Source organism: Oncorhynchus kisutch, linkage group LG18 (genome assembly GCF_002021735.2).
Source record: "Oncorhynchus kisutch isolate 150728-3 linkage group LG18, Okis_V2, whole genome shotgun sequence".
Taxonomy (NCBI): domain Eukaryota; kingdom Metazoa; phylum Chordata; class Actinopteri; order Salmoniformes; family Salmonidae; genus Oncorhynchus; species Oncorhynchus kisutch.
In genome coordinates, this window is record NC_034191.2 from 35,642,953 (window position 1) to 35,931,310 (window position 288,358).

The following is a 288,358-nucleotide window of genomic DNA, read 5'->3' on the forward strand; positions in this document are numbered from 1 at the left end:
TGTGTGTGGCCCTGGGTGTATTTGTGTGTGTGTGTGTCCGTGTGTGTGTTTTTAGGTGCGGCGAGTGTCGAGACAACACCACAGCTAGCCTGTATTTACAGATGTTTACTCTAGGAACATCTGGATCAAGCAGGAAGTCACCAAGGCCACACAGGGCTAACAACATATGTATTTCCCAGTGCTGACATGTTGTGTGGAGAAACAAGGCATGGAGAGAGTGTCTATTAGTGGAAACATGTTGCCCATTGTCCTATTGTAGTGGGTGTTGAGTTCATCCTGAAAACTGTCTGGCCAGTGTTGTTGAGGTCATATAGTGTCCGTTGTGTCTTTTGGTGGCTTGATGATAGATAACGCCAGTGCTGACAAAACCTCTGGTTTTGACCTGTTTTTTCTTCAGTTGATAAGATTGATAAGGTTCTCAGGAGTTGTGAAATGCACAATATTGATATGATATAATTTTGAGTTGGTTTTCAAAGCACTAGTCTAAGTGAGGCGAGGTCTTAGTATTTCACTTAGTCTTGTGCTTTGTCCAAAAAGAGTACTTAGCCTTGTGCTTTGTACAAAAAGAGTACTTAGCCTTGTGCTTTGTCCAAAAAGAGTACTTAGTCTTGTGCTTTGTCTAAAAAGAATACATAGTCTTGTGCTTTGTCCAAAAATACTACTTAGTCTTGTGCTTTGTCAAAAAGAGTACTTAGCCTTGTGCTTTGTCCAAAAAGAGTACTTAGCCTTGTGCTTTGTCTAAAAAGAGTACTTAGCCTTGTGCTTTGTATAAAAAGAATACATAGTCTTGTGCTTTGTCCAAAAAGAGTACTTAGCCTTGTGCTTTGTCCAAAAAGAGTACTTAGTCTTGTGCTTTGTCTAAAAAGAATACATAGCCTTGTGCTTTGTCCAAAAAGAGTACTTAGCCTTGTGCTTTGTCTAAAAAGAGTACTTAGCCTTGTGCTTTGTATAAAAAGAATACATAGTCTTGTGCTTTGTCCAAAAAGAGTACTTAGCCTTGTGCTTTGTCCAAAAAGAGTACTTAGCCTTGTGCTTTGTCCAAAAACAGTACTTAGCCTTGTGCTTTGTCTAAAAAGAGTACTTAGTCTTGTACTTTGTCCAAAAAGAGTACTTCGTTTTGTGCTTTGGAGGTTATCCAAATCCAGTTGTCATGTCGTGATAAATCATCTTTGCGACTTCAGTATTATTTTCCCAGTTCAAGGGCAGATCTAATTGCTAAGATTTTGGTCACAAAACTCAAGAGACGCTGTTGGAGCTGGACTGGACATGTTCTAAGAAGATATGCAAATTCCATTCCAAGGTTAGCTGTCCATTGGACTCCAGAAGACACACAGAAGAAAGGGAGGCCCAAGACAACATGGAGAACAATGAACAGTAGACACCAGTAGAGCTGGAGCACCGCGGAGAAGATGGCCAAAGACCCCAGGAAGTGGCGATCCTTTGTTGCTGCCCAATGCTCGAGCCGGCGTGACGGGATGAGTGCGTCAGTGAGCTGAGGTTTTACATATTAAATGCATGTTTAAATATGTGTATTACAGTGACCAAGTCTTGTCATAGTACATTTCCATTGAGTCAACAGAACCCTGTGAGTCAAATGTTTTCCTAGACATAAATAGACCTCTGGTGTCATGATAAGAACAAACACCACGGAACTCACACGAGACACCAGCTGGGTTTGTGTTCACTTCAACCTTTATTGTTACATCATTGAACATAGATAATAATCATGTGGTTCTTCTCTTTTTAAAAAAGGACAATGATCCTATTTGGCTAAACATCAGTCAAGTGGAGAGCTCACTCGGTGCTCTGGGTGGGCAGAGATTACACTAAAGAACCAATGGAATGATCTAAAATGTTCCGCCCATCCGGCGCCCCAAAACCAATGCACCCAGGGGTTGACCCTGAGTGGAACAACACAACCGCACACAGACAGAGAGAGACACCTATACCTGGGACACAGAAGCACATGTTACTGGAGCAGAATCACCAGCTGACCCCCACCTGTCAATCATCCACACAAGACCCGCCCTCCCCACCTGTCAGTCATCCACACAAGACCCGCCCATTGGCTACTCCGACCACTCCTGCGAAAAACACTGTCCTCATATAGGGAAACCATACAACACTTTGAATACAATTATTTCTCCTTCTTTACTTGTACAGAACTTGTAAATAACAAAAACATGACAACCAATGTTTATTTTTTTAAAACACTGTTTTAAAGCTTCCCCCATCGTGGTTTTTACGCCTGTTCTACTTCTACCACACGTTGTTGCCTGAAGAAGGAGACGATTTTGGCACAAACCTGGTAAAGATACAGTAAATCAATCACAATGTACGGAGGGTTTCAAAATTATGCAGAAACCATCAAATCTACCCATGCATCAAGTAAGGCAACCTACTGCAGATTTTTTATATAGAAAGATATATATATATATATATATATATCGTACTGCACTATGACAAGTGCACCTATTTCTACCACACCTGTAAGAACTCCTATCAGCAGCCTCTGCTGAATCTACACTTTAAACTGAGCTCATGGGTTGGTGGGGGATGTCAGGAACCACCCCCTTTAGGACCCCAATGGCATCCTGGGTAATGTAGTCACATTCTACTGGAGAGAAGTAGCATAATGCAAGGTGCGCTCTTATGCTACAGTAGCTTTATGGATATTCCAACCGTAAAATAGATTTGTATTATTGTTTCGTCCACATTTATTTTTTCAATGTTTATGTAAAGAAATACTAAATGGTTTGCATTTTGCATTGACTGAATTTGTGTGTATTGGTGCACATCCGAACATGTCCAGTTAGTTGTGTGTGTGAACAGGTGATGCGTGATACTGTGTGTGGGTGGGTGTGCTGCCTCTGTGTTTTCTACAAATCTTTTGTTTTGATCAAAGTGACCAGGGGCTTGTCGTCAGGGCTGTAGTCCTCGTAGGTGATGGGTGTGGCGTCGTACATGGCTGGCCGGGACTTCTTCCCAAATCTGAGATAGGGGACGAAAACACATACATGGAACATCACTTCAGGTAGGACAGCTAGCTACACGCAAAGAAGTTCCTAATGTTTCAAGTGTAGAGTTGCTAGGTTGAGAATGACATACAGGGCAGGGGAGTGTAATGTTAGAAAGGAGATGTTGCATGTTACAAACAGAGTAATAGGAATATGGCGTTGTAAGAGAGGTATTACACATTTCCCCACAAATCTACCGGAACGGGCCTTTATCTCGTGTTTTTTCTAGTATTACATTGTTATTGATTATTGTATTCTTGGGTTTAGAGTTTGCAAGAATGGCATTTCACTGACATTAAAAACTTGAAACTTGAATGGGCCTTTATCTCCAGGCGAACAGTAAATCTATAACAGGAGGTGTTTGTAATGGCTGAATCAAATGAATACAGTCAATGTTAACAATGTTGGGGCACTTGTATTCTTAGAGTAAGCCAACATTGTGCCGTCTCACCTGGCATGGCGGATGGAGGCGATGGCGTTGCTGAACTCGCTGTCGATGCTGCGGCAGTTGTAGAACTCCTGGTAGGCATGGCGAGATGAGCCCTGGTACTCGATGCGGCTGATGCGGCAGATGCCCACGATGAGGATGATGAGCATGAGGACAAAGGCCACGCACAGGGCACCGATGATGATGTAGAGGGAGTGACGTGGCATGTTGGTCAGGGTGTCCTCAGGGTGGGCCGTCTTCCACTGCAAGTCTGAGAGAGAGACAGACAGATTGTTATGAATAACCTAAGAAAGGCATATACATGTAATCATATATCATAATTAACTCATTCAAACAGGGGATTCTGGGTAATGTACTTACGTATCTCACAGCTGGCCCCTATCCAGCCTGGGGGGCAGTGGCAGGTGTAGGCATTTGATTGGTCGATGCAGGTTCCACCGTGATGACAGGGGTTGCTCTCACACTCGTTGACATCAACCTCACAGTCCTCCCCTGAGAGAACCGATAGCGTGGGGGGAGGGTTATGTTTAACTGGAACAGCAGGTACAGGTATATTTTCAAAGTGATCAGAGGGGGTTTGCTCCCTAGTCAGAACAGCCTACTCCCACGTGTCACCAAGGCCCATTATGATAGACTGGGTAACAGATGTGTATACACACACACTCGCGCGCGCACGCACACATGCATGCACTCACACACACACACATACAGTGCAGAGTTGAAATCCTCACCCAGGTAACCAGTTGGGCAGACACAGGTGGCGTTCAGGCCCACACTATCACAGCGTCCTCCGTTCTGACAGTGAGCCTTCAGACAAGGATCCCTGTAGATTTCACAGTGTCTGCCTGCACAGGTACACACACATATGGCCCATTATGACGCACTCACAGTACTCTCTATAGACCTGGGTTCAAATACCATTCAAAATATTTCAAACACTTTAAGCGTTAGCTTTAGCCTGTCTGGAGTGCCAGGGGGGCTGTGTTTGTACATTTGGGACTTTTCTATTGGTTCCATTGCAACAGACAAGCTCAATCAAGCACAGCATAAGTATCTGACATGATTACAAATAGTATTTGACTCCAGGTTTGCTCTACATATAACAGTTTACACTAACTCAGCACTCTATCTCGCTACAAAAACACATACTGTAGACAACATACAATCCCTTATATGAATACATTTGTAATGCAGGTTGTAGAAACTCATTGAATTAGCATACATATTGCAGTATCAGCATCATCACACAAGCCCACCCCAGGATAACATACTTAAAACTGTCCCCGTTGAGTTGTCAGTCACACATACACACACACCCCTACCTTCATACTGGGGAGTGCAGACACATTCGTAAGCGTTGATGAGGTCTCTGCAGGTAGCGTAGTTCTGGCAGGGGGCTGACAAACACTCGTTGTATTCCTCCTCACAGTACAGACCATGGTACCCTGGGAGAGAGGGAGACACACACACACACACACACGCACACACACACAGACAAGGAAAACCACACTGTCTTTGATCATAATATTAGATGACAGTTCAAGTAATGATTAAGTTTAGATATCACTACCAAGAAGATCACGGTGAAACACTCTTCAGCACATCATATTTTTTAAGATATGTTTTTAAAGGGTGAGATAAAAGTGGTTCAATGTGCCTTTATTTCTATATAGAGATTATCACTTAGACGGAACGAGTCAATGCATTTGTTTCCCTACATGACTATGGCAAAACCTTGTGGATGTTACATCCACAGACATCCTATTAAATCAACTCTAGATGTAATTCTATGGTTACATCGATACAGGCATGAGTCAGCTGTGACTGTTGATGGTCTATTAAATGCAGTACACTCCAGTTGCCACTGGGTGGCAGGTTTGCACTGGGACTGAGAACAGTGGGTCTTGTTGTTTTTCCCCATAAAAGAGAAGCAGTATGAGCCCAAGGTCAGAACACAGTGATTGACAGAATCTCAGAGTTGACATAGGACATTGTGTTCTTTCTTTAGAGCTTACAAGCAGAAGCTACCGTACTGAGTATAGACATGTCTGTATGTATAATGCGTGTGTGAGTGTGTGTCGGGCTGTGTGTGTGTGTCTGGCTGTCTGCTTGTGTGTGCATGTGTTTGTCGTTTACCATGAGAGGAAACATTTACATACAAAGTAAGCCTTGATAATTCCCAGAGGTTCTCATAAAAAGCCAGTGAAATGTCAAGTGCCTTTCCCAGACTCCCAGACCGATTTCCTCTGGCTAGTCTGACTCTCCTCTGTCTGATATGGATACAGGGAGCCTGGGATCCACTACTAGAGTATATATGAGCTCCTTCACAGCCTCCTCTCCTTGTAGAGGACACAGACACCAGCTGGCATATTGATGAACAGGAGAAAAGGTCAATTATTTCCATAAGCGAGTCTGATGTGTGTCTGTCTGTCTGTGTTTGTGTGTGTTTGTGTTTGTGTGTGTCTGTGTTTTGGTTGCTTGTGTGTGTGCCTTCTTGCATGTGTGTGTGTGCATGAACATACGCATGTCTATGTGTGTGTGGAGTCTGGGTGTGGAGAGTTAAGCGTCTGGAATGCTGGAATGCTGATTGCAAATCACCAATCACATCATTCCCATTAGATGGTGGCTGTAAGAATGGAAATGTGTGATTGGACGACATCATCTGCCCAACTTGTGTAGTCAGACAACGGTTGCAGACAGACAATGGTCTGGAAGGAAGTGGAACGCAACTGTTTCACCTAATAAAAAGAGATCCTAATAAAAATATATCGCCATGGCAACCATATGATAGAGGAGGGGAGAGGGAAATGAGGTGAGGAAAGAGAGACAAAGAGAGCGGGACAGAAAGCCAAAGAGAGAAAGAGATGATGAGCAATGGAGAATAACAGAGAATATGTTAGAGTGAAAGGTGAAAAGAGATATTCTATTATGTGTGAATGTACTGTCAGGAGGACAATAGAGTGGACAGTGTGATCCCCAAAATAACGATTTTAAGTGAAGTGATCTAAAATGGTGAAAAATTAAAAACCGGCCATTACTAATTTAGAGCGTATCTCACTAAGATTGCAAATTAAATCAAAATGAAAACTGAAAGATGGAAAGATATATAAAGGGAGCTCTAGGACAGACTGTGTTGATGGTTCTATTGATAGGGTCCTGCAGTCACACCCAGACCAGGGTTCAAATACTGTTTTTAAATCTTTCCAATATTACTACCATTTGTTTTAGCCTGCCAAATGGGCAGGGTTTGCAATTTTGCAACTGTCCTATTGGTTCCCTTGTACCAAGCAAGCTCAATCAAGCCCAGCTAAAGTAATTTCAATGATTTCAAATACAATTTGAACCCAGGTCTGGTTACAATGCTGAATAAGGGATAATGATTTGTCATCATTCCACACCATTAATCTGAGCATGGAGCCATAAAAACAAGTGGCATGATCAATGAGCCTGTAATGACACGTCAGTCATGCGTTACCCAGTGTGTGTCGTAATCAATGATATCACTGGGGTGGGGAATGGGTTGTGGAATGATGAGTAGTAACAATGCTAATTTATGATGTTGCACAGTGCATTCGGAAAGTATTCAGACCCCTTCACTTTTTACACATTTTGTTACTTTACAGCCTTATTCTAAAATGGATTTGTGACGCCTACTCCCGCTCCTTCTCTCCAGCCCTTGATGTCGCTGGTCTACTAACCACCGGCCCTGGCAACAATCATTACTCACACCTGGTCATCATTATCTCCTTGATTACTCCCCATTTATTTAGCCCTCAGTAGACAGCAGTCACTAGATAGTATTGTTTTCTCTCACGTTCTGTACGCTTTTCATTTTCTGTTCATCAGCATTGTTTCATTATTAAACTCACCTCCTGCACCTGCTTCCTGACTCCCGGCGTATTTAGTTACAGAATACTACCTCGCAACATGGAAGCAGCAGAGGATAAAAACATCTTCCAGACGGTCAAGGAACAGGGTCATCTACTCCACCAACACCACAAACCAGCTGACGCAACTGGGTATGGCCATGGAGGAGGACCTACGCGTTATCTACTGCCTCGACATACCCAGTGAGGCTCTCAATACCCCTATCAGAAGGCCTCCTACCGCGGGTGGTCACAGTGAGCCAGTCCCCCAGCCTACTGAGCTCAGTCCTCCCAGGTCAGTGATGCCCTACTGTCCCTCCCGGAGAAGTATCGACGGTACTTCCGTCGAAATACCGTGGCTTCCTACTCCCTCTATTTCGCCTATCAGATGGGAGCAACCACGACCGAGAGATCCAAGGTTGCCACGGTCATTTCCCTGCTGACAGGGTGGGCGTTGGAGTGGGCTACAGCCATCTGGGAGAGAGGAGAGGAGGAGCTGGGTTCCGATGAGAGGTTCATGGCTCTGTTCAGGGAAGTCTTCAACCATCCTCCAGAGGGCAGAGAGGGAGGTGAGTGACTTCTCCAACTCCAGCAGGGTTCCCAGATCGCTGCGGAGTACACCTTCACCTTTCGGACTGTGGCAGCCTCCAGCGGATGGAATGAGCCGGTGCTCCACACTCTATTCTGGAGAGGACTGTGTGAAGAGGTCCAGACGGAGTTTTCTTGTCAGGGTGGCAATCTTTGGGAGCGCCGGTGCCCACCTCGCACTCGCCTTCCTCCTTTGGCTGTCCTGAGGCAGAGCCTGAACCCATGGAGGTAGAGGCCATACACCTCTCCGTGGCAGAGCGGCATCGCCGGAGACACCTGGGGCTCTGTCCCTATTGCAGGCCAGGATGGGCACCAGCTTCAGTGTTGTCCGGTGCATCCGAACCCGGGGTCCACTAGAGCAGAGGTGCGGCCCTGTGACCTTCCATCTCCCAGGGTAGGCATGAGTATTCCATCATCATAATTTTCCGCCAAACCCTTTCTGGTTCCCATTTCACTGGCTGGCTGTCCCTCAAGTGTTGTCTCTACAGCTCTAGTGGACTCTGGTGCCGCAGGGAACTTCATCAACCAGGCACTTGCCTTCTCCAGGGCCATAACTTTGTACCTGCTCTCCTCTCCTTTTCCGGTTCAAGCCCTGGATACGTGACCATTGGGACACAATTACGCACATCACAGCACCACTCACCCTCACCGTGGGACCCATGTGCCAGGAAAGCCTTCCTCATCATCACCCCACCCGTACACAAAGTCATCCTCGGCCTCCTATGACTCCAACATCATAACCCCACCATATCCTGGTCGAGGATAAGAATCACTGCCTGGGGCCTCCCGGGTGGCGCGGTGGTTAAGGGCGCTGTACTGCAGCGCCAGCTGTGCCACCAGAGACTCTGGGCCCAGGCTCTGTCGTAACCGGCCGCGACCGTTTGGCCTAGCGCACAATTGGCCTAGCGTCGTCCGGGGTTAGGAAGGGTTTGGCCGGTAGGGATATCCTTGTCTCATCGCACACAAGCGACTCCTGTGGCGTGCCAGGCGCAGTGCACGCTAACCAAGGTTGCCAGGTGCACTGTGTTTCCTCCGACACATTGGTGCGGCTGACTTAAGGGTTGGATGCGCGTTGTGTTAAGAAGCAGTGCGGCTTGGTTGGGTTGTGTATCGGAGGACACATGACTTTCAACCTTCGTCTCTCCCGAGCCCGTAGGGGAGTTGTAGTGATGAGACAAGATAGTAACTACTACCAATTGGATACCACGAAATTGGGGAGAAAAAGGGGTAAAAAATTCAACAACAAATAAAGAATCACTGCCTGGGGACCAGGATGCCAGGGGACATGCAATCCCGTACCCTGTGGTTCCACGTCGGTGGAGGGTCCTGTGAGTGCCCTCCAGCCCATCAATCTGTTCTCCCATATTGTTAGCCCCGTGTTTTAGGACGTAGATGTGGACATCCGCCAGGCTCTGGAGAGGGAACCCGCTCTGGCTACCTGCCCTCCAGAACACATCTACGTCCCCATGGGGGTAAGAGGATCGGCTGTTGACCTGGGCACACATCCCTTGCCACTGGACACCCAGGTATCATCCGCACCATCCAATTCCTTTCCGACAAGTATTGGCACAGGATGTCGCCCAATATGTCATCTCTTGCTCTGTATGTGGCCAATCCAAATCTCCCCAGGACACTCCAGCAGGGAAACTAATTCCCCTTCCCTTGTCTCAGCGGGTATGGTCACATCTGTCCATAGACTTCGTAACTGATCTCCCCCTTTCTGAAGGTTTTACCACTATTATGGTTGTTGTTGACAGATTCTCTAAATCCTGCCATTTTATCCCTCTCTCTAGTCTACCTACCGCTCTCCAGGTTGCGGAGACACTATTCCAGCAGGTCTTTCGGCACTACGGTCTTCCGGAGGACATCGTTTCCAACTGTGGTCCCCAATTCACGTTGCGGGTATGGAAAGCCTTTATGGAGAAGCTGGGGGCACGGTCAGCCTGACATCCGTGTACCGGCCTCAGTCCAATGGGCAGGTGGAGAGGATCAATCAGGAGCTGGGGAGGCTCCTAATGAGTTACTGCCAGGACTGACAGGGGGAGTAGTTCCGGTTCCTTCCCTGGGAGGAGTACGGCTCGGCACTCCTCCACCGGGCTGATTCACTTCCAGTGTGTCCTGGGATACCATCCGGCCCTGGCTTCATGGACTCCGAGCCAGACCGAGGCCCCTGCAGTGGACGAGTGGTTCTGCCATCAGAAGGTTCAGACGGACCGCCACTGCAGTAAGGCGGAAGTTCCATCCTGGTGATCGCCCTCTGGCTCTCCACTAGGAATCTCCCGCTCCGCGTGCCCTGCCGGAAGCTTAGTCTCCGGTTTGTGGGGCCCATCAAGGTCCTCCGGAGGGTCTATGAGGTAACTTATCGTCAACAACTCCCTCCAACTACCGGATCTCACCATCCTTTCATGTCTCCCTCACCAGGCCAGTGGTTCCTGGTCCCCTGGCAGATGTCGTCCCCCGAGACCCCCCCCCCTGCCTCCCCTGGACATCGAGTGGAACCCTACCTATGCCATTAGGTCCCTCCTGGATTCTTGACATTGTGGGGGTTGGCTACAATACCAGGTGGATTAGGAGGGGTACAGTCCTGAGGAGAGATCTTGGGTCCCAGGGGCAGACATCCTGGACCCCAACATCATCCGGGATTACCATCTCCGGCCCGCTCCTCGCCCTCGGGTCAGTCCTCCTGGCCGGGGGGGTACTGTCACGCCGGTCCACTAACCACCGGCCCTTGCTACAATCATTACACACACCTGGTTATCATTATCTCCTTTTTACTCCCACTTTATTTAGCCCTCAGTAGACAGCAGTCACTTGGTAGTATTGATTTCTCTCACGTTCTGTACGCCTCTCATGTTCTGTTCAACTGAATCGTTAAATTTTTTAACTCTCCTTCTGCACTTGCTTCCTGACTCCCAATGTATTTTGTTACAGAATTCAATTATTTGTTCCCCTCATCAATCTACACACAATACCCCATAATGAAGAAAACATTTTTTTTTTGCAAATGTCCTGTTCCATTGATGTCCTGTTCCAAATGTCCTGTTCCACTGTTCCTGTTTCCATTGATCATTCTTGAGATGTTTCTATAACTTGATTGGAGTCCATCTGTAGTAAATTCAAAAATTGGACATGATTTGGAAAGGCACACACCTGTCTGTATAAGGTCACACAGATGACAGTGCATGTCCGAGCAAAAACCAAGCCATGAGGTTGAAGGAATTGTCCGTAGAGCTCCGAGAAGGGATTGTGTCGAGGCACAGATCTGGGGAAGGATACCAAAACATTTCTGCAGAATTGAAGGTCCCCAAGAACAACTTGGCCTTCATCATTCTTAAATAGAAGAAGTTTGGAACCACCAACACTCTTCCTATAACTGGTCGCCAAGCCAAACTGAAGAATCGGGGGAGAAAGGCCTTGTTCACGGAGGTGACCAGGAACCCGATGGTCACTCTAACAGAGCTCCTTTGTGAAGATGGGAGAACCTTCCAGAAGGACAAACCATCTCTGCCACACACCACCAATCAGGCCTTTATGGTAGAGTGGCCAGACAAAGCCACTCCTCAGTAAAAGGCACATGACAGCCTGCTTGGAGTTTGCAAAAAAAAAACACCTAAAGGACTCTCAGACCATGAGAAACAAGATTCTCTGGTCTTTTGAAACCAAGATTGAACTCTTTGGCCTTAATGCCAAGAATCACACCTGGAGGAATCCTGGCACCATCCCTACGGTGAATTATGGTGGTGGCAGCACCATGCTGTGGGGATGTTTTTCAGTGGCAGGGACAGGGAGACTAGTCAGGATCGAGGGAAAGATTAACAGAGAAAAGTACAGAGAGATCCTTGATGAAAACCTGCTCCAGAGTGCTCAAGACTGGGGCGAAGGTTTGCCTTCCAACACGACAACAACCCGAAGCATATAGCCAAAACAACGCATGAGTGGCTTTGGGACAAGTCTCTGAATGTCCTTGAGTGGCCCAGCCAGAGCCCGGACGTGAACCCGATCGAACATCTCTGAAGAGACCTGAAAAATATCTCCATCCAACCTGACAGAGCTTGAGAGGATCTGCAGAGAATAATGGGAGAAACTCACCAAATACAGGTGTGCTAAGCTTGTAGTGTCATATCAAAGAAGACTTGAGGCTGCTAAAGATTTCTTTTTTGCTTTGTCATTATGGGGTATTGTGTGTAGATTGATAGAAAAGATGTTTTAAGGGAATAAGGCTGTAACATAAACAAAATGTGAAAAAAAGTGAAGGGGTCTGAATACTTTCCGAATGCACTGTATATTATATGTGTCAGGCTTACTGTGATATCTGATTTTATTGTGGGAGAATCAATCTGTTAGATAGTCTTAGAGCTTATCTATAGTGTGGATAATTGAAGGTTGATCAGATAGAGAGTACCCCCCATTTAAACAGGCACTGTTATTTAATGGCTCACCTGGAACACACAGACATCTGTAGCTGGTGCCCACACTGCGGCAGATCCCATGGGCACAGGGGTTGAGGGCACAGAAGTCCACCAGCTGGGCACAGGTTGGGCCGGTGAAGCCGGCAGCACAGCTGCAGCCAAAGTCCAGGCCGGGACCCTGGGGGAAGCAGCTCCCGTTGTTGTGGCAGGGGCTGGAGGCACATGGGTCCACCCTCTGTTCACACATACTGCCCTGATACCCTGAGAAAGATCAAGGGAGTATAAGAGAGAGAAAGAGAGAGAGTGAGACAAAGAGAGAATGACAGCACAAAAAGAGAGGATGAAGGAAGGAAAATGAAAGAGAGAGAGAGAGAGAGAGAGAGAGAACAAGAGGGAGAGAGAGAGAGAACAAGAGGGAGAGAGAGAGAGAGAGAGAGTGTGAGTGAGAGAGAGAGAGAGAGGGGGGGGGGGGTGGTGAGCATCTGGTCTGGTGGCAGGAATGCTATGGGGTTCTGGGGTTGTGAAGAACCGCATCGTGGGTGTTGAGGTGGGTCTGTGGACTCACTGGGATGTAGCCTACAGCGTCTGTTTTGTCTACACACACAAACCCATGCCCCGTCCCCCATCCCCCGCCCACACACAAACACATACAAACAAACAGGCACTGTTATTTAACCCAAGCCAGAAAGCCCATACTTAAAGACATGCTCCAGCACATTTATTTTAAACCTGCTTTGGGCTGGATGTGTCAATGTGTAGTTCATACATGCATAATTTATGAGAAAGAAAGAAAGAAAGAAAGAAAGAAAGAAGACCAACACAGAACCCACTGACTCCAGTATATTATTCCTCCCTCTCTGCACTGACAGTGAAATAATAAATGTCCATCAATCTGGGTGATATAGAGTCCTCCATGCATCTGAATACATGAATCAGCAGACCCTGAAAGCCTCTCTTCATTAGCCCGATGAAATACACACACTGACGCAATCAACATGTTCCCAGGTTACATTGACTGTGTAACACACACACACAGGCCAACACACACCCATAGGCTGACACAAACACACTCACAGAGGCATGCACATGCTCATACACACTCACACACACGCACAGTCCTATCACAATAAACTACAGTCTCCTCTCTGCGCTACCATGGCAACGATCCCGAAAAAAACAGCTTGTGATGGAACCATTCTCCTGAGGAAGGAGGGAGGACAGAGGGTCAAGGTGGAGAGAGGTGAGGAGGGAAGAGGCAAGGGTGGCACCTTGAGAGTGGCAGAGATGGAGGCAGTGATTGCAGAAGGTGTGACAAAATGGAGGTTTGATTGAGGGTGACCCAATTGATCAGTATTTCTCATAAGAGCAACAGGATGTAGGAGGCTAGTGGGAGTGGAGCAGCCAGGTCACACCAGATCGGCTGTAATATTACATGTTTTTCCAGGTCTCCAAGACGTCGGAAGATGCCTTCCATACCAGTCACTAGGGGCAACGTGAGTGCCTATTACCATCGAGCAGGATCACGGCTTGCTGGGAGTTATGGGTGGGGATAGAGGAAGGGCTTAAAGGTCCTGAACAAAAAGATCCCATGTCAAATAGCCTTTTATTACCCATAATCATTTGGGGGATAGAAGTGCTACAAATTTGAAAAAAATGACTTGTTACCATTGTTGTATGAAATGAGAGTTAGAGTCCGCCTTTTCCCTTAATAATCCCGCCTCCTGAATCCAAGTGTTTGACATGAGGGAGGGGACCAAGTGATCAAAATGTATCAATGTAGAAGCAACATTCAGTTGTCATACTTTGATTTGGTTCCATCCAAATTTCATGATGGGTTCAATCCCATTGCTAGGCACACATTGTTATTTTTTTTCTTTTTCAACCCTATTTCAACCCCCCCCCCCCCCCCCCCCCCCAGATGAATTTTGGATACTGAAGTGTGGCGTTGGGTGGAGACATGTAACACACACATACATGTGCACACACACACACACACATACATAGACACACAACCGCACATAATCTCAGATGTTGTAGAAAACGAGACATGATGAGAGGTAAAGACAAGAGAGAGGTCAAGGTGCCAAAGAGGAGAATGTGAAGAAGATAGGAGGGAGGAAAATCTGACACCCTGCTGTGTGTGTGTGCATTTGCCTTGGGCAGTGTTGTCAGGGAGACTGGCTGGGTGTCTGAGCATCAGGACCCCATCTCTCTCTCTCTCTAATTTTCTTTCCTTCTTCCTCTTTCTTTCTGCTCTCTGTCATTCTCTCTCCCTATCTTTGTCTCTCTCTCTCTCTCTCTCTCTCTCTCTCTCTCAGATCATGCTGACAAATGATCAAGCTCATAATTCCCTATGACACAAGGGGTAGGGGTCAGCAGGCATGGTAAAGACACACACGCACGCATGCGAGTGCATGCATTTGCACACATGCACACACACATGTGCACCCCCACATGCACCGAACCCCCCACCATCACCACCACACGCACTTTACCAAGCCTCCGCAATAAACCAGATTCCCAGGGGAGCTCTGATATGAGAAGAAAACAGCTTTTGCAGAGCTGCTGTACCGCTTCTACTTGCCAATACTGTAGAGCGAGTTAGGAGTCTAAATATAGCACCCCCACCCCTCCTGTTCCCCACCGGAGACAGTGCCAGTCCCAGAGCTGAGAGAGAGAGACCTCAGAGGACAGACACAGAGCTAGGAGGACTGCTGGGAACAACCTCTAGAGGCTCTGGCTGTGTCTGAAATTGTACCCATAGTCCTTCAGGAAAATCGCTCAAGATTGACTTTGAAATTTGACGTCTGTTCATGTCCTGAGGACATCAGACTTTAACCCGTAACTTAATGATTCGTACTGAATGCCTAAATGTACTGTTTTAACCCTATCCCAACCCTTGTTTTCTAAATTTGACATTTGGAGAAATGTCGATTAAAGTCTGAATCTGAAGTCAAATTGGTCAAACTTGGAGATCTTATTGGTTTCCTATTAAGTGTACTACTTTTGACAAGGGCTCGTAGGCAGTATGTCATCTGACATGAGGGGTCATGAATGGACATGACACCTAATAACCGAACTTGTGTCATGTTTATGATACTGCTGTGCTAATGCTATTCACCTGCTCATAGACAGGAAAAACCGCAGCTATTTGCATTCAGCAGTGGCATTTGGTGATCATAAGCTGTAATTTAATCTGCTATTGTTGTCATCTGCTGTCATCCATCACTTTGTTTTATGCACAGCGTGATAACTTCCGCCGAGAGGATCTGTGCTAAATAAACTTGGTCTGATTTATGTGTGTGTGGGTAGGCAGTTATACAACACTGGGAACAGCTGACAGAAATAGGTTTCTCTGTGTGTGTGTGCATGTGTGTGCATGTGTGTGTGCATGTGTGTGTGTGTGTGTGTGCATGTGTGTGTGCATGTGTGTGTGTGTGTGTGCGTGTGTGTGTGTGTGTGTGTGTGTGTGTGTGTGTGTGTGTGTGTGTGTGTGTGGATGAGCGTGCATGCGTGCGTGCATGGGTGCTTGTGCACATTGGGAGAATGCTTTTTTTACTCTTGGTGACAGGGTGCAGTATTTTCACGTCCGGATTAAATGCATGCCCATATTCAACTGCCTGCTACTCATCCCCAGAATATAAGATATGCATATTATTAGTAGATTTGGATAGAAAACACTCTGAAGTTTCTAAAACTGTTTGTATCATGTCTGTGAATATAACAGAACCTATTTACCAGGCGAAACCCTGAGGACAAAGATTTTTATTTTTTTGAGGTCACTCTCTTTTCAATGGGTTTCATTGGGAATTCAGATTTCTAAGGGACCTTCTTGCAGTTCCTATCGCTTCCACAGGATGTCAACAGTCTTTAGAAATTGGTTGAGGTTATTCCTTTGTGTAATGAAGAAGTACGGCCATCTTCAACGAGGGTCACTTGAAGTGTACTGTTAGTGGCTTGTGACCAGAAAGCACGCTTCAGTTTGTTTTCTTCCTGTATTGAACACAGATCATCCAGTCTTCAATTTTATTGATTATTTACGTTAAAAAATACCTAAAGTTGTATTACAAAAGTAGTTTGAAATGTTTTGGCAAAGTTTACAGGTAACTTTTGAGATATTTTGTAGTCACGTTGAGCAAGTTGGAACCAGTGTTTTTCTGAATCAAACGCGCCAAATAAATGGACATTTTGGATATATATCGACGGAATTAATTGAACAAAAGGACCATTTGTGATGTTTATGGGACATATTGGAGTGCCAACAAAAGAAGCTCGTCAAAGGTAAGGCATGAAATATATTTTTATTTCTGCGTTTTATGTTGCGCCTTGCAGGGTTGAAATATGGTTTCTCTCTTTGTTTACTATAGTGCTATCCTCAGATAATAGCATTGTTTTCTTTCGCCGAAAAGCCTTTTTGAAATCTGACATGTTGGCTGGATTCACAACAAGTGTAGCTTTAATTTGGTATCTTGCAAGTGTGATTTAATGAAAGTTAGATTTTTATAGTCATTTATTTGAATTTTAATTTTCCTGGCTTTTGGCCAGGTGGGACGTCCCACATATCCCAGAGAGTTTTTTTTTAAAGAAACCAAATTCTTATGAAAGCTCTTCACTTCATGTGTCTCCAGGGATAGTTTAAAGAGAGGAGCAAGAGTAAATATACGTGTCACTTCTTCTCCAAAGAAAGAAGAGAGACAGTCTAGTCCGAAAGGAAAGGTCAAAAAGTAAAGAAACAACAGTACCAGAGAGTGTGTTTTCCTCATGGAAGACACTGCTTCTGCTGTGTGTTATACAAGGAAATGCCATACAACACAACCTCTCTGTACCTAGCACTGAGGGGTATGCTACAAAGCAGGATAAATGAGTTAGCCAGCTAACTTTGATAAGCAACCAGAAAAAACTATTGATTTTATAATTAAATAAAAAAGCTAAACTTAGATATGTCTATTCATTTGTTAAATGAATTAGACCATAATTAGACCATAATAAAAAGTTATATCAGAATATTTAAAAAAGCTAACTGGCTAACTGCGAGGACATATGCTGGGAGACGAGAAACAAGTACAGGGAGTGAATATTTAATAAATAACAGATATGAAACAAAACACGGACAGCATCTGGACAGGGGAAACATAATGACATTAATGCTGACAAAGGGATCAAACTGAGGAATAGACAGATATAGAGGAGGCAATCAATAAAGTAATGGAGTCCAGGTGAGTCCAATGAAGCACTGAGGAGTGGGAGCCAGACGAGCCGGCTGAGGTGTGGGAGCCCGACGAGCCGGCTGAGGCGTGGGAGCCCGACGAGCCGGCTGAGGCATGGGAGCCCGACGAGCCGGCTGAGGCGTGGGAGCCCGACGAGCCGGCTGAGGCGTGGGAGCCCGACGAGCCGGCTGAGGCGTGGGAGCCTGATGAGCTGGCTGATAGTATCCAACGCACACCTGAGCCAGATAAGGCATGGAAGCCTGACGAGCCAGCTGAGGCATCCTAGGTTCCTCCAACCAAACCAAAAACAAAAAATCGCCCTGATGCTTCCAATATTGGTGTTCAGTGTTCTGTGAGGACAGACGCTGGGAGACGAAAAGCAAGTACAGGGAGTGAATATTTAATAAATAACAGATATGAAACAAAACACGGACAGCGTCTGGACAGGGGAAACATAACGACATTAATGCTGACATGGGGATCTAACTGAGGAATAGACAGATATAGAGGAGACAATCAATAAAGTGATGGATTCCAGGTGAGTCCAATGTAGCTCTGATGCGTGTAATGATGGTGACAGGTGTACGTAATGACATCCTGGCATCCTCGAGTGCCAGAGAGGGGGAGCGGGAGCAGGCGTGACACTAACTCCATAATCCTGCTTTGTAGAATACAACTATGATATACAGTACCAGTTTCAACAGTTTTAGAATAAATGTGAAGACATCAAAACTATGAAATAACATATATGGAATCATGTAGTAACAGAAAAAGTGCTAAATATATCAAAATATATTTTATATTTGAGATTCATCAAAGTGCCTTGATGACAGCTTTGCACACTCTTGGCATTCTCTCAACCAGCTTCATGAGGTAGTCACCTGGAATGCATTTCAATTAACAGGTGTGCCTTGTTAAAAGTGAATTTGTGGAATTTCTTTCCTTCTTAATGAGTTTGAGCCAATCAGTTGTTGTGACAAGGTAGGGTTGGTATACAGAAGATAGCCCTATTAGGTAAAAGACCAAGTCCATATCATGGCAAGAACAGCTCAAATAAGCAAAAACAAACAACAGTCCATCATTACTTTAAGACATGAAGGTCAGTAAATCCGGAGAATTTCAAGAACTTTGAAAGTTTCTCCAAGTGCAGTCGCAAAACCATTAAGCACTATGATGAAACTGGCTCTCATAGGGACCGCAACAGGAGAGGAAGACCCAGAGTTACTTCTGCTGCAGAGGATAAGTTCATTAGAGTTACCAGCCTCAGAAATTGCATCCCAAATAAATGTTTCACAGAGTTCAAGTAACAGACACATCTCAACATCAACTGTTTAGAGGATACAGTGTGAATCAGGCCTTCATGGTCAAATTGCTGCAAAGAAACCATTACTAAAGGACAGCAATAAGAAGAAGAGACTTGCTTGGGCCAAGAAACATGAGCAATGGACATTAGACCAGTGGAAATCTGTCCTTTGGTCTGATGAGTCCAAATTTGAGATTTTTGGTTCCAACCGCCATGTCTTTGTGAAACGCAGAGTAGGTAAACGGATGATCTCTGCATGTGTAGTTCCCACAGTGAAGCATGAAGGAGGAGGTGTGATGGTGTGTGGGTGCTTTGCTGGTGACACTGTTGGTGATTTATTTAGAATTCAAGGCACACTTGGTTTGCACTTAGTGGGAATATCATTTGTGTTTCAACAGGACAATGGCCCAACACACCTCCAGGCTTTGTAAGAGCTATTTGACTAAAAGAAGAGTGATGGAGTGCTACATCAGATGATCTTGCCTCCACAATCACCTGACCTCAATCCAATTGAGATGGTTTGTGAGGAGCTGGACCGCAGAGTGAAGGAAAAGCAGCTAACATGTGCTCAGCATATGTGGGAACTCCTTCAAGACTGTTGGAAAATAATTCCAGGTGAAGCTGGTTGAGAGAATGCCAAGAGTGTGCAAAGCTGTCATCAAGTCAAAGGATGGCTACTTTGAAGAATAAACTAATTCAAATATATTTTATAACACTTTTTTGGCTACTACATGAATCCATATGTTTTATTTCATAGTTTTGATGTCTTCACTATTGTTCTACAATGTAGAAAATATAAAAAATTAAGAAAAACCCTTGATGAGTAGGTGTGTCCAAACTTTAGACTGGTACTGTACTTTTGCCCTCACATTCACCTGCAAGAAAACAACAACAAGAAAACAACAACAACCGTGAACCCTAACACATCCTTTACGTCTCTCCTCCTCAGTCTCTCACGACTGGATGGGAATCAGGTGGACATGAGTCTGCAGTGTGGAGCTGTCTGCTCCCACTCCCAGTGTGTTGTGTATAAACAGAGGTAGAGGTGAGAGGTGCCTCCTCACCACCCTCCACTGGCTGATTGTGTTGACCTGCAGTCACATGCTCACTGGAGAATGTGATTGGCTAATTGCCTTGAAATCCAATAGAAAGGCTTCAAACGGCAGGATTACCTAACGAACCTGTTAAAGATTTTGAGGCGCTCTCTCTCACACACACACACACACACACACACACATACATACACACACACACACACACAAACACGCGCACACACACACACACAACTCCTTGTCGTACTAATTAAAAAGTGCTGAAGCAGTTTCCGCCCCCATTGTTGCACCATAACCACGATCTCTCTGTGAAAACAACCAAAGGAAAAAAACTGCTGTGGATGGATAAATATTCTGGTCGGCATTGGCGCTCGTCCAACAGGGTAAGATTAATAATTTAATCCGAGTTGCATTGCTACCAGGACTGTGAATCAGAACTCAGTGACCGCAGGGAATTGTACCTGCAATGTACTATATTTTCTGGATCAGGTTGTACATTTCTACCTCTGTTGTTGTGTTGATCTGTTCGAAGAGGATTGTTCCAGGATCGCTTTCCATGTGTGTGTGTGTGTGTGTGTGTGTGTGTGTGTGTGTGTGTGTGTGTGTGTGTGTGTGTGTGTGTGTGTGTGTGTGTGTGTGTGTGTGTACATAAAAAGCGTGGATTGGCATGCCCTTATTTAGGAGTGCTGTGTTTGGCAGAATTTAGTTTTAGCGGGCTAGCGTAGATTTCCCATGTGGGGCTGAGAGCAGGTCGTTAGGGCCAGGAGGACTAATTAGACTAGCGGAGGAAGGCTTAAATTAAGCAACGGGCTGGCACAGATAAACACAGAGCAGACACAGAAACTAACAGCAGCGCTACCATGATAGCCTCACACACACATTCAGACTCACACGCACACACACTGACGCATATACACACCACGCACGCACACAAGAACACCAGACACACGCCTAGAACCAGGACAGTCCAACACACACACAACCAGCTAATGAGGATCTGAAAATAAAACGGATTAACAACGTGGTATTGTGCAGTACATCCTTGCTATTGTGAATTGCTGTGGATCTGTACATGTTATGTTATGGCAAGAGTTGTTCTGCACTCAGAGAATTGCTGTGCTATTGGTACTGGGGTACCCTCAGGGCAGACCTATGATAAAGTACCTACCCTCAAGGCAGACCTATGATAAAGTACCTACCCTCAGGGCAGTAGCACCTGGGTCCTGCCAGGCTGCTGGAGCAGGTAGCCCCGTTTCTGCAAGGCTGAGACAGGCAGTGGTCCACCTGCAACTGGCAAAGATCACCCTGGAACCCTGTAGCACACAGACGAAACACAGTGTCACATAGCATTAAACCTGAACACACACAGGGAGCCAAATATACACACGCAACTCTAACGCATTGACATGCAAACCATCCAACTACCACTATAACAAGCATGCACGGATGCATCACACACACACACACACATTTCACACCAGTCACCCTACGTCTCACACTTCCCCATGACTGTCTCTCTTCATTAACTTATTAGGTCAATTCAAAACAGAACCCTCACTCTTCCAAGAACAAGTCAACAAGTCCTGCATCTAGCCAATTACCTCCAGCCTTATTACCCATCAAGCCAATTAACATCAATCATGTAGTGCGGCCTCCATATTGCTCTGGATGAGCCTGTGAGAACCCACTGCCCTCAGTCTGTCAGGCAGACAGACATACCACCACAGTCCTGTAATCACCCTTCTCTAATAAGATGTGGCTGGCCATCAACAACAGCCTCTGCTTCTATAACAAGGTAATTAACCTGTCAAGTAGATCAGAGCTGCACTCACTGGCCCGGGCCCCAAACATATCTAGTTGATAAGTTGAAAGGTTGCATTCTTCTCTGCATTCCCTATTTCATTTGGAGACACTCACACACGCACGCAGGCATGCATTCCACATGAGGTTGGGCAGAGCGGGCTCGTAATGGCTGGAGCGGAATCGGTGGAATGGTGTCAAATACATCAACCACTTGATTTGCAAGTGTTTGATGCCATTCCATTTGCACCGTTCCGGCCATTATTATGAGCCGTTCTCCCCTCAGCAGGCTCCTGTGATGCACGCTCATACGCATGTACAGGCAGACAGACACACACACACACACAGTAGTTACCTGGAGGGCAGATACAAGTGAAGTTACGGCCCTCGTCCCCCTGCCTCAAGTCACTACAGATGGCGTAGTTCTGGCAGGGCCTGAGGCGGCAGGCATCAAACTCCTCACAGAATATCCCAGAGTAACCATCCTCACACTCACAGAAGAAGGTGCTCTAGAGGTCAGAGGGGACACGGGGTCACTGTCACATACTGACTCAAAACACTTTATACGTCACTGGGATGGTTCTGGATACTGGGGCTACATGGGGCTCTGCGATTCTCTATTGTTAGTCCTGTACACCCCACCGATGCCCTTTTCCTCCCAGCTCCCCATAGTGTGGTGTGCTAAATCACCCTGTAACAATGCACCTGTAGGGGGGAGGGAACGAGTTAGCAGGACCTCAGTCTATCACGCGTCTCCTCTCTCCTCTCTCTCTTCTCTTTTCTTTTCTCTCACTCCTCACCTTGGTTCTCTCCATTTCCTCTCTCTACTCCTCTGTGCAGCAGTGATCAGTGTGCTAACAGTGACGCCCCTAGGGACCTAGCGAGAGGGGGGGCCCCAGGGAGTAGTAGAGATGCAGGACTTAAGAACTCTGTCTCCATCCCACAATACCTTTCTGGCAATAAGGCATGGTCTTTATTCTGTCTTGCTTATCTTTTTCTCCTCTCAGTCTCCTGTTGCTATGTTACCGCATAGTGTATCATCAAGACAATAGTATCGCAATCTTACAATATTCTGCTGAATTACAGCAGTTACCTTCCAGTATATTGAGGGGAAAACCTGTTTTCTGAATATTGAAAGTGACATTTTAAGCCTTGAAATATTGTTCACAGGATAAAGCCCAAAAGACAAGGGACTGATTCACCAACTCAAGGGCAGCTGACATCACATATCTGATCCCTGACCTCTTACCACAGAGGGCTGAGTGATGCACTTCCCCTTCCCAGAGCATTGTGGGTCGCTGAAGCGGCTGCCAGGCTCCACACAGCTGCTGGCCTTCACTGTCAGATTGAGACGCAGGGTGACCTCCGAGCCACTGGGGGCGCCCATGCGCAACACACCTACAACAGGAGAGAGAAAAAACAGTTATTCTAAGGTCCTAGCTGATTCACCTTGATAAATATGAAAAGGCTGACTACATGTGAGCAATATTGAACAAATTGCCTATTTAACTAGAGAGAAAATGGTGGTTGGGGGGTGAGGGGTCGACAAGGACTTAGGTACAGAGGCTAGGTGCAGAGAGAAGTGATGGTTCCTTGCAAAGAAGATTATGTTTAAACTAACAGAAGATGAACATCATTGTGCGCAACATTGACCAGAACACCTTACGTTTGACAAATGTTCTAGGAGGGGTTGCATATGGATCATTGCCTGGATAAGACACCTCTAGCTGCCACTGCAAAAGAAAAATGGATTCCTCGGCGACCAACTATTAGAGAAATGTTGAAGAAAAGGCCATGTGAGCAAATATTAATTAAAACAGAAGCATCCATTTTAAAATAGACTCAAAGTGAAGATTAACAGTCATCGTTATGAACCTGGTCTGAGCCAATAAGGCGTGAGCACAGCCAGGATAAGTCATTGCCACAGCAAAGCCCTGCAGCCAATCAGGAGTCTGTACAAGCTGGTCCCCTAACACCTCGCCATTTTCTGGTTAGATCAGCCCAGTGACGTCTGTTCCTCACAACACAAGCTCACAAATGCACAGTCACTGCTCTTCTTGTATGCAGCACTCCCATGCAGTCACACCCCTGCTGCGTTTAGACAGGCAGCCCAATTCTGATATTTTTTTCACTAATTGGTCTTTTGACCAATCACATCAGATCTTTTCACATCAGATCTTTTTCAGAGGTGAACTGATTGGTCAAAAGAGCAATTAGTGAGAGAAAAAAATCTGAATTGAGCTGCCTGTCTAAACGTAGCATTAAACACGCACACTGTAAAAAGGACAACTTCACCGCATCAAAGGGACGATGGACGGGGCCATGTACCGTCAAATCTTGGGTGAGTACCTCCTTCCCTCAGCCAGGGCATTGAAAATGGGTCGTGGATGGGTATTCCAGCATGACAAAGACCCAAAACACACGGCCAAGGCAACAAAGGAGTGGCTCAAGAAGAAGCACATTAAGGTCCTGGAGTGGCTTAGCCAGTCTCCAGACCTTAATCCCATAGAAAATCTGTGGAGGGAGCTGAAGGTTCGAGTTGCCAAACATCAGCCTCGAAACCTTAATGACTTGGAGAAGATCTGCAAAGAAGAGTGGGACAAAATCCCTCCTGAGATGTGTGTAAACCTGAGGGCCAACTACAAGAAACGTCTGTCCTCTGTGATTGCCAACAAGGGTTTTGCCACCAAGTTCTAAGTCATGTTTTGCAGAGGGGTCAAATATGTATAACATTTTTGACATGCGTTTTTCTGGATTTTGTTGTTGTTATTCTGTCTCTCACTGTTCAAATAAACCTACCATTAAAATTATAGATGGATCATTTCTTTGTCAGTGGGCAAACGTACAAAATCAGCAGGGGATCAAATACTTTTTCCCCTCACTGTATATGTATATTTTACAGTCTACTCTGTATGACACCATCAGTATTTCATTCACACCATCTGTCTCATGTACGTACATGCATCCATGCACGAGTGGGAACGTGTGGGAACGTGTGTGCACGTGTGGGAACGTATGTGCACGTGTGGGAACGTGTGTGCACGAGTGGGAACGTGTGGGAACGTGTGTGCACGAGTGGGAACGTGTGTGCATGAGTGGGAACGTGTGGGAACGCATGTGCACGAGTGGGAACGTGTGTGCACGTGTGCATGTGTAGTGCATGCTTTTGCATGTGAGGCAGATTATGTGGGATGCACACAAGCAGACATAAACACAGCTCCACAGCAGTCTTGCTCTCAAGGATGTGACTCATTTATTATCCAGAGTGGTAAACCGCCAAACACGATGACAGAAAAACAACTCTTTCTCTCTCTTTAATTCTCTCTCCCCTTCCTCTCCTCTCTCCCATCCCTCACTCCCCCTCATTCTCCCTCTATCTCTCTCTCTTCTCCCCCCCCTCTCTCTTGATGTTGCCCCCCCCCACAAACACCATCTCCTCAGACAGAGCCGCAGGATCTCAGGCGGAGTGTCTTCAGCCAGCACAAGGTCAGTGGACAGACAAGCTGAGACATGACAAAGCTGTGTTGTTATGGAGGTCACGCACAGGGGTCAAGTAGAAAATTCACTAAAGGGCAGGACACCAATTATGACGCCACACCTGCTGGGATCTACCGAACCCTCAGGGCGTACGTTACTGTAACATTCCTCATTGAAAATAGAAAGACTTCGCGATAAAATATGCAGAAAGATAACAAAATTGAATTCCAGAGCCAAGTGTTTATGTGCGCCACCCCCATACAAATGAGCCATTATCATACTGTTTATGGATTTTATGGATATTGTGTTCTTGATTGACATTTCATGCAAATTACTGATCCAGGCAACTCGGAACACAGCAGAGAATGTGAATGGTAAAATTGAAAACATGATGGAATATCATACTATCTTATTCATGGCTCTGACTTTAAGGTACCTTATACCAATAAACTACACGTATGTTCTACGTATAAATATGTATTATATGCACTTTTACCACTAGATGCGCTATGCAAGGATCCATTACCTTGGAGTTGAAGATAGCCATCTCTAATCCAAAATACAGTATGCACCAATGACAGGTTTGGAAATATGGAAGTCATAGTGCCATAACACATATGAATATATGTTTACCACCAAATGGACAGACAGAATAGAGTAACCTATATTCCTCCATATGGTTTTTAACAGTTGTATTGAAGTGGCGGAAAGCCTTCTGTTCCACATGGGAACCAATAGGATTACATAAGTAAGTAAATTGAGATGGAGGAGGGGCCTTACTGAGGAAGTAATTGTGTCTTATGCACTACACCATCAGATGTGCTACTGGATTCATTTCTTAGGAGATTGTAACCTCTTACCATAAAACATACGCACCAGTGGTAGGTAAAGAAGTGCTTGCTACATGTGTCTAGGTTTCCCACAAGATGGACAGGAGGAGAGAATAACAGGAGAAAGTTCCTTCCTCCATACTATTTTTATTGTTTGTGACCAACTTTTAATTTAGTTAAGTATATATATACAGTGCCTTGCGAAAGTATTCGGCCCCCTTGAACTTTGCGACCTTTTGCCACATTTCAGGCTTCAAACATAAAGATATAAAACTGTATTTTTTTGTGAAGAATCAACAACAAGTGGGACACAATCATGAAGTGGAACGACATTTATTGGATATTTCAAACTTTTTTAACAAATCAAAAACTGAAAAATTGGGCGTGCAAAATTATTCAGCCCCCTTAAGTTAATACTTTGTAGCGCCACCTTTTGCTGCGATTACAGCTGTAAGTCGCTTGGGGTATGTCTCTATCAGTTTTGCACATCGAGAGACTGAATTTTTTTCTCCCATTCCTCCTTGCAAAACAGCTCGAGCTCAGTGAGGTTGGATGGAGAGCATTTGTGAACAGCAGTTTTCAGTTCTTTCCACAGATTCTCGATTGGATTCAGGTCTGGACTTTGACTTGGCCATTCTAACACCTGGATATGTTTATTTTTGAACCATTCCATTGTAGATTTTGCTTTATGTTTTGAATCATTGTCTTGTTGGAAGACAAATCTCCGTCCCAGTCTCAGGTCTTTTGCAGACTCCATCAGGTTCTTCCAGAATGGTCCTGTATTTGGCTCCATCCATCTTCCCATCAATTTGAACCATCTTCCCTGTCCCTGCTGAAGAAAAGCAGGCCCAAACCATGATGCTGCCACCACCATGTTTGACAGTGGGGATGGTGTGGTCAGGGTGATGAGCTGTGTTGCTTTTACGCCAAACATAACGTTTTGCATTGTTGCCAAAAAGTTCAATTTTGGTTTCATCTGACCAGAGCACCTTCTTCCACATGTTTGGTGTGTCTCCCAGGTGGCTTGTGGCAAACTTTAAACGACACTTTTTATGGATATCTTTAAGAAATGGCTTTCTTCTTGCCACTCTTCCATAAAGGCCAGATTTGTGCAATATACGACTGATTGTTGTCCTATGGACAGAGTCTCCCACCTCAGCTGTAGATCTCTGCAGTTCATCCAGAGTGATCATGGGCCTCTTGGCTGCATCTCTGATCAGTCTTCTCCTTGTATGAGCTGAAAGTTTAGAGGGACGCCCAGGTCTTGGTAGATTTGCAGTGGTCTGATACTCCTTCCATTTCAATATTATCGCTTGCACAGTGCTCCTTGGGATGTTTAAAGCTTGGGAAATCTTTTTGTATCCAAATCCGGCTTTAAACTTCTTCACAACAGTATCTCGGACCTGCCTGGTGTGTTCCTTGTTCTTCATGATGCTCTCTGCGCTTTTAACGGACCTCTGAGACTATCACAGTGCAGGTGCATTTATACGGAGACTTGATTACACACAGGTGGATTGTATTTATCATCATTAGTCATTTAGGTCAACATTGGATCATTCAGAGATCCTCACTGAACTTCTGGAGAGAGTTTGCTGCACTGAAAGTAAAGGGGCTGAATAATTTTGCACGCCCAATCTTTCAGTTTTTGATTTGGTAAAAAAGTTTGAAATATCTAATAAATGTCGTTCCACTTCATGATTGTGTCCCACTTGTTGTTGATTCTTCACCAAAAAATACAGTTTTATATCTTTATGTTTGAAGCCTGAAATATGGCAAAAGGTCGCAAAGTTCAAGGGGGCCGAATACTTTCGCAAGGCACTGTATATATATTTTGTGTGTGTGTGTGTGGGGGGGTACAGGTACAAACACTATCAAGGAAATGCATGCAAAGATAACCCAAACCACCCCTCCTCCACATCTACCAGCCCGCATCCTCCCTCCCCACCCGGAAACCATGTTCCACCCCCCCCCCCCCCCCCACCTCCCGAATCCATATCGTTTTTTTGTAGCAGTATTATTGTAGTTGTGGAATTGCTTCCTACTTACTGAGGAAGTAGTTGTGTCCCAGGGGGAGGGAGTGGTCAGGGACCACCAGTCCATCTGAGACCTGCTGGAACCACATGATGGTCCCCTCCACCAAGGAGGAACGCTGGAAGCCATCCTTGTCAACACGCCACAGGACGGGAGCGCCACTCACATTCACCACAATCCTGAAGAGAGAGGGAGAGAGAGGGGAGAGGGGAGGGGGGGGATAGAGAGTGTAAGAGAGAAAGAGAGTCTGAGCCAAACACTTTTGTTACCAGCCTGCTACAGTGCTTTCAAAAAGTATTCATACCCCTTGATTTATTCCACATCTTGTTGTTACAGCCAGAATATTTAAAAACAATACAATTACAAAAATTCACACTCATCTACACACCCCATCATGACAAAGAGAAAACATGTTTGTTTTTTTACATTTGAGCAAATTGATTTAAAAAAAATGATATACAGAAATATCTAACTTAAATAAGTATTCACACACCTTTGTTATGACACTCCAAATTGAACTTAGGTGCATCCAATTTCTTTGTTCATCCTTGACATGGAGTCCACCTGTGGCCAATTCAATTGTTTGGACATGATTTAGAACGAAACATACACGCCTATAGTAGGGTCCACAGTTGACAGTGCATGTCAGAGCAGAAACTATAACATGAAGTCCAATGAACTGTCCGTAGATCTCCGAGATAGAATTGTGATGAGGCATATATCTGGGAAACAATTTCAAGAGTGTTGAAAGTTTCCAAGAGCACCGTGGTCTCCATTATTGGGAAATTGAAAAAATGTGAAACTACCCAGACTCTGCCTCGAGCTGGCTGTCCATCCAAACTGAGCAACCGTGCAAGATGGACCCAATGACCACTCTAACAGATCTACAGAGTTCCTTGGCTGTGATGGGAGAACCTGCTAGAAGGACAACAGTCTCTACAGCACTTCAACAATCTGGGCTTTATGGGAGAGTGGCCAGACAGAAGCCACATAATACACCTGGAGTTTGCAAAAACACATGTGAACAACTCTGTGATCATAAGGCAAATTATTCTGTGGTCTGATGTGACAAAAATTGAACTCTTTGGCCTGAATGCAAAGCGGTATGTCTGGAGAAAACCAGGCACAGCTCTGCACCTATCTAACACCATTCCTACCGTGAAACATGGTGGTGGCAGCATCATGCTATGGGGTTGCTTTTCAGTGGCAGAGGCTGGGAGACTGGTAAGGATAGAGAGAACAATTAATGGAGCCAAATACAAGCAGATCCTTGATGAAAACCTGCTTCAGAGTGCAAACAACCTTGGACTGGGGGTGAAGATTTGACCCCAAGCATACAGCCAAAGCAATGCTGGAATGGCTTTAGATCAAGAATGTGAAAGTCCTTGAGTCAAAGCCTAGAAATCTGTGAAAAATGCTGTTCACCGCTACTCCCCATCTAACTTAACAGAGCTTGAGAAAATCCACAAATCCAGATGTGCAAAGCTGATACAAACATACCCAAAAATTACTCAAAGCTGTTATCGCCGGCAAAGTATTAACTCAGGGGTGTGAAGTATCGACTCAGGGGTGTGAATACTTATGTAAAGTAGATATTTCTGTATTTCAATTTCAATAAATCTGCGTTCACTTTGTCATTATGTAATATTGTGTGTAGATGCGTGAGAACACAACAAAATGGGAAATAAGTCAAGGGGTATGAATACCTTCTGAAGGGACTGTATACGTTTTTTATAAAACACACAAAACCCTGTGCTAGTAGGATGGGATGGTGGACATGAGTAATGCCTGTTCCTGTCTGTCTCAGTGGGGGGTATTATACTGCTCACTGTGGTGACTGTACAGCCCTGAAGGCCAGGGAGTAGAGTTATGACTGATGTGGTCAAGGGCCATTACTCATCTGACTTTGGGCCAATTACTTGAAGAGACAGTCTCTCTGCACAGACAGAGAGTGTCAGCAAAGCAGATGCACTCTAACTCAACACAAGACCAGCTACACTCCCAGACTCCTCCCACTGGCTGAGTCACTCACAGATAAATAAAACACACACACATAAGTAAATAAGAAAGCATTGACCTTTCGAAAGCCTTCGATACTGCTGACAATTTTTTTGTTGTTGCATAAATTACAAACTTATGGGCTTCGAAAATAGAGACCTCGAACTGGTTTAGGAGCTACTTGGTTTATAGGAAACAGTTTGTTTCGTGGCGCAGTATCGGAGTTCAAGAACATGCCCTGTGGAGTTCCTCAAGGTTTGATCCTTGGTCCATAGCGTTTAAAATATATGTTAATGTCAGTTTTGATTGATTGTACACTTTATATTGTTTGCTGATGACACCAACATCTTTCTGTCTGATAAAGATGGTCAGAAATTGATCGTTAAAATGAATTCCTAATAAAACAAATTTAGACGACTGGTTTAAAGCAAATAAGGTGTCTTAAAATTAGGGCTGTCAAAGTTATGCGCAACATGTTTATCGTTTACACCGTAAATCATGTCTCCATTTCTTCACCGCGTGGAAACGTTCAAGAACACGTGTTTTAGTAACAGACCCTTTTAAGCACAGAACACAACATGGAACACAGCTACAGTCAATGCGTGTGCATTAAAATGGCTGAAGACTGTGTGCCTCTAGCCAGAATCATGTAAAAGTTATGCCCGATATTACCAGAGTTATATTTTTTCTTTCTGCCGCGGATTCGTGTGCATGTCGTGGGCCATTTTAAAATAGCATGTGTGTGTGCTGTGCACAAGTGTAAACTTCAAGAACACTGATAAGAGGGAATAGGCCTACTTAAACATTGATAACATGTAGTAGGCCTACTTAAACATTGATAAGAGGGAGTAGGCCTACTTAAACATTGATAACAGGGAGTAGACCTACTTAAACATTGATAAGAGGGAGTAGGCCTACTTAAACATTGATAAGAGGGAGTAGGCCTACTTAAACATTGATAAGAGGGAGTAGGCCTACTTAAACATTGATAAGAGGGAGTAGGCCTACTTAAACATTGATAAGAGGGAGTAGGCCTACTTAAACATTGATAAGAGGGAGTAGGCCTACTTAAACATTGATAAGAGGGAGTAGGCCTACTTAAACATTGATAAGAGGGAGTAGGCCTACTTAAACATTGGGAGCATTAATAGCTGTATGTTACAGTCACTTTTGTGTTGTTTATGGTGAAAATGCTATTTAAACATTCTGATGTAGATCATTTTGTGTTGTTTATGGTGAAAATGCAATTTAAACATTCTGATGTAGATCATTTTGTGTTGTTTATGGTGAAAATGCTATTTAAACATTCTGATGTAGATCATTTTGTGTTGTTTATGGTGAAAATGCTATTTAAACATTCTGATGTAGATCATTTTGTGTTGTTTATGGTGAAAATGCTATTTAAACATTCTGATGTAGATCATTTTGTGTTTCCGTCCCTTACAATCAAAGCATAATATGCCTGTAACTCTGCACTGCTTTTTAAATGGATAAATATTTATTTAGGGCCACACATGAGAAAATCGCGATTAACTAATGCCATTAACCTGATTCATTAGTTAAATCATTTGACAGCCCAATTTGAATTATTAAAAAGCTTTTACATGCTCGTGATTCTACATTTTCTATTAGGAAATCGATTATCCCGCATTCAATCCACAAAATTCTTGGGGGTCCTCATTGAGGATCGATACATCACTGGGGGGCGAGCTCTCTGACATCCATTAGATTTACACCAGGCAGTATCAGAGTAAGGCCTGGAAGATCACCAAGGACTCCTAGTTATCCAAGCCATGGACTGTTCACTCTGTTACAATCTGGCAAGCAGTATCGAAGCATCGGTTCTCGAACCAACAGGCTCCGAGACAGCTTCTACCACCAGGCCATCAGCCTGCTGAACAGCTAACCCTAGCTGACTCCCTGCAAAGACCTGACAACTTGTTCTTTTTTATTATACTTTTGTATTATTGATAGTGATTATTGTGTTGCATTGTTGAAGGAGCTATAGCACGCAAGCATTTCACTGTACCTTATATACATGCTGTAAGCTGTGTATGTACGACTACAATTTGAAGTAAGTAAAGAAGCAATCTCATCTCTCTCTCTCTCTCTCTGTAGCCATCTTCCATTCAGCCTCGTTCTCATTAGCATTCCTAAATTGATGTCACTTTCAATTTGTGTCTGTGTGTGTGTGTCTGCATGTGAGCTTGCACAAGCGCAGGCGCCATCAGTAATTAGACAGCACACCAACACAACACAAAAACTATATTTGCATGCAACCAAGAGCAGACACTGTTGTGCTGATAAAGACCTCTTATGTCTCCACTTCCCCGTCATTCATAAAGACACACTATAAATGGACACCTACCACTTTGCATGACCAATATAGGCCATTTAGGATGCTTGCTTAAATCAGAACACATTGCAGTCAGGCACTATACTTGGGCAACACAATGGAGGTAATTTTCTACCATTGGGTTGCTGACTAAATAATGAAAGAGTGCAAGTTCCATGTAAATGACACAGCACGATAATCATAAGACAATGATCTCAAGGGAAGACAGATGTAGTGCAGTCTCCAGTGTGGTTTTAAGCAGAACTATAGTTCACTTGGGAGAGAGGGAGCGGTTAGGATAAACAAGAGAGCGAGGGAGAGGTTAGGATAAACAGGGGATGGAGGGAGAGGTTAGGATAAACAGGGGAGAGATGAAGAGGTTAGGATAAGCAGGGGAGAGAGGGAGAGGTTAGGATAAACAGGGGAGAGAGGAAGAGGTTAGGATAAACAGGAGAGAGAGGGAGAGGTTAGGATAAACAGGGGAGAGAGGAAGAGGTTAGGATAAACAGGAGAGAGAGGGAGAGGTTAGGATAAACAGGGGAGAGAGGAAGAGGTTAGGATAAACAGGGGAGAGAGGAAGAGGTTAGGATAAACAGGAGATATGAAGAGGTTAGGATAAACAGGGGAGAGAGGAAGAGGTTAGGATAAACAGGGGAGAGATGAAGAGGTTAGGATAAGCAGGGGAGAGATGAAGAGGTTAGGATAAACAGGGGAGAGATGAAGAGGTTAGGATAAGCAGGGGAGAGATGAAGAGGTTAGGATAAACAGGGGAGAGAGGAAGAGGTTAGGATAAGAAGGGGAGAGAGGAAGAGGTTAGGATAAACAGGGGTGGGAGGAAGAGAGGGAAAGGGAGATTTGGAGCACACAGGGGAGAGAGGGAGAGCACTATGTAAACACACACACACACACACACACAAACATATATGCTCCAGTTTCAACTTCCACCTGACTGTGCTGCTGCTCTAGTTTCAACTGTTCTGCCTTATTATTATTCGACCATGCTGGTCATTTATGAACATTGAACATCTTGACCATGTTCTGTTATAATCTCCACCCGGCACAGCCAGAAGAGGACTGGCCACCCCACATAGCCTGGTTCCTCTCTAGGTTTCTTCCTAGGTATTGGCCTTTCTAGGGAGTTTTTCCTAGCCACCGTGCTTCTCCACCTGCATTGCTTGCTGTTTGGGGTTTTAGGCTGGGTTTCTGTACAGCACTTTGAGATATCAGCTGATGTACGAAGGGCTATATAAATAAATTTGATTTTGATTTGATTTGATATATACACACACAGAGACACGCACTCACACACAGGAAGGTACCAGTACTCTTACTTGATGGCAGTCTCCTCGGGCACCTCTAGAGAGAGAGTCAGAGTTCCAGAGGTCAGCTCACACAGCTCAGGACTCACACAATGCAGTCCCTCTGTCACCTGCAACAGGAACACACACACACACACTCACAAAAACACACACATACACGGACACACAGAGACACACATACACAATCACAGAAACACACACACACATATACAAACATACACATGAAAATACACACACGAGGCAGCAAGAGGCTAAATGTCATTCTTTTATAGGACAAATAAAGAAGTTATGTGAACTCTGAACCTAGCTAGCTGATCAGCTGGTCTGTTGTGACTAATAGAGTACATGTAGCATTCATCTCTGACCTGTTCTTTCTCCCACTGCACCACCAAGAGTCTCTGTCCAGCCTTAGGCTGCCACGGCTGCAGCGTGGGAGGGGCCTGCGTTGTAGTGGACACCATGGTTGGCTGGGAGGGCTGAGGGGCGGTTGTGGGCATGGCGGGTGTGACAGGGTCCCAATTGGAGACAGGCAGCAGGTCCAAGGTGGCTTGCTCACACTTCTCCCCCTTGTACCCCTCGCTGCACTCGCAGGTGTAAGCCTCGCCCTCACCACTGCGGCTACAGTTGCCATGGAAACAGGGGCTGCTGGCACAGGGGTCTGTGAAAAACTGACAACACAAAGAGGAGAGGGAAAATGACTGAACATTTCAGACTCAATATCCGTTGTACATAAACCTCTGTATATTATGGATGCATCACAAATGACAACTTTTCCTCCATAGTGCACTCCTTTTGACCAGAGCTCTTTACTGTCCACTACCTACACCCTTTACAACCACTACTTCTGGTTAAAAAAAAGTAGTACACTACATGGGGAATAGGGTGTCATTCGAGACACAGCCTGTATCCTCACTATTCTGTAACGGCCATCACCATTGGCTCAGAGGATTCTCCCTTTGTCCATTATTAACACCTGGATGTTTATTACAACTTTTCCTGCTTAGGCTGCAAAAACAACAGTAGCAGAAAGTGTTATACGACAGTGCTATATTTATATAATGTAAGGGGGCTCAGTCTAAACCTAGTTCACAAGGGGCGGAACTATCAGCCTAAACTCTCAAATCTCACTTTCTTCTATTTGTATTTATTATGGGTCCCCATTAGCTGTTGCCAAGGTAGCAGCTACTCTTCCATTCTAAAACATTACAATACATTCACAGATTTCACAACACACTGTGTGCCCTCAGGCCCCTGCTCCACCACTACCACATATCTACAGTACTGAATCCATGTGTATGTGTGTGTATAGTGCATATGAGGCGGCAGGGTAGCCTAGTGGTTAGAGCGTTGGGCTAGTGTGTGTGTGTGTGTGTGTGTGTGTGTGTGTGTGTGTGTGTGTTGCTTCACAGTCCCTGCTGTTTCTTAAATCAAATTTGACTGCTTGCATCAGTTACTTGATGCCTCCCATAGTCTGTTCTGGACTTGGGGACTGTGAAGAGACCTCTTGTGGGGTATGAATGGGTGTCCGAGCTGTGTGCCAGTAGTTTCGACTGATAGCTCGGTGCATTCAACATGTCAATACCTCTCATAAATACAAGTAATGATGAAGTCTCCTCCACTTTGAGCCAGGAGAGATTGACATGCATATTATTAATATTAGCTCTCTGTGTGCATCCAAGGGCCAGCCGTGCTGCCCTGTTCTGAGGGCCAGCCGTGCTGCCCTGTTCTGAGCCAATTGCAATTTTCCTAAAAGTCCTTCGTGGCACCTGACCACACGACTGAACAGTAGTCAAGGTGTGACAAAACTAGTGCCTGTGGAACCTGTCTTGTTGATAGTGCTGTTAAAAAGGCAGAACATCGCTTTATTATGGACAGACTTCTCCCCATCTTAGCTACTAATGTATCAACATGTTTTGACCATGACAGTTTCCTATTCTTGAAGCTCAAGGGGTATAACATTTATTGGAATGACTGGAATTCTGATAGACTTAGATTTTTTTTTTATGTAAGGATATAATTTAATCGTATAATTATATGTACTGTAGTAGAAAGCGATGGGTTAGAAGAAGTCTACATAACCAAGCCATAAAGTAAAATGTAACTTCCACATATGGCCAGCTATGTAAACTTTGACATTGATTTATCCTGCATTAGATATCATTCAATTGGTAACCTACATTTTGGTCTTCCTCTAATGCCCCTTAATAATCCTCTTAAGGATCCGCCACTTTTTCACATTTAGCCTAAAATGACATACCCAAGTCTAACTGCCTGTAGCTCAGGCCCTAAAATGACATACCAAAGTCTAACTGCCTGTAGCTCAGGCCCTGAAGCAAGGATATGCATATTCTTGGTGCCATTTGAAAGGAAACACTTTGACGTTTGTGTAAATGTGAAAGGAATGTAGAAGAAAATAACACAATAGATCTGGTAAAAGATAATACAATGAAATTAACAAGCGTTCTTTTGAATTTTTGTTTGTACCATCATCTTCAAAATGTATGAGAAAGGCCATAATGTACTATTCCAGCCCAAGTGCAAGTTAGATTTTGGCAACTAGATGGCAGCAGTGTATGTGCAACAAAAATTTACTGATCCAATGAACCATTGCATTTCTGTTCAAAATGTTGTATCAAGACTGCCCAAATGTGCCTAATTTGTTGTTGTTCATGTTCAAAATTGTGCACTCTCCTCAAACAATAGCATGGTATTGTTTCACTGTAATAGCTACTGTAAATTGGACAATGCAGTTAGCTTAAATTATTGTTAATCTTTCTGCCAATATCACATATGTCTATGTAAATTCTTACTTATAACCTCATGCTAATCGCATTAGCCTACGTTAGCTCAACCGTCCCGTGGACGGGACACCGATCCCAAAGAATTTTAAGGGAAAAGTAATCTAAAAATAGTGTTATCAGATTACGTTACTGAGTTTGGGTTGTCCAAAAGTTACGTTACTGATTACAATTTTGGACAGGTAACTAGCAACTGTAACAGATTACATTTACAAAGTAACCTACCCAACCCTGTTCATTAGGCACCTAATGGAAAACAGACTGAAACAAGGAGAGACTACCTGAATTTGTCCAAAAATAATCACTTTTTGTTTCCGTGGCAAAAAGTTTTCACAGTATGACCTTAATGAATACGACCCTTGCCTTTGTTTAGTGTGACAGACGGTTCTTACATGAGTCAATAATCTTGCTTCCCACCACATAATCTTAAAACCACCATATATCTGCCACCCCAGGCAGCCACACAGTTCAAATGTGTGTGTCACTCCGTTCCTATTAGCAAAGGAAAGAGTGTGTGTGAACAGCATGCTGATGAAACTCATGTAGAATCCCCAAGTTTGTGTGTGTGTGTGTGTGTGTGTGTGTGAGAGAGAGATTGTGTGTGAGAGCGTCATTAACAGCCCTGCTCTCCCTATGACTGACTCACAGCTCATTAGCGCTAAACTCTCTCAAGTGTTTTCTCATGAGGCTCTATCAAACACACTTACAGCACTACAGAGGAAGAGCACAGTGGCCCAACAGCCCAACAGCCCACTCCACAACCCCTCAGAGAGACTGCTGATCTGATCACACAGCTGTAGCACGGCCCACAGACCTAGCCACCGCAACCAAGACACACTAGGAAAACTGTCTCTCTGACGGCTAGCACCACACTCCCTCTAGATACAGTATGTAGGCTAACATTACTAAAGGCACCACACACACAACACAGTATCAACATAGCATAGAAACATGTCACAAAGACTGTTGCCTACGGAACTATCATATATCAAACACCCAACATACTAGCATCAGTTTCCCTGGATGTATGAATGGTAAAGCTGTTGGTGCAATTGGCTCACCTACTTCTCTTGATAAGCAACTACTGCCTATACAGGGACAGGACTAACAGTGTGAAATATCACATCTAATAGCTCACAGAGGCACAGAACAATAACAACCAACATACGCAACAAGCACTGTAACTACAGTTGAAGTCGGAAGTTTACATACACCTTAGTGAAATACATTTAAACTCAGTTTTTCACAATTCCTGACATTTAATCCTAGTAAAAATTCACTGTCTTAGGTCAGTTTAGGATCATCACTTTATCACTTTTCCAATGTGAAATGTCAGAATAATAGGAGAGAGAATTATTTATTTCAGCTTTTATTTCTTTCATCATATTCTCAGTGGGTCAGAAGTTTATATACACTCAACGAGTATTTGGTAGCATTACCTTTACATTGTTTAACTTGGGTCAAACATTTCAGGTAGCCTTCCACAAGCTTCCCACAATAAGTTGGGTGAATTTTGGCCCATTCCTCCTGACAGAGCTGGTGTAACTGAGTCAGGTTTGTAGGCCTCCTTGCTCGCACACTTTTTTTTTTAGATCTGCCAACAGATTTTCTATAGGATTGAGGTCAGGGCTTTGTGATGGCCACTCCAATAACTTGATTTTGTTGTCCTTAATCCATTTTTCCACAACTTTGGAAGTATGCTTGGGGTCATTGTCCATTTGGAAGACCCATTTGCAGCCAAGCTTTAACTTCCTGACTGATGTCTTGATGTTGCTTCCACATATCCACATAATTGTCCTTCCTCATGAAGCCATCTGTTTTGTGAAGTGCACCAGTCCCTCCTGCAGCAAAATACCCCCACAACATGTTGCTAGCAGCCCGTGCTTCAAGGTTGGGATGGTATTCTTTGGCTTGCAAGCATACCCCTTTTTCCTCCAAACATAACGATGGCCATTATGGCCAAACAGTTCTATTTTTGTTTCATCAGAACAGAGGACATTACTCCAAAAAGTAAAATTTTTGTCCCCATGTTCCGTTGCAAACCGTAGTCTGGCTTTTTTATGGCGGTTTTGGAGCAGTGGCTTCTTCCTTGCTGAGCGGCCTTTCAGGTTATGTTGATATAGGACTCATTTTACTGTGGATATAGAAACCTTTGTACCTGTTTCCTCCAGCATCTTCACAGGGTCCTTTGCTGTTGTTCTGGGATTGATTTGCACTTTCGCACCAAAGTACGTTCATCTCTAGGAGACAGAACGAGTCTCCTTCCTGAGCGGTATGACGGCTGCGTGGTCCCATGGTGTTTATACTTGCGTACTATTCTTTGTACAGATGAACGTGGTACCTTCAGGCATTTGGAAATTGCTTCCAAGGATAAACCAAACTTGTGGAGGTCTCCATTTTTTTCTGCGGTCTTGGCTGATTTCTTTTGATTTTCCCATGATGTCAAGCAAAGAGGCACTGAGTTTGAAGGTAGGCCTTGAAATACATCCACAGGTAGACCTCCAATTGACTCAAATTATGTCAATTAGCCTATCAGAAGCTTCTAAAGCCATGACATCGTTTTCTGGAATTTTCCAAGCTGTTTAAAGGCACAGTCAACTTAGTGTATGTAAACTTCTGAATTATAAATGAAATAATCTGTATGTAAACAATAGTTTGAAAAAATGTCCTAACTGACTTGCCAAAACTAAGAAATTTGTGGAGTGGTTGAAAAACGGGTTTTAATGACTCCAACCTAAGTGTATGTTAATTTCCGACATCAACTGTACATGGGCCACGAACAACAAAGATCTAAAGATATTGTGGAGCAAAAATGTATTGCTTCACAAGTAGAAATTATCAACTTGCTCATTGAAGCGAATAAGGATCAATACTATTGAAAGAAGATAGTGCTCCATTAAGCAACTGGCATCATCAATTTGAGGTGGTGGAAGAAGTGGGATGAGATACTGGCCATTCTCCAGCCCCTCACACACATACACACACACACAATTTATAATGGAATTGCTCAGGAGTAGAAGCGACAGAGCTGCCTCCAAGCAGACCTACCACGACAAACAAAATGAGCAAGCTCACTCTTACTGGGTGATTTATTCATTCAGTAAAACATACTGAATTATAGATGGCATAGAGATAAATGAAAGTGAATGTGTGTAGGGTATAACGGTAATAAAGTTCTAATGTACAATATATGGAGTCAGGGTTGGTCAAATTTGATAATCAAATAAAATGTTATTTGTCACATGCACCGATTACAACCGGTGTAGACTTTACAGTGAAATGCCTACTTACAAGCCCTTAACCAACAATGCAGTTTTAGGAAAAAAAAGTAAAAAATAAAAATAAAGTAAAATAAGTAAAAAATAGATAAGTAAAAAATAAAAATAAAAGTTACAAGTAATTAGAGAGCAGTAGTAAGATAACAATAACGAGGCTACATCAGCGGGTACCGGTTCAGAGTCAATGTGCGGGGGCACTGGTTAGTCGAAGTAATTGAGGTAATATGTACATGTAGGTAGAGTTAAAGTGACTATGCATAGATAATAAACAGAGAGTAGCAGCAGCGTAAAAGAGGGGTCTGGGTAGCTGTTCAGGATTCTTATGGCTTGAGGGTGGAAGCTGTCAAGAAGTCTTTTGGACCTAGACTTGGCGCTGCGGCACTGCTTGCCATGCGGTAGCAGTGAGAACAGTCCATGACTAGGGTGGCTGGAGTCTTTGACCATTTTTAGGACCTTCCTCTGACAACACCTGGTATAGAAGTCCTGGATGGCAGGAAGCTTGATCCCAGTGATATACTGGGTTGTACGCACTACCTTCTGTAGTGCCTTGCGGTTAGAGGCTGAGCAGTTGCCATACCAGGCAGTGATGCAACCAGTCAGGATGCTCTCGATGGTGCAACTGTAGTCCACAATCATCTCCTTTATCTTGGTCACGTTGAGGGAGAGGTTTTTGTCCTGGCACCACACGGCCAGGTCTCTAACCTCCTCCCTATAGGCTGTCTCATCGTTGTTGGTGATCAGGCCTACCACTGTTGTCATCGGCAAACTTGATGATGGTGTTGGAGTCTTGCCTGGCCATGCAGTCATGAGTGAACAGGGAGTACAAGAGGGGACTGAGCACTCACCCCTGAGGGGCCCCCGTGTTGAGGATCAGCGTGGCTGATGTGTTGTTACCTGCCCTTACCACCTGGGGGCGGCCTGTCAGGAAGTCCAGGATCCAGTTGCAGAGGGAGGTGTTTTGTCCCAGGGTGATGTGCTTTGAGGGCACTATGGTGTTGAACACTGAGCTGTAGTCAATGAATAGCATTCTCATGTAGGTGTTCCTTTTGTCCAGGTGGGTAAGGGCAGTGTGGAGTGCAATAGAGATTGCATCATCTCTGGATCTGTTGGGGCGGTATATAAAGACACATAATTGCACAATTGGTTATGGGATCGTAAAACGGCAGCCATCTCCTCTGGCACCATTATAGCAAGACCTGGATGAACTCTCAGTTAGTCCTAGTGCTACAACACCTGGCCAAGTTTATTCAGGTCTGAGACTAGCACCACACGGGGCCACCACATTGGACAGAGGTGTAACAGTGGGCCTGGAGCATGGCCAGTGAGATCAGCAGGCCTGTAAAGGTTAATAATTGGGCCTGGCCCATTTATCCAGTTTATCAGCCTGTCAATGTTTATGGCTGAGTCATATGTGACGTGGGTGAGGCTGCTGGGGCAGCCGGCGGGGGTGGTTTAGTGGCAAACTAGTTCACCACACTAAGGAAGATGGAAGATGTTTAGGAAGATGTAAGGCAAGCCTATGCCTTAGTGACAAATATCAAAACATGCTTGCAAGCACGCAAACACAACTCAATGCCCCAACCATAGGCTTGTAAAGTTCTGGCAATACTGGAAGAATATTTTTTTCAAACAAAGAGCATTCTGTCTTTAACATGATTATTATCTGATAATCTGTGAAGCCAATATGGTCGTTCAACATGATGTCTGAAATGATTTTGAAACCATTTTATAACGACATATCCGTGTTGCCATAGCTACAGTAGCTACGTAACTCGAAAGCAATTAGCCTTGGTGCAAAAACCATTGTGTGTGTGTGTGTGTGTGTACATGAGACAGAGAGAGCGAGAGACAGACAGAGAAAGAAAGAAAGACAGACAGACAGACAGACAGACATACAGACAGAGAGACAGAGAGACAGAGAGACAGAAACAGACTCGGTCTCAACCTTTAAGTCTTTACTGAAGACTCATCTCTTCAGTGGGTCATATGATTGAGTGTAGTCTGGCCCAGGAGTGGGAAGGTGAACGGAAAGGCTCTGGAGCAACGAACCGCCCTTGCTGTCTCTGCCTGGCCGGTTCCCCTCTTTCCACTGGGATTCTCTGCCTCTAACCCTATTACAGGGGCTGAGTCACTGGCTTGCTGGGGCTCTCTCGTGCCGTCCCTGGAGGGGGTGCGTCACCTGAGTGGGTTGATTCACTGTTGTGGTCATCCTGTCTGGGTTGGCGCCCCCCCCCCTTGGGTTGTGCCGTGGCGGAGATCTTTGTGGGCTATACTCAGCCTTGTCTCAGGATGGTAAGTTGGTGGTTGAAGATATCCCTCTAGTGGTGTGGGGGCTGTGCTTTGGCAAAGTGGGTGGGGTTATATCCTTCCTGTTTGGCCCTGTCCGGGGGTGTCCTCGGATGGGGCCACAGTGTCTCCTGACCCCTCCTGTCTCAGCCTCCAGTATTTATGCTGCAGTAGTTTATGTGTCGGGGGGCTGGGGTCAGTTTGTTATATCTGGAGTACTTCTCCTGTCCTATTCGGTGTCCTGTGTGAATCTAAGTGTGCGTTCTCTAATTCTCTCCTTCTCTCTTTCTTTCTCTCTCTCGGAGGACCTGAGCCCTAGGACCATGCCCCAGGACTACCTGACATGATGACTCCTTGCTGTCCCCAGTCCACCTGGCCATGCTGCTGTTCCAGTTTCAACTGACCTGAGCCCTAGGACCATGCCCCAGGACTACCTGACATGATGACTCCTTGCTGTCCCCAGTCCACCTGACCATGCTGCTGCTCCAGTTTCAACTTCCACCTGACTGTGCTGCTGCTCCAGTTTCAACTGTTCTGCCTTATTATTATTCGACCATGCTGGTCATTTATGAACATTTGAACATCTTGGCCATGTTCTGTTATAATCTCCACCCGGCACAGCCAGAAGAGGACTGGCCACCCCACATAGCCTGGTTCCTCTCTAGGTTTCTTCCTAGGTATTGGCCTTTCTAGGGAGTTTTTCCTAGCCACCGTGCTTCTACACCTGCATTGCTTGCTGTTTGGGGTTTTAGGCTGGGTTTCTGTACAGCACTTTGAGATATCAGCTGATGTACGAAGGGCTATATAAATAAATTTGATTTGATTTGATTTGAGATAGACAGAGATAGAGACAGACAGATAGATAGACAGAGAGACAGACAGACAGAGACAGAGACAGATAGACAGAGAGAGAGACAGACAGATAGACAGATAGACAGACAGATAGACAGAGAGAGACAGACAGATAGACAGAGAGACAGACAGATAGACAGAGACAGATAGAGACAGAGACAGATAGACAGAGAGAGAGAGAGAGAGAGCACAGTAAAGTAGTAAGAGTACACACCACGTATCCTAGACAGACAGACAGACAGACAGACAGACAGACAGACAGACAGACAGACAGACAGACAGACAGACAGACAGACAGACAGACAGACAGACAGACAGACAGACAGACAGACAGACAGACAGACAGACAGACAGACAGACAGACAGACAGACAGACAGACAGACAGACAGACAGACAGACAGACAGACAGACAGACAGACAGACAGACAGACAGACAGACAGACAGACAGACAGACAGACAGACAGACAGACAGACAGACAGACATACAGACAGACAGACAGACAGACAGACAAGACAGAACGACAGACATACAGTACAAGCAGACAGACAGACAGACAGACAGACAGACAGACAGACAGACAGACAGACAGAACAGACAAGACAGACAGACAGAGTACAGACAGACAGACAGACAAGACATACATACAGACAGACAGAGACAGACAGATCAGACACAGGACAGATAGACATCAGACAGACATACAGACACCGACAACAGACAGACAGACAGACAGACAGACAGACAGACAGACAGACAGACAGGACAGACAGACAGACAGACAGAAACAGAGACAGATAGACAGAGATAGAGAACAGACAGATAGACAGAGAGACAGACGAAGACAGATAGACAGAGAGACAGACAGAGACAGACAGAGACAGATAAGACAGATAGAGCACAGTAAGTTAGTAAAGAGTACACACACGTATCCTAGACAGAGAGAGAGAGCACAGTAAAGTAGTAGAGTACACACACGTATCCTAGACAGAGAGAGAGAGCACAGTAAAGTAGTAAGAGTACACACACGTATCCTAGACAGAGAGAGAGAGCACAGTAAAGTAGTAAGAGTACACACACGTATCCTAGACAGAGAGAGAGAGCACAGTAAAGTAGTAAGAGTACACACACGTATCCTAGACAGAGAGAGAGAGCACAGTAAAGTAGTAAGAGTACACACACGTATCCGAGGGTCGTTTTCCACAAAGAACGACAACCCTTGATAGACAGTCACACTGAAATTACTCTTCAAATCCCAGACAAATTGTCTGATCTCTGAGGCACCGCTAATAGATGTTTTTCCTGAATGTCTCCTGGTGCTGCTGACAATCCTCCTGTTGAGGAGGAGCCCAGGACATTAGCATCTATTAGCATAACTCAGCAGCACCCAGAAAGGCATGAAACTGTCATATAAAAGTTTCACCAGACAGGGCCTCAGGGACACAGACGCATTTTCCACGCCAGAGAAGATGTTATTGTTTGTGTGTGCCTGCCCAGGCACTGACAGCGAGAGTTAGTTGGCTGTCTCTCTGATAGTTCTATCAGCCGTAAAGCGACAGCTGTTGAGAATGTGAGCTATTCTCCCCCAAATAAATCTCCTGGTTCCACTTTGAAACATGCTCAATCACTGCTTCTGGAAGTTGGTATCGTACTCCTTCAAAACTCATACTTATACGATAGCTTAAAGTAATGCCAATAGTTTCCCTCTCTTTCTTCCTCCTCTACAATATCCTCTTAAGCTCTGTCAGGTTGGATGGGGAGCATCAATTCCGTGCTCTGGCTGGGCCACTCAAGGACATTCAAAGTCCCTGAAACCACTCCTGTGTTGTCTTAGCTGTGTGCTTAGGGTTGTTTTCCTGTTGGAAGATGAACCTTCGCCCCAGTCTGATGTCCTGGGCGCTCTGGAGCAGGTTTTTATCAAGGATCTCTCTGTACTTTGCTCCGTTCATCTTTCCTTCGATCCTGACTAGTCTCCTAGTCCATGATACTGAAAAACATCCCCACAGCATGATGCTGCCACCACCATGCTTCACCCTAGGGATGGTGCCAGGTTTCCTCCAGACGTGATGCCTCATCAGACCAGAGAATCTTTTCTCATGGTCTGAGAGTCATTTAGGTGCATTTTGGCAAACCAAGCAGGCTGTCATATGCCTTTTATTGAGGAGTGTCTTCCGTCTGGCCACTCTACCATAAAGGCCTGATTTGTGCAGTGCTGCAGAGATGGTTGTCCTTCTGGAAGGTTCTCCCATCTCCACAGAGGAACTCTGGAGCTCTGTCAGAGTGACCATCGGGTTCTTGGTCACCTCCCTCACCAAGGACCTTCTCCCCCGATTGCTCAGTTTGGCCGGGTGGCCAGCTCTACATAGAGTCTGGGTGGTTCAAACTTCTTTGATTTAAGAATGATGGAGGCCACTGTGTTCTTGGGGACCTTAATGCTGCAGAAATGTTGTGGTACTCTTCCCCAGATCTGTGCCTCGACACAATCCTCTATTGGAGCTCTACTGACAATTCCTTCGACCTCATGACTTGTTATTTGCTCTAACATGCACTGTCAACTGTGGGACCTTATATAGACAGGTGTGTGTCTTTCCAAATCATGTCCAATCAATTAAATTTACCACAGGTGGACTCCAATCAAGTTGTAGAAACATCAATGCAATTTCGAGGCTCGTAGCAAAGGGTCTGAATACTTATGTAAATAAGGTATTTCATTTTAAAAAGATTTTTACATTTGCAAAAATTTCTAAAACCTGTTTTTGCTTTTTCATTGTGCGGTATTGTGTGTAGATTTATGAGGAAAAACATTTATTTAATACATTTTTAAATAAGGCTGTAAAAAAAAGTAAAGGGGTCTTAATACTTACCGATTGCACTGTAACTCCTAGTGATGGTGTGCCATGGACAAATGAGTAACAGTCCACGCTAGAGAGAGTCTCCAGTTAGGCACCCCCTTCACAGCCTCTCATCACAACAACCCCACTCGATAGAACCAATCTACTCTTCTTCCAGTGTTCACTGTTCATATTGACAGAGCTGATACACCATTCATCACAGAGCTCTAGGAGTTACAATCATGCCCTGTAGCACTCATACCCTGTAGCACTATCCAGGAGGCTGATGTGTGTATTGTTGTAAATTGTTAGATACTTCTGCACTGTTGGAGCTAGGAACACACGCATTTCGCCACACCCGCAATAACATCTGCTAAATATGTGTATGTTACCAATAAAATGTGATTTGATTTTTTCGGTCATCAACACTGGTCCCATATGGCCAGTAATCACACAGCATGCTCTCCAATTAATGTATCCTTTATTCAGTACAACACGGGAGCTGGTGTGCTGTTGCTCTAGCACTCCCCTGTCACCTTCACACTACTGCTGTTTTATCCCATCTTCATTAGAGCTCTCACTCGCCATCCCTTCCTCCCCCCTCCTCCTCCTCCCTGTCCTCCCCCACAAAACATGGTAGAATCTGATAACTACCTTCACACCAATCTGTTGATTCTCTCCTTTTGGCTGCTTTGGGATGGAGCATAATTAGGAAATGGAGGCAGCTAAAATTCGCTAGTCAGTCAGTCACACGGCACAAGCTTGCTCACACAAATAAACAAACAAACAAACACACACTAATGAAGCTGTTCTGAAGGATAAGTGTAATTGGGATAGTGACCCCGAGAATGAACAGGATTCCCTTAAATAAAGAGGGGGGAAAGGACTCAATAATAGACTGTCAGGGATGGAGCATTAGCAAACCGGGGACAAAGATACTTTCTGGATGGTGTCATCTCATGACGCAGGTTTTAAAAAAACTGAACAGGCTACAATACAGGTTAGAGGCTACAGTACAGGCTACAGCACAGGCTACAGTATAGGCTACATTACAGTACACTGTGCACAACAGCTACAGTACGTGTATGGCACCAGAAGAACAACATGTCCTTCCTCATAGTGTATGTTAAGACTCCGTGTTTCCCATCATGCAGTTCATCATACTCTCCTCTGTAGCATGTTTTTTTAGAGAGCATGTCATAAGCTTTGGTTTAGCAGGGTAAAACATTCTTGTGGGTGTGCAGGAGTCCTGGATTCGAACCGCATCAGTCACAAGTTCTCAAATGTGAGAGAACTTTGGAAGGGAATATTGAGAGAACGTTCCAAAACGTTCCAGGTGGAGGTCCAGCAGCTGCTTCTATTAGAGCCAGTGTTCCAGAATTCAGACCAGACTGGACTGGAGATGTGATTTATTAGAGACTTCAGGTGGAACGCAGAGGAGGGAGTGTTAAACTACTCATTAGCGACAAACCTGGATCTTGTCTCCGATAGACTTAGGGAGTAGAGCGATGTGAAATACGGCAGGTCAATATACCACTAATGAGGCACACACACACACACACACAATAAGCCTGAACATTGGTGCTTTTTGGGTCATGAAGATCAAAAAAGATCAAAGATCAACTGACCGAAACTCAAGTTCCTTTATTATGTCTTTCGGACATTGCATTGACACAGCCAACATCGTGTCCCATCTGAATCTCAGACATACATTCTCTAGTGAAAGCAATCATCATTGTAATGGACAGCCATTCCACTTTACATAGACAGAGTTCAAATTAACAGAGAAACAAGTCTTTTTGGCAAAGATTCATGTCAACCTTCGTGAGTCTGCGATCAAAGCATGATCATTTCAGACTCCATCAGAGTCTATCTTTATCCGGGTGATTGACAGAGACTGACACCTGTCAGAGACTATGAACTATGAGAACAAGTAGAAAAGTACATTCCCGAAATAGAATCTCAAATCCTGAGGAGAACCCACCCAGAGAGATGACAACTACACTACCAACTATCATGCTGTAAGGCTGCTACATGAGACCCAATCTGGGTGGAGGGATAGTGTATACCCATAGGGCCAGGAGTTTGTCCCAGCCACATGACCTGATTAGAAAAAACTTGTAGACCAGGAGGGGGTGGATCAGCTTTAATATTGAAGACAGCTTGTAGGTTCTATCAATTTAATTGTTTGCGAGTAGAGACATATCTCTCACCTTGTTATAACCTGGTTACCACAACAGAACTAACAACTTACAATCATGGAAGACATAGGGTGTGTACCAAATGGCAAACTATACCCTATATTGTGCACTACCTTTGACCAGAGCCCTATGGGGCAGCCTATCAGGCTCCCTGAACAGCTGGAAAGCGTGCGGACACAAACTAGTTTTTAATGTTCTCTATTTCTGCACATGAAAGAGTTGGCCCTCCCTCACACACTCACTTCCCCCTGAGCCCTCTGGTCTGTGGCATCAAAGGACGCGCTTAAAAATCGGATCCATGGAAATCACATAAACACCTTCAAACACTGGGGTAAACATCAGTCTTGTTGCATTACAGTTTTCTTTCGGTCAATACTGAAGCCACTTCTTCAAAACTCTTCACACGGTCTGCATTACCAACATGCATCTTGACCAAACAGTTCATCTCACCTCCAAAACTCACTCAAACCACCAAAACACTTCATGTCTCAAAATAAGCTTGTTCGACCATAACACTGTTAACAATTCTCACTCAGAAAGCATACATTGTCACTCATAACACACTGATCTAAAAAAACACTAACAGGGATTAGGATTACATAAATTAGGAACTTTTCTCTTTGAAGTTTGAATGATTTCACATAAATCAGTATTTCATTATAGAAAAAGAACAACACCTTTTCACTTTATTGACTGTACTAAGGTATATGTAACAAGAATGAATGAGAAATTCAGTCATTTCCTTCAATAGACTTTTCTTTGTTCTATATCTTTGCATAATAGTAAGTTAGTTGTGAAAAATAAAAAGTTCAAAGAAAAAACAAATTCTGTAAATTCCAGAGCTGCAATAATAATGACATAAAAACATCATCAACATGTAGAGTATAATCACTCATACTGTACAGTACTGTGAGGGTTCTAGTTCTCATCAACATGTAGAGTATAATCACTCACTGTACAGTACTGTGAGGGTTCTAGTTCTCATCAACATGTAGAGTGTAATCACTCATACTGTACAGTACTGTGAGGGTTCTAGTTCTCATCAACATGTATAGTATAATCACTCACTGTACAGTACTGTGAGGGTTCTAGCTCTCATCAACATGTATAGTATAATCACTCACTGTACAGTACTGTGAGGGTTCTAGTTCTCATCAACATGTATAGTATAATCACTCACTGTACAGTACTGTGAGGGTTCTAGTTCTCATCAACATGTATAGTATAATCACTCACTGTACAGTACTGTGAGGGTTCTAGTTCTCATCAACATGTATAGTATAATCACTCACTGTACAGTACTGTGAGGGTTCTAGTTCTCATCAACATGTATAGTATAATCACTCATACTGTACAGTACTGTGAGGGTTCTAGTTCTCATCAACATGTAGAGTATAATCACTCACTGTACAGTACTGTGAGGGTTCTAGTTCTCATCAACATGTATAGTATAATCACTCACTGTACAGTACTGTGAGGGTTCTAGTTCTCATCAACATGTAGAGTATAATCACTCATACTGTACAGTACTGTGAGGGTCCTAGTTCTCATCAACATGTATAGTATAATCACTCACTGTACAGTACTGTGAGGGTTCTAGTTCTCATCAACATGTAGAGTATAATCACTCATACTGTACAGTACTGTGAGGGTTCTAGTTCTCATCAACATGTAGAGTATAATCACTCACTGTACAGTACTGTGAGGGTTCTAGTTCTCATCAACATGTAGAGTATAATCACTCATACTGTACAGTACTGTGAGGGTTCTAGTTCTCATCAACATGTAGAGTATAATCACTCATACTGTACAGTACTGTGAGGGTTCTAGTTCTCATCAACATGTAGAGTATAATCACTCATACTGTACAGTACTGTGAGGATTCTAGTTCTCATCAACATGTATAGTATAATCACTCATACTGTACAGTACTGTGAGGGTTCTAGTTCTCATCAACATGTAGAGTATAATCACTCATACTGTACAGTACTGTGAGGATTCTAGTTCTCATCAACATGTATAGTATAATCACTCATACTGTACAGTAATGTGAGGGTTCTAGTTCTCATCTACATGTATAGTATAATCACTCATACTGTACAGTACTGTGAGGGTTCTAGTTCTCATCAACATGTAGAGTATAATCACTCACTGTACAGTACTGTGAGGGTTCTAGTTCTCATCAACATGTATAGTATAATCACTCACTGTACAGTACTGTGAGGGTTCTAGTTCTCATCAACATGTAGAGTATAATCACTCATACTGTACAGTACTGTGAGGGTCCTAGTTCTCATCAACATGTATAGTATAATCACTCACTGTACAGTACTGTGAGGGTTCTAGTTCTCATCAACATGTAGAGTATAATCACTCATACTGTACAGTACTGTGAGGGTTCTAGTTCTCATCAACATGTAGAGTATAATCACTCACTGTACAGTACTGTGAGGGTTCTAGTTCTCATCAACATGTAGAGTATAATCACTCATACTGTACAGTACTGTGAGGGTTCTAGTTCTCATCAACATGTAGAGTATAATCACTCATACTGTACAGTACTGTGAGGGTTCTAGTTCTCATCAACATGTAGAGTATAATCACTCATACTGTACAGTACTGTGAGGATTCTAGTTCTCATCAACATGTATAGTATAATCACTCATACTGTACAGTACTGTGAGGGTTCTAGTTCTCATCAACATGTAGAGTATAATCACTCATACTGTACAGTACTGTGAGGATTCTAGTTCTCATCAACATGTATAGTATAATCACTCATACTGTACAGTAATGTGAGGGTTCTAGTTCTCATCAACATGTAGAGTATAATCACTCATACTGTACAGTACTGTGAGGATTCTAGTTCTCATCAACATGTATAGTATAATCACTCATACTGTACAGTACTGTGAGGATTCTAGTTCTCATCAACATGTATAGTATAATCACTCATACTGTACAGTACTGTGAGGATTCTAGTTCTCATCAACATGTATAGTATAATCACTCATACTGGACAGTACTGTGGGGGTTCTAGTTCTCATCAACATGTAGAGTATAATCACTCATACTGTACAGTACTGTGAGGATTCTAGTTCTCATCAACATGTATAGTATAACCCTCATACTGTACAGTACTGTGAGGATTCTAGTTCTCATCAACATGTAGAGTATAATCACCATTAGGGTACAGTACTGTGAGGATTCTAGTTCTCATCAACATGTAGAGTATAATCACCATTAGCGTACAGTACTGTGAGGATTCTAGTTCTCATCAACATGTAGAGTATAATCACCATTAGGGTACAGTACTGTGAGGATTCTAGTTCTCATCAACATGTATAGTATAATCACTCACTGTACAGTACTGTGAGGATTCTAGTTCTCATCAACATGTAGAGTATAATCACCATTAGGGTACAGTACTGTGAGGATTCTAGTTCTCATCAACATGTATAGTATAATCACTCATACTGTACAGTACTGTGAGGATTCTAGTTCTCATCAACATGTAGAGTATATTCACCATTAGGGTGCAGTACTGTGAGGATTCTAGTTCTCATCAACATGTAGAGTATAATCACCATTAGGGTACAGTACTGTGAGGGTTCTAGTTCTCATCAACATGTAGATTATAATCACCATTAGGGTACAGTACTGTGAGGGTTCTAGTTCTCATCAACATGTAGAGTATAATCACTCATACTGTACAGTACTGTGAGGATTCTAGTTCTCATCAACATGTATAGTATAATCACTCATACTGTACAGTACTGTGAGGGTTCTAGTTCTCATCAACATGTATAGTATAATCACTCATACTGGACAGTACTGTGGGGGTTCTAGTTCTCATCAACATGTATAGTATAATCACTCATACTGTACAGTACTGTGAGGGTTCTAGTTCTCATCAACATGTAGAGTATAATCACTCATACTGTACAGTACTGTGAGGATTCTAGTTCTCATCAACATGTATAGTATAATCACTCATACTGTACAGTAATGTGAGGGTTCTAGTTCTCATCAACATGTAGAGTATAATCACTCATACTGTACAGTACTGTGAGGATTCTAGTTCTCATCAACATGTATAGTATAATCACTCATACTGTACAGTACTGTGAGGATTCTAGTTCTCATCAACATGTATAGTATAATCACTCATACTGTACAGTACTGTGAGGGTTCTAGTTCTCATCAACATGTATAGTATAATCACTCATACTGGACAGTACTGTGGGGGTTCTAGTTCTCATCAACATGTAGAGTATAATCACTCATACTGTACAGTACTGTGAGGATTCTAGTTCTCATCAACATGTATAGTATAATCACTCATACTGTACAGTACTGTGAGGATTCTAGTTCTCATCAACATGTATAGTATAATCACTCATACTGTACAGTACTGTGAGGATTCTAGTTCTCATCAACATGTATAGTATAATCACTCATACTGTACAGTACTGTGAGGGTTCTAGTTCTCATCAACATGTATAGTATAATCACTCATACTGGACAGTACTGTGGGGGTTCTAGTTCTCATCAACATGTAGAGTATAATCACTCATACTGTACAGTACTGTGAGGATTCTAGTTCTCATCAACATGTATAGTATAATCACTCATACTGTACAGTACTGTGAGGATTCTAGTTCTCATCAACATGTATAGTATAATCACTCATACTGTACAGTACTGTGAGGGTTCTAGTTCTCATCAACATGTAGAGTATAATCACTCATACTGTACAGTACTGTGAGGGTTCTAGTTCTCATCAACATGTATAGTATAACCCTCATACTGTACAGTACTGTGAGGATTCTAGTTCTCATCAACATGTAGAGTATAATCACCATTAGGGTACAGTACTGTGAGGATTCTAGTTCTCATCAACATGTAGAGTATAATCACCATTAGCGTACAGTACTGTGAGGATTCTAGTTCTCATCAACATGTAGAGTATAATCACCATTAGGGTACAGTACTGTGAGGATTCTAGTTCTCATCAACATGTATAGTATAATCACTCACTGTACAGTACTGTGAGGATTCTAGTTCTCATCAACATGTAGAGTATAATCACCATTAGGGTACAGTACTGTGAGGATTCTAGTTCTCATCAACATGTATAGTATAATCACTCATACTGTACAGTACTGTGAGGATTCTAGTTCTCATCAACATGTAGAGTATATTCACCATTAGGGTGCAGTACTGTGAGGATTCTAGTTCTCATCAACATGTAGAGTATAATCACCATTAGGGTACAGTACTGTGAGGGTTCTAGTTCTCATCAACATGTAGATTATAATCACCATTAGGGTACAGTACTGTGAGGGTTCTAGTTCTCATCAACATGTAGAGTATAATCACTCATACTGTACAGTACTGTGAGGATTCTAGTTCTCATCAACATGTATAGTATAATCACTCATACTGTACAGTACTGTGAGGGTTCTAGTTCTCATCAACATGTATAGTATAATCACTCATACTGGACAGTACTGTGGGGGTTCTAGTTCTCATCAACATGTATAGTATAATCACTCATACTGTACAGTACTGTGAGGGTTCTAGTTCTCATCAACATGTAGAGTATAATCACTCATACTGTACAGTACTGTGAGGATTCTAGTTCTCATCAACATGTATAGTATAATCACTCATACTGTACAGTAATGTGAGGGTTCTAGTTCTCATCAACATGTAGAGTATAATCACTCATACTGTACAGTACTGTGAGGATTCTAGTTCTCATCAACATGTATAGTATAATCACTCATACTGTACAGTACTGTGAGGATTCTAGTTCTCATCAACATGTATAGTATAATCACTCATACTGTACAGTACTGTGAGGGTTCTAGTTCTCATCAACATGTATAGTATAATCACTCATACTGGACAGTACTGTGGGGGTTCTAGTTCTCATCAACATGTAGAGTATAATCACTCATACTGTACAGTACTGTGAGGATTCTAGTTCTCATCAACATGTATAGTATAATCACTCATACTGTACAGTACTGTGAGGATTCTAGTTCTCATCAACATGTATAGTATAATCACTCATACTGTACAGTACTGTGAGGGTTCTAGTTCTCATCAACATGTAGAGTATAATCACTCATACTGTACAGTACTGTGAGGGTTCTAGTTCTCATCAACATGTATAGTATAACCCTCATACTGTACAGTACTGTGAGGATTCTAGTTCTCATCAACATGTAGAGTATAATCACCATTAGGGTACAGTACTGTGAGGATTCTAGTTCTCATCAACATGTAGAGTATAATCACCATTAGCGTACAGTACTGTGAGGATTCTAGTTCTCATCAACATGTAGAGTATAATCACCATTAGGGTACAGTACTGTGAGGATTCTAGTTCTCATCAACATGTATAGTATAATCACTCACTGTACAGTACTGTGAGGATTCTAGTTCTCATCAACATGTATAGTATAATCACTCATACTGTACAGTACTGTGAGGGTTCTAGTTCTCATCAACATGTATAGTATAATCACTCATACTGGACAGTACTGTGGGGGTTCTAGTTCTCATCAACATGTAGAGTATAATCACTCATACTGTACAGTACTGTGAGGATTCTAGTTCTCATCAACATGTATAGTATAATCACCATTAGCGTACAGTACTGTGAGGGTTCTAGTTCTCATCAACATGTAGAGTATAATCACCATTAGGGTGCAGTACTGTGAGGATTCTAGTTCTCATCAACATGTAGAGTATAATCACCATTAGGGTACAGTACTGTGAGGGTTCTAGTTCTCATCAACATGTAGAGTATAATCACCATTAGGGTACAGTACTGTGAGGGTTCTAGTTCTCATCAACATGTAGAGTATAATCACCATTAGGGTACAGTACTGTGAGGATTCTAGTTCTCATCAACATGTATAGTATAATCACTCATACTGTGCAGTACTGTGAGGGTTCTAGTTCTCATCACCATGTAGAGTATAATCACCATTAGGGTACAGTACTGTGAGGATTCTAGTTCTCATCAACATGTATAGTATAATCACTCACTGTACAGTACTGTGAGGATTCTAGTTCTCATCAACATGTAGAGTATAATCACCATTAGGGTACAGTACTGTGAGGATTCTAGTTCTCATCAACATGTATAGTATAATCACTCATACTGTACAGTACTGTGAGGATTCTAGTTCTCATCAACATGTATAGTATAATCACTCATACTGTACAGTACTGTGAGGATTCTAGTTCTCATCAACATGTATAGTATAATCACTCATACTGTACAGTACTGTGAGGGTTCTAGTTCTCATCAACATGTAGAGTATAATCACCATTAGGGTGCAGTACTGTGAGGATTCTAGTTCTCATCAACATGTAGAGTATAATCACCATTAGGGTACAGTACTGTGAGGGTTCTAGTTCTCATCAACATGTAGAGTATAATCACCATTAGGGTACAGTACTGTGAGGATTATAGTTCTCATCAACATGTAGAGTATAATCACCATTAGGGTACAGTACTGTGAGGATTCTAGTTCTCATCAACATGTAGAGTATAATCACTCACTGTACAGTACTGTGAGGGTTCTAGTTCTCATCGACATGTATAGTATAATCACTCATACTGTGCAGTACTGTGAGGGTTCTAGTTCTCATCACCATGTAGAGTATAATCACCATTAGGGTACAGTACTGTGAGGATTCTAGTTCTCATCAACATGTAGAGTATAATCACTCACTGTACAGTACTGTGAGGGTTCTAGTTCTCATCGACATGTATAGTATAATCACTCATACTGTGCAGTACTGTGAGGGTTCTAGTTCTCATCAACATGTAGAGTATAATCACCATTAGGGTACAGTACTGTAGGGATTCTAGTTCTCATCAACATGTAGAGTATAATCACCATTAGGGTACAGTACTGTGAGGGTTCTAGTTCTCATCAACATGTATAGTATAATCACTCATACTGTACAGTACTGTGAGGGTTCTAGTTCTCATCAACATGTATAGTATAATCACTCATACTGTACAGTACTGTGAGGTTTCTAGTTCTCATCAACATGTATAGTATAATCACTCATACTGTACAGTACTGTGAGGGTTCTAATTCTCATCAACATGTATAGTATAATCACCATTTCTGTACGGTACATTGAGGGTTCTAGTTCTCATCAACATGTATAGTATAATCAACCCTCACTAGCTTTAAGCACCAACTGTCAGAGCAGCTCACAGATTACTGCACCTGTACATAGCCCACCTATAATTTAGCCCAAACAACTACCTCTTTCCCAACTGTATTTTTTTTTTTATTTTTTTTTTATTTTGCTCCTTTGCACCCCATTATTTTTATTTCTACTTTGCACATTCTTCCATTGCAAAACTACCATTCCAGTATTTTACTTGCTATATTGTATTTACTTTGCCATCATGGCCTTTTTTGCCTTTACCTCCCACCTCATTTGCTCACATTGTATATAGACTTGTTTATACTGCATTATTGACTGTATGTTTGTTTTTACTCCATGTGTAACTCTGTGTCGTTTTATCTGTCGAACTGCTTTGCTTTATCTTGGCCAGGTCGCAATTGTAAATGAGAACTTGTTCTCAACTTGCCTACCTGGTTACAAATAAAGGTAAAATAAATAAAATAATTAAAAATAATCACTCATACTGTACAGTACTGTGAGGGTTCTAGTTCTCATCAACATGTAGAGTATAATCACCATTACTGTCCAGTACTGTGAGGGTTCTAGTTCTCATCAACATGTATAGTATAATCTCCATTTCTGTACAGTACATTGAGGGTTCTAGTTTTCATCAACATGTATAGCATAATCACTCATACTGTACAGTACTGTGAGGGTTCTAGTTCCCGCTCTCTCCTGCATTTGGCCACAAGTTCTCATCAACATCACATCTTATGTCTTCTCTTGCGATGCATCTTGGAAAGTATCTTCTGGAATGTCTAATCCAACCCTGGCAGTCTTCAGGAGAAGTGTCTCCACACCCTGGCAGTCTTCACGAGAAGTGTCTCCACAACCTGCCAGTCTTCAGGAGTAGAGTCTCCACACTCCGCATTCATGGAATCCAGTAAGGACATGTGGATGGTGGTCATAAACCTTCCACCTCCACGCAGAGAAAAACTACTCTATGTGGTTTAGGAAGGGGGAGTATGGAGGCAGGAATAGGACTGACATCCTGGGATGTGCAGCAAACCAGTCTGACTGCAGCAGAGTGGTGGAATGCCACATTATCCCACACAACAACGAAGGCAGGGGAGTTTTATGCCCCTCTCTCCTCCTCTGGCAGAAGTTGATTATGCAGGTCATCCAGATAAGAAATGAGCTTCTCTGTATTGTAGGTGAGTGGTTTGTGTAACAGCAAAACATCATTGGACAGTGCTGCACACATTGTGATGTTAGCTCCTCTCTGGCCTAGGATATCCACGGTTGCTCTCTGTCCAATCACATTTCCTTCCCTGCGGCGTGTTTTTGCCAGGTTGAATCCAGCTTCATCCTCAAAGATGAATATACGTGCAGTTTGCCTGGCTTCCATCTCCATTACTCTCTAAAATACAGTAAATCCACAGTTTTACAGTTCTTTACATTATGCATAGCTGTGTATGTACCCTGTTTGGTTATTGAACAGACATATTGATACCGGAGTTCTTTTACACGTTCACCGTTTCTCTCAAAGGGTGCAGTGTACAAGTGCTTCATCCTTATTTAATGTTTCTCTAGGAATCTGGCAATTGTCGTTGTTCTAACCGTATTCACATTCCCAAAAGTGATAATGTCTGCCCGCACTCTGTCCCGAATTTCCCGCAGTTTTATTGCATTGTTGCCAATTACCATGTCAACAATGGCAATTTCCTGCGTATTGTAAAGAATCTCATCCTCCTCTTCTGAGGAGGAGAAGCGAGAAGGATCGGAGGACCAAAACGCAGCGTGGTAAGTGTCCATAATGTTTATTTTTAAACATAAACTGAACACTACGAAATACAAAACAATAAACGTGAAATGAACGAAACAGTCCAGTATGGTGACAAACACTGACACGGAAGACAAACACCCACAAACCAAAAGTGAAACCCAGGCTACCTAAGTATGATTCTCAATCAGAGACAACTAACGACACCTTCCTCTGATTGAGAACCATACTAGGCCGAACACAAAAACCAACATAGAAAAACAAACATAGACTGCCCACCCCAACTCACGCCCTGACCATACTTAAACAAAGAATAAATAACAGAACTATGGTCAGAACGTGACACACATATGATAATATTCTGCCTCTCCCTCCAGTGGGAGGCAACCTTTGGATCCTACTGAAATACACAAAACAGTCAATATATTTCAAAATGTCAGTACATGTAAAAATGTGAACATACTGTATTGTACTGTATTATGTAGTTAAATTATCATTGAAGGATGCACATCTCACCTGTTGTTTTGCCGGAAAATTCGTACTATCGATGCAACTGTTGAACGCTGCAGATTTGGTTGCACCCTTAAACCGGCCTCTCTCAAAGAGAGCCCATAGTTTACAACAGGGTCAATAATTGTGGCCCTTATCTCATCAGAGACCACCGCTCTTGGTCTTCCTCTCCTTTGTCCTCCATGCGTTCTCCCTCTCCCTGCCACTCTTCTTTCCTCACCAACCTTTCTTCCTTGGTCCATGTTCCCAAACTAAATCATTCCGAAGCCGTCCTCTTTTGTCTGTTTGGTAACAAGACTAAAAATAGGACACTTGGGTAGGCTTTCAGCTGAAATTGCAATCAGCTGTGTTTGGAATGATTAAATATTCTGCTGAGATGTTCTATACAGTGCCTTGCAAAAGTATTCATCCAACTTTGTATTTTTCCTATTTTGTTGCATTACAACCTCTAATTTAATTGGATTTTTATTTGGATTTCATGGAATGGACGTACAGAAAATAGTACAAATTGGTGAAGTGAAATGAAAAAAACCTTGTTAAAAAAAAATCTAAAAAAGAACAACTCAAGTGGTGTAAGCGTACGTATTCACCCCCTTTGCTATGAAGCCCCTAAATAAGATGTGGTGTGACCAATTACCTGTGTCACATGGTCTTAGTATATATACACCTGATCTGAAAGGCCCCAGAGTCTGCAACACCACTAAGCAAAGGGCACCACCAAGGAAGCGGCACCATGAAGACCAAGGAGCTCTCCAAACAGGTCAGGGACAAAGTTGTGGAGAAGTACAGGGTTGAGTTATAAAGAAATATCTGAAACTTTGAACATCCCACGGAGCACCAATAAATCCATTATTCAAAAATGGAAAGAATATGGCACCACAACAAACCTGCCAAGAGAGGGCCGCACACCAAAACTCATAGACCAGGCAAGGAGGGCATTCATCAGAGAGGCAACAAAGAGACCAAAGATAACCCTGAAGGAGCTGCAAAGCTCCACAGCGGAGATTGGAGTATCTGTACCACTTTAAGCCTTATACTCCACAAAGCTGGGCTTTACGGAAGAGTGGCCAGAAAAAAAGCCCTTGCTTAAAGAAAAAATAAGCAAACACGTTTGGTGTTCGCCATAAGGCATGTGGTAGACTCCCCAAACATATGGAAGAAGGTACTATGGTCAGATGAGACAAAAATTGAGCTTTTTGGCCATCAGGGAAAATGCTATGTCTGACACAAATCCAACACTTCTCATCACCCCGAGAATACCATCCCCACAGTGAAGCATGGGGGTGGCAGCATCATGCTGTGGGTATGTTTTTCATTGGCAGGGACTGGGAAACTGGTCAGAATTGAAGGAATGATGGATGGTGCTAAATACAGGGAAATTCTTGAGGGAAACCTGTTTCAGTCTTCAGGAGATTTGAGACTAGGACGGAGGTTCACCTTCCAGCAGGACAATGACACTAAGCATACTGCTAAAGCAACACTCGAGTGGTTTAAGAGGAAACATTTAAATGTCTTGGAATGGCCTAGTCAAAGTACAGACCTCAATCCAATTGAGAATCTGTGGTATGACTTAAAGATTGCTGTACACCAGCAGAACCCATCCAACTTGAAGGAGTTGGAGCAGTTTTGTCTTGAAGAATGGGCAAAAATCCCAGTGGCTAGATGTGCCAAGCTTATAGAGATATACCCCAAGAGACTTGCAGCTGTAATTTCTGCAAAAGGTGGCTCTACAAAGTATTGACTTTGGGGGGTGAATAGTTATGCACACTCAAATGTTTATATTTTTTGTCTTATTTCTTGTTTGTTTCACAAGAAAAAATATTTTGCGTCTTCAAAGTGGTAGGCATGTTGTGTAAATCAAATGATACAAACACCCCAAAAATCCATTTTAATTCCAGGTTGTAAGGCAACAAAATCTGAAAAATGCCAAGGGGGTGAATACTTTCGCAAGACACTGTATGTTTCAAACTAGTTACTGCAGAAATGCATGTTTTTAACAGTTTTGGAAACAGTGTGGTGCATTTGAAAACGTGCTGCAATGTATATAGTTTTGCAGGTGGTGGAGTATGGATGAGAAAAGAGTTCATGGATTTCAGAGGATGTGGTCATTGAATGCATTTTGAAAAATAATTCACAGTTTGGTCCACATACACTTCTGTTTCACTGACTGTGTGAAGAGTTTCGACAATGTGACTTCAGTTTTGACCAATGCATATTAGCAATTGGAAAAAACTGTAATACAAGCCCTTGTGTCCTGTCTCCCTTCTTCCCTCCTCGTTTCCAATCTCACTTGATCTCTTCCCCTCTTTCCTCAATTGTCGTGCTCTAGAGTTTCATCACCACGACTAAAAAGACATCATGAGCATAATAAATCAACCCTCGTTATAAATAACACACGTATACTGTAAGACATTCTTATGTAAAGATCCCTTACTCCTCCAATAGATCACCACAAATTAGGTCACAATCCCACCCAATCAACCCACATGTAGATTACCAGCCAAAAGAGGGGATCAAGAGGTATAACTATGGGGAAGGAGAGAGAAAGGGAGCAAGGTCGTGCAAGAAAGAAAGAGATGGGAGAGGATGAAAGAGGTAGACAGCAAGAGCGATAATTGAGAGTACAGAGAGAGAATGAGAGAGAGAACAAAAGAGAGAGATAACAGAGAGAGAGGCAGAGGGAGAAGAGGGGGTGAGGAAGAGAGAACAGAGGAAGAGAATTAGGAGATGAGGAGTTTAGGGGTGGGCTGTCAGCAGTGGTCTATTTATACCAGAGTCTGACATGTCTCTCTGGGCATAGTGTGGTGACCTCACAGGTCATTACCTGGCTGTCTCTTTAGGTACACCATACTGGGGATAGCTAAATAGCAAAAGCTGGAATAAAGCTATTTTGACTGGGATGAAGTGTGCGTGTGTGTGTGTGTGTGTGTGTGTGTGTGTGTGTGCATTTGAACAGAAGGACTTCAATTACTTTTTATGTCTTGCTCGTTTCTGTTTGCTACAGTTAATCAGTATGTAACATCCACACACAGTCAACACACAGTCATGCCCAGTCACTCGCTCCCAGAGCTCCTCTGCTAAATGGAGGAGAGCCAATCACAGCTGGCCTGGGTGAAGATCTATTTCATACACCATAATGATTGATATATGAGATGCCTGTTCACTCTGACCTATATACCTACCCCTCCCTGCTGCCTTACAGACAGGCAGTAAAAATACCACAAAAGAGCCCTGTTAAGCCTTAGCTTGTGTCATGTTGGTAACAATGATTCAGGAGACAGGCGGAGGAATGCGTAATAGTTTTTTAAATTATATCCCAAATGGCACACATACACAATCCATGTCTGAATTATCTCAAGGCTTAAAAATCCTTATTTTACCTGTCTCTCCCCTTTATCTACATGGAAAGAGCAGGTGTTCATGGTGTTTTGAACACTCAGTGTTTATACAGTGCCTTCGGAAAGTATTCAGACCCCTTGAATTTTTCCACATTTTGTTATGTTACAGCCTTATTCTAAAATGGATTAAAAAAACAATTTCCTGGGGGTGCTAGAGAGCGTGCTATGGAGTAGACGTGCTCTGCTAGAGCTCTGCTCAATTTTGAAACAAATTAGTATTTATCTTAACCTCTCACAACCTATAAATTCAAACATTGTCTGGCAATATGACGAAGGGAAACGGCACCAAGAAAGGGTGCGCTAAAACAAGATCATTTGAATGAGATAGACAACGAACCAATTTAAACATCGCAGACCCACGAGGAGTTAGCTGAAGATGCTATCTCCCAAGAGTTCCCCACAGAACCAGCTCAAAGTGACCTACTGGCTGCCATAAACTCACTAAGCAAGATGGTGGTCATAAGGTTGGCTGATATCTCAAAGAGTATTGACTGAAACTGTGAAGGCAACTAAGGGCAGGGTGCATGAGGTTGAGCAGACGACAGTCGATCATGAGGCCAGGCTACAGGACATAGAGAAAACCCGATTGGAAATGCTCGAGTCGCATTCAAGACTCCAGAACATCCGAATATTTGGGATCCAGGAGGACACTGAGAAAGCGAAACCCACTGAATTTGTCTCGGGGGCTGATACCGTCATTGCAGGGGAGTGAACACTTCACAATGGCCATCCTGATCGACCGTGCACACAGATCACAGGCAACGAAGCCGGACAGGGGCGCTCCACCAATGCCATTCATTGTACGGCTGCACTATCCCCAGACCAGGGATCTCATCCTCAAGCTGGCTAGTCAAAAGTTCCCCCTTAACTTCAACGGAGCCAGGGTGTCTTTCTACCCAGATCTTACCTTGGAGGTGAGGAACCAACGGAAAGAGTATGATGAGGTACGCAACAAATGCAGGGTGGCCAACATCTGATATGCCCGGTTTAAGGTGACAGTCGAGGGATTAACACATACGTTTAACAACCCAAATGAGGCTAATCTGTTCTTGTCAAGCAAGCTCCCTGGCTGAGGATACCGAACGGCCGTGTCAACCGGCTATATGGCCAAATACAGGCCAGGAATGTGTTTGAATTTTCTGCCTATGACTTTTCGATCAGAAGATCAGAAATTGGGACTTATATGATGGGTGAGATGTTATGGCTTATATAGCATTGTTTAGCCTATCATGTTTTAGCGCCACTCACCCCCTAACGTGAGAGTTAAGTGTTATTTAATATTTGTTTATATGCGGAGCATCTATAGATGACGAGTTAGTTGCTGTAGGTCTAGACACCCTAAGGTTTGTGTGTTAGTCAAGGAGTGCTTTGTTTGGGGAAGTCCCTCAGTAAAGGGACGGGAGGAGGTCTGTATTTTATGTTGATATTTATTAATACAGGTGGCATGACAAGCTCTGGCACTGCGGGACGTTTGTCTTTGGGGCTTTGTATGACAGCAACAATTTGTTCTAAAATAAGAAATGCCACATAGTGACAGAGCACAGAGTAGACATGGTGGAATAAAGATAGTCAGCTGGAACTGTAATGGTTTAGGGCATATCGTGAAACGAGCTAAGGTTTTTTTCTCATCTTAAATCACTGGGCGCTGACATAGTGCTTCTTCAAGAAACTCATATTAAACACTTCGCTCAGGCCAAGCTACGAGTCGGCTGGATCGGTCAGATATACAAGTCTAACTATGATGCAAAAGCGAGAGGGGTAGCAAGGAAAAATATTCCTTTTGTTTACTCATTCTCGATTTCAGATCCTAACGGTCGGTATATTATTCTGGCTGGTACACTGAATTCGAAACCAGTAACCTTGGTCAATTTATATGGACCCAACTTCGATGATCCATTATTTTTTCAAAGGGTATTTAAGGCCATACCAAATATCTCGGATGCAAGTGTTATTGTTCGAGGTGCCTTTAACTGTACGTTAGATCCTCTTTTAGATAAACAGTTATGAAGGTCACTTCAACAATCAAATGCCAGTGTCTGTCTAAATACATTGATGACAAACCTTAATTAACATTGTCGATATTTGGAGACTGACACACCCAACAGATAGGGATTATTCTTTATTTTCGTCAGTTCATAAATCATATTCCAGAATTGACTATTTTTTGTTGGACTCCAACCTAATTTCAGCAGCTGCATCGATTACCTATCACCCTATTCTAATTATGGACCACTCTCCTCTGTCCATGATGCTGAAACTCGACAAGATGTCTACAGGTCGGCGACCGTGGCGCTTAGACGCATACCTGTTGAAAGATGAGACTTTTTGTCAGTATTTGAAGAAGCAGATTTGCCTTTTTCCTCTGAGCTAACGACACAGGGGATGTTGACGACTCCACCCTTTGGGAATCTCTAAAGACTGTGGTTAGAGGTTACGTTACTTCTAACACATCGGAGATGAAGAAACGCGCCAATACTAGGCTGAGAGAAATTGAAAGAGAGTTAGGGGAACAAGAGAAAGTTTTTGGGACGAATTCCTCGATTGCAGTCCTTGAGAAGATCACAACGTTGAAATATGAATACAATACCATCCTCTCCAAACGGGTGGGCTCTTTACTTGCTAGAACGCAACAAAGTTATTTTGAACTGGGTGACAAACCATATAAATTATTAACAAGACAGCTATGGCATGTACAGGCATCTGGAGCTATTCACAAAATAAAAGTCAAGAAGGGTAAAATAGTAACAGATCCGCAGGATATAAAAAAATGCTTAACTTGATAAATACATTCTGCTCCTTCTCTGGCTACAAGATAAACTGTCAAAAAAGCGAATTGATGCCGATATCATGGCCTGTGGATATGCAATTTCTGCAATCTACTCCATTTAGAACAGTGATGAACAAGTTCACAAGCCTTGGCATTGTAGTGACAAGAGACCTTGATCAGCTATAGAAAGCGAATTGGGACATGAACATTTATCAGCTTAAACAAAATATAGATTTTTGGAAAACTGCCTCTCTCTCTGGTTGGTTGTATAAACGCTATTAAAACGGTTGTCCTACCCAGGTTTCTTTACCTCTTCCAATGTCTACACAATTTCATACCACAAAGCTATTTTAAGATACTGGATTCAATAGTAATTCCATTTTTATGGGATGACAAAGCAGCCAGAATTTCAAAGAAGCATTTATGCCAGTACAAGATAGAGGGGTGCTTTGGCCTTCCTCACTTTAAACTGTATTATTGGGCTGCTAATCTGAACAGTGTGTCTTTCTGGAGGGAAAGTTCACCTGCGATGAGACAGAATGATTTGCCTTCATGGCTTTTGATTGAGCAGGCCTCCTGTCAACGTTCCTCACTCCCTGCACTTGTTAATAGTCCATCATGTGTGGAAAAAAGCAACTTATGACGCTAATCCAGTCATTTGTCATACGCTTAGGATCTGGAAACTGATTAGGTATTTTCTTAACATACCCACTGTATACATGACAGCCCGACATGCCTGAATCATGCTTTCAACTCTGCATTGGTGTCACGGTCGTCCTCCTCTTCATCTGAAGAGGAGAGGCGAGAAGGATCGGACCAAAATGCGGCGTCGTAAGTGTCCATGGTAAATCTTTAATACCGAAAGTACTGACACTGTATACAAAACAATAAACAAATTACGACCGTGAAGCTACAACATAGACAATCACCCACAAACAAACAGTGCAACCCAGGCTACCTAAGTATGATTCTCAATCAGAGACAACTAATGACACCTGCCTCTGATTGAGAACCATACTAGGCCGAAACATAGAAATACCCAAATCATAGAAAAACAAACATAGACTGCCCACCCAACTCACGCCCTGACCATACTAAATAAATACAAAACAAAGGAAATAAAGGTCAGAACGTGACAATTGGATGATGTGGTGTTTTCACAGTGGAGGTAGAAGGGGCTCACAACAATTGGTAACTTATACATTGATGGTCAGTTAGCTTCATTTCAACAATTACAGGGTAAGTTTAACATGTCAACAACACATTTTTTTCAGATACCTCCAAATCAGGAATTTCTTAAGGACACATATCCCACAGTGTGGCGTTAAGCCAAATAATCCTACATTAGATAGCTTGATCCTTGTCAAACCCCATTCAAAAGGGTCGGTCTCTAGACTGTATGATGTGCTACAGGCCCACATAGAGGTATCCACAGACACTATTAAAAGGGCTTGAGAACAATAACGTGGTTCAGAAATCTCAGATGAGGACTGGGTAGAAGCTCTCAGGAATATAAACCACAGTTCAGTGAATGCCAGACACAACCTTGTACAGTTTAAGGTGATACACAGGTTACATTACTCAAAAGTGAAACTGCATAAAATATTCCCTGTGTGAGAGGTGCAAGCAGGATGAGGGGACGTTGACCCACTTATTCTGGACATGTCCTAAGTTACATGCTTACAGGGCTCTCAGTTTTTATTTACTTATCTAATGCCTTCAATGGAGTTCTAGCTCCAGACCCATTGATCGCTCTGTTTGGTACAGTTGATGGGAATAACCAGGAGGGGAAGGTTGTCTCTCTTTGTACTCTATTAGCCAAAAGGCTAATTTGGCAATTTAGGAGTACTAGAGACTGTACCTACCTTTGAAATGTGGCTACGGGATTTAGGGAATGTAATACATATGGAAAAGATTCGATACAATACCTCCAATAGTATTCCAAGTATTGAAGACTTTTTTGGTTACTATATGATTCCATATGTGTTATTTCATAGAGTTTCATAGAGTCTTCACTATTATAGTACAATGTAGAAAATATTAAAAATTAAGAAAAACCCTTGAATGAGTAGGTGTGTCCAGACTTTTGGCTGGTACTTTATATACACAACTCAAGTAGATGTTTCACTTTGGAATTATCTATCCAATTTCTTGAGATTACAAGCGATGAAATCAATTTCCTGTTAATCAAGATATTAAGTTTGTTCCATAACATGAAATAATGACTCCAAACACCTTCTTTACGTAAGACTTTCATATTAACTGGTTACAACATTGTAACCAAATGTTGACCAGCTCATCAGTTGAAATCTTCCCAGGCTCTTCAGGATCACAGTACTTATGCAGATATCATTTAAGATTCAGTGCTGGCAGGGAACATATAATCATGAAAAATAATACAAAAACAGATCACATTACCTGGAATGACATTCACTTTCTCTTGTTGAAAATTCGATCCAAAGATGAAGGCAGAGACTATATAATGATATAATAGTAAAATATTGACTCAAGCAGCTGCAGAGGAGATCTATCTCTGACTTCACAGGGAAGAAGGCAAAGAAGAAATGGTTACATATCACTTATGTAGTTGGAGGTAATAATACAATCATATTTTTACACAACAGTTATTTTATACAAGCAACAGTTCCGGGACACAATGGCCTTGTGTTAGGGTGCAGACATACCAGGAGTCTATGAAAGGCATGACATCACAGTCCAACACAGTCCCTTGAGAAGCTACAATGGCTCAACGCAACTCTGCCACCACATACTGGTGGCCAAAAAGAACAAACTGAAGGCCACACCGCCAACAGGCCACTTCTCCAACTCTTCTAAGAGAGATCACATTGATCTGTCAAATTCATTATTTGATTTCAGACTAATTCAATAGAATAGGTTGGATGAACGTGTCATTTTGGATGATACCAATCAGATAAAGAACTTCAGATGAACAACAGTGCCGTTCCAATTTTTGTAGTGTATATGTCTGCCTGCTTGTCCTTGTGATCCTGTATGGCTCAGTTGGTAGTGCATGGCATTAGCAACGTCAGGGTTGTGAGTTCAATTCCCAGGGTCATCCATATGTCAAATTTAGGCACGTACGACTGTAAGCCATTTTGGATAAAAACGTCTGCTACATGGCATATATATTAGTGTCTGTCTCCTCATGGGGCCTCTTTCATCGTCTGCCATCGACACCGCAGATGGAGTGTTTGGTATTTGAGGTAAAACAACAGGCCTCCTTTAGATTAAGCCCCAATTTAGTGTCTCAGGGACTCAGCAAAGCTGTTCAGGACGTACTCCAATACACAGAACATACTGGGTATCATCCCACACCGCCTCATTAAATGCTGTTATGTTGACTGATAAACTGTCATCAGCTCAGCTCAGATCTGTGTGTGTGTGTGTCTGCATGCCTGTCTATGTTTCTGTGTGTGTAAGCTATAACTCAGTGGAGACGGCAGGCAGATTTGGCTGCACTGTTGCTAAGAGACACCCTCCCCGGGATGAACGAAGGGCAAAAGTACAGGTGAGGATGACACACACTCGCTGGTGGTATCAGTCTCCGCATGCACGCCCACACGCACGCACGCACACACACACACACACACACACACACACACACACACACACACACACACACACACACACACACACACACACACACACACACACACACACACACACACACACACACACACACACACACACACACACACACACACACACACAGGTAAACACAATATGACTGATGATTATTAGGAGGCATGTATACTAATGACCATGATGGACGGAGGGTAAAGGGTGAGTACTTGCTAAGTAAGAGCAGCATGCGTTTTACCCCCAGCCTTGTGACGCAAAGCCTAGGGCCGTAGAGGATATAAATAGCACTTAGGACAGACAGAGCAGAAACCTAAACACACCAGGCAAAAGAGCCTTTCTCTATCTAGGACAGAGCAAAAAGACACATCTCTGTGTCCTGTGACAACAGACAAAAAGAGTCATCTTCTCTTCAGTCCTCCTCCATCCCGCACCCGGACTGACATTGACCTGACAACAGCACCAATAAAGGATGAGACCAGAAAGGGTGGTGTCTGAGTTCCAGATCAGCTGGAGCTTTTAGCCAAATTCCCTAATGTTTGTCATTGAATAATAGTCTGGCAACCAAGTCATATTGGGATGGGTTGTGAGGTTGCCAGGTTAGATTCGGCTTATTGTAGCACAACAACACAGAGCCTATTAAGGTTGGCAATGAAGGCCATATTGGCCATATCTATATGCATAGACCTCTCTCAGCCACAACGTTTCCTCAAGATCAAAAGGGCAGGTGATGTGTGATGTGGAAATGAGCAAGGCAATTGGCAGAGTGAGCGCTCTCTTCAGAGAAATATGGGCAACATCAGATTGAGAGGACATCACACTGAATATGAAATTATTGATGATTGATGATGGCTAAAAAAAGGTCATTCATCGTATTCGGTGACCGATACTGCATTGTTGGTATGTATATTTCGGAGTTTTTCGAAATTAGCATTAACAACATAATTTTTTCTGATCTGCACATTCGCTACCAGGATGTATAGAGAAATGACTCGCTAAAATACGAGCTTCTATATGCCAAACCGAACAAACAAAGGCTGAGAGAAAAAAAGAGGGGATAAGATACTTCAGAGTGAGATAAAACTCAGATAAAGAGGGCAAGAGGGAGAGAGGAAATGAAAGGAAGAAAATGTAGAGAGCGAGACAAGGAGAGTAGAATACCCAAGGGGTGCTGTAGTCTAGAATGTTCCATGCTGCTGTTCTATTTCTTGTAGGACAAATGGGTGAGTGACAGGAGGAGACCGTCTGCAGAGCTGCAGGGCTGCAGAATGAGGTGTTTCAGTCCAGAACTGTCAGTCTGCAGCTGTCTGCCTTACAGACAGTAGGACTCATACTCCCTGCTGCTAATGTTCAGGGGGATACTAGGACTGTATAGATCAACCTTACCTGACACCGTGGACCCACTACAATTTACATACCACCCAAAGAGATCCATGGGTGATGCAATCGCCATTGCGCAGCACTCTGCCCCATCCCACCTGGACAAGAGGAATACTGTCATTAAGCTCAGGGCCCTGGGTCTGAAATCTCCCTCTGCAACTGGATCCTATACTTCCTGACGGGCAGACCCCAGGTGGTGAGGGTAGGTAACAACATTTCCACCACGCTGACCCTCAACACGGGGTCCCCCCATAGATGCATGCTCAGCCCCCTAAGGTGTCCACATGCTTCCCAGCTGAAGCAGGTTGGAAGAGTTTGTGCATATAATATGGCGACATTTTGTGACGTTTCTGTTCGTTTTGGACTTTGGTAAGTTTTCTTTGGGCTGTTCGGGCACACAACATTTATTCTAGAGGCAAGCAGAAGTCGGTATACAAAGTTGGTTACGGAGTCGATAGCCAAAGTCGGTATACGAAGTCGGTAGCCGAAGTCTTCGCCCCTTCGTCAGTGATTGGTCTACAGTAGGGATTCTTCAATGTCATTCAAAGAGAGACGGCTTGTTTTCATGAACATTTCTTCATTGAGTAATACTGCACCAAACATATTCGTTAGATGTAAAATTGCGCGACTAAGATATACTCGGCAAAAACGTCAAAATGAATGATAGATTTCTTGAGTTATCTTAGATTAATTCTGACTAGTGTATACTGGCTACGGCGTGATCACTCTTGTTCGGTTTGCCTAGCCGACTTCGGGCTAGGTGCCAGCCAAGCTGAAGCATACTGACTCCTTTAGAGACTGTTTGCACTGACTCTCCACACATCCAACCTTTACACACAAGCACCCACGCACACAGACCACAGTTGACTAGCAGGGGGAGAGAGTGAGCATGACCATCTCCTGTTCAACCTGCTGATTAACTCTCAGACCGCAAGCAGTCTTATCTGGCTTGTCAGCACTGGAATAAAACAACATCAATTCTAATCCAAACATTATGATCTGATGATAAAGATGACACCGTCTCCCAAAACACAACACCGTACATTCCCTGTGCCACAGTCTCTCGACGATACTGCAATGATCATGTAAATGCTGTCATGAGTACTCCCTCTGCAGTTTTCGGATAAAAAGCTGCGTGGGTATTACCATATTCCTTGTTGCTTCTATCTTTCTGCTTCCCTAACAAGCAGGGGATATCAAAGCAGCTCAGACTGAGACCAAAGGGCTGTGTGGCGATGCATCTTGAGCTCTCCTTAACCGGATGGCGCTGAAACGCTAGAAAATACGCCGTAGCTCTGTATCTGCAGCAGCCCAGAGACTCTGCACAAGAAGATCACAACCACCACTCACTATGGGACAGTCCCTTCTCCTAGTATCCCACATGTTAGTATTCTGCAGGACCCTGTGCATAGGAGAGGGGACTGAGGGGGACTGAGTGACCCCCCCCCTGGTGGTGAGGGGGACTGAGGAGCAGCAAGGAGCCGTTATGGGTGCTGGGAGGGTGCTATCTATAACCTAAAGGGTTATTCGGCTGTCCCCATAGGAGAATAAAGTGAAGAATGGTTTTTGGTTCCAGGTAGAACCCTTTTGGGTTCGATATGAAACCCTTTCCACAGAGCGTTCTACATGGAACCCAAAAGGGTTCTACCTGGAACCAAAAAAAAGGTTATCCTTTGTGGACAGCCAAATAACTGTTTTTGGAACCCTTTTTACGAAGAATGTAGGGTGCACAAACTCCTCTCAACTTCGAGATTCAGAAAACATTCAAAGCTGTGATACACAACACCCTTAACTAGTGGTTCTGGGTAAATAGAGCCACCTGCCACTGGAACCAGCTCAAACAGTTTCCATTAATGATAAGCCTCCACACAATCTTCAGAAAAGTGCAGAGCTCAAACAAAATCCTCGCTAGGAATCATTGGAAGTGAGTGACCTCATAGAGAGGTGTACTTTGTAATGGTAAACACAAAATACTCAAAGAGAGGTATACTTTGTAATGGTAAACACAAAATACTCATAGAGAGGTATACTTTGTAATGGTAAACACAAAATACTCATAGAGAGGTATACTTTGTAATGGTAAACACAAAATACTCATAGAGAGGTATACTTTGTAATGGTAAACACAAAATACTCATAGAGAGGTATACTTTGTAATGGTAAACACAAAATACTCATAGAGAGGTATACTTTGTAATGGTAAACACGAAATACTCATAGAGAGGTATACTTTGTAATGGTAAACACGAAATGCTGGGGCAATGAGATTAAGTGTACCCAGCTCAACAATACACTATTCAGTGTCTCATAATGCTGAAAGGCTGAACAATCCAATAAGAGCTGCTTGTGTGCTCGTCTTTAGGGAGTGATACACTCTACAGAGTCCCTGACACTGACACACAACCTGATTGTAGAGGATCTTAGCACATCTATCAGAGCACAACCGGTCTTTCATTAATGAATAAGCCATGGCCCTGGAGACTCATGGGCAAGCAGGAGAAATCTCACCTGGCAACAAGGAACAAACCCTATTGGACCAGGTAATAGCTATAAGTACAGACTAGAGTGGGTAGAGGTTCAGGTAAACAAACAACTACTGAACACTTGATTCACACTATATGGCCGACCTGAACTATACTGTGCTGGCTCGGATATCTTATTTAAATAATTGTCCTTTCCAGTACGATTCTAGCAACTATGGTGTATGCATGTCCTGGCCAGCCCAGCACAGCTTCTCTGTGCTTGATTTGTGAAAATGGACTGGTTTAATTAGATTAAACTAGATTAGATACCCAGTCTTTCCATAGCTCCCATCTGAACCAGTTCAGGATGAGACATGATGGTTTAAATATATATATATATTTAACTAGGCAAGTCAGTTAAGAACAAATTCTTATTTACAATGACTGCCTAGCCCAGCCAAATCCGGATGATGCTGGGCCAATTGTGGCCGCCCTATGGGACACCCAATCACAGCTGGATGTGATACAGCCTGGATTCAAACCAGGGACTGTAGTGACGCCTCTTGCACTGAGATGCAGTGCCTTAGACCACTGCGCCATTGGGAAGCCCATAACTGACTCTGACACTATCGAACAATGGCACATCCCCCGAGATCAAATCTCACCTTCTTCTCCTACTCTCCAGCACGGATTTAGTCTCCTAAACTCTTGAGCTCATTTGATAAAATGGACAAACGATTCCTTTAGGGTGGGATGTTTGACTGATTCCCTCACAGTTTCTTTTTGTCAATCGCTTTCTCTTTCTCTCTTTCTCCATCTCCCCCTCTCTCTCCATCTCTCTCCATCTCTCTCTCTCTCTCTCTCTCTGTCTCTGTCTCTGTCTCTGTCTCTGTCTCTGTCTCTGTCTCTGTCTCTGTCTCTGTCTCTCTCTCTGTCTCTCTCTCTCCCTCCCTCCCTCCCTCCCTCCCTCCCCAGTTCCATCTGTGGTGCGAGTCTGACGCACGGAGGAAGGACGCAAACAGCCAGTGTGTCCGGTCGACAAAACAGGTTGCTTACCGAATCCCTATTGACTGCTACTCAAGTTGCCATGGAGAAAGAGGGGATGGATGGGACAGGGAAAGAAAAATCAATTACTCCCCAAAGAGTTGTTCTCATAGGCTGGCAGTGGCGGGCCTGTGGCGTGGAGGAGCAGAGTGGTGGTGACAGTAACAAACGGCAGCTGATGCCCTCTCCATTTCTATTCCAGGAGTAGGAAACAAGGACAGCCAAGGAAGCAGTAATAAGGTCCCTGAGTCACCTTGGTAGTTTGGTTATGAGATACAATGATGCTGGCTGCTGTTTGTCGTTTGTGGATGCACTCTCTTACACCAGAATGAGTCAGAGGCCTCACAGAGTGAATCCTATTGCTACTGTAACTCCCGCAGTATTCACTACATGCAGTGAATAGTTGAGTCAACTCTGAGGCTAAGTTTCCTTGAGGAATACTACACAGAACTGGGTTAGGTAGGATTGAAATGCTAAACACATTCTGCTATTTAGGTCATTCTGACAAGTGGTATGTGAAGCAAGGACATTGGACTTTTCCATAGGAAAAAAGCCCAACCATTCAGGGCATTCACTCAGACATGTCATCACACATGTCATTTATTCAAGCGCATCACCTCTACCACTGGCAAAGATGGTAAAGTTGTTTGAATAACTGGTCAAGTTATTTTCTCGCTGATGTGAGGAATCGTCACAAAATTCAATGGTTATTGAATGACAACTATATCAATCGTAGGAGATCACATTTATTGATAACAGTTCTCTATAATAGAATAAATGGCCCAATCAATGCCAATAGTTGTAGGCCACACACACACACACACACACACACACACACACACACAATCCTAAGACACACGTGTTTGTTTTACTATCCTTGTGGGGACCAAAGAATTGATTCTCATTCAAAATCCTATTTTCCTTAACCCCTAACCTTAAACCTAACGCTAAACCTAACGCTAAACCTAACCCTTAACATAACCCTAACCTTAACCCCAAACCCCTAAGCCTAACCCTAAACTTAACCCTTAAGCCTAAAATTGACTTTCTCCTTGTGTCGAACAGTGAAATGTCAGAACTTTCCTTGTTTTACTATCTTTGTGAACCAAACACACACACACAAATACACAGAATATTGTATTTCAATGTATTTCATTGACACCGTCAGTTTTCAGGCTGATGAACCACATGCCTCTAACTATGAACAACTCAATGATAATCCTGCTCAGCCTGTGACGCTTGGTTGTCTCCTACTCCGCTACTCCTCTCTACTCCTGTTGCCACAGCAACGCAACACTCCTCTTCACATCTCGCTCACTGCACATGCTGCCATTAAAAAACATCTTCAAGGGAGAAGAGAGAAAGAGAAGTGCAGATTATGTTGTATCGATATCAACAGCCCAAATATAATAGAACCAAGCAGGATAATATCAGACAGAGACAGACAGACACAGGCTGGTGGGTCAGGCTCACCTCACAGTTGCGTCCGAAGAAGCCGGAGGTGCAGGTGCAGCTGTAAGCCCAGGTGTTGGGCAGAGTGTCCTCTTTCTCCGGGTCGGAGGGTTGGGCCGAGCAGGAACCTCTGTTGAGACAGGGCCGTCCCTCGCAGGGGTCAGGCAGGGGAGTGGCCTGGGTGGGGTCAGCCTCAGCCGGGGCAGCCGCCTCCGGAGCAGGGGGCTCCAGATCAAGGGGGGAGGAGAAACCCCCACCCCCGGCACTCAGCAGAAGCAGGAGGAGGTAGAGGGGGCACTGCACGGCCACAGGCATCCTCATCTTCTCTTATGTACGTATAAACCTTATTTGTCACTCTCTCTCTGCGCTCTCTGTTCCTCTTAGCTCTGGCTCAGTGAGTAAGCTGCTGGTCGCTCTGCTATCTGTGTTTGTGGATGAGGGAGCTGAATGGAGAGTGTGTGAGTGTGAGAGGCAGGCTGGTAGGGATGCTGTAGACCGGCTGTGTGCACTGCGACTGAGCAAGCGAGCTGACTGGCTGGCGAGGAGACTGAGGAGGGGGCAAGCTCCCGCCATCGCTCTGATTCATTGTGACGACAGATGACGACAGTCTCTCTCTCGCCCTATCTCCTGCACGCACACATACAAACACACAACTGCGAGCACACATGCACATGGAAGCACGCACACACACAGTGTCATCATTCATACCCTCTCCTTGGACCTGGCATGCCCATTTCTACTAGTTTTACCCCAAAGTTTCAGCTAAATAAATCTGGTCACAATTCACATTTGGAATGTTGCAAAGTATGTGCTTTTCAAAGCACTAAAACTGCACCACATAAGAGACATTCAGCAGTGCAAGTGGGGACACATCCCCATCTGCTACATTGGAGCAACATGGAGCTACAATCCATCACGGAAACTAAAAATATTAACTACTGGAACCAAGACTTAAAAATAACAAATATTGGCACAAGATGGAGGGATTGTTGGAACATAAAAAATGAAATGACACTTAATGAAAATGTTCCCTTAATCCGGTATTGTACAAGAGACAATTCACAAACTCTACAGCACAGCAACAGTCATGTATTAAAAGTAAAACTAACAATGACTCAATAATCCATGCATTCTGGGAATGCTATAAAGTCCAAAAGCTATGGGCGGAGTTAGAAAGTTGGCTGTCAGAAGTATTACAATGTAAATGTGCTTTTAATCTGTCTGTCTGCATATTGCAAGACATCACATGAGGGTGCAGTGAGATACCCATCAGGTTGAACGATACTCTTGTCAATTATCCTGAAAAATATGATACTTAAAAACTGGGAATCAACCAATCCTCCATCGTTAAGACAATGGAAAAATCATATGCTTCATTATCTAAATATTGAAAGAGCGTGGGCGACGAAGAGGAACGCAATTTGAGGACGTAGCGGAGAGAAGTGCAGGCACTGGAGATAGGGGTGAGAACAGGTGGGTCTGGGCAGGTGTGATGTCGTTGATGTTTGTGTTCGTCTGTATGTTGTCTTTTGAATGTTTCCGTTTTGTATTGTATGAAAAAGGAAAATAAAAAATGTGTACTGAAAAAAGTAATCCAAACAAAAATCCAAACAATACCCCCTCTCTTCAAATACTCTCAATTACTCAGCAACCAGTTCCCATGGCGATCCCTAGGTACCTGAACACTTGACAGTCATTATAGCTGTAATGTCTGTGACTCTTGTGTCTCTCCATCACCTTCAGAGGTGAGCCCAGAGGTCAGTTCATGAACTACTGTACCTCTCACCATGCTCATCCACCAAACTCTGCTTATGAATGGCTCTACTCTTCATGGAGTAATAAAACCTTAGCAAGTTACAAGAATCGAAATAAATACATTTGCATAATAAATATAACAGACAGGTTATGAGAATTTTCTCAATCAGGAGTTTTAGAAGCCTAACTGAACCGTTCCCCAAAGACTAAGATTGTGTCCCAAATGGCACACTCCTACTACTTATAGTGGCCTATGGGCTCTGGTCAAAGGTTGTGCGCTCTGTAGGGAATAGGGTGCCATTTAGGAAGTACAATAAATATTCCCTCTACCTGAATTGAATCTACCTGAATTGAATCTCACAAGGTTGGTATGATTCATGACCTTCATTTCGGTAAGTAAAAAGCCTTTGCAGGCAGCTACCTCAGAAAGTGACTCCATCGCCATGTCATGTGACCATGCGGTGTGGTCGATATAAAGCACGGTGGTCGTTAATAGCCCATCAGCCCACCCGAGTCCCAACTCTCCCATTTCCATAATGAGTCTTCACACAGGCCAGTAAATCTGTCAGCTCAACCACTTTACTCATCTCACAGAGAGCCAGGTACTGTGCTGAAGCCAACTTATCTGCTAGCTGACTGGACTCGGCCCCTCACACACAATACATATCCACTGGGCCTAAGTAGGATGTAGATGGGGTGTGCAATATGCATGTGCATGAAAACAGTGAAATTATAGGCAGGAGTTACAGGGATACACATTTACAAAATCTGAAAGAGTTTGGTTCTTTTTTAAAGTATGCTTTGGCAATTCAGTGACATAATTTGGCATAAACTAAGGACCATGGGACTAAACACCTCCCTCTGCAACTGGATCCTGGATTTCCTGACGGGCCGCCCCCAGGTGGTAAGGGTAGGTAACAACACATTCACCACGGTGATCCTCAACACGGGGGACCCTCAGTGGTGCGTGCTCAGTCTCCTCCTGTACTCTCTGTTCACTCATGCCTGCATGGCCAGGCATGACTCCAACACCATCATTAAGTGCCGATGACACAACAGTGGTAGGCCTGATCACCGACAACGACGAGACAGCCTATAGGGAGGAGGTCAGAGACCTGGCCGGGTGGTGCCAGAATAACAACCTATCCCTCAACGTAACCAAGACTAAGGAGTTGATTGTGGACTACAGGAAAAGGAGGACCGAGCATGCCCCCATTCTCATCGACGGGGCTGCAGTGGAGCAGGTTGAGAGCTTCAAGTTCCTTGGTGTCCATATCACCAACAAACTAACATGGTCCAAGCACACCAAGACAGTTGTGAAGAGGGCACAACAAAACCTAATACCCCTCAGGAGACTGAAAAGATTTGTCATGGGTCCTCAGATCCTCAAAAGGTGCACCATCGAGAACATCCTGTCTGGTTACATCACTGACTGGTATGGCAACTGCTCAACCCTGACCGCAAGGCACTACAGAGGTTAGTGCGAACGGTCCAGTACATCACTGGGGCCAAGCTTCGTGCCATCCAGGACCTCTATACCAGGCGGTGTCAGAGGAAGGCCCTAAAAATGGTCAGACTCCAGCTGCCCTAGTCATAGACTGTTCTCTCTGCTACCGCACGGCAAGTGGTACTGGAGTGCCAACTCTAGGTCTAAACAGCTTCTACCCCCAAGCCATAAGACTCCTGAACATCTAATCAAATGGTTACCCATAACTATCTACAAGTACATTTTACCTCAACTTACCAGTGCCCCCGCACATAGACTCTGAACAGGTAACCCCCTGTATATACAGTGGGGCAAAAAAGTATTTAGTCAGCCACCAATTGTGCAAGTTCTCCCACTTAAAAAGATGAGAGAGGCCTGTAATTTCCATCATAGGTACACTTCAACTATGACAGACAAAATGAAAAAAAAAATCCAGAAAATCACATTGTAGGATTTTTAATAAATGTATTTGCATATTATGGTGGAAAATAAGTATTTGGTCACCTACAAACAAGCAAGGTTTCTGGCTCTCACAGACCTGTAACTTCTTCTTTAAGAGGCTCCTCTGTCCTCCACTCGTTACCTGTATTAATGGCACCTGTTTGAACTTGTTATCAGTATAAAAGACACCTGTCAACAACCTCAAACAGTCACACTCCACATTCCACTATGGCCAAGACCAAAGAGCTGTCAAAGGACACCAGAAACAAAATGGTAGACCTGCACCAGGCTGGGAAGACTGAATCTGCAATAGGTAAGCAGCTTGGTTTGAAGAAATCAACTGTGGGAGCAATTATTAGGAAATGGAAGATATACAAGACCACTGATAATCTCCCTCGATCTGGGGCTCCACGCAAGATCTCACCCCGTGGGGTCAAAATGATCACAAGAACGGTGAGCAAAAATCCCAGAACCACACGGGGGGACCTAGTGAATGACCTGCAGAGAGCTGGGACCAAAGTAACAAAGCCTACCATCAGTAACACACTACACCGCCAGGGACTCAAATCCTGCAGTGCCCGACGTGTCCCCCTGCTTAAGCCAGTACATGTCCAGGCCCGTCTGAAGTTTGCTAGAGAGCATTTGGATGATCCAGAAGAAGATTGAAAGAATGTCATATGGTCAGATGAAACCAAAATAGAACATTTTGGTAAAAACTCAACTCGGCGTGTTTGGAGGACAAAGAATGCTGAGTTACATCCAAAGAACACCATACCTACTGTGAAGCATGGGGGTGGAAACATCATGCTTTGGGGCTGTTTTTCTGCAAAGGGACCAGGACGACTTGATCCGTGTCAAGAAAAGAGTGAATGGGGCCATGTATCGTGAGATTTTGAGTGAAAGCCTCCTTCCATCAGCAAGGCCATTGAAGATGAAACATAGTTGGGTCTTTCAGCATGACAATGATCCCAAAAACACTGCCCGGGCAACGAAGTAGTGGCTTCATAAGAAGCATTTCAAGGTCCTGGAGTGGCCTAGCCAGTCTCCAGATCTCAACCCCATAGAAAATCTTTGGAGGGAGTTGAAAGTCCGTGTTGCCCAGCAACAGCCCCAAAACATCACTGCTCTAGAGGAGATCTGCATGGAGGAATAGGCCAAAATACCAGCAACAGTGTGTGAAAACCTTGTGAATACTTACAGAAAACGTTTGACCTCTGTCATTGCCAACAAACGGTATATAACAAAGTATTGAGATAAACTTTTGTTATTGACCAAATACTTATTTAACACCATAATTTGCAAATAAATTCATTCAAAATCCTACAATGTAGGCCTCCCGGGTGGCGCAGTGGTTAAGGGCGCTGTACTGCAGCGCCAGCTGTGCCATCAGAGACTCTGGGTTTGCGCCCAGGCTCTGTCGTAACCGACCGGGAGGTCCGTGGGGCGACGCACAATTGGCTTAGCGTCGTCCGGGTTAGGGAGGGCTTGGCCGGTGGGGATGTCCTTGCCTCATCGCGCGCCAGCGACTCCTGTGGCGGGCCGGGCGCAGTGCACGCTAACCAAGGTTGCCAGGTGCACGGTGTTTCCTCCGACACATTGGTGCGGCTGGCTTCCGGGTTGGATGCACGCTGTTAAGAAACAGTGCGGCTTGGTTGGGTTGTTGTTACGCACGCCTCTATGAAGAGGGAACGCAACAACCTGCTACAAGTCAACTCTCCGTGAAGTGAAAGAGGTATGGACTGTAGGCGTGAGTAAGGATGACAACAGACAGAATGTGGTACCGTTTACAAGGACTTTATTCCTTTACACGGTAATATGGGGAAAAGGGGCTGGACGGAAGCAAAGAAAGTAAATCTCAAAGCCCCCTCTCCTATCTTACCTGCCTTACCAATACTTACTTAATTCAGCACCACCTGGTGCCCTAACCAAAATACAGGGGGTGGTCCGCCCAGGTCTTACCTAGTGTGCCTAGACAGTGAATATACTACGGGTATATGTATGCCCTAAGCACTCCCTAGGTGCCTTCCCCTTCCCCCCTGGGAACAAATTAAACAGGAGAACAAATAATTTCTCAAACAAACTAAGAAACAAAGGACATCAAATAAGCTCTATCTGAGCAACAAACTCACAGAACATACCAACTGCTACCAACAACTAACACAGTAAATTATCCACAACCATCAGCCTCCTCTCTCAGCAATGACCTCCCTCACATTCAATCTCTCTGCAATGACCTCCCAGCAATGACTCTCTCCTGAACAGAACACTGGCTTTTATATAGATATGTGCGGGGCGGCAGGGTGGTTAGAGCGTTGGACTAGTTACCGGAAGGTTGCAAGTTCAAACCACGGAGCTGACAAGGTACAAATCTGTCGTTCTGCCCCTGAAAATCCAGTTAACCCACTGTTCCTAGGCCGTCATTGAAAATAAGAATTTGTTCTTAACTGACTTGCCTAGTAAAATAAAGATTAAATAAAAATAGCTTCAGAATGAATGTGTAACTGGAGACAGCTACGTCTTGACGAGGAGGCGGGGTCAGCTCTCCAATTAGCCATGTCGACCAATCAGCTGCTTGAGGGATTTCAGGAAGCCATTTCCTGAAATAAACACATGCAAATACACAAACTACAACACATAAACTGGGGAACGTAACAGTTGTGTATCGGAGGACGCATGACTTTCAACCTTCGTCTCTCCGGAGCCCGTACGGGAGTTGTAGCGATGAGACAAGATAGTAGCTACTAAAAAACAATTGGATACCACGAAATTGGGGAGAAAAAGGGGTAAAAAAAAATTATCATACAATGTGATTTTCTGGATTTTTTTTCTTTTATAGTGTAAGTGTTACCTTTCAGTTAAGAACAAATTCCTAGACAATGAGGGCCTACCGGGGAACAGTGGGTTAACTGCCTTGTTTAGGGGCAGAACGATCTAGCAACCTTTCGGTTACTGTCCCAACGCTCTGACCACTAGTCTACCTGCCGCCCCAATTATGCAGGGAAGATTATAAGGGAAGATGTTAAACAGCCTCCTTGGGTAGGAAAGAAAAATAAATTCCTCCAGAGGTGACATTCAAGACCACCTCTCTGCCTGTCCCCTAGCATCTCCCTGGCCGTGACCCTACTCTGAGGGTGTCTCAGGGAAAGTTGAGATAACAAAAAACGCATTTCCAATTCACACTATTAATATAACATTTTACATATATAAATAGGACAAATATAAGTGCCACCAAACTATACTGTATATCTCAATTGTCATGACCAAATCCATATCCCTCTCAGAACATTAACAATGGTTCTAAAAAAAAAAAAGAGGGATGAGTTCTTTAGAATGACTCTGTCCTTTCAAAGTAAATTGTGGTGTTTACTTCATCCACGCAGTTGATACATAAGGGCTTTGTCCACCAGTCACAGAAACATCAATCCTTCAAGTACTACTCTTAATAAACCATGACATCGAAATTGGTAGGGTCTGTGGTAATCAGCTGCTCATATAAAATATATAATCAGATATGTTATGAATCAAGCAACTTCTACTCCCATTGATCACCTCTAGGATTATACCAGTCAGTCAAAACCACAGAATGGAGGATAAAAACAAACAGGAGGATGGATTAAATAAAGACAACACAGATGAGTCAAACAGTTACTTTATTTATGTTCAGGTAAAAACATGAACCTGATGCAGTAAATTATTGCAGATCTTAGAAACCAGCACATGAACGATTAGGCCAGGAGAGCAGAGTGGGGCCCTCCCCTGGCCACAGACTGCAGGTGCACACCACGGTTTGTTCCAAGCCAGCAGCCAAAAAATAAACTACAGCAAGAAAAAAAAATAGAAAATTAAAAAAGGTAAAGCAGACATCCACCTCAAACCGGGCGTCAAACTGCATATAAACTCTTATTCCATAAATGAACTTGAAATGCTATCTGGCCATGAAATGAGTCCAGCCAAATGTGTGCTCTCAGCTACAACAGGGATTGGGGGTGGCAGCTCGGCGCAAGGCCCAGCCAATCAGTCTTCCCAGAGGGCACTCCCTCTGGGTCCAGCTGAGACACACTACTACTCCATCAAAGTGAGGGCAAAAATAAAAGTCCAACACATTGGATAACTCTTATAACGTTTGAGCTGAAGCTCTGTAATTGTAGGCCAGAAAAACAATATCAATTTAGGAAAAAAAAAATAAAGAGTAGGTACTACGCTCTTATCACTACCCGCAGTCAACCAACTGCAACTCTCGTTTCCAAAAAATGTATAAGCAAAAACACACAGAGGGGGAAAAGCAGAACCAAAATGCAACAAATTGGGGCCGTATAATACACGAGAACAGAATGCAAACAGACAAACTGAAGGGGAAAGGAGACACGAGAACAAAGAGCTATTCTATCAAATGTGTAGAATGAGCAAAGTCTGCAAATTTTTCTGTACAAATTATCTTTGGAGCTAAAGTGAACCTAGCTTGCTCAATGGACCTCCCCTCCCCACCACAGTGATGTCATTCACCACTCTGGAGAAGAAACATCCCTTTAAATATCACACAGCAATGCATTTAAAATGTCACCCACGTTTTTTTTCTTTTTTCTTTTTAAACATTACTCAACTACTGATATAATTTTTTCGCAGTTTTATTTATTTTTTGTTCTGCGAGTCATGTAACGCCTTTGTAGGAGAGACAGGGGCAGCAAATATATATCAAGTCCTTTTTTAATTTCTGCAAGCTGCGTTCTCTAACAAGAAGGCTGTACACATTTTGCCTTGATGTAGGTGATTACAAAAAGAAAAAACTAGAAGGAAGTCATGATTACGTCGGTTTGCTGTAGAAGGCATTTTGAATGGGAGAGACCGCGAGATCAGGACAGGTGGAAGGACTGCTGGCCCTCTCGGGCCGCAATCAACAGTTTCTTGCGCATGATCTCGATGCTGGAGTAGTCGGGCAGCTTCAGGTAGTTGACGCAGGTCATTACCGAGGGCAGGAAGTCGTCCGGGTTCTCCGTTGACTCAAAAGTCTTCCGCACAATGGTCAGCGGCGGGTTCAGACTACGGAAACCTGGAGGAGAGAGGTTGCATGCTCAGAAACAGATCAAAACAGAGCCATGGTTGGATTTCGTCTGTCGACATACTTAATATGCCTTTTGCCTCGTCCCATTCTCTGTCCTTGAGGTCTATGGTGCCTATTTGTGTGGGTTTCCAGTAGGGTGAGCGGTGTCCCGTTCATTTCTTTACTAAGTGCATGAGGGCACGACATGACTGCAGTTTAAGTTAAAATGCTCTGCAGTCAGAAAACATGTCACCCAAAGTATGGGCTTGTTCAATCCACAAAGTCAGAGAACGGGACCCACACATCTTCAAGGCACAACAATTATTCAAGTGTGGATGGTGAGTGAGTGTGTGTAGGTATCCCTGACCACTCACCTCCAACAGGCAGCCTGGGGCTTCCTGTGACAAACTGCAGGAAGAGTCTCTGCTGCTCTGCGTCAAAACTACTGAGCACATCAAACAGGAACCCAACAGCACGACTGTGGAGAGAAACAGACAACACATCAAACCACTGCACTCTGGCAAGTCCTAAACATGACACTCAATGTAGGTCTGGTCGCTGACCTGTCATGCGTGTAGCCATGGTCGGGACGACAGCACTCCATCAGGGTCTTGACGTCCCAGGTCTCGGACTTGCTGCCACAAAGCAGCTGATCCAACTACAGGTGGATGGGAGAGCATAGAGGGGGTTAGCAACGTGACACCCTGAAGACAAACAGAACAGCTAAATAAATAATTGTTTCTTGGGATTAGCGATAAGCGGGACTCACCTCTTCAGGGTAGAAATACTGCAAGTGATGCAGGGGGAAGACCGACTCGAACCCTTCCCTGAAAGACTCAAACTGCCGGGACACGCCTTCGTTCATCGTCCAGTAGACCACCAGCTGTAGAGAGAAGAGGACCAACGGTCAGGTGGTGTGTGGAGAGTCTATATGTAGGAGCCCTGTGTGTGTGCAAGCTACCCACCCTGAGGTACTCCTCCAGGTTGTAGATGGTGACAGGGACATCCTTGCCCCCCTTCTTCAGCTCAATGTTGGGGAAACCAGGCAGGGTGAAGTCCAGGCCCAGGTCCTCCACAGAGCAGCCGTTCATGTTGAGACTCTCCAGAGCTTGCTGCAGGGTCTCCCTTGTCTAGGAGACACACATGGAGGAAACAGGCCTTTTATTAATATGGGGAACGTAACGGAGGAGCAACGGCAATCTGATAGGGAGGGGCCATGCTGGTTGAACTCAGAAGTTAGGCAAAACATCACTGACACTTGAGTAAAGCTGCAAATTCTGACACGCATGAACTTATGTGCGGACTGCGAAGCCCTTTGCTCAGTGCGTAGTGAGGAGTCACAGAGGGGATGTCTAGTGAAGTGTAAATCTAGCCTTACTATAGCAACCACTATGAACGCCATCTCTGAGAAAGACCTCCGTTAAACTGTCCAAGTTCTCATTTCCAAAGATAAATTGTAATGACTGAGGTTAGCTGCGTCTGGGGAGGTTGTGTATATCGGGGACTGACCTGGGAGAGGTCCTGCTCCAGCCTCTTCTTCTGGCGGATGATATCCTCCAGGTGCTGGATGGACTTGGCCACGCCCGGGTCGATGTTGACCAGATCGTGTGAGCTGATGGATGTCTCGTGCCGCAGCATCCACTTGTAGAAGGGCAGCCCCAGGGGCAGGTCCAGCTGGGAGGGAGTGGAGAGGAGACAGAGGTGTTAGTTCAGCAGAGGGCTCCCCACTGAGAGGTTCTGGTGAACGTAAAACTCTGCTTGAAAGGTGAAAGCATGTATGAGGGCTGTAGAAGAGGAGAGGTACATCACCCAACTTTATTCCTGCAAACGGGGCTTAAGTCAAGTAATGCAAGTATAAAATCCACTCCAAAAGGACTAAATAGAAGGTCTAGAAGCATTGGCATTGGAGACTACAGAGACTGGTCCAAGGTACAACAAAGTGGTATGGTTTACCAGTCTGAAGTCCATTATGGCCTTGGCCATCAGCTTGCCCAGGAAGCGGAACTTCATCTTGATTTTGGCGATGTGCGCCGGTTTGGTTGTCCTGCCGAAGGGAACGGCAAACAGCCCTCGGGAGCTGAACATGTACTTGGTCCCTTCTTGGCTTCCTGGGAGACAGAAAAATCAAGATAGTGGAGAAGAGAGGAGATTTAGGGAGAGGAAGAGATGTTCCAATGTGGGTGTCCTCTTCAGGAGCCCATATCTCAGCAAGATGTGACTAAACAGTTGCCACCTAGGTGCATTTTGGAAAATTGTAGGAGAGCCTTTATATCTAAAATAAATCAAATTTCTGTACAGTAGTTTATTTGTTACAGAAATCACTACTAAAACATTTTTAGGAGCTCCTATTTAGAGGCAAATCTATTCCCCAGAGGGTTGGAGTAGAAAGTTACCTTTGGGGTTGGACAGGGTGACCTCCTCACCCCTCCACAGCCCAAGGTCGGCCCTCTGCAGCTCCTGGGAGACCAGGGCGTAGAACTCCAGGGTGGGACCCAGCCCTGTGCCCACCTGACAGAAGGATAGGGGGGAAGAAGGGAGAGAGCGAGGCCGAGTAAGAGGAGAGAGAAAAGGAAAAGAGGGAGGGGGAGGGAGGGAGGGAGGGAGAGAAAAAAAGAAAGGAGGGAAGAGATGAGCTTCTATCCAATAAGTCCAGGGTCATATTCAAAATTGAATCCCCCAAACGACGCGCTCTTACTTTTTATGAGAGGGACAAACTCAAAATGAAGGTGATTGAAGTGCTCTGTAATGAGGGTGTGAATGCATACCTCGTTCTCATACTGGATCTCCAGCATGGCTCTGGAGCTGCCGAGGTCCTGCATCACTGACTCCGCCTGCTTCAGCAGCTCCTCACGGTTTATCGTTCGCTGGAGACCGAGGGGGACGAGCAGAAAGGAAGAGTTAGTGACAAGACCAACAGGAGTCGGCAGGATACAAAAAAACAGATGAACTGGCTGGATAATTGTAATTGGGGACATCCACTCTTCTTGGCTATACTTGAACCTATTCCAGAAAGGCATTTGAAATGCATGCATTGAGCCGATTGTGACATTACACCAACATCATTCTAACATTTTCAACACCTTTTTCCTGTCGAGGCGGGGCGCCACGCGGCTGTCCTGAGAATCTGATTGGTTGATCTCGGGGTTGGTGTCGAGGAGGCGCTGCATGGCCCGGTCACGGTCAAACGCTGTTACATAGAAGAGCATCTGCCGTGTGTCGAACGGGAAGAAGAAGGGACTGGGGAGGAGGGAGAGTGAATGAAATAGTTGGTCAAAATACATGGCATATATATATATATATATATATATATATATATATACACACACACACACACATACTGCCAGCTTATTAGGTACACCCATCTATACTGAACAAAAATAAACAACGTAACAGTGTTGGTCTCATGTTCATAAGCTGAAAATAAATTTAAAAAACAGCAATGGTTGCATCTGTATTCCCAGTCATGTGAAATCAATAGATTAGGGCCTAATGCATTTCTCAGTTGACTGATTTCCTTATATGAATTATAACTCTTTGAAATTACTGCATGTTGCCGTTATATTTTTTATTCAGTGTAGTACTGAGTCGGACCACCCATAGCCTCCAAAACTGCCTGAATTCTGCGGGGCATTCTACAAGGTGAAACGTTCTACAGAGATGTTGGTCCATGCTAATGTGATAGCATCATGCAGTTACAGCAGATTGGATGGCGATACATTCATGCTGCGCTCAGCCCATTCCATCTCATCCTAAATTGGATTGAGGTCAGGGGACTGCACAGGCCACTCAAGAAAACTGAACTTGCTGTCATGTTACATGTTATTCCACCCCTCAATTGTCCAGTGTTGATGATCGCATGGCCACTGGAGCCGCTTCTCATTTTTTGCAGATAGGAGTGGAACCTGGTGTGGTCGTCTGCTGCGATAGCCCATCCGTGACAAGGAAGTTGTGAATTGTGAGATGCAGTTCTGCGCTGTTATTAGTCTGTTCGTGGCCCGCCTGTGAAAGATTCTTTCCCTCCTCCTTCTACGTCTCCAAACAGGTTTTCACCCACAGGAATGCCACTGACAATGTTTTTTGTTTGTCGCACCATTCTCAGTAAACCCTAGACACTGACGTGTGTGTGAAAAGCCGAGGAGTGCGGGAGTTTGAGATATTGGATCGGCGCACCTGGCACAGGTCAGTCGCTTAGGTCACTCGTTTTGACCATTATAACGTTAAACCGAAACATAACTGAAAGCCTCGATGCCTTCTTTACATACAGTGCATCCGGAAAGTACTCAGACCCCTTGACTTTTCCCACATTTTGTTAAGTTACAGCCTTATTCTAAAATTGATTAAATCAATTTTTCCCTTCAATCTTCACACAATACCCCATAATGACAAAGCAAAAATAGGCTTAACAATTTTAGCAAATGTATTAAAAATTACAAACTGAAATATTACATCTCCAGGGATGTTCAATCGGGTTCAAGTCCGGGCCACTCAAGAACATTCAGAGACTTGTCGCTGTCCTGTAGGAAGGTGAACTTTCACCCCAGTCTGAGCACTCTGGAGCAGGTTTTCATCAAGGATCTCTGTACTTTGCTCCGTTCATCTTCCCTCGATCCTGACTAGTCTCCCAGTCCCTGTTGCTGAAAAACATCCACACAGCACGATGCTGCCACCATCATGCTTCACTGTAGGGATGTTGCCAGATTTCTTCCAGACATTCCGCTTGGCATTCAGGTCAAAGAGTTGAATCTTCTGGAAGGTTCTCCCATCCCCACAGAGAAACTCTGAAGTGCTGTCAGTGACCACTGGGTTCTTGGTCACCTCCCTGACTTACGCCATTCTCCTCTACTTCCGGCGCTGACAGAGATGGCCGCCTCGCTTCGCGTTCCTAGGAAACTATGCAGTTTTTTGTTTTTTTACGTGTTATTTCTTACATTAGTACCCCAGGTCATCTTAGGTTTCATTACATATATTCAGTAGTTCTTCTCGACTGTAAGATCAGCGTCAACTCACCATCAGTACGACCAAGAATATGTTTTCGCGACGCGGATCCTGTGTTCTGCCTTAGAAACAGCGACCCAAAAAAACGACTCCGAAAGAGAGGGAAACGAGGCGGTCTTCTGGTCAGACTCCGGAGACGGGCACACCGTGCACCACTCCCTAGCATTCTTCTTGCCAATGTCCAGTCTCTTGACAACAAGGTTGATGAAATCCGAGCAAGGGTAGCATTCCAGAGGGACATCAGAGACTGTAACGTTCTTTGCTTCACGGAAACATGGCTCACCGGAGAGACGCTATCCGAAGCGGTGCAGCCAACGGGTTTCTCCACGCATCGCGCCGACAGAAACAAACATCTTTCTGGTAAGAAGAGGGGCGGGGGCGTATGCCTTATGGCCAACGTGACATGGTGTGATGAAAGAAACATACAGGAACTCAAATCCTTCTGTTCACCTGATTTAGAATTCCTCACAATCAAATGTAGACCGCATTATCTACCAAGACAATTCTCTTCGATTATAATCACAGCCGTATATATCCCCCCCCAAGCAGACACATCGATGGCTCTGAACGAACTTTATTTAACTCTCTGCAAACTGGAAACGATTTATCCGGAGGCTGCATTCATTGTAGCTGGGGATTTTAACAAGGCTAATCTGAAAACAAGACTCCCTAAATTTTATCAGCATACTGATTGCGCAACCAGGGGTGGCAAGACCTTGGATCATTGTTACTCTAACTTCCGCGACGCATATAAGGCCCTGCCCCGCCCCCCTTTCGGAAAAGCTGACCACGACTCCATTTTGTTGATCCCTGCCTATAGACAGAAACTAAAACAAGAGGCTCCCACGCTGAGGTCTGTCCAACGCTGGTCCGACCAAGCTGACTCCACACTCCAAGACTGCTTCCATCACGTGGACTGGGAGATGTTTCGTATTGCGTCAGATAACAACATTGACGAATACGCTGATTCGGTGTGCGAGTTCATTAGAACGTGCGTTGAAGATGTCGTTCCCATAGCAACGATTAAAACATTCCCTAACCAGAAACCGTGGATTGATGGCAGCATTCGTGTGAAACTGAAAGCGCGAACCACTGCTTTTAATCAGGGCAAGGTGTCTGGTAACATGACCGAATACAAACAGTGCAGCTATTTCCTCCGCAAGGCTATCAAACAAGCTAAGCGCCAGTACAGAGACAAAGTAGAATCTCAATTCAACGGCTCAGACACAAGAGGCATGTGGCAGGGTCTACAGTCAGAAATCCAGCCCAGTCACGGACCAGGATGTCTTGATCCCAGGCAGACTAAATAACTTTTTTGCCCGCTTTGAGGACAATACAGTGCCACTGACACGGCCTGCAACGAAAACATGCGGTCTCTCCTTCACTGCAGCCGAGGTGAGTAAGACATTTAAACGTGTTAACCCTCGCAAGGCTGCAGGCCCAGACGGCATCCCCAGCCGCGCCCTCAGAGCATGCGCAGACCAGCTGGCCGGTGTGTTTACGGACATATTCAATCAATCCCTATACCAGTCTGCTGTTCCCACATGCTTCAAGAGGGCCACCATTGTTCCTGTTCCCAAGAAAGCTAAGGTAACTGAGCTAAACGACTACCGCCCCGTAGCACTCACATCCGTCATCATGAAGTGCTTTAAGAGACTAGTCAAGGACCATATCACCGCCACCCTACCTGACACCCTAGACCCACTCCAATTTGCTTACTGCCCAAATAGGTCCACAGACGATGCAATCTCAACCACACTGCACACTGCCCTAACCCATCTGGACAAGAGGAATACCTATGTGAGAATGCTGTTCATCGACTACAGCTCGGCATTCAACACCATAGTACCCTCCAAGCTCGTCATCAAGCTCGAGACCCTGGGTCTCGACCCCGCCCTGTGCAACTGGGTACTGGACTTCCTGACGGGCCGCCCCCAGGTGGTGAGGGTAGGCAACAACATCTCCTCCCCGCTGATCCTCAACACTGGGGCCCCACAAGGGTGCATTCTGAGCCCTCTCCTGTACTCCCTGTTCACCCACGACTGCGTGGCCACGCACGCCTCCAACTCAATCATCAAGTTTGCGGACGACACAACAGTGGTAGGCTTGATTACCAACAACGACGAGACGGCCTACAGGGAGGAGGTGAGGGCCCTCGGAGTGTGGTGTCAGGAAAATAACCTCACACTCAACGTCAACAAAACTAAGGAGATGATTGTGGACTTCAGGAAACAGCAGAGGGAACACCCCCCTATCCACATTGATGGAACAGTAGTGGAGAGGGTAGCACGTTTTAAGTTCCTCGGCATACACATCACAGACAAACTGAATTGGTCCACTCACACAGACAGCATCGTGAAGAAGGCGCAGCAGCGCCTCTTCAACCTCAGGAGGCTGAAGAAATTCGGCTTGTCACCAAAAGCACTCACAAACTTCTACAGATGCACAATCGAGAGCATCCTGGCGGGCTGTATCACCGCCTGGTATGGCAACTGCACCGCCCTCAACCGTAAGGCTCTCCAGAGGGTAGTGAGGTCTGCACAACGCATCACCGGGGGCAAACTACCTGCCCTCCAGGACACCTACACCACCCGATGCTACAGGAAGGCCATAAAGATCATCAAGGACATCAACCACCCGAGCCACTGCCTGTTCACCCCGCTGTCATCCAGAAGGCGAGCTCAGTACAGGTGCATCAAAGCTGGGACCGAGAGACTGAAAAACAGCTTCTATCTCAAGGCCATCAGACTGTTAAACAGCCACCACTAACATTGACTGGCTGCTGCCAACACACTGTCAATGACACTGACTCAACTCCAGCCACTTTAATAATGGGAATTGATGGGAAATGTAGTAAATATATCACTAGCCACTTTAAACAATGCTACCTTATATAATGTTACTTACCCTACATTATTCATCTCATATGCATACGTATATACTGTACTCTATATCATCGACTGCATCCTTATGTAATACATGTATCACTAGCCACTTTAACTATGCCACTTTGTTTACATACTCATCTCATATGTTATACTGTACTCGATATCATCTACTGTATCTTGCCTATGCTGCTCTGTACCATCACTCATTCATATATCCTTATGTACATATTCTTTATCCCCTTACACTGTGTATAAGACAGTAGTTTTTTGGAATTGTTAGTTAGATTACTTGTTCGTTATTACTGCATTGTCGGAACTAGAAGCACAAGCATTTCGCTACACTCGCATTAATATCTGCTAACCATGTGTATGTGACAAATAAAATTTGATTTGATTTGATTGCTCAGTTTGGCCGGCCGGGCCAGCTCTAGGAATAGACTTGGTGGTTCCAAACGTCATCATTCTTAAATGGAAGGAGGCCACTGTGTTCTCGGGGCCCTTCAATGTAGAAATATTTTGGAACCCTTCCCCAGATCTAAGCCTAGACATAATCCTGTCTCGGAGCTCTACAGACAATTCCTTCGATCTCATGGCTTGGTTTTTGCTCAGACATGCACTGTCAACTGTGGAACCTTATATAGACAGGTGTGTGCCTTTCTAAATCATGTCCAATCAATTGAATTTACCACTCCAAATCAAGTTGTACAAATATCAACAAAGATCGTAAACAGGACACACTGGAGCTCAATTGAGTCTAATAGCAAAGGGTCTGAAAACTTAATGTGTAAAAAGTCAAGGGGTCTGAATACTTTCTGAATGCATTGTAGCTAGCCATGTGACTCAATCCGTTTTCGTGGAAGGTGTGTAGTACCTAATAAACTAGTGAGTGCGTGTGTACACACACAGTTCCTTATGTGGGGGTTAATCTTGTGCCTAGAAGAGAAAATTGGAATTTACTTCCTGATTTGAAATTGTCCCCAAGCCTGGTCCTAGACATGCAGTTTGAGGACATTGCATTACTGAATACTAGGCCAGTAATGCCTAGTATTCAAAAGCTAGGCAGCTTTCTTTGTGTTCTGAATCAGTAGGTGTTATGAGCTGGAAAGTAGTCTGATGAGTTACCAGGTCTTCCCAAGCTCTGTGAGCCAGGTGGGGATGTTGCCGGTCATGATAACCAGAGGGTCCTGCAGCTGTCGGTTGGCCTTGGCTGTCAGCTTACTGTTGATGAACTCACTGGTGGGGATGATCTCCTTAGACACAGCATTCTGAAAAAACAACAACCTCAGCCGACTGGAACTACAACAACGCAGTGCCTCTGCCCCTCTGATGCAAAGGGAGACACACAGGCTGCTAGGTATTGTTTGAAGAGACAGTTATTTGGGGGCAACTGTGTGCACTAAGAAGGCTGTCTAGCTAGAAGACAGTTATAGTGATGGTACACTGTTTGACCCCCTATAAGCCCACAAAGACAACGAAGACATATTTAGCATTAAGTAGATCATGTATGATAGACAGTGGAATCTGTTGGAGGCAGACCTACAGGCTTGTGTCCCAAATGGCAATTTGTTCCCTACATGGTGGACTACTCTCTTGGACCTGGTAAAAAGTAGCGCACTACATAAGGTTACAGGGTGCTATGTGGGATTCGACCAGTATGTTTGTCAGTTAGTGAAGTTTGAGCCAGTATCTGCGGGGTGGAGGGAGGATCGAACAGGCTACTCACGTCGTACAGGTAGAACCAGTAACTACTAATGGAGTGCAGCACCCTCAGCAGCAGGTTGACATCCAGAGACGGGTCGTCGAAGGTGATGCTCTCCGGGGGCTCCGACATGAGGTACATCTCCAAGGGGCTGGCCACGCTGGGACACACGCCGTCTGGGAGGGGAGAGACAGCAGGTCAGGTTCATATTCATTAGTGCACCCTTCCTGTTTCAGTCATTTTCTTACGTTTTGTGCCCAATGAATGTAATGACGCCCAGATATGTAGTAACTAAACTGACATGGTAAAATGTTCAGTATGAGATAAGGACATGAATGGTCAGATTTAGTGTAGGTGATAGAATGGTCAGATCTATGACGTGCACTACTTTCAAAGTAATACGGTGTAGAGAAAAGGCAGACATTTGAGACTGAAAGCCCTTTGGCCCTGGGGTTGGCGCAAAAGCACTTTGGGACAACTGCTGATGTAAAAAATACATTTGATTAATTGATTAAACAGACAATATCTGTGAGTTTGTGTTAACAGGTCATCTCAGGTCACATTCATTGATGAAAAAAAAAGAAAAAGTCAATTAACCATTCAATTTTGGGCATGCTGATGGATAGCAAGAGTAGACAGACACCTCGGACAAGCTCACGTTTCAAACACTTAGAAGCCATGGATGGCTATGGCAAAAAGAGTATAAAAATTGTTTTTATTTTTTAAATTGGGCTCCCGAGTGGGGCAGCAGTCTAAGCCACTGTATCTCAGTACAAGAGGCGTTAGTGCCTGGTTCGAACCCGGGCTGTATCACATACAGCCATGTTTGGGAGTCCCATAGGGCGGCTCACAATTGACCCAGCGTCGTCCGGGTTTGGCCGGAAAAGCCTGTTATTGTAAATAAGAAATAGTTCTAAACTGATTTGCCTAGTTAAATCAAATTAAAAAAATATTGCCTAAATTCAACTATGAAATAGAGCTTGTTGGAAGTGTTTTTCAAATCCAAAATTATACTGTGGTTGTATTGTTAGAAACGTACGAGACCATTCGAAAGAGCAGAATGAATCATCTTTTTTGCACCAATCTCCGACAGTGTAATTACGCAGATCAAAACTATATAGGACCAAAAGTGTTTATGGGGGGGATCTCTTCTTGAATATATAGTGGTTTCCTTTAATGTTTTCATTGCACACTTTACCAGGTGTTTAAAGACAATGTTACATATAGGGTTAATATAAATGGTTATGCATGTTAGCTACATAAATTGGCTATTTTAGAAATATAGTGCTCATCTGCTGTAGTCGGCTATTTTAGAAATATAGTGCTCATCTGCTGTAGTCATTAGCAAACGATTTGATAGCACCAAAAGTGTTTACCAAATTGTACAACACGGACAGTGCATTCAGAGCCATCCGGTGGCTAGCCATACTACAAACCTAATTTGACAGGTTCCGTGTAATGACCACAACATTGCAAAGAGTAGACTGTCTCATTTCATTGTGCATTAACCTCTAAAAGTCTAAGCCGTTGGGGGTGGGTGGGTTCTACTATGCTAACATATGAAATGGTTATAGCAAGGATCACATTTAGATATTCAATTTTGGTAACACTTGAAGTATTAAAAAAATATTTAATATTGAATATGGCCTTCACTACTAGAGACCATAGAAACGCATTGAATAACATTCATAAATTGTCAAGACATTTTGAAGTGTCTCTCCTATATCTAGGAGAGAAGAAAGCTCAGGAAAATGTGGTTATTGGGACTATTTAACCCCTTACTTTAGTTGCCATAAAACTACCTCCATACATTTGTATGGGTTACCATTAGACAAGTTCCATGACACTTGTGGAAACGGAGAACATCTTTCCTCTAGATGTTTTTTGTGAGAAGACCAATTTTTGGGATGTCTCATGGTCTGACAAGCACCGCTGTAGATCGGCCACCGCAGATACAGAAGGTCGACATAGACAGACGTGGTGGATTGAGACGCAGCCCATGACAAAAAATATCTAGCTTAAACTGACAAATTATGTTACTTAGATTCACGCAAGGGTGCGTCAATAGAGACTTAAGGATTAAAAACAGTTTGAGATCATTGTGAGGAGTTTTCTCCAGTGGTTTGAAAGGGGAATTGGGCTTCTCGCGAAAACGTTGACCGAGGTTGCAACAGTACCAAGGTGGGGCAGGGCTTTGCGAAAGGTCCATTAACTTGTTTCAAGCAGGAGAAGCAGGTCAGATCAAATCGTATTAGTCACATGTGCCGAATACAACAAGTATAGTAGACCTTAGTGAAATGCTGAATACAACAGACCTTACAGTGAAATGCTTACTTACGAGCCCCTAACCAACAATGCAGTTTAAAAAAATTACTTCCTCCCCACTGTAAATAGTACATTAGAGTTCCACTACAAAATAAACAAGCAGAACTGGTCCTTCTCAATCTCCAGGCCAGTAGACAACAGACACCCACCCCACCAGTCTAGGCCCAGAAGGGGTGGTGGGTGGTTCCTACCGTGCCACAGCTCGTCCTGTTTCTTAGCGTTGCGGGGTGAGGTCTTGGTGGGGGCGGTCTGTGCCCGGCCCCTCTTACCTCCCACCGCATCCTTAGTACCATCCTCATCATCCCTCACTGGCTTATACCTGATGGGATAGAGAGTGTGTGTAAATCATTAAAGTGACTACATCACCATGGCAGTTAGTTGCATTCGTTCACCAACTCAGCCGCCTATAGACCTGTGTGTGTGACGCATCACCGGGAAGGTGGCTACACTGCACAAGCCTAACAGCCACCCACTACACAAATCAGTCCTTTGTGTTTGTTAACCAGTCCAGCCTATAGAGACTGGTGTGTGTGGCCATCCAGCATAAAAGGGGATACCATATGGTGTGGGTTTTGGTCCAGATGCCAGCCCGCCCGAGCGGGTTGGCCTCGTCGTCTGTGGACTCTCTCTCCTCCTCGGACTGCAGGCTGAACTGCCGCACTGCCTGGTACACCGTCATGTTGTAAGGCAGCAGGTGGTCGCCGATGTAGAATTGTAGCCGGTGGCGCACGCTGCCAGAGTTCAGGAACTGGGCCGCCTGTACCAGGATAGACGGTCATGTTAGGGTTGGAGGTAACAGAATAAGTTGTGGGTGGGTGGGGGAGAGGTATCATCCAATATTGAGAGTATTTTTCAAGGACATTGTAGCAACGTACCAGCGATTCGTCAATTTCATCGTCTGAACCATCATCGTCACTGTCCTCATCCTCCTCTCTGATTCGTCCGTAACCTTTAGAGATAAAAAGTCCCATTGAGCACGTCAGCATGTTACCCATTAATGTCAGCAATGCAAGGAAACATTCTATTCTGCCAACAGAAAAGGAAGAACAGAAATACTCTGGGAAGGAACTTGAGAAAGCGGCCCAGCTGGGTGAAGATCATTTGTGGATGACCTATGTCCTCACGGAGTGAAAGGGCTTAACTTCTTAAGGTATAGGGGGCAGCATTTTCACTTTTGGATAAATAGCGTGCCCAATTTCAACTTCCTGCTACTCATGCCAAGAATATAAGATATGCATATTATTAGTAGATTTGGATAGAAAACACTGAAGTTTCTAAAACTGTTTGAATCATGTATGTGAGTATAACATAACTTATGTAGCAGGCAAAACCCAGACAACTAACCGTTCAGATTTTTTTTGGTTTTTGAGGTCTGTCTGTTCAGTGAGTTCTCAATGGGAAACGATATTTCTTAGGCACTTGTTTTCAGTTCCTACCGCTTCCACTGGATGTCACCAGTCTTTGGAATTTGGTTGAGGTTATTCCTTTGTGCAATGAAGTACGGCCATCTAGGAAATGGGTAACACTGTTGAGAGTTGCGCAAGACTTGAAAAGTAGCGTTAGTTTCCTCTCGTCCTCTATTGAAAACAGATAGACCCGTCTTCAATTTGATTATTAACGTTTAAAAATACCTAGTTGTATTACAAACGTAGTTTGAAATGTTTTGGCAAAGTTTACAGGCAACTTGAGATATTTTGTAGTGACGTTGCGCAATTGGGAAGCTGTTTTTTTCTGGTTTATTTATGCGTTTTGTGTAGCGTCTGCAGGGTTGAAATATGCTACTCTGTTTACTGTTGTGCTATCGTCAGATAATAGCTTCTTATGCTTTTGCCGAAAAACCTTTTAAAAATCTGACATGTTGGCTGGACTCACAACAAGCTACACTCACAACGTGTAGCTTTAATTTAGAATCTTACGTGTGATTTAATGAAAGTTTGATTATATCATTTTATTTGAATTTGCCACGCTGCATTTCCCCTGGCTTTTGGCCAAGTGGGACGCAAGCGTCCCCTATACCATAAGAAGTTAAGTCAGTAACTCAATGCAAAGTGAGAGTTCCCAGTGCTTACCTCGGACAACCAGGTAACGTTCAATTGCCTGTACCAAGGCCAGGGGATCAATCTTCACCGGGCCCCCCTTCCACTGTTTCACATTGGTACAGTCCGGGTGCCTCTGCAGCTGACACTTGAGTTGGTGTGTGTTGAAGAACTTCAGGGCCTGAGACCCTCTGAAGGAGAGACACACACACAATCACAATGATACAGAGGTGAATACTGGGAAGTCCCCTTCACCTATACCCATATTGACTTCAATTTGGCCAATTGGCATCACACATTAATAAATGGACAAGTGAATGACTGACATTAAGAGAATGTTTGTGGAACAAAAGGAAGAAATTGAAGGAAGAGCTGGGACAAGGTAAATGAACTAACCTGCTCCCATTGCCGTTGCCACTGGGGAAGTCGTGCACCTTGACAGGAAACTGCTCCATCTGGCTTAGGCAGTTGTTCATCTTGTGCACCAGTGACAGCAGGGGTCCGTTCTCAGATGGCTCCAGGCGGCCTGCCGGCTCCATCCCCGGGATCTGGAAGGGCAAAACACAGCAGGGACACACTTCAAACATGCAAAGATTAGGGTCGCATTCATTACGGCACACCGTATAAACATATTTTGCAACAGAAAATGAAAATTTGCATTTATTATTGGACAAGTTTAGGTAGTTCCTCCCTTTGTCAGTTCTATTCCATTTGTTTCCTAGCAGCTATAACCATTGTTGAACTCCGCCGTTGTAAAAGAAAAAAAACGCTGACAAAAGCATGGTTTAGCAGTTAATTGTGTCGCTGTGTTTAGTGTTCAAATGTTTCTGGTACTAAACCATGAAGAGGAAAAACCCAAGGAGGCCGAGACAAAAATAACACACTTAATGTAATCCATGCTTGAAAGAAATTCAAATTCTTTAAAATCCACACAAAGATCAAATTTTTTTGCACAAATTTGTTTACATCCCTATTAGAGACAATTTCTCCTTTGCCAAGATAATCCATCCACCTGACAGGTATGGCATATCAAGGAGCCGATTAAACAGCACAGCCATTACACAGGTGCACCTTGTGCTGGGGAAACTAAAATGCCACAAAATAAATGTGCAGTTTTATCACAACACAATGCCACTGATGTCTCAAGTTGAGGGAGTGTGCAATTTACATTCTGACTGCAGGAATGTCCACCAGAGCTATGGTCTGAGAAATTAACATTAATTTCTCAACCATAAGCCACCTCCAACATTGTTTTAGAGAATTTGGCAGTATGTATGTCCAACCGGTCTCATAACCGCAGACCACGTGTATGGCATCGTGTGGGCGAGCGGTTACCGTGACGAGATCCTGAGGCCCATTATTGTGCCACTCACCCGCCGCCATCACCTTATGTTTCAGCCTGATAATGCACAGCCCCATGTCGGAAGGATCTGTACACAATTCCTGTAAGCTGAAAATGTCCCAGTTCTCCCACGGCCTGCAAACTCAGACATGTTACCCACTGAGCATGTTTGGGATGCCCTGGATCGAAGTGTACGACAATATGTACCAGTTCCCGACAATATCCAGCAACTTCAGACAGCCAGTGAAGAGGAGTGGGACAGCATTCCACAGCCTGATCAACTATATGCGAAGGAGATTTGTCACACTGCATGAGGAAAACGGTGGTCACTGGGTTGTGATCCACTCCCCTACTTTTTTAGGGTATCTGTGACCAACAGAGGCATATCTGTATTCCCGGTCATGTGAAATCCATAGATAATGCCTTATGAATGGATTTCAATTGAATGATTTCCTTATATGAACTGTAACTCAGTAAAATCTTTGAAATTATAGCATGTTGCCTTTATATTTTTGTTCGGTGTGAATAAAAAAGGAGCATACGCTTCAGCCTTCATCTGTGCTGTACAAACAAATGGAGACATGTACTTAAGACACCTGCTGTGAGTAACTGGAGCAAGCAGCTATAGTTAATTTTGATAATGGCGAGTAGGAAGTCAATGTATAATCACAGGGAATATGTAGAAGACAAATATTTTTTGGGACAATTTAAACGTCTCACAATAAAATAAATAAGACACAACGTCTAGGCCAGTGTTTCCCCAACTCCAGTCCCTCCAACATGTTTGTTGTAGCCTCGGAGAAAAACACCCGACTCAACTTGTCAACTAATCATCAAGCCATCAATGAGTTGAATCAGGTGTTTTTGTCCGGGGCTACAACAAAAATGTGTGCTGTTGTGGGTACTTGAGGACCCGAGCTGGGAAACACTGGTCTAGGCTACATAACAATATAATAAGCAATAGATGCAATACTCAAGTAGGTCACAAAACTCAAGAGGGTGGGGCGTTGTTGAGTGAATACCTTTTGAAGTCTAGATATTTTTACTCCTACACACCAGCCGCCATTCATTCTAGCCTGAGCGCAAACCCTCATACTACCTTAATACTGTATTTAGAGCCATGAGTTGTATAGCCAATAACTAGGGCCTTGAGCTCCAGTCTCTGTCTACATGGACTAAAAGATTGGAGTTGGCTCCCTTGTCAGTCACTGGATACTGAGAAAGGATGAAAGTCTTCATCTGGCGAAAGACGAGCTTCTGACCAGAGAAATAGGATCTTATTCAAGTTCTGTGCATCTGCCCAGCCGAACACAGACTTACCGGGCAGCCGTAGAAGACGTGCAGGAACCTCTTGAGGCGAACGTCACGGCTGACCAGGTCACGGTCACTGCTGGAGGTCAGGTAGAGCAGCAGCTGCTTGACCAGGCCGCTATGCTGGATCTCGAACGATGACACGTCCGACTCTGACACGATGCTGCAGATCTCCACGAGGCACTCCACACCACCGTCCATCTGGGGTGACAGCAGTCAAGAATGTTATCTTCATATCCCAAGTCACTCACTACCGTACCTTAATTACCTTGTCATTAGCTAGCAGTGTAGATGGTACAGGGTACTATCAAAACTGCACAGCAAAACAAAACTAATTGCAAATTAGTATTAGCGAACAGGGTCGGCAAGCAGACTCTAAAATGTCAACTAATGAGTATGTATTTACTGTCAAAGTGCGCAAAACTACAACACAGGAGACTATTGTGGAGTACAGTACCTGCAGGCTGAGCTGTTCCGTGGCGGTGCAGAGTCTCTGGAGTACATTCAGTGCGGGGTTGCTGCCATCAATTTTTTCAGTGTTGAAGTAGCGGGCCACAAACTTACAGGCCTGCTCTTTTATCCAAGCCTTGATCTTGTCCCTGTGTGGGGGGGACCTATCATTATCATCACCACCACCAAGGTTGTCTGAAGATATTACTAGCTGTCAAATCATTTCTTAAGTCCCTCTCAAAAACCATTGGAGGAGGTTGCCGAGGGGAGAGAGCTTGGATCGAGGAGGAATTGAAGACACGATCAATTAAACCAGGGGTGCCAAACATACGGCCAAGTGCCAGATCCGGCCCGCGAACCCATGCAATTTTAAGTGCGGCTCTCAGGACCTCGGGGAATGCCGAACGTAGGGCAAAATTAGTTTGACACCCCTGGATTGAACACTTGCTACATTGTGTGACAGTTTTTACTGAAAGACACCTTCCCCAAAATGTTCAATGTTCTTGAACAGACTGAAGTACGTTTGCTCTGTGTGGTGGGGCGTAGCTCGAAGCAATGAGTGACTAATTTAAAACAAGGGCAGCGATACATTTTGAATCCTCATATTTGCACAACCCAACCCCTCCACAATTTTCAACTGATCTTTCAGAACACCGTATCCGTTTAAATGAAAGTGTCACCAACACAACTATTATAATCGCCACAATTACCAACTTTATCAGTACTACCAACACTGGTATAAAAGCAACACTTGTCATCACCACCACAACATTAGTCTTCGTCTTACCTGTTGTTGGAGACTGAGTCCTTGGGAGGGGCGCGTGCCATGCCGCTCACCCCGGCCGTGCGAGAGGGCTCAGAGTTGGTGCTGTTGGTCTGGGCGCCCAGCTTGCCCCAGGTCTTGGGGTTCAGACTGGCCAAGAAGGAGGATTTGGGGGATTGAGTAGTGGTAGGACTCTTGGCTGTAGAAACAGGAAAATGGTTAGTCACAGGATGAAACATGACAAAGTCTGTCTCAAATGATACCCTATAGTTCAGCGTTTCCCAAACTGGGTCCTGGGGACCCCAAGGGGGTGAACGTTTTGGTATTTGCCCTAGCACTAGACAGCCGATTCAAATAATCAAAGCTTGAGGATTAGTCGATTATATGAATCCGCTGTGTAGCGCAAAAAACAAAACCTGCACCCCTTGGGGTGGCCAGGACCAAGTTTGGGAAACGCTGCTACAGTAGTTAGAAATAGACAGAGTCTAGTCACGATGCATTTATTTATTTTGGGTAAAGAAAATCACAAGGAGTCAGTTTGCATTCTGCATAAATGTCTGTCTCGACAGATATACCAGGAGTCCAGGCACAAAGAGGCATGGAGACCAACGATGCCACATGTCGAGTTGCTCTTGCACTTAGTAAATGAACAGTCACGCCAGAGTAGCGACTGGCTGCAGATAACAAAATTCACCACTGTATGTTGATTTGAATGAACGCAAAACAATGTCATAGTAAAAAACTACACGTTTATATTACTGAACAAAAACATAACGCAAAGTGCAACTATTTCACCAAGTTACAGTTCATATAAAGGAAATGAGTCAATTGAAATAAATTCATTGGGCCATAATCTTTGAATTTCACATGCTGGGCAAGGGTGCAGCAATGGGTGGGCTTAGGAAGGCATAAGGCCACCCACTGGGGAGCCAGGGACAGCCAATCAGAATGAGTTTCTCCCCACAAAAGGGCTTTATTACAAACTGAAATACTCCTCAGCACCCCTTCAGACGATTCCGCAGGTGAAGAAGCCGGATGTGGAAGTCATGGGCAGGTGTGGTTAGACGTGGTCTGCAGTTGCAAGGCTGGTTGGATGTACTGCCAGTCTCTAAAACGATGTTGGAGGTGGCTTATGGTAGAGAAATTAATACGAAATTCTCTAGACACAGCTCTGGTGGACATTCCTGTAGTCAGCATGCTAATTGCACACTCCCTCAAAACAGCTGTGGTATTATGTTGTGACAACTGCACATTTTAGAGTGGCCGTTTATTGTCCCCAGCACAAGGTCCACCTGTGTAATGATCATGCTGTTTAATCAGCTTCTTGATATGCCACACTTGTCAGGTGGATGAATTATCTTGGCAAAGGACAAATGTTCACGAACAGGGATGTAAACAAATTTGTGCTCAATTTGAGAGAAATAAGCTTTTTATTTTTTCTGTGATCTCTTATTTCAGCTCATGAAACATGGGACCAACACTTTACATGTTGTGTTTATATTTGGGTTCAGTACAAACACTATATATTACAAAAGAAAGTATGTGGACACCCCTTCAAATTAGTGGATTTGACCATTTCAGCCATAGCCGTTGCTAACAGGTGTATAAAATTGAGCACAGAGCCTTGCAAACTCCACAGACAAACATTGGCAGTAGAATGGCCTTACTGAAGAGCTCAGAAACTTTCAACGTGGCACCGTTAACTCGTCAAACATCTGCCCTGCTAGAGCTGCCCAGGTCAACTGTAAGTGCTATTATTGTAAAGTGTAAATGTCTAGGAGTAACAACAGCTCAGCTGCGAAGTGGTAGGCCACGCAAGCTCACAAAACGGGCCCGTCGAGTGCTGAAGCGTGTAAAAATAGTCTGTCCTCAGTTGCAAACGGTTTTTGGAAGCAGTGTCAGCACAAGAAGTGTTCGTCGGGAGCTTCATGAAATGGGTTTCCATGGCCGAGCAGCCGCACAGAAGCCTAAGATCACAATGCCCTATGCCAAGCGTCGGCTGGAGTGGCGTAAAGCTCGCCGCCATTGGACTCAGGAGTAGTGGAAATGCGTTCTCTGGAGTGATGAATCTCACTTCACCATCTGGCAGGGTGACGGACCAATCTGGGTTTGGCGGATGCAAGGAGAACACTACCTGCCCCAATGCCTAGTGCCAACTGTAAAGCTTGGTGGAGGAGGAAATGGTCTAGGGCTTGTTTTTCCTGGTACGGGCTAGGCCCCTTAGTTCCAGTAAATAGAAATCTTAACTCTACAGCATACAATGACATTCTAGACGATTCTGTTCTTCCAACTTTGTGGAAGGCCCTTTCCTGTTTCAGCATGACAATGTCCCCATGCACAAAGCGAGGTCCATGCAGGTTAATACTTGACTGGCCTGCAGAGCCCTGACCTCTACCCCATCAAACACCTTTGGGATGAATTGGAACACCGAATGTGAGCCAGGCCTAATCGGCCAACATCAGCGCTCGACCTCACCAATGCTCGTTGCTGAATGGAAGCTAGTCCCCCCAGCTATGTTCCAACATCTAGCGGGACGCCTTCCCAAGAGCGGAGGGTGTTATAGGAGCAAAGGGGGGACCAACTCCACATTAATACCCATGATTTTAGAATGAGATATTCAGGTGTCCACATACTTTTGGTCAAGGAATTTTACCTTTAGTGCTACAAATGTATCATTGACACTTAGCTTTAGCGTCACCTGTGAGAACCATTTGCATCCGGTCTTAAAGATTGTAGGAGAGTTCCAATAACAACAATTACCCTGATTGTCTACTTTGTCGTCATCCCTGGGAGGAGAGTACTTGGGCCTTCTGGGCCCTCTCTTAGGCAGACGTTTTCTCTTCAGCACATCACTTAACCGCCTAGGAGAGAGGGACAGATTAATGTTGTTCTATGAAGAAGAATGAGAGTTTACTTCTGTGTGGTATATCTGACCCATCATACGTGCACATTCACATGTATTTAGTACTAGTGTTCTCACCCCTGTGGACTGAGGTCTAGTGAGTCGTCCATGCTGTGCTGGAAGCTAGGCGAGCCCAGGTCTGGGGTGGCGTTGGAGGCCGCCGTAGTGGTCGCAGTGCTGATGGTGGTGGTACACAGGCTAGCTGTGCCGCTGGTGCACGCCTTTGGGGGACTGGTAAGGAAGGCCTCTGACTCAGCCAGGTTCTTCACCTGGTGCATAACACCTGGAGAGGGGAGGGCAGATGGAATACATTAAAAATCCTCTTCACCCCGATTCTCTGAATTGTGATTCAATAAATCAGGGAAAATCTGACATTTAGCTGGATAAACAGCTTTCTGTGGTCCATGACAAGGTACATTACGGTGTGACATCAATTTTCTGACTTCTCTAAAATACATTGAAGCTCAAATAGCAGTTGAGGATCCATCATAACAGGTCCTCTCCTGGTGCTAGAAAAGAGCTGTGTTTCAGCTGGGTGTTTTGGATCATTACAGGTCAGCTCCTCTGGGGAGGAGACACAGACAGGATCCATTACCTTCTCTTCTGAAGAAGACACTGAATACATCAGGCAGCTTCTGCATGAGGATCTCGGCCATCTGCAGAGAGCCAACTACAATCTTCAGGTCTTGGCTGGACAGCATGGAGGCAATGTGACTGGGAGAAGGAAAAAGACAAATACTGAGGTTCAGGTGTAGTGTAAAGACAGCTGTACCTGCTATTGCTTTTTGTCCATGGAGGCAGACATCTTGACTCAAGAGCACCCCAAGGTTGAGAGCAAAAGTTCACCTGGACACAGCGTGGTTTCTCAGCACGTCCTTGAGGAGCTCGGCATCGGCGAAGAAGATGATCCTGAGGATGGCTCGGAGGCACTTATGTCTGACGGCTGGGCCGGCCGACGAGCTGTACACCTCGTACAGCACCCCAAACAGGGTCTTGATGAAGCACTTGGCCAGCTCAGGGTCCTCCTTCATCAGCTGGGCCCGTGCATCCTCCCGTCTCACCTCCTGGTGACCCCCTGGGGGATAGGCAGAGGAACACTCATGTAAGATTTTATAGTTATTTTGACTCAAAAAGGAGAAATTGGATTCCATCAGCTAGTGCAGAATAAAAACAAAGTAGCCTGTTCAATTTCACAAAGGTTTACAAAGAGATGCTTTAACTTCTTGAGTGTAGGGTATTTTCATTTTTGGCTAAAAAAACGTACCCATTTGAAACTGCTTATTTCTCAGGCCCAGAAACTAGAATATGCATATAATTGTCAGATTAGGATAGAAAACACTAACGTTTCCAAAACGGTCAAAATATTGTCTGTGAGTATAACAGAACTGATATTGCAGGCGAAAACCTGATGAAAATCAAACCAGGAAGTGGCTTCTATTTTGAAAGCTCCATGTTCCATAGCCTGCCTTCGCTCCATTTAAAGGGATATCAACCAGATTCCTTTTCCTATCGCTTCCTCAAGGTGTCAACAGTCTTAAGACATAGTTTCAGGCTTTTATTTTGAAAAATGAGCGAGAAAGATAACATCGCGTCAGTGGATAGCTGGGTTTTCACATGAGTTTTGCTTGCGCAACAGATTGGGTTAGCCATTGTCTCTCCCTCTCCTATTGAAAAAGTGACAGTCCCGGTTGATATATTATCGATTATATATTTTAAAAACAACCTGTGGATTGATTATAAAAAAACGTTTGACAGGTTTCTGTGGACATTACGGATACTATTTGGAATTTTCATCTGCGATGTCGTGACCGCTCGAGCCTGTGGATTTCTGAACATAACGCGCCAAACAAATGGAGGTATTTTGGATATAAAAAAATAATCTTTATGGAACAAAAGGAACATTTGTTGTGTAACTGGGAGTCTCGTGAGTGAAAACATCCGAAGATAATCAAAGGTAAGCGATTTAATCTATTACTTTTCTGACTTTCGTGACCAATCTACTTGGCTGCTAGGTGTTTGTAATATTTGTAATATAATTTAAATAAATGCTTGTTATGCTTTCGCCGAAAAGCTGTACTGAAATCTGACACGCCGGGTGTATTAACAAGCTACGCTGTGTTTTGCTATCTTGCACTTGTGATTTCATGAAAATTAAATATGTTTAGTAATTTAATTTGGCGCACTGCAATTCAGCGGGTGTTGATGAAAATGATCCCGCTAACAGGATGGGTGCGTCAAGAAGTTAAGAGCTGCCTCTCATGAGCATTTCTCCATTGGGAAAGAGGTCATCTTTCCTCAATGGGACTACTTTGTTCAAAGAACCAATAACTTGGGGCAGAGACCAAGCTATAAATTTAAGTGAATAGAGCTAGTCTCAGAAACAATCAGGGAATTATACTACATCAACTGACATGAGACGCATACAACTGACACCAGTTTGGGGATAGTCTATCACTAGAACAAATGGTGGCATGTCTCTCACCAGTAGTGGGGTTGGCTAAGGGGTTGGGTTTCCTCTGGATACCCCGTGCTGTGCCAGTGTCCTCGTTTATCTGCTGCATAGAGTTGAAGTCAATAGTGTAGACGCGGCCCAGGGTGGACAGGCTGATCTCGTCCTCTCCGTTCTGGTGGGCCGTCTGGAGAGGAAGAGAGAACCAGACACCCCCAGACGTTAGTGTAACACTGGGCTACACAGGGGATTCACACAGCTCACAACATACGAAGAAGGTCTACTTTGTTGTAGTATAGGTAGGGTCAAGAGTTTTCCCGGACAACCTGAAGAGAAACTCTGGGCCCCAAGTCTGGATGAAAAGAATGTCCCTAATAATGGAGCGGAGCAGCATGTCTGTTCTTTACCTCAATGATGCGACTGTCGATGCGGTTGTAGGGGTGCCACAGGCCCCGGTCGTCCCTCCACTGCCAGATGGCCCCCTCTGTGGCCTGGGCACTGCCCTTCTTCAGCATGAGGTCCACAGCAAAGATGCCCTCTCTAGGAAGGCAGGGCATCAGCTCGCTGGTTGTGGGGGAGACAACAAAAAGACAGTTAGCAAAGTGCATCAGTAAACTTCGCAAACAAGGCATGTGGTGAGTGCATGGAGGCCGCCATCTTTATGTACGTCCACCATTGGGGCAGAAAAGGTTGTTGTAGTAACGCTGAAAGCAGCAGCAGAGGGGTTTCCTTACCAGATGAGTGAGGTGAGTTCATAGAGCTCCTGTGGGCTCCGGGGCACCAGGTCAATCTGCTCCTGACAGCTACCGTTGGCCGCGCCGCACAGAAGGAAGCGCAGAGTCTCTGCAATATCTGAACAAAGACAACGTCCTTAGTTCACTTTTTACACAGGCAACTGGCTTAGACACAGTCAAGGACTTTAGCCTTGGAGGCATTTAGACTGCCATTATATATTTCACCTCCCCAAGATTTTGTAAGCTGCATTGTTAGGCTTTATTCAAGTGAGAAGGGTAAATACGCACAGATAGAAAGCGTGTGTGTCGGTCTGTGAGCCACTCACTCTGCTTCATGAGCTGCACGGCCAGACAGGGGCAGTTGGAGCACATGAGGGAGAACATGCGCACCACCATGATGAACATGCCCGAGCTGAGCACAGGCGGGGTGACCACCAGCAGCTGTTGGATGTTGGTCAGCAGGTCCCGCGAGGCCACCTGCTGCAGCAGGTTCTGTGGACAATGGCCATACAGAGGTCAAGGGTCAGTCATTGTGATGACATCATGGGTCTGCTCGGGAGGGTGAGAGATGTTAGAGCCATAGAAATGTCTAAAGTAGAACCGCCTCACTCACCTCCTCGTGTTGAAAGTTATCCACCAGTCTGGCAAAACAGAGGCAAGTGCTTTCGACAGATTTCTTATCCTGTACGTGGGTGGGGTGGGGGGGTAATAACCACATTAGACAACTGACGCGTCTTCACAGGTAACATGCCACAGACAACACCAACCTCACCTGCAACATAGAGCATGTAAAAGGTGAACGTGTGTGTACCTGGTGTGTGAGTCTCTGGGTCAGCAGTGGCAGAGAGTCAGAGACAAAGTGGAACTCGTCAGGGGTGATGCTCTGGCAGCAGTTGGCGGCAATGGCCAGGGCGTTCCTCTGGGCGTTGATGCTAAAGAACTCCAGGTACAGCAGACAGTCAGCCAGGCCACCCTGCATGACACAAGAAACACCCCACAGTTATACACAAGGATAGGGATAGATGGCACATATGGGGACAGATTTAGATCTTACAAAATAAAGTGAGACAGGAGGGAGGAAGGGGGTCCCACAAAATGTGTGAACACAAAAATGGCTAAGGTGCCCAGAGTAAGGTGCCCAGAGTAAACTGCCTGCTACTCAGGCCCAGAAGCTAAGACACGCATATTATTAGTATTATTATATTTGGATAGAAAAAACACTGAAGTTTCTAAAACTGTTTGAATGATGTCTGAGTATAACAGAAATCATATGGCAGGCAAAAACCTGAGAAAATCCAACCAGGAAGTGGGAAATCTCAGGTTTGTAGGTTAAGTCTTTGCCTATCCAATATACAGTGGAAATTTGGTTCGATTGCACTTCAAAAGTCTTCCACTAGATGCCAACAGTCTTTACAACCTTGTTTCAGGCTTCTACTGTGAAGGGGGGGGGGGGGGGGGTGAGAGCTAGCTGCGTTCCTTTTCATTTCTAAAGACAAAGGAATTGTCCAGTTGGAATATTATTGAAGATTTGTTAAAAACATCCTAAAGATTGATTCTATACATCGTTTGACATGTTTCTACGAACTGTAATAACTTTTTGGACTTTGTCTGGACTAAGTATGCCTGCGCCTCATGAATTTGGATTTGTGAACTAAATGCGCTAACAAAAGGAGGTATTTGGACATAAATTATGGACTTTATCAAACAAAACAAACATTTGTGGAACTGGGATTCTTGGGGGTGCATTCTGATGAAGATCAAAGGTAAGTGAATATTTCTAATGCCATTTCTGACTTCTGTTGACTCCACAACATGGCGGGTATCTGTATGGCGTGTTTGTGTCTGAGCGCTGTACTCAGATTATTGCATGGCGTGCTTTTTCAGTAAAGCTTTTTTTAAATCTGACAGCAGTTGCATTAAGGAGATTCCATGTATAACACTGGTATTTCCATTAACATTTATGCTGAATATTTCTGTAAATTGATGAGGCTCTAACGCAAAATCACCGGATGTTTTGGAAGCAAAACATTACTGAACAAAAACGCACCAATGTAAACAGATTTTTGGCTATAAATATGAACAAAACATACATGTATTGTGTAACATGAAGTTCTATGAGTCATCTGATGAAGATCAAAGGTTAGTGATTCATTTGATCTATTTCTGCTTTTTGTCACTCCTCTCTTTGGCTGGAAAAATGGCTGCATTTTTCTGTGACTAGGTGCTGACCTAACATAATCGCATGGTATGCTTTCGTCGTAAAGCTTTTTTGAAAGCGGACACGGTGGTTGGATTTACAAGAAGTTTATCTTTAAAATGGTGTATAATACTTGTATGTTTGAGGAATTTTAATTGGAATTTGGCACCCTGCACTTTCACTGGCTTTTCTATCCAAATTATATGCATATCCTAGCTTCTGGGTCTGAGTAGCAGGCAATTTAATTTGGGCACGCTTTTCATCCAAAATTCCGAATGCTGCCCCCTACCCTAGGGTAAAGCGATATTCTTATTCATACAGACAGAGTTGGCCTTCAACACTGAGGGATCTCTGACCAAATTGTTGAAATCAAAATGGCTTCCGTTAATCTTTCCATCCCTATACACATTTAAATTACTACATTTATGCATCACTGCACAACAGGGTTTCTGTTAAGTTAAGATCTGGCACCGGACAATGTGACCCGGATGATTTTAATTAAACGTCCATTTGAGAATTTACTAAACCCATATGCATTGGGTGGATAACCCATCAGGGCTACCCCCACGCTGCTCAGGATGACATATCTAATTTACATTATGGTAATACATATTAACAAAACATGCAACTCATGTAATAAAGCAGCCAATAGGTTTTCAAACATTTGCCAAAATGCAATTCATGGGAAAACACCATTCTAACCAGCACCGTTGATAGCAGTTCCATATGGGACAGATGAAAATCTGTTAGAAACTTAGAGGGGGAATCTAAAGCTGGAGCAAAGGGGGAAATCAACACCATATTAATGCCATGATTTTGGAATGAGATGGTAAATGTACCGTCAATCCCTGTCATTTGGTTACATACATTCCTGTTAATGCATGCCATTGAAGGCCGAAACGTCAATCTTTTAACCTTCTCTTAAAAAATGTTTTTCTTTTGATGGTGAGCGAGCATTGTGCCCTTTCCTGTCCAATGATGTCTAGACATTTTTAGGTTGCACCTCTACTTACATTGGTTGAGCACATTCGACTTCTTTCCAAACGCACGTATTAGTCATTTACCATTCTCATTCTCCTCTCGGCAAGCTATTTGAAAAATCTTTCCAACAATCTCCCCTTCGATAATCACCAATCCCCAGTGTGAAAGATCAATGGAAGTTATAGGCCTACTGCTGCATTGGCCTTAAGGCTATGAGTTCTTTAGCGGTCGACAGATCACGTGGTAGTCAATGTGTTCATAAGGTAGAGCCTTAGTCGCATTATTTGACTTCTTAAATGATTCATTCAGATTTTTTATGAGTAACCACGTGACAATAATTGAGAAACAAAAACGTAATACTTTAAATGACTGTTCTACGAAAATGCGCATATGAACATAACTGGCATGCAGAACGGTAGAAATGGTACGACACAAACTTCCCAAACTTGAAACTCACGCACCACCTATGATGTCTATAGAAAATAATTGCCTCCATGGTCAGATTTTGACAAAAGTCACAAATCACATTGTAGGATTTTTAATGAATTTATGGTGGAAAATATTTGGTCACCTACAAAAAAAGCAAGATTTCTGCCTCTCACAGATCTGTAACTTCTTCTTTAACCTCTAGTGACACCCCATCCCGTGAACGGGACCATTGATCATCTTACACTAATTAGCATAACGCAACGGACATAAATCTTCCTCGAAAATCGTCCTATTCATGAAAATCACAAGTGAAATATATTGCTTAGCAGCTTAGCTTTTTGTTAATCACCCTGTCATCTCAGATTTTCTAAATATGCTTTACAGCCAACGCTAGACAAGCATTTGTGTAAGTTTATAATAGCCTAGCATAGCATTATGCCTTGCTAGCAGCAAGCAACCTTGTCACAGAAATCAGAAAAGCAATCTAATTAAATCGTTTACCTTTGATGAACTTCGGATGTTTTCACTCACGAGACTCCCAGGTAGATAGCCAAAGTTCCTTTTTTCCCAAAATATTATTTTTGTAGGCGAAACAGCTCCGTTTGTTCTTCACGTTTGGCTGAGAAATCGCCCGGAAATATCGGTCACCACACCGGCAATTTTTTCTCTCCAAATTAGCTCCATAATAGACAGAAACATGGCAAACGTTGTTTAGAATCCATCCTCAAGGTGTTTTTCTTATATCTATTCGATAATATATCCGTCGGGACAAATCCTTTTTCTCCAGGACCGATTGGAGTAATGGCTACCTCTGTACTTTACGTGAGAATCTCTCGGAGCCACCACGTATGCAATGTGCCCCCATACGGTTATTCTTCAACAGAAATGCGTAACACTACGTCACAATGCTGTAGACACCTTGGGGAATACGTAGAAAGCGTAAGCTCGTTGATGGTACATTCACAGCCATATAGGGAGTCATTGGAACGCAGCGCTTTCAAAACCTGGGGCACTTCCAGATTGGATTTTCCTCAGGCTTTCGCTTGCAACATCAGTTCTGTTATACTCGCAGACAATATCTTTACAGTTTTGGAAACGTTAGTGTTTTCTATCGAAAGCTGTCAATTACATGCATATTCTAGCATCTTTTCCTGACCAAATATCCCGTTTAAAACAGGAACGTTTTTTCCCAAAAATGAAAATACTGCCCCCTAACACCAACAGGTTAAGAGTCTCCTCTGTCCTCCACTCGTCACCTGTATTAATGGCACCTTTTATCCGTATAAAATACACCTGTCCACAACCTCAAACAGTCACACTCCAAACTCCACTATGGCCAAGACCAAAGAGCTGTCAAAGGACACCAGAAACAAAATTGTAAACCTGCACCAGGCTGGGAAGACTGAATCTGCAATAGGTAAGCAGCTTGGTGTGAAGAAATCAACTGTGAGAGCAATTATTAGGAAATGGAAGACATACAAGACCACTGATAATCTGCCTCGATCTGGGGCTCCACGCAAGATCTCACCCCGTGGGGTCAAAATGATCACAAGAACGGTGAGCAAAAATCCCAGAACCACACGGGGGGACCTAGTGAATGACCTGCAGAGTTTGGACCAAAGTAACAAAGCCTACCATCAGTAACACACTATGCCGCCAGGGACTCAAATCCTGCAGTACCAGACGTGTATCCCTGCTTAAGCCAGTACATGTTCAGGCCCATCTGAAGTTTGCTAGAGAGCATTTGGATGATCCAGAAGAAGATTGGAAGAATGTCATATGGTCAGATGAAACCAAAATAGAACTCAACTCGTCGTGTTTGGAGGACAAAGACTGCTGAGCTGCATCCAAAGAACACCATACCTACTGTGAAGCATGGGGGTGGAAACATCATGCTTTGGGGCTGTTTTTCTGCAAAGGGACCAGGACGACTGATCCGTGTAAAGGAAAGAATGGGGCCATGTATCGGGAGATTTTGAGTGAAAACCTCCTTCCATCAGCAAGGGAATTGAAGATGAAACGTGGCTGGGTCTTTCAACATGACAATGATCCCAAACACACCACCCGGGCAATGAAGGAGTGGCTTCGTAAGAAGCATTTCAAGGTCCTGGAGTGGCCTAGCCATTCTCCAGATCTCAACCCCATAGAAAATCTTTGGAGGGAGTTGAAAGTCCGTGTTGCCCAGCAACAGCCCCAAAACATCACTGCTCTAGAGGAGATCTGCATGGAGGAATGGGCCAAAATACCAGCAACAGTGTGAAAACCTTGTGAAGACTTACAGAAAACATTTGACCTCTGTCATTGCCAACAAAGGGTATCTAACAAAGTATTGAGAAACTTTTGTTATTGACCAAATACTTATTTTCCACCATAATTTGCAAATAAATTCATAAAAAATCCTACAATGTGATTTTCTGGATTTTTTTTCTCATTTTGTCTGTCATAGTTGAAGTGTACCTATGATGAACATTACAGGCCTCTCATCCTTTTAAGTGGGAGAACTTGCACAATTGGTGGCTGACTAAATACATTTTTGCCCCACTGTATGTGAAGAGCTGATAGTCTGTTGCCTGCACTTGAATGGTGAATGGGAGGTGCGCTTCAATTACAAGTTAATAAAAACAGCTCGTTTTAAAATCGTGCACCAAAACTGTTAACACGCGATTGCATTTAGAATTGTTGCAAATAGGGTTTATAAAAGCTTGTTTAATTCCAGCAACAACCAGCTGCAGGTGAAATCCTGCTCAAAATAGACTGTACGCGGTGATAGTTGTGTTGGATAAACAAGATACATGACTAATAAATACACAGGCCAATTTAATAATAACAAATATTTAATTAACCTTTAGACTGAAAAGCATAACAGTCGACTGTATTTCAATCAATTAATAAAAAGCATTATTTTGCAAGGGGATTTCTTTAATCGAGGTCTTTTTGACAGGCAACAATTTGATTTATCGACTATCCCACCCCCCCGCCGTCTATTTCCGGCTAACGGAAAACCTGTTGCACAGCTATCTTACAGCCACCACCGTTAACACTTATTTTAAGGTGAGCCAATGAGACCCGGGTAGGGAGCAGAGATGACATGAGAGAGAGGCAGAGCCACAGGTGGGAGACAGAGGGAGAAACACTTACAGCCTGCAGGATGGCTTTGCTGTGACGCCTTGACAACATCTCCAAGGCAGTCAGGGCCTGCTCCGCCACATCAATGAATTGGATCACCTGAAGCTGCAGGCAAAGAGGAGAGAGATAGATCCATTAGCATAGCCACCACCGGTTTATGACCGCATTTGAATGAAGACGGAACAAGCACGAGAGAATGACAGAAATGGAAGACAAGAAGAACAACGTGTGGGTTAGAAATACTTGGGGTGCATTCAGAAGGCATGAATTGGTGGGACATGTTTTCAAAGGACTAGGTAGTACTTAAAATTTAATGAGAATGTTTGTTTCAAAGCGTGTGTTTAGTGCCTACTGAACCTGAGCAGAGGGGGTCATTCTACCTTTTCCAGGAAGACAGGGATGGCGTCCACGACGACAGCAGAGGACCGAGGCAGCGCCTCCATCATGTAAGTGAGAGCACGGGAGGCGTGGTTCATCTGAGCAGAGTCACGGGTTAAGATACAGTTGTTTTCACAAGAATAACCACAAAGCAACCATGTTGGCTGGAACCATACAGTTAACACTGCTCAGGTATAGTTTTTTGCAATCAAATGTAACTAGGAGACAGGGTGCAGTGTTTGCACATTCTTTGCGAAACATTTCAGCACCTGCAATGTAGGCCTAATATCATGGTGAAAATCAAATATCACTTCCCCCCCAAAGATAGAAGCTCAGGATACTCACAATGTCAAAATTATGCTCCATCTGCAACAATGTGATCTGTGAGGAAGTGGGGAAAAAGAGACTCCAATCAAATCAAGACCGTGTAAAATGACTTAAGACAAAAAGGTGGACAAATAATTGAGTGACTCACCAGAGCGGGCACCACGCTCTTCACAGGGAAGCCTCCTAGCGTCTCCTCGTTGCCCATCACCAGCAGCTGGCACATCTCGATGGCGGCCTGGAGCTGCTGGGACTCGTCACCGGTGGCCTGCAGGCCCTGCAGCAGCTGCTGAGCTTTGGAGCCTGGGAGGAGAAGAGGGATAAAGCAGGTCAGAGTAGAGACTGAACAGCAGGACCAGTATTCATGTGCTGATATAGGATCAGTTTAGCCTTTAAGATCAAACTGAATAAGATCATATGGCGAGGGGATCAGACCCTAGATCAGCACTCCTCTGAGAAACTTTTTTAACATGGGACCTGCCAGGAGTGCAGTGAGCATACACTTGGATTACAGTTGAGTCAATAGCGGGTTAGAAGAATAAAGAGACATAAGTGAACTCAACACCTCCCCTGAGAATATAAACATCTTGCTCACAGTTAAGTGGTAATTAAATGCATTCTGGACACAGACAAAGTGTAGTACTTACTGGCTCCACTGCCTATGGTTCTGTGAAACAGCTGGGACATACGGGGTCCCAGGGGCCCAAAGAGGTGAGGGGGTAGACCCCTGGCCTCCAACAGGGCTGTGAGGAGAAAACAGCCAGGTTAGACAACAACAGGGGCTGACAGGGAACTTAGACAGGAACATTGGCACCTGTATCAATGTGTATGTATGCATGTATGTTTTTTAAAACTTCCACCCCCTTTTCTCCCAAAATTCATGGTATCCAATTGGTAGTTGCAGCAATGAGACAAGACTAACTCCCGTACGGACTCGGGAGAGGCGAAGGTCGAGAGCCATGCGTCCTCCGAAACACGACCCAACCAAGCTACACTGCTTGTTGACACAATGCCTGCTTAACCCGGAAATCAGCCACACCAATGTGTCGGAGGAAACACCGTACACCTGGTGACCGTGTCAGCGTACATGTGTCCAGCCCGCCAGGAGGAGCTAGAGCGCGATGGGACAAGGCTATCCCTGCTGTCCAAACCCTCCCCTAACCCGGACGATGCTGGGCCAATTGTGCGCCGCCCCATGGGTCTCCCGGTCGCGGCCAGCTGCGACAGAGCCTGAACTTGAAACAGCTCATGAGGCCCCTGGAACCTGTATCTAAGGAAAGCGGTGATCGTCATACCTTGGAGTCTGCCCATTTCAGAGTCATCGGACTCACTCTCACCGGATGTGGTCATCCCTACAGCTCCGGCCACTGAACTAGAAGCTGGAGAGAGAGAGAGAGAGAAAAAAGAACTGTTACACCACTATTTTCATTATCAGAATGACAACCGATTTCTCTCATAAGGTAGGCCCGGTCAGTACAGGTGCATCAATGCTGGGACCGAGAGACAGAATAACAGCTTCTATATCAAGGCCATCAGAGTGTTAAACAGCCATCACTAACACAGAGGCGCTGCTGCCCACAGACTTGAAATCACTGGCCACTTTAACAAATGGATCACTAGTCACTTAAAATGCCACTTTAATAATGTTTACATATCTTGCATTACTCATCTCATATGCATATACTGTAAATTATACCATTATTGCATCTCGTCTACGCTGCTCAGTCCTCATCCATATATTATTATTCCATTCCTTTACTTAGATGTGTGTAATAGGTAGCTGTGGAATTGTTAGACTACTTGTTAGATATTGCTGCACTGTCAAAAACATAAGCACAAGCATTTCGCTACACTCGCAATCTGCTAACCATGTGAATGTGACAAATAAAATTGGATTTGATTTAAAGGGTTATACAAACCCAGGCAGGACTGGTAATAAAGTCAATGATATTTTAGTATAGATGCACACAAACCAAGCAGAGGCTACACCAAGCTTTGGCTGGCTCCTATGCGAATAAACCAAACGCATACCAGAAATTCTTTGGATAGTCCAAATGTTTTGAGCCACGAAAGGGCCATGGGGAGAGAATCTCTGCTACCACAAGCAGGTCGTGTACCACTGAGTTTTGCCTGACCATGCGAGCTGAGAAGGAAAAACTGTGTCCTAGAAGCAGTAGGTACCTGTACCTGAAGCCCCCTGCGGGGCCTCGTCAGTGCGGGCGGCCGAGGAGTTGGCCCCGTCCTGGTTGTTGTCCGAGTCGGCCATCTTCTCTTGTCGGCGAGCGTCGGCTGCCCCGCGCTTGCCCAGGCCTGAGCCTCGCCGACTGCACAGACAGGGGGGGAGAAAAAGGCAGAGGGGGACAGTGAGTGACGGCGCAGCAAACAACTAGATCACAGAGCCCACGGTCAAACAAGACAGCACACAACTGACATTCCTGGTCATAAGGAACCACTGACTCACACTTGCTCTTTCACAATGTGAACATAAGTTTACTAGAGTTCCAAAGGGTTGGACATTTTCCAATAAATTCTGGAAAATTTTCCGAAATATTCCAATGGGAAGTTAAGCCCGGGAATTTTGCTTAAATTCATTTAAAACATGAAACATCTAACAAATGTTTCATTTTAAAACACCTTACAAAGAAGTTGTTTAATATAACTGCTTAACTTTTTATCTGTACATAGAATTGTATTTTTTCTCTCATCTTTACAGGAAAATGCTATCTGGTGTGTGGAGACATTTCACTGCAGCTAATGTAGAAGGAAAATGTGTACATTTGCAAATACTGTGCCAAATCATATGTGAAGAATGCAACAAAGATGCAGAATTATTTGGCCAAGTGCATAAAGTTCCCTCAACGCTCACTCTGTCCTCTACTTCTATTCGAGGTGAAAATGATGAATCAGACGCCTTATAGATAGCAACAGCTCATGGCCATCCTGGAATCAGAATTTGTTTTTTGACTGAATGGAGGAACGTAGTCCGAGCAATGCTGATGAATGTCTTGCTCAAGCTGTGTTTGCAACTGGTTCACCTCTGATGTTCGCAGGCAATGTGTATTGGAAGAGATTTCTGAATGCTCTTCGCCCAGCATCTACTCATTTGCTGGATGCAGAGTTCAGAGTTCAAGTGAAGGTCAAGAAAACCATAGAGAAAGCAGACTATTGCAATCATCTCTGACGGGTGATCGAATGTTGGTGGGCAAGGGAGAAAAGAAAACGACATAATCGCCACCCCTCAACCAGCATTATACAAGAGCCTAGACACAAGGGACAACAGACACACCGGTCTCTACATTGCAGATGAGCTGAAGGCAGTCATCTATGACCTTGGACCACAGAAAGTATTTGCACTGGTGACAGACAATGCTGCAAACATGAAGGCTGCTTGGTCTAAAGTGGAGGAGTCCTACCCTCACATCACACCCATTGGCTCTGCTGCTTATGCATTGAATCTGCTCCTCAAGGACATCATTGCGCTGAAAACAATGGATAGACTCTACAAGAGAGCCAAGGAAATGGTTAGGTATGTGAAGGGTCATCAAGTTAAAGCAGCAATCTACCTCACCAAGCAAAGTGAGAAGAATAAGAGCACTACATTGAAGCTGGCCTAGCCACACCCATTGGGGTGGTGTTGTCATGTTTGTCAGTCTCCTGGAGGGGAAGGAGTCTCTCCCAGAAATGGCTGTATATACACAGTCTGCCGATATGGACAGCCCCATCAAGAGGATCCTCCTGGATGATGTATTTTGGGAGAGTGGTAAGCAGCCTGAATCTCCTGAAACCTATAGCAGTAGCCATTGCACAGATTGAGGGAGATAATGCCATCCTGTCTGATGTTCAGATTCTGCTTGTAGATGTAAGAGAAGAAATCCATACTGTCCTGCCCACTTCACGGTTGCTCCAGGCAGAGGAAACTGCAGTTCTGAAATGCATCAAAAAGCGTGAAGACTTCTGCCCGAAGCCCATACACACCTCAACATACATGTTGGACCCCAGGTATGCTGGCAAGAGCATCCTGTCTGGTGCAGAGATCAACAAGGCCTATAGTGTCATCACTACCATGTCTCGTCACCTTGGCCTGGATGAGGGCAAGGTTTTTGGCAGTCTGGCGAAGTACACATCCAAGCAAGGGCTTTGGGATGGAGATGCAATATGGCAGTCGTGCCAACATCTCATCAGCCACCTGATGGAAGGAACTTTGTGGATCTGAGGCTCTTCCCCTGTTGCCTCCATCATACTCCAAATCCAACCAACATCAGCCACTTCAGAGCGCAACTGGTCCTTGTCTAGGAACACACACACACACCAAAGCACACAACAGGCTGACCAATACAAGGGTTGAAAAATTGGTGGCCATTCGGGGAAATTTGAGACTATGAGCCTGACAACAAGCCATCCTCAACCAGGTTGACAGTGAAGATGAGTCCTCAGAGTCTGATGTTTAAGAAGTGGACATTGAGGTCTAGGGAGAAGACATGGATGCCTGAGAGGAAGACAACCAAAGCTTTAGTTTCTAGACTACCATTCCACAGATGTATGTTGAAAACATTTTTGGGAGATGCGATGGATCATTCAATATTCCTCTTTTGTTGTTCTTTGAAATCTTCCCACTTGAAGAGTCAACTCTTAATAAACCTCTTGGGTAGGGGCAGTATTTTCACCTCTGGATGAAAAGCCTGCCCAAATTAAACTGCCTGTTACTCAGGCCCATAAGAGGGGATATGCATATAATTAGTAGATTTGGATAGAAAACACTCAAGTTTCCAAAACTGGTAAAATAATGTCTGAGTATAACAGAACTGATATGGCAGGCGAAAACCTAAGGAAAATCCAACCAGGAAGTACTATTATTTTGAAAGGCTGTTTTTCCATTGAAAGCCTATCTACCCTTACAAAGACTTAGGACCCAGTTCACCATGGCTTCCTCTACATGTGGCCAGTCTTTAGGCATTGTTTCAGGCTTTTACTCTGAAAAACTTGTTCGATGAGTGGACAGTGGAAATTTCCAGACATGAGCCAAGTGCGTGATCGGGAGCACGCCTTTCTCGTTTCTCCTTTTCTATTGACGAAGCTTTTGTCCAGTTGAAATATTGATTATTTATGACAAAAACAACCGGAGGATTGATTTAAACATTATTTGACATGTTTCTACAAACTTTTATTGTACTTTTTAAAACTTTTCGTCTGGATGTTGTGAGCACGCATTGTGCCTTTGGATTACTGATCTAAAGGCACCAACAAAACTGAGTTTTTTTGGACATAATCGAACATTTATTGTCTAACACGGAGACCTGTGAGTGCCACCAGATGAAGATCAAAGGTAAGCGATTAATTTTAACGCTATTTCTGACTTTTGTGACACCCCTCCTTGGTTGGAAAATGGCTGTATGGTTCTGTGGCTAGGCGCTGACCTAACATAATCGCAAAGTGCGCTTTCGCCGTAAAGTATTTCTGAAATCTGACAGCGGTTGCATTAAGGAGAAGTTTCTTTAACTTCTTGGATATAGGGGGCGCAATTCAAATTTTTGGACGAAAAATTTTCCCGTTTTAAACAAGATATTTTGTCACATAAAGATGCTTGACTATACATATAATTGACAGCTTTGGAAAGAAAACTGACGTTTCCAAAACGGCAAAGATATTGTCTGTGAGTGCCACAGAACTGATGTTACAGAAAAACCCCAGATAAAAATCCAATCAGGAAGTGCCGCATTGTTTGAAATCGCCTCATGCCAATGACTCCTTATATGGCTGTGAAGGAGCTAGGAGTCAGCTTACGTTTTCCACGTTTTCCCCAAGGTGTCTGCAGCATTGTGACGTATTTGTAGGCATATCATTGGAAGATTGACCATAAGAGACTACATCTACCATGTGGTCGCTTGGTGTCCTCCGTCGCAATCATTGCGTAATCTCCAGCTGCAGTATTTTTCCGTTTGCTTCTGATGAGAAGCCAACTGCCACCACTGATAGATTATCGAATAGATATGTGAAAAACACCTTGAGGATTGATTCTAAACAACGTTTGCCATGTTTGTCGATATTATGGAGCAAATTTGGAAAAAAGTTTGGCGTTGTAAGTGACTGATTTTCCGGTCTTTTTCTTAGCCAAACGTGATGAACAAAACGGAGCTATTTCATCTACACAAATAATATTTTGGGGAAAAAAATAAACATTTGCTATCTAACTAAGAGTCTCGTCATTGAAAACATCCGAAGTTCCTCAAAGGTAAATTATTTTATTTGAATGGTTCTTGTTTTTGTGAAAATGTTGCCTGCTGAATGCTAGGCTTAATGCTATGCTAGGCTATCAATACTCTTACACAAATGCTTGTGTAGCTATGGTTGAAAAGCATATTTTGAAAATCTGAGATGACAGTGTTGTTAACAAAAGGCTAAGCTTGTGTTTGAATATATTTATTTCATTTGCGATTTTCATGAATAGGAAACGTCGCGTTATGGTAATGAGCTTGAGGCTATGATTACGCTCCCGGATATGGGATTGCTCGACGCGAGAGGTTAATCAAACGATTAACACTTGTATCTTTAATCAATGTTTATGATGAGTATTTCTGTAATAAAATTATAGCTACACATGTTGTGAATCCAGCCAACATGTAAGATTTCAAAATGGCTTTTTGGTGAAAGCAAACGATGCTATCATCTGAGGATAGCACCATAGTAAACAAAAGAGAAAACATTTCAACCCTACAGGGGCGAAACAAAACGCAGAAATAAAAATATAAATCATGCCTTACCTTTGACGAGCTTCTTCTGTTGGCATGCCAATATGTCACATAAACATCCCAAATGGGTTTTTTGTTCGATTAATTCCGCCCATATATATCCAAAATGTCAATTTATTTGGCGCGTTTGATCCAGGAAAAAAAACGGTTTCAACTTGCGCAACGGGACGACAAAATATCTCAAAGGTTACCTGTAAACCTTGCCAAAACATTTCAAACTACTTTTGTAATACAACTTCAGGTATTTTTTTAAGTAAATAAATCAATAACATTGAAGACTGGATGATCTGTGTTCAATACAGGAAGAAAACAAACTGACGCTACCTTTCTGGTCACGCGCCTCTAACAGTACACTTGAAGTGACCCTCGTTTTGAACAGGGTTACTTCTTAATTTACACAAAGGAAAAACCTCAACCAATTTCTAAAGACTGGTGACATCCAGTGGAAGCAGTAGGAACGGGGTTTCACCTGCTACATAAACCTGTTATACTCACAGACATGATTCAAACAGTTTTAGAAACTTTAGAGTGTTTTCCATCCAAATCTATATAATCTATAATATGCATATCTTATATTCTGGGGATGAGTAGCAGGCAGTTGAATTTGGGCATGCATTTCATCCGGACGTGAAAATACTGTCCCGTCACCAAGAAGTTAAACAGCTTGGAAAATACCAGGTAATGTCATGGCTTAAGAAGCTTCTGATAAGCTAATCGACATCATTTGAGTCAATTGGAGGTGTACCTGTGGATGTATTTCAAGGACTACCTTCAAACTCAGTGCCTCTTGCTTGACATCATGGGACAATCAAAAGAAATCAGCCAAGACCTCCAAAATAATTGTGGACCTCCACAAGTTTGGTTCATCCGCGGGAGCAATTTCCAAATGCCTGAAGGTACCACGTTCATCTGTACAATCAATGGTACGCAAGTATAACCACCATGGGACCATGTAGCCATCATAACACTCAGGAATGAGACGCGTTCGGTCTCCTAGAGATGAATGTACTTTGGTGCGAAAAGTACAAATTAATCCCAGAACAACAGCAAAGGACCTTGTGAAGATGCTGGAGGAAACGGATACAAAAGTAACTATATCCACAGGTAAAACGAGTCCTATATCGACATAACCTGAAAGGCCACTCAGCAAGGAAGAAGCCACTGCTCCAAAAACACCATAAAAAAGCCTGACTATGGTATGCAACTGCACATAGGGACAAAGATTGTACTTTTTGGAGAAATGTCCTCTGGTCTGATGAAACAAAATAGAACTGTTTGGCCATAATGACAATCGTTATGTTTGGAGGAAAAAAGGCGGACGCTTGCAAGCCGAAGAACACCATCCCAACCGTGAAGCACGGGGGTGGCAGCATCATATGGGGGTGTTTTGCTGCAGGAGGGACTGGTGCACTTCACAAAACAGATGGCATCATGGGGAAGGACAATTATGTGGATATATTGAAGCAACATCTCAACCAACTGGTGGCTTAGATATTCGCATGCTGCCCTTTCAGCGGAATATTGTCGAGGGGTTCCGCAAGCCATAAGAAGTTAAAGGCAATGCTACCAAATACTAATTGAGTGTACGTAAACTTCTGACCCACTGGGAATGATGAAAGAAAGAAATCACTATTATTTCTGACATTTCACATTCTTAAAATAAAGTGGTGACCCTAACTGACCTAAAACAGGGAATTTTTACTAGGATTAAATGTCATGAATTGTGAAAAACTGCCTTTAAATGCATTTGGCTAAGGTGTATGTAAACTTCGGACTTCAACTCTGTGTGTGCGCGCGCACACACACACACACACACACAGTAATTAAGTCCACATGTGGAGGACATTCAAAGAATCTGGTCTAACAAAGGATTTTTGTCCCAATTTAGGAATTTTAATAGGCCCACAACAGTCAGAATTTTCAAGTTTGGAAAAATGTCTGCTAAATGCTAACTCCCATTTGTATAAGTTGGTAGCATAGCTAGCCATTTAAAATTGGTGGTGGTAGTTGAAGACGTTTTAATTGTGATGCAGTTGATTGGTGATGACATTAACATGTATTTGTGTTGACATCCACTCAAGCATTATACTCCGATTTTTACCCCAACAGTATAAAATACAAAAAAAGCCAAAGTAGGTTAATTCTGAAGGGCAGCAATAAGGAGATTCTGAATCTTTCCCCCAGGGAAGTGCGCGTGTGTGGTGAGAACCTTATGATAATGCATTACAACACGATTTCACAGACTGATTTAACTTCTAACTTGACATGGTGAAAATAGTTATTTTACCCACTCATAGAACATAGACTATAGCCAAATTGACAGGTGTTTCATGTCTGGAGTGGATTTTCCCTTTTAAACATGTTATGACTGACAACACACTTCCGTAATGCACTGAAAGATTGACATCTCAGGGACAATTTCATTAGGTATTGCCAAGGAAGCCACCTACTTCCATAAAATATTGGATGTATTGTTAAATACTTTTTGTGAACACCGAAATACAACCGACTACAATTGACTTGGGTCTTTAGACTGGAGAAATTGAGAGATGACATTGAGAGCAGTGTGAGGCTGTAGTACCTGGTGCTGGCGCAGGAGCCCGTGGTCTTCTGACGTGTGCTCCGCCGAAAGCTGGGGAGCTCTGCTGGAGGAGACTCGCTGCGCTTCTTAGTGGACTTCCTCAAACCTGATGAGAGAAACAAGGAGCCAATGACTAAACAGCCAAGGCAAAAGAGGATAACTCACAGTGACAGCGCAATCTAACACCTCTAGTGGCCCACTATCAGGATAACCAGTTTATCCATCAGTTAAAAGGAATTATTTGTTTGCAAATGATTAAGCTACGCAGACACACCTTTCTATAATGTTAGTTTAGTCTACAACCATTCCTAACCAACTGGTGGCTTAGATATTCCAACCAACCTGAATGGTTTGGACAGTAATAACCAGTGATTTCCCCAGTAGATAAACTGGAATTTCAGTTTAATACCTACAGTTTTTTAAAAGTTTTTTTAAGTTTTTTTTTACCCCAAACCTGGTTAACTGAAGCCAGCCACCTTGGCTAAATACAGTAGTAGTTAGTGGTTGACACGTGACATAACGGTCAAAAGCAAGGTCTGGTTCAGAGGGGGTCGGCACCAGTCACTAATAACAGTAAGAGCCACCCAGGGAGCACAGTCATACACTGACAGCTCTGGTGTTTCTCAGTCGAGAGCCCAGTGCCACAGACGCTGGGAGAGTATAAATAGCCTCTCTCACTAGTACAGACCTAGAACAGAACAACCTTCATGCTAAACCTGAGGGTCCCAACACAGAGTGCAAAGATATGACTGACCTTTTCCCAACACACATACAATACAGGGGCTGTCAGCAGACAAGTAGTCACAAACGCAACCACACACACCCCTCACCAATTAACACCACCAGTTCCCCAACAGAAGAATCCAAATGGCACTATATTGTTGCTACAGCAGAAAGCCTGTTGCGCGCCATCACAGCTACACCTCGTACTCCACCATGCATTCTGGCTTACTCACCATCATAGCAGCAGACTCCACAGAGACTGAGAATAGATGTTGAGTGTGTGTGTGACAGCGTGCACTAGAAGTGACAATCTGTGCCCCTCCCTACTTAATAAATGTGTGTGAATCACTCTCTGCTCCCCTCCCCAGTGAGAACCTGATGCTTGCTAGTCAACCAGCAGGCAGGCAGGGCAGTCTGGTCAGGGCCTCTCAGATCAGGCACATGTTTGGAGCTGGGCCCTGTGGCAGCGTGCCTAGCCTCGGTTACCATCTTAGATCCCCAACCCAGAACACATTGACCCACCGCTGAATCCCTGATCATCTTCCACTCGCCCGCATGCACTACATTCGTCACACCTCCCCCTAACCCACCTATGAGCTTTAAACTCAAACTGTATGAGACTTTGGACATTTGGAGCCATGCAGTAATTCACTTCAAAACACACCACAGCAGCGGTCTGACCATCCTACACTACAACTCCCACAGCGCGTCGCTGTGGTGTGACCTCCGTAACCTCAGGGCTGATTGTGTCTGATCTGAAAGCAAAAGTATTTTAAAAGCCTCGGAGCACAATAGCTAGCCCTTACCACCCAACACTTGAGGTGCTGTAGTTATTCAGTGTCCTTCCTTTACAAAATATCCATTTGTGCCACAGGCTACAGTTGAGCCACCAGCCACCAGTTGAGTCACTACCCTGTGATGCTAATCCAGACACTAAACATTGAAGGGTTCGGGCCAAAAGACGACAATTGGGACTGCCTATATCAGTTACACTTGTGTCTGTGGGAGTTTATCTGCAAGGTTATGTCCGTGCATGTTTATGAGCACTGACTGTCTGAGCAGGGTTAATCCCCGCTTGGAGTGTGTGTGTGTGGTGGAGTGGATTGTGCCTGGCGTGAGAAGCAGTCACCCCGGCAGCAGCAGCAAGTCCCAGTGCAGAGTGAGTTTCTGTAACTGACGCCGCAACAGGGGTCCTGTCCCTGTGACATTTAATCCCGAAAAGTAACCTCTACCAGAGCCCCTACAGAGCACCATGCCAAACCCTCCAAAGGCAGCAATGCTTTGACCCTGGCTGGCTGACCATTACAAATATGAGCACCCCAAACCCAACTCCCCCTTGGTTGAAGGGAAACGGTGCACAGGTATGAGGAGAGGGCGGGACAGACTCACTTGCTAGTTTGGCTTGTAGTCCTGAGGGCCCAGGTTTGGAGGAGGTCTCGGGCTTGGAGGAGCCAGGTAGGGACAATTTAGGCTTTGGCAGATTGACTTTGGGACTGAAGCGGGAGGCCCACTCAAACTTGGACGAGACTGCAGCTTTGGCCTGCTCCCTGTCGCGGGTGCTTCGGCGTGGGGAAGGGCTGGAGGCGGAGCGGGAGCGACGTGCCTTGTTCTGGTCTTTGCCCTGCTTGAGCCTGGCGCCCTGCGTGGAGGTGGCACTGTTTGGGCCGGTGGAGGAGGAGGAAGAGGTGGAGGCAGAAGAGGAGGAGTCAGTCACGGTGCTACACCCAGCTTTGGCTGAGGCGGCCGATTTCGACGCCAGCTTGGTGGGTTTTGCAGATCTGCCGTCGGTACGGTTGGGGAGGGACCCAGCAGTGCTGCTCAGACCGGGGAGGGAGTCAGCCTTCTTCCGTTTCTGGGTTGGTGAGGCCCCAGAGGCCCCGCTCTTGCTGCTCTGGCCGCGGCCTGTGGGCGTGGGCAGCTCTGGAGCCAGGGGTCTCTTCTTGGAGGACTTGGCAGGGCCTTTCTTGGACTCAGTGGTATGGTCTCTGGGTGGAGGGTGGGATTTGGACTTCTTTGCTGGGGTGGGGGTGCAGGTGTTGTTGAGATCAGGTGCAGAACTTCTCTTCAACCCTCGGGTGGTGCCTTCACTCTTGGATTGGTGGCCTGTTGGCTCTCGCTCGGATGTCCCTGCGGCGTCTGGGTCGTCTTGCAGCACAAATGAAGCCACAGACAGTGACAGACTGCTACTACCAGGACGATGGAGGAGAGGAAAAAGAGAACCTTTTAGCACAGTTTCTAAACTGGAAAGACAAAGCGATCAAGTACAATGCTTCCATTCAATTAATTTAGGCCTAGAGTGAATAGCCAAGGGCGAAATAGATATAAAACAAACCATATTGAAAACACATTTTTATTTAAGCGCAATAGTCTAATTGTCAAAAGCAGACCCCACAAACACACAGTGAGTGCTAAGGAGAGAGGAGGGGTACCTTCTTGAGCTGTGCCCCCTGGACTGGCCAGAGGCTGAGCTGGGTGCGGCTTTGGAAGCCTTAGATTTAGGTCTTCTACTTTCAGGAGGGGAATTTGTTTTATGTTTTACCTGCTCTGACTGCAACCTGTAAGGTTGGGAATTAAAGAGCAAGTGAGTGTGGGTTTTGCGTGATCACTCCATACCATGAATAAAATACTTATTTATTCCCCTATCATTGTTCACCCATCCTGTACTGCTCCAAGGAATGCCTCTGTACAACACTGTGCAAAAACAACCTAAATGCAGGTGTACTGGTAGATTATTATAAAATACCCCACAATGCTTTTCCTTTCACTTAAACACATTGGAAAAGCTTAAGAAATATTTTGAAACAGAATGAACGTTATCAGCGCCAGCTCTGATAAGGTTTAGATCCGTATTAAAGTTCTAATATCAAATGGTGAACAGGAATAATGGCAGCCATTTTGAGAAAAGTAGAGAAGACTATACAGTAGAGAACAGCTTCAAGCATGCCCTCACATGTACAAGCAGACTCCAATACATAACACAAACGAGAAAGATATTAAAATGTGCTGGGTGGCTTACCTTCCCGTGACTGTATGGTCTTGTGGCTGGGCCGCAGCAGTGTTCCTCTGTGAACGGCGCAGTGACCCCCCTGGATTGGAATTAGGCCGGTTGGACATTGGCACCTCTCTCCTGAAGGGACATACCCTTTCTAGACACTACCATTCACTAGACAGAGGAGGAGAGAAAAGAAAAACACATCAGATCGTGGGTGAGACATCAGGATGTGAGTGACATGTTCCAAAACCAAGTAAAAATGTGTTGGTGGTGGCTGTTGATGCAATCAATGCTGCAGTTTGGGAGAAGAAAAAAAATTGCCCCTCAACCCCACATTATCACTCTCAAAACCACATTGGAGGCGTTTACAGGCAGCCCAACTTTTATTCAATCAATCAGATCAGAAAAATATCTAATGTGATTGGTCAAAAGACCAATTAGTGGAAAATCGTATTACTCACGTTACACATGACCATTTGTTTGGAGGCGGCACAGGGCAGCCCGCGAGATCAATGAGCCTCAAGCCAAAACGCATCACACTGCTTCATACAGCTCTGAAATCTAATCAGCCCAAATAGAGGGCGGATTGATCCAAACAGAGACAATGACGACAGGCCCAAAATGACTGTCCACAAAAAACGAAACTACGCAGATAGCGTTAAAAATCACAAGATCACATAAGCCAACACATCTAGGCTAAGTATTATCCTGGGAACATGAAGAGACCTACACTGAACAAAAATATAAATCACAACATGTAAAGTGCTGGTCTCAGGTTTCATGAGCTGAAATAATGCACAACAAGCTTGTGCATTTATATTTTTGTTCAGTATAGATTAGAACAGAGAGAACAGCCACTAATTGTCCTTAGTCTGCATCGTCTCCAGGTCACCGGGGGTAACCCATTACTAAGAGTCTGCGTGTATGCTTGTCATAGCCAATCACTGAAGAAAGCATACAGAGTCTTCGGAGAACCAACGCAGAGGGTGTTCCATGCACCTACTGCCACCATTTGCATTCTCAACTAAAGTGGGGTTGGTGTGTTGGGGAGTAGGGTCATGAAATACAGGGATAACAATACACAATGGAGTGGGTGCATATACCATTACACAAAATAAGCATACTTTCGCCCTCCCCCGCTGCAGTGGTGAATATGACCAGCTAGACCAGCTGAGGACTTGTTGCCTGACAGGGTCATGAAATTGTGCATCTATAGGGCAAAGGCTGTGTTTTACAATTGTCTCTAGCTATCTGATCTTTCAATAGCAAGAATGTGCCATGTTGGGAAATGTAGGTGGTTTGTTTCAGCTAGTTGTGTCAGATAGTTGTGACTTGAAAGTAGTGTCTTGATAGTAGAGGTCAACCAATTATGCTGATACCGAATATTGGAGGACCAAACAAAAACACGATAGATTTAAAAATATATATATAATTTTTTTAAATTAAAAATATTAAAAAACGGCCAATTTTTATATATTTGTAATAATGACAACAATGGTGAATGAACACTTATTTTAAAATATAATACATACAATTAATTTTGTCTCAAATAAATAATGAAACATGTTCAATTTGGTTTAAATAATGCAAAAAAACAGAAGTGCAATATGTGCCATGTAAAAAAAGCAAACGTTTAAGTTCCTTACTAAGAACATACAAAAGCGGGTGGTTCCTTTTAACATGAGCCTTCAACATTCCGGGTTAAGAAGTTTTAGGTTGTAGTTATTATAGGACTATTTCTCTCTACACCGTTTGTATTTCATATGCCTTTGACGATTGAATGTTCTTATAGGCACTTTAATATTTCCAGCCTGATCCCGGGAGTTGATAGGCTTGAAGTCATAAACAGCGCTGTGCTTCAAGCATTGCGAAGAGCTGCTGGCAAATGCAGGAAAGTGCAGTTTGAATGAATGATTACGAGCCTGGTGCTGCCTACCACCGCTCAGTCAGACTACTCTATCAAATCATAGACTTAATTATAATATAATAAAACACAGAAATACGAGCCTTGGGTCATTAATATGGTAAAATCCGGAAACAATCATTTCGAAAACAAAACGTTTATTCTTTCAGTGAAATACAGAACCATTCCGTATTTTATCAAACAGGTTACAAACCTAAGTCTAAATGTTGCTGTTACATTGCACAACCTTCAATGTTATGTCAGAATTATGTAAAATTCTGGCAATTTAATTACGATCTTTATAAGGAAGAAACAGTCTTCACACAGTTCGCAACGAGCCAGGCGGCCCGAACTGCTGCATATACCCTGACTCTGCTTACACTGAACGCACGAGAAGTGACAATTTCCCTAGCTAATAATGCCTGCTAACATTAATTTCTTTTAACTAAATATGCAGGTTTAAAAATATATACCTGTGTATTGATTTTAATAAAGGCATTGGTGTTTATGGTTACGGTAAGTACATTGGTGCTACGATTGTGCTTTTTTCACGAATGTGCTTTTGTTAAATCGTCACCCGTTTGGCGAAGTAGGCTGTGATTCGATGATAAATTAACAGACACCGCATTGATTATATGCAACGCAGGACAAGCTAGTTAAACTAGTAAATATCAACCAGGTGTAGCTAATCACTAGTTTTGTGAAGATAGATTTTTTTTAATAAGGTAAGTTTAATACTAGCTAGCAACTTACCTTGGCTCCTTGCTTCACTCACGTAACAAGGTGGTCAGCTTGCCACGCAGTCTCCTTGTGGATTGCAATGTAAATTGGCATCCAAAAATGCCGATTATCGATTGTTATGAAAACTTGAAATCTGCCCTAATTAAAATTGGTCGACCGCAGCTCTTCGCAATGCTTGAAGCACAGCGCTGTTTATGACTGAAATGTCTTATTTGGACTTATTTGACCTCTATGATAATATGGCTAAAATTCACTAGATAGCTAAAAAATAAAATAGATGTATTTATGTTTTCAAATAAACATTGAGACTAGGCAGTCATTGTAAATAAGAATGTTCTTAGCTGGACTTGCCTAGTTAAATAAAGGTTAAATAAAAAATATATAAATATACATTTCACATCAATAATCCTTTGGAGTTGACTTTTGTTTGCCCCGAAGATGCGCATGCATCGATTTTGTTACTGAACAACCCACGCATCTCCAGCCAAGTTATATTGGAGAATGATTGCGATATCGTACAGGCCACGAATTCAAATCATGGGTAGCATAACTGACAGTTCTCTCCAACCTTGATATTATTGAGATACCAATGGCGTGTTCTTCGTTGCGCAAGACTCAATTCCGGAATAGAATTTTAAAAAACGCTAGATTTCATAAAATAAATGTTGCAGTTTGAAATTAATAAATTCACCCAATGATATATTTGGATAACTAGATATTCCCATTTGTCTTCTAACAGACATAATTGAAGTGAGAATGCCAGAGAGGCTGAAAGTAACAGGTTAGCGGAGTTCCCAGATTAATTTATTTAACCTTTTTTTTTGACAATGCAATGTAGGACTACTGCTACCGAAACATATTACAGAGGAAATGAACAGCCTTGGGTAAAAGTCCTAATTGGAAGGAAAGGGAGACAATCACATTGGAAATAGGGTCTATGTCAAGTAAAAATAAGACATTGTCTTGTATCCTGATATTATGGCTGACATTCAATCTATATATCTTCCAAATGAAGATGATATGGTGTATGATGATTATGTGCACACACACAAAACAAATACCCTTTGTTTCTGCAACTGGCAACTTCGAGATTCCATATTCTACAGTGAACAGAAATATAAAGGCAACATCTAAGTGTTAATCCCATGTTTCATGAGATGAAATCAAAAGTGTTCCATATGCACAAAGTGTTTACATCCTTGTTAGTGAGCATTTCTCCTTTGCATATATATATATATATATATATATATATATATATAATCAATCCACCTGTCAGGTGTGGCATATCAAGAAGCTGATTAAACAGCATCATTATTATAGTTGCACCTTGTGCTGTGGACAATAAAATGTCACAAAAATATTCAGTTGACAGACAACACAATGCCACAGATGTCTCAAGTTGAGGGAGAGCACAATTGGCCACCAATAAACCACCTCCAATGCAGTTTCAGAGAATTTGGCAGAAAGTCCAATTGGCCTCACAACTGCAGACGACATGTAACCACGCCAGCCCAGGACCTCCACATCCGACTTCTTCACCTGTGGGTATGTCGGAGTCCAGCGGACAGCTGATGAAACTGTGGGTTTGCACAACAGAAGAATTTCTGCACAAACTGTCTCAGGGAAGATCGGTGTGCTCGTCATCCTCACCGGGGTATTGACATGACAGTGGTTCGGCATTGTAACTGACTTCAGTGGTCAAATGCTCACCTTTGATGGCCCCTGGCATACTGGAGATGGGTGCTCTTCATGGATTAATCCCGGTTTCAACTGTACAAGGCAGATGGCAGACGTGTCATCGTGTGGGCGAGCGGTTTGCTGATGTTAACATTGTGAACAGATTGCCCCATTGTAGTGGTGGGATTATGGTATGGGCAGGCATAAGATAAGGACAACAAACTGCATTTTATCAATGGCAATTTCAATGCACAGAGATACCGTGACGAGATCCCGAGGCCCATTATCGTGCCATTCATGTCGCAAGGATCTGTACACAATTCCTGTATACTGAAAATGTCCCAGTTCTTCCATGGCCTGCATACTCAGACATTTCACCTACTGAGCATGTTTGGGATGCTCTGGATCAACATATACGACACCATGTTCCAGTTCCTGCCAATATCCAGCAACTTTGCACAGCCATTGAAGAGGAGTGGGACAACATTCCACAATCAACAGTCTGATCAATTCTATGCGAAGGAGATGTGTCGCGCTGCATGAGGCAAGTGGTGGTCACACCACATTCTGACTGGTTTTCTAAAAGGTAAAGACCCTTCATGTGAAATCCATAGATTAGGGCCTGATGAATTTATTTATATTGACAGATTTCCTTAAATGAACTGTAACTCAGTAGAATCTTTTAAAATGGTTGGATGTTGTATTTATATTTTATCAAACAAATAGGCTATGTAGTGAAATAACTTAAAAGCTGACTTGTTTAATTGATGTACAAAAAAAATATGCAGGACAAATTATATATTGCATTATTTTAGTGCTTGTTTGCTGTACCCACACCAAAACTCCAGTATTTTTCCATCATAGCTTGTTCTCCATCTTTTTAAATAGGGAGCCAATTAGTTTCACACTTATTTCCATTAATGACCAAAACCCGTTCTCGTGCATCTCTTGTCACTCTGCAGAAGACATATAGTGACCAATTTTTTGGGAAGATCAAATCGCAATAAAATCTCAGTATGGAATCACAACACATATAATTGTTCGTCGCAATTCATATCATATCAGCGCCTAAGTATCTTGATAATATCATATTGTGAGGTCCGTGGCAATTACCAGCCCTAGAGTCAACACAGTAAATTGGTAGGTAAACAAACAAGCTGATTTGTAAAGAAATCTACATTTCTGCCATTAATTAGCTATGCATTTCTTTGAGCAATATATCACCATCAATGAATCACTCAAGTCCCTGTGCAAATCCACTTCAGTAATATCCAGTGAAATATGGCACAAAGACAAATGAATATTTCAGGCCTAGCACTCAAAATACAGCAAGTCAAAAGCCAATGCTACATAACAGTAAAGGGCCTTCACCATGTAACGTTACAGTAACTAAGCTATAATAAACACGCGAGTTTAAGTCAATATTAGTCCGATATGTATGATCAGATTATCATGATGAAAATGTATGATCTTTAATTACCCATTGCAAAAATGCTCATGTTAAGAGTCGAATGGACTCAAAGGTGGAATTTGAACATTTATTTAGGGAGTTCATTATGATGAACGTGTTAAAACATTTAAAATCTGACAAACTAGCTACATAGTCTTCATGCCATCACTCATGTTAAGACCCAATGAACTGCGATATTGAAAATACAAAATAAGAACAATTGGCAAGCTTGCAAGGCCATTTTAGCCAGGCCTTCTCTGACTGTACATCCTAGTCTTTGTTTATTTATTCGTCCCGACTCTGACAATTGATGTTTTTCCATGTTCCACTGTAGTCCTGTACCATCTACAGTTCACTACTTGGGTTACTATAATAGCTTCCATTATAACCAGCTTTTATTAGCCTAGAATAATTTATTTCTATCTCGTTTTACAAAGAGGCCTTCATCTGACGTAGTTAGCACCAGCTAGGTGGTTAGCAAACCCGGTCCCAGAATTTCAATTTGACAGTAACGTTAGCTAGCTAGCAATAGACAAAGAGCCTAGTATGGTACCTTTCAGATTCAAACGTTATCGCGTTACACTTAGCTAAGATGTCTGGTTATTCATATAAAAATGCGGACTAGTCCGCAAATAACATATTAGCTAGCTATGTGTGAATGTAACGTTAGCTATGTGGCATGGAAATGCGTAGTTGGTGGTCTGTTGTGGTAAAAACGTTCAACGAACGTTATCAAGACAACAGCACAAAAATGTGTAGCTAAATAAAACATTTTTCACAGAAACCACCTCAAATGGAATGGCTGGCAAATGTCCTCTAAATAACAATTACCTGAGCTTTCCATCGAAAATGACAGCATCGGTCGGACTATTATTAACTTCGCACCAGAGGATTCAGCTGTACTAGCTAACAAGCTTGCTAACCTTTAGCTAGCTAGCTTTCTTGTTAGGACAGGATAGCTACGCTAATGCAATAGTGTATTCAAAGGGAATGTCGGAACTTCATCCAACGACATTCACACGGCATTATCCAATATGTTATCGTTAACTAGCGAACAGTAACTAAATACAAAACTAACGTTTCCATAATCTAGCTAAATAGTTAACGATAGTTCGCTGGCTAGTTGATAATTATTGTATCGCCTCAGTAATATAACAGCTGTCGACGTGTAATAAACGCAAGATTAAACAAAGTAACGTTAGCTACCTGAGGTAGCTGGCTAAACAAACGTTTACTTAATTAGCTATCCTAGCCAAATAGGAAGCTAACGTTTCTTACTGCTACTTAGCATTGTTAAGTTAGTTGGTTGCTTAGTTCTCTTTAGCCAGACGTGATGTTACCTAGCTATATAACGTTAGCTGGCTGGCTAACAGTGTTGGCAAACAAACATAGTTACCGTTATATTTATTAACGGGGAACGCAATATTAAATTACACGTTAGCTTTAAGAGGTGGTAGGCAGCTAACGTTAATTAGCCGCTTTTTAATATTAGCTAGGTAGCTAACGTTACATGTTGACCTTACCCCGATATGATTCGGGTTATGTAGCTAAAGTGAGTGTTAACCGGCTAACAAATGTCGCTAACTGAAAGCATTCCGCTAAGATAATTGCTAACGTTAGCTAGATAGCGAGCTAGCTAACGCTAGCTAGCAGGTAGTCAACTAACTAGCTAAAATGTTTGTTTCGCCGACAGGCTAACCTTATGCTATTTCCAATTCAAGAGTTGTTGTTTGGTTAGCGAGCTTATTTTGTATCGCTAGCTACCTAATGTATGTTTATGGCAAAACAAGTTGCAAAACGAAATGGCCTCTGAACCTTCTTTGCTGCTTGCATCACACACAGACACAAAAAAAACAGGAAAGCAGGAACAGGATTCGAGATGACAATTGGAAACCATATTTTTTTCGCGAGACGGATTCTCCATTCCTCACAAGTATTTCAGTCTTAAACGCTCAATGAGCCCCTCAAACTATTGAATAAGATGCCACTGAACGTTATATATATTATGTTATTACCTATTTGTTCCAGTGTTGTAGTTGTAACAGACAGTGCACCAGCTTCACTCTCTCAGCCTTCACATCAGCTGAGGGACCTGCAACTGCAATATACCTCCGCTCTAAAGTGCCCCATTCTTCCGCTAGGAACTACTTTCGAGTTGTTAAAGTCGACACTGAACAGAACCTGATCCAAATAAATGCATGTATTCAATAACAATTTAGCGCACGTATGTAATATTGTCTACAGTTGTGTTGAGAGAATTTAAAATGATATATCTCACAGTAGGATAGCTGCGAAATATTAATCCGCTGGGTCGTGACCCCCTAATCCAACAACTGTTTCTCGAAAATATACATGACATTGTGGGTTGATCATTATTTTATTTATATACTTAAATTATTAGCAATCCCTCAATGTATACAATTGCGAACATAATCGCTCTCATTATCACAAAATATTTTGCAGTTCTCTCCGTTGTCATGGTAACTATTTGGCGTCTAAAATGGCGTCTCTACTTGGGAAGAAAGTGTTTGAAATAAATGGTCAGGGTCCCCCTCCGACAAAAGATTTTTTTCAGCTCACTGTCACTAAAACTGAGGTAAATTCTTATATTTGATCATCCATCTCATATGTATCTTCGGATTGCAGGGAGTTAAAAACAGTTAAAGTGCACAATGCTGGACTGTGGCTGTGGATAAAGGCTACACATTAGCACAGCAGGCATGGTAGACAGCACTGGATTTGGTAGTGTTGCTCTCCATTGACATGATTGTACTTTAAAGTGCTACATATCAATCTCATGTATCAGACATTTGTTTCTGCAAGTAACTTTTCTGTTTCAACATGCTTTGAATATAGCTTAATTACAAGGCTCTGATGATTTGAGAGAACTGAGTTGTATAACAGGCCTATGTATTTTTTTATTTCTCATCAGGTGATATGGAGATCGTGGAAGATTTCTTTGCGGATTGAATTCAAGGGAGCTGCACCTGGAGAAAATAAGATGACCCACGATGACTTTTTGCAAGATGCCCGCATGCAGCGTAAGGTTTCCATTACAAGTCTCTGCCATAAAATATTAAGCCTACATCACCTACTCTATTTGTTTTGGTGTAGATGCACATGGTTCTGTTGGGGGTCTTGAAAAGTGCACTGCCCTGAGTAGGTGTGTACTACCCATCTCTAGAACAGGTAGGTGTGGTGTTTGGCCAGCAGATCCTACAGTACACCCAAGCACTGTGCCAAGGTAACTTTGACTACCTGGAGCGCCTGCCCAATGACCTACTGCTCCAAATCCTGGCCTTCCTGGAACTGAAAGACGTAGCACAGCTGGCACAGACCACAAAGAGGTTCCACAAGGTGAGCCTGGGCTTTAAAAACCCAAAGGGCCAGTTTCCCAGATATAAATGTAATCTACTCCTGGACTAAAAAGCGTAATCTAAGGAGAATTTCCATTGAAATTGCTTTTAAATCCAGGACTAGGTGTAATATGTGTCCAGGAAACCAGTGCATAGTGTGTAGCCAAATAATTTACAAAACCACATGTCTTTCATATGCACATTATTTAATTAAGGGCCCTAGTTAGGCTACAACACGGTCAGGAAAATATAATCTAGGTTTAGTTAGTGAGCTAGTGTTTCTCTGTCTGTCTGTCTGTGTGTGTGTTGTATTTCAATACGGAATGGGTTATTCCAGCTCTGCAACTCGCCAGAGTTCTGGGAACAGACTGTGAGGGGTCGCTGTGATGAGCTCACACCTGACATGGAGGCCTTAGCCAACGCCATGGGCTGGAGGAAGATATTCTTTGCCTTCTTCAACACCAAAGAGCACCAGCAGTATGCACAGGGAGGTAGCTAGACACTTAAGACAGTGTTACTCCTCTCATAATAAAGATTTGAGGAAATGTTACTTTCTCTGCCAGTAGCACAAGAGTTATTTATTTGAATAGTGTGTTGTCTCTGTGTTTAAAATGCACTAATCGATTGAGCTATGTTATGTGAATATGTATTTCAGGACTTTTTTAATTCTCTCTGCAAAAACAATAAGTGCCAAAAGTTGGTTTCTGTCATTGCATTTGATTTCTAATCCAGTATGTTGTATGCACTATTTACAAGTAAAGCCATAATATTACTGAATTAATGCATGTTGCAAAGGAATTGTTGATGTGTTTATTAAATGAGAGTTTATTTGCCAAACACAAGTTATATCAGTATGCTACTCTCTGGGTGTGACTGTGGATGATGTTCTTCAGTTGAAATTATACTTGGTAGTATCCAATCATGATCACGCTCAATAACAGTAAGAACACAAATTGGCATGGTGTTTTCAATTGTATTAAACATATTGTTACATGCATGCCTGTTATAATAAAGAGTAGACCTAAAACAGATTCAGCTACTTATGAGATCATGGGTCAGAGATAATGCTGGAGATGCATTTCCTGTTTGAGAGAAACAATTTGGCATTCTTAACACCCTCTGCTGAAAACCAGCTGTACTGAAGGAGCTGTGTGAGGAGGGGAGTCTGATAAAAACACTATAGCCAGCAGAGGGAGCAAAGTGGCAGAGATGTGCAGATCCTTACGTCAGGAGGTGGATTGAATAAAACAAAGGTCACGTGTGCAAAACAACTGCTACCAGTCAGACCAACGTAATCGTTACTGTTGAACTGTAACCACACTGGCATGAGTTTGAATGTCATCGAAGGTAGGCCTACTTAGCATGTGTCACAGAAAAAGGTGTGAACTAACTGCAAGGTAAGATTGTCTGGGGATTTGTAATTTTTTTTAGTAGTATAAGTCAGTAAGATGTGCCATTAACCCCACTTAATTTATTTAAATAAAATAACTAATTCTCACCCTTCACATTATAAGGGGAGAGTAATGTAAAACAGAGAACATGTTTATTGATAAAAATACATCTCTACATTGCAACATCACAAAGGAGACAATGGAGATAAGTTTTGAAACAATACCGTCATTAAAAAACGGTGTCTTTAAGTTGTAAAAATCGACCAATCAATCATTCAATCGACCAATCAATCATTCAATCAACCAACTGTGTCCAAATACCTCACCTCGGGGAGTGAAATGGATCAGTCTCCCTCACACACACACACAGCCCTGAATGGTACTGAGCTCTATTATTAGCCTGAGTCAGTCGCTAAACACCGCCTCCTCAGCTGGGTCTGGGAGGAAAAATATTCATTACGTAACAATAAGAGATCGGTCTCTGGCTCTACTTCCTGAATACCAGTGGCTAGGCCTGCGACAGCCGACCAGCCCGGAAGCCTCACTCTCTCTCTATTTGAGTGTTCAGGCAGAGCTCACCCTCTTTCGTTTAATTCCTTGCAACACATTCCCACCACCCAACCCCTCTTCTTTGTGGGTCAGTGATGCAGCAGGAGTGACGCAGCAGTGTCAGGGCCTCATCGGCCTCCAGACGGGCAGCGTCTCAGGAGAGGACTGGAGACAGAAGCTGTGTGCCCAGGCTGGGCCCAGACACACACCGGCAGCCAGCCACCAGTTAACAGAGGAGAAGTTTGAAGGTAAATTCCATGACTAGGCCCAGAGAGAGCGGGTCTGGAGCTGGCTAGCTAGAGCTCTCCTTCCCACACACACACACACACACACACACTCCACAGAGGGACTGCTCACTTCCATAGCGACAGCGAACGGGCATGTAGGACCTTCCGGGAGGAAAAATGTTGGTCGGCTACTGAGCAAGTGTGAGTTGGATGTGCCAGCGCAACAGTAATGAGGGTCAGTGTTTATGTACGCAGAGTGTGTGTGTTTTGAGAGAGAGAACAAGGCCTAGTCAGGCTTGCGCTATGGGCTCTGTTACCCTGCCGATCAATGTTCCTCTAGTCTAGGCCCCAGCTGGGCTCGGTTTCCCTGACGATCAATGTTCCTCTAGTCTACGCCCTAGCAAGTGGCTACAGACTGACTGAGGCAGTAAAGGCTTCTTTTGTTGTGGTTTTGAAAATATCCCAGCTGTAATGCATTTAATGGATGGGTGTGCCAAACAAATCGAGGATGTCAGAATAAAGGAAAACATCTACACAATTTCTATTAAAACTAGATGAAATGTGAAAAGTAAACGGTAAAGTCACATCAAACATTGTTGATATGTGATCTGTCTGACAGGGAAGAATCTCCAAGCAATTATTCAAGAGTGAAATAAGAATTCGTCACAGAAAATGGCAACAATGAATCAGCAGGTTAGATCCTTTTTATTTCTCCAACTTCCACAAATAATACATCTGTGTTCATAGCAATATAATTTGTCCAAATGATTTGTTCAAATTTCAACTGCTCTTCCTGTACTCTTAGTTTGCAAAACATTTGAAGTACTAAAATAATGTGGGATAGAGGTTGTGGTGAGCAAGACAAACGGTAGGTACTGCAGACACTTCATTTGCAGTTCTCAAAACTGTAAAGAACAAAGAGCATGGAGGGTAAAGGAGAGCTAGGCTTATTTGTTTTTGGATGTCGTGTTCATCTGCAGTGTACCAGTGGAAATCGATTTGTGCAGGCAAGACTACGAATACAGGAAAAGGGTGAGGAAGCAGGCAAGACCATTAACCATACATAGCAGGCATGGAGGAAGAGAACGGAAAGACACCAGAGGGAAAAAACAGAGATAAATAGAAATTGCAATATGGAGACATGATAGTGGCCACCCAAACATGGCAAATCATATTTCCTCTGGTTTTACGAGGCTCCCTCCCAGGCCCCGTAAGGTTTGCAACCTTTAATGTTCCATAACACCATGCTTTTAAGGTAGCACTGTTTTCTTATACGGTTGCCATAGCAACAAGGTCATGCCAAAGTGTAGCGGCTTACAGGAGTGTGAGGACTGGCGTGGTGCCAGGCTGGCGACCTGCTTCCCCAGGCCAACGCAAGCAGACAGGTGCCTTGATTGCACTCAGGTAACGACAACAATCAAGCTGGGTAGGCCTGCACCAGAAATATCTGGCAGACGGCTGAGCAGACAGAGAAAGCACAGAGAGCAGAAGGGGACAGAGGCATGGGGATTGTCATGATAAACTGAACTAACACTGGTAGAACGTGCACAGCGAATGTCTCCCATTTGTTTCATGAGGCCAATCTGTTCTGACACCTAAGTCAAATATACAATGTGCATGGTTTTCACATTCGGGTGCACAAGCTGTATCCCTAAGCCCAGAAAGAAAGCGGAGACACGTTATGCAAATTCAAAAACACTTGTGATAAAACCTCGGTCTTCATACGTATAAAACGGCTGTCTGCGTCTACAGCAGCTGGCAGGGATAACAGTGCCCTGCCTGCCTGGTTTAGCCCCTCCCACCTGCACTCTGCAGTGCTGAGGCATCCCTCTGTGTTCCCATCCATCAGCAGCCTCTACAAAGACGAACCCACTGTCCTCCTCTCCTCCAGCTCTCTCCTCAGTCTTTTTTTCTAACTTTGAAAGTGCACAGATGCAGGCGAGATAAATAAGCTATATGTAGTCGCCGATATCTCATTGATCATGCTGCTATATACAAACAAGGGCATAGCAGGCTAATTGTGTTCATGAGGCAATGCACTGCAATGTACACAGACGTGCTGACAAAGAGCGAGAGAGGGTTTGAGTGTACACGGTAGCACAAAGAGAAAGTGCCTGTGTGCATAGGCATGAGACAGATGGCGAGTGTGATGTGACGTGTTTGAAAGTGAGCTACAGATCCAGCTTCCCTGTAAGATACAGTATGAATGGTGTCGGTGTGGAGGTCGAGCAGAAATGTGATTGTGGGTGCGCTTTGTAGTATGGTTGAAGTTGTATCGCTGTAACCGCGCTAGCAGGCGTGCAGCCTAGGTGTTTTCTCTGATCTGTGCAGCACGGCGTAGGGGTGTGTGATGTAGCACTGAGCCGCTCTGTCTTACCGTCCTCAGCCATGCTTAATAAAGTTGCCGTTTCCTGCTTGGCGACTGCAGAGTAGATGCCGCTGGACTCAAGTTGCCCAGGCAGCAGAGAGGCAGCAGACAGACCCATAGTCCAATCTAGCTATTTTTAAACGTTCATGTGGGAATCCTGTGGTCAATGGTCTGAGAGCTGGGGCAAGCCAGGACAGGACTGGGTGGAAGAGGAGAGAGCGGCGTACTCGACCAGGACCTAGGGAGAGGCAAAGGACGTGGACGTTGGAGTGAGCAGCGTAGAAAGAGAGAGGGAGGGAGTGAGAGAGGGAGAGGTAAGAAAGACAACAGCGAAAGCTCTGCCTCTAACGGCACCACTGGGCAGCGACAAGTCTAGAAAAAAAAAAGTGTATACTTTCGCCTTCCTTTCAAAGTTTTTTAAAAATTCTTCTGTACAGTAGAGGGGACACTGTAATGTTTTTGGCTGTTCGTTTTCTGTGTCAGCTGTTCGCCTTCCGTGTCATTTTCTCTGATTCGCAAAGGTATGTTCTGCACGTTTCCACCCAATCTACAACTGCTTTTTAACAGAAATACACATATTGCACGGGGTGGCTTGAGTGTGGGTTCTGCTATGACATTTTCGCTCTTTGTTTGACTAGACAGCTTGCATTCGAGACTGTTTTTTTCTCGCCTTGTGGTTCACAGCAATTAGGGGATTTACATTTTTCAGGTTTTGAAATGCACATCGAATGATATTCTAAGGCACAGTGAACTAGGGTGTGGCAAAGAGACATCCTTTGACTAATTCAACATTTCCGCTCAATATGTGAACAGAGTAAACCACATCAAGATGAGAGAATTGGTCATATCAGCCCTTATTGAAAATAATCAACTGAAACCGGCAGACATGCAGGCTATTTCCAGATGAAAATGCATGGAAAGCGGCACAAACCAGGGGAAATCAGCATCAAGGCTGAAGCACATCGCTTGCCGTAAGCGGAAGAGAGAGAAAGTCCTTCGGACTGCTGCATTTCTGCTGCAGACTCTCACACACACCGACCGACACATATCCAGAGTGGAAACAAAGGGCGGAAAGCCTCCATTGCAGTGGCGTTGGAGCATGAGAGATCTGCAGTGCTGGGGCTCGCAGACAGGCAGGGCTCTCTGTGAGGAAGGACCAAACCAAATCCCCAGACAGCTAATGCAGTTGCCCGCCTGCCCCGCCATCCATCTGAATCTGAATCCTAATATGCGCTGCGCCACAGCATGTTGCCGTGACAACAGAGGCCTGTCAGACGGGGAGGCAGGAGGCTGTTTCCCAGCGATACGGCGAGGCTTCTCTTCTCTCGGTCTGCTGCCAGCCATATTGTAATCATGGCACCTAGAGGAAACATTAGCAAAAATCTGTATTTTATTAAGATTATTATATATTTTTTTCAAACAAGGATGCGTGATCACTTTAATAAGTTAAGTTACAAAAAAAACTACATATTTTTATGTTTCAATACAGACATGTTAAGTCAAATTAAAGTGTTTATGGCCTGGGGCTGAATGTATGGTTTATTGCTGTGCAATTATGTAAACCTAACCTCTGTCGTTAGGTTATTCATTCTTCCCTGCCTCTTCTGAGTAATATGTAGCACGTAATGCTTAGGACAGTCAGTTGAAACAGACCTGAAAATGAGAACAGTTTCAATGATATTAAAAACACACGTAGGTGTAATGTAGGTGAACAAGCAACTGGGTGCAATAGGAATGCCTCTCGGGAAGTATTCAACCGAGGGTATATGGAAAGTGATATTTTTGTTAAGAAGAAGGGGTCTCATCTCAACATCATGGTCTAATGGCAATCTGGAGCAGGGACAAACGGTACCCCATAAACGGGCAGCCATTTTAACCTACCCCAACAGCTCACCAACAACGAGGATAAAAAAGAAAATAGAAAATGGCCACCATGCCGTGGAAAATTACAGTAACAGCATTTTGTAGCGCATATGTATAACCGGTCGTACTATATGCATAACAACAATGCCACAATTGCAGAGCCGACCTATACCATCAGATAGCCTTGTTCTCTCTGTAAGCAAAGCTGTGATGCTGTCCGAAGCACCTCTGCCGGACATCAGGGTTACATCTTTCATGTCTGACAGGGAAAGAAGACATTTTGCATTAGGAAGTATGTTGTGACGCTGATCTTAAAAAGTGTCCAGAGACCTCTTTGGATAGAAGTCAGGGACAAAAATCACAGGATGCTCATAAAAATAGAACTATATAGCCTAGGCATCAGCAGCATATAGGCAGAATCATGTTAATAAGTCATGCAAACAGAAAGTAAAAAAAGAAAGAATGCTGATACCAGTAGGCTACATTTAGGCTAACTGCAGAAGCTATTTGGAGCTATTTGTCTTTGCGTGTAACCTAAGCATCATCCTGTGTGAGAGTCTGACAGAGGAGTTGCGTTGTCTCAGACCAATTCACACAGTGACATAGGCACACCCCTGGGTGAAACACACAGGAAGTGCTGTGCTGTTTACATTTTCTCTTAGGTTAGACAGAAAGATAAGAGACATGAAAATCCCATTGACCCACATGCAACAGCATCGGAAGACTCAGCATATTATTGCCATTACACACAAACATAAAACAACCCCCTGGGCACAGGTGTCAATTCAACATCTATTCCACATTTGGTTCAATGTAAGTTCATTGAAATGACGTGGAAGCAACGTGGAAGCAACGAGCGTGTGCCCAGTGGGAATGCTCTACAGATGTCTATAGATGCATATAGTGAAGCAGATGGCGTTTTGTGTAAGCTGCATTAGTGACTGGATTAGCAACTGAATTCTGCTCTAAAAAGAGCTAAATCGTCTCAGCAGGAGTCAACATGGTGGTCGTTCCTCTACAGTGGCTCTATAGCCCAGTGCAGCTGCCCAGTCTCGATTATAAAGTGTTGGTTAAGTATCCCTGTGTTAGCTCTGACTAAGCTGTGTGTGGGTCAAAACATTCCTCCAGTGCTTACGGATAATTAACTAATGCTAGGGGCAGAAAGGACGAATGAGTCAGGGGAGACAATCTTCCCCATCTCATATACTGCCATCAACCTGAACCCAGTGTGCTTCTCAGTATGAAATATGCTGATGTACCTGCCAGCCAGTAAGGGCGATGACTCTGGCATGGCTGGTCACCTGGAACGGCATTAAACGACTGACTGAAGTAGATAGAACGAGTCCACATCCTGGCTGAATCACAACATTGCCCTCACTGTAGTTTCCACTCCACCAGCTTTATCACTGGGTGGAAGTCATTTTGCTTCAGGCACTTCACTAGTGCATGCTTAGTCAGGGTTTATTAAGCCTCCAGACTGTAGTCATTCTGCATTAAGTAGCCTAATGTGCCTCATCAGCTTGGTCAACAACAAAAGTCTCCAGGAAGCAATAAGTCTTCAGGAATAGGTTACAAATAGATATTTCTATCACAATCAAGGGAATTATTCAAAATGTAAAATAGAATAGTGTCTGTAAGCAAGGAGTTGAATTTAATTGGTTTTCAAACAATGATGAGTGCTCTTATTTCCAGGTGTATTTCCAGGCGTTTTTTGGGGGGGTTTTCAAAATAGAATCATTATAAATTCTTCATGTATAATGGTTATTCAAAGCACTGAACATTTTCTAAGGGTAATGTCAAGAGGACATCTTTGTGCCGTTGTAACTTTTTACAGAAGTATTACATTAGTATATTCTCATGAGAACTAGATATTGTTATGGTTAATCTATTTGAATAGGCTTGTGGCAAGTAACATATGGCCTACAGTTCTTCAAGGTATGGCATGCCAGCATCACCTCCTTAAACGTTGCTGCCATCTAGTGTGACAAAGTAAGAACAGCTGGATTGCTTTCCTATAAAACTGACACACATTCCACTTGATTTCCATAAGGCCATTACTGCCAAATCCAGCCCATGCCCATGCTTCATCAAAGTAACTTAAATCCTATTCCTGTATGGAAGGAATTGTTACTGTTTGCACAACTCTAGCCTAAATGATTTGAAATACCAAAGAATCAAAACGCAGAATAAATAACGATTTCCAATTCCACATAAGAAAATGTGTGCACCCTTTTCATGTTTTTTCTTTTATCATTCCAGAAAGTCATTTCATATTTTTTACATTTGAGTTATTTAGCAGACACTCTTATCCAGAGCAACTTACAGTAAGTGCATACTTGTCGCCCGTGGGAATCGAGCCCACAACCCTGACGTTGCAAGCGCCATCCTCTACCAACTGGACTCAGTTGGTACAAATGTAATGAATGTGTTCATATTGTGAATATAAGCAACGTGCATAAGCAATTGGCTATCTATGTTTTGAAGCCAATTAGAATGCCTGTTTCCTTTATGTCCTCTCTGCAGATGACGGTGGCATCTCCCTGCACCCAGGGCCTGGTGGACAGCTCCCATCCCCAGGCGCTCCTCAGCAGGCTCAACGAGCAGCGCTCCCAGGGCCTCTTCTGTGATGTCACCATCGTGGTGGAGGATGTAAAGTTCCGGGCCCACCGGAACATCCTGGCTGCCTGCAGCGGATACTTCCGCAGCGCCTTCACCTCCCCTGAGGTGTGGACTTCTAGCCAGGTGCTGGAGCTCATGGACCTGAGGTCTGAGGTGTTTGCCAGCATCCTCAACCTCATCTACTGTTCCAAGGTGACATCATCACCTAGCACAGAGGACACTAGATGCCTGATGGCAGCTGGAAAAAGACTGGGGATTCCCTTCTTAGAGAAACTAGTGGAACAAGACAGGCAGGACTCAGGTGGGCCAAAGATCCAGACCTCAACCAACCCTGTTAAGACCACAGGCCATAGTAAGGCCCGTGGGCCCCGTAAAGCAAAGGAGAAGACCTCCAGGCCAGATCAGCCAGACAGTGCAAGAGGCCCGCGGATCACCAATGCTTTCTCTATCACTGAGGTGGGTCCTGGGAATAACCTCTTCACCCCACTAGACCTGCACAGTGGGAAAAGGCAGTCACCTGACCTTGGACAGACCCCAGCGGGCTGCCCTGCCCCCTTCCCCCTCGCGGTGGACAATGAGCCCATGCAGGCGCTGTCGGAGCACTCCTACGCAGTCATCAGCCAGGGACCCAGGGCCCCTGAGTACAGGGCTGGCAACCAGGAGGACAACAAGAAGGGCACCAAACCCACACAGTCCCAATCAAGGCAACTGACCAACAGGAATAGTGGCCCACTCAAAAAGCGACACAGACTACGAGCCGCTTTGAATAAAAGTACACCTCCAACACTGGCTGTAGCACTTGAACCTGTGCATCCTACTGGAAGCAGCCGGGCATTAATTAAGCCCACTGTACAACCTGTGGGAACGTCACCCCCGTCATTATACCCGCAGACAGATGTGCATACAAGCAGGGCCAATGAGCTGCCTCTAGCCATGGATAATGGCTACAGGGAACTGGACCCACCTCCACTTTCACCCCACACAGAAGATAGCATATCAATCTATGGCTGTGAGCACTGTCCAGAGATATTCACCAATAAAGCACTTCTCACAGTACACACAGAAATGCACAAAAAAAGGTTTGTCAGTCATTTGTTTTGCAAGTTTTGTCGCAGGAAGTTCATGCATTTGAAGCGGTTGCGGAACCACGAGACGGTGTGCCCGAAAGCACAGAGGGGCTCGCCTGAACACGAGCCCCAAGGCAAAGAGGACGGAGCAGACCATTATTCAGACAGCATGGACAATACAGTAACTAATGTCCAGTTATCTCTTCCTGAACTCCCTGACCCTTTCCCTCCAACCAGCCTCCAAATGAACCCCACCTCAAAAACACTGCAGGCTGTAGATAGGTTAGTGAAACCTAGTGGAGGCCAGAGGGTCTATAACTGCAGTGTGTGTAAACGGGCATATGTGACCATCTCCAGCCTGAAGCGCCACGAGAATGTGCACTCCTGGCAGAGGGCGTACCCCTGTCACTACTGCAATAAAGTGTTTGCCCTAGCCGAGTATCGCACCAAACACGAGATCTGGCACACAGGTGAGCGTCGCTACCAGTGCATCTTCTGCTTAGAGACCTTCATGACCTACTACATCCTAAAGAACCACCAGAAGGCCTTCCACGGAATCCATCCCAGATTGTCTGTGAATAAGAAGTCAGCAAATGGTGGATTTAAGGGCAGTGTTTACCCCGTCAAACTCTACAGGCTTCTGCCTATGAAGTTTAGAAAGAGACGGTACAAGACTTACAGTCAGACCTATTCAGAGGAGCTGCAGGGCAGCGAGCAGGCCCCACTGGGATGCAGCTCTCCCATCCTTCCATTTGAAGATGTTGGCGCTATGGGTAAGCAAGATGCTGCTTTATTCTCAATGCCTGTGACATTCATGGCCACTCCAAAAGCGGTAGCATCAGTAATGCCACGCATCAGTTTTGATCAGCCCTGTGACCAAGATGCAGACCAAGATGCAGGCACAGGAAAACAGGCCTCTCACTCCGAACATAATGGGCCTCCATATAGCTATACAACCCCCTTGGCCATAATGCAGGCAGGTGGGGAGTCCCCTGCACTGGACTATGGAGATGGCGCCGCATTCCAAGGGTTTAAGAACCCGGAGGGCAACAGTCATAATCTACCGTTCCTAAAAATCAACCCACCCAGCTCTCTGAACAGGCTATGTGAGCTCTCAGCTGCAGCACAGAAAATTGAAGCCATGACCAGTCAGCTTTTTATGCCAGGGGCTGAGAGCCTGGAACCTAGCAAGACTGCAGGGGGGGAAACTGAAACATATATTGCCACGCCTGCGTGTCCAGGTCCCTCCGTGGATGGTCATGTTCTGCCACTCTGCCAGATCACAGTGAAAATTGGCAACGAGGCCATCATTCGCCGGAGGATCAAGGGCTCCAAGCTGTTCCCCAGGAAGAGGAAAATAAGCAGCGGGAACCAGGTAGAGGAGAGGTGTTGGGACCAGGGCCGACCTGCAGAGGGCAGCATGGAGAGCTCCAGCCTCCGCTTCAGGACAGAGGTCACTTCTGTCATAGAGCCAGAGCCATGCGATGACCACACTGACCGTGACACAGCTGACAAGCTCTGGCGTCCCTATTACTCTTACAAACCCAAGAAGAAGAGTAAGAAACTGAGATCCAAACACAGAAAAGAGATACGTTGTCTACGCTATTCCATGACATCCTCAATAGTGCCCAGGGCCAGAAAAGACTACGTGGATAAAGGATGCAGAAGAGCTGAAGTGAGCATCTCCAGCGAGGGTACAGAGCTGAAACAACGTCTCAGAAACACCAGTCCAAAGACTACGTACACCTGTGACATCTGTGCAAGCACCTTCATAACGGCATCGGGTCTGAGAGCACATGTCATTGGCTGCCACCCAACTTTCTGTCGGACCTGCGCAAAGCAGTGTCCCCCCAGGGAAACCTCCAGTGCCAACTGCGAGGCCACTGAGGACAGCAGGGATTACATATGCAAGAGCTGTATGGAAAATGGCTCCTGCTTTGACAACTGTGCTCGCAGCTCCAGCACAGAGAAGCGGTATCGCTGCTCCTTCTGCCCCCAGCGCTTCCTCTACCTCGCAACCAAGAAGAGCCATGAAAAAAAACACAAGGAGACAGCAGGAAAGGGGTACAGCAACGACGACTACCCCACAGTCCCAAAACGGCCAGCAACTTTGGACTTAGGCCTAAATCTGAAAAAGCTTGTCATCAAAACAGAGGAAGGGGAGGATCAATATAGCATCGACAAGGAGAGAAAAGTGCCAGCGGGATCACTATGCAGGTTCTCAACAGAGAAGATAGAGCCTAAGTATGAGGAATGGGAGGACACAGGTGACTACATGTCAGTGGCGCCCAAAAAAGAACATCCATTTAGAATAAACAGTGATGGACACTATCAGAAAGAGAGAAACTCCAACATAAAAACTACAATGTCACCCCCCTGCACTGACACCTTTTCTCTTTCCCCTTCAGAAAAGCAGTATAGAAAGTCTAAAAAGTGCTTTGAACACAAACGGCAACATCAGAAAAACCTCACTTCCAAAATGCAGAAGCAAGTAGACTTTATGGGTAGAGAGACACCCAGTCAAAAGGCCCCTCTGACCACACCAGGAGAAGACAGTCATTTTAGCTATGGGCAGTCTTCTTCTACACATCTGAAAAGAGATTCCGTCACTAGGGGGACCACTCGCTCCTCGCCCAAGTCAGAGAAGTGTACATACAGTGTAAAGAGGAGTCCTTTTAACAAAGATAATACTTATCATTCAGGAGGGAAATACTTTTAAGTGACTATATGCCTATGCAGTAAGTTGCAGACCAACAGTAAAATACATATGTCAATATGCTGTGCTTGATATAGGTTAGTTTGCCCAAAATAATGGACCCAAACTAAATCAAGCGCACCTCAAGTACTTTGAAAACATAATTGGATTGTTATGTTTTTGACCCGGGTCTGGAAAACAGATATAATAAGTTGCCAATGAACAGCAGATATTGAATATGAGGACCTAACTGACATCTATGTAAATTGCATTTTCTTCATTCTTATAACACAAATCTTTTTAAAAAAGGGGATTTATTTTTGTACTTTTTTTCTTCCTTTTTGAGACTATTTCATAATGATTGTGCGGTCCATATTCTATACATATGCTAACTGTGCATAGTTATTTGCACTTTATAATAATTCGAATTTTTGACTTTATAGGCTACCATTCATATAAATAGTCTGTCCACCACTTTGGTAGTGTCATTACCACTGACAGCACCACATGCACCATCAAAATGAAGGAGAATCCCCATGTGTGTCTTTCAAAATAATATACATGACATGTTACAAAGTTGACAAAATGCAGTTTGTGTGTCAGAGGGAATAACTCATGAATGAACAAGTAGATCATGACAAGAGGAGAGCACAGATGTCTGTTTTGATATTCATGTATCTTGGGTTATTTAGATAAATAAACAATCAACCGGTCTGGAATTGCCAAGAAGAGCTGTTATGCTACATTCTGGAATTAAGAGGACTAATTATTGCATGGTACACACACACCCTCCTGTTGTTGGATTAAATAAGTACACAGGATATGGAGCCAGATAGCTACCAAAAGGTTGAATGTACGTATCGTGACAAAAATCCAGACGTAAATTGTTTGGATCGTAAGAAAAGCCATGCGTGAAACGTAAGCGTGAAATTTAATCTTTGAACATATAAATACCATGTTAATTATGGACTAACATTTTAGGCTTCAACAAATCTTGTGTTGTAATTCTGACATACAATAATATCTTTCAGAGTTTTGGAAGTTTCATCTCACCAACAAAATGTTATTTTACACCCAACGGATTGTAAGAAGTGCTACACGGACAAGTATAACACAGTACAAAAAAACGTAAGTCGGGGAAACAGGAAAGAGGTATCCTGCACGTTTTCAAGTTAAAAGTCTCCATTCTCTATTACTCCTCAGTTGAGTTCACATTTAGGTAGCTAATGTAATGGATCTGTTTGCCAGGGCAAGTCTAGATAGCACTAGCTGTATTACACCTACAACAGTGAAGTTTCAGTCCGCTAGGTGTATCTCTACAGCATGGGCATATCTCTGGGTGACGTGGACATCCCCATGCATACACCTTATCAACATATGACTAATACAATATTGCACCATGCAATTCTCTGGGCTCCATCTGCAATCATAACCAGTAGTATATACCAGGAGTAATGAAACACAGAATAATAATAGCTGTTTGGTGAATCTATTAATTATGATCACTGGAGTGGTGTTATGAAATTTATTTCATCACTTAAAATCTTGCCAAAGCATATTCTGTAGGAAGGGTTTATAATTTGTCATGACTTATATGAATTTGGTCATGGACATATGGACTTTGAAATGAACAAGGGAGAGGTTAAACGTAGGCGGAGTCTGGCATAAGCTTATTGCCACACTTTTCAATAACTCTGCTGCAGTGGTCTTAGTCTCCTTATAGGCTTTTCCCTCCATAACACTGCTGCCCAGTTGATCGCCATTGATCTCCATGCAGCACCACAGCATCATACACCTTCAGAAAAGCACCCCTCAATCTCAGGAGATGCCCTTCTGGAGGCATGCAGCCATAGTCATTATACCCTAATATAGGCCTATTTGCCTAGTAGCCAGAGCATATGTTAAATTCCAACATATTTGAACATTTAAGTCGTCCTTAATTCAGTCAGTATGTCATCCATTCAGTCATTTGTCTGAGTTCCAATAGGAACTAAATCAAAGAAAAGAAAACAGTCTTATCCATTTGTTTATTGAAATCCATGTGTGTATTCAAAATTATCATAATTCTCCAAAAGTTATTTAGCCTATCACTTCAATAATTCAATGCTTAATATTTATATATATATATTTTTTTAAATAGGCCTTCAACTTAAAGGCATTGCAATTTAGGCTGTAATTTTAGGTACTGGTGTCTTGTGGAATAATTGTAGAACTATTTGAATTTTATAACTGTTATAACTGTTTTTAATTATAGTCCTCCCTTTAAGAAGAGACCCTAACTCACAGGCCTCTAAATAAATGTTAAACAAAATAGTTGAAGAATCACATGCAGTGGCTGATAGGGAAAACAGATCTGGGAATAAGAATAGGCTATTTGGCACACCTTGGCTATTTCGCTCAGGACAGGTTATAGCGAAGACTTAATCAATATTTTGTTTTGTCTCATTTATTGATATGGATATAGCCTTTGCGTGATGGGACTTTGCAACACAAATGGCTATAACAAGCCTACATAGAGTGGAATTCGCATAAGGCCTACAGTCCGTGCTCCCAAATAGTGGAAAGAATGTGATTCATTAGGTTAAATGATCACCACAGTAGCCCCACGTGGCTATAAACATGTATTATGCAATTATAAGGCCATTAAATAACACAGCATATTTAGATAGCGGAATAGGCTTAGCCCAAATCATATTTACTTTCTATTTTGCAGCTCGGGTGGTTATTCTAGACAAGGCTCTTCTGTGTCTTTATGGTATCATTCTCACACAAGTCATTTGCTGAAGGCCCAAGCCTATACTACGCCATCTACTGGTATAACGTCGTTATCGAATGCCATTCTAAATAAGCTTTAGACTTTTATTTTGGAAATTAAACCGGATGCTGCAAAGCAACTCTACGTCTGGGCTAGAGTTGCTTGATTAACTAGCTACGTCCGGTTCATGTCCTTTGCAGATGCCACATTCCTGACAAAAGTTTGTACGTATAAAAAATATCTGTAACCGAGTAAAGGGAGACTTAAAGTAAGAATTGAACGTATAAATGTTAATTCATAGTCGTAACAGAATTTGTACATTTACAGATCTAATTTAAGGGTTAGGTTTCATGTTTCACACATGGCTTTTCTTTTGATCCTAACAATTTACTTATGGATTTTCTTACGATCTTAATTATACATACATTCAACCTTTTGGCAGCTATCTGGCTCCATAACAGGAGGCCATCATTGGTAAGTCCTTGCACTGCAGCTCTTACTTTCATAAGGCAATTAGAAATAAAAACAAATCTAAGTCATAAAATATTTTTACAGTTTTCTTTACTGAATGCTTCTTTTTACCTTTGTGTTAAATGTTTTACCTCTTACCTCTCTCTTTACTTCTCAGTTGTATTTCCTTTGGTAAATGAAGAGTGTGTAGACTTTGCAAAAGTGCAAATGCTTAGTAAATCTGACTGTCTGTTTACTCTGGTGCTCTGTTGGACAGTCACTTGGTGGCCTCGGGGTCAGCCAATCTGAGAAGTTAATTCCTTTCCCATCATCCCTCAACATTTTAGAGTCTGGCCCACATGACACAATATCCAGATGTTCCCCTCTCTCCATGCCCCTGGAGTTGGGACTGGCTCTGATCTGGTAACAGGTTTATTAGGTACTACGGTACTTTCCTTAATCCTCCACAACCCCCTTGTTACTCAATGCTACCAGCTTCTGGATAAACCTTAACGACTACTCTCTGCTCCTTCAATTAGTAAGTTGACTGTGTTAATGAAGATAAACCATTGAGGTGGCTGTGAGTCACAGGCCATGAGAGTTTGACTATTTACAACTAGCTACACAGTCTAAATAGTTATTGATGAATAACACATATTTGACAATTCAAAGCATAGTCATGGCTGATACCCATAAGGAACACATGTATACCTATAACCAAATGCAAAGTAGGTTAGGTTTACACATTAAAACTTCTCTGGTTTATAGAAACGGCAAATTGAATCACACTGGTCTCCTCTCCTGACAAGCATCTGGTCATCTAATCTACTTCCTTCAATGAGGTGGTCACAGATAAAACATCCATATGGGTGATTCCTTCACAAAACTAGAACAAAAAGATGTTCAGATTTGAGGGATTTCCACAAAATGTTGTCTATATAAGGTTCCTTTGGTGGAAGGATTGTTGACATACTTGACATTTGTATCTTAAAGCATAATTGAGAAATAATTCATTGAACCTGTAATGTGACATTTACCCAGGCCTCCTTTAAGACTCCATAGTGTTTAATATGTGGGTGCTACAAAGCAGAAATTGCTGTCATATGAAACCGCTTGCTCTGTAATATAAGACAATTATTATTGAAATCAAAATACTAATATTACAGAACAAGCGGTAAAGCTTCAAATGACACATTTTTGCTTTGTAGCACCTACAGATGAAACATTATGGAGCCTTAAAGGAGGCCTGGGTAAGGCCAAAATGTCACAAATGTTCCAACTTTAATTATTTCTCAATTATGCTTTGAAGTACAACTGAAGGCAATAGACACCTTCTCTGATAGAAAACAGGCCTGTGGCATCAACATTAGTCCAAAAAATGTATTGTAGTGTCGAAATTGATTACAAGGTGTAAATAGGATAATTTTGGTAATAGTCAGTCTTGTAAGTAAGTTCGTCATGACTTAATTGAGCGTAGGGTTTTGATTTCGACAATGCTCACTTACCCACTAACACAGGATACACATTTGCCGGGATTGCACTCTATCCAATCCTACCGCAAAACTCACAGACAGTGAGAGACTTCCCAGCAGGACCACGGATCAGACTTTGTTTACATTAAGACAACACATTGCCCATTTTTTTACATGATAAATACAGCACCAAACACCTTAGCTAGGTGTAAAATTGCACGATTAAAACCTCCCAGACAAAAACTTTCAAATAAATTACAGACTTCTTGAGTTATCTTAGATTCAGTCGGACTATTTCGAGGAAGTGATACTGGTTTTGTTGCTATGGTCTCATGGGGGACAAACATCAGCAACTACAACATCGAACCACACCCCCAAAAAAGACTGAAATCTCATTTTCCTTAATGAGCAAGAGATTAACACATGCGGAATCGGTGCATTCAGTCGCTCTAATAGCCTCTTAAATGTACAGTAACTACATGTAATCTAAGTAATGCCCGAAAGTAATTATTAATCATATGAGGACCATAAACAATAACTAGTAATATGTCATAATCCAAGAAAGGTTCAAATCTCACCTTTCTGGTAAAAAGTCTTAAATTGCTCAGGTGTAGTCATATGAGGACACAAGTGCAAGTACACAGTACAAATATGAGGAAGATACAAAATATTTTATTTGACGTATATTTCCTATTCAACAAAACTGTATGAATAAAGCTTGAAATGACATGTGCTTTATAATCAAATGATAAAATCACTTACTATAATATATGTCACCTTCCTTATAACTGTAAAATACATATCTCTATGGTTAGAGAATGTGCATATTTTCTAAAGGTCAGTCTTGATCAAAACATTTGCCCCCAGCGCTGTGAATGTCAAATAGAGCTCTATTATATCATATTAAATTTGTCCATCAATGACAAACAGAAATAGATTTGTTTAAAATCTATGAATTATTTTAGATGAATCGCTCTCATCTTTGAATGTGCTATTGTGATGAAACCCCTCTCTCCTGCTGCGTTATGATGTAAGGATTGCAGGTGTGCACTTTGTCAGTGGATCTGATGTAGGGTTCAGCCAGGAGTTGATGGACAGTCGGGAGAGCGAATTAAATGGTAGAAGGGACATCCCAGCTTCAAGTTGTTTCAGATTTAACATCCTATGTTACACAGGCAGACAAAATATACTACTGTGTCTGTGGAAACCAGGGCTATCGCTCAATACAAGCCATTTCAATATACCGTGTCCACAGAGCGATTTATAAGCGAAAATGTGTTGGAACCAGTACCAGAACCACGGAGGTCCTCTAAACAGGGGACTTTAATTCTAAGAGTGATACAAATGTCAAATATCCTTCCTCCAAAAGGACGCTTCTATGGATTACATTTAGTGAAAATCCCTCAAATCATGGTATTTTTGTTCAAATTACATGAGGAATCACTAATATCGAAATAAGGTCACGGTTAGGATTAAGGTTTTCAAATGGGCTTGCAATAAAGTGGGCACAAAAGGGTTCGGTTTTGAGGTCAAGATGGACTGGGGCTAGGGTTAGGGGTTATAAGGACATGGGTTACAGTTTTAAAAAATGGGTGAAGATAAGGCTGGGGCTATGGTTTTCTAAAGTTAGTATAAGGTTGGGTCTAGGGTGCTGTTCCTGTGGTGTAAAGAAGATTGGCACCCGAATAGACAGGCACAAGGCACCTTAATTTATGCTTGCCTTGGACAGGCAGATGTGCATACCTGTATTCCCTCTGTCCCTGTGAATGTCCTGAATAGTCTTGGATAAGCAATCCACCATCCAAACTGTGACTACCTTGAAATAAGAAAGAGATGAGAGAAGTGAACATAGCCAGTTCCCTGTATTACTGAGAGAGAAAAAAACAATCCAACTATTCAAAACTATATCAGCAGCAGGCCTGAACATTTTAAACTTTCAAATAACAAAATATCAAGAAATGCTCCTAGTGCAAGCATAGAAATTACAATAGTCTGTGCAAGCTGTCTGTCTGAAGGTCAGGTACCAAAATATTAGCATCAGACAGGAGAGAAAGAGGAGCATCCTCTCATCTTTTATATATTTTTTTGTAAATCCTGCACATAGCTTCCGTTTGTTTTAACAACTGTGAGAGCCTGTGCAGTGAAGAATATTCACACAAGTCTCTCCAGTCTCGTCTAATGTCAGCATACGGCCAATAGCGCTCGTAGTGACGCTGCAGTAGGTTGGCCCTTCGCTTGCATTCATAAACGGATATGATAGCTAAAGCGTTGAATGTACTACTGTAGCGACATATACACAGTCAAGTCGGACCATGGCGGAAGAAGACGACACGAGAATTCGGATTTTACAAAGCCTGCGGGGAAAGATATGTAAGTGCGAACAATGTCTTTATTGTATCAGCATTCTTCAATTGAGGGGGGCTAACAAAGTGAACGACGTGGGGAAAAAAGGGGCGCGGTACAATCAACACAGGCACTTCATGAAGATATGAGACATTGTTGTGAATGAATGTTGCCCGGGCCTCTATCAAACGTGTTTTATATTTGCAGAAAACACTGTCGCAATGTAGCTATTTATTTTAATCAGTTCCTCATCCGACGTCACCCTTAATAGAGCTAGGCCAGCTCCTGACAAAAGCATAGGCAAAGACGGGCTAGCTAGTACAGTCAGTGGCTAGCTCTCCATACACACGCATCAAAACACATAAACTGGCTAGATAAGTGTTAGCTACGCTAGCGGTCTATATTACTAGCGAACGTAAAGTGCTTTCAGTGAAACGGTGCCACTCCCTATACAGATAACTTGTTTCCATGTTTTGTATCCTACCTAGATAGCTATCGAATCAGAATGTGTAATTCATAGCTAGTTGACGTTAGTTACCTCGCGTCTCTGTTCTCATTTTGCGAAACGCTCGTGGCAGGAAGTTGTCTCCGTGTGTTGGTTAGCTGCTGAAGTTAATTATGTTGAAATAGCTACCTAGTTTCGAAATTACACTATTCCAGATTAGTCATCACTTGATAAATCATTTTAGACTTTTAAACCATACTATTCTCCAGCAGGGTTAGCTAACTAGCTAATTGCTGGTTTGTGTTGCTTTCATATTTCTAAGAAAAAAAACATGAATCTACCCAGAATTTTAAGAAATTACTTCGAGTGGAACTTAAACACTTTCAGGATATATTTGGTCACAAATATCCTTGTCCATTATTCTTTTAGCAGGAAAATAACATTAATTTCAATGGAATTAATAAAAGTTCCTTAGTAATTTCGTTGAGTTCTGTGCAAAAAGTCATAATCATAAAGACAGATGGATTACTGAAATTACTTGTTTCACATGAATGTCGGATGCATGCATTTTTGTTGCAATTAAGAGACTTCTTGAGGTCCTAAACACAATTCCAAATGGTCATCCATCATTATCCTCTATAAAGGATGTCATTTCATGACTTGCATCTGTGTTTAACAGCTAGCCTATAGGCAGATATTTAAGTAACTTTGTCAAAGACCATTTGAAAAGAATTTGCTTGAGTTCCTAAACACGCACCTGGCTTTTATATGCAGGCAGTTTGTTAGTTTTGAATGAGCACAGTACCGCAACAGGATCTTTTGATGGAATGTTACTGGCACACATACAATACTGTCAGCTTTGTAAGGGTGGCTGTGAGAGAGAACAAGACCATTCACACTGTCCATCTACTGCAAAATGAGAAAACAACATAATTAGCATTGCGTACATAAACCTGTCTTGATTTCAGGAAGTCTAGTAAAGTACGAATTTTGCTAAAAAAATCTGAGGTTATCTCAATGGTCTGATAGATGTGACTCCTCATTTGATCAGAGTTTTCACTAATCATAGTACCTGTATCATGAGAAGCCCTTGGTTATAGACTACTGTACCAGTACCACTACTCCCCCTCCCCCTCTCTCTGGCTCTGATGCTCACTTCTGCAGATGCTATCATGCATGTACAAACAAGCACACACGTTGACATGCACACCAGCACAAAGTCATCATAGGTGTGCATATAAGCAAAATAAATGAACGCATTATGCACTCGCTTGTGCACAGACAACGGCTGCAAAACAAATGAAAGTTTCACTACCATGCATTGATGAGCACCCAGGAAGCAAGATTTAAAAAATTGAGGAACTACCCTTGGTAAGAAACTGTTTGCCATCTTACGAAACCTTTCTTCTTCCTCTTGGGGTTTCTGTTTATGTCTTAAACTAAAAAGTGTCAATGGAAGTTGTAGTCTATTCAGTACAAACAGAGAAGTTTGTAGTAGTGTGGCGTTTGCTCTTTGACCTCTTGCCTCCATTTCCACGGTGACCAGTGTTTTTTTTTTTTTGTGAGGATGGCGTTGAGGTTAGCGAGGGCTTGAACTCCCCTGCATGTCGGGCTCACCGGGGCTTAGTGGTAGCTCAGGGCTCTGCTGTAGGTTTTCACAGCCCTTTTCTGGGATTAGACATATTAATAGCCTGTTAAAGAGCCTGATCCCTGACTCTGGCTTTTCCCCATTAAAGTCTGCTCACCCTTATATATCCCTCCCGACCTCTCGGACCAATTTAGACTGCTGTCAACCACTTCACACGGAATAATCTTGTGGTTCACAGCTTCACACATTGGACTCAGTGAAAGTTGTGAGAGACATGCTAATATTGTTTTGATTTAGTCATGTGTGAAACTATTTATTACTGTATGTCATAGTCTTTTTGGAATTGAATGAAAGTACAGTGTTTATTGTAAATTCATGCAAACAGGAACCTGGTAGCGCTCTATAGAGCAGATGTAGACACAGAGCTCTATTACTTGTAGTGTGCAGTCCTTATGGTGCTGTAGTATATCCATTTTAGAGGGCATTTGCTGCTGTGCTGTTGATCCAGGTGCAAGCAGTGTACCTGGCTGGAGATTTCCGTGGTGTTTCACATTTGTGAATCAGCACTCCACTGTCAGAGCCAGGAGCATGCTGGGAGGAAGTTGATGTGCTGTGTCTTTGACCACATCTTACGTGATGCTCAACTCTCAATTTAGGCCACATCCACCCTGTGCGCCCCACACCTTGCCACCCCAGCCAGGCTTACTGTCACTCACACAATCCATTTTAGTCCACTCAGGGAGTCCTGAGTTCCATATCCTCATTTATCCAGGCTGAATACATAAATTCAATTACTAGGCCTCTACATGCCATATCATGAAGTTGTCGAAATAAAAAATCTTCAAAGATGTCGTAACTGAACACACTTCAGTTGAAACATTAGGGTGTTTTTTATTATTTAAATCAGGGCTGTTCAATGTCAGTCCTGGAGAGACATAAAAACCACTTCTGGTTTTCATCCTCTCCTAATAAAGTACTATTTCAGACCTGAAACACCAGGTGAGTGCAATGAACGACCAGGTAGAAAAACAGATTTCAGAAGTGTTTAGGCCTTCCAGGGCCGGAATTGAACATGGCTGATTTTAAATGTTCACATTTAGTATTCTCAACCATATTAACAGCAGGTCGATAGAAATAGACATAATTTTTCACATTAGCCCCACCTGCCTCTGACCCTCTCCTCTATTTCCTGCAGGTGAAGGCAAGAACCTGGGTCCCTGTTCGGGGCCCAACCGACAGCGGGACCTCTGCACCTTCTGCACCATCAGCCTGGACCAGGAGGAGGTGTTCCGGACCAAGGTGTTTGACAAGAGTCTCAGGTAACAACCATTTAGTAGTATTAAATAGCCTATGCCATTTAGCAGATTATTTTATCCAAAGCGACACAGCTGTGTGCATACATTTTACGTATGGGTCGCCCAGGGATCAAACCCACAACCCTGGTGTTGCTATGGCAATGCTCTACCAACTGGGCCACAATCTCCCTCCATCATCAGAGACTTGTCCCGAAGCCACTCCTGCGTTGTCTTGGCTGTGTGCTTAGGAACGTTGTCCTGTTGGAAGGTGAACCTTCGCCCCAGTCTGAGGTCCTGCGTGCTCTGGAGCAGGTTTTCATCAAGAATCTCTCTGTACTTTGCTCCATTCATCTTTCCTTTGATCCTGACTAGTCTCCCAGTCCCTGCCTCTGAAAAACATCCCCACAGCATGATGGCCAGGTTTCCTCCAGATGTGACGCTTGGCATTCAGGCTAAAGAGTTCAATCTTGGTTTCATCAGACCAGAGAATGTTGTTTGTCATGGTCTGAGAGTCCTTTAGGTGCTTTTTGGCAGACTCCAAGCGGGCTGTCATGTGCCTTTTACTGAGGAGTGGCTTCCGCTTGGCCACTACCATAAAGGCTTGATTGGTGAAGTGCTGCAGAGATGGTTGTCCTTCTGGAAGGTTCTCCCATCTCCACAGAGGACCTCTGGAGCTCTGTCAGAGTGACCATCGGGCTTTTGGTCACCTCCCTGACCAAGGCCCTTCTCCCTCGATTGCTCTGTTTGGACAGGCAGCCAGCTCAAGGAAGAGCCTTGGTGGTCCCAAACTTCTGCCATTTAAGAATGATGGAGGCCACTTTGTTCTTGGACCTTCAATGCCCCAGAAATGTTTTGGTACCCTTTCCCAGATCTGTGCCACGACATAATCCTTTCTCGGAGCTCTACGGACAATTCCTTCGACCTCATTGCTTGGTTTTTGCTCTGACATGCACTGTCAACTGGGATCTTATATAGACTGGTGTGTGTGTGTGCCTTACCACAGGTTGACTCCAATCAAGTTGTAGAAACATCTCAATGATGATGATCAATGAAAACAGGGTACACCGAGTTCAATTTCGAGTCGCATAGCAAATGGTCTGAATACTTATGTAAATAAGGTATTTCTGTTTTTTACATGTTAATACATTTGCAAAGATTTTTAAAAACCTGTTTTTGTTTTGTCATTATGGGGTACTGTGTGTAGATTGATGAAGAAAACAATTAATTGAATCAATTTTAGAATAAGGCTGTAATGTAACAAAATGTGGAAAAGTCAATGGGTCTGAATACTTTCCAGCACACCCTGCAAGAACAGGGCAGTGAAGATGTTGCTCTTGTCATGTTAGCCTATGTTGCACTACTGTTATGGTTGCTGGCATGAGGTGATATCATTTGATGTGTAACATCCTCTTCCTGCAGGGCCCAGATCTTTTTGCATTGATCATTTTGTGTCAGATGTCATCATGCAGGCCAATAACAGTATCCTTTCCTTACCATCTCTCCTAATGTTGAAATGTTTTTCACGATCGATGTGGTGGATGTAACACCATTGAAAACTTAACACTTTAGCTTATATGTTTATTGTAACCTGGAGATGACCAGGACTGCCTCCCCAACTAGAGACACAGCTTGAGTCCAGGAAGAACAGAAGGACTGAGTTGTTTGTGTGGGCGTAGTGTCAGTTGGGCAACACCAGACGAGGACAATATTAGCAAGGCTAAGTCGTCTACGAAGAGAGCAGCCATATTTGATTTGAAATGAACTATGCTGCTTACAAGCTCCCCATTCAGAGATGTGTGGGGGAGATGGACACGGGTAGAACCTCGTTCATCTCACTGTAAATACACGGTGCTCGTCTTCTCTAGGTATTTCACAACGGATAGCTTTTTTTTTTTTTCTCTCTACTGTTGCGAACCCGCCGTTCAAAGGGCTCCTTTTACTGTGTCTAAGGAAGTGTATCCTCCCACGCTCTCTTTCTCTCTCTCTCTCTCTCTCTCTCTCTCTCGATGCATGGCCTTTCATATGGCTTTAAGACTTGTAGAATCTCTCTCTGCAGAATCCCAAGGATGTTTCCTCCTGCCACTGTCATGTTGCACAAAGTTGTCATGTGAAAACAATTGTAGTGTAGTGGCTATACCACATTACTCTATATTTATGGGGATGTTAAAGGAAAATACCACTCAAACTGTAGAATACTTTTCAAAATACAGAAAGAGGCACTGTACAATGATACTATGACACTTTCTGCATTTTGGAAGTTCTATATCTTGATTGCTGAAAAGCAAAACATTTGGAACTGTATCAAAAGTGGACTAATGAAGCAAATACCAAAATATTTTGAGTGGAATTTTTCTTTAAGGTTAGGATGTGTTCTGTTGAATCTAGGGTTTATCCATTATGCCGATCCTGTTGCAAAACTTTTCTTAAATGGAATTGAACGAAGCGAAATTGGGAGGGACCTACCTACCTGAATTTGTCCAATAGAAACTCGTTTTCTTTGAAAAACCCAACTGTTTGGACTAATGCTTACACCCGTGTTCTTTCTGAGAGGGGGGGAATGGGAGATCGAAAGAGGAGAGTGTGTGTGTGTGTGATCGAAAGAGGAGGTACTGTGTATGTGTGTGAGGCAGTGTGTGGAGGCTACAAGTGCGTAATTCCATGTGATTATGTGCACAAACTGGAGGATGCGTGGGTGTCTGCAGCCTGGAAGTGTTGCCAAACCCTCACTGTGGAAATGACAGGCAAAACATTTCACCAACCATACAATGCTGCATAGAGGGTAGCCTTACTTGAACACTGCTTTTATGAACAGATCATAGTGTTATTAGCACTGTTTGACTTTATTAAGATAATGGAACAAATGTCTGTCAGTTGTCCTGTTTTCATACTAGTCTGTCATACACCTGCTAGCCACGGTTAAACCTGCTTAGCTTCTACTCTTTTGAGAAGGCTGCATAATGGTGCAGCTAACAGCCATTCTGGCTTCTCTTTACATAAAATAGGCCTCATACCAAGGTAACAATGTAGCATAATAACCATGTAACAGGCTAGTAACTATGCAGTTATGGTACATTACCATAAATGTATTGTCTTGGAAAATATAAGTGGCAAGTATGTAACTGTCTGTTAGGCTCAGGGCTCTTGCTCAATTGTCTTAAAACATCTGTCCTCGCCTCCATTATACGTATCTGAAAGAACTGACCAGGTGAAGCCAGCCTAGTGATATACTTCCACCATATTGTTTTCACCTAGCAACTCTTTTCCCATCTGTGAAATTGATGGGGAGGAGAGAATGGATTTAAGCAGTTGAGATTGGGCTCAGGACTGATAGCGAGACCCAATCAAAAAAAAATCTAATTGTTCAAGGTTAGGTTGCAACAGCTCATTTTCAAAACATTCTCTCCTGTCGGCCCATGCCTTTTACTGAACACAACTGACCCTGGTCAGAGCTGGATGGTACAGCTGCTTGGCACCCTCTCCCTCTCTGCCTGCTCTTCCAAGCCACTTGTATGCTGGTCAGTCTGTCCTAGGAGACCTGGCCATCACAGCGCTAGGCTATATTTAGCACCTGCTGTTTAATGATTGCTGATGGAGGGCGGTCTATGCATAAGGCCTTGGTTTGTGTTGTCATTGGTGTGTTGTCTTCTGTCCCTTCAAAAAGTAGCCTGGTCCCAGATCTGTTTGTCTTGTCACAAGTTGTTTGGCAAAACTCCAAAAACTGTTCTAGGATCAGGCTAATCAGTTATAAACCTTTTCCAATCAAAAGCCAACAAAGTTTTCAGTAAATGTTCCCTTTCCACAGAGGTCAGCCTGTTCTCTGAACGTAGCCTAAAGATGGCGTTTTGCTCTTCACTAAAACGACTTCCTGTGTGGTTGTTTTTCAGCCCTTTCTATGGCGAGGACTTCTACTTTGAGATCCCACGACCATTTCAGTGTTTGTCCTTCTACGTATTCGCCAAGGGTGTTTTTCAGAGGGACCTGCCTGTCGGTGAGTAGGAACTGACACACACACACACACATATATATATATTATGCATACATACATACATACATACATACATACATACATACATACATACATACATACATACATACATACATACATACATACATACATACATACATACATACATACATACATACATACATACATACATACATACATACATACATACATACATACATACATACATACATACATACATACATACATACATACATACATACATATACATACATACACAGTTACCCTATGCTTTCAGCTGGATGATTTCCAAGTATGTTGACTTCTGTCTGTCCATGTGTGTTTTCAGGGAAAGTGTCCATCCGGAAGGAGGAACTGTGTAAATTCAGTGGGAAGGAGCACTGGTTCGGCCTGCAGCCCGTGGACCCTAACTCTGAAGTCCAGGTGGGTGTCAGTCAGACAGTGTTCAGACATCTTTATATGTACCCAGTTGGTTTGGGGAGAAAAGCTCATCTTCTAGTCATTGTGCTACTTCTTGTATGCGGCCATTCAGACGCCATAAGGGTGTCCAATGCTATTGATTGTAGTTAGTCACCAGTCAGACATTTGGCTTGGTCCAACTGTCTCTGTAGCAGACACCACCTCCTCACATCCTGTTGTTGTATTCTCTCTATGCTGAGAGGCTTGGTAACTGGGCTGAGAGGCTTGGTAACTGGGCTGAGAGGCTTGGTAACTGGGCTGAGAGGCTTGGTAAGCGTCTGCCCTGGCTGAAAAGCTACGGTTACATAATGGTGTCATTAACCCGGTGGTGAGTTTAAAAAAATAAAAAAATAAATCTTTGTTTGTTCTTGAGTGATGAGAAGATTTTAGGACACTGAAATCTGTCGGAGAACTGGCTGAAATAACCCTGTGTCCTACTGCCACCGCATCCTGAACAGACCTAAGCCAGTAGACATGTTACCCAATCACTGTAGGCTGTGTAGGACAGTTCCATGTAACCCTATTTCACTCCAGTTGTAGCATTTCATGTCTAGCGGGTGCCCTAGTCTGGGCTATTCTGAGGAGTGTTTTTCTACAGTAACTCACTCTGAAGATGACCAGGGCTGCCTCCCCAACAACAGACACCGCTTGAGTCCAGGAAGAACGGAAGGACACTGAGCCGAGTTGGCTGTGTGTGTGTGTGTCTGTGGGCGTAGTGTCAGTTGGGCAACACCAGACGAGGACAATATTAGCTAGGCTAAATCCTCTACAAAGAGAGGAGCCATATTTGATTTGAAATGAACTATGCTGCTTACAAGCTCCCCATTCAGAGAGATGTGTGGGGGGGATGGACACGGGTAGAACCTAATGTTTCTGGTTCCAGTCTCGCTCTTCTCGCTGTAAACACGGTGCTCGTCTTCTCTAGGTATTTCACAACGCACAGCATTTTAATTTTTTTATTTACTGTTGCAAACCCGCCTTTCAAAGGGCTCCTTTTACAGTGTCTAAGGAAGTGTATCCTCCCACGCTCTCCCCTGTCTCTCATTCTTTCGCTCTCTCTCATTTGCTCTCTACCCCTTTCTTTACTTTTCTCTCTCTACTCTCTCTCTCTAACTGGTCTTTCCCTCTCTGCCTCTGCAGAATCCCAAGGTTGTTACCTCCTGCCACTGTCACGTTGTCATATGTGAAAACAATTGTAGCGGAGTGGCCCTAGTCTAGGCTATCATGAGGAGTGTTTGCTACAGTGACTCACTCTGAAGTAGGTGTTCTAAGTCTTGTTACATCAGTGATGGACTGCAGTGTGCTTGTGTTCTCTCTCTCTCTCTGAGAAAGGGGTTGAAATTGATGTAGCAACTGAGTGCAGTTGGCAGTCGGTGAGAAGAGCAGGAGTGGGTTAGAGGTGCTATCTCCTGTGCGGTTGTTGGTACAGATTGGAGTATGTTGAAGTTGCCCTTTTAGAAGTCGCCCGTTTCTGGTTTTCCCGGCCTAATGCTTAAGTTTAGGGCTTGGGGAGGGTAATCTGTTCCTAGATCTGATCCAAGTGGCTACTTGTACGTGGACCTGATAGTACAGTACAATACAGGCCAAGACATGTTTTGAAGGTGCGTGGCAGTGATTTCGGTTGCTTTCATTAGGGCATGTGTCAAAAAAACCTTTGTCCAGGTAGTTCTTAGTCCAGGTAGTTCTTCCCTGTTACAGTTCCTTCGTTTGGTGTCTGATAAACATGACCCTGGTGACATTAGCTCAGCCCAGCAGGCATGCCAGGGTAATTCTCACCATGTTGGCCAAGGCTTATCTTCCATTAGCGACCACGTAAGCGACAACAATCACTATCTGAGCTCAACTCGTAATGTACTGCGGAGGGGAGAGTGAGTGCTCGCTGGTATTTTTTTTTGTTTGTTTTTGTTCTTTCTGCCTCTTTCTGACACTTCCAAAGGCGAGGCAGCAGCCTTCACCACATCCGACCTGATAAAGACTGAGCGTTGGTTCACATGACAGCAAGCTGTGGCTTATCACACACCCTGATGTACACACAACCACTACTAACCTGAAGCCACCATAGAGAAAGACTGGGGAGGTTAGGAGTCAGCCAAAGACCTTACTCATATCCACCACTTTAGAATGAATGTTTAACTCATTCATAGAGTAGGCTGCACTATGAATGTAACCTAACCTCTAAAAGTCAATTATAAACGTATGTTCAGAGAGGACACCTTTGAACCAGGCCTCTCTTTTGTAGTACCCCTTGTTACAGCAGCCATGGCTTATTTAGAATGTCTTGTGAATAGATTCATATAATAGATTAATTTTACTCATTTGGTAACTTTGACTTGCAAAATACTGTGCTCTACCTGTACCTCTCCCTCTGAGAGTGAATGAAGGAATGGGACACACCTACTCAACTTTTTTTTTCCTTTTGTTTTCATACAGTACTCATTTGCATAGGATCTGGCATTTATCACCAATGTTGATAAGAGAAACACTGACAATCCTGTTGACTCTCAGTATGCTCTGATATTGTGACGTCTCTCCTCCTAGGGAAAGGTCCACCTGGAGATGCGTCTGAATGAACTGATCATAGAGAACGGCTCCATGTGCCAGCAGCTACTGGTCCGGTGAGTATACTGATCCAGGGTCAGATTGTTTTCTTCTCCCTAGTGGGTAAGGTTAGGATGGGGGGGGATAATATAACATGATCTGTGGTTAGGGGCACCTACTACCTCAAGAAGCATTGGAGGACTTTAACACAAGTACATTAACATATGTGGACTTTCTCTATGCAGTCTTATTTGCTGTCAATACAGCCTTTTGTTTCTGGCTTTGTCTGGGCTAGATCACCCAATGCCATAAAGCATCCTAGTCAGGCACCAACAGGCTCTAAGGAGCCAGAGCCCAGAGACCCAACCATGGTTTACCCTCTCTTCCGTTCCCTTACCGCAGCTGTTTTCCCCTACTCTGGAATTCACCTCTGCTGTGTTCATTTTCAACATCCTCCAGTCGACACATACACACACTGTACAGACACACAGCTCTCACAAACAACCTGTGTCTCCTCTGTTGGAGTTGTGCATCCTACTGCAGTGCTGTCCCTGAGCACTTCCTTTGGCATTGCGTGTATGTTTGTGCATTTCCAAGAGATCGTCATCTCGTGTGTGTTAGTCAGTGGATGATGTTGTTGCTCATCGGCACTCATTCAAACCGCGGCGAGCAGGTTAATGAGGAGGAAGTGATGGCATCTCGACAGGAAACTGCTCTAGCACTGCTCCCACCTCTGTGGCTGCTGGTGTCTCAAAACCACGGTGTGTCATCGATAACTCTTCACTGTTAGTGGCCCTCTACCCTGCCCCATCACTGTGGGAGGATTAGGGTGGCAAAGCTAACGCTCATTTACCAAAGTTACCAGTATCTTTGGTAATTGCCATATTTTCTGTTAATCTATGGTGACTTGGGCAATTTATACTTGAATAACTTTTTATTTTTAAGTATTCACTGTTAATATACACTGAGTGTACAAAACATTCAGAATACCTGCTCTTTCCATGACAGACTGACCAGGTGAATCCAGGTGAATGCTATGGTTCCTTATTGATGTCACTTGTTAAATCCACTTCAATCAGTGTAGATGAAGGGGAGGAGACAAGTTAAAGAAGGCTTTTTAAGCCTTGAGATAATTGGGACATGGATTGTGTATATGTGCCATTCATAGGGTGAATGGGCAAGACTAAACATTTAAGTGCCTTTGAATCAGGGGAGGTTGAAGGGGAGGACGGCTCATAATGATCAAATTCTATTTGTCACATGCGCCGAATACAACTGGTGTAGACATTACAGTGAAATGCTTACTTACAAGCCCTAAACACTTTAAAAAAACAAACATTTTTGGTTAACTTAAAAAATAGAAAATAATAGTAACATTTAATTAAACAGCAGCAGTAAAATAACAATAGCATGGCTATATACAGTGGGTACTGGTACAGAGTCCATGTGCAGGGGCTATCATGGTCCAGTCGGGGTAATATGTACATATAGGTAGAGTTAAAGTGACTGCATAGATAATAAACCGAGAGTAGCAGCAGTGTAAAAGAGTGGTTTGGGTAGCCATTTTGATTAGCTGTTCAGGAGTCTTTTGGCTTGGGGGTAGTTGCTGGTAGCAGAGAGATCATCATGGAGTCTTTGATAATTTTTAGGGCCTTCATCTGACACCGACTGGTATAGAGGTCCTGGATGGTAGGAAGCTTGGCCCCAGTGATGTACTCGGACGTACGCACTACCCTCTGTAGCGCCTTCTGGTCGGATGCTGAGCAGTTGCCATACCAGGCGGGGATGCAACTGGTCAGGATGCTCTCGATGATGCAGCAGTAGAACTATTTGAGGATCTGGAGACCCATACCAAATATTTTCAGTCACCTGAGGGGGAATAGTCTTTGTCATGCACTCTTCACGACTGTCTTCGTGTGTTTGGACCATGATAGTTTGTTGGTGATGTGGACACCAAGGAACTTGAAGCTCTCAACCTGCTCCACTGCAGCCCCGTCGATGAAAATGGGGGAATGCTCGGTCCTCCTTTTCCTGTAGTCCACAATCATCTCCTTTGTCTTGATCACGTTGAGGGAGATGTTGTCCTGGCACCACACGGTCAGGTCTCTGACCTCCTCCCTATAGGCTGTTTCATCGTTGTCGGTGATCAGGCCTACCACTGTTGTCATCGGTAAACTTGATGGTGTTGGAGTCATGCCTGGCCATGCAGTCATGTGTGAACAGGGAGTACAGGAGGGGAATGAGCACGCACCTCTGAGGGGCCCCTGTGTTAGGATCAGCATGGCAGCTGTGTTGTTTCCTACCCTTACCACCTGGAGACGGTCCATCAGGAAGTCCAGGATCCAGTTGCAGAGTGAGGTATTTAGTCCCAGGGTCCTTAGCTTAGTGATGAGCTTTGAGGGCACTATGGTGTTTGAGGGCACTATGGTGAACGCTGAGCTGTATTCAATGAATAGCATTCTCACATAGGTGTTCCTTTTGTCTGTGTGGGAAAGGGCAGTGTGGAGTGCAATAGAGATTGCATCATATGTGGCTCTGTTGGGGTGGTATGCAAATTTGATTGGATCTAGGGTTTCTGTGATAGTGTTAATGTGAGCCATGACCAGCCTTTCACAGCATTTCATGGCTACAGACGTGAGTGCTACGGGTCAGTAGTCATTTAGGCAGGTTACCTTAATGTTCTTGGGCACAGGGACAATGGTGGTCTGCTTGAAGCATGTTGGAATTACAGACTCAGTGAGGGAAAGGTTGAAAATGTCAGTGAAGACATTTGCCAGTTGGTCAGCGCATGTTCGGAGTACACGTCCTGGTAATTCCTGTGGCCCTGCGGCCTTGTGAATGTTGACCTGTTTAAAGGTCTTACTCACATCGGCTTCGGAGAGCGTGATTACACAGTTGTCCGGAAGCTCTACCCTTTTAGCTCAGTGCGGATGTTGGCTGTAATCCATGGCTTCTGGTTGGGGTATGTACGTACGGTCACTGTGGGGACGACTTCGTCATCATTGCACTTAATTGATGAAGTCAGTGACCGATGTGGTGTACTCCTCAATGCCATTGGAAGAATCCCGGGAACATATTCCAGTCTGTGCTAGCAAAACAGTCCTGTAGCTTAGCCTTTGCTTCATCTGACCACTTTCTTATTGACTGAATCACTGGTGCTTCCTGCTTTAGTTTTTGCTTGTACGCAGGAATCAGGAGGATAGAATTATGGTCAAATGGAGGGCGAGGAGAGATTTGTACGTGTCTCTGTGTGTGGAGTAAAGGTGGTCTAGAGGTGGTGTTTTTTTTTTTACATTATTTTCTCCCCCCCCCCCCCCCCCCCTCTGGTTGCACATTTTAACATGCCGGTAGAAATGTGGAAAACGGATTTAAGTTTCCCTGCATTCAAGTCCCCAGGCCACTAGGAGCGCCGCCTCTGGATGCACATTTAACATGCTGATAGAAATTTTGAAAAATGGATTTGATTAAACACCAATGCTTTTAAAGGTTATGGTTTATTTAGGATGAATGTTTTACAGGTTTGTCATTCAATTGTTATTATTTAATTGTTTTACATGTGATAAGGCCTCACAGGGCCAGAGATAATTAAACGTGTGATAATCTGAAGTACCCAAAAACGCCACTAAATTACATTTGATAAATCCCCCCCCCCAAAACTTGAAAGTTAACAAAACTCTTGTAGTTTACTGGTAAACTTAGAAAGTTTACAGTAATATACCCTCCCTTTGCAACCCTAGGGAGGACACACACAGGCACACACACTTGCGTCACTTTGTGCACTTGTTGTCTGTGTCACTGCTACACGCACTGACTGGGCTATGGCGATGTCATTCTTACAGCATCTTAGATAGCTGTTTATTAGTCCCATGGCTGAGTGAGTGGTTTGGGAATATTGTCATGACACCCTATGCCCAAGACAAACCATGCCTACACTTCCTGTCTTTCTGCCTGTCTCTTCTGACAGTTGGCTAATTTGTTATTCATTTGTCCATTCATTCACACTTGTGGTTGCGTCCTGTGCTACTAATTTGCATTGCATCCTGTCTAGTGTTTACCTAGCCCTTATTCTGGAAATATGACCTACCCAGTCAGGATGTGCTGCTACCCTCAATTGAGATTTGTTTTGTCAGTTGGATACTTGTTGTAAAAGTGTACTAGCCTTACTTTAAAAATAAAAGAAAAAAATAACTTGACAACTTAACATCTCCAGCACCACCAGAACATCAACATACACTATATACAGTGCATTCAGACCCCTTGACCCTTTCCACATTTTGCTACGTTACAGCCTTATTCTAAAATGAATTAAATAGTTTTTTTTACCCCCTCATCAATCTACACAGGTCCAGGACCAGGTCTCTCTTGGAAAAGAGATGTTATGTTAAAAAACCTGTATAAATAAAGGTAACAAAAATAAATACAACTCGCAATACCCCAGCAGTCCCTGCTCCCTGCTGCTGAAAAACATCCCCACAGTATGATGCTGCCACCACCATGCTTCACCCTAGGGATGGTGCCAGGTTTCCACCGGACGTGACACTTGCATTCAGAGTTCTTAGTTTCATCAGACCAGAACCTTGTTTCTCATGGTCTGAGAGTCTTGAGGTGCCTTTTGGCAAACTCCAAGTGGGCTGTATTGTCTATTTTTACTGTGGTGTGGCTTCTGCCTGGCCATTTTACCATAAAGGCCTGATTGATGGAGTGCTGCAGAGATGGTTGTCCTTCTGGAAGGTTCTCCCATCTCCACAGAGGAACTCTGGAGCTTTGTCAGAGTGACCATCGGGTTCTTGGTCACCTCTCTGAACAAGGCCCTTCTCCCCCGATTGCTCAGTTTGGCCGGTCAGCCAGCTCTAGGAAGAGTCTTGGTGGTTCCAAACTTCCTCCATTTAAGAATGGAAGCCACTGTGTTTTGGGGGACCTTCAATACTGCAGACATTTTATGGTACCCTTCCCCAGATCTGTGCCTTGACCCAATCCTGTCTCGGTGCTCTACGGACAATTCCTTCGAACTCATGGCTTGGTTTTTGCTCTGACATGCACTGTCATCTGGGATCTTATATAGACCCGTGTGTGCCTTTCCAAATCATATCCAGTCAATTGAATTTACCACAGGTGGACTCCAAGTTGTAGAAACATCTCAATGATGATCAATGGCAACAGGAAGCGCCTAAGCTCAACTTCGAGCAGTGGTGGAAAAAGTACCCAATTTTCATACTTGAGTAAAAGTAAACATACTTTTTTTTTTTTTAATACCTCAAGTGAAACTAATACTAAATACTACTTGAGTAAAAGTATTTGGTTTGAAATATACTTAAGTATCAAAGTAAAACTATAAATAATTTAAAATGTCTTATTAAGCAAACCAGACAACACTTTTTTGAGAGCCAGGGGCACAGTTCAACACTCAAATTTCACAAACAAATCATTTGTGTTTAGTGAGTCTGCCAGATCCGTAGGGAAGACCAGGGATCTTCTCTTGATAAGTGAATTAGACTATTTCTGTCCTTGCAAGTATTAAAAATGTCAGGAGTACTTTTGGGTGTGAGGGTCAAATGTAAGGGGTAAAAAGTACATTTATTTTCTTTAGGAATGTAGTTAAGTCAAAGTAGTCAAAAATAAATGTTAAAGTACAGACCCAAAACAACTTTAAGTAGTACTTAGTATTTTCACTTAGGTACTTTACATCACTGATTTCTAGTCTCAAAGCAGAGGGTCTGAATATTTACACCACCGTTCAAAGGTCAGGGTCATTTAGAATGTCCTTGTTTTTGAAAGAAAAGCACCTCTTCTTTTTTTTTGTCCATTAAAATAACATCAAATTGATCTGAAATACAGTGTAGATGTTGTAAATGACTAATGTAGCTGGAAATTGCTGATTTTTAATGGAATATCTACATAGGTGTACAGAGACCCATTATCAGCAACCATCACTCCTGTTCTAATGGCACGTTGTGTTAGCTAATCCAAGTTTATCATTTTAAAAGGCTAATTGATCATTAGAAAACCCTTTTGCAATTATGTTAGCACAGTTGAAAAGTGTTGTTCTGATTTTTAAAGAAGCAATACAACTTTAGAGCATCAGCATTTGTGGGATCGATTACAGGGTCAAAATGACCAGAAACAATGCACTTTCATCTGAAACTCTTCAGTCTATTCTTGTTCTGAGAAACTAACTGTTCCATGTGAGAAGCTGCCAGTTGAGGACTTGTGAGGTGTCTGTTTCTCAAACTAGACACTCTAATGTACTTGTCCTCTCGCCTTCAAATGAGTGGATTTGGCTATTTTTGCTGACAGGTGTATATAATTGAGCACACAGCCATGCGATCTCCATACATTGGCAGTGGAGTGACCTGTACTGAAGAGCTCAGTGACTTTCAACGTGGCACCGTCATAGGATGCCACATTGTCAACAAGTCAGTTCGTCAAATTTCTGCCCTGCTAGAGCTGCCATGGTCAACTGTAAGTGCTATTATTGTGAAGTGGAAACGTCTAGGAGCAACAACGGCTCAACTGCAAAGTGGTAGGTGACACAAGCTCACAGAACAGGACCCCTGAGTGCTGAAGCGTGTAAAAATCTGTCCTCGGTAGCAACACTCACAACCGAGTTCCAAACTGCCTCTGGAAGCAAGGTCCGCACAAGAACTGGTCGTCGGGAGCTTCATGAAATGGGTTTCCATGGCCGAGCAGCCGCGCACACAAGCCTAATGTGCAATGCCAAGCATTTGCTGAAGTGGTGTAAAGCTCGCTGCCATTGACCTCTGGAGCAGTTTTAACACATTCTCTGGAGTGATGAGTCACGTTACACCATCTGGCAGTCCGACGGACCAATCTGGGTTTGGCGAATGCAAGGAGAACGCTACCTGCCCGACTGCATAATGCCAACTGTAAAGTTTGGTGTAGGAAGAATAATGGTCTGGGGCTGTCTTTCATGATCCGGGCTAGGCCCCTTAGTTCCAGTAAAGGGAAATCTTAACGCTACAGCATACAATGACATTCTAGATGATTCTGTGCTTCCAACTTTGTGGCAACAGTTTGGGGAAGGCCCTTTCCTGTTTCAGCATGACAATGCCCCCATGCACAAAGCGAGGTCCTTACAGAAATGATTTGTCTTGATCGATGTGGATGAACTTTACTGTCCTGCACAGAGCCCTGACCTCAACCCCATCAAACATGTTTTTGATGAATTGGAACGGTGACTGCGAGCCAGGCCTAATTGCCCAAAATCAGTGCCCGACCTCACTAATGCTCTTGTGGGGCTGAATGGAAGTTCCTGCAGCAATGTTCTAACATCTAGTGGAAAGCCTTCCCAGAAGAGTGGAGACTGTTATAGCACCAAAGGGTGGACCAACTCCATATTAATGCCCATGATTTTGGAATGAGCAGATTTTGGGATGAGCAGGTGCCCACATACTTTTGGTCATGTATTGTAAGTGAAAATGGCAAGTTTCTATGTTTTGTAGTTAAAAAGATTGAGGAAGATAGTGTTTCCAATGACCTCCTCAACCGATTTTTATTAGATCATTAGTAGGTAATGACTACTCATAATTGGTTAAAATCACACAATGCACTGGAAATGTATCTTCCTCTTTTTTTTTTTTTACTTCATAACATAGAAATGTGCATTTTTCACATGTTGGTTAGGGGTGGTGCTGGAGGTGATGAATAGGAAGTTTAAAAATTGTGACATTTCCCTTTTTAATGAATCTACAAAAATGTCTTACAGTTTTACAGTTTTTGTAGCATGCATATGTCATCTATGTGGCACATTGTGAGTGGTAGGTCAGATAGTCAGAACACAGTAAATTGATCTGAGAAACACTAATGTCAATCTCCCGTTGCTTTTGTCTCCCCCAGGATAATAGAATGCCAGGGCTTGCCTCTGATCAGTGGACAGAACTGTGACCCGTATGCCACTGTCTCGCTCGTTGGGCCTGCCAGGTAAGACTCGACTACCGTCCTCTGCAGTGGAACATAATTACGGGCTCACTTCAATTTTAGGCACTATTTAATTTTTTATTCTTTCATATAGACCCCCATGAGAAAGGTTTGAGTATATTTCTGACTCTTCTGTCTCCTTAGGTTTGACCAGAAGAAAACAAAAGTGAAAAAGAAGACCAGTGACCCTCAGTTTGAGGAAACTTTTTACTTTGAGGTAAATGTAATTTACATCTGGCAGCTCATGTCATCTCAGTTTTCTTCCAAATTGAAGAAAACTAAAACAGGAAGGGACAACCAGGACTTGTCCATTAAGAAATGCTCACATTAGTTTTTCATTCCAAAAACTTTTAAAACATTTTCTGTTGCATGCCTTAATGAATGCAACTTAGGTGTCTGTCTGATTTTTGACAATTCATGAGTTGTTATTTGCTGGAGAAGACTGTAAATTCCGTCTTGTTGATGTCCCCAGGTCACAAGGCCCAACAGTTACACAAAAAAGTCTCATTTCCAAGTAGAGGAGGAAGACATTGAAAAGCTGGAGATCAAGTGAGTGTGCCATGTCTTCTTGTTTCCTCTTTTCATTCCTCTCTTGTTTTCTTTCTTCCTTCAATTTTCTCTTATTTTTCCCTCATCTTTCTGCTATGTTCACTCTTCTCTTCTTTCTTTTACTTCTCTTTTTCCCTCCATTTTCCTTCTGACCTTTTGACAGAACATCTGTGGGTTGGTTTTTCCCCACACTGGCAAACAGACCACCATACCTCCATCTCTCTAGAGTGACTTGTCATCAGTAGTCGGTAGAGGGTTTTCAGTGTGTTTTGAATTAAACCAGATTTGATTGTAATTGTGTTTGTCACAACAGGTGTAGTGTGTAATGCAAAAATGGTGGTTAAGGATCTGTGGGGGTTGTCTTTGTTTGCATCACTTACAGCGGACTGACACAGCTCACTGGGTTTACAGTGGGGTAAGACTAGGCTGGGCAGAGAGGTAAACACGCATGCATAACTTTCAGGTTTGGATTTGAGGTGATTTTAATCGCATGTGTATTTTTCAAGTGTACTGCAATTTGTATACTTCACACAGGTAAAGACCAACACTTCAGTGTATTTTGTGTTTGTGTTATATCTATGTGGTTGTGTTTTCTGTGAGTGTGTCAGTCAGCCAATGGTGAAGTGGTATGTTTGGAAAGGGAAGGGGCATTGGTCACTTATTTGTAGATAAAATGAAAGTTAACGTGTATTTGCAAATATCACATTCAATTAGTGTGATTGGAATCTCTCTCTCTGTGCTCCTCTGCAGAGTTGACTTGTGGAACAATGGAAATTTGGCGCAGGATGTTTTCCTTGGGGAGACGCGGGTATCTGTCAAGATTCTACGAAATGACCACATTCACAGGGCCTGGTAAGAACGGTGACATCGTAGGTTCACCTCGCACATTTGTCTTCCTGATGCTTCCGAGCCAGGTTTCTCACACTAACTTGGGAGATTTCACATACTGACACACCAATATGCAAAGGTGCATGTAGCATTCGCGTGCCCATAGGAGCCCACAGCTCTCACTTCTAACTACACACTCAAACGCACTGATTGCATCCTAAATGGCACCCTATTCCTTATACGCACTTAATTGGGTGACTTTTACACGCTTCTCTCACATGGACACGTTGTGCACTCACTGCACGCAGCCACACGCTTGTTGCTGCTTCTAATCCCAACCTGAAGAATGTAATCTGACTGCAGCGCTAGCTAGCTATCTGACATGAATGGGCTGATTAGCAGATGACAAGGACAGATACGTGGACGTGACACAGAGGCTCTTACGTACTCCGCTGCTACTCGCCTCGTTTTATCAGCCACCAGAATCCGACGCTCCTACGTCACACCCCTCACAGTGCTGAGTTTCTTTCCGCGTAGATCCATGGATGCTCGATCAGATCTGCACATTGTAGGGCGGCTGTTAAAGAGCTGGGCCAATACTCAGAAATAATCTGGGTAGGAGTACTGCTGATCTAGGATCAGGTTCCCCCCCCTGTCCATATAGTCTTATTCATTATTAATCTGAACAAAAATATAAATGCAACCATTTCAAAGATTTGACTTAGTTACAGTTCATATAAGGAAATTAATATTGAAATAAATTAATTAGGCCCTAATCTACGGCTTTCACATGACTAGGGGGGCCTTGGAGGACATAGGCCCACCCACTGGGGAGCCAGGCCCAGCCAATCAGAATGAGTTTTCCCCCACTAAAGTGCTTTATTACAGACAGAAATACTCCTCAGCACTGATTGGCTGTAAAATGCTCCTATTGATTTCTCCTGCCGGAGCGGCATCTGTTGTCAAACTGGGAAAACTGTTCTAACTTTTATCTAGTGAAAATGGCTCTGTCATTTCCTGGTTGCTAAAATTCGATACTGTTAGCTCAATTTCAGTTTATCTGAGAAAACAAGCACTGAATAGTGTAGGGAATCATTGTACCGTCTAAATTGTAACACAACAAATATAGTTTTTACAGCTGTTTTGTAGCTGGTAGACCAAAACCGAAAGTTGCTTTCGGTTTTGGTCCACCAGCTTTAAACAGTGGTTTCAAACAGCTGTTTTCAAAATGATAAACAATTCTGTGTAGCACCTGGAGATTAACCTGTGCCAGATCCTGTCCCCCAGTCTAGCAACTCTATATCTGTGTTAACTTTTGACCGGTTCCTTCCTTTGTGTCCTCAGACTGCTTTGAACACTGCGATGGTGGCGTTCTGTAAACAGTGTGTGTGCGCGCATCTAGGTGATAAGGGATTATGCAGATACTGATCTATGCGTTTGGCATGAGGGCCTTGAGACTAGTGTGTAGAGAGAGGGAGAGAAAGGGAGGGATGATCGTTACATGCACACTGTAACATACAGACCCACAACTATACAAATATTTAGCAGATGTTATTCCGGGTGTAGTGAAATGCTTGTGTTCCTAGCTCCAAAAGTGCTGTAATATCTAACAATTCACAAAAATATACACACATCTAAAAGTAAAATAATGGAATTAAGAAATATATAAATATTAGGATAAGTAATGTCGGAGTGGCATTGACTAGAATACAGTTTATACATATGAAATGAGTATCATTTGCGTCTCACCACTAGGGTTGTGAAATTCTGGTAAATGTGCAACCCAACTCACCACTCAAAAACAAATGTGTCGGTTGGCCATCACTCTGTATAGCTGACTGGGTGTGTTTTTGTTGGGTGTCTTTCCCCTGGTCCACAGGTATCTCCTCCAGCCCAAAGGGAACGGGAAGTCCAAGACAGACGACCTGGGCTCTCTGAGGCTCAACGTAACCTACACCGAGGACAATGTGCTGCCATCCGCCTGCTACACACCGCTCCGCACGCTGCTGCTCAAGTCCCCAGACATTAAGGTGCTAACCTCAGACCTGTCTAATTCACATACCTGCTCCTGTCTGTCGGTCTGTCTGAATGGTACATTATGCTCATTAAGGAACTTAAAGGAATTGCTAGTTGATACTTCCAGTCATTGCACTAACGCTAGTTAGCTTTGGCTCGTGAAACTACCTCTAACTTCCTTCATACTGGACATAAAAATGGGAAGTAGATAAAGGGCATCATTGCCAAAATCCCGAAGTCTCCCTTAAAGGAAGAAAGTTGTGAGTGTACAATAGAGGACGCGTAGGACCGACAATCGGTTAAAACTGTCACTGGTCAAACATCGCCTACAGCCCCCACATTGTATTCCACACCGTTGCCAGTAATTTGTCATGAGTGGTGGCTGTATACATGTGGAATTGCAGTCAACCAATAACCATTAGTGGCTGACCAATCATCACTCACGGTATGGTGCCTTTATCTCTGTCTCTATTTATCGCTCTTCTCCGTCTCAGCCAATCTCGGCGTCAGCGGCCCACATTCTGGGGGACATCTGCAGGGAGAGGTATGAGGCGGTGCTGCCCGTGGTCCGCCTGCTACTCCACCACAGCCGCCTGGTGTCCTTCGTCTCCGCCATCGCTGCCCTGGAGCTGGAGAACACTCAGTGAGTAGTACACACTTCTCCTCGGCCCTATGAGCTCTGGACAAAAGTAGTGCTCAATAAAGTGAATAGGTATCCTGACCTCTGAACCCGGTCTTGTCTGTCTAGGGAGGCCAACACCATTTTCCGTGGCAACTCCCTGGCAACACGCTGCATCGATGACATGATGAAGATTGTAGGGCGGAGCTACTTGACGGTCACCCTGAAGCCTGTATTGGATGAGGTAATGTACATCATATGTTACCTAGGTAATGATGTGAGCCAATTGATTATATCATAGATTAACACAGATCCTAAGAAGTAAGCTGTGCTATGAACCAAATCATGAAAGCTCATTAGCCTAGGAACAACATGTTTGAAAATGCATAACATCTTCAATTTCTTTTGTAGATTTGTGAATCAAACAAAACCTGTGAGATTGACCCGATCAAACTGAAAGAGGGAGACAACGTTGAGGTCAACAAGGTACAGTATACATTTGTCCGGTGCATCGCAAGCTTGCTATCAGTATATCGTGTAGTGGTGGGGTGGTATACAGAATGAAGTGTTAATAAGCGACGTGTGTGTCCGTCCTCTCTCCAGGAGAACCTGCAAGGGTACGTTCAGAAGGTGTTCTCGTCCATCACCCAATCCAGCTCCAGCTGTCCCCCGCTCATGTGTGACGTGTTCCGCTCGCTGCGTCAACTGGCCTCCAAGCGGTTCCCAGGTGAGCAGGGCATCACGTGCATCTTTATCCTCTCTACTCCCCTTCATCCTACCTCCTCATCCTCAGCATGATTTCAAAATTTCGGAAAACTTTCCAAAGTTCCCGGGTTTAAAAAAAACTCCGTTTGGTGGTTTGCCGAACTTTCCGGGAAAGTTTCTGGAGTTTTGTAACCCTATTCCTCAGTCACAGCTCTCTCATCGATACTTACTGTGCCTCATCACATTAGAGAGAACGTCCACTAACCACAAAAATGTTTCTGAGATGTTTTCATACCGCAAATATCGAGTTGATCTCGTGTAGATCCTGTTGTAAGCATTTGTGTAGACTGGTCCAGGTCTCTATCCAAAAGAAAAGATGATAGATTAGATTCAGAAATATTATGCCAGTCTTTCCCAAGTATTATCTAGTTACTTTATATTAAAAAAAGACTCTGATAAAGTATCTTCCATCAGTAAGCAGCATGTTGTAGATACCATGTCCACCATGAGGTGGAGCCAGAAGCCTGACTAAAGTGCAGGAGGTTGTCCCGTAGTATGACAGAGGCCCTTCAAGTAAACACTTGTGTTGGAGCTTGGTGTAAGTCATGTTCTCATTAACCACCATGCTTATACGAATTAGCACCTTTTTTAAAGGGATAGCTCACCCAAAACAAAAAACGACATCCTTGTTTTCTTACCATTGAGCAGTCAATGGATAAGGACAGGGAGCAAGCCAAGCTTTGGTTTTATCTTTCCTTCACCTGTCTCCTCCTTCTCTCCCTTCCTCCTCTCCCCTGCAGATGATCCTCATGTCCAGTATTCGGCGGTCAGCAGCTTCGTGTTCCTGCGCTTCTTTGCCGTCGCCGTTCTCTCGCCACACACCTTCCAGCTCCGCCCACACCATCCTGTGAGTATGCCCATATGCCTATATTTTTTTAAACTTTTGTGTCACATCGGAGGTATCCCTTGTGTTTACGCTGTAGTGATATGGTATAGCTACTTAGACGTGAAGTGCTCCCCTTATTCATTTAGCAGCGACGCCTCACATTTTTTCTACTTACCCAGAGTTAGTGCAAGATTCTCATGGATACCATTTTTATGTCTGCATGTAGTTTGAAGTTAGCATTTGCTAACTAGCATTAGCACAGTGACTAAATTGCTAACTAGCATTAGCACAGTGACTGAATTGCTAACTAGCATTAGCACAGTGACTTGAAGTCTTTGGAAGCAGCTAGTTATAGGAACAGCTAGCAGCATTGGCTAGTTAGCAATGGCTTGCGAAACTTCCTTAAACGTCCTTCAAACTGCACACAGAGACAAAAATGGTATCCATGAGTTCATCTGACTCTAGGTAAGTAGAAAAAGGGCTTCATTGCCAAAAATCTTGCACTATCCCTTTTCATGCATTTGAGTAAAATGTTCTTTAAAAATAAAAATCACAGGTGACGACCTCAGTCATTCTACAACAAAAAAAGAATTGAACATTCCAAAAGAACATCCCAAATATCACGCTCTTCCATGAACAAATCGCTCCAGCAGTGACCACGGCAGCAACAAAGAAAAACAAACATTGAAATCCAGGAACACCTTTGTAAAGTGGCAGGGTAGCCTAGAGGTTAGAGCGTTGGACTAGTAACCGGAAGGTTGCAAGTTCAAATCCCCGAGCTGACAAGGTACAAATCTGTTGTTCTGCCCCTGAACAGGCAGTTAACCCACTGTTCCTAGGCTGTCATTGAAAATAAGAATTTGTTCTTAACGGACTTGCCTAGTTAAATAACGGTAAAATAAAAAGTAGGCTAGGACAATGGCTAAACCAAGCTTGAAACATCAGTCAACTGTTTTATAATAAAGTTGCACTAGGCCTTCTACTGAATTTTTAGCCAAGTTATTCTAATGAATCCCATGTAGCCTATGATATTACTGTGTTGGCCTAATTAGCATTTTACTATGTCAATTATTAGTAAATGTACCTGTACTGGAGCCTAAATGTTAGAATTTGGTCCAACAGGTGATAGGCCTATTTTTCTTTTGTGTGCAAAATCCCAGGACAATCCTTTCACTTAGATTACTGCAGTAAGCCCATACCCAAGTTCTCCTAAGGCTGTGAGCATCGCTAAAAGCATTTCAGACCATTTAAATACAGTAAGAGTCTGTATGATATTTACTCCAGAAGTACATGCTCATTGGTCCTTAAAAAGGACGTTTAGAGAATCTGTAATCGATTTAGGATGGTGCGGTGAGGGACCAGAGGTGGGTGGGTGTGTGTGTGTGTGTGTGGTACTACTCTCCTCTAATCCGCCGGCCAGTGGTTGCGTATGAAGTGTTGTTGATGCTGAAGACTATTAGACCTCTGAGGAGATGGAGGTTTGCCTTCGATCATTCCCAGAAGGTCATCTTCAGATGGAGCTGAAGGGAGAATTCGTAACGGGGAGAATTCTGTGGCAAGCTGAAACTCCTTTGAAATCAGGGCTGACTAAAAAGCATGCAAAGAAGCCATTTAGCACAGCAGAACTAAGTAGCAGTGGCTTTAAATGTGAAATGTACATTCACTGTAGGCCTACATCATACAACACATACTGTACATGTTGCATGCAATGATGTAATTACATGCATGTACATTGGAATTTCACTTATTTCCAAAATGGCGGAATGGTGTGTAGGCTACCCAAATTTGCTATGTTTGTCAAATGATTTATGTTAGTAAAATAACTGTTCCATAATAAGAGATGACAAAGGCTGAACAAGACAAAAATGCTTAGTAATTCTTGAATCTCAAAAATTGCATATTTGGAAGGGTAGATGACATAAGTGTTTCTGATTTAATTCCTGGAGGACGCTCGGGGAGAGCACATTTTTATTCTAACACAGCAATTACACACCTGATTCGAATACTCAACCTATCATCAAACCCTTGATTGACTGAGTTACGAGTGTTTAGTACTGGGTTAGAACAAAAAGTGAGGGTCCCCATGACTGATTTGAGAAACTTGATTAGATTCCAAAAATGTTTTGATGCATATTCACATAAGCTGACTGTTTTTACACTGATTTCTGAAAAATGTGTTTCCCAATCATCATTGTGAAACACATTTTTGTGATATAAACGGTCATATTCATTAGGCCACGCAACGGATAGATTTATAAACACAACAATAACAATAAGTTATTGGACAAGCACAGCTAGTCCCTCCCCGTTTAAAAAAAAAAAAAATATTAAAAATGTATTCTGTTCGGTGCCTTAAAACATGACCCTGGTATTTGACGTCTTTTGTACACTCATCTGTCAGGACCTAGAGGTCTCCCGAACACTCACTCTAATCTCCAAGACCATCCAGACTCTGGGGAGCTGGGGTAGCCTGTCCAAAAACAAACTGGTATGTATTCATGTATGTCTGTCTTATCAGCCTGTCACCATGCCCACCAATCAATTTATCAATCTTCCCTTGTGTGTCTTATCAGTCAGTCAACATGTCTATCATATCATTCATCCCACTGGGCACATCAGTTGAAGGTCTATTTTTGATAAACATTTGGTTGAGTTGTCAACTAATGTGAATTCAACGTCAAATCAACAAAACATTTCACCATGTCATTGGATTTATGTTAAAAGTCGACAACAACAAAAAAGACAATGCCCTTATTGATGACTTTTTGCAAATCCAATTAGTTTTCCATGTTGATTCAACATCATCATATAGATTTTTGGGTGGTGAAATGATGTGGAAACGATGTTGATTTAACCAGTTTTTGCCCCACGGGTTGTCTGTAGGTCTGCTCTGAGTAAAAGTAACACTTTTTGTCTGTGTTTTTGTCTTTAGTCTAGTTTTAAAGAATCCTACATGTACGATTTCTTCAAATCATTCCAAGAAGACAAATGTATTGGAAAAGTAAAAAAGGTGAGTTTTTGGTTGTGAACCTTCCTATTACATTATATTTTGTAGACCATGTGTCAAAACTTTTACCAACCACATGTTAGTAAATCAGTTTTCCATGTTAGTTTTTTTTTTGCATTGCTGATTTTGCATGGTGTTTCCCTCTAACATTGTGTGTTTGTTTGTAGTTCCTAGACGAGATCTCCTCCAACATCAGTAAGGAGTCCAGCGGGGTGGAGGATTCTGTGGTTCTCAAAGAGGGGTGAGTGGCTCACATCCAGCTGACACTAAGACCACACTCGACGAGCTGTGTAAGGCAATAAGCAAGCAAGAAAATGTTCATCCAGAAGTGGCGCTCCTAGTGGCCGGGGACTTTAATGCAGGCAAACTTAGATCAGTTTTTACCTAATTTCTACCAGCATGTCACATGTGCAACCAGAGGAAGAAAAATAAAAACTCTAGACCACCTTTACTCCACACACAGAGACGTGTACAAAGCTCTCCCTCGCCCTCCATTTGGCAAATCTGACCATAATTCTGTCCTCCTGCTAAAGTTTTTGCTTGTAAGCAGGAATCAGGAAGTACCAGTGACTCGGTCAATACGGGCGTTGTCAGATGACGTGGATGCTACGCTACAGGACTGTTTTGCTAGCACAGACTGGATGTTCTGGGTTTCATCCAATGACATTGAGGAGTATACCACTTCAGTCACCGGCTTCATCAATAAGTGCATCGACGACGTCGTCCCCACAGCGACCGTATGTACATATCCGAACCAGAAGCTGTGGATTACAGGCAACACCCGAACCGAGCTAAAGGTTAGAGCTGCCGCTTTCAAGGAGTGGAACACTAATCTGGACGCTTATAAGAAATTCCGCACTGCTCTCAAACAGCCAAAGCATTAATAGAGGACTAAGATTGAATCCTACTACACCGGCTCTGACACTTATCTGATGTGGCAGGGCTTGCAAACCATTAGACTAAAAAAGGGAAACCCAGCCGCGAGCTCCCCAGTGGCACGAGCCTACCAGATGAGCTAAATGCCTTTTTTATGCTTCGAGGCAAGCAACACTGAAGCATGCATGAGATCACCAGCTGTTCCGGGCGACTGTGTAATCACGCTCTCCGTAGCCGATGTGAGCAAGGGCCAGACGGATTACCAGAACGTGCACTCGGAGCATGCGTGGACCAACTGGCAAGGGTCTACACTAGAGGTCGACCGATTTCAAGTTTTCATAACAATTGGAAATCGGTCATTTTGGATGCCGATTTTTGCAAATGTTTTATTTTATTATATATATATATATATATATATATATATATATATATAATACTTTTTTTACAACTTTATTTAACGAGGCAAGTCAGGTAAGAACACATTCTTATTTTCAATGACGGCCTAGGAATGGTGGGTTAACGGCCTTGTTCAGGGGCAGAATGACAGATTTTTACCATGTCAGCTCAGGGATTCAATCTTGCAACCTTATTGTTAACTAGTCCAACGCTCTAACCACCTGCCTCACGAGGAGCCTGCCTCTTACGCAAATGTAGTAAGAAGCCAAGGTAAGTTGCTAGCTAGCATTAAACTTATCTTATAAAAAACAATCAATCATAATCACTAGTTAAACTTGTAATATCATCAACCATGTATAGTTATCTAGCGTGTCCTGCGTTGCATATAATCGATGCGATGCGCATTCGCGAAAAAGGACTGTCGTTGCTCCAATGTGTACCTAACCATAAATATCAATGCCTTTCTTAAAATCAATACACAGAAGTATATATTTTTAAACCTGCATATTTAGCTAAAAGAAAGGTTAACAGGCAATATTAAACAGGTGAAATTGTCACTTATCTTGCGTTCATTGCACACAGAGTCAGGGTATATGCAACAGTTTGGGCCGCCTGGCTCATTGCGAACCAATTTGCCAGAATTTTACGTAATTATGACTTAACATTGAAGGTTGTGCAATGTAACAGCAATGTTTAGACTTATGGATGCCACCCGTTAGATAAAATACGGAACGGATCCGTATTTCACTGAAAGAATTAAAGTTTGGTTTTCGAGATGATCGTTTCCAGATTCAACCATATTAATGACCTAAGGCTCGTATTTCTGTGTGTTATTATGTTATAATTAAGTCTATGATTTGATTGAGCAGTCTGACTGAGCGATGGTAGGCACCAGCAGGCTCGTAAGCATTCATTCAAACATCGCACCCATGCGTTTTTTTGCCAGCAGCTCTTCGCAATGCTTCAAGCATTGTGCGGTTTATGACTTCAAGCCTATCAACTAATCCGAGATTAGGCTAGTGTAACCGATGTGAAATGGCTAGCTAGTTAGCGGGGTGCACGCTAATAGCGTTTCAAACGTCACTCGCTCTGAGACTTGGAGTAGTTGTTTCCCTTGCTCTGCATGGGTAACGCTGCTTCGAGGGTGGCTGTTGTTGATGTGTTCCTGGTTCGAGCCTAGGTAGCAAGGAGAGGGATGGAAGTTATACTGTTACACTGGCAATACTAAAGTGCCTATAAGAACATCCAATAGTCAAAGGTATATGAAATGCAAATTGTATAGAGAGAAATAGTCCTGTAATAACTACAACCTAAAACTTCTTACCTGGGAATATTGAAGACTCATGTTAAAAGGAACCACCAGCTTTCTTATGTTCTGAGCAAGGAACTTAAACGTTAGCTTTCTTACATGGCACATATTGCACTTTTACTTTCTTCGCCAACACTTTGTTTTTGCATTATTTAAAACAAATTGAACATGTTTCATTATTTATTTGAGGCTAAATTGATTTATTGATGTATTATATTAAGGTAAAATAAGTGTTCATTCAGTATTGTTGTAATTCTCATTATTACAAATTTTAAAAAGTAAAAAATCGGCCGATTTTAATCGGTATCGGCTTTTTTGGCCCTCAAATAATCGGTATCGGTGTTGAAAAATCCTAATCGGTCGACCTCTAGTCTACACTGACATTTTCAACCTCTCTTTGACCGAGTCTGTAATATCTACATGTTTCAAGCAGACCACCATAGTCCCTATGCCTAAGGCCCTGTAACCTGCCTAAATGACTACCGCCCGTAGCACTCATGGCAGTTGTCATGGCTCAAGTCAACGCCATCCCGGAAACTCTAGACCCACTCTACTAATTCGCATACTGCCCCAACAGATCCACAGATGACACAATCTCAATTGTACTCCACACTGCCCTTTCCCACCTGGACAAAAGGAACACCTATGTGAGAATGCTGTTCATTGACTACAGCTCAGCATTCAACACCATAGTGCCCACGAAGCTCATCATTAAGCTAAGGACCCTGGGACTAAACACCTCCCTCTGTAACTGGATCCTGGACTTCCTGGTGGGCCGCACCCAGGTGGTAAGGGTAGGCAACAACATCTGCCATGCTGATCCTCAACACAGGGGACCCCTCAGGGGTGCGTGCTTAATCCCCTCCTGTACTCCCTGTTCACCCACAACAGCGTGGCCAGGCACGACTCCAACACCATCATTACGTTTGATGACACAACAGTGGTAGGCCTGATCACCGACCACGATGAGACAACCTAAAGGGAGGTCAGAGACCTGGCAGTGTGGTGCTAGGACAACAACCTCTCCCTCAATGTGAGCAAGACATAGGAGATGATCGTGGACTACGGGAAAAGGAGGGCCGAACACGCCCCCATTCACATCGACGGGGCTGATGTGGAGTGGGTCGAGAATTTGAAGTTCTTAGTTTGTTGGGGATGTGGACAAACAATCATGGTCCAAACACATTAAGACAGTCGTGAAGAGGGCACGACAACACCTTTTCCCCCTCAGGAGACTGAAAAGATTTGGCATGGGTCCCCAGATCCTCAAAGTTCTACAGCTGCACCATCGAGAGCATCCTGACCAGATGCATCACCGCCTGGTATGGCAACTACTCTGCATTCGACTGTAAAGCGCTACAGAGGGTAGTGCGTACAGCCCAGGACCTATATACTAGGCGGTGTCATAGGAAGCTCCCCCCCCCCCCCCCCCCCCCCCCCTTGTTTTTACACTGCTGCTACCTTGACTAACCTGTACCCCTTCTCATAGACTCGGTACCGTTAACCCCTGTATATAGCCTCATTGTTATTTGTCTTACTTTTGTAACTATTTTCTTAACTGCATTGTTGGTTAATGGCTTGTAAGCATTTCATGGTAAGGTTGTATTATACCTGTTGTATTCGGCTCATGTGACAAATACAATTTAATTTGGGTTTTGGCTAGTGGGGTAAAGATTTTGTGCCTGTTTCCTGGACTGAAAGTGCTTTTTAGTCCAGGACTAAATCTTTAATGTAAAAAGTTAGGTGACTTTAGTTTGAGCTGACCAGAGGGGTTTGTCACTAAGAGGGATCATTGACTTTGATATATATTTCTGGTTCCATAAAGAAAGCTACACATAAAAATGGGTTGTTGGCTGTAAAGTTATACTTACTGTGTCAATGTCAAGTCTATATTTATTTTACTACAGGGAGGTACAGAAGCGGGCCCAGGGAAGGAAACGCATCGGCAAGAACTTTAAGAAGAGGTGGCTTAGAGTGACCAACAGGGAGCTCTCCTACCACAAGCATAGAGGTGAGACATGCACACACACTCACACAGATTCACAACCACACACGCCACCACCACAGAGTCCCCCATAGGGGGCAGTGTTGGACCAGATCCCTCCATGGGCAAGGTTTTTTATTTTTTATTTTTTTATTTCACCTTTATTTAACCAGGTAAGCTAGTTGAGAACAAGTTCTCATTTGCAACTGCGACCTGGCCAAGATAAAGCATAGCAGTGTGAACAGACAACACAGAGTTACACATGGAGTAAACAATTAACAAGTCAATAACACAGTAGGTTAGCCAGTTGTTTTGAAATTGTGGATTTTCTAGACATGCAACACTGTTTGGACAAGGCTCTTAGCTTTTATCTCCCAGGGGAGATGGTGAATATATGGAGCTCTATCCACAGGTATCTATCCACGGGCCACTGGTCTCCCACAGAGAGGGGGAGGAATGCAGGAAGTAAGCTCTGTTCATTATAATGAGAGCCAGCCAGAGAGTGGCAGAAGAGGAGGGAGAGTGAGAACCCTGGTCATTATAGTGGAGCCTACCTGGCGGGTGTCCTGTACTCTACTCCTCAGCTCACCTCAGTGGAGCACACACACACACACACGCTAGGCTCCTGGTTTCTCTGCCAGGCTCCTGTAATTCTTGAAGAGAGCCTCTCTTGAAGAGAGGCTATGAGACGCTGGGGGCTGCTGCCATAGCAGTATCGCAGTATCGCGCATACACCAGATGCATGAAATTTGAGGTCAAAGTATGCTGGTATGAAAAACGACCCTACAATTACACAAAAAATAGGCTTCTAGTTGGCACATTTTGTGGTTTTTGGCTCAACTGTCAGAAGTTGAAGCTGAGCAAATCAGAGGACTTCACCTCTAGCTCTCTGCTTTGTCCCCAATGACAACAAGGCATGTTGAAATCAAGCCTAGTAATCAGACCTAACCTGATGGCCGGAGATCTGCAATAAGCTCATATAGGCCTAGTTCATTTGTTTCATATTCCAAGTCAAGTCTTCTGATCTGCTTAGACTTTGTCAGACCTCTCCGATCTCTAAGTCCTATGAAAGCCAATAGCAGCCAGACGCTTTCAGCCATATTGTACATGGTGTGATAGCCTGGACGTTGCATAAACGAGCCGAAGGTCTTGTGTAACACTGTGTTTTTGTTTTTCCCTCCACTCTAATTATTGTTGAAATGTCAAGTAATCTTTTTCAATCAGTTACGTAAATTGTTTGGAACAGGCCCCAGCCAAATCCAACCTTCCGTTAATTTACTGCTGCTCCCAGGTCCATGGCACACTCCACCAAGAATGTTCCCTCAGCACTCTTCTCAACAATTACCAAGGCTCATTTCCTCATTCACTCTGTTGTGTCAGTTTTGGTGCGTGTCAGGGGGCTAGGGAGGTATGTGTAAGGTAATATTCATCATATGTACCAGTCAAGTTTGGACACACCTACTTATTCAAGGGTTTTTCTTTATTTGGACTATTTTCTACATTTTAGAATAATAGTGAAGACATCTAAACTATGAAATAACACATGGAATCATGTAGTAACCAAAAAAGTTAAACAAATCAAAATATATTTGAGATTCTTCAAATAGAGACTGTTGACCAATAGCATTACTGTTCAGTTAACTTCCAATCACATCATCAGACCTAAATGATGTTACCACAATAGCACCTACTGCTTCACAGGGGTGTGATAGAATGGTTGCCTGGCTACCCAGACTCTTTGCTTTGGCCAAATGCTACGCCACACCCACGGATGTTAGTTTTTTTCTCCACAATGAATCTGGATCTGAGTATGTCTCTAACCCTTCACCGACTGCGGACACATTTGGTCTGTCTGATTGGTCCAGAAAACATTGGGTTGGGCCAGAGCCAGAACACGTGGGTAAAGCAGAGGTTTGATAATTCTTCATTGAATTTGGTACTCTGATTTGGTCATACACGATCCAATTGCTTATTACTTTTTGTACCATGCCCCTCATTCCCCTAGTCACCACAAATTACTTCAATGACAGAATTTAGTGTGAGTATGCAGGCTAACAGAATGGAGGATGTGGAGAGCAACACAGAGGAGGCTGTTGAGTGTTGATAAAAGTGAGGTTGAGGGTTGGGCCTGCCTACACGTGCGTATCTGCTTGCAGCTGTATGTGTGTGAGTTTGTGAATGTTATCGTTAGTTTGTGTGTATATCTTTGAAAGTTTGTTTCATGTAAATCCTGGCCTCGACTCAGGGCAACGGGCCCTACAGCTCCAGCCTTCTCCTAGTCCTTCTCAAGTCTTTGGAGAAAAGTAAACTCACATGAACTCTTTGAAGAAAGAATCCAGTCTAGATCCATTGGTCTCCGGAGGGTTCCCCCCCCCCCCCCCCCCCCCCTTTTACCGTCAACGGTCAATCTTGACACATTTCATTATCCATTTATTTTGTTTTTGTTGGAATGTGGAAAACCTGCTGTCAGCGTATGCATCAATATTGAATTCCATAGGGAGTTAGCTTGGTTTAACTCCATTATTTTATTGACCGAGGATGCACTTCAGAACATGGTTTGAAAAGAAATGTGGGGCCTGCAAACAGCTGCAATTTAAACTATATTTATTTGATAATCATCAGAAAATACATGTTTGGTGAAGGATCCAACTTCCTGATGTTAATTCATCAAGTTTTGGTATTGGGTGTGTAGGTTTGGGAGATTGTAGGTTGTATTCTATACTCTCACAACATTTGCTCATTCCTCCACAACCACATGCCATAGATAAGCATAGATGTTGTTACCCATGCACGTTCATTTGTGTGTTCATCTGTGTGTGTTTTTTGTGTGTGTTGGAGTGGTCTCTGGAGCTGTGCCCTGCCACTGCAATGCTGGCTCTGTTACAGCAGAACAGGCAGACAGATGGGGCCTCTAGATTGGTGTAACTCTAAATTGACAGTGACAACTGGGTTTGGGCAGTGCAGCTGAAGCACTATGGGCTCTGGTGGTGCTGTTTGGGGGGTTAGTAATAGTCTGTGCTAAGTTTGAAAGGCATTTGGGAGGTTTTGAACTAAGTCTCATGTTGCTGTGAGTGTGTGCTGTCTCATAACTTAATTTTTATTTTTTTATATGGGTTTCAATTTGTAATGGAAGGGAGAAGGACATTTGAGACGCAACCTAGTTGTGTTGCCCTCGGCTGAAGTGTGTCTGGGTTCACTTTCAGACTAGTTTGTGTGCATGATTTAATTTTTTCATATTGGCAGGAGATTTCAGTAAAATTGTGAAGAGAACCATGGATCAGAATGTTCAGATGTGCATCTGATTGCCTAGACATAATGCTACTGGCAACAATGCAGCACATTGAACATCACATTGTAATAAAGTGCATTTCTAATTGGGATTTAGATCATTCATTGAGTCTAGCTCTGCTCTAGATTTGGGACTCCTGTTGGATATTGGAACGACTCAGAGAGAGGAACAACATAAATAATGTACCAGAATGCAGTAACGTAGCCAGAGTAGTGAAGATCTGTGTTTACAACTTCAGTGATTTGTAGCCTGCTGTCCGGAGATGAACTGAAGTGTGTGTGTGAGCACTGAACTGGAAGGCAGGAGATATGCAGAGAACCTGATGGTGCTGGAGGTATGCGTGGCGGGGTCGGGGGGGTCCGTCGGACTGGCAATGCGGAGGAAGAGGAAGGTGGCAGGCAGAGAAAAGCGCTCCCTCTTAAATGAGAGATTGATATGGCAAAATTCATCACACACACCCAATGCACCTTGATTCACATATGTAAGGGAGAGCGAAAGAAAAGGGGGGGGTGGTTGTATGTGCAGATAAGTATCATCAGTGGATCAGACACTTCACTCTATCAGCTAGATGAAGGGAAGGAGTGTGAGCTGATAGGTGGAGACTGAAGAGAGACCAATAGCAGGAGCTGATACCGAGACTGCTTTTATAACTGTGCATGATTTGTGTGTTTTGGCCCGGGCTTTTGTCAGACACAGTGCTGGAAATGGTCTATCGACTGTAAAAAGAATGTTCTCGATTTGTATTTTTGTTGGACGGGTATGTGAAAACTGTAATGCAGTAGTAAGGGTCACATGGTGTAAGAACTCAATGTTCCTCCTAGTGATGTAGCTTGACCAAGACGACTTTGGTGGGTTCCAGATTATTCTTTAACAGTTGAAGAATATTACTATATAATTTATCCAGAGACGGGATTCTTTCTGTTGTTGAGACTAGCTACTATCCTTACTTGTTACAGTAGCCTGTTTTTATATAAGGGTAAGAGAGCCCAATGTAGACATTTTGTGTGTGTGCATATATTTACGTTTATTTTTGTTTTCCAAGGGAAAGAAGCACTCTGCATTATGCCTGTGAAGAATATCCAGGCTGTGGAGAAACTGGACGAAAGTGCCTTTAACCGCAAAAATGTAAGCAGGACTTGGGACCCCCTCAGCCTGTCTCATGACTGTCTATTGTGGTCTGTTTAGAGCCAGTAGTTTTCCCTGGCCACCTACCTGACCAGTAAACGGTCAAGCACAGTTATACTATAAGCTAATGCAAAGGCTCAGAGGTTTTCCTGGTCAGGTCAACAGATCAGGATACTCCTGTGGTCCTATGTAAGTTGTGAGGGAAGTTCTTTGAGTTTACGCATTGAATTTGAACAGATACACATGTGGCCTATGAGTGTCTGTTATTAAATAAAATAACCATCTTAATTGTGTGCAAAGGGCAATTAATTTTACACCATATTCACAGCCTGTCAGATATTGTATGTAATGTGTTATAGACGACTCCTCTTTCCTCTCCCTTTTTAGATGTTCCAGGTGCTCCACAGTGAGAAGCCGCTGTACGTGCAGGCGGGGAACTGCGTGGAGGCCAGTGAGTGGGTGGAGGTGCTGAGCCAAGTGAGCCGCTGTAACCCGGACCGCCTGGGCACCTTCCACCCCTCGGCCTACTTGGCCGGAGCCTGGCTCTGCTGCAGGAGCCTGAGTGACAGCCAGCCGGGCTGCAAACCCTGCACACCGTGAGTACTCAACTCTGAATCTCAAACCAACCTCTAGTCCCTAGATCAGGGCGCCCCAATAGCTCTTCTCCAATAACATTTTATTACACGTTGTATAATCACCAGGAAATGACCTCATTGATTTTAATAGAGGAAATCTGTTCCCAAGTATCACCATGCATAAATAGAGAGGCATACAGTGAGCTCCAAAAGTATTGGGACAGTGACATATTTTTTTCTTGTTTTGGCTCTGTACTCCAGCACTTTGGATTTTAAATTATACAATAACTATGAGGTTAAAGTGCAGACTGTCAGATTTAATTTGAGGATATTTGTCACGATCGTCGTATTGAGGAGACCAAAGCGCAGCGTGATGTGAATACATCTTTTTAATGAAAGACGAAAAACACGAAGTACACTAAACAAACAAAATAACAAGACAAACGTGACCGCTAGCAAAACTGAGTGCAAACATGCAACATCACAGACAATAATCCACAAAATACCCAAAGATGATGGCTGCCTAAATATGGTTCCCAATCAGAGACAACGATAAACAGCTGCCTCTAATTGAGAACCAATCTAGGCAACCATGGACATGCATAAACGCCAAGATGGTAAACAACCCCATAAACCTATAAAACCCCTAGACAGTACAAAAACACATACATCACCCATGTCACACCCTGACCTAAACAAAATATATAAAGAGAACAAAGAATACTCAGGTCAGGGCGTGACAGTATTACAGCACTTTGTACAAAATCTCCCAATTTTACAGGACCAAAAGTATTGGGACAAATTCACTTATGTGTAGTAAAAGGTTTACGTATTTGGTCCCATATTCATAGCATGCAATGACTACATTAAGTTTGACTGTACAGCATTTGCTGTTTTGTTTTGGTTGTGTTGCAGATTATTTTGTGCCCAATAGAAATTAATGGTAAATAATGTATTGTGTCATTTTGGAGTCACTTTTCTTATAAATAAAATGGAATATGTTTCTAAAAACTAAGATAATCCAGAGTGAATTATGAATAATGTTATTTGTGTATTATTTAAAAAAAGTCAAATTTACTCCTCGGCTACAGCACCCAAAGACCAATTTATAGAACTTAGTAAGAGTTGAGCATAGAACTATGAACCATCTAAAGGGTTCTATCTTGCACTCTAATCGACCAGGTGGCATTTTCGCCATATTTCTTGTACTGGTGCTAATCCTTCCCTCTCAGATCAACACAAGTTCCTAGGAGACAAAGAAATTGACCATACCGTAATCACTGCCTACTTGTATCAGACACCGGAGTCTTATATCAGTCTTATTTAGTAGGGAGCACTGTAGCGTTATTGGACAATTCCCGGTTTTCTGTTTCTTTCTAATTGGTGCTTAATAAACATGACCCTGTCTCCCCTCCCAGTACCTTGCTGGCTAACCTACAGCTGGATATCGACTGTGACCGCGAGACGGAGAGAATCTTCTCCCTCTTCACCTCCAGCTACTCCAAACTACAGAAGATGGAAGGCAAGAGGGATTCTACCTGTCAATCACCCAACTTTCACACTAATTAATATAAAAAGTATTCTTATCACAGTAGATTGTTTGTTTCTATAGTGGCTTATTGCATGAGGCATTTTCTCTGCATCTATGTGTGCTTGTGCAGCATGCATGACACTTTGATACTTGATTCACACCTGAACCGTACCCTGCTGGCTTGGATATTTTCTTTTCACATTGTCCTTTCCAGCTCGGTTCCAGCAACTATTGTGTATGACTAACGAGGCCAGCCCAGTACAGCTCTGATTGGCTTGGCTCTGTTTGGCCCTTTTTTAGTGTGAATCTGGCAACAGTAGCTTGCTGTGATAGCCTGTGATGATGACCTTATGTAATTGTCTCCTGTGGTCAGATGCGTGTGCCAGCATCGCTGTGTACCAGGGTCCTCTGAGGGAGCAGGACGACTACTCCCTGTTCACCATCCAGGACTCCAAGGAGACATTCCACACAGTGCGGCAGATCTCACACATCCTGAAGGAGCTGCAGAGAGAGCACGACACCCGCAGCGGCACCGCGCAGTACGGCAGCCAGTAAGTATACACACATGCCTATACACACACACGCCTGTCTATACTCACACACACTTGTACACATACATGGAGATGTCTATACTTACTTACTTACACACACACACACGAATAGACAGCCACGTAAATATTTCTCTATGTCTTTCTAGAGAGAATCCGATAGTTGGGAAGACATCCTAACGAGTCTAGGTGGGTCTGTCTGGCCTGAGACAGTCATTCCAGCAAATGGCAGTATGCCACCTGCCACAGTTCTACACTGGAGCCCCAGAGTGACACAGTCGGGATTGGCACTGAGAACGATGCCCGATGCCCGAGGACCAAGAACCCACACCCCCAAGGTCGCGCTCTGCCCCCGCTTCCCCCTCCACCACGTGTGACTGGACGGACGGTCCAATAGCGAAGTGTCACCTGAACCTGGTCAGAAGCTCTCATTGGTTCAGAAGAGGAGAACCTTTGTTGAGTTTTATTCTCTAGCTCTCCCCGTCTGTCTCCATCCTTTTCTCTTTCTCACACACCACTGTTCTAATCAGATGAATATGTGCTTGCTCTCGTCTTCTACTTGATTTGCACAAAGACCATACAACATCATTAGTTGGGGTGTGTTTGTGTGTGTGAATAGGCTGCTAAAATACTCCATTTTATTCACTCAAATGTTTTCAATCTCGATCGTCAACAATCAAGATGATGCTCTCACAATCTCTTGGGGCTTCACTGTTTGACGTCCGTTTACGACTAAACAGCAAGCTGACTTTGTTTCTCATTTTCTATCAAAGGGTCCACTTAACTGTACTCTCTTCTTCTTCCTCCTCTATCCACCTCTGTGCTTTGAACAAATGTAGGTGTTTCAGAGTACAGTTATGTGGATGAAACCGATCTGCCTTATTTTTCTTAATGGATGTATGTGTAACAATCTCTCGCATCCTCGAGTTAGGGACTAATGCCGAAGCACTTTACATATTTGGAATATTCCAGATGGCATCATTTTAGATACGTGGTATCAGTATACCCCCCATATCGATCAGTTCAATGATCTCGAGTACCTTCTCCTTTCCATTCCTGTACAATAACATTTATAGCCTGTAGATTTTAATAGCTAATTTTCTTACACCAAAGACGACAATATCGTAAAGGTCGACTTGGGAAAAAAGGGTATAAATGTATTTTGAATAGACTGTTTTTTAAATGGAGAGAAATACAGTATATATTTAGTTCATGTACATTTTGGTAACTGCATTGTTCCTCTTTTTAACGATTTAGACGATTTGATTGAGTGACGTTCTAATGTTCTCTGGAAATGCAGAGGGACCGTGGTCGGTAGTCTAGAAATGTCTGTCAACCATGTAGTGATGTCACTGCATATCAATCACAACAAGCTAGACAATCCCACTTCACTTGCCAATCTAGCCCCTTAGATCCTCATCACTGGCCCACATTAACTGGTAGTCAAATGTGATTGGATAGATCTACAATCAGGCAAACACACATATATTAGTTAGACCCCATTCATTGTTTTGTGTGTTTTAGACTGAGGACAACTGCTGTGTTCATAGCCAAGTGGGAAGGTGGTAATTTCCCGTTTTGAAGTCGTAAATACCAGTTGGATGCATTCACGTGCTTTGAACTAGTTGAGAAACGCTGATTGGCGAATGTGCAACAAGTTGCGTCAACTTTTAAATAAAAGTACAGCTGTCATGCTTGTAAACAAATGATAGTGTTCAAAAAAACATAGAAATTGATTTATTTTTATAAATAATGTTTTATTACATTTAACTGCCAAAAATGCTGTTATCAAGGTAATTTCCTTAGTAGGTGACAGAGGTCAGCATGTGGGAGAAGTCTGAGCTCAGGGATGATAGATGAGCTTCCCAATAGTATACTGATCAAAAACATAAATGCAACACTTTCAAAGATTCACAGTTACAGTTCATGTGAGGATATAAATTCATTAGGCCCTAATCTATGGATTTCACATGACTGGGAATACAGATATGCATCTGTTGGTCACAGATACCTTTAAAAAAAAAGTTGTGTGTTGATCAGAACCAATCAGTGTCTGGTGTGACCAACATTTGCCTTGTGTAGTGCGACACATCTCCTTCGCATAGTTGTTCAGGCTGTTGATTGTAGCCTGTGGAACCATAACCCCACTGTCACCATGTGTCACACGTTGACATCAGTAAACCGCTCACTCACACAATGCCATACACACTGTCTGCCGTCTGCCCGGTACAGTTAAACCGGGATTCATCCATGAAGAGCACACTTCTCCAGTGTGCCAGTGGCCATCGAAGGTGAGCATTTGCCCACTGAAGTCTGTTACGACGCCATACTCCAGTCAGGTCAAGACCCTGGTGAGGATGACGAGCACGCAGATGAGCTTCCTTGAGATGGTTTCTGACAGTTTGTGCAGAAAGGATTTGATTGTGCAAACCGAGTTTCATCAGCTGTCCGTGTGGCTCGTCTCAGACCATCCCAAAGGTGAAAAAGACGGATGTGGAGGTCCTGGGCTTCTGTGGTTACACGTGTTCTGGGGTTATGAGGCCAGTTGGACTTACTGCCAAATTCTTTTAAACCACGTTTTGGTAGAGAAATTAACATTAAATTCTCTAGCAACAGCTCTGGTGGACATTCCTGCAGTCAGCATGCCAACTGCACACTCCATGGCATTGTGTTGTGTGACAAAACTGCACATTTTAGAGTGGCCTTTTATTGTCCCCGGCACAAGGTGCACCTGTGTAATGATCATGCCGTTTTAAACAGCTTCTTGATATGCCACACATGTCAGGTGGATGGATTATCTTGGCAAAGGAGAAATGCCCACTAACAGGAATGTAAACACATTTGTGTAGAAAATTTGAGAAAAATAAGCTTTTTGTGTATATGAGAAATATCTGGGATATTTTATTTCAGCACATGAAATATGGGACCAACACATTACATGTTGTGTTTATTTTTTTCAGTGTAAATACGAGTTGGATTTTTTTCAAGTGGATTTTCTTCCCAGTCGTATATGTGGTAAATGTCAGTTTTTATCAGTGAGGTTGAATTTGGTAATGCACGCAGCATTAGTCCACATAGTCGCTCCGTTCTTTATATTTTTATCAGTCAACCCGTATGAACGACAGTTATGAACGCAGCAATGGTCCACAGTCGCACCGTTCTTTATATTTGTATCTGTTAACTCGTAGGAACAACCGTTTGTTAAAACAGATGCCTAGAAACTTGAGCTTGGATCAACAACAAGAAGGGAACACAGTTAGTACAGGGTTAACCATGTTTCGTATATATTTTTGTTAGGCTTATGGAAATATTTCCTGTCAGAAGTTGTCTTTGGTCCGTTGTACATTTCTATCATGCATGTCCTGTATATTTAACAGTATATATTTTTTAGAGTAACTTTTGTATGTATGTTTTTTTAACACGGCAAAAAAAATCTGTGTTGGTGCGTTACGGTACCTTGTTCTTTGTCTTCAGTGGTACTAGGAAGCTTGCTGCTTTTCTTCATGTCACAGAGTCTAATGTATGGTAGCGTGCTGCGGAGTCTGTCTATAGCTTATGCAATGTTACGGAGTTTAACTTTGTCTGGAACACCAGGGTCATGTTCATTAGAGCATGCATTGGAAACTTTTTGCAACGGGGAAAAAAGGAACCTCTACCTGTAAACAGTCAGTTTTCTTGCGTTTGGTGCCTAATAAACGTGACCCAGGTTAGGTCCCACCTGACTTTGTTTGTCAGTGGTTTTCCTAAAGGCTCTCAGGCCTCATGGTTCTTGTTCTTTGTCATTCTAATGCGTAGGGAAAGATGTCATCATGAGTTGGTTCATTGGTTTTCTTTCACTAATCTCAAAACGTTTTTCAATCATGAGGGAATTTTCAATCACTGCATCTTCTCTTCACCTCACCTCTGACAGTCAGATGTTTTATCATAATGTGTCTTTAACTTTGTCAGAACCTTTTTTTCAGACCCGTGAATCCAAACGTGCAGTGGCCTTACTAACCCACCCACACCCAAAGAGAACTTGGGGTGACAATTGTACAATGTACATGTTGGCTTGGTCAAATGGGAATGGTACTGTACGTTCTAGGGGTTTTGTTGCTTTGATCACAGTAAAGGTACAAGTGACACTGTTACCAGTCAACAGGGCCCTGTCCTTTTTAAAGTTGGATAATTTAACATAACATGGGAAGTCAAGAGTTATGGTTAGCAGTCGATCCCTCGACAGGCCTTCATGTGAACAGTATCTGTGAAGTCATCGCCATGACATCATCAGCAACCTTTCAAATGTTAAAATCAATCACTGCAAAGAGAATCGGTTGTTTTCATATTTCAAACCCGTAAACGTATCATTGCATACAGGACTGGAGTTGTTGTTGCTTTTGTTATTTAAACATTTTTGGATTATTTTTCACAACCAGAAATTCAAATCTTATCTCTTGTCTTTTATTTGAAATAATTTACAATAAAAATGTTGCCAACCCTTTCACTTCAGGTGTGTGGTCTTTACTAAATGTCAGCTCTAGGGAAGGCGGAGGAGAGTAGAAACATTAGCCATGTCCCAGATCTCTTTGTGCCGCCTTACCATTTCCTATGGTAATTGGAGTTGGTAAGATGGCACAAAAATATCTGGAACCAAGCTATAAAGACATTGAGGGAGTACACAAGAAGGGGCTATATTATTTAGCAGGTTGCTGTTTAATGGGATGACTATTGTCCTGGAGGCAGAACTGAGCAATTTCTGCTAAATGGGCCAGCTGCAAAGTCAAAATATTCTATATTGTCAAAATTCATGAAAACAAAAATGAGCTTTTTGGTTGTAGTTTAAGGTTTGGGTTCAGATTGTATGTCTTTGTGACTGTGACAGCTACTGACCACTGTAGAGCTGCCTGCAGAACAAGATTCATGATGAAAACTCCTAACCTGATATCCTTTTCATTAGATTGTTCGAAAGCTGGGGAGTCACCCAGCCAACTCTGAGATGTACAAACAGTTTTATTCAGTTTGGGAAAGGGTTTTACTATTGGCAGCACTTCACATGGAACAACTAATCAGCCACAAACCAATAAAACTATTTTTTACTTCCCAGTAATTGCCTCTGATGCCACTTCAGTGGAATCTTCTCAATACAAAGGACTTGAACATCTGTGGCATCTTGGATTTAAGTCTCTTCCCCTAGAATTTCTTTGCATAAATCAGTGCCCACGTTTGGGCTTGGGGGGGGGGGGACAAAAACAATCCTCTCGCAAGCCAAATCTAATTTAGTCCGGGGCCATGTTTGGCCCGCAGGCCCCACTTTGGACAGCCCTGCTGGAGATAATCAAGAAGTGGGAGAGAGGAGGAGTAGTGTTACAACCCGCCTCCCCTGTCCTCCTATCCGAGGACTGCACCTGTGCACAACATTATATGTTATTGTTTAGCCCTGCTACCATGTTCGAGCACCAGCTGCATTCTCCTGAAAGCACATATTGGACTCGGTACTTTTTGTTCATGGACGTTATCAAAAGTTAATCTTAATACATTTGTCAGTGTAAAGACAAAATACCATTCTCTTTCATTAGACCATTTCTCTTTACACAACAATGTTGTGATTGAATTAAGTCGTCATTTAACTCAGAACATTTGCTGGCTAAGATTCTTCATTTGTTTTGTCTCTATCGTCTGACATTGCTTTGATGTGCTACTTCGATGTCACACCTAGCGTGAGACTTCTCAATTTCCATCTGCAGTTCACACAGTCTACCCTGCTCCTGCAGATTGATGCCAGTCTTTCTTTTCAAATGAAAGGAAGCATGTAATATCAAAAACATGTCAAACAAATCTCTTTAAGATGCCACAGCATGGCTTAAGATGGATTTGGAAGTTACTTGAATTTCTACTACGCCATCTTTTTTCTGTCAACCAAACAAATGAGTTAAATAGACCATTGCTTTAAACCAAAAAATGGAACCTGCCAAGAGCAATGACTTTAGTATGTGACAATGTTCCCACTCTGTGTTTGGACCAAATAATGACATAATATGATCTCTGTGTTTTGGACACTATCTGAAACCCACAAACAATTACCTCCTTGACCCAGACAGTGACCTCTCCATCATGGTTTATTTTGTTGTCTCGTCTCCATTCTTATCTGCTGTTGTGTCTGCTACGGCCAGGTTTGTGAAACTCTGGGGAACGAGACCGATTTCTTAAGACTTCTCAGACTCCATGTAGCTCTTGCTTCATCAGCTGATGCTCCAGCCCAGTACAAAGCCTAGAGGGCCAGACGAGGGACAAGGACCAAAGAATCGGACCTGACAAGTATAGAACATAAACCCCATAAGGAACGTCTGGTTAAGAGAAGCAAGCACCCCAAAGGACCGTGAAAAGAAGTAGACCTTAGTAGATCATGTTTGCATTGAAGAGGTTTGTGGTGACTCTGCTGACCCTAGGGATTTGGGTTCATCCAACGCTTGAACGGACACTGGAGGTAAGAGGCGACACAAAGTATTTTACTATACGGTTCTACTCTCTAACACAGGTTTGGGGAGTAACTGATTGCATATAATCTGATTACAAAACAGAATCAGTTACGTTACCAGAAAAAATATTTTAATCAGATTACAGATTCTTTTGAAAAACTAGACGATTACTTAGATTACTTCTAAAAAAATAAATACATGACACTTTTCTGTTTTCTCAATGACATTCAATTGAGCATAGAAAAAATTTGCATGTTTTTAACTTTGTTCTACCTGAGCGAGTGCGACCACATCAGAGACCACTAGGATGACACCAAATGCATTTGATGGATCTTTTTTTGTCTTCTAGTACCTCCTAAGGGAAAAGTAATACAAAAGTAACACGTAACTGAGTTTGGGTAATACAAATATTTGGTTACTGATTTTGGACAGGTACCTAGTAACCATAACAAATTACATTTAGAAAGTAACCTACCCAACCCCGCTAACACAGTTACTGTGAGTACACATGCACAGGTTTTTCCTCCATATTCTAATTAGTGTAGCAATTGTTAGAAATTGTTTATTTAAATGTCTCTTGTTGGTTTAGCTAGCTTTCCTATCATCACAATGTTTGCCTACATGAATAGTATTTTTGTGTTGTTTCAACCCCATAGCCATCACCAGAATGCAACTCTTTTGTCGAGTCCAGGTCCTCACATCTCCTGTACACTGGGAACAGCTCTGTGGGGAATGTCCCCATTCTGGAGTACAATGTCACAGAGTTGACCAGGTAGGCTATAGAGATCATGACACCACTGAGCACTCCCCTTTCAGAACATTTAACCAGCCGGGGCACATCCGGCTGAACCACACTGACTGAACCAGGTCTCACCTAGTCTCTCATTTACATACACTGAGCGTACAAAACATTAAGAATGCCTTCCTAATATTGAGTTGCTCCCCTCTTTGCAATCAGAACAGCCTCAATTCGTCGGGGCATGGACTCTAAAAGGTGTCAAGCGTCCCACAGGGATAGTTGCCCATTGTTGAAGCCAATGCTTCCCACAGTTGTGGCAAGTTGGTTGGATGTCCTTTGGTGGTGTACCATTCTTGATACACACAGGAAACTCTTGAGTGTGAAAAACCCAGCAGCGTTGCAGTTCTTGACACAAACGGGTGCGCCTGGCACCTACTACCATACCCTGTTCAAACAAACTTCCATTTTTGTCTTGCCAATCCATGTCTCAATTGTCTGAAGGGTTAAAAATCCTTTAACCTGTCTCCTCCCCTTCATCTACAATGATTGAAGTGACATGAATAAGGGATCATAGCTTTCACCTGGATTCACCTGGTCAGTCTATGTCATGGAAAGAGCAGGGTTTTTTTAGGGGGTAGCTTTAATACTGCAGATTGTAGCATTTCCAATCCCCCATATATTTTTTGGTGTGGGTGTGTATCTTATTTAAATAATACTTTCCTTTATTATTTTCCCCTAACCCTACCACCCCTCCCTTAATTGGAGTAAACTAATGGACAACAACACTTAGGCTTCTACTTCCAGCTTATACATACACTGTATCCATAAAATGTATATATTATTTTTTACGATAGTTCTCTTTTTGTTTGTTTTTAATCCTATCCTTCAGCTACCATCAACCCCTCTCACCTATCTCTGAAGACCATCCAGTTTGATTCTATTTACCATATATTTTTAACTGCTGTTTCACAAAAGTTCTGAGCCTATATACATTTTACATGAGTTATCTTGTTATGAATCCCATTCTTCAGCTCCACTCAAGCCCTCCCAGATAAATGTTTTGTACACTCAGTGTATGCTCAATAAGATGTAACGCTGTTCTGATGATCAGTGTGTTTTGACATTTCTGTCTCCTTTCTGTCCATCGGTAGCTTTGACTCTGAGTTTGAGCTGCGTACTCTGGACCCTGAGGGGGTGATATTCTTTGGGGACATCGGCGGGCAGCAAAACTACTTCCTGCTTGCTGTGATCCAAGGGAACCTGAGCATCCAGACGAGCCGCGGGGATGGACAGGTCCTCGTCACCTCCGGGCCCAAGATCAGTGACGGGGAGTGGAAGAAGGTGAAGTCCTGAACCGTATCCTCTAAATTACTTTGTGACAGTAGACTATACTATACAGTGCCTTGCAAAAGTATTCATCCCTCTTGGGTGTTTTTCCTATTTTGTTGCATTACAACCTGTAATTTAATTATTAATTTTTGGGGATTTCATGTAATGGACGTACACAAAATAGTCCAAACTGGTGGAGTGAAATTTAAAAAATAACTTGTTTAAAAAAAATAAACTGAAAAGTGGTGTGAGCGTATGTATTCACCCCCTTTGCTATGAAGCACCTAAATATGATCTGGTGCAACCAATTAGCTTCAGAAGTCACATAATTAGTTACATTGCACACAGGTGGACTTTATATAAGTGTCACATGATCTGTCACATGATCTGTCACATGATCTCAGTGTGTGTGTGTGTGTGTGTGTGTGTGTGTGTGTGTGTGTGTGTGTGTGTGTGTGTGTGTGTGTGTTTTAGTCAGCCAGCAATTGTGCAAGTTCTCCCACTTAAAAAGATGAGAGGCCTGTAATTTTCATCATAGGTACACTAACTATGACAGACAAAATGAGGAAAAAAAATCCAGAAAATCACATTGTAGGATTTTTAATGAATTTATTTGCAAATTATGGTGGAAAATAAGTATTTGGTCACCTACAAACAAGCAAGATTTCTGGCTCTCACAGACCTGTAACTTCTTCTTTAAGAGGCTCCTCTGTCCTCCACTCGTTACCTGTATTAATGGCACCTGTTTGAACTTGTTATCAGTATAAAAGACACCTGTCCACAACCTCAAACAGTCACACTCCAAACTCCACTATGGCCAAGACCAAAGAGCTGTCAAAGGACACCAGAAACAAAATTGTAGACCTGCACCAGGCTGGGAAGACTGAATCTGCAATAGGTAAGCAGCTTGGTTTGAAGAAATCAACTGTGGGAGCAATTATTAGGAAATGGAAGACATACAAGACCACTGATAATCTCCCTCGATCTGGGGCTCCACGCAAGATCTCACCCCGTGGTGTCAAAATGATCACAAGAACGGTGAGCAAAAATCCCAGAACCACACGGGGGGACCTAGTGAATGACCTGCAGAAGCCAATTATATACACGTGTGTGTATATGTATGTATATGTGTGTGTATATATATATATACATGGCACCACAACAAACCTGCCAAGAGAGGACGGCCCACCAAAACTCATGGACCAGGCAAGGAGGGCATTAATCAGAGAGGCAACAAAGAGACCAAAGATAACCCTGAAGGACCTGCGAAGCTCCACAGCGGAGATTGGAGTATCTGTACCACTTTAAGCCGTACACTCCACAGAGCTGGGCTTTTACAGAAGAGTGGACAGAAAAAGCCATTGCTTAAAAAAAAAAACAACAAACACATATGGTGTCTGCCAAGAGGCATTTTGGAGACTCCCCAAACATATGGAAGAAGGTACTCTGGTCAGATGAGACTAAAATTGAGCTTTTTGGCCATCAAATGTCTGGAGCAAACCCAACACCCCTCATCACCCGAGAACACCATCCCTACAGTGAAGCATGGTGGTGGCAGCATCATGCTTTGGAGATGTTTTTCGTCGGCAGGGATTGGGAAACTGGTCAGAATTGAAGGAATGGTGGATAGGGCTAAATACAGGGAAATTCTTGAGGGAAACCTGTTTCAGTCTTCCACAGATTTGAGACTGAGATGGAGGTTCACCTTCCAGCAGGACAATGACCCTAAGCTTACTGCTAAAGCAACAATTGAGTGGTTTAGAGGAACATTTAAATGTCTTGGAATGGCCTAGTCAAAGCCCAGACCTCAATCTAATTGAGAATCTGTGGTATGATTTAAAGATTGCTTTACACCAGCAGAACCCATCCAACTTGAAGGAGCTGGAGCAGTTCTGCCTTGAAGAATGGGCAAAAATCCCAGTGGCTAAATGTGCCAAGCTTATAGAGACATACCCCAAGAGACTTGCAGCTGTAATTGCTGCAAAAAGTGGCCCTACAAATATTGACTTTGGGGGGGTGAATAGTTGTGCATGCTCAAGTTTTCCGTTTTTTTCGTCTTATTTCTTGTTTGTGTCACAATAAATCAAATACAACGAAATAGGAAAAATGCCAAGGGGGTGAATACTTTCGCAAGCCACTGTAACCATAATAACATAATTATAATGTGGGGCATGTATAAGGAACTGCCAAAATAAAGGAAACACCAACATATAGTGTCTTCATAGGGCCTAGGGCCACCACGACAGCTTCAATGCACCTTGGTATAAATTCTACAAGTGTCTGGAACTCTAAATCTTACCTGTACATTGCCCGTGGATGCAGATTGCAGTGATGAAACATGAGGGAGCTGTGGCTGTACGCGTTGGCTCGGAGACAGCCGTCACAGTGCAGCAGTCTGCTGAGAGCCAGAGGGCCGAGATAGGCAACGGCATGCTGAGAATCTTTATCGGAGGCCTGCTCCCAGATAGCGGAGTTACCTTGGGGGTGAGTCTTAGTCCTGTTACCCCCCACCAGACTGACAGGGAGCAGAATGGGAGCATGTGAGAGGACCAATCGGGAAGGAAGTGGGTCTGTAGAGGGGTTAGGCCCTAACAGGGACACAGCAGGGTTACAGACAGGCTGGAGGTGGGGGTGAGTGATAATTAGAATGGGTAGTGCTAGCATGTTGTGAGAGGTTTTTGGGTCTGCACAGTAAAGGTTAGGACCTTTACATTCCATGGTTAGGGGCAACAGTAATAAAACACAGGGTTGCAGATGGGGTGGGAGTGTGGTGGGGCATGGAGAGGGCGAGTGAAGGGGTAGAATTTGAAGAGGGAGCTTTATGGAGGAAGATGTCTGTCTGCAGAAGGCTTGGGAACCATTGTAATAATTACACAGGGGTTACGTCCCAAATTACCCCCTGTTCCCTATTTAGTGTACTACTTTTGACCTATAAATGGAATAGGGTGCCATTTGGAACATAGCCTGGGTTGCAGAAGAGGGAGGGCATAGGGTGGAACATTGAAGGCTTGCTAGTGGGACACTAACTATATGGGAGAATGTGAGACTGTCTGTCGAGATGGGAGTTAACCATGAATCTGGCTGGTTCTCTTAACGTGAGATTTGCTGATCTAATCCGTGTGCAATGATAACCACTGTGCTCTCGCCAACTCTAATACTCATTTTCACAGCTGGACTGCACATCCTGAGACAGTTTTCTGGCACACCAACTTTCTCACCATGACAAGAACAACAGATCAAAGCAGAGCTCAGAGTTCAACCACTCCTGAGGGAGTATGAACTGCAGTTCTTATCATTTTACTATATTTTATACCCAACACAAACAGCACGTGTCTGTTCTTCGAATGCACCCACTGTCCCTCATCTGAATTGGACTATTTTGTAATGGACAAATAAAAACAAGAAAGAGCAGTGCTATGTAGTGAAGGGCAATCACATGGGGCTTGTTTTTCTATAACATTTCTGTCTGTCCTGTCTGTCCTGTCCTGTCTAGCTGAACCCTCCTCTGGATGGCTGCATGCGGAGCTGGGACTGGGTCAGACAGGACTCCAGCATCCTAGAGCGGACCCTGCAGGATTCCAAGGTGCAAAGGTGCTGGGAACATATTGCCCCCGGGTCCTATTTTACTGGAGTCGGCTCTGTTGGTTTCAGCTCTCTAGGTAGGCCACCTCACTTCCCCGTCACATGACAAGGGACAATATATTTTTCTGTCCACGCACCCTGACAGGGAATAATTCTGGGCCCTATATTTTAGGTCCCTGGAAACATTTAGCGGTAGTTTACCTTAAGTTATATTATTTGTTGGTCTTAGAATTAAACAATGAAACAATGAAACAATGAAAACTTGGGACTGAAAAATTTTGGAAACAGTTGTTTCAAAATCGTACATATTGCAATATTGCAAACAATATCACTCCAAAAGACGCGTTGGACTTTGGTTTGGTAAAGATTTTGGTAAAGAAGTTTTCAACTTGTAGTTTTAGTTTTTCATAGTTTTTATACTCTCATTCCATTCATCTTTTTCTTCACAGGGCTTTCTGTAGAGCCTGTATTTAAATTCTAAGAGGAACACAGAACTCTTGCGGGAAGAAAACAATTAAGATTGGGGCTAAAAATGTGGAAACCTACCCCTTTCAAAAATGAATCCCTGGTTAACTCCCATCTCATTTACATATACATCATTTCGCAGATGCTCTTATCCGGAGTGACTTACAGGAGCAATTAAGGTTAAGGGCCTTGATCAAGGGCACATCGACAGATTTTCCACATTGCAGGCTCGGGGATTTGAACCAGTGACCTTTTGGTTACTGGACCAACGCCAGTAACCGCTAGGCTGCCTGCCGTCTCCACAGACAGCCTCACATGCTCCCATACTGTAGCTACTGTCCCATGGTATTGCTTTCTTGCCTTTTACTTCAATAACATCTGAAGCTGAAGTTTAAGTACTTGAATCTGGTGCTTTGTTTTGTCAGTAATAAAAAAGCGTGAAGACATTCAATGGTCTGTAAAAGGAACACTGCATGGTTGTATGAACAAGAGTGCATAGATTAGGGTGCAGAGTGATATGTATGTTATGTTTGTCTTTGTGTCTGCAGCGTTGCTGGGAAACTCTTCAGCTGAGCTAGATGGTGCAGACTGGACACTCTCTGTGGAGCTAGCTCTCAGAACGGTTTCAGCCAGAGGCTTTCTCTTTATTCTGGTAGACACTCAGAACGACTACATCCTCTCCTTGAAACTCAACCACCCTTCACAGGTAACACACCGGAACTATACAGCCTCAAGACCCAACTGATCTGGACCAGCACTTTGTTAATTTATAGTCTCTATCTTCTCTCATTCCTTCACTATTACTGCTTTGGAAATGCTTATGATCTTTAAGAATGGCATAATGGCAAAGACGCACGCATGGACACACACTCATGCACTCTCATTCACACACAAACTCACACGGGTCACTCAAACACTCACCCGTACACACAGCAGCAGGTCACAAACAAGCCACACTCATACACTCCTGCCTCCATTGAGTCTGGGACCTGACTTGATTAGCCCAATGCTCCCATGTTGTGATGTCATGCAAAATGCCAAGCGGGAAGAGGTCAAACTTTCCGAAAGAGGCTTTGTTGAAATTGTCACTGTCAGCATGCCATACTTTTAGATGTTTTAACTACTGGAAATCCCCCCAAATATCAATGTGAATAGATCTCCGTTGGCCTTCAACACACATTCTTTGTGCTGTGTGGAACAAACCCTGACTTTTACCTTTTACGTCTGTCTAGGGCACAAACAGACATGTTGCTGTTTCCTGTTGTAGATTGTTCTGTTGATACCGATTGCTGATCTGGCATTCGGTGCCACTCCTTATGAAATTTGTTTCCATATGACAATGTGTTGACAATTTGTCCGGCCAGTGGAGGTCTTTTTAAACCCTAAATTAAGCATTAACTTATGGGGTGATATAATGCAAAAACAATCTCTCCTGGATAAGTTTGGATTCATCCATGATTTGGGTTTCCTGTGCCCTAGGAACTGATGCTGCATTTGAGGGGGACTCTATTCTGGTCGCACAGCTACCCCCAGACCCTCTGCTCAGGTGAGAGTCAGTTCCTGCAGCTGCAGGTGAGGCCAGGCCAGCTGGTGATTGGCATGGGCGTAACCAAGGCAACCATGAGGTTGACGGATGGGGACTACGAGCTCCTGAAGAGGGTGTTGAGCCAACCAGGGAGCAGGGTGTACCTGGGGGGCGGGCCAGGTGAGCACTGAGTCTCAAATGACACCCTATTCCTTACATAGTGCACTACTTTAGGCCTGATACTTTTCTCCTCTAATCTGATCCGTGCTGTCGTCCCACATCAACTGATCCTAATCCTCTTACTCATTCACTATTCTACTCTTACACACGAAGGCCGCAAAGCCGAAACGTCTGTGTACTCTATACCTGATGCAGTGAAAATAATAACATCTAAAATGAAGTAAGCTTCATGCAACATGTTTCTAAGTGCGGACCCATCCCACCTTTTTACTATTCTACTCTTCCCACACTCTCTCACCCTCAAACGTTTCTCTTACTTTCAGCTCTCTCTCTTCGTTTCACCTCATTCTTCTTTTTTCATTCTTTTCCACAAACCATGTCCCAGAATCATCTCCTCTCTGTGTATTGTCCACTGTTAATTGTCCTCTATATTCATGTTTCCTGGATCACCTCACAAATCAGACATGCTCATTTTACACCGTATATAGATTTTTTTCTATTGTGTGGTTGACTGTACGTTTGTTTAGTCCATGTGTAACTCTGTGCTGTTGTTGTTTGTGTCGCACTGCTTTGCTTTATCTTTTCCAGGTCGCAGTTGTAAATGAGAACTTGTTCTCAACTGGCCTACCTGGTTAAATAAAGGTGAATGACCATATGCTTCCAGGTCATATGGCAACATATAGACAACAAAAATGGGTGGCTACATTCAGATGTAAAACATTTAAGAAAAAGTGTTCCTTCCTCCTTTAAATTATGATTGATTTTTAGGGAAATTAAACTTGAAATTCAAAGTTTCTCCGATATTGTGTAGGTTGTGTAGATCCAGCTTGTCCCAATAGAAGACGTCTGAGATCTGAAAACATAACTCACTAAAAGTACACTATATGTGTTTGACACCCTATTCCCTATATATTGCACAACTTTTGGCCCAAGCGATGAAGGACCTAGATTATGGGTTTCTTTAAGTGCTTGGAGGCGAGTTGCATAACTGTTACTTGATTGCACCGTTAATGCTATTAATGAAACCGACTGGTGTTTATACAGTAGAGTACAGTGAGTCCATACAAGGTGTTCCGTATCTAGCTGTGTTCCAGAGGAGTGGAGGTGAAGCCTCTGTTGAGGACAAACACAGCAAGAGATAGGAGTTGTGGAGAGGTCCAGAGGTATCAAATTACAGGCAATTTCCCAGATGATATATCATGATGACTCCTATGGACATATGGTGTCAAGATTAAACAGTGTGAGCCGGTAGTGGTGTGAGCCGGTAGTGGTGTGAGCCGGTAGTGGTGTGAGCCGGTAGTGGTGTGAGCCGGTAGTGGTGTGAGCCGGTAGTGGTGTGAGCCGGTAGTGGTGTGAGCCGGTAGTGGTGTGAGCCGGTAGTGGTGTGAGCCGGTAGTGGTGTGAGCCGGTAGTGGTGTGAGCCGGTAGTGGTGTGAGCCGGTAGGGGTGTGAGCCGGTAGGGGTGTGAGCCGGTAGGGGTGTGAGCCCGGAGAGCCGTTAAACTTTACGAGTCTTTCTTCTGCTATCATTGTTTTTCTGCTATGAAATCGTGCAAATACTGCCACAAAGGGCTGCCCTATGTGGCCTTCACCTGTCCAGTCATGTTTCATCAGTGATTACTTCTAGGAAGGGAGGAAGGAAAGAAGCACAATTCAATCCCTTGAACTGGGCCTATCTCTGACCTTTGTGTCCAGCGGGTCTGTCCAGCTTCCACGGCTGTCTCCAGGCCAAGATCCAGGGTGTCAACGTTGACCTTGACCTGGCAGAGGTCAAACACGGGGATGTCCGCCCTCACAGCTGCCCTGCCGCCCTCGACATCCGAGATGGGAAGTAAAGGAGCCGCAGTTACACCCGACACTGCTTATAAGACTACACAAGGCTACACTGTTTTCTGTTTGGCTAATTGTCTGTCTCTCAACATTTCACTGTCTCATGTGGCTATCTATGTAACAAGATGTGACACAGTACTGCAGAAACATTGTATTTGTATTGAAGCATCTCTGACATGTGAGGGATGTTCATTTGAAGAACAAGAGAAGGATTGCGTTTTCTTTGGGTAGATTGTTTTGCATACATTTTTGGAAAACTTGGTATGTCACTGCAAAACCGTAACATGGGCTCTTTCACTTTATTTGCTGCATATTGTTTCTGCAATTTCCAGCAGAATTCCCCTATAAGGAGGTAAAGCTAAACAGTACAGCTGAATTAACATGTCCACTCTTGTTAAGTCTATGTGAATGGCAATAAAGCATTTGCTGCTTTTTATAGCTATTTGAGTTGCATTGCATTTTTTACATATATGTTGTAACATCCCCCAAAGCGTTAAAAACATTGTATTCTTTCTCAATGTATTGTATGGATGCTATGCAAGTTTGATCTCTGTGTATTACATTATACTTCCTATGAAAATAACTAAAGCAAGACAGAAGAGCCTTAGAACAGTTACTCTATATTCATCATTGACATGAGGGGCATGAAGCTCTCATATACAGTTGCAGACTTGGATTCAAATGCAATTTTAAATAATTTTAAATGCTTTAGCTGAGATTGATTGAGCTTCCCTAGCGCAATTGAACCAATAGAACAGTCGCAAAGGTGCAAAGCCTGACGATCTGGCCCTCGAGACAGGCTAAAGCAAACGTGCAAAGTATTTGAACCCAGATTTTCAGTTGCCTGAGAAAGAGAAGACTAAGCCAGTGTACTTGTGGTCTATTTGTGTCCTGTGAAACTCTTTGACCCCGTTGAGTTTTTGTTAAGTCTGGTGTTTTACTTGGAAAGAAACTCCTTGATAATTACGCCATCTTCTGTCTTGTACATTTCCACAGTTTAATTGTGCAAGCAAATTACTTTTGGGTTTATTGGTTTTTAGCCCTCACGAGTGGAAGGTTTTGTGGATTTGTCTTCGGTCCTTAAAACAAAAAGTGTGTGTGAGGAGCTCTGTCAGTCAGAGGAGACATCTTAGATGATGTCGGGGAATCGTCTTCCCCTGGGTAGGGTTTTATAAAAGGAAGGGAAAAAAACACAGAAGTTTGAGGTATGCATTGTCTGGCCAGGGGCTCGATATTTTCGTACACATCCCCCTCTCTCTCTATGCCTATTGAGTTCAAAGAAAGAACACATTTCTTATTGCTTAAAGAGTTTTGGGCCCAAATGAAATTTATCCTGGGGTAGATTACTAGTGAGACCAATGGTAGACAATGTTAAGGCAATGAGGAGGCCAGGCAGGCAACATCAAGCAGCATCTCTATTGAATATGAGTGTGTGTGGGCAGCGTGGCACAACCAAAAACAGCAAGTCAATTTGATCAGAAAAAAAAATGACTTAGCCAACATTACTTTATTAGCAGATACAGTTGAGTTTAAGATGTAGAATAAAAAGTATATTTATTTTGGCAAATTGTACATTTCAAAAAAGGTCTTTAAATAATTAACCTTTTTCCTAGATAGTAGAAGCACGTCATAAGCCATACATTTTTTGGGCAAATCAATCAAAATTGCTCAAAATATTTACATTTCATATACAGATATTTTACAGCATACAAAACAAACTCCAAAATACAAATCCCCCTGGATGTCATGTGACTTCTAGGGCCAGGAGAGTCTGGAGGAAACTCCGTAGTTGTATGACAAGTTGGTCATGGAATGCTGGAGTAGGGAGGTTAATTCAGTCAGAAAAGCTCTGTGGCTTGTAGGGCAGCAGGTTATAGAGAGGGGTTGGGGTCTGGACGGGGGGTACTGACGAATCACTCTGGGGGAACTCCGTCCCCGCTGCTGGGGCAAAGTATTGGGAGGTTCTCTGAAAGACAGAACAAAAACAGAAAACACTAAGGTTAGTTGGATTCAGCTAAATCTTCACAATTTGCTCATTTGTTCCAATTATAACTAATCTACTTCTAGGTAAATAATAGCTACAAACAACAGACTTTGAATTGAAAACCACAACCAGTTTGAGTGGATAACCACGTAAACGTAATAGATCCCAAATAAACACAAACAAAGCTTAGTTTGAATCGAGCAAAGAGTGGAAAACAATATTCCATTTGTAACTCCACCCCACTTGGGAATAATTACAAATAGCAAACTTTGAACATCACTTGAGTGGATAGGCAAAAAAAAAGATTCCAAATGGAGGTACGCCTAATGTTTCTCAGACAAGTTATTTTTCTCTGGGGGTTAATTGAAGGTTGTTCTTTTTTGGTCTGCTGAGGCATGCACCTGGCATGATCTAATAGGGCTACTTGGTGCCCTCTGTCTTGCTAGCAGCCAGTAGTTGTGTTTTAATACAGAGGGTAAGGTAGACGGTGGGCAGATTTAGGGGAGGGCAGCAGGGCAATATGGGATGGCAGAGGGAGTCCTCCCAGAACATATGAGTTTCCATCCAGTGTACAGTATCTCACTACTTCCTCTCTCCTTTGGTTTTACTAGACCAATTACCAATAACAGAACTTTAGGCCCAAGACCGAAACAGAGGTTGTTGTTGAAATACATCTTTGACGTCCTTGAAAACCCTTGTGTGGGCTCTATTTTTGGCTGCCGTTAAGGCGGTAGTGAGTGTGTGAGAGACTGACCGGGTAGAGACAAGTGAGTGTGTGAGAGACTAACCGGGTAGAGACAAGTGAGTGTGTGAGAGACTAACCGGGCAGAGACAAGTGAGTGTGTGAGAGACTAACCGGGTAGAGACAAGTGAGTGTGTGAGAGACTGACCGGGTAGAGACAAGTGAGTGTGTGAGAGACTGACCGGGTAGAGACGAGTGTGTGAGAGACTGACCGGGTAGAGACAAGTGAGTGTGAGAGAGACTGACCGGGTAGAGACAAGTGAGTGTGAGAGAGACTGACCGGGTAGAGACAAGTGAGTGTGTGAGAGACTGACCGGGTAGAGACAAGTGAGTGTGAGAGAGACTGACCGGGTAGAGACAAGTGAGTGTGTGAGAGACTGACCGGGTAGAGACAAGTGAGTGTGAGAGAGACTGACCGGGTAGAGACAAGTGAGTGTGAGAGAGACTGACCGGGTAGAGACAAGTGAGTGTGAGAGAGACTGACCGGGTAGAGACAAGTGAGTGTGAGAGAGACTGACCGGGTAGAGACAAGTGAGTGTGAGAGAGACTGACCGGGTAGAGACAAGTAAGTGTGAGAGAGACTGACCGGGTAGAGGTGTTGGTGTCCTGTGTTGGTGTTGTCCATCAGCAGGGGGGCAGTGGGGGAGGAGCGAAATCCCCCCTCGGAGAAATGCGAGGACGACAGGGTCACTGAGCTGCTCCTCTGCAAAACACACACACATGTTGGTTTAGTGTTAATTCTTACAAGTAAGGAGTGTGTTGTGATCCTCTTGTGTATTATGAAACAAAATGTGATCACAAAATACACACACACACAATAAGGCTGGTGCTAAAATTATGTCAATACAAAACAATTCAGCTTTCATCTGCTAAAAAATGTACTTGGATTGTTTGGGAGATGAAGATGGCGTGAGCAACAACCTCAAATTCAACGCATTTCTGGTAGGCAATTATTCAGCCCTAATATCTTGTGTGATCTCAAGTCAATAGGCTCCCTCACTCTCTTTCCCAGAAGAGAGCAAATTGAAGGCCTGGCCTGAGAGAGGAACCATGTGGCCCAATGTGACCACGTCAGCGGTCTGCCACATGGATGAACACACATCCAACTCTGACCACATCCTTCCCATCACCAGTACTATCTAGCCGGGCAACCACCCTCCCCCCACCACATACACACATACACAACCGCTTGTTCACACACACTGACACACTGTTCATCAACCAGAAGTTGTGGGGAGAGAGAATTATAGCGATGCCATGGTATTTGGATCAGACAGGAAGGGGTGGGGGATCCTGGGGATCTCAGATTTTTTTTTTTATAAAAAATTATCTCTGACGTTGATCTGTGTCTTCCTGGGCTATGCCCTGCTGTGTCTCCCAGCTCTATCGTGCTGCAACACAGAACATATGCCCCTTCTCCCTCGCCGCCAGCTCCTCTCCACACATCCCTAATTCAATCAGTACCGGTTAACTATTCTGTTTCTCCTGGGGACATTCAACGTAGGATGATCGCCAGAGAGATATCTCTCCTCTTTAGTGAGTCGTGACATTTAGAATCTGGATCGCTGGGTAACTAATACACATTTTTCTATTCGTTTTGATCTAGAAAGTATGAATAAGCCTTACCTAACAACCATCCACCCCTTCAAGCTTTGCTCGGATATTACAGAAAGACCTGGGTTCAACTACTATTTGAAATAATTGTAAATACTTGATCTGTGCGTGATTGAGCCTGCCTGACTTAATGGAACAAAATATTCCCAAAACAATCAACCCTGCACTCCAGGCAGGCTAAAACAAACACTGGCAGTATTTGCATGATTTTATAGCAGAAAATCAATGATAACAGAAGACTCAAAGTTTAACGGCTCCCCAGGCCCACACCACTACCTGCCCACACCCCTACCTGCCCACACCCCTACCTGCCCACACCTTTACCTGCCCACACCCCTACCTGCCCACACCGCTACCTGCCCACACAGCTACCTGTCCACACCGCTACCTGCCCACACCGCTACCTGCCCACACCCCTACCTGCCCACACCGCTACCTGCCCACACCGCTACCTGCACACCACTACCTGCCCACACCACTACCTGCCCATACCCCTACCTGCCCACACCGCTACCTGCCCACACCGCTACCTGCCCACACCCCTACCTGCCCACACCGCTACCTGCCCACACCGCTACCTGCCCACACCACTACCTGCCCACACCCCTACCTGCCCACACCACTACCTGCCCACACCCCTACCTGCCCACACCGCTACCTGCCCACACCGCTACCTGCCCACACCCCTACCTGCCCACACCACTACCTTCCCACACCACTACCTGCCCACACCACTACCTGCCCACACCCCTACCGGCTCACACTGTTGGTTCATCTTGACACCATATGTCCATAGGAGTCATCATGATATATCACCTGGGAAAAGTTGTGCAATATATAGGGAATAGGGCGTCAAACACGTACAGTGAACTTAAAGTGAGTTATGTTTTCAGATCTCAGTCTTCTATTGGGACAAGTCCATGTCCCAGGTCTTCTTTTGTAGATTCAGCTATATCAAATGGAAAACATCAGCTCCATGTAACTTCCAGATTTGTTTTGCTTATCTTTTACATTCATTTGAGGTTGAGAAGGCACATAGCTGGATCTACACAACCTGAAAACATTGGAGAAACTTTGAATTTCGAGTTTAATTTCCCTAAAATGTCCCTATGATGAACAGTATGACTTTGAGTCAATCCGTAGCACTGAAGATCCTGCGCTACAGTGCAATAGAAATTTAAAGGCAATGTTCTAGCATTCGCAGAGACTGCATTCAAGGTAAACACCGCATATGTTGGCTCAATCGAAAATGATCTTTAAATTTCAATCAAAAAATGTTTGTCACATGCACATCTTTAGCAGATGTTATTGCAGGTGAGGTGAAATGCTTGTGTACTTAGATACTACTGCACTGTTGAAGCTAACAATTCATATAGCGCTACAGCTCAGATCTTCAGAGCTACAAATTGAATCGAGGCAATGTTAACCTGTGAGCTCTGAGAATGAGCTTATATAAATAACGTACCAAAGTATTAGAGAACCACGGACAGCTACCGCTAGCCAGCACATGGGGGATGACGCTTCAGCACCACAGCAGTGGAGAGTGCCACTACAGGCGGGTTATGCCCCGCACCCAACATCGCTCATAAGGAGCTGTTGCCACAGACCTGTGGTCTACTGAGAAGAATGTTTGGCATGGGGAGGAGAGCAGCCCTGCAGGGCAAGAGAATGCCACCTTGATTTTGATTCTTTTTCACAATCCCTTTCCCTAAGTTTAATACAATATGGAATGAGACCTGGATATGATTGAACTGCAAGTACTGCTCAAGACTCCTGATTATACACCACAAACCTTTAAGTATTGATACAAGTACATTAGCGTGTAGTTTTTGCCGCAGCCTGTGTCTCTCACCTTGTCCTTGATGCTTCCCAGCACGGCAGTGGTAAGGATACCCAGGAAGAAGGCCACCAGGTTGAGGCTGGTCAGCACCCAGATCAACACGTACAGGGACAGCACATCACCGCAGCTCCGCACACCCACAAACTCATAGTAGTTGTTTATGTAGCCCCCACTACAAGACAGGACAATAGAACGTCACTAACATCCAATCCTATAACAATATTATTCTAGTTATGCTATTAATATGCCATTCATAGAATAACATTAGGCTACTTTATAAAGCTATACTATTAAGGAGGTATGATATGAGTTGGCCAGGCCCAGGAGTTCTTCCAGACCAATCAATCAAATGTATTTATAAAGCCCTTTTTACATCAGCAGATTTCACAAAGTGCTATATACAGAAACCCAGCCTAAAACTCCAAACAGCAAGCAATGCAGATGTAGAAGCACGGTGGCTAGGAAAAACTCCCTAGAAAAGGCAAGAACCTAGGAAGAATCCAAGACATGAACCAGGCTTTAACCTTTATTTTGACAGGGATGTAATACTGAGACTGGGGTCTCTTTTACAGATGAGTCCTGAATAAATACATCAAAAACATACAATATACGAAATGACCAAACATATTAAGAAAACAGACACATTTATCAACATAGAGGTCTCCAGTCATGACTCAACATCTCATTTCAGAGAGCTCTGTAAAGGTGTTCCACATAAAGGGCGCAAAGAGACTAAAAGCAGCTTTACCCAACTCTGTGGAGACCAAAGGGGCCTCCAGTGTTATTCAAGCCTGAGGCCAGGTATGGTCATTTGTAAGTCTAAATTTAATGAATGATTATAGATGCATAGGAAGTTTCTGCATGAGTGCTTTGTAGATAGAGCGAGTTCTTGTGTACTGTTCAAACTAGTCATTACAAATGAATTAAAATCTGAGTTATGGGACCTAGAAAAAAAACATTCATTTTGTTTTGTTTGCACTAACTATGGATGCAGTAGTGACCTCTGCAGTGCTTTGAAAATCAGACTTCAAATATGAAAAGACTTGGCCAACCGATGGCGCAATGAAATACAACACTACATCATCTGCACACAAATATATATATATATATATTTTTTTTCAGCATTACCAATGTTATTTATATAGATTGTAATCAGTAGTAGGCCGAGTTTCGAACCTCCTTTATGTAACTCAATGATCTCCGATTTGACACCATCTACCTTGATGGCCTGAGTTCATTGAGATAATTATGAAACCATCGGCAAGCATCAGTACCCAACCCTATTGAGGATAGCTTATTCAGAATATAACATGGTCTTCAGATGGCGCCGACAGACATGGCAGCTCTGCTTCTAGCTCCTAAGCAACTTTGCAGTATTTTTTTGTGTGTGTTATTTCTTACATTATTTAGCCCAGAACATTTTTTGTATTATTACATACAGCCAGAAATAACTTTTGGATATCAAAGCAGCGGTAACTCCAGCAATACGAAAAGGAATACGACTTTCCCGAATTGGACCCTTTGTTCGTACACCCCAGGGTGAAATTATTTTTTTATTAATTATTTTTTGAAATTATCCCAGAAGCCGTTCTAAGATGCCACCAGCAGAGAAAAGGCATTTGGAGTGGACTTCTAGTCTGACTCAGGAGGCATACACACCATCCACAGCTTCTGAGTATATTTCTTGCTAATGTTCAGTCTCTGGACAATAAAGTAGACAAGCTCAGGGCGAGGATCTGCTTCCAGAGAGACATCAGGGACTGTAACATACTCTGTTCCACAGAATCATGGCTCTCTCGGGATATACTGTCCCTGTCCATACAACCAGCTGGGATCTCAGTTCATTGCACAGACAGGGATAAAGAACTCTCCGGGAAGAAGAAAGACGTGGTGTGTGTTTCATGATTTAATATTATTCTTTTTAGCCCTTTAGCTCCCCAATTTCGTGGTATCTAATTGGTAGTTACAGTCTTATCCCATCGCTGCAACACCGGTACGGACTCGGGAGAGTCGAAAGTCGAGAGCTGTGCATCCTCCAAAACACAACCCAGCCAAGGAGGAAACACCGTACACCTGGCGACCGTGTCAGCGTGCATTGCGCCTGGCCCACAATGGGACAAGAACATCCCTGCCAGAAAAACCCTCCCCTAACCCAGGCAAATTGTGAGCCACCCCATGGGTCTCCCGGTTGTGGCCGGCTGCAACAGAGCCTGGACTCGAACCAGGATCTCTAGTGGCACAGCTAGCACTGCGATGCAGTGCCTTAGACCACTGCACCACTCGGGAGGCCATGTGTTTCATGATTAACTACTCATGGTGTGATTGTGATAACATACAGAAACTCAAGTCATTTTGTACCCCTCAATCTAGAATACTTCACAATCAAATGCAGACTGTATTACCTCCCAAGAGAATTCTCTTCGGTTATAGTCGCAATCGTGTATATTCCCCCTCAAGCCAATACCACAATGGTCCTCAAGGAACTACACTAGATTTTATGCAAACTGGAAACCACATATCCTGGGGCCACATTTATTGTAGCTGGGGATTTTAACAAAGCAAATTTGAGGAAAACACTTCCGAAGTACTGTCAACACATTGACTGTAGTACTCGCTTAGAAAACACACTAGACCACTGCTACTCACCTTTGAGATGCCTACAAGGCCCTCCCTTTGGCAAATTAGGTTGCTCCTCCCATCTTATAGGCAGAAACTCAAACAGGAAGTACACGTGCTAAGGTCTATTCAACGCTGGTCTGACCGGAATTGTTTTAATTGTTTTGATCACGTGGACTGGGATATGTTCCGGGTAGCCTCTGAGAATAACATTGACGTATATACGCGGACACAGTGACTGAGTTCATCAGGAAGTGTATGTTGACTATTAAAACCTACCCAAACCAGAAACCGTGGATAGATGGCAGCATTTGCGCAAAACTGAAAAAGTGAACCACTGCATTTAACTATGGCAAGGGGACTGGGAATATGGTTGAATAGAAACAGTGTGGTTATTCCCTCCGTAAGGCAATCAAACAGGCACAACGTCAGTACAGAGATAATGTGGAGTCGCAATTCAACGTCTCAGACACGAGACATGTGGCAAGGTCTACAGACAATCACGGATTACAAAGGGAAAACCAGCCACGTCACGGACCGCAATGTCTTGCTCCCAGACAAGCTAAACACCTTCTTTGGCCGGTTTGAGGATACCGACGCGGCCCGCTCCCAAGGACTGTGGGCTCTTGTTCTCCATGGCTGACGTGAGTAAAACATTTAAGCGTATTAACCCTTGCAAGGCTGCCGGCCAAGATGGCATCCCTAGCCATGTCCTCAGAGCATGCGCAGAACAGCTGGCTGGAGTGTTTACAGACATATTCAATCTCTCCCGATCCTCTCCACTTGCTTCAAGATGTCCACCATTGATCCTGTACCCAAGAAAGCAAAGGTAACTGAACTAAATGACAATCACCCAGTAGCACTCACTTCTGTCATCATGAAGTGCTTTGAGAGGCAAGTTAAGGATCATATCACCTCTACCTTACCTGACATCTTAGACCCAGTTAAATTTGAGGAATACATACATACAGTTGAAGTCGGAAGTTAACATACACTTAGGTTGGAGTCATTAAAACTAATTTTTCAACCACTCCACAAATGTCTTGTTAACAAACTATAGTTTAAGGACATCTAATTTGTGCATGACACAAGTAATTTTTCCAACAATTGTTAACAGACAGATTATTTCACTTATAATTCACTGTATCTAGTGGGTCAGAAGTTCACAAACACTAAGTTGACTGTGCCTTTAAACAGCTTGGAAAATTCCAGAAAATGATGTCATGGCTTTAGAAGCTTTTGATAGGCTAATTGACATAATTTGAGTCAATTGGAGGTCTACCTGTGGATGTATTTCAAGGCCTACCTTCAAACTCAGTGCCTCTTTGCTTGACATCATGGGAAAATCAAAAGAAACCAGCCAAGGGGTTTAATAAATGCATTCTACAGAAGATAGTGGGATAGGAAACCTACAAAATAATAGCAAGAACCCCCTCTGCAGTTTAGAAAATTCTGTCATAATGCTGTGCTGATAAACATTTGCAATTACATGTTGGAAGACCCATTTGCAACCAAGCTTTAACTTTCTGACTGATGTCTTGAGATGTTGCTTCAATTCATCCACATAATTTTCCTTATGCCATCTATTTTAAGAAGTGCATCAGTGTGGCCTGGTGGCAACACTCCCACCAGGCCAGAGCAGTGTCCAGTTACTGGAGTAGAAGAGAAAGAGAAAGTAGGCGGACGTGGATTCCCCAGTAGCTAGTTCTCTATTTGTCTGGTTCATCCTTGGGAGCAACGATAAACACCATGGGACCATTTTGGAGAAATATCCTCTGGTCTGATGAAACAAAAATAGAACTGTTTGGCGATAATGACCATCGTTATGTTTGGAGGAAAAAGGGGGATGCTTGCAAGCAGAAGAACACCATACCAAACGTGAAGCACAGGGGTGGCAGCATCATGTTGTGGAGGTGCTTTGCTGTAGGAGGGACTGATGCACTTCTTAAAATAGATGGCATAAGGAAAATGATGTGGATGGATTGAAGCAACATCTCAAGACATCAGTCAGAAAGTTAAAGCTTGGTTGCAAATGGGTCTTCCAAATGGACAATGACCCCAAGCATACTTCCAAAGTTGTGTCAAAATGGCTTAAGGACAACAAAGTCAAGGTATTGGAGTGGCCATCACAAAGCCCTGACATCAATTCTATAGAACATTTGTGGGCAGAACTGAAAAAGTGTGTGCAAGCAAGGAGGCCTATAAACCTGAATCAGTTACACCAGCTCTGTCAGAAGGAATAGGCCAAAATTCACCCAAATTATTGTGGGAAGCTTGTGGAAGGCTACCCGAAACATTTGACCCAAGTTAAACAATTTAAAGGCAATGCTACCAAATTGAGTGTATGTAAACTTCTGATCCACTGGGAATGTGATGAAAGAAATGAAAGCTGAAATAAATCATTCTCTACTATTATTCTGACATTTCACATTCTTAAAATAAAGTGGTGATCCTAACTGACCTAAGACAGGGAATTTTTACTAGGACTAAATGTCAGAAATGAAAAACTGAGTTTAAATTTATTTGGCTAAGGTGTATGTAAACTTCCAACTGTACGTCAGAATGCTGTTCATTGACACTTGCTCAGCCTTCAACACCATATTTTTATTATTTTAATAGGCAAGTCAGTTGAGAACAAATTCTTATTTTCAATGACTGCCCCGCCCTGTGAAACTGGGTCCTGGACTTCCTGACAGGCTGCCCCTAGGTGGTGAAGGTAGGAAACAACACCTCCACTTCGCTGATCCTCAACACAGGGGCCCCACAAGGGTGCGTGCTCAGCCCCCTCCTGTACTCCCTGTTCACCCATGACTGCATGGCCACGCATGCCTCCAACTCAACCATCAAGTTTGCAGACGACACAACAGTACTAGGCCTGATTACCAACAATGACGAGACGACCTACAGGGAGGAGGTGGGGCCCTGGCAGAGCGGTGCCAGGAAAATAACCTCTCACTCAATGTCAACAAAACAAAGGAGCTGATCGTGGACTTCAGGAAACAGCAGAGGGAGCACACCCCTATCGACATTGACAGGACGGCAGTGGAGAAGGTGGAAAGCTTCAAGTTCCTCTGCATACACATCACTGACAATCTGAATTTGTCCACCCACACAAACAGTGTGGTGAAAAAGGCGCAATAGCGCCTCTTCAACCTTGGATGCTTAAGAAATTTGTCTTGGTCCCTAAGACCCTCAGAAACCTTTACAGATGCACAATTGAGAGCATCCTGTTGGGCTGTATCACCGCCTGGTACGACAAGTGCATCTCCTGCAACCGCAGGGTTCTTCGGAGGGTGGTGTGGTCTGCCCAATGCATCACCGGGGGCACACTGCCTGCTCTCCAGGACACCTACAGCAGCCGATATCACAGGAAGGCCAAAAAGATCATCAAGGCAATCAACCGCCCGAGCCATGGCCTGTTCACCCCACTAACATCCAGAAGGCGAGGTCAGTAGAGGTGCATCAAAGCTGGGACCGAGAGACTGAAAAACAGCTTCTATCTCAAGGCCATCAGACTGTTAAATAGCCATCACTAGCCGGCTACCACCCGGTTACACAACCATGCACCTTAGAGGCTGCTCCCCTATATACAGTGGGGCAAAAAATTATTTAGTCAGCCACCAATTGTGCAAGTTCTCCCACTTAAAAAGATGAGAGAGGCCTGTAATTTTCATCATAGGTAAAAAATAAAAAAAATCCAGAAAATCATATTGTAGGATTTGTAATTAATTTATTTGCAAATTATGGTGGAAAATAAGTATTTGGTCAATAACAAAAGTTTATCTCAATACTTTGTTATATACCGTTTGTTGGCAATGACAAATGTTTTCTGTAAGTCTTCACAAGGTTTTCACACACTGTTGCTGATATTTTGGCCCATTCCTCCATGCAGATCTCCTCTAGAGCAGTGATGTTTTGGGGCTGTTGCTGGGCAACACGGACTTTCAACTCCCTCCAAAGATTTTCTATGGGGTTGAGATCTGGAGACTGGCTAGGCCACTCCAGGACCTTGAAATGCTTCTTACGAAGCCACTCCTTCGTTGCCCGGGCGGTGTGTTTGGGATCATTGTCATGCTGAAAGACCCAGCCAATATGCACAAAATAACTATTGACAATAGCCATATGGGTATGAGCACATCTAGCAAAAATGATAGCTTGATATAAAACTATTAATAGCATAGGTGACGTTAACAGTGGCTTCCTTCCACTGCGAGTGACGTGCCTCCATGGCTGGTTTGCAGGGTCAAGAATAGGAACATCCACTAAGTCATCTAGAGGCATCCTACTAATTAAATTGGATAGACGACACGGTGGCAACACTCCCACCAGGCCAGAGCAGCGTCCAGTTACTGGAGTAGAAGAGAAAGAGAAAGTAGGCGGGCGTGGATTCCCCAGTAGTTAGTTCTCTACTTGTTTGCTAAGAGTAGACACATCGCCTCTGTAGTCCTCTGCTATATTGAAAGTCCGGACAGTCCACATTGTCCCAGAATAGAGAAAAATAAAACCGTTGAAACCGTTCGTTTAGCGACCTCGATTTGAAACTACAGACTAGCTAAGATAGGTAGGCTAACTGGGCTTCCATGTCTCTCTTCTTGACAGGAATTGACGAAAAGTTTGCTATTAGCTACAGTGGGTTTGCACCCTGCCTCCTGAAACAAGCACATCCTGTGAAATGGAAAATGCACAAGCAACACAAAACTGAGTCACACACCAGTATGGCAAACAGAGAGAAAACGGAGGACTTGCTCACTGTATTTATACTGCCTACACGTACACGATACGAGCGGGAGATGACCAACTTGGTTCTGTAGAAGCAAGCAGTGAGTCAAAACACCGGTCAAGAAGAGACAGGTGGCAGGAGTATTTGCTTACCAATGAGCAGCGAATGATGGGAAGTGAGATGAGTTGGTCTGTACACCATGTGACCTGGCTAGGACAAACTCTGCGCTAGTTTGAGCCTACTTCAGCTTAAATAGGTCACAATCACTCCACACCTTATCATTGTGATACCTAATGTGTGAAGAACATTCTGACACCAAATGCCTTCCAAGCGTCACACGAGTGGGTGGGTGCAACACATTGCTAATGTGAGGGGGTGAGTTACCACGCATACTGTATGTAAAGTTATTTTAGCACTGCATTTTTACTACTGGTTGGATGTACCGCTTATCAGGCTTGCGTCCAATAACAATGACAGATCTATAACATTTCCATCAGAAATGTGTTGGGTAGTACACAAAGCTACACAATGGACCTTTTAACATTGGTGTATCTTTGACTCACTTGGCACAGTCATAAAGGTCGCAGCAGTAGCAGGTCCCACTGCGTACCTTCATAGTACATGACTCCGTGAGACCCTGGCATGGCACCTGCAAGAGGAGGCAGACACTCCAATCAACAGTATTGAGTGACAGGTACAGTACAAGCAGAGATTAGTCAAAGGTGATTTCCCCTGCCAGACAGTATGTACCACACCTATTTTCTGAATTGGACAGTATAGCTGACACAGTAAGTCATATTGCTATGAGTGCAGTTGTACTTACAGAGGCATAGTAATTCTCATAGATGTAGCTGTTTCCACTCGTGTAAAACTGGCATCTTCCTGCTTTCAGAGGACGGACATCCTGGTGTGGGGAGAGAGAGACAGCGAGACATGATATCTTAATGCATGAGAGAATTGAGTAGACTGCAGTTATATAGTTTAAAGACAGCTGCAATGACTCCATTCATTTCCAGCACACACCTTTTGAATAGCATTACCAATTACACTCCATATCGTTCTGGCATTGTAAAGTTCTCCAATAAAACAGAAGACAGATATAAAATATATATACAGTGAGTGTATAAAACTTTATGAACACCTGCTCTTTCCATGACATAGGCTGACCATGTGAATCCAGGAAAAAGCTATGGCCTCTTATTGATGCCACCTGTTAATTTCACTTCAATCAGGGTAGATGAAGGGGAGGACACAGGTTAAATAAGTATTTTTAAGCCTTGAGACAATTGAGACATGGGCTGTGTGCCATTCAGAGGGTGAATGGGCAAGACTAAAGATTTAAGTGCCTTTGAAAGCTGTATGGTGGCAGGTTCCAGGCGCACCGGTGTGTCAAGAACTGCAACGCTGTTGGGTTTTTCCACACTCAACAGTTTCCAGTGTGTATCAAGAATGATCCACCACCCAAAGAACGTCCAGCCAACTTGATACAACTGTGGGAAGCTTTGGAGTCAACATGGGCCAGCATCCCTGTGGAACGCTTTCGGCATCTTGTAGAGTCCATGCTGCATCAGATGACCTGGCTCCACAATCACCCGACCTCAACCCAATTGAGATGGTTTGGGATGAGTTGGACCTTAGAGGGAAGGAAAAGCAGCCAACAAGCGCTCAGCATATGTGGGAACACCTTCAAGACTGTTGGAAAAACATTCCTCATGAAGCTGGTTGAGAGAATGCCAAGAGTGTGCAAAGCTGTGTTTATCACTTTTTTGGTTACTACATGATTCAATATGCGCTATTTCATAGTTCTGATGTCTTCACTATTATTCTACAATGTAGAAAATAGTAAAAAATAAAGACAAACCTTGTAGGATCTTAATTTGATCACCCTGTTGTAGAAGAACTTTCCTGCAATGCAAGAAATGTAAAACTTGTAGTGTATTTGAGGTTTTAAAAAGGCTTCTGAGGTTTGTAATTTCCACTTTGAAATTTGTGACTTGATTTTCACTTATTTTACATTTATCAACCCCTACAAAAATGTTGATTAATTATAATCTACAAAATAATTGACATTTCCTGTTGCTGCAGGATTATCTTCCTGCTTTAGCAAACTTGCTCAAATTTAAGATCCTACATCTGTACAGTGCATTGGAATGTTTCTGTGACAAAATCTGTAAGCCAGATGACTGTATGGACTTGATTTGGCCAGTTGATAATTGTGAACAGAACTATGGCCTAGTAATATTGACAGTATGAGGAAAGGCTAAACATTCAAATGTCAAATTGCTACACTTCTCCTTATAAAGGGATACAAATGAAAATCTATAAAAATTATGGGAAAAATCAATCCTTCTTTTTCACTTTAATACTAATCCCTTCCAGTGTTCAAATCCTACTTGGAATCAAAAATACAAATAAATGTCAAACGAGTGGTGTGGGATCAAGACTTACTGGGAAACAGACAACCAGTGGAGTCTAGTGCCCCTATTCCCAAAGTGGTCTCATAGCATTTCATATTATTCTGTACGTAAATCCAAGACTCTGCTTTTAGTATGATGTGTTACGTTTCGTATGGTATACAGTGTATTCGGAAAGTATTCAGACCACTTCACTTTTTCGACATTTTGTTTTACATTACAGCCTTATTCTAAAATGAATTCAATCATTTTGTTCTCTCATCAATCTACAGACAATACCCCATACTGACAAGGAAAAACAGGTTTTTAGAAATGTTTTGCAAATGTATTACAAATAAAAAAAACATCACATTTACATAAGTATTCAGACTCTTTACTTTGTTGAAGCACTTTTGGCAGCGATTACAGCCTCGAGTCTTCTTGTGTATTATGCTACAGGCATGGCACATCTGTATTTGGGGAGTTTCTCACATTTTTCTCTGCAGATCCTCTCAAGCTCTGTCAGGTTGGATGGGGAGTGTTGCTGCACAGCTATTTTAAGATCTCTCCAGAGATGTTCAATCGGGTTCAAGTCCAGGCTCTGGCTGGGCCACTCAAAGACATTCAGTTACTTGTCCCGAAGCCACTCCTGCATTGTCTTGACTATGTGCTTTGGGTCATTGTCTTATTGGAAGGTAAACCTTCACCCCAGTCTGAGGTCCTGAGCACTCTGGAGCAGGTTTTCATCAAGGATCTCTCTATACTTTGCTCTGTTCATCTTTCCCTCAAACCTGGACTAATGATACACATTTTTACGGAATGCTCGAATAAACCTTATTTTCTTGCCATCAGCCCCATTGCCTTTAAATATGTCTACCAAAGTATTGCATATGCTAGATGAAATGTGTGCTGCCAACAGGTAAATGCCCTATTTTTACTGGCTTTATTAAATCAAATTAAATTGTATTAGTCACATGCGCCAAATACAACTGGTGTAGACCTTGAAATGCTTACTTACAAGCCCCTAACCAACAATGCAGTTTAAAAAAAATACAAATAAGAATAAGAAATAAAAGTAACAAGTAATTAGCAGCATTAAAATAACAATAGCGAGACTAAATACAGGGGGACACCGGTTAGTTGAGGTAATTGAGGTTATATGTACATGTAGGTACAGTTATTAAAGTGACTATGCATAGATGATAACAACAATGCAAATTTGTATTTTTTTATTTTACCTTTATTTAACTAGGCAAGTCAGTTAATTAAGAACAAATTCTTATTTTCAATGACGGCCTAGGAACAGTGGGTTAACTGCCTTGTTCAGGGGCAGAACAACAGATTTGTTTCTTGTCAGCTTGGGGATTTCAACTTGCAACCTTTCGGTTACTAGTCCAACGCTCTAACCACTAGGCTACGCTGCCGCCCCAAATAGTCTAGGTAGCCATGAAGGGGGAGGTGTTTAATCCCAGGGTCCTTAGCTTATTGATGAGCTTTGAGGGCACTATGGTGTTGAACGCTGAGCTTTATTCAATGAATAGCATTCTCACTTAGGTGTTCCTTTTGTCCAGGTGGGAAAGGGCAGTGTGGAGTGCAATAGAGATTGCATCATCCGTGGATCTGTTGGGGCGGTATGCAAATTGGAATGGGTCTAGGGTTTCTAGATAATGGTGTTGATGTGAGCCATGACCAGCCTTTCAAAGCACTTCATGGCTACAGATGTGAGTGCTATGGGTTGGTAGTCATTTAGACAGGTTACCTTAGTGTTCTTGGGCACAGAGACTATGGTGGTCTGCTTGAAACATGTTGGTATTACAGACTCGGACAGGGAGAGGTTGAAAATCTCAGTGAAAACACTTGCCAGGTTATCCGTGCATGCTCAGTCCTGTAGCTTAGCATCTGCTTCATCTGACCACTTTTTTATTGATCGAGTCACTGGTGCTTCCTGCTTTAATTTTTGCTTGTAAGCAGGAATCAGTAGGTAATTATGGTCAGATTTGCCAAATGGAGGGCGTGGGAGAGCTTTTTATGCATATCTGTGTGTGGAGTAAAGGTGGTCCAGAGTTTTTTCCCTCTGGTTGCACATTTAACATGCTGATAGAAATTTGGAAAAATTGATTTAAGTTTGCCTGCATTAAAGTCCCAGGCCACTAGGAGCACCGACTCTGGGTGAGCGTTTTCCTGTTTGCTTATGGCGGAATACAGCTAATTGAGTGCGGTCTTAGTGCCAGCCTCAGTCTGTGATGGTATGTAGACAGCTACGAAAAATACAGATGAAAACTCTCCAGGTAGATAGTGTGGTCTACAGCTTATCATGAGATACTCTACCTCAGGCGAGCAAAACCTTGAGACTTCCTTAGATATCGTGCACCAGCTTTTATTTACAAAAATACATAGTCCGCCGCCCCTTGTCTTACCAGACGCCGCTGTTCTTTCCTGCCGATACAGCGTATAACCAGCCAGCTGTATGTTGATAATGTCGTCGTTCAGCCATGACTTCGTGAAGAATAAGATATTACAGTTTTTATTTACAAAAATACATAGTCCGCCGCCCCTTGTCTTACCAGACGCCGCTGTTCTTTCCTGCCGATACAGCGTATAACCAGCCAGCTGTATGTTGATAATGTCGTCGTTCAGCCATGACTTCGTGAAGAATAAGATATTACAGTTTTGAATGTCCATGGTAATTTGATCTTCCACATAGGTCATCTATTTTGTTTTCCAAAGATTGCACGTTTGCTAGTAAAATGGAAGGTAGTGGGGGTTTATTAGATCGCCTACGAATTCTCAGAAGGCAGCCCACCCTCTGGCCCATTTTTCTTCTCTTCTTCTGGGCCTGTCTCCTTTGAAAGAGGTATATCATTCATGTCAGGCTCGTCGGACTCGTTAAAGGAAAATAAGATTCTGCCAGTTCGTGGTGAGTAATCGCAGTTCTGATGTCCAGAAGTTATTTTCGATCATAAGTGATGGCAGCAGCAATATTATGTACAAAATAAGTTACAACGTGAAGAAACAAACAAAAAACACAATTGGATAGGAACACGTAACACATGCCTTCTTCTCCAGCGCCATCTTAACACTAGCTTCCCAGTCCCTACTGCTGAAAAACATCCCCACAGCACGATGCTGCCACCACCATGCTTCACTGTAGGGATGGTGCCAGGTTTCCTCCAGACGAGGCACTTGGCATTCAGGCCAAAGAGTTCAATCTTGGTTTCATCAGACCTTGTTTCTCATGATCTGAGAGTCTTTAGGTGCCTTTTGGAAAACTGTAAGCGGGCTGTCATGTGCCTTATACAGAGGTGTGGTTTCCGTCTGGCCACTCTACCATTCAGGCCTGATTGGTGGAGTGCTGCAGTGATGGTTGACCTTCTGGAAGGTTCTCCCATCTCCACAGAGGATCTCTGGAGCATCGGGTTCTTGGTCACCTCCCTCACCAAGGCCCTTCTCCCCTGATTACTCAGTTTGGCCGGGCGGCCAGCTCTAGGAAGACTCTTGGTGATTCCAATCTTCTTCCATTTAAGAATGATGGAGGCTACTCTATTCCTTCGGACCTTCAATGCTGGAGAATTGTTTTGGTACCCTTCCCCAGATCTGTGCCTTGACACAATCCTGTCTCGGAGCTCTACGGACAATTCCTTCAACCTAATGATTTGTTTTTTGCTCTGACATGCACTGTCAACTGGGACCATATATAGACAGCTGTGTGCCTTTCCAAATCATGTCCAACCAATTGAATTTACCACAAGTGGACTCCAATCAAGTTGTAGAAACATCTCAAGGATGATCAATGGAAAAAGTATGCACCTGAGATCAATCTCGAGTCTCATAGCAAAGGGTCTGAATACTTATGTAAAGAAGGTATTAATGTTATTTATTTTTAATACATTTGCTAAATTTAAAATACAATTGTTTTTGCTATGTCATTATCGGGTATCATGTGTAGATTGATGAGGATTTTCTTTTTAAATTCATTTTAGAATAATGCTGTAATGTAACAAAATGTGGAAAAAGTCAAGGGGTCTGAATACTTTCTGAATTGACTGTATATTAATTTGTGGATGTCCATCATCCATTTCATATGATATGTTACGAATTACAATTCTTATGATATGTTACGAATTGCAAAACATACAAGATGTTACGAATATATGTTACGAATTCCAATTTGTTGTGGCTAACGTTAGCTAGGTGGCTAACGCTAACGTTAGCTAGCTCTAGGGGTTAGGTGTTAGGGTTAAGGTTAGGAGTTACATTGAAGGGTTAAGATTAGGGTTAAGGGTTAGTGGAAGGTTTAGCTAAAAGGGATAGGGTTTAGGGGAAGGGTTAGCTAAAAGGGATATGGTTAGGGTTAGTGGAAGGGTTAGCTAAAAGGGATATGGTTAGGGTTAAGAGAAGGGTTAGCTAAAAGGGATATGGTTAGGGTTAGGGGAAGGGTTAGCTAAAAGGGATATGGTTAGGGTTAGGGGAAGGGTTAGCTAATATGCTAAGTAGCTATAAAGGAGTAAGTAGTTGCTAATTAGCTAAAATGCAAAAGTTGTCCGTTATTAAATTTGAACACGCAACCTTTGGGTTGCTAAATAGTCATGTTATACGCCCACACATTCACCCCGACCAACCATCCTTCTTTAATTTTTGCTTTAAGTAACCTTTCTGTAACCATACCAAACCTAACATATCATACTAATTTGGGTGTCAAGGTCTTACATTTACTATGTTACGCCTAGTCTATGAGACCAGTCTGCTATACCCAAAGACTTATTTCTGTCTGCTTTTACTTTCTTGCTCACAGTTTAGAGAAAAACAGAAGAATTGCGTAATTTACATAATGAATCATTGCATAGAAAAAAGCATAAGAAAACACTCACTTAGATACATAATACATGGCATATTGTCTACCTTGTTCATTAGGGGGTATTATTGATGCTTTGTATTTTACAATTCACTTTTGGTTTCATTAGATTTTTTTAATAGGGCTTTGATATAGGCAAACATTCCAAGCTGAAGCTTTGGGATCACTGGTCTAATAAAATAACTTGCCTGCTGGGTTCCCCAGCCTTGCTCCCACTACATACTAACACGGACAAAGATGCCCTGCACAATCAGACAGGCATGCAGACAGACAGACAGGCAGGCAGATATACTGTGTAGGCACAATTCTGGACCATGGGTCCTTTGCATCTTGCCATTTTCCTAGAAATGTACACATTAATATTATTTTGCATTGTCATTGTGTAGGTATGCATTGTTCCACTTTGAGATTTAAATGTGTTTTAAAGTTTATTGCAAGTATTAACGTTTCGGCATATTGTGCCATTTGGCATGGCAAATGGAACATTTGATCTTGTGTGAAATGTTCGGTTGGGTTAACACATTGAAATGGGGGGAGAGGAAGCTCTCTCACCCAAAGGTTTCTCATGATCACACTCATCCACAGGGAGTGAGGCTCCATCAATCTGCCGTCAACATTACAGACAGGGTGGGTCAATGTCCATCCACACACATTGAAACACTCATGCAAGAACACTAATATCATAGCTATTCTTACAAACACTCTCATACATGACATCAAGATCAGAGACTGGGGGAAGAGAAACTGAGATCAAGCCTACTGCCGACAGAATAAATGAGAAACAAATGAGATGTTTTCCTCCTAATATTGCTGAAAGACACACATGGAGCAGCAACGTGACTCACCATGTTGAAAACGATGAAGACACCATCCACCACCAGACACAGGAAGGAGGCAATAATTCCGAAGCTGAGGAAAACAATGGCCGCCACAAGCTGGAGAGAAAGGGAAAAATACATTATTCAAAAAGATAGTTACATACACACGACTGAGCACATGCTAGTAGGACTAATGTTCAACAACAAAACTAGGAAGGCAGTACACTGCGCATATCCTTCCAAGTGGTTTGTAGCAATCCCACTTGCACAGACGTCAATTCAACGCCTATTCCACGTTGGTTCAAGGTAATTTCATTGAAATGACATGGAAACAACTTTGATTCAACCAGTGTGTGCCCAGTGAGATGTTTAAAGCTTTCAATTTCATCTGATGAAGACAGAAAACCAAATGATTATTACAATAAACACAGTTGGGCGCATATATGGATTTAAGACATTATGTCAGACAAAATAGCTGAGCAGATTCAACTCAATGTCACCCAGTGTTAACACAATATCCACACTCGGAGAGAGAGAGAGAGAGAGAGAGAGAGAGAGAGAGAGAGTATGAAGGAGCTTTGGCCGCCAGCAGACAAAGAGAAACAGATGCGGGAAGGGGTGGGAGGGAGTTTGTGGACCTGAGGGAAGCATGCTTTGGGATGTGTTCATTACCCACTGGGAAACAATTGGTTGCATCAACGTTGTTTCCACTTAATTTCAACAAAGAATTCAATCTGATGACGTTGGATCAACGTGGAAAACTGATTGGATTTGCAAAAAGTAATCAACGTAAGGGAATTTCATATTATTTTACCCTAACTCATAACTTAAATCCAATGACATGGTGCCCAGTGGGTAGGGACCAAACTGAAGAAAACTGCCAGAAACAGGAAGGGACAACAGTACATTGACTTCCTAATAAGAAATAAATTTTTCCACAGTTGCAAAACATTGTTTTAAGTTTTCCATTACATGCCCTAATACAGGGGTTCTTGTCCGCGGAGGTACTGGATGGGTACGCGTCCAGATCTCAATATATACTGTACACAGTGGCTTCAGAAAGGGTTCACACCACTTGAGGTAATCTGTATTGTGTTGTGTTATAGCCTGAATTCAAATTAAATTTATATATTTTTACCCATCTACACATAATACCACATCATCACAAAGTGAAAAGATGTTTTTAGAAATGTTTGCAAATTTATTGAAAATTAAATATCAAATTTACATACGTATTCACATCCCTGGGTCAATACTTTGTAGAAGCACCTCTGGCAGCAATTACAGCTGTGAGTCTTTCTGGGTAAGTCTATAAGAGCATTCCACACCTGGATTGTGCAATATTTGCCCATTATTCTTCAAGCTCTGTCAAAATGGTTTTTGATCATTGCTAGTCAACCATTGTCAGATCTTGTCATATATTTTGAAGTAAATTTAAGTAAAAACTATAACCGCTCAGGAACATTCACTGTCTTCTTGGTAAGCAACTCCAGTGTAGATCTGGCATTGTGTTTTAGGTTATTGTCCTGCTGAAAGGTGAATTCATCTCCCAGTGTCTGGTGGAAAGCAGATTGAAGCAGGTTTTCCTGTAGGATTTTGTCTGCGTTTATTTTTTAACCTGAAAAACTCCCCAGTCCTTAACGATTACAAGCATAACCATAATCAATGTTTCGGCACTGAGAATTTCAGGTCTGCTGAGCTCAAACTTAAAAGTTTTGAAAATTCAATGCAACTTCTGGCATGCGTTTACTGTGAACACTGAGGCTGTACCTGTTTTAAGTTATAGTTATAACAGTGGCTATTTGATCATAATGTAGGCCTATCAGAGTGGCCTACCATAAAAAAAACGATGGAGAAAATGCATCCCATAACATTTTCACATGGAAATAGCTGTTCTATCATTCAGCCTACAGTAGCAGACAATGTGTGGTGTTCATGTAGGCCTACATTCATGACACTTTGTTTATCCACTTGTCCTTCAGACAAGGAGGTGACTGAAAATGTTGTGTTGTTTGATGCAAGAAACCACTTTACAAAATGTAATTAATTATTATTATTCCCATACCAATATTACAAAGAATTAGATCAACTATGATACCCTCTGTCTATTGGCTACCTAGCTTATTCAAGGCTGTCTCAAAATACAACAATGCCCCTTTTAATCCAGAAAAAAGCTATTTACCTGTCTTGCTTTTCAAAGATGGCTAGAAATGTACATGTTTTGTGTTCTTGTAGGAAGCAACCACTCCCCCATTGCTGACTAGAAATTGGCTATAACTGGGCTAATAACTCACTTACTAGCTAATAATATTCACAAATGTACACACCTGGCTACATGCAGCTCTTGCTTTGATCTGAAAACAAGCACATCTACTTTGCCCCACTCATGCTGTTAACACAGTCCAGTTCAAAGTGAAAGGCATAGATCCATATATGACAATGGTCTATTTGTATATAGGGATACTGCAGCTGTGATTGGTTATGGCGCACCAGTCTGTGTAGAGTATGGGTCTGAGTAGAACCCTGGCAGGTGTGTTCACTGACATTTTCAACATGTCCCTGACTGAGTCTGTAATACCAACAGGTTTCAAGCAGCCCACCATAGTCCCTGTGCCCAAGATCACAAAGGCAACCTGCCTAAATGACTATAGACCCGTAGCACTCATGTCCGTAGCCATGAAGTGCTTTGAAAGGTTGGTCATGGCTCACATCAACACTATTATCCCAGAAACCCTAGACCCACTCCAATTTGCATACTGCCCAAACAGATCCACGGAAGATGCAATCTCTATTGCACTCCACACTGCCCTTTCCCACCTGGACAAAAGGAACCAATATGTGAGAATGCTATTCATTGACTACAGCTCAAAGTTCAACACCATAGCACCCTCAAAGCTCATCACTAAGCTACGAATCCTGGGACTAAACACCTCCCTCTGCAGCTGGATCCTGGACTTCCTGACGGGCCGCCATGAGGTGGTGAGGGTAGGTAGCAACACATCTGCCACGCCAATCCTCAACACTGGAGCTCCACAGGGGTGCGTGCTCAGTCCCCTCCTGTACTCCTTGTTCACCCACGACTGCATGGCCAGGCACGACTCCAACACCATCATTAAGTTTGCAGACAACACAACAGTGGTAGGCCTGATCACAGACAACGACGAGACAGCCTATAGGGAGGAGGTCAGAGACCTGGCCGTGTGGTGCCAGAATAACAACCTATCCCTCAACATAACCAAGACTAAGGAGATGATTGTGGACTACAGGAAAAGGAGGCCCAAGCACGCCCCCATTCTCATCGACGGGGCTGTAGTGGAGCAGGTTGAGAGCTTCAAGTTCCTCGGTGTCCACATCAACAACAAACTAGAATGGTTCAAACACACCAAGACAGTCGTGAAGAGGGCATGACAAAGCCTGTTCCCCTCAGGAAACGAAAAAGAGTTGGCATGGGTCCTGAGATCCTCAAAAGGTTCTACAGCTGCAACATCGAGAGCATCCTGACTGGTTGCATCATTGCATGGTACGGCAATTGCTCGGCCTCTGACCGCAAGGCACTACAGAGGGTAGAGCGTATGGCCCAGTACATTACTGCCATCCAGGACCTCTACACCAGGAGGTGTCAGGAAGGCCCTAAAAACTGTCAAAAACCCCAGTCACCGCAGGAATAGACTGCTCTCTCTACTACTGCATGGCAAGCGGTACCTGAGTGCAGAGTCTAGGACAAAAAGGCTTCTCAAAGGCTGCTAATTTTTTTACCCAGAAGCCATAAGACTCCTGAACAGGTAATCAAATGGCTACCCGGACTACTTGCATGTTTTTTTGTCAAATCTACCAATGGGTGCCCTTCTTTGCGAGGCATTGGAAATACTTCCTGGTCTTTGTGGTTGAATCTGTGTTTGATATTCACTGCTCGACTAAGGGACCTTACAGATAATTGTATGTGTGGGGTACAGAGATGAGGTAGTAAATCAAAAATTATGTTAAACAATATTATTGCACACAGAGTGAATCCATGGAACTTATTATGTGAATTGTTAAGGAAATTGTTACTCCTGAACTTATTTATTCTTGCCATAACAAAGGGGTTGATTACTTACTGACCCAAGACATTTCAGATTTTTATTTTTCATTCACTTGTAACAATTTTGAAAAACATAATTCCACTTTGACATTATGAGGTATGTGTGTTGGCTAATCTATTTTAAATTAAGGCTGTAACACAACAAAATGTGGGAAAAGTCAAGGGGTGTAAATACATTCTGAATGCATTGTAGTACACTACCGGTCAAAAGTTTTAGAACACCTACTCATTCAAGGGTTTTACTTTATTTTTACTGATTTCTACATTGTAGAGTAATAGTGAAGACATCAACACATGGAATCATGTAGTAACCAAAGAAGTGTTAAACATATCAAAATATATTTTGTATTTGAGATTCTTCAAAGTAGCCACCCTTTGCCTTGATGACAGCTTTGCAAACTCTTGGCATTCTCTCTACCAGCTTCATGAGGTAATCACCTGGAATGCTCCCCCCCTCCCTTCTTTAACATTTATTGTGATTTTAATTGGAAATACTCTTGTTTTCTTATACAATTACAAGAACCATAACAAGAGACAGAAATTAGCAGGTGAGAATAATTAGCTGCAGACTCCTTTACTTCATATTACAAACTCACAAATGTTTACAATTTTTCCAAATTCCAAGAAATCTGTGGTAAAATGTATTGATAACAGAAGAACAGCTTGTGTGTGTGTGTGTGCGTGTCTACACTGCAGGCATTGAGATACTTTCCAAGCCAGGCACATTTTCTCATCTGTGCTGAGGTCCCCTCACTCTCTCCATCTCCCCATCTTTCATCGACCTAACGAGTTGCTTTCTGTTTATACACTCAGTATCTGCCTCCTTCTACCTCCAGGACACCTGCAGCACCCGATGTCACAGGAAGGCCAAAAAGATCAACAAGGACAACAACCGCCCGAGCCACTGCCTGTTTACCCCACTGTCATCCAGAAGGCGAGGTCAGTACATGTCGCTCAAAGCTGGGACCGAGAGACTGAAAAACAGCTTCTATCTCAAGGCCATCAGACTGTTAAATAGCCATCATAAGGCGGCTTCCACCCGGTTATGTAACCCTGCACCTTAGAGGCTGCTGCCCCATATATTTAGACTTGAAATCACTGGCCACTTTAATAATGGAACACTAATCACTTTAATAATATTTACATATTTTTGCTTTACTCATCTCATATGTATATAATGTATTCTATTCTACTGTATTTAGTCCATGCCACTCCGACATTGCTCATATATTTATATATTCCTCCATTCCATTATTTTATGTTTAGGTTGTGAGTATTGTGTGAATTGTTGTGAATTGTTAGATATTACTACACTGTTGGAGCTAGAAACACAAGCATTTCACTACACCTTCAATACCACATGCTAAACATGTGTATGTGTCAAATAAAATGTGATTTGACCAATACTATTATCCAATTAGTTTTAGGGGTTTCCTTCAATGTTTTACAGGCCAGACCATATTTCTGTCTTTTACACCAAACTGAGGCTGTGGCTGTGACTTGGATACCACACCACTCTCTATTCTTAATCACTCCCACTCTCTTTGACAGATAAAAAAGACAATTAACTGAAAGATGCAGTATGGAAACACACTGAAACCAAAACTCAACCCCAAGTAACCTCTTTTGAAACTACTCCTTTGGTCATTAGCCCTGTGAATATTTTTTTTTATTTTTTTATTTGTTTTACCTTTATTTTACTAGGCAAGTCAGTTAAGAACAAATTCTTATTTTCAATGACAGTCTAGGAACAGTGGGTTAACTGCCTGTTCAGGGGCAGAACGACAGATTTGTACCTTGTCAGCTCGGGGGTTTGAACTTGCAACCTTCCGGTTACTAGTCCAACGCTCTAACCACTAGGCTACGCTGCGGTGCACAGAATGCACCGCAGCTGATGCACAGAATACTGTGCATCAGGGGCGAGCAACAGCCATGGGGTGTGCATTCTTTTTTAACAAATGGTCCACTATCAGCTAAATCAGTTGTTAAAGTGTTGGGCTGGGAGGGGGGAAGCCTGCACACAGCCTGGAGTTACCCAAATCCATCTCTGCTGTGCATGGCTGCAACTATAACCAAGAGGACAAGAGAGAGAGAGATGGATCAGGCAAGAACATGATGAGATAAGCAGGGGAATAGAGAGAGACCATTCAGGAGGAAGGACAGTACAAATGTGACAAATGAGTGAGAAGTAGTATTATGTACCAGCTGTTTTCGGTTTTCCTCCAGGCAGAGTCCAAGAAAACCCAGGAATGATCCAAACGCCAACTGCAGAGATCAAATAGAACAGCCACTGTTAGAGAGATGCCAGAGGTTGGCTCTTACTGTAGAGAACTTTATGCACTATTAAAAGTCATATAACGGATGTTATTTTTATGGAAAGATTATTCCCTGGTGGACTACTACTACTACAGGATTGGGAGCACCAATGAGCTGTGCAGTTGAATCACTCCACTAATGTTACCCCCAAATCAGAATAGAGTTGCGGTGATCCAGCAGAAGAAATGCTAAGGTTTAAAACATGGACATAATAGAAAATGTACCTGTTAACAACATGGCTGTGTCTTATCCATGTCAATTTAATAGTACAATTTATAGAGGTGGATAGAGGGCACACTTGCCACAAAGCCTGTTTTAGCATGGGCAGCGCCATTTGAGATGTTCACAATTTTCGAAAAGTCAATTGGGTGGGACTTCCTTTTGGTTGAGAAAAAGAAATTGACTACTTTAAAAACAGATAAGAACCAATAGCGCTTACTATGATGTCACAGAATTGTGGACTCTCTTTCCGAACCCTATGATGCCACTACAAAACAGAATCTAACTTTAATTCAATATTCTCTATCTTAAATTTAGTAATCGCTTGTGGACAGTTCTACGTAAAAAATAACTGGTACGCAAAGGAATGGGATGTGTGGGACAACGAGCCGCAGTAGTTCCAGTGTTTGGATTTTTCGTCACTGGTTATTTGGACAAATGACAATTTCGCAGTTGTTAGCATATTTTGAATTTCCAAAGGGAAGGGGACATTCGGACCGTAACTTGCAAAGAGAGAAGGTGGAGCACCTCGTTCTACCATCTCTTGATCCAATTTGTTAATACGTATGGGCCCATAATTTATCGATCAGCTGACCAATTACACAAGATTTTAGTTCTGGGTTAACCGAGATTATACACTTAGAAATGATCGGTCTTCAAATGTGTATAAAATCTACTAGAAAGATTTACTGACTGTGGTGTGAATAACAGCTGAAATATATGTTGTTTGTCTGTCATGTGCTATAATAAGATGAATGATGACAGCTCTCACAACATTTATGAGATTTTAATTGTCATGATTTGGAAGACATCTTGTTTTGTGGACAACAACTCACAAACCATAGTTTCCCTATCCATCAATAACAGACCTGCCTTCTTGGCATTGCAACTTCTTTATTCTTAAGGTATGTGTAGTTTTTTATGACATAAAGAGAAAACATTGGAGAAAATGTGGTTATTGTTAATAGTTCATTTATATGTCAAGTGAGTAATTTTCACTAAAATGGCAGATTAACATAATGATGATTATGATGATGGTTTTAATAATAATGAGGATGATGATAATGATGAAGATGTACTAACAATGACTCCAGAGGCATATCCAGTGATGCTGAGGCTCCCTGTGCGAGTGGTGGTGTAGATCCCCAGAATGACCAGGACCAGGGACAGACAGAACATGCCCAGTACCAGCCATATCGCCATCCTGTTCCTCCTCTTCATCAGCTCTGAACCCACAGATGCATATTCAGTCACAATACTATTTCCCTGTACAATGTATACTTAACCCTTCTTTAATCCACCTGGACCAACACTTGGGGCCCCTCAAAGTTTTGTCCTCAGAATCCATGTTGGCCCCACATGCGATTGCCATGTCGGGCTTTATGTAGGGCTTCATAACCACATGTGGGGCCAAAGTGGATACTGAGGACAAAATGTTGTGGTTCCCTGACTCCCTGTTGGGTTTCCCTCATGGGGCCTGTGGAACAGCCCTTCATTAACCCATATGGGCCCCACATGGAAATGTTGGCTGGGACCATTTATGATAAAAAAATATATTTAAAAAAGTAATGTTTTTTTATTTTTTATTTTACCCCCTTTTTGTGGTATCCAATTGTTAGTAGTTACTATCTTGTCTCATCGTTACAACTCCCGTACGGGCTCGGGAGAGGCGAAGGTCGAAAGCCATGCGTCCTCCGAAACACAACCCTACCAAGCCACACTGCCTCCTAACGCATCCAACCCGGAAGCCAGTCGCACCAATGTGTCGGAGGAAACACCGTGCACCTGGCGACCTGGCTAGCGTGCACTGCACCCGGCCCGCCACAGGAGTCACTATTGCGCGAATGAGACAAGGTTATCCCTACCGGCCAAACCCTCCCTAACCCGGACGACGCTAGGCCAATTGTTTGTCGCCCCACGGACCTCCCGGTCGCGGCCGGCTGCGCAAGAGCCTGGGCGCGAACCCAAAGTCTCTGTTGGCACAGCTAGCACTGCGATGCAGTGCCCTAGACCACTGCGCCACCCAGGAGGCCTTTTTTAAATAAAAAAATACAAATAAAAAAAGTGACATGTTTTTACTGAGAACTCTGGCACAGAGGGAGCAGATATGCTCCAGTCCATGATTTATTATTTTCTAAATAATAAGGATTATTAATATGATGGTAATAATTACATTTAAGATGTATTGTAAGGGCTCATTTATTGTGCGGACTGACATACTGAAAGGACAGTATAGAGAATACATATGAAAACCCCTCAGACAGAGAGTAGATAGTATAATAAACACAATGGGCCGAATTCTAATTTGCGATCATGTAAAAATCTCCCATGGAGATCAGTACATGAGTTACACGTCAGTCATCGTTCTTTCAATTGGCAGGTCTCAAAATAGAATAAGGTCCAATGCAGAAAATCATAGTAAATCTTAAAAAATTCTGTTAAACCTGCAAATAAATGTTATTTATTTATTTATTTGATTAATGATTAGGCTAAACTACTTTGGAGATTATAGGTTATGTCAAAAAGCTGTACAAATAATGTTTTTAAATAAGCATATAACTTGTATAGCCTTCATGTATACAGACAAAAAACACTTGCATTTTACTTTCCCAAAACGAAATCCTTTCAACTAAGCTATTTAATTGATGCTGTCATAATTTACAAAGCATAATATGGTAAAATAGTAGGCCTAATTCAAACAGTATCCTAATTCAAATACAGTAGCCTACACTAATTCACAGTATAGGCTAAACAGCCGAATAAACACACATTGAATGATTGAACTCCATAGCCCACCTGCTTGACTGCGAGGGGGCTTCTCCCGATCGTCTGCATCCCGAATGGACCCGTTTGTCATGCTACCAAACGGATGCTCCACGGAGTATAATATCCACAATATCCCTGAGTGAGCCAAGGGGCTGTGCTGATTTCAGAACACCTCCGTACGGTCTGTTGCGCATGGAGCTCTTCAAATGTTTTATAAGAGCACTGCGCGCACGGTTGGCAAACGTGTTCCCCAAAGAAGCACGCTTAAGATTCCTTTTCTAGCCTATAACTGCGAGGATGCGCTGCTCCCTTATTACAAAAGGACTAGCCTAATAATAGGCGTTTTCTTCTTAAGTCACTGAATCTTACCGTGAATGCTTTTCTTGTTTATTCAGTTGGCCGGTTAAAAAACAAACGCTAATCTTATGAGAAATTGTATAGGCTACTTTTACAATCCTACAGTACTATACCTTGAGATGTTTAACTAAAATTAAGAATAACCTACATGTGTTTTAGATTAAACATCATGAATCTATTCATCATGGATGTAATCTTTTTTTGTATTTTAATTATGAACGTGACCCACTCCCTCTCCCACTTTCCTCTGTGGTTCTGCTTAGAGTCTAGAGATCAATATTATTGTATATAATGTATATGTACTCGTGTGTTACATTATTGGATATTAATCTTGAAAAAATATCACTGGTTTAGAGGTGATATGATAGTGTACAGATTTAGCACATGGGAAAGGTGAGAGTTGTCATATATACACTACCATTCAAAAGTTTGGGGCCACTTAGAAATGTCCTTGTTTTTGAAAGAAAAGCAACTTTTTTGTCCATTAAAATAACATAAAATTGATCAGAAATACAGTGAAGACATTGTTAATGTTGTAAATGACTATTGTAGCTGGAAACATCAGATTGTTTTTGGAATATCTATATAGGTGTACAGAGGCCCATTATCAGCAACCATCACTCCTGTGTTCCAATGGCACGTTGTGTTAGCTAATCCAAGTTTATCATTTTAAAAGGCTAATTGATCATTAGAAAACCATTTTGCAATTATGTTAGCACAGCTGAAAAGTGTTGTTCTGATTAAAGAAGAAATAAAACTGGCCTTCTTTAGACTAGTTGAGTATCTGGAGCATGAGCAAATATTGTTGAGGATTCAAATGAGGAAAATATTCAACAACAGCCACGTGATTGGTGGGTCCCCCTCGGGATGTTGAGCTAATGTAGGCTAATGCAACTAGCATGAGGTTGTAAGTAACAAGAACATTTCCCAAGACATAGACATATCTGATATTGGCAGAAAGCTTACATTATTGTTAATCTAACTGCACTGTCCAATTTACAGTAGCTATTACAGTGAAAGGGCGGCAGGGTAGCCTAGTGGTTAGAGCGTTGACTAGTAACCGGAAGGTTGCAAGTTCAAACCCCCGAGCTGTCGTTCTGCCCCTGAACAGACAGTTAACCCACTGTTCCTAGGCCGTCATTGAAAATAAGAATTTCTTCTTAACTGACTTGCCTAGTTAAATAAAGGTCAATTAAAATTTTAAAAAGAATACCATGCTATTGTTTGAGGAGAGTGCCCAGCTATGAACTTGAAAAGTTATTAATAAACCAATTAGGCACATTTGGGCAGTCTTGATTATATTCTCCTACATTAATTTCACATTTCCACAAACTTCAAAGTGTTTCCTTTCAAGTGGTATCAAGAATATGGGTATCCTTGCTTCAGGTCCTGAGCTCATTTTTGGTGAAAATTGAAAAACATGGTTGTTCCAATTTGAAAACTGGACAAACTGTTAAATACATGAACAGAGAAAGAGGTATTCCACATTCCGTCATTGGACGAGCAGGAAAAGCCAAAGGAAAAGAACTGGTACAACTTTCAGTACTCTGAACCAAGTACACTTTCTGGTAGAACAGGGTCAGCTGACCTGTTATTTGTAGATAATCTCAGAATTGAACCAATGGAAAATCGAGAAAAACAGAATGACATTCAAAATGATGATGTACTTGAAGTAAAAGACATGTAATTTGACTCAGCTAAACTAGATGAGCTTAGTAATTGGAGGAAAAATGGAGTGTTTGAGGAAGTCAAAGACATTGGCCAAAAATGTGTCTCTACAAGGTGGGTGTGTACCCTTAAAGCATCCTTAACTGGAGCACATCTAGTGAGGAGCTCGCTGCTAAAGAACTCATGACATGCACCTCAGTCACTCAGATTGCTGCTGACAGTGATCTGCCAGAAAAAAAATGGAAACTTCATTCAACAGACATAAAAATCTGCATTTTTCCAGGGAACAGAGCTGTCAAGGAACATTCACATCAGACCTCCCCTGAAGCTAGGAGCGAATGAACACTGTGGAAACTAAAGTGTGTGTATGGACTGGGAGATGCATCACTCTACTGGTACAACAAAGTCAAGGCAACAATGTAAAAATGTCACAAGTGAATCCTACAGTCTTCTATTGGTTTGATCAAGACTGCAATGTGACTGGAATACTTGCCTGTCATGTTGATGACTTCATCTGGGGTGGCTCACCGACCTTTGCTACAACTGTGATTCCACACCTCAAAGCTGTTTTCCAGGTCGGCCGTGAGGAGCATGATAATTGTTATGTTGGCATAGAGTTTATTACAGTTGATGGAACAATACTGATGCAACAGGAGAGCTATATCAAGAATCTTCAACTCCTCCACATGGATTCCTCAAGTGCCATACAAAGGAATTCCCCTCTGTGGAATTGAAGCTGATCAATTGAGGTCAAAGATAGGTCAAATTCCATGGTTTGCTAGACAGAGTAGACCTGATGTAATAGTTGATGGCTGCAACTTAGCATCCAACACAAAGCACGTCACTGTACAAACCATTGACTCTAAAGTTTCAGCATGTTGGAAAAGATGACTCTCTGAAACTAGTTGTGTTCAGTGATGCTTCGCTAGGGCACCTTACAGATGGAGGCACACAAGGTGGACATGTAATCGTGTTAATGGGTGAAGGAGGAAGATTCTCACCTATCTGTTGGCAGTCAAAAAGGATGAGAAGGGCTGTCCGAAACATACTTGCTGGAGAAACCCTTGCTCTTGTGGATGGAATTGACAATGCCATCTTTCTGGCACCTCTGTTCTCAGAGCTTACCACTGGTGAGACAAAACGGAACATTCTACCTGCAGTTTGTCACTGACAACTGCTCCTTAGTTGATGCTGTCAAGTCAACCAAGTATGTCACAGAGAAAATACTTTGTCTTGAGATTAGCAGCATCAATGAACGTATTCAAGCACAGAGAATCCAGCGGATTATGGGGTAACCACAAAGGAACGGCTTGCTGACTGTATGACTAAAAAGGGAGCATCCCGTCTTGTGCTCCTACAGGCACTCAGCAATGGAAAGTGGTAGCTTAAGTAATAAAAAATATAAACTTTGTCACACAACCCATTTGCAATTGGTAACTTAAATAATACTTGGGATATTTTAATTATTTTGTTGATGTTTTATTTGTCTTTAAATGTTTTAAGTATCCCTATATTTATTTTATTACGGCGCTATCACTCTGTTATTAGTACGCCTGCGCATTAGTCTCACTGTGGATGGACCTTGCTTGAGTGCAATGGCAACTACACTACCATTTAAAAGTTTGGGGTCACTTAGAAATGTCCTTGTTTTTGAAAGAGAAGCACCTTTTTTGTCCATTAAAATAACATCAAATTGATTAGAAATACAGTGTAGACATTGTTAATGTTGTCGATGACTATTTTAGCTGGAAACTGAAGATCTCGTACAACGCTGTGTACTAGAAGAGTGGGAGGCCCCGGTGCCCAACTGAGCAAGAGGACAAGTACTGTACGTTAGAGTGTCTAGTTTGAGAAACAGACGCCTCACAAGTCCTCAACTGGTAGCTTCAATAAATAGTACCCGCAAAACACCAGTCTCAAAGTCAACAGTGAAGAGGTGACTCCGGGATGCTGGCCTTCTAGGCAGAGTCCCTCTGTCCAGTGTCTGTGTTCCTTTTGCCCATCTTAATCGTTTCTTTTTATTGGCCAGTCTGAGATGTGTCTTTTTCTTTGCAACTCTGCCTAGAAGGCCAGCATCCCGGAGTCACCTCTTCACTGTTGACGTTGAGACTGGTGTTTTGCTTTTAACACCATATGTATTGGGCTTGGGTGTTGCATTAACTAAGAAGACCATGACCACATCATTCCAGCTTTGATACTTTTTTGTTTTCTTTACACTTTGATTCAAGATGAAGGGATGTGGTTATAGGCCTACAATCATTAATGTTAGGCATACAATTGGTTATAGCTCTCATGACAAAAAAAATAAATAATCAATGGCTCATGTATATACTGTACTTCTCTCTTCACTCAAAGTAAGACATTTCAGAGAAACCAAGGCAAAGGAGACCCAGCCGAGGAGTGTTGGTTCATCACGGTCCCAGACACCAACCAAACACGCACCAAACACGACCCCTCTGGCAGACTGCGAAGGCTTTTGAAAGACTTACAAGCTGCTCTGCACAGAGACCAACAACCGAGCCAACACACCATTGGTACTTCTTCAGAGCATCAAAAGACGACAGCTGTTGACCAAGCTGTGTCTTAGGCTGTATCTAGTTAACACTAACACAATAATATTCAGGCCTTGCTTCCACTGGTCCTGGGGCCATTGTTAAGGTTAACGGCATCATGAACTCTACCAAGTACCAGCACATTTTATCCAAAAGCCTGGTTGCCTCTGCCAGTTGTCTGAAACTTCCAGCAAGACCATGACCCCAAGTACACAACAAAATCCACAAAGAAATAGTTTGAATTGACCACCACAACAAATCTACATTTTGCAAGGGCCATGTCAGTCTCTGGACTTGAACCCTATTGAAGACCTGTGGTTTGAATTGAATAGGGCAGTCCATACACGCAGACCGAAGGATATCAAGGATCTGGAACGATTCTGTATGGAAAAATTGTCTAATATCCCTTCCAATGTGTTAACCAATCTCATAAAGAATTATAGAAAAAGGCTAAGTACTGCTATCCTCGCAAGGAGAGGGTGCACAAAGTATTGAAAACAGGGGTGCCAATAATTTTGACCCCTATCATTTGCTCTAAGCAATTGTGTTAGTATGAAATAATATAATTTTCATTTTTCTTTTAGCATACAATATATATTTGTATTTGAAATGAATGTAATACTGTCCTTTTGGTCATCTTTATCAACGGTGCCAATAATTGAGGGTGAATGTAAATCACAACCCCCTCCTTAACCGTCCCCGTTAGGCGCGTAGGCGAAGGGCTGGGAGGCCAAATGAGACAGACGTCCTCTGTGTGAGAGGTCAGAGAGAAGGGATGTTTCCTGTCTTCGCAGTGGGGTCGGGTTGAGACCAAGGGTCCTCTTCCTATCTTAGGAACACAGAGGTGATTTGAGATACAGTACAGGCGAGGCTTAAAGAGATTGAATGGGATCTTAAGCACTTACAAATTCATAACATGTTTCTGAATTGGAATCCGTAACATATACTGTACACTGAACAAAAATATAAACCCAACATCTAAAGTGTTGGTCCTATGTTTCATGAGCTGAAATAAAAGATCCCAGAAGTGTTCCATAATTATAAAAACCTTAATTCTCTCAAATTTTGCGCACAAATTTGTTTACATCCCTGTTAGTGAGCATTTCTCCTTTGCCAAGATAATCCATCCACCTGACAGGTGTGGTAAATCAAGAAGCTGATCAAATAGCATGATCGTTACACAGGTGCACCTTGTGCTGGGTGCAACACACAACAGAATGCAACAAACGTCTCATGTTTTGAAGGAGTGTGAAATTGGCATGCTGACTGCAGGAATGTCCACCAGAGCTATTGTCTGAGAATTGAACATTAATTTCTCTACCATAAGCCGCCTCCAATGTCATTTTAGAGAATTTGCAGTACGTCCAACCAGCCTCACAACAGCAGACCACGTGGATGGTGTTGTGTGGATGAACGGTTTGCTGATGTCAATGATGGAATGATGGGAACAGAGTGCCCCATGGTGGCAGTGGGGTTATGGTATGGGCAGGCATAAGCTACAGACAACAAACACAATTGCATTTTATCTATGGCAATTTGAATGCACAGAAATACAGTGACGAGATCCTGAGGCCCATTGTGAGGCCCATGTTTTTAAAGGTATATGTGACCAACAGATGCATATCTGTATTCCCAGTCATGTGAAATCAATAGATTAGGGCCTAATGAATTTATTTAAATTGACTGATTTCCTCATATGAACTGTAACTCAGTCCAATCTTTGAAATTGTTTTTGTTTAGTATAAAATCCCTTTTTTTGCAGGACATAACATACTGTATATACGAAATGGATGACGTTGTACACAGTTGTGCACAATTTTCGGGGACCTGTTTTAGCTGGTGAGCACTAATTTCTACAAAACCTTTATAATACATCTTTATGTTAGAGAGAGAGGCTTCACTACAGGAACTGTCTGTCACACCCAATGAATAGTATTCCCTCTCAACAGGTTGTAGTGAAAGGTTGCAGGTGTTTCTTCTTCTTTTGTCCACTTAATGCTACTTTTTCTCTGCTCTGGTTGTACTCTGTTGCTTATGTTATTTTTTTTCAATAGACAAATAGCATGCAAATAAAGTGGGGAGAACAAGTATTTGAGTGATGCAAATTAATAACTTAAAATCATACAATGTGATTTTCTGGATTTTTGTTTTAGATTCCGTCTCTCACAGTTGAAGTGTACCTATGATTACTTACATGCTTTGTAAGTAGGAAAACCTGCAAAATCGGCAGTGTATCAAATACTTGTTCTCCCCACTGTATATCCCATGACAGAGAGGTTTGTTGTGAACAGTACTCATGTGTTCTGGGGAGTTTTACAGCCGCTGCATCCTGTTCCCTGCCCCTCCTCCGGAAAGCAGCGGGATCATCCTTAAATCCTCCGGAATCCTGTCCAAACAAATCAACCCAGGTCTTTTTGGCTGGTCCTCATGTTGCTCATCTGGAGAGATCCAGAGGAACAAAACAAACAGCATCATTCAGGGTCTTGCCTGAAGACCTTAACTGCATCATTTTTATTTCCCCCCTCCATCCTTCCACCCCGCTCTGCAATCATCTGCATCTCCACACTAGGTGCACTCCTCTGTGCTCCAAGAACACTAAAACGAATTGACCTCCACTCCACTCTAGTGTTCTTACAGGACATCAAATGTCTGATGCAATTAATCTGGTATGTTCTTGTTGCAATCCAGCTATACTTTTTCCTTCCAACAGCTGGAGATTAAGCGTTCTCAGCGCACTCATAGCATGCTCTGCAAATGGCCCCTATTCCCAGAGCATTTCTCCAATGTGTTATTTCTTATGGCCCCAGCTGCAGCACATGAATAGAATCTGCACACTTATATCAATCGAAGGCTTCTGCTGCAGGCACGTGCACAGATAGGGCTCTACCTGTGCAGAGCACATGCCCCTTTGCCCTTCCAGTGTCCTTTACGGTGGTGGTATAATTTCACCAAAAATGTATGTCCTTTTTTAAAATTAAACCGTTGTCGTTAAATTCTCATCCATGCTTCAGAACCAAAAAGTTGAGTGTCTTCATTGTTGTCCAACGACCAGTCATCAGTACTGGATGCGCATATCCAGATTAGTGACCAGAAATAACTTGTTGACCTGCCAAAAACAGAGTAGGCATACGTTTGTCATCGTTACCTGGCGATTTGATTGATCATTTTAATTCTCCAGATAGGCCTAGTTTGGGTGGCTACTGGCTATATGTCGAACGATAAGCAGCTGTAACATCCCACTGCCTTTAATATTATGGGATGAAGATATTTGGGCAAAATTATCACGATATGTACGAGGAATAACAGGGCTACTCAGCTGGTAATGAGCACTCTGCAGGCAGGCTGCCCCCCAAAGTGATGGCCGTGGTGCAGACAGAACATGCTTTCAATCCAATCCTGCACTAACAGTTGGACATATTATTTTGTTTGCTCTGGACTCCAGAGAAGTGACATGATAGGCCTACACTGAGCATACAAAACATTAAGAACACCTGCTCTTTCCATATCCAGGTGAAAGCTATGATCCCTTATTGATGTCCCTTGTTAAATCCACTTCAATCAGTGTAGATGAAGGGGAGGAGACAGGTTAAAGAGGGATGTTTAAGCCTTGAGACATTGATTGGGTATTTTTGTCATTCAGAGGGTGAAATGGGCAAGGCAAAAAATGTAAGGGCCTTTAAATGGGGTATGGTAGTAGGTGCCAGGCGCACCTGTTTGTGTCAAGAACTGCAACGCTGCTGGGTTTTTCCACACAACAGTTTCCTGTGTGTCTCAAGAATGGTCCACCACCCAAAGGACATCCAGCCAACTTCACACAACTGTGGGAAGCATTGGAGTCAACATGGGTCAACATGGGGGGTGCAACTCAATATTGGGAAGGTGTTCCTGTTTGGTATACTCAGTGTATATCCCCAGTTAATATTGTCTGCTAACATGAATGACGTTCAACTCCCAATGCAGGTGTAAAACAGTTTATCTTAAAATGCATCACCGTTTATGGCTGTAATGGCAGGCTACATTTGCTCAGCAATTGTGTGGGCATGTTTGCGTGTGCGTACTTGGGGGTCGCAAGTGTTGTACAACTCCTTTTTTGTTGTCGTGGGTCAAAACATTTGAAATCCACTGGGATACATGACAGTGGCAACAAATGGAGTTGGGTTGTATATAGTAATCATAGGCTACAGTATTTCTTACAATCTTCTATTTTGACTGGAAATGTGTTGGTCATTGTTAAATTTAATTAATTGTATTTTATTTCACCTTTATTTAACCAGGTAGGCTAGTTGAGAACACGTTCTCATTTGCAACTGCGACCCGGCCAAGATAAAGCAAAGCAGTTCGACACATACAACAACACAGAGTTACACATGGAGTAAAACAAACATACAGTCAATAATACAGTAAAAAAATCTATATACAGTGTGTGCAAATGAGGTAAGATAAGAGAGGGAAGGCAATACATAGGCCATGGTGGCGAAGGAATTACAATATAGCAATTAAACACTGGAATGGTAGGATGTGCAGAAGATGAATGTGCAAGTAGAGCTACTGGGGTGCAAATAAGCAAGATAAATAAATACAGTATTGGGATGAGGTAGATTGGATGGGCTATTTACAGATGAGCTATGTACAGGTGCAGTGATCTGTGAGTTGCTCTGACAGCTGGTGCTTAAAGCTAGTGAGGGAGGTAAGAGTCTCCAGCTTCAGAGATTTTTGCAGTTTGTTCCAGTCATTGGCAGCAGAGAACTGGAAGGAGAGGCGGCCAAAGGAAGAATTGGTTTTGGGGGTGACCAGTGAGATATACCTGCTAGAGCGTGTGCTATGGGTGGGTGCTGCTATGGTGACCAGTGAGTTGAGATAATGCGGGGCTTTACCTACCTACCTAATGAGTGTAGCATTTATTCCAGTTGAGAATAGTTACTTTACTCATCAGATTGTGCTGCTTTCCCCTCTTCTTATAATAATTGCTCAAAGAGACCATGGGTTGCAGAATTTTTTTTGGGGGGGTGCTCTTTTTTTGGTTTGTGCACATGCCCCCCAAAAGGTATGGCATGTCTCTGTTCTGCTGTGACATATTTGTATTGTGTTGCTGGTATTTACATTGTTCTATATGCATGATTTAAACCTTGCTGAGAGCACTGATATTGTTCACCTGTTAAATCTTTAGATTCTGGGCTGGTTTCCCCAACCCAGATTAAGGCCATTTCTGTTCTTCAAACGGTTTATTTGTATTACCCTCTCACTAGTAGGATGTGAGTACACGTACACCATGTTTTAAGTAAATGTCACATACCATGTACTTTTATAGTTCTTTATTATTTATTCTAGGCTAAAGGCAAATGAATGAGTGAAACTCTATGGGAAGAAGTCCATCGAGGGGCCTCAAGGGACCGAGGCAACGGGAGACTTCAAAAGCACAGTGCAAGACAGAGTCCTGTGGTACTCAGCGATTGAGTAGAAGACTTGAAGGATGATGGGGTGCGATTGCCTCAAGTATACAACCCTGTGAAGTCAAGAACTGACTCAGCTGTACATCAACATTCCTAGTCATGCTATGTTTGGGAAAATAATCAATTGGCTTATGGCACATACTGTACATATGTGCATCAGGCTGGGGTTTTTTTTGGGGGGGGGGGGTGAGATTGCAGTTGATTGCCTTCTGTTATTGTTTATTTTGTTGCAAAAGTGCAACTGAGCAACAATAGCCATAGTGTATAACATACAAAACACACAGCAAAATAGCCAGAACAGAAGGGTGCACAATAAACAATAAGAGCATCTGCTATCTTTTCGAAGCTACTTGAGGAGACCTACAGTGAAGAGTTTTACCTAAATTCAGATATAGAAACTGTCAATGCTGGAATAAGAAGAGCAATAGTTGGGGCCACAAGGCAGGTGATTCCTATGTGTACGGGGGGCAGAAGCAGTGAGGGGTAGGAACAGAGCTTTCAGGATGTTGAAAAGGTCCCATAATTACCAGCACCTGATTCAGTATAAACAAGCACAAGAGGTAGTAAGGAGGATCATTAGGACAGCTAAGTGTGAGTATTGGAGCCGGTTCTGTGCAAACATAGGCAGGACCACTCCTGTGGGAGAGGTATGGGGGATGATTAAGAAGATGAGTGGGGACAGAAGAAATTGGGATCTCCCTGTTCTTAAAAGTGGGGAGATTGTTGCAGTGAGAGATGGAGAAGGCAGAGATGTTAGCCCAGGCATTTGTAAAGGTGCACAGCTCAAATAATCTGACTGAAGAGGGTCAGAATGTGAGAGAGAGGGTCAGAGGAGAACATCTGGGGGTCCTAGATCAGAGAGAGATGGTGTGGGATACATTGAATGGCCCTTTTATACATTGGCTGAGATGAAGAGAGCATTAGCTAAAGCTGGGGTAACATCTGCTGGTAAGGATGAGATGGGTTATATAATGATGGCTCGTCTCAGTTACACTGCAATGGGGAAAGTATTGGGCCTTTACATTAAGGTGAGGCAGGAGGGGAAACTGCCTGGAAGTTGGAAGCAGGCGGTAGTGATGGCAATAGGTAAACCTGGGAAAGACTCTACTAGTCCCTCAAGCTACAGGCTGATAGCGTATCGGCATAACAGAGAAGCTACGTCTGGTAAGAGGAGAGACTGGAGTGTGTGTCTATTTGGCAATAACAGCTGGTGCGCAATGTCTAATATTAAAGAAGTCTTGATGTATTGTTCGCCTGAGGTAGAGTACCTCATGATGAGCTGTTGACCACAGTATCTACCAAGAGAGTTCTCATCTATATTATTCGTATCCATCTATTTACCACCACAAACCGATGCTGGCACTAAGACCGCACTCAACAAGCTGTGTAAAGCCATAAGCAAACAAGAAAATGCTCACCCAGAAGCGGCACTCCTGTTTTGCTAGTACAGACTGGAATATGTTCAGGGATTCAGCCAATGGCATTGGGGAGTATACCACCTCAGTCACCGGCTTCATCAATAAGTGCAACGACGACATCGTCCCCACAGTGACCGTACGTACATATCCCAACCAGAAGCCATGGATTACAGGCAACATCCGCATCAAGCTAAAGGCTAGAGCTGCTGCTTTCAAGGAGCGGGACACTAATCCGGACGCGTATAAGAATTCCCGCTACACCCTCAGAAAAACCATCAAACAGGCAAAGTGTAAATACAGGATTAAGATTGAATCCTACTACACCTGCTTTGACGCTCGTCTGATGTGGCAAGGCTTGAAAACTATTACGGACTACAAAGGGAAGCACAACAGCTGCCCAGTGGTGCGAGCCTACCAGATGAGCTAAATGCCTTTTATGCTCGCTTCGAAGCCAGCAACACTGAAGCATGCATGAGAGCACCAGCTGTTCAGGACGACTGTGTGATCATGCTCTCCGTAGCCAATGTGAGCAAGACCGTTAAACAAGTCAACATTCACAAAGCCACGGGACCAGAGGGATTACCAGGACGTGTACTCAAAGCATGAGTTGACCAACTGGCAAGTGCCTTCACTTACATTTTCAACCTCTCTCTGACCGAGTCTGTAATATCTACATGTTTCAAGCAGACCTCCATAGTCCCTGTGCCCAAGGACACGAAGGTAACCTGCCTAAATTATGAATGATTACCGGCCCGTAGCACTCACGTCGGTAGCCATGAAGTGCTTTGAAAAGCTGGTTATGACTCACATCAACACCATCATCCCAGAAACCCTAGACCCACTACAATTCTCATACCGCCCCAACAGATCCACAGACGACGCAATCTCAATCGCACTCCACACTGCCCTTTCCCACCTGGACAAAAGGAACGCCTATGTGAGAATGCTGTTCATTGATTACAGCTCAGCGTTCAACACCATAGTGCCCACAAAGCTCCACCCGGACTATTTACATTGACCCCCCCCATTTGCTTTTTCACTGCTGCTACGCGGTGTCTATTATCTATGCATAGTCACTTTACTCATCCCTTTTTTTAACCTTTATTTAAATCAGTTAAGAACAATTAACAATTATTTTTCTACAATGATGGCCTACCCCGGCCAAACCCGGACCTACATGTACAAATTACCTCGACTAACCTGTACCCCCACACATTGACTCGGTACCGGTACCCCCTGTAAATAGCCTCATTGTTGTTATTTTATTGTGTTACTTTGTACTTTAGTTTATTTAGTAAATATTTTCCTAACTCTTGAACTGCATTGTTGGTTAAGGGCTTGTAAGTAAGCATTTCACAGTAAGGTCTACTACACCTGTTGTATTCGGCGCATGTGACAAATAAAATGTGATTGGATTAGATTTTATCCATGACATATTGGGTAAATCTACAAGGACATACGGTTACACATCCTACAACAAAAAGGTGCTCCTAGAGTGCTGGGAACATGAATGAAATCTGAATAAAGTTTTGGGTGGATAGGCAATTGCATGGCGAGAGAGATGGGGTTGTTTGGGAGGGAGTTTAGCCCCTCTTTGGTTCTTCCTGCCATCCCACCTTGGTTTCTCCCTCAACCAGTGATAGATCTAGGGTTGCTTGAGAGGGTAAGACATGTTAAGGAGTAGATTCAGTTGTAAGTGAACATTTAAGGACACAATACTATGCTTTCTAAAATATATTCACAGATGGATCTAAGGACCCTAAAACAAGGAGGACAGGTGCAGCTTTTAATGTTCCTGAGTGTAAGCTGGCAGTGACAAAAAGAGCAATGGATAATTTATCTGTTCACACAATGGAGTTGATGGCCATACTGTTGGTAAGGCCAGACAGAGTACTCATCTACTCTGACTCCTGTGCAGCACTGATGAGCTTAAATTCATGTGTGTCTCAGAGCAGACAGGACGTATTGTATGACATTTTGCAGTGTTTGTATAGGGTGAAAGAGATGGGGTATTTGTGATGTTCCTCTGGGTACCAGCTCATGTGGGAGTAGAGGGGAATGAGGAGGATAATGTTATCGCCAAGCAGGCTCTTAGACATCCTAATGTTGAGACGGAATTGTCCATCAGTAAAGTGTAAGCCGAGAGATTAATAAGAAGAGTGGTTAAAAATAAGTGGCAAGAGTTGTGGAACAGGGAGAGTCAAGGGAAGACACGTATAAGATCCAGGAAACGGTCCTCGGGCCGAGAGAGAAGGGAGGAAAGTGTCGTCACAAGGATGAGACTGGGACACACAAGGCTAAATAGTACATTGGAAGTGGTGGGGAAACATCCGACTGGTAGGTGTGATCATTGTCAGGAGGAGATGGAGAAAGTGGAACATGTTCTATTTCCATGCCAGAAATATGTGATAGAAAGGGAGCGATTGTTATTAGATTTGAGGAGTAATGGGTTTGAAGAGCCAGAATTAAGTGAACTGCTGGGGAAATCTTCAGGCGATGTAGTATTTAATTGTGTATTTCGTTTCTTTAGGGAGACAAGATTATTGGGTAGGATTAGATTTTCACTGTCTCTAGACCACACTCCAGTTCAGTTGATGGTAGTAATACACCATAAAGTTGGTTGCCAACCGCCATATAAAATCCCCAGAAGCAGAAGAAAAGAAGACGAGTTTTACCTTCACAGTAGGCTACTTTTTAATCTTTGGCTCCGCCATCTGTTCGTTTGGTAGTACTGCAGATGTGTTAAAGCGCACGACCGCCCCCTGGTTTGTTTGCTCTGCTGATTAAAACATCCAAACACCACGGACGAGCTAGCTAGCTTCTTTCGTCCATTTTGCTTTGCTGTTAGCTAGTTTATTGTAGAGATGGAAGACGGTGAAGAGCCGGGTTTAGTTCACTCTCACAGCTCTACTTCTGGGTCAAAATCGAGCAGTGACAAGATGTTTTCTCTCAAGAAATGGAATGCTGTTGCAATGTGGAGCTGGGATGTGGAGTGCGATACATGCGCCATCTGTAGGGTCCAAGTTATGGGTAAGTTTGTTTGTTACACCCATAGCCAACTCTTGAGGAGCATTAAGCTAGCTAACAACAAGCTAAATACAATAGCTTAGTGGTCAGACAGTTATCTAAACTGATTAAGAGATGTCCATCATCATTATGGGCAGACAGACTGAGAACGCTTCCTATTTTGGAGAGCTTAGTTTGTTAGCTCGTACCTAGCTAGCAAATAGACAACTAATGTTAGCTTGCTAATAAGCTAACACTAGGAGGTTAACGTTAGAATTCTGAAAACATGGCCCAAGTCATTGCCTGGTAGGACATAATTGCTAGCCAGCTGTATCAGTCCATGTGTCACAAATCAGGAATGGTCAGCGACACCTGTGCACCAGTTTAACGTTAAGTAGCTAGTTAGCAAGGTTTCCTTGATATGTACCATCTCTCCGCAGATGCATGCTTGCGGTGTCAGGCTGAAAATAAACAAGAGGACTGTGTCGGTAAGCCACTTTAAACGTCTTAGCCCAACATGTATATAACACCAAACAGTATAGTTTGGTGTTATCAGACCAGCGGGAGGTATGACCCTGTGTCTGCTCCAGTGTTGGGTGAAACCTGGATACTCATTTTATAGATCCTGAACTTGACGAAAACTCCTACTGGTCTCACAGCAGATGTGCATGTGACAGATATACCTGGGTTCCTAGTCTGGTATATTGGGTTAAAATGTGATAAAGCCAGTGTATCTAAACCTTGGTAAAGCAGAATTTGTCCTGTGTATGCATTAGGATAAAACATAATGGTTGTGTGTGTACCAATATGCTTTACCATGTATTCTGCTCTTCTGCTGACATGCTGCATTTGAAAATACCATGTAGCACACCATTTCATAGTCTGCTTCTGTCTCCCCTCTTTCACAGTGGTATGGGGAGAGTGCAACCACTCTTTCCACAATTGCTGCATGTCTCTCTGGGTGAAGCAGAACAATCGCTGCCCACTGTGCCAGCAGGACTGGGTCGTACAGAGAATCGGCAAATGAGAAGTCCCTCTAACTTCCACCATCCTTCCACTGCAAGTTTGGACAGGAGACCGGACTGAATACTGCAACCTTCTATGTACATTGTGTGTGCATGCTGCTGTCATTCCTTCAATGCTAAGATATAGATTGAATGGCCAATATCCTGGTGAAGACGTCCTTGCCCTACTCTTCGATGGAAATGTCGGCAGGTGCAGGGCAATGCTGAAGAACTGAGGATAGTTGCTGCGCTTGGTGTCATGGTTAACTTTTTTGTGTCGTCCAAGATTTTTTTTTGTGAGAGAAAAAAGTTTGTTATTAAAATAAGTCTAAGCATAGCTTTGTTATTTCTTCCTTTAGCATTTGAATGTTATGGTCTATGGTTATGGTTGGATCCCCTCAGAAGTCTGAACTCAGACCATGAGGGGTCTGCCTTCATTGCTACCTGTAAGAGCACATTTCATACTTCACCTTCTAATCAAGAGAATGATTAAAAGAATATCTATGATTGTCTCTGCACCATGTGTAGGCTTTTGGGGTTTGGATCCATGGTGCTGCAGGGACTGTGTTTAGTCAGAGAACTTCCCAGATTGCATAATTAGGGCATTATAATTGCATAATACATGCCAATTAGACAAGTCACACATATATATATATATATAAGAATAGTCACATTCAAATGAAATAATCATACGTTCAACTTGAAATATTATATACTGCTTATATCATAACATGAATTTAATTTGAAACACATTAATGGTTTGGCAAAGGTTTTGATGGATATTTGCATGGCAATAGCCAAAGTTTGAAAACATTTTCCTTACTCCTCTTGTCTATGGTTACAAGCAGCCCTGTATGTTGTGTAGGAATGTAACACCCAGTAGTTTCCATAGAAAATTAGACCTGTATCAATTCCCACTCTATACAAACACACCTTTTCCTACAACTGAACATGTCATGCTCCTTCAGCAACATAACATAGATAAACTGTTGGAAAATTAAATATACATGCCAACTCAGTCTCAATCAGCACAGCTACAGAAGCTGTTTCCATTTTACAGACACTCTTATCCAGAGCGACTTACCGTAAGTAGTGAGTGCATACATTTTTGTACTGGTCCCCTGTGGGAATTGAACCCACAACCCCGGTGTTGCAAGTGCCATGCTCTACTAACTGAGTGCATAAAGATATGAAACAAGACCTGTGTTGCATAATAGCTGAGGTGATGTATATACAGTGCGAAAACATGATGGAAAATAAAACCTGTTTCACTTTGATACTGTAAATGTACAGTGCCTTCGGAAAGTATCCAGACCCCTTGACTTTGTCACATTTTGTTATGTTACAGCCTTCTTCTAAAATTGATTAAATTGTTTTTTTCCCTCATCAATCTACACACAATACCCCATAATGACAAATCAAAAGCAGGTCTAGAAATTTTACTAATTAAGTAAGAATTGTAATTGGAAATATCATATTCACATAAGTATTCAGACCCTTTACTCAGTACTTTGTTGAAGCACATTTGGCAGCGATTACAGCCTTGAGTCTTGGGTATGACGCAACAAGCTTGGCATAGGTGTATTTGGGGAGATTCTCCCAGTCTTCTATGCAGATCCTCAAGCTTTGTCAGGTTGGATGGGGAGTGTCGCTGCACAGCTATTTTCAGGTCTCTCCAGAGATGTTCAATCGGGTTCAAGTTCAGGCTCTGGCTGGCCCACTCAAGGACATTCAGAGACTTGTCCCGAAGCCACTCCCGTGGTGTCTTGGCTGTGTGTTCAGGGCCGTTGTACTGTTGGAAGGTGAACCTTCGCCCCAGTCCGAGGTCCTGGAGCAGGTTTTCATTAAGGATCTCTGTACTTTTCTCCGTTCCTCTTTACCTCGATCCTGACTAGTCTTCTAGTCCCTGTCGCTGAAAAACGTCTCCACATCATGATGCTGCCACCACCATGCTTCACCGTAGGGATGGTGGCAAGTTTCCTCCAGACGTGACGCTTGGCATTCAGGCCAAAGAGATCAATCTTGATTTCATCAGACTGAGGAGTGGCTTCTGTCTGGCCATCCTACCATAAAGGCCTGATTGGTTGAGTGCTGCAGAGGTGGTTGTCTTTCTGGAAGGTTCTCCCATCTCCACAGAGGAACTTTAGAGCTCTGTCAGAGTGACCATTGGGTTCTTGGTCACCTCTCTGACCAAGGCCCTTCTCCCCTGATTGCTCAGTTTGGCCGGGTGGCCAACTCTATGAAGAGTCTTGGTGGTTCCAAACTTCTTCCATTTAAGAATGATGGAGGCCACTATGTTCTTGGGAACCTTCAATGCTGTAGAAATGTATTGGTACCCTTCCCCAGATCTGTGCCTCAACATAATCCTGTCTCAGAGCTCTATGGACAATTCCTTCAACCTCATGGCTTTGTTTTTGCTCTGACATGCACTGTCAGGGACCTTATATAGACAGGTGTGTGCCTTTTCATGTCCAATCAATTGAATTTACCACAGGTGGACTCCAATCGAGTTGTAGAAACATCTCAAGGGTGATCAATAGAAACAGGATACACCTGAGCTCAATTTCGAGTTTCATAGCAAAGGGTCTGTTTTTAATTTGTAAATCTTTTTGCAAACATTTTTTAAAAAAAACTGTTTTTTGCTTTGTCATTATGGGGTATTGTGTATAGATTTTTTTTGTAATCCATTTTAGAATAAGGCTGTAACGCAACAAAATGTGGAAAAAGTGGAGGGGTCTGAATACTTTCCGAAGGCGCTGTATATACTGCCCGTCTTTTGCTCATCAGCCGAAGCACACCCCTTTTGACACAACAGAACTTTAAATGGACCCAGCTTACCTGCATGTTTTATCAGACTTTGTTACTCCTCGTGGTTTTAGGCTACTATACTTGGCACTGATCTTGCCTATCGTGCTGTCTATGGGCTATGTTTAGGGCTCACTAAATGCAGCTCTATATTGCTTATTTAGCTTTGCCCCCAATCCCAGGTCAGGACTGTAGCTCGGCGTAGCAACAATCTTTGTGGAAGTCAACCATGACTTCTGCCTAAATCCTGACCTGTGGCCTAACCTTTACTAGACATCTCAGAAAGCAGAATAGGAATATAATGAAAAATGCTTTTCTATTCCAAGTCTAATAGAGTCTGTGTAAATGAATGTGTTCTCTTCTCATAACTGAATAGAAATAGCCTGTAGCTAAAGTGATTATTCTAGGGAGATCTTTCACTACTTCTTGACAGAATTGAATACACAGTAGTGTAGGCCTATGTCTGTTATTAAATCCATTCATCTCCTAAACCAGACATTGTCTTCACAAACTTAATTAATAGTCTCTCATCGCCTCAATGTGTAGCCTTTAACTCTTTGTTTACGTCTTTCTATCCATAATATTATGACAGCGAGGCCAGCAACCTCACTACAGTTATGCTGGCATTGTCCCCATCTAAGTTGGCAGCTCGCTAAATATAGACCGACAAAAGCTTCTTAAGTAAGAAACCACATAAGTTCCTTTCCGTGAGCAGCGCCCATGAATGAGCACACAAACACTTAAGAGAAAATCCCTCGTGCTTTTTAATTCGAGATGAAGCATTACGTGATTGAGTCAGAGAATGTCTTCTGGTGTGGCGCAGATGTCGGAGCTGCTCAGTCACACCAGGGACCTGGAGAGAATTGGACACACTACAGGGAAAGAACATATTCTTATCACCCCCTTCCAGCACCTTAGTAGCCTTAGCTCCCTGCTCAGCCACACGGTGTAGGAGGGACAACCCAACACAGCAGCAGCCAACATGTGTGACATGGGTGGATTGGATAATCTGGTGGCGAACACGGCCTACCTTAAGGGGGGCGACGAAAAGGAGATGAGGAAGAGGCGGCGCAGCCTGTCCCTTCCCAAGCCAGAACAGTGCGTGTCCATCCGCGCCGCAGTGGGGAAAGAATTTGAGATGCTCTGCGAGAGGCAGCCCGTAGGGAAGAAGTTCTTCCGGCAGTTCCTCCTGGAGTCCAACCCGCAGTACGTGGCGGCCGCAGAGTTCCTGGACGAGTTAATCGACTGGGATCTGGCAGAAGGCGCTGGCAAAGATAAGTCGAGGATGAACATCATCAACAAGTTCTGCAAGGCTGACTCCAAGAGCTTCCTGTCCTACCTGACAGGAGAGGTAGCGGACAAGTGCAAGGCCGTGTCGGACAAGGATTTTGAAGACGTGATGATGGGCAAGGTGAAGGATGCCACACGGGTGTACCTGAAGGAAAAGCCCTTCACAGAGTACCAGACCAGCCCTAACTTTGACAAGTTCCTGCAGTGGAAAGAGTATGAGAAACAGAAAATCACTGATAAGTATTTTCATGAGTTCAGGACCCTTGGAAAGGGAGGCTTTGGAGAGGTAAGTCATCAAAAAGTTTACAGTGCAGCTGCCTAACTGACAACAGTAGTGAAATATTACAGTCGTAAAATGTAAACTTGAACACTGTTTTAGCACTGTTTCTAAGGTTATGCAACAGTTTGAATGGTACAAATACTAATGATAAGGGATGATAAAGAAGTCCCTAAAAATGCTAATTGTTTGTACCTCATCTAACTTACATACTGCCCAGCTAACACATTTGGTTCCTTGGAAGTTGTGGAAATGTTATGTTTTTGTTTGCAATTGGTCTTGAGAACGAAGCCATAAGTTTCCTGACCGGTAAAACAATGGTTTTTTAAACGTTCTGAGAACAGAATTTAAAATTTCACCTCTTCTGAGAACGTACATTTTTAGGTTGCAGGGAGCTTCTGAGAATGTTTTACTATGGTTACATGAAAGTTTTCCTGGGAGGTTTTATTAACGTTCTGAGAACATGTTTCAATAATATTATTTATATTTTACCCCCTTTTTCTTCCCAGTTTCGTGATATCCAATTGCGTTCCAATTACGATCTTGTCTCATCGCTGCATCTCCCCAAAGGTCCTTCGAAACATGACCCGCCAAACCACGCTTCTTAACACCCTTCCGCTTAACCCGGAAGCCAGCTGCACCAATGTGTCGGAGGAAACACTGTTCAACTGACGACCAAAGTCAGCCTGCAGGCGCCCGGCCCGCCACAAGTAGTCACGAGTGTGATGAGCCATGTACAGTCCCCCCGGCCAAACTCTCCCCTAACCTGGACGACGACGCTGGGCCAATTGTGCGCCGCCCTATGGGACTCCCGGTCACAGCCAATAACACTTTTAATAACACTGCTAGCTTAGTTTGGATGAACGTTTTTGGTCTCTAAGCACAAAGGGAAGCACATGGAAGGCATTAATCCTTAGGCATTAATCGTACAAACAAGTTTATGTTTAATTGTGGCACGGCATCAATGAGATTCTTCTGTTCTCTGTCCATGGAATTAGTCTACTGTGCCACCAGGATAGAGCTAGCATGCCATGTTTTTTTAAAAACTCATACAAAGCTGTTTAAATCTATTCAAAGATACCCCATTTCAAAAGAAACAAGCACTCATTAAGTTCAGGTGTGGACAATTAGTGGGTGTGGGTTTTTGTTGATGCTGAGAACGGAATGTATATGTTTTTAAATAACGTTCTTATAATGTTCCCTGAATCTTACTAAATTTATCTTGAGGTTTTTATAGAATGTTTTCTTAACGTTCTTGGAACAATTTGAGAACTTGAATCCTGTAGGAAACGTTATGCTGTATTACTGAAACTCCCACAGAAGAACATTGTTTCTTAACGTTCTCAGAACAATGTGAGAACATGACTTTAAATAGAACCATGATGAAACCTGTAGGAAACATTATGTTGAAGTACTAATATTCCACCAGGAGAACGTTGTTTCTTAACGTTCTCTGAACTATTTGAGAAACTTCCCAATGTCAAACCAGTTGGAGAACGTGCTTAGAACATTACCAACATTTTAATTCAATGTTGCCATGTTTGAACTTTTAGGAAACATTCTGTTAAAGCAATGAAATACCAAGAAAATAATTTTTTTTGTCAAGTTCCTTAAAGGTTGACTTTGGGCAAAAAATCGAACTGATCAATGCACCATCCTACCAGGTCATTTAAAGCTTAAAACAAAATGGATGAATAAGATATTTGGCTACAGAAATGACATTTCTTTTTTTCTTTCTTTTGAAAAATTTGACCCCTTTTTCTCCCCAATTTTGTGGTATCCAATTGTTTTTAGTAGCTACTATCTTGTCTCATCGCTACAACTCCCGTACGGGCTCGGGAGAGACGAAGGTTGAAAGTCATGCGTCCTCCGATACACAACCCAACCAATCCGCACTGCTTGTTAACACAGCGCACATCCAACCCGGAAGCCAGCCGCACCAATGTGTCGGAGGAAACACTGTGCACCTGGCAACCAACCTTAGCGCGCACTGCGCCCGGCCCGCCACAGGAGTCGCTGGTGCGCGATGAGACAATGATATTCCTACCGGCCAAGCCCCCCCCCCGTATCCCGGACGACGTTAGGCCAATTGTGCGTAGCCCCACGGACATCCCGGTCGGTCGCGGCCGGTTGCGACAGAGCCTGGGCGCGAACCCAGGGTCTCTGGTGGCACAGCTGCAGCTACAGTACAGAGAAATGCCATTTCTTACCAATATCTACAACTTCCGTCCAAAAACAAATTATGTGAAATGACCTCCACACACACTGGAGGAGTTCCTGGCAAGCTGAAGTGGCTAGCTTAGCTAATGAACTAGCTACAGCGGTCGCTTTGTGCAACAAAAAAAACTGAATGACACATCAACAAATCACCAAAGGCACACCCCAATTCTGCTTAAAAATGTTGAAAGGGTGGAGTTGGATCATTTTTTGTGCCCATAGTCGACCATTAAATGTGCTGAGAATGTTCCAAAGCCAAGCATCAATCCTGCACCATTCCCATAAAGTTGTGGGAAGGTTGTATGCTAAATAACCATAGGACAACCACGCTCTCACAAGCTCTAAAAAACATAGGGTTCTCTGAATGTTTTGTGCTAGCTGGGTTATGTGATAGCTTGGGGATCTTATCATACATTTCTCAGACGTATTAGTTTCAGTCCCTCTCTCTCTCTGCATAGGTGTGTGCCGTGCAGGTGAAGAACTCAGGCCAGATGTACGCCTGCAAAAAGCTGTGCAAGAAGCGTCTGAAGCAGAAGAATGGTGAAGGCATGGCACTACTGGAGAAACAGATCCTGGAGAAGGTCAACAGCCTGTTCCTGGTGAACCTGTCCTATGCCTACGACACTAAGACCCACCTGTGTCTCGTCATGACCCTGATGAATGGCGGCGACCTCCGGTACCACATCTACAACATTGGTGAAAAAGGCCTAGAAATAGGCCGCATCAATTACTACATTGCACAGGTCACCACAGGAATCCTCCATCTGCACTCCATGGATATAGCATACAGAGACATGAAGCCAGAGAACGTGCTACTGGATAGCTTCGGCCAATGTCGACTCTCGGATCTGGGGTTGGCCGTGGAGCTCCCTGGCGAAAAGACCATCAATCAAAAGGTAAGGGCTCTGATAGGCTGAGATGAACTCGTCATCCTTGTTGTTTACTGACTGCACATTAACAACAATGACAGAAATTTTTTTTAGAGTAGGGTGAGATGACATGGTATTATTGATAAGTATTTATCCATGGTTAGGGATCTATCCATAACCAGGGTTTTACATTATTACCATCCCACTGGGCATAAACTTGTTGAATCAATGTTGTTTCAACATAATTTGTAAACTTGTAAATTGTGATGTAGAATCTATGTGGAAAATACATTAGATTTAGAAAAAAAGTAATGTTGTTTTGAGGGTGACATTTCAACCACGGGATTATGTCATCATGGTAACAAAATTTCAACATAGACAAACCATGTATAAAATATGTTGAATTTGTAGCTTTAAAACAACGTTAGATCTTCAACGCTATGTCCACTATCAGATAAAAAACATTAGGCTGGGCAGCACCTCCTACTGGAGACTTGATCTGTCTACACCTAGGCTTTGGTCTCACATCCAGGGTTTTAACCAAGCCCAGCTATGATATTTGTCACTGACTTTTACCAATGTACTATCTTGGGAATGACTGACTGTACACCGCCCTTCCAGCATTATGTACAGTGGGGCAAAAAAGTATTTAGTCAGCCACTAATTGTGCAAGTTCTCCCACTTAAAAAGATGAGAGAGGCCTGTAATTTTCATCATAGGTACACTTCAACTATGAGAAAAAAAATCCAGAAAATCGCATTGTAGGATTTTTAATGAATTTATTAGCAAATTATGGTGGAAAATAAGTATTTGGTCAATTACAAAAGTTTATCCCAATACTTTGTTATATAACCTTTGTTGGCAATGACAGAGGTCAAACGTTTTCTGTAAGTCTTCACAAGGTTTTCACACACTGTTGCTGGTATTTTGGCCCATTCCTCCATGCAGATATCCTCTACAGCAGTGATGTTTTGGGGCTGTTGCTGGGCAACACGGACTTTCAACTCCCTCCAAAGATTTTCTATGGGGTTGAGATCTGGAGACTGGCTAGGCCACTCCAGGACCTTGAAATGCTTCTTACGAAGCCACTCCTTCGTTGCCCGGGCGGTGTGTTTGGGATCATTATCATGCTGAAAGACCCAGCCACATTCATCTTCAATGCCCTTGCTGATGGAAGGAGGTTTCACTCAAAATCTCACGATACATGGCCCAATTCATTCTTTCCTTTACACGGATCAGTCATCCTGTTCCCTTTGCAGAAAAACAGCCCCAAAGCATGATGTTTCCACCCCCATGCTTCACAGTTGGTATGGTGTTCTTTGGATGCAACTCAGCATTCTTTGTCCTCCAAACACGATGAGTTGAGTTTTTACCAAAAAGTAATATTTTGGTTTCATCTGACCATATGACATTCTCCCAATCTTCTTCTGGATCATCCAAATGCTCTCTAGTAAACTTCAGACAGGCCTGGACATGTACGGGCTTAAGCAGAGGGACACGTCTGCAGGATTTGAGTCCCTGACGACGTAGTGTGTTACTGATGGTGGGCTTTGTTACTTTGGTCCAAGCTCTCTGCAGGTCATTCACTAGGTCCCCCTGTGTGGTTCTGGGATTTTTGCTGATCGAGGGAGATTATCAGTGGTCTTGTATGTCCTACATTTCCTAATAATTGCTCCCACAGTTGATTTCTTCAAACCAAGCTGCTTACCTATTGCAGATTCAGTCTTCCCAGCCTAGTGCAGGTCTACAATTTTGTTTCTGGTGTCCTTTGACAGCTCTTTGGTCTTGGCCATAGTGGAGTTTGGAGTGTGACTGTTTGAGGTTGTGGACAGGTGTCTTTTATACTGATAACAAGTTCAAACAGGTGCCATTAATACAGGTAACGAGTGGAGGACAGAGGAGCCTCTTAAAGAAGAAGTTACAGGTCTGTGAAAGCCAGAAATCTTGCTTGTTTGTAGGTGACCAAATACTTATTTTCCACCATAATTTACAAATAAATTCATAAAAAATCCTACAATGTGATTTTCTGGATTTTCTTTCTCTCATTTTGTCTGTCATAGTTGAAGTGTACCTATGATGAAAATTACAGGCCTCTCTCATCTTTTTAAGTGGGAGAACTTGCACAATTGGTGGCTGACTAAATACTTTTTTGCCCCACTGTATAAGATTCACTCTCAATTAGCAACCTCTGTACACACGCACACACGCGCACAAACACACACACACTCAATTAGCAACCGCCGTATTAAGAAAGCTCAACTTAAAAACTAGATAGATTCACTGTTGTTATTGAAGTCATTCCAAAGGGTTTAGGTTTAACAAAGCAAATGAAATGTGACCATACTTTATTACTCATATCACGAATGATGCTATTTAAGCCTATATAGCATTAGCAAAGTCATCAACAGCCGTTGTTTTAATTAAACTCAGAATTCAACTAAAAATAGACAACACAATAGGCCTAGGGTTTCAGGCTCTGGTTGATTTCAAATGGTATGTTATTTAGTGATATTGAATTGTGCTTTGTTGTCAACATAACCAAATATCACAATTTGAAGGAGATGTATCTTCTGCTTGGATAATTCCATTTTTGCCACTGACTTAGTCTGGCTGTAATTCCAGTCTGACAAATTAATAATTTACACGTTGGATTCTCAAACAAAAATCTAAGTTAAAGAATAGGACTAAATCAAATCACACTTTATTTAAAGTGCATTTCAAGTTTGATTTGATTTAGTCCTATTCGTTATCTTTGGTTGTTGGTTGAGATGGAGACGTGAATCCATTAATTTGTAGACAAACTGGAATTAAACTATCCAATAAGAAGATAAATCTCTGAAATATAACAAATAGCCTATTAACTTGTCAACATGTTAACAAATAATATGTAGAATTCATGTTTCCAACTCAACCCAAAATAAAAGTGAAAGAAGTGGATTAAGCCAGTGCCTCAGATGGAACTATCCAAGCAGGAACTACCCTTTAAATGTTGATATTTGGTTACATTGTCAACCAAACACAATTCATAATGACTTTTGTAATACAGTAAATAGCCTAATGTTAAGGCTTTCTTACAAGTTAATGTAACATTCAACCTCACAATGAATAACATATCCATGGCCACCTTTTGAGATGACTGTATCTGTACATCTCTTCTGATGTAATCATATAGTCTACGTGTTCAAGATATCATGGAATTGATCTCTCGCACCATGTACTTTTGTTATCTCTACTGCAATCCCGGTCATTTGGTTCTGCTTTTAGATTAAGCACAGTGATCACACATGAATCTGTTGTGTAAAACAAAACTAAATGTCTGACATTGTATTCCCATTTGAACTTTGCTGTGCTTTTAAATGGTTGAAAGGTACAGTGACATTTGGGTGTCAACTAAAACCAAAATTCAAACATTGTTTTTCCATTGGGGGGGGGGGCCTCAGGTCAGGACATGGCCATGATAGAGGGCTTACTGGAGGCTAGTGCAGGGGAAACCTGGTGCAGGCATGTGGTGCTGATGTTACGAAAGAGCTTTGGTAGAATTCAGGGATATAAAGTCCCTGATAAGGGGCATGGTGAGCATAAGGGTAGATTGGCATATGTAAGGCTTGAATCAATTAATCAATCAATCAAAAGTTGTGCTATGCCACTGATTAGCTCAACTATGCGAAGTATTGTGCTGTAGTCCACAGTTGATATAACACTGAACATTTTGTTGCTATGGTATGGAACCCTAGAACTAGGCCTAAGCAAACCCTCACTTCTCTTTCTCTGTTTCCTTCTCTGTCATCACATCTCCCTCCTCTCCCCTCCTCTCCTCCTCCTGTCTTCCCTCTCCTCAGGCTGGCACAAGTGGCTACATGGCCCCAGAGATCCTGAAGAAAGAGCCTTACCGGATGTCAGTGGACTGGTGGGCCTTGGGCTGCAGTATCTACGAGATGGTAGCAGCTCGCCTGCCCTTCAAGGACTATAAGGAGAAGGTGCAGAAGGAGGAGGTGGCACGGCGCACCCTCGAGGATGAATGCAAGTACGAGCACAAGAACTTTGACGAGGGCACCAAGGCCATCATCGACCTCTTCCTCAAGAAGAAAATTGACGAGCGTCTGGGATGCAGGACCAAGTAAGAATTGACCGCAGTTTCTGCCCAGAGATATTCCTGAGTACATGGGCGAACCAGGAACAACTCTAGGGCCCTCTAGAGGTTTTTCTGGTCAGGTCACATGTTCAGGAAAAACACCTGGTTCTAGGTATCAGGTCAGGTGGACTTGGGGGGAATGTATATTTCTCTGACTTCAGTGTGTTTCTCTCATCCAGGAACGAAGACCCAAGGAAGCATGAGTGGTTCAAGAGCATTAACTTCCCTCGACTGGAGGCGGGGCTGATCGACCCACCCTGGGTTCCTAAGCCCAACGTGGTCTACGCCAAAGACACGGGGGACATCAAAGACTTTTCAGAGATCAAGGGCATTGTGTTTGACGACAAAGATGACAAATTCTTCAAGGAATTCAACACGGGGGCAGTGCCCATTGCTTGGCAACAGGAAATGATTGACAGCGGACTTTTTGACGAGCTGAACGACCCCAACAGGAAAGAGTCGGCCCCTGGATATGACGACGAGGAGAAGAAATCTAAATCCTGCACACTTTTATAAAAGCTCCTCTATACTATAGTTAGGGCTTTTGTAATTTTCAAAGCTAGTGACGATAATCATATCCACAAAAAAAGGTGTGAAGTGGCAGTAAAATCCAGGGTCAGGTCAAGGAACGTATTCCCACCATTTCACACCTTTTTTTGTGGATATGATTCTTCCTGCTCTCCTACATTGTAATGATCATGATAAACCACAGCACTTACGATGATATCAGCAATCGATAAGGAGCTATAGGTCATTTTGCCTGTATCATTGAGCAGAGTCAGTGTCTGTGGTATAATCAACAGCAAAGAGCTAGAACAGAGCCAGAATGGGAACTGTGCTTTACAGGCACTGGCATAGTTGCAGTAGCAGGCTTCTACCACAAGGTGTCCTCAGATATCTAGATATGTGGATATTCACAAAACCTTCTTCTCTGTATTGACCTGCGTGTAAAATGCATATGGTAAGATCAACTGTTCATTTTCTTGTGAGTTGTGGTTTTATTGGATTGCAATGCTTTGACTCTTAAAGCCTTAGAGAGCATTAACTCTCACTCCTTCACAAGTCTATCCCAATCATCGAATCCCACCGTACCTTCTCCGCTGTGCAATCTGGTTTCCGAGCCGGTCATGGGTGCACCTCAGCCACACTCAAGGTACTAAACGACATCATAACCGCCATCGATAAAAGACAGTACTGTGCAGCCGTCTTCATCGACCTTGCCAAGGCTTTCGACTCTGTCAATCACCATATTCTTATCGGCAGACTCAGTAGCCTCGGTTTTTCGGATGACTGCCTTGCCTGGTTCACCAATTACTTTGCAGACAGAGTTCAGTGTGTCAAATCGGAGGGCATGCTGTCCGGTCCTCTGGCAGTCTCTATGGGGGTGCCACAGGGTTCAATTCTCGGGCCGACACTTTTCTCTGTGTATATCAATGATGTTGTTCTTGCTGCGGGCGATTCCCTGATCCACCTCTACGCAGACGACACCATTCTATATACCTTCGGCCCGTCTTTGGACACTGTGCTATCTAACCTCCAAACAAGCTTCAATGCCATACAACACTCCTTCCGTGGCCTCCAACTGCTCTTAAACGCTAGTAAAACCAAATGCATGCTTTTCAACCGGTCGCTGCCTGCACCTGCATGCCCGACTAGCATCACCACCCTGGATGGTTCCGACCTAGAATATGTGGACGTCTATAAGTACCTAGGTGTCTGGCTAGACTGCAAACTCTCCTTCCAGACTCATATCAAACATCTCCAATCGAAAATCAAATCAAGAGTCGGCTTTCTATTCCGCAACAAAGCCTCCTTCACTCAAGCCGCCAAGCTTACCCTAGTAAAACTGACTATCCTACCGATCCTCGACTTCGGCGATGTCATCTACAAAATGGCTTCCAACACTCTACTCAGCAAACTGGATGCAGTCTATCACAGTGCCATCCGTTTTGTCACTAAAGCACCTTATACCACCCACCACTGCGACTAGTCGGCTGGCCCTCGCTACATATTCGTCGCCAGACCCACTGGCTCCAGGTCATCTACAAGTCTATGCTAGGTAAAGCTCCGCCTTATATCAGCTCACTGGTCACGATGGCAACACCCATCCGTAGCACGCGCTCCAGCAGGTGTATCTCACTGATCATCCCTAAAGCCAACACCTCATTTGGCCGCCTTTCGTTCCAGTACTCTGCTGCCTGTGACTGGAACGAATTGCAAAAATCGCTGAAGTTGGAGACTTTTATCTCCCTCACCAACTTCAAACATCAGCTATCTGAGCAGCTAACCGATCGCTGCAGCTGTACATAGTCTATTGGTAAATAGCCCACCCTTTTCACCTACCTCATCCCCATACTGTTTTTATTTATTTACTTTTCTGCTCTTCTGCACACCAATATCTCTACCTGTACATGACCATCTGATCTTTTATCACTCCAGTGTTAATCTGCAAAATTGTAATTATTTGCCTACCTCCTTTTGCACACATTGTATATAGACCCCCCCTTTGTTTTCTACTGTGTTATTGACTTGTTAATTGTTTACTCCATGTGTAACTCTTTGTTGTATGCTCACACTGCTATGCTTTATCTTGGCCAGGTCGCAGTTGCAAATGAGAACTTGTTCTCAACTAGCCTACCTGGTTAAATAAAGGTGAAATAAAAATAAATAAAATAAAAAACCAACAAACTCCCAAACCATATTTGAACAAATGTATAAATAAATATAAAATGGATGTCACTCTGTTCAGTCTCATAAGCTATTTTTAATAGTATTTTGTAGGGTTTATTTCAAGTGCACTATAACAATGTATATGCTAGCTTATTTTCACCCATTAGTTACATTTAAAGGCCCAATGCAGATGTTTATATATCAATAACAAATTATTTCTGGGTAACACCTGTAATAGTATTACATTAAAATTGACAAAAATAGCATTTTAGCAAATTACTATTTCTCAAGTTGTCTGGGAGGGGTCTGAGTGGGGAGGGGAAAACTGAAAATTAGCTGTCATTGGCAGAGAGGTTTGGAACTCTCTTTGTTATTGGTGAATTCATTCATTTATCGCCTGGTGATGTCACCGGGAAAGCCAAAACTCCTGCCTTTGCAAACCTGCTAATTAGGTCCTGTGTCGATTGTATTTTCAACAAGCAACTATCAGGAAATAACACTGATCAAATTGTGTTAGTTTCATCAGCTGTTGTACAATATGACACAAAATACAGGAAAACATCATTTTGACTGCACTGGGCCTTTAAGAATGTGTGCGCATCATAATGCACCTTACTAATGAAGTATGTTAATAGAATTAAGAAACCGAGATGATCATTGAGGATTTCAGTGTCTGTATGGACAGTTTATTATAGTCTGTGGAGGAGTTGAATGGATCTCAGAAGAATGTTAAATCAAAAGCTGGTCCTGTTTTGTGCTTGTGTCTTTGTTACGTTGAGCTTCTCGAAGTGACATTTGATTTGTAATTTTAAAGTGTAAATCTCTATTTCTTTTTTTTTAAGGGATTGGGGATGCTTGTGGTATGTGTATGCTGAATGGAAAGGTGATATGTGCAATAGGAAATTGTAGAAAATCAAAGAAATAATGAATGCTTTTTATATATTTATTTGAGAATGTTTTTTTATTTCCCTGTATAATCTGTGTAAAATCAGTTTAAATTTAACCTCAAGTGCCCCTTTTCTCTGCCTGAATTTCTCCCACTTGATTTGAGAGCCAGTATGTTTAATGTCACAGTCTTTTGCCCTAGCGAATTCACCTCCAACTCCCCAATACCCACAATACAGATATCATCTACCATAAACTAATTACATCTATCTTCCCCCATTCAACACTCAGATCAGATGTCCAGCAGTTTATGTTTACATAACATATTACTGCCAGGGCTCCATTTTTAATCTGATAAATATCATTTACTAATGGATTGAAACCCAAACTCTGGCGTGTAAGTCTTACAGTTTGGCGAAACACAGACACATTTGTGAACAGGTTTTGAATGTGTGGGACATAAACATGTGCGGTGCTAAATCCTGAGAGAGGCGACCTAACAGGACTGAGATGTTCTGTTGGCGGGTGTCTGTTGTGGGATTAGAAGGGGTTTAGATGGAAACCCAAGACACAACCAGAGCCTCATCACACGTAATGGCAGATGAGGGAGTCATCTGTGGACGACTTGTTGACAACATCAACCCGTCATCAGGTCTCGTGGAACATGTTTTTACCAGGCGCCTACGACCTTCAGCCAATGTTTAGTCCCAGGGTCTTTCAGAGCAAGGAGTGCAACTGTGGCCTTCCAACGCGGCCCTGCTGCAACCTCAGCCTCCACATGCACACACTCCTGTCCCACACACACACACACACACACACACACACACACACACACACACACACACACACACACACACACACACACACACACACACACACACACACACACACACACACACACACACACACACACACACACTTAGACAGACACACACTTGTTACCTCTGTTGTGGCAGTGGGTATTGGAGATCAAAGTGGGACAGGGTGTAATTTGGGATATGTGTTTAGTACATGCTTGTCTTTAGGATTAACGTGTTATCACGCGTGTGATATAACCCCATTTTCCTCCTGAGGATTCAGTGTGCATGTGTGTGTGTCTGTGTTTGCCCCCCGTGTGTGTATAATATGCACATGAGCGTGTGTGTATAATATGCACATGAGCGTGTAGTACAGGTGAGAAATGGCTGAACAGTAGACACAGAGCCTATTGTCTGTCCAGAGGGAGAGCAAAGGAGAGCCCAGGCCAATCGCGTGGGAGGATGAGGAGGAAGAGGGCTGGTCATGGCTCCCTGTCTGACACTCCAGTTAGTTTACTTTACCACAGGGGAACTGTTTAGCTTTTGGTTTACATTCAATTTCTCTAGCTTCATTGCTCGAATTTTTCACATTTCTACAAATAAGTGAAGTCCTCCGTGCCGTCCAACAGAAACATGGTGTCTGTGTTTGACGTGCTTCCTCTCAGAGGCTCAGTATGGTGTATCCATGGAGCCAGACCCCAGAGCCCCCTGCCAGGGTGGGGAGGAGATAGGAGTAGCAGGCCTGGGAGTCACAGAAAAAACACCAATACACACACACACACACACACGCATACACACACACTGCATCCTCTCTCTACCAATGTCCGAAATTACATCCTCCTTCTTCCACCATCACCTGTCACTTACAAGCACCAAATCCCAAGGAAACGGGTTGGTTGGAGCTCATCAAAAGTTATTGCATCCTGAAATCTGAGTGGACTGCAGTGTATCGCTTATTGCAGTGTCTTGCCTCCAGACTGTAGGGTGGCAGAGGAACAACACATCAAAAGAGTGAGAGAGGATATATAATGATAGAGATACGGTATTAAGGAAACATTTTACGACATATACTCCTTTTCCTGAGTGCTGAGAAATGATGGTGCATGTGTTAATGTACTTTAATGCAACCTCTGGGGTTACTAGCAGAGCATTCTTTGGCGGTTAAGTGTGTGTATGTGTGTGTATGTGCGTGTGCATGTGTGTGTGTGTGTGTATGTGCGTGTCCGTGTGTGCGTACGTGAGGGATAGTAATAGTGTCTTGGATGCAGGTAAGATTCCTCCCTGTTGGATCTGTTTCCCATAACCATAACACACAGTAATATAAGTTGTCAGGTACTACGTGTCTCTAAGAGTGTATCCAGTTGTAATCTAATTATGTGGTGCTTTAGTGCATTCTTTTTTGCCATAGTAATGTGACTGATGGTTGGCACAGCAGGCAGTCTGGACTGGATCCAAGGCCATCGCAGTGTGTGCACATCTCACCTGTCTATACCTCACTTAACTTCCCAATGTGTGTGTGTGTGTGTGTGTGTGTGTGTGTGTGTGTGCACTCAGATCCTGTCCCCTCACCTGTCTATGCCTCACTTAACCTAACACTGTATACCCATGACCCAGGCAGCCTCACAGTGGAAATACACAAATCTATTTCACTTTAATTTCAATCCCAGTCCATTCAGGAAATTTGATGGAAATTCAATTAATAAGTTTTGTAAAAGTCTTCATCTGTAACTACAGATTTTCTGTGCTCAAATAGATTTCATCCCTTCTCTGAGCTGTTTTCCATGCCCACGGTTGAAAGCAAGTAGGCCAAAGTTGATGATCCTCAACCACCCTTTAAGACAGTGCAGTATCGTGCCCCAGACCTGGATTCAAAAACTATTTGAAACCTTTCAAATACTTTGAGCACTTTCTCTAGCCTGCCATTAGTGCCATGTGGGCGAGGTTTGCCATTTTGGCTAATAATCTACTGGGCTGTTAAACCAGGAATGCTCAATAAAGCTCAGATAAAGTATTTGAAATTATTTCAAATTCTATTTGAACCCAGGTCTAATCCTCAGTCCCCTGTTAAGTTTACAGTTGAGAGGTCAGTTGCAGTACACTGCCCTCAGGTTTTTTTTTGACAGACATACTAATTTAAGAATCACTACTTTGGGCTCTGTGGTGCCGTCTCAATAAGACTGTCGATCAGTTGGTATTTAAGTTCCGAGTCCGACTGAGCTCAAGTTGCCTTTTCAATCACTGTAGCCGAACGCCTGTTGTAAATACTTTAACTGGTAACATACCAATACCACATATCTAAACTATGTGTAATTTAATCTCTCATATTTATAGTTCTGTTGGTTGACATTTTACATGCGAAGGCAAGCGAAGACACAGTAGTGAGCTCTACAGATGAATGAAGACATAGACATTAGACCATTTTATATGATAATGATAATGGTGATGAGAAACCACACACACACACACACACACACACACACACACACACACACACACACACACACACACACACACACACACACACACACACACACACACACACACACACACACACACACACACACACACACACACACACACACACACACACACACACACACACACTGAGCCCAGATGTTACTGGACTTGGTCTGTTGGCTTCCCTTCCTATGTTTATCCCAGCATGCATAGTTGACTCTTCGTGTCCTGCAGAACATTATTCGGTCCTGTGCTCTTTTCCACTGTGCCTCTTTTCCAGTACAACTCCCATAAAGTCACCATCCATGCCTCTTAGAAGAGGGCATTCTCCAGACAGCAGCTCTAGTCACATGCTTTGTCAAGCCATTATCACATAATAAGTATGTGCTTTCACAGCCATTTATAACATAACACCATTCCTTCACTGCAATATTCCAGGTATTGTTGTGACAAGGACATCTTAATGGGTTTCTTGGCTGAGAAGTTGGAATAAAAGGTGTTCTGGATGGATCACTTGGGCATGGTCACACATGCATGCACGTACACACAACCCACACATGCACAAACTTACCTTCCCCGCTCACTATACACACACATACACACACACATGTGGCACGGCCCTGGCACCTCTGAAAGCAGCCTTTGATGGCCTATTTTCTCATTTGCCGTTTGGGTTGGCATCGGACAGGCCCTCCTCTCCCATCCAGTGTGGGCCCAAGGCGCCTCCAGCCCCCCTTTGAAAGATTCATGGAGCCTGCAGGGAGTCAAACTGCTCTCACCTGTTGTCTCTGGCAGCCTGAGGGGAGACGATTAGCACCCCTTGCTGACAATATGCTCTTTGTTCCCCTTCCTTCTCTCACTCGCTTTCGCTGCCATCACACTCGCTTCTCGCACTCTGTCTGCCTCGCTCTCTCACTCAGTGTCACTCTTTCTCTCTCTTACTCTCTGTCACTCTCTCTCTCATTCTCTCTCTCTGTCCTTTCCTATGCCCTTGTGGGCAGAATGTGCAGTGTGTGGAAAACAGTTGAGCACTTTATCACAGATCAGCAGGTTAATCCTGTACAAATAGATTCTGGAACGGGGTCACATATGTCCTGCGGAGGTCTCGCCATCCAGGCCAAGCCCAAACTAGCTTTAACTCATCTCAGTGCAATTATATGAAGATTTAGAGGTCGAACGCTTAGTTTAAACATTAGTATCATCGTACATTAGGCCAAAAGTTCCAGAAAAATCTGCTTCCTGAAACACTGTTCCATTCTGAATGCATTAGCATCCATTAGAAGGGACCACTAGGCCTCCCATAGATGTCTGAGTGGTGGGAATGTGTGAGAGGGCCTGTGTCCCTTATGGCCAGGGAGGGCATGAGATGCCGACACACACACACACACACACACACACACACACACACACACACTGCGGCCAGGCAGAGCATACATGTGTGCTGTGCTGAGAGCAGGCAGTGTGTGACATTTCCACTGCAAAGGGTCAAGGCTTCGCAGCTGTATAAAGTGGCCTTTATTGGCCAAAGGAAGAAAGGACCCTGTGAGACCCGGGTAAGCTGATAGGCACCTCTTTACATTTAGTGTATAGCGCATAGTGGAACCTATTGAAGGATATTGGTTCCCTAGAGGAACATACTGTATTGAAGGAGTGGGTGTGGCACATTAAGGAGAGTCTTGTCTGATGTCAGTCTGTTGCCACCCTCAAGGTAGTGTTGTGTGACTGTATGCAACACTGCAAATTACCACCACACATATTATCAACATGTTCTCTCTTTCACAAGTTATTGTCCCCCAGGATGAAATCGGGGCGGGGACTGTGGATCTGTCTCCGTTCTTTTGTCACACACAATATCTCTGACAGCCCTGGCCAGATTTTGAAGAAACATGGATGAATGTTGCGTCTTGCCATAGAGATCCATCATTTACAAAATGAGTAAAGGCCCATTTACTGTTACCCTTGTTAACCATTACTCGTGTGGCAACCCTATGGCCTGTATACAATGTAAATCAACGTGACCTTTCCTTGTAATGATTAGCCAGTTTGGGTTATAATTGTATGATAGAACCTCACTTACTTTTATATATAATTAACCATTCATCCAACCTTTAACAAAATAGACAAATGTGTATTAACACATCGCCATGCTGTTTGTGGAAGGATCTGCAGGCCTTCCTCTGAGTGGAGGAGAGCAACCCAGGAGAGGCAGTAGCAAATCTCCTCTCAGCATCACTCTGTAACAAACGTTGCTCCTGTGGGCCATTAGGAATGCAGCCATCGCCATGCTTTAGGGCGCCGCTGATAGGCCCTGACAGATTGAGTCCCCCTCTGGAGCTCAGCCTTCCTGCTCTCAGACATACTAGAGCTTTATTAGAACTCCAATCTCACCTAGAGGAACCGCGTTTCCCAGCATGACCTGCTCCACTCTTGGCCCCTGATTGGCTGATGGCCCCTGACGCTCTCCCGCCCATGGCTCTGATTGGTCGGCTATCCCGGCCTTGAGTGCAGCCAATCCCACGGCAGAGGAAATGGGTAGGACACGTGTAGTAAATCAAAGGAGCCCGGGCATACCTCCAGCCAGGACAAAACACCCAAGGAAGCAGATTAGGTATTCGGACTCGGTAAAAGTTTCCAGCCTGCGCAGCGGCATATAATCTCCTTAACTGAGATACACAGATGTCTCTGTATGGAGTTTTCTCTCAGCCATACGTAGCACTTACAGTACAGCTCTGCCAGAAACTACTTGAAGTGATCATACTAACAGTACAGAACAGTACTATACACTACATTTCAATGGAAGGCGGAGGCGCAAGGAGACTTTGAGCGATTTAACCATTGGCGACAAGAGACCAGGCGACCACAGTTTGTCAAACTTTATGATCAGCAACTTTATGATCAGCAATGAGCCCACTTGATAACCAATCAGTGGAAGGAGAGTCTTGCAAATTAGCTTTGACACCGTGCTGGATAGGCTTATAACCACCATGCTGTTTTTACCCTGTACCGACAACGGAGATCTTGGAATATTCCTTGCTACAAAGTATAGCTTCTGGTATAGCCGTACTGTTAGGAGGGGTTAACTCGTCTAGTCTGAAGTGGGTGTCTGGCCTGATGACAACCTGAGCCGTGACTGAATATTGGGCAGCGTTGATATGATCCTATCTCTGACAGGAAGGTTTAACATAGACACACTGAGCTGTAGGGCCCACTCACCTAAACAGCATAGACCACAGAGTGACATATCTATTGGATAGACACTTTAGTCTGTCATAAGCTTGACCTCTGTCACCTTAACACACAGAGTGGTCAGGATGTGAGCAAGTCTTGCTTCCCTTCCTCTCTCATTGACTCTTTGGCTCTCTGTTGCTCTCAGGTGTGTATCCAGACTTTCTTTGTATACTGTAGGTCTACTGTATCATATGCGTGTAGAAAACCAGACCATGATATGCAATGCTACGCCAAGGAAACCTGAAACTGCAGCCTTTTAGCCCACTGTTATCTCTGAGATCTGCTTCCTGTGTTGTACAGTATGTTATAGGGGTGCTCTATCTCCCTCTACCTCTATGGTGGTGTGTATGGGAGGAGGGGATGAGGGTCTGAGGAACTCTCTTACATGCTTTACGCTAGACCTCCCTCACTGCACACACAAGCCTTAAAAAGCCCTGGTCTGTTCTCTGAGCGGTTAGTTAGACAGTTACTCACAGATTGAACACCTCGACACGTTCAACATGAGGGGTCACTGCTCAAGGGACTTTCCAAATGAAGACACCTCTGAATTACAATGGCTTATGATGGATATGTTTTAGGAACAGGCGAGGCCATGTTGTGCCGGTGCAGCAGTTTCCTTTCCTTTGATGAAAGTGTGTGTGTCTGTGTGTATCTCTCTCTCTGTGTGTGTGTGTGTGTGTGTGTGTGTGTGTGTGTGTGTGTGTGTGTGTGTGTGTGTGTGTGTGTGTGTGTGTGTGTGTGTGTGTGTGTGTGTGTGTGTGTGTGTGTGTGTATGTGAGTGTGTATGTGTGTGGAGGGACGAGGGGTTCTGCCTTTTCTATAAGCATGAGAGATTTATGTACTGTATATATAGTGTCCTGCAGATAAGTGGACTACAGCATAACTAGCCATAGGGAAACAAACAAGTTCTTGAATAAAGGCTTTCTGTATAGCAATGTCTGTGTGGCAATCCTGTATGTCGTAACTGTGGTTGTCAATAGTGGGTTTGATGTGGAGGTTTCAATAATCAGTCATACAAACACTAGCTGGAACAAGTCAGAGGAAAGAAATTCAGGTACACATATTAAACTTTTAACTTTTTCCAGGAGCAGGGTTGAAGGACAAGGATGAGGTGCGACTAGACGAAAGCATCCAGCAGACTTTGGGACAGAAGAAACAGTCGAAAGTAGATTTTATATGTCCCCATGCAACCAAAATACCCTGTGTCCGTTGGCTGCCACTGAATGTGTGCTTTATACTCTCACACCTAGAAGAATGAACCCCTTATTAATGGTGGGTGTGTGCTGCCAATCATAGGTGTCCATACTTTGGAACGAACACACAAGTCGTCAGTTAACGCTGTGTATTGTTCCACATTCGGGAATATTGGAATATATTCATTTGGGATATTTGCAAAGGTAGAGATATAAGTTGTGGTGTGTCAACAAGGGATTTCTCCTCTTCAGAGAATGAACTGATTTAGTCTCACATTAAACCTCGAGGTGTTTGTTGTCTCTAGTTATTTTATCACATTTTATTATTATCCTTTTAACCCTTTTTCTTTGTGTGTCAGCCCATCTTTAATCTCATCCCTGTCCTTGGTTGGTTTTCAGGGCTCAAGCAGTCACAGCCTGTATTCGGCTACGTTTAAGAGTCTTTCCTCGTCAGGTCATGTGGTCTGGAAAAACTGCTGGCCCTACACTTAACCTCTGCAGCCATGGTTCATGCTAGCTCTCTGCTAGCTTTCTCTGAGGAGGCCTGTGGTTGCTCTATGGTAATGCTCGCAGGCACAGTGTCTGTAAAGTGATCCACAATCTATCAGCAGGCGATCACATAGCAGGAGGGATATCAGTGCCATCTCAGGCATGTTCCAACTCCTGGGTTGGGCTGCATTCTCTCCGTTATACTATACTGTATTTTGGGTAACGTTACGATACTACAAATCAAAATCGGACCATCGTAAATATCAGAGACTCAAAGATGAAGACGTTAATATAGACTGTCAGACTTCCCATCAGGATAGTGACTCTGTTCATCTTTGTGTTTTTGTAGTTGTTTTTGGTTTTCTCCAAGTTTCCCTCCCTCCATGTCACCCAAACTAGATGTAGCAGCACTATCTAGCATTCCCTGTCAACACAAATCAAAGAATATGACTCTGAGATGCAGAGTTTCCCAAACCTGAAATATCTAGGCACGTTGAAACACAAACTGCGACTCAGATTCTATTCAGATGACATAGGCCTGGTCTTGAATAAAACACAAACTTCTTCTGCTCCAAACTTTTTGACACTTTTTTAAGAACAAGGCATAACACTGTCTGACTTGGCCCCCACCACCATATGCTAAAAATTATCATACAAGTTTCTCTTTGTATCCATTTTTAAACATTAAGGAGAAGAATTGAGCCTTTGTATGAGGGAGGTTGTGTGTTTATACAACAGCGCCAGCACCAGGAACAAGAGAAAGACCCCATTGCTGCCGGTAGAAAGGGGGAAAGACTCAGAGTCTGGGGGCTGGGGACTAGAGGTGGAAGAGAAGGAGAAAGGAGCCCTTTGAGTGACAGTAATTTAGGAACCTGGGCTTTTTATGATTTTCCTGCTTTAAGGAAAACATGCAGAGTTCTAGGTACAGCACTTTGGACCAAATCAAAGGGGTCTTTTTCCTCGTCAGATTTTGTGTGTGTGAGGGTTATACATATCCTGTCTATGTGTGTGCTTGTGCGTGCGCTCGGCATGCGTTGACATGCATGTGTCTGCCGATGCGCGTGTGATGTGCGTGTACTCAGAGATTAAACACTTTGTCTAAGAGACCAGTGGAAGCATGAAAAACTCAAAACTGGGTCCTCTGGATACAGCAAAACGTGAGCACATACTGTACCACAGTTCTTTGAGTCATGAGAGGTTCACACAAACTGCTTGTAAAATTGTAATAAATCGGAGTGTTTTCATCCAAGCATAATCATGTTGTGTCCCTCACTAAAGTGAAGATGTTTGACCCATGTCCAAGCACTAGGCTGCACTGAACAATAATACTTTTCTTTCCATTATCTTGCAGACAACAGAAATGTGTCTTTTGCTCACGACCCAATTTGTATTTTCCTTACAGCTCAACATATGTAGAAGAGGTGATATGTTTTTCAAGTCCAGAATATTCATGGCTACTGACAGTGCAAATAGGATTTACGGTACACAAACCCTGTATAATCTCACAGCAAGCTGTCACCACCTCAAACGATGCATATAAAATGTTCAAATTTCACCGGCAACAAATTATCGCGCAGGGGAACAATGTGTAATGTTCCCTTAATGGCTCCATTGATTGATTATTGTTTTCATCCACGTCGAAGCGGTGCAAGAAATGAATAGGAGCCCCCAAGACCCTCTAGCTTCGTGCATACAGTGCTCAGGGAGGCTTGAGGTTTGGAGGTTTCAAAACCACAGTGACCCTTTTTCTCCCTCCGCTTAATTTCTGGAGTTATTCCCCCGAAACGAGACACTGGATAAATTATGTTCAGTATGAAGGCCCCCTTGTTCACTCAAAATAAGAAAGAAAGACACCCTGGTCTGGTAACAGAACTTCCAGAACTTCCAAATAAATTCCCCTGAAGCATGTACTTTTGGGCACAGTAGTTGGCTGCAATCGGACTAGTGGCTGGCGGATTTGAGATGGAGAGGACTAGTGGTGGAGAAGAGAGACGGGGAGCCTGTCTCATTTCTCCATGATGGATGAGCCTATTAGCTGTCCCAAGTAAGCCCAGGTTTATCCTTACACACCTCACAACCAGCGCCTTGTGGCAGACACATGTGTTGATTATGGCAGGGGAAACGAATGGAGGATGAATGCAGTGGTTCTAGAGGTTTGGACAATGCAAAATGGTTGCCTTTTATACTGAGACATATGACATATGACAAACAGACCCAACTAAACAGATTCTGTATTATACTACAGTGCCTTCAGAAAGTATTCACACCACTTGACTTTTCCACATTTTGTTGTGTTACAGCTTGAATTTAAAATAGATTGTGTTTAGATTTTTGTATCACTAGCCAACACGCATACCCTCATATTGTCAAAGTGGATTTGTGTTTTTCAAAATTGTTGCAAATTCATGAAAAATAAAAAGCTGAAATGTCTTGAGTCAGTAGGTATTCAACCCTTTGTTATAGCAAGCCTAAATAAGTTCAGGAGTAACAATTTCCTTAACAAGTCACATAATAAGTTTCATGGACTCTTGTGTGCAATAATTGTCACACCCTGAACAGTTCCACCTGTCTTGTGCTTGTCTCCACCCCCCAGCAGGTTTCTCCCGTTATTCCCTGTGTATTTATACCAGTGTCTTCTGTCTGTTGCCAGTCAACCAGCGTGTTTTCCGTGCTCCTGTTTTTCTAGTCCTCCCGGTTCTGACCCTTTGCCTGCCCTGACACTGTACCCGCCCGCCTGCCTGACCATTCAGCCTGCCCTGACCTCGAGCCTGCCTGCCGCCCTGTACCTTCTGGACTCTGACCTGGTTTATGAATTTCTGCCTGTCCTCGACCTGCCTCTGGCCTGCCCCTTTTCAATAATTATCAGTGACTCAAACCATCTGCCTCCAGTGTCTGAGTCTGGGTCTCGCCCTGTGTCATTATAGTACCAACTGGCCCAGCAGACTCGGACCGGCTCCGTCTCACTGTCTCCCTGCAGGGAGCCACCATTGGAAAACATGAGGAGCTACTTCAGAACCTAATGGAAGGGCTCCATTCGCTGGCGGACCGTCACGACCAGCGTTACTGGACCGTGGACGATCTCACAGGCAGCATGCCACAACGGAGACCTCCCAGATGCTCAGTAATCACCCTACCAGTGGTGTTTTTTTACAGCCTACCCCGGCTTCCGAGAACCTCGCTTACCTCCTCCGGAGCGTTATGCTGGGGATCCTGGAACCTGCAGGGTGTTTCTTTTCCCATGCTCCCTCATTTTTCATGGTAATGTCTGGAAAGGCGCTCTCCTGGGCTACAGCAGTTTGGGAGCAACAATCCGCCATTTGCCTTCATCTGGGAGATTTCATGGCAGAGGTGAGGAAGGTGTTCGATTCTCTGGTATCCCGGAGAGAGGCAGCCGAAAACTACTTACATCAAGACTCCTGTAGTAGTGTGGCAGACTACTCAGTAGATTTTCGGACGCTGGCCGGCGAGAGTGCCTGGAATCAGGAGTCCCTGTTCGATACCTTCCTTCATGTACTGTTGGAGGAGGTAAAAGACGAGCTCGCAGCTCGGGAGTTACCTTTGGACCTCGATTCCCTCACTGCCTTAACCATTAGGATTGATGGGCGTCTAAGGGAACGCAGGAGGGAGAGGAGGTCTGGTCTCGGTCACACTTGCCCATCCGCTGCTGCTTGCTCATCTCCGAAGAGGTCCAGAAGTCCCCGACGTCTGTACTTCCGAGAGGAGCTGAAGCCACTCTGAAGCCAATCGGAGACGGGCAACTGGGCAGAGCTAGATTATCGCCTAAGGAACGTTCATGTAGGATGAGCTCCAACAATTGTCTGTATTGTGGTGCTGCGGGGCATTACATAGCCACCTACCCAGTAAAACACCCGACTCATCAGAAGGTACGAGTACGCTGGTGGGCCAGACTGGGAATTTTCTAACTTCGGTAGCCTAGTGGTTAGAGCGTTGGACTTGTAACCAAAAAGTTGCAAGATCGAATCCCTGAGCTGACAAGGTAAAAATCTGTCCTTCTACCCCTGAACAAGGGAGTTAACCCATTGTTCCTAGGCCGTCATTGAAAATAAAAATGTGTTCTTAACTGACTTGCCTACTTAAATAAAGGTATGAAAATAATGTTCACGTTATCCTGTTGTGGGGTGACCGGTCTAAATCTCTCCGGGTGCTCATTGACTCTGGGGCTGATGAGAGTTTTATGGAGACTACTCTGGTATAGCTAGGTATCTCCACACAACTCCTCTATTCGTATGGATGCCAGAGCACTGGACGAACGATCCATTGGCAGAGTCACGCACAGCACAGTTCCCATTAACCTGGGGCTATCAGGCAATCACAGTGAGTCCATACAGCTTCTCCTCATTGAATCTCCTCACATCCCTGTTGTTTTGGGATTTTCATGGCTCCAGAGGCACAAGCCCATTATTGATTGGAGCCCGTTCTGCCACTCACAATGCCTTAAGGTGACGCAGCCTCCCCCGGGAGGTCCTCCTACTGGTTTTATAAATATATATTTTTTTGAACCTTTATTTAACTAGGCAAGTCAGTTAAAACCTTTTGTGACTCCCAAATCCAAAAGCGGGAGCGTAATCATCGCCTGAAACTAATTAGCATAACGCAACGGACATAAATATCCCTAGAAAATATTCCTATTCATGAAAATCACAAATGAAATATATTGAGACACAGCTTAGCCTTTTGTTAATCACCCTGTCATCTCAGATTTTCAAAATATGCTTTACAGCCAACGCTAGACAAGCATTTGTGTAAGTTTATTGATAGCCTAGCATAGCATTATGCCTTGCTAGCAGCAGGCAACCTTGTCACGGAAATCAGAAAAGCAATCAAATTAAATCGTTTACCTTTGATGAACTTCGGATGTTTTCACTCATGAGACTCCCAGGTAGATAGCCAAAGATCATTTTCTCCCAAAATATTATTTTTGTAGGCGAAACAGCTCCATTTGTTCTTCACGTTTGGCTGAGAAATCGCCCGGAAATTGCGGTCACCACAACTCCGAAAAATATTCCAAATTAGCTCCATAATATCGACAAAAACATGGCAAACGTTGTTTATAATCCATCCTCAAGGTGTTTTTCTAATATCTATTCGATAATATATCCGTCAGGACAATTCGTTTTTCACTAGGACCGCCGCCTACGGCTATTCTTCAACAGAAATGCGTACAACTACGTCACAATGCTGTAGACACCTTGGGGAATACGTAGAAAGCGTAAGCTCGTTGATGGTACATTCACAGCCGAATAGGGAGTCATTGGAACGCTGCGCTTTCAAAACCTGGGGCACTTCTGGATTGGATTTTTCTCAGGCTTTCGCCTGCAACATCAGTTCTGTTATACTCACAGACAATATCTTTACAGTTTTGGAAATGTAGACTGTTTTCTATCGAAGCTGTCAATTATATGCATATTCTAGCATCTTTTCCTGACAAATATCCCGTTTACAACGGGAACGTTTTTTTTCCAAAAATGAAGATACTGCCCCCTAGTACTTAAGAACAAATTCTTATTTAAAATGACGGCCTAGGAACAGTGGGTTAACTGCCTTGTTCAGGAGCAGAACGACAGGGATTTGATCTGGCAACCTGTCGGTTACTGGCCCCACGCTCTAAAAAGCCTCGGATTACTCTGCATTTCCCGCAGAGTACCAGGACCTCCTGGAGGTTTTCAGTAAGGCTCGTGCTACCTCCCTTCCTCCCCATCATCCCTACGATTGTACTATTGACCTTCTCCCGGGCACCACACCGCCTCGAGGCCGGCTATATTCCCTGTCTGGCCCTGAGAACAAGGCCATGGAGGAGTACATTGAGGGCTCTCTAGCTGCTGGGACCATTTGCCCTTCTGCCTCCCCTGCCGGCGCATTGTTATTCTTTATGGAAAATAAGGTTGAGACCCTGCGTCCATGTATTGACAACTGGGGCTTCAATGACATCACTGTTAAGAATCATTACACCCTACAACTCCACTCCTCTCCAGGGGGCAACCATATTTTCCAAGTTGGACCTTCAGAATGCCTACCACCTAGTTTGGATTCGCGAAGGAGACAAGTGGAAGACGGCCTTCAACATTGAAAGTGGACACTATGAGTACCTGGTCATGCCGTTTGGGCTCACCATCGCTCCCGCTGTTTTCCAGGCCCTGGTCGACAATGTGCTCCGTGACATGTTGAATCGTTTTGTGTTTGTCTACCTCTACGACATCCTTGTTTTCTCCCATTCTGCCCAAGAACACGTCCTTCAGCGCCTCCTGGAGAACCAGTTGTTCGTGAAAGCAGAGGAGTGCGAGTTTCACCGATCTACTATCTCCTTTCTGGGATACGTCATCGCTGAGGGGAATGTTCAGATGGATCCTGAAAAGGTGAGAGCAGTGGTGGATTAGCCCCAACCCACATCCAACCCACATCCAACCCTCATCCATCCGGACCCGTCCCGTCAGTTTGTGGTTGAGGTTGGCGCTTCCGACGCTGGAGTGGGGGCCGTCCTCACCCAGCGGTCTGTCCAGGACCAAAAGCTTCACCCCTGTGCCTTCCTATCCCATCATCTCAACTCTGCGGAGAGAAACTATGACGTAGGGAATCCGGAACTTCTGACGGTCAAGATTGCGCTGGAGGAGTGGAGGCACTGGCAAATTTTTTCGGTGTGGACTGACCATAAAAATGTTGAATGTCTCGGGGGGCCAGATGCCCTCTCTCGCCTGTACAGTTCCTGCTGCCACACCCTCTGACACCATCCTTCCTACCTCGTGTCTTGCGGCTTCAGTTGTCTGGGGTATTGAGACCCCTCGGGACGATCTCAGATCCTGGAATGGGCTCATTCCTCCAGGCTTACCTGTCACCCTGGCTCCCGTCGAACCCTGGCCTTCCTCCGACAATGCTTCTGGTGGCCCGCTATGGTTCCTGACGTCTCAGCCTTCGTTGCCGCATGCACGGTGTGTGCTCAGAATAAGACTCTGCGGAAAGCTCTGTCTGGCCTCCTTCAGCCAATCCCTGTTCCTCATCGCCCCTGGTCCCATGTTTCCCAGGATTTTGTCATACAGGCATGTTTTCTTACTCAGTTGAGGGAGAGGAAGCGAACCCCTCAGGGATTTCACCATGAGGCCAATGGTGACTTTAAAGCAGGAGTTTAATGGCTGTGATAGGAGAAAACTAAGTATGGATAAACAACATTGTAGTTACTCCACAATAGAGTGAAAAGAAGGAAGCCTGTACAGAATAAAAATATTCCAAAACATGCATCCTGTTTGCAACAATACACTAAAGTAATATTGCAAAAAATTTTGCAAAGCAATTTACTTTTTGTCCTGAATACAAAGAAGTTATGTTTGGGGCGAATCCAATGCAACACATTAGTAATCGCTGCCAAAGGTGATTGGGTATGAATCATTTTCTGAAGGCACTGTATAATATTCATTAAAATAATCTATGCTGCCCATGTGCCATTCAGTCATACGATGTACATGCATGTTGATCCTCTTACTGTTGTTACTCTGTAATATGATAGTTGATTCTCAAATA

At 43.4% G+C, this 288,358-nt stretch overlaps 8 protein-coding genes, 1 long non-coding RNA gene and 1 pseudogene across 28 annotated transcripts; 6 read left to right on the forward strand and 4 right to left on the reverse strand.

Moving 5' to 3' along the window:
- Positions 1–1,670: 1,670 nt before the first annotated feature.
- On the reverse strand, positions 1,671–75,040 carry LOC109909036 (delta and Notch-like epidermal growth factor-related receptor). Its single transcript, XM_020507915.2, has 13 exons — positions 74,516–75,040; positions 34,046–34,348; positions 33,693–33,790; positions 28,044–28,207; positions 22,940–23,088; positions 22,046–22,199; positions 21,090–21,203; positions 12,359–12,589; positions 4,788–4,910; positions 4,197–4,310; positions 3,826–3,957; positions 3,469–3,715; positions 1,671–2,991 (listed from the first exon to the last, which is right to left on the reverse strand). The coding sequence occupies exons 1-13, from the start codon at positions 74,813–74,815 to the stop codon at positions 2,880–2,882; spliced, it is 2,241 nt and encodes a 746-aa protein (XP_020363504.1). The 5' UTR covers positions 74,816–75,040; the 3' UTR covers positions 1,671–2,879.
- A 6,769-nt stretch (positions 75,041–81,809) lies between these two features.
- trip12 (thyroid hormone receptor interactor 12) lies at positions 81,810–135,503 on the reverse strand. 17 transcript variants are annotated; one of them, XM_020507893.2, is made up of 43 exons: positions 135,372–135,441; positions 131,940–131,999; positions 127,610–127,756; positions 127,023–127,148; positions 125,983–126,779; positions 123,871–123,976; positions 116,725–116,876; positions 115,839–115,922; positions 115,191–115,286; positions 114,695–114,846; positions 114,565–114,600; positions 114,222–114,317; positions 113,854–113,946; positions 107,920–108,081; positions 107,722–107,790; positions 107,435–107,600; positions 107,109–107,226; positions 106,782–106,938; positions 106,408–106,561; positions 104,772–105,000; positions 104,521–104,639; positions 104,004–104,208; positions 103,784–103,884; positions 101,048–101,222; positions 100,268–100,409; positions 99,820–100,011; positions 97,554–97,705; positions 97,191–97,348; positions 95,997–96,070; positions 95,679–95,878; positions 95,313–95,440; positions 92,821–92,972; positions 92,220–92,362; positions 86,295–86,451; positions 85,980–86,078; positions 85,608–85,722; positions 85,168–85,322; positions 84,724–84,888; positions 84,180–84,344; positions 83,984–84,097; positions 83,778–83,872; positions 83,589–83,692; positions 81,810–83,223 (listed from the first exon to the last, which is right to left on the reverse strand). In XM_020507893.2, exons 3-43 carry the CDS (start codon positions 127,705–127,707, stop codon positions 83,027–83,029), a joined length of 6,198 nt encoding a protein of 2,065 aa, XP_020363482.1. In that variant the 5' UTR covers positions 127,708–127,756; positions 131,940–131,999; positions 135,372–135,441; the 3' UTR covers positions 81,810–83,026. The 17 variants fall into 17 exon arrangements, with proteins under 17 accessions (XP_020363482.1, XP_020363491.1, XP_020363488.1 ...); XM_020507902.2 differs by lacking the exon at positions 131,940–131,999 and having other exon boundaries at positions 116,731–116,867; positions 125,983–126,776; positions 135,372–135,503; XM_020507899.2 differs by lacking the exon at positions 131,940–131,999 and having other exon boundaries at positions 116,725–116,867; positions 125,983–126,776; positions 135,372–135,503.
- Positions 135,504–135,855: 352 nt separating this feature from the next.
- fbxo36a (F-box protein 36a) lies at positions 135,856–137,730 on the forward strand. The gene is made up of 4 exons (XM_020508767.2): positions 135,856–135,952; positions 136,289–136,397; positions 136,541–136,713; positions 137,050–137,730. The coding sequence occupies exons 1-4, from the start codon at positions 135,857–135,859 to the stop codon at positions 137,209–137,211; spliced, it is 540 nt and encodes a 179-aa protein (XP_020364356.1). The 5' UTR covers position 135,856; the 3' UTR covers positions 137,212–137,730.
- A 721-nt stretch (positions 137,731–138,451) lies between these two features.
- LOC109909029 (zinc finger and BTB domain-containing protein 38-like) lies at positions 138,452–150,210 on the forward strand. 3 transcript variants are annotated; one of them, XM_020507884.2, is made up of 3 exons: positions 138,452–138,900; positions 139,499–139,572; positions 145,634–150,210. In XM_020507884.2, the coding sequence occupies exons 2-3, from the start codon at positions 139,552–139,554 to the stop codon at positions 149,513–149,515; spliced, it is 3,903 nt and encodes a 1,300-aa protein (XP_020363473.1). In that variant the 5' UTR covers positions 138,452–138,900; positions 139,499–139,551; the 3' UTR covers positions 149,516–150,210. The 3 variants fall into 3 exon arrangements, with proteins under 3 accessions (XP_020363473.1, XP_020363476.1, XP_020363475.1); XM_020507887.2 differs by lacking the exon at positions 139,499–139,572; XM_020507886.2 differs by lacking the exons at positions 138,452–138,900; positions 139,499–139,572 and adding an exon at positions 140,826–141,768.
- Positions 139,566–144,721, reverse strand: LOC116354759 (uncharacterized). Its single transcript, XR_004203976.1, has 2 exons — positions 142,816–144,721; positions 139,566–142,607 (listed from the first exon to the last, which is right to left on the reverse strand). It is a non-coding gene; the product is annotated as an uncharacterized LOC116354759 (long non-coding RNA).
- Positions 150,211–156,338: 6,128 nt separating the features above from the next.
- Positions 156,339–199,482, forward strand: LOC109909031 (ras GTPase-activating protein 2-like). Of its 2 annotated transcripts, XM_020507889.2 has the most exons (24): positions 156,342–156,538; positions 159,740–159,863; positions 163,724–163,827; positions 164,153–164,247; positions 166,822–166,898; positions 174,676–174,759; positions 174,901–174,973; positions 175,229–175,305; positions 176,056–176,157; positions 178,013–178,163; positions 178,644–178,792; positions 178,898–179,012; positions 179,180–179,254; positions 179,372–179,495; positions 180,274–180,380; positions 182,761–182,847; positions 183,292–183,369; positions 183,534–183,607; positions 187,855–187,958; positions 192,263–192,345; positions 192,733–192,941; positions 194,339–194,442; positions 194,825–195,002; positions 195,149–199,482. In XM_020507889.2, exons 1-24 carry the CDS (start codon positions 156,481–156,483, stop codon positions 195,177–195,179), a joined length of 2,463 nt encoding a protein of 820 aa, XP_020363478.1. In that variant the 5' UTR covers positions 156,342–156,480; the 3' UTR covers positions 195,180–199,482. The 2 variants fall into 2 exon arrangements, with proteins under 2 accessions (XP_031651784.1, XP_020363478.1); XM_031795924.1 differs by lacking the exons at positions 192,263–192,345; positions 192,733–192,941; positions 194,339–194,442; positions 194,825–195,002; positions 195,149–199,482 and adding an exon at positions 188,344–190,300 and having other exon boundaries at positions 156,339–156,538.
- Positions 199,483–201,179: 1,697 nt separating this feature from the next.
- Positions 201,180–211,541, forward strand: LOC109909028 (vitamin K-dependent protein S). Its single transcript, XM_020507883.2, has 8 exons — positions 201,180–201,462; positions 202,111–202,226; positions 203,345–203,534; positions 205,845–206,006; positions 207,016–207,181; positions 208,118–208,275; positions 209,049–209,274; positions 210,969–211,541. The coding sequence occupies exons 1-8, from the start codon at positions 201,382–201,384 to the stop codon at positions 211,106–211,108; spliced, it is 1,239 nt and encodes a 412-aa protein (XP_020363472.1). The 5' UTR covers positions 201,180–201,381; the 3' UTR covers positions 211,109–211,541.
- Positions 211,542–212,591: 1,050 nt separating this feature from the next.
- Positions 212,592–242,366, reverse strand: LOC109909711 (transmembrane protein 255B-like; annotated as a pseudogene).
- A 13,904-nt stretch (positions 242,367–256,270) lies between these two features.
- On the forward strand, positions 256,271–258,031 carry LOC109909027 (RING-box protein 2). Its single transcript, XM_020507882.2, has 3 exons — positions 256,271–256,539; positions 256,956–257,003; positions 257,424–258,031. The coding sequence occupies exons 1-3, from the start codon at positions 256,374–256,376 to the stop codon at positions 257,540–257,542; spliced, it is 333 nt and encodes a 110-aa protein (XP_020363471.1). The 5' UTR covers positions 256,271–256,373; the 3' UTR covers positions 257,543–258,031.
- A 3,117-nt stretch (positions 258,032–261,148) lies between these two features.
- On the forward strand, positions 261,149–269,625 carry LOC109908791 (rhodopsin kinase grk7a-like). The gene is made up of 4 exons (XM_031795926.1): positions 261,149–261,900; positions 264,567–265,004; positions 268,817–269,094; positions 269,289–269,625. Exons 1-4 carry the CDS (start codon positions 261,307–261,309, stop codon positions 269,623–269,625), a joined length of 1,647 nt encoding a protein of 548 aa, XP_031651786.1. The 5' UTR covers positions 261,149–261,306.
- Positions 269,626–288,358: the final 18,733 nt, after the last annotated feature.

Coding starts and splice junctions, on each gene's coding strand:
- LOC109909028 (XM_020507883.2), top strand. CDS start 201,382: ATGTTTGCATTGAAGAGGTTTGTGGTGACTCTGCTGACCCTAGGGATT. Junction 201,463..202,110: donor CGCTTGAACGGACACTGGAG/GTAAGAGGCGAC, acceptor TCAACCCCATAG/CCATCACCAGAATGCAACTC. Junction 202,227..203,344: donor AATGTCACAGAGTTGACCAG/GTAGGCTATAGA, acceptor GTCCATCGGTAG/CTTTGACTCTGAGTTTGAGC.
- trip12 (XM_020507891.2), bottom strand. CDS start 127,707: ATGTCCAACCGGCCTAATTCCAATCCAGGGGGGTCACTGCGCCGTTCA. Junction 97,349..97,553: donor GGCAACGGCAATGGGAGCAG/GTTAGTTCATTT, acceptor TCTCTCCTTCAG/AGGGTCTCAGGCCCTGAAGT. Junction 84,345..84,723: donor TGGAGCAGGACCTCTCCCAG/GTCAGTCCCCGA, acceptor TGTGTCTCCTAG/ACAAGGGAGACCCTGCAGCA.
- LOC109909027 (XM_020507882.2), top strand. CDS start 256,374: ATGGAAGACGGTGAAGAGCCGGGTTTAGTTCACTCTCACAGCTCTACT. Junction 256,540..256,955: donor CTGTAGGGTCCAAGTTATGG/GTAAGTTTGTTT, acceptor ATCTCTCCGCAG/ATGCATGCTTGCGGTGTCAG. Junction 257,004..257,423: donor TAAACAAGAGGACTGTGTCG/GTAAGCCACTTT, acceptor CCTCTTTCACAG/TGGTATGGGGAGAGTGCAAC.
- LOC109909031 (XM_020507889.2), top strand. CDS start 156,481: ATGGCGGAAGAAGACGACACGAGAATTCGGATTTTACAAAGCCTGCGG. Junction 164,248..166,821: donor ACCCTAACTCTGAAGTCCAG/GTGGGTGTCAGT, acceptor CTCTCCTCCTAG/GGAAAGGTCCACCTGGAGAT. Junction 178,793..178,897: donor CTGGAGCTGGAGAACACTCA/GTGAGTAGTACA, acceptor TTGTCTGTCTAG/GGAGGCCAACACCATTTTCC.
- LOC109909036 (XM_020507915.2), bottom strand. CDS start 74,815: ATGAGGATGCCTGTGGCCGTGCAGTGCCCCCTCTACCTCCTCCTGCTT. Junction 22,200..22,939: donor GCATCACTCAGCCCTCTGTG/GTAAGAGGTCAG, acceptor TCTGACCTCTAG/AGCACCTTCTTCTGTGAGTG. Junction 3,958..4,196: donor CTGCCCAACTGGTTACCTGG/GTGAGGATTTCA, acceptor CGGTTCTCTCAG/GGGAGGACTGTGAGGTTGAT.
- LOC109909029 (XM_020507884.2), top strand. CDS start 139,552: ATGGCAACAATGAATCAGCAG. Junction 139,573..145,633: donor TGGCAACAATGAATCAGCAG/GTTAGATCCTTT, acceptor TCCTCTCTGCAG/ATGACGGTGGCATCTCCCTG.
- fbxo36a (XM_020508767.2), top strand. CDS start 135,857: ATGGCGTCTCTACTTGGGAAGAAAGTGTTTGAAATAAATGGTCAGGGT. Junction 136,398..136,540: donor GCAAGATGCCCGCATGCAGC/GTAAGGTTTCCA, acceptor ACCCATCTCTAG/AACAGGTAGGTGTGGTGTTT. Junction 136,714..137,049: donor CCACAAAGAGGTTCCACAAG/GTGAGCCTGGGC, acceptor GGGTTATTCCAG/CTCTGCAACTCGCCAGAGTT.
- LOC109908791 (XM_031795926.1), top strand. CDS start 261,307: ATGTGTGACATGGGTGGATTGGATAATCTGGTGGCGAACACGGCCTAC. Junction 261,901..264,566: donor GAAAGGGAGGCTTTGGAGAG/GTAAGTCATCAA, acceptor CTCTCTGCATAG/GTGTGTGCCGTGCAGGTGAA. Junction 269,095..269,288: donor CGTCTGGGATGCAGGACCAA/GTAAGAATTGAC, acceptor TCTCTCATCCAG/GAACGAAGACCCAAGGAAGC.